We start from the raw sequence: 271,145 nt of genomic DNA on the forward strand, positions 1-271,145 counted from the left end.
GAAATTATTTTCCATCCCAGATTCCAAACTAAACCATTACCCCCGCTCCCCCTCCAAAAAAAAATTACTAATGTGCTTTTCAGAGAGCAGTGGCACGGTCAGTGCTCTGAGAGGAGAGGGTGAAGGTTTGATACAAAGCATTGAGCACCAAGGAACATCCCTCTCCATGCCTGTTTCCAAGAACATTAAAATTAAAAACAATTCAGTTAAATACAGAGCTGGCCCAGACTCCTGCTGTGACTGGCTGGGTCTGGGATATGCTGGTCCCACTGGGAAAGGGCCGTGCTTCATTCCTGCCCTCTGAAGGATTTGGGAAAAAGGAGGTGAAAGTGAGTATTTGGGAAGCAGTGCAGTGCTGGGAACCTGACACATAAATCAACATCATTCCCATTTTTGAGTGCTTTAACCCAAATCTACCAGTGGATCCTGCTGGCTCCCTACAAGGCAGCAAGAAGCCAAGCCACGCAGCGAGGTCCCACTTCTCCCACTTCTCCCTGTCCTGCCTGGCCTTGGGGACACTCAGAACAAGCCAGGCCAAGTCCCCAGCCCTGTCACTCCAGGTTGTGCCACAAACCTTGTGGAGAGGTTTGGGGGGGCTCCTTGCAGCCAGCGGTGCCGGCAGACACACCAAAACCGGCACACAAGGAGCTGGTGGAAACCCTCCAAGCTTCCTCTGCCGTTGTATAAGAGCTGCTCAAAAATACTAATCCCCAAAAAATTCAAGGCTGGGAGCGTGACCAGGCTGCCTCCCAGGCAGCCAGCACAGCAGGGTTTGCACAGCCAGCCCTGCACACATCCAGGGGGGAAAATGCCTTCAGGTGAGCGAGCTCCGCAGGAAGGTCGGGGTCCCAGATGTTTTCATACCCGTGATCCTTAAAAAAAAAGGCTGCAGAAGCACGGAGGCAGAATCACCCAGCATGCCGAGCGCCGCTGCAAAACAAGGAGTTTTTCCATGAGTCACCAGTGGAAAGACCAGATCAGGCATCCCATGGGTGGGCTTGGCCAGAGCTGGCTCCTCATCCCCACCACGGCTGGGAGGATGCTCAGTGTGGGGGATGCAGCACGTACAGCCCCGTTCATGGCACCATGCTCGGCCCCCAGTGTTCCTGAGGCTGCTTTGGGGTCACACTGGGATGGATTTGATGGAATCTCCAAGCATTGAGCGTCTTGAGATGTAGGGGTGCATCCTGGTGGTGTTTAGTCTGTATGAGCAGCACAGGATTTTCCTGACCACTCCACCTTTTCCCCAAAGGGACCCTACACAGCTTCATTGCTCTGTCACTGTCACCCGCACTTCACAGAATCACAATCACCGACTGTTTTGAGCTGGAAGGGATCCACAAGGATCATCGAGTCCAACTCTTAAGTCAGTGACCCATACAGGGGATTGAACCCATGACCTTGGCATGATTACAACCAAGTTTTAAACTTCTGGAGTCCCCTAAAACCCTCAGGGACTGAGGGAGGCAGTGGCAGAAATAAAAAGAAATAAAGAACTGGTGAGGGAGCACCACGGAACAAACAGGTTTGATTTATGGGTTGCGGGAAGGGGCGAGTGCGATGACAGGCAGCGCAGGAAGTCCCGGGACCGTAAATCCCAGTGGGAGTGGATAAAGCCGATGTGCTTCCATGCGCCGGGTGGGAGGTTACGGGGAGGGCGGCGGGTGAAGTTTAGGCAAGCTTTGGGTGGAGTGGGGTTATTTTTTTGGTTTATAAAAAGGCGGCGATGAGGGGGAGGCGACGCCGCAGCCCCGAGGGGCAGCACTCAGGGCAGGGTGGCGGCGGCAGCCCGGGAAGGGACAGGATCGCATCCTCGGGAGAGCTGGAGCTCCGACCCGTCATCATCACCAGCACACAATAACAGCAACCCTGGCTGTGTTGTGGGTACAGAAACGGCACGTACTTGTTGCTGGCCGGGTTTCCTGGCAGCCCTAGGCAGGATTTGGCTGCGCAGGAATTTGGAAGCTGCCTTAAATCCAGAAAGAAATGAGAAAAGGCTGGGAGCGACTTTGTGGGCAGAGTTCAGCTGCAAATCGCCGCTCGGCAGCAGCTCAGCGCGGGGCCGGCCGCGGCCGCCCTCTCCCGACGCGCCGCGATAGGGATGAGGTCCGGGATGCGGCTGCCGGGTATCGGCAATAGGGATGAGGTCCGGGATGCAGCTGCCGGAGATGGCGCCCTGGTCCATGGGAACATCGAGGAGGGCTCCCCAGCACCTCCGAACACCACTGCCTCCCTTCTCCCCCTTCCCAAAATGCTTCCTCAGCCACAATGCCCCTCAGCATCCAACCCCCCATCCTACCTCTCACCCGACTGAGATGAGCCCTGCGACTGATGGAGCCAACATGAAACTCCATAAATCCCCCTCACCTCTAGCCCGGGGCTGCCGCTGGGCACTCTCGCCTGATGGATGCACTGGCTGAGACGCGGGTGGATGCCAGACTTCACTCTTACCTTGGGATGGACAGGACAGCAACAGCATTGCTGGGAAGATCCATGGTCAGCAGCCTTGCTTCCTGCTCGTTTGGAGGGAATAGAAGGGAACAGGGATGAAAAAGAGGCAGAAAGTGCCAAGAAATCTAAAAGTCAGCAACAGAAATGCAAAGAAATTAAAATTCACCCCAGAACCTCCTATGGATATTCAAGAAGGTGCTTCCCAACCTCTGTAGCCCTGCACAGGCAGCTGTTCCCATCCAGGGGCGGTGCAGGGGTCACTTCAACTCCACACCCATCATAAGTCCAGCTCTAGCTCTTCATGTTCCCACATCCTCCTTCAGGGATCTGTCTGCTGTATCCTGGCTCACTGTAGTTGTGGGAAATTCAAAGTTTCTTAGGAAAAACAAGCCCAGTGCCTGTGATGGGGGATTGACCTGCACCTTGGCTTCCCCAGTGACATCCCTGAGTGGAGAAGGTCCTGGTGATGGGTGGTACCCAGTCCTGCATCACCAAAATCCAGGCTGCACCTTGTCCTGGAGAGCCGAGGAGGAGCAGCCAAACACTTTCCACTGCAGTGATTTTTTTATGTCAATTAGGAGAACACTTTTAATTACCAATGCCATTACCCTGTGCACTTGCTGTATAAACACAACCTCTCCATGGTGGTTTAAATAGACTGAAATCAGACACCTTCCTTAAGGTATCCACTGGGATAAGCAATTGTCCTTGCCATTCTGCCAGAGGGAAGGGGAAGCCCTGGTCCAGGAAGCAGGATTTCTACAGGAATATCCCAAACCCATCATCTCTGTGTTTCCCAGCTCTCCCCTCATTCAGGGACAGGGACCAACACAGGACTCTGTGCCACAGCTCCTGGGAGTCCCTATATTTGCCTTAAAGGGATTTTCCTGTCTTCTTGCCCTGGCTCAAACACCATCCTTTCCTACAGCACCTGGCACATGACAAGCATTATTCAACATCCCAGCTAAGGTTTTATATATTAATCCTTTAACTCTCAAACTGGAGCTTGCCGGGGAAAAGTCTAGTTTCTGATGGGAATGGGATTCCAGCCACAGCACTCCCAGTTTTTTAAGCATCTCATTTGGCTTCTCCAGCCTCATTTTGGGGAGAAAACAGCTTTTCCATTCTGGACTGTGTCTCATGCTGCCTCTCCCTGATGAAGAAGCCCTTGAACATCATGGAAAGGTCTTGGCTTTGCTTTGATGGAAAGCTGCTTTTTCAGTAAAACTTCAAAAACAAGCTTTTTGTAGGAAAAAATAGATGGTTTGGGATGACTAGGGATGCTCATCAGGGATTCAGGGCTGGTTTTGACCCCCTGGTGTGTCCATCAGCCCCCCAAAAAAGCCTTTTTTTGCTCATTGCTAATAAATCCCTGCAAAGAGGGGAGGGAAAAGAATTCCCTGCATGCCCTCACTTATGCACAGACAAGGAAATGTCGTTAAACTAAACCAAACAAACGAATCCAGAGGCAAAGAGAAAAATCACATTATCCTGAATCATAAATCCCGGAGAGGGGTATTTACAGGCTGAATTGCCAAGTGCATTGGAACTGCAGAGCACCCGAAGAGCAGATAGCCATAAAGGCAGACAACGGCCCTGGAAAAATGCTTTGATTAGGATCTGGGCAGCATTCAGCCCAGATGTTCATTTGTCAATGGAAGAGGGATGGGGGGGAGGTGAGAAAGGCTTTAAATTAATCTTTACAACTAGAAAGGAGCTTGTAATACACACCATATGGGGAGCAACGTCCTTGGAGCCCCCTCGCCTCCCCCCGGCCCGGCATGTTCGGAGCCAGGCTGGGACCCTCTGGCCGGAGCGTGTCCTCCTGTTTCACCCCCTGTTTTCTCCACACACCAAACACCCTGTGAACCCACACCCCTTCCACATGTGCTTTTTTTTACCACAAACAAAACAAACTGCAATTCCTCTTATAACACCAGACCTCTTTTATTATTCTCCCCCCCAGACCCAAATACCTGCTCCCCCCTCCCTCCAATATCCACATGTGGTTTCTTTTTAACCCTTCTAAGATACCAGTGGAGTTGGAGGGGGGGTTGTGTGTGGAGAGGAGGGACAAGGCTGTTTATTAAATGCCAACCATTCAAATTAATTCCCCTAATGGACTCGCCGACATCATGGTGTGCATTTAAATGAACGCTTTGTCATATTTCATAGCCAACCTGCAGCTCTCTGCAGAGCAAACCTGCTGGAAAGCTGGGAACAGCAGCAATGACAGGGACAAACCTATGGAGAGATAAATAAGAATTAAATACAATTCCCAAATGCAACATGGGGGTGACAAGAGAGCCCAGGAAACCTTTAGAAATTTGGAGGTGGGGTGCAAGCAAAACCCTAGGCAGGGCACAAGGAGCTGTGTGATGGCTGTGGAAGCTTCTTTTCCGCATGGGAGGAGGAAAAGCCCTCTTGCTGCTGGTGCAGGAGGGACCAGAAACCCCTTGCCCAGACCAGCACAAAGCCACTGCTTCCCAGCTGGAGTCTGGGATGTCCCCCACCAAAGCCCCGCCACGGCAGGGACCAGCCCTTGCTAACCCTGCAGGGACCTGGTGAGGAGGCAAACCCCTTCCATCCTGCACCCCCAGCCAATGCATCCCCCTGGACCCCTGATCTGGGGGCTGATAGTGGAGCTGCCTGGCCAGCATGCCCCCTCCTCAGCAAGCTGTTACCTCTGCAGAGCTGAACATCCCAGAGCATCCCTGCTGCTCTTGAGTAAATAGGCCTTCCCCTCCCCAGCATCCCCGGGACAGTCACAGGTTACTCTCCTTGGCTCTGGCTTCAAGAGCTCCCAGTCCTTTCATCAGCCTGGTGGAAAGTCAGTGCGCACACACACACACACCCTCTGTGTGCTGCAAGCACCAGCTACCTTGTGCTCATAACCTCTCCTCCCATCTTGTTCCCTCTCTTCACTCACCTTTAAGAGCTGGTGGAGGGATTTCTTTCCACCTATGAAGGTCCTCCTCCTTTTCTCCATCCTGCCCCACTCAGCTTCTGTGAGATCTGAAGGATGAGGAGGGGCTGGGGGCTGCTCCCCTCCTCTTCAGCACACTGGCCCAACGAAGGGCTTTTGCACACCACAGCGGCCAAGGGAAGGGGAATGTCATGGTCCAGGATAGGGATACAGGCAGCAGCTTCAGCCACAAGTTTGGCAAGGGCAGGAGAGCAGAGGGAGCAGCGAGTGCTGGCTGCTGGGTCTCCCCTCTCCTTCCAGCCCCACTGCAGGCTGAAGGTCACTGAACACCAGTGGGCCAAGAAAGCAAAAATCATAGAATCACAGAGTGGTTTAGATTGGAAAGAATTCCAGAGAGCATCTTGTTCCAACCCCCTGCCATGGGCAGGGACACCTTCCACTAGACCAGGTTGCTCCAGCCTGGCCTTGGACACTTCCAGGGACAGGGCAGCCACAGCTTCTCCAGGCAACCTGTACCAGTGACTCACCACCCTCACAGGGGAGAATTTCTTCCTAAAATCTAATCTAACCCAGTACTGTTTGCAGAAGGTTCTCATTTAGAGAAACATCTGGAGTCAGCACTTCTCTCTCAAAGGGCAGCAAAGGGTTCAGAGGACACCAGCCCTCACGCTGGGGAGGAAGAGGAGGAGGAAGGAGCCCATTTACCTGGTCCTCTAGGGAGGGGACATGGCATGTTTCTGCTTGGTGTTGGTTGCCTGGCCTTGAGTGAGCAAGGCACCATCCCCTCTGCCAGTGAGAAGGGTGAAAACTCCCCGGAACCTCAGCCAGAACAGCCCCTCCAGGTCACAAAGCAAGTGTTGGCAATGCCCAAGGGCCCCACAAGGGCTTGGCTGAAGGACCCTGGGGACCCCAGGGGACAGGAGGAGCAGGGATGCTTCTGGTTCACTGGACTGTGGGTGAGTAGGGAAAAGGGCTTATAGAGGGGCAGTCCTTTGTCACAGCACAGGCAGGGGATGTCACCCCCTTTCCCAGGTCTTTCTGGACCTTCTCCCAGGTCCTCTCAGGGTCCCAGGGCAGGAGTATCCCCTCAAACAGCAACTCCTGGGGTGCAAGTGGAAAGGTCCCATTCCATCCCATCCCATTCCATCACACCCCCGGCAGGTTCCCAGGAGGTGGCAGGACCAGGCTGCAGTGACATCTGCTGGGCTCCCACTCGGGGCCCCCCCAGCCCGGGCTGGCTGCAGACTCTCTGGCACTGCACAGCCCCACGCCCAAGCAGGACCCGCTCCCATGCTGAGCCCGGAGTTTCCAGCCCCAAGCCCACTCCGATCCTTTCCAGCTCCCGTTCAGACACCTCCACACCGAATCCCTCACTGCCAGCTCCTGAAAAAGCCCCCAGATCACCACAGCTAGAGGAGAGGGGCAGCACCCCCCAGCACCCGAACTCCTTGAAGAGAGGTCTCAGGGGGTGATCTCGATGCTTCTGAAGAGACCAAAGAGCTAAAAAGCCTGCATTAAGGGAGAAAATGCACAAATTAGGAGTGGGGGTAGGGATTGGAGGAAGGGGGGAGTTGTTTATCTAGAGCTGATTTTGATTTTCCTCTTTCAAATATCAGCAGGATGCTGAGCCTCGCCTCGTTATGCAAATAGAAGCAATTAGAGCTCACCCAGGCTCTGCCCACGTGATGGTTTATGGCTCTCGCAGAAATCCTTCCTGCTGCATGAGAGGAATAACAACAGCTCCCCGTGCCTGCTCCAGCCCTGCCACGGCCAGGGACACGGGAGGGCTGGGAAAGGGAGCGCAGAGCTGGGACAATCCCCCATAGCCACCCCCGGGCCTTCCAAAGTCCGCAGAGGACTTTCCCAAGGAAAATCACCCTCTCTTCCATGGGGAAACCAACCACACCAGCAGTTGAGTTCTCACCAGCTCTTGGGACTAGAGAGGAGGAAGGATGGAGGGGGAGAGCATCACTGGGAGAAACACCAGAGCCTTTTTCTCTACCAAGGCACAAAGTCAGCCCCCAGCAGGACATTGGTTTGGGACTCGGGTCCAAGTGGATGCACTTCACTGAACTCCATCAGAAAGGGGCAAAGCAAAAGGTCCTAAATTCCCTGAACTGGGTTTAAAAAGCAAAGAAAAGTCACCCCACAGGGCACTCCAGACCCAGTCCCAGAAAACTCACCCTCCTGCCACCCCCAGTCCCACCTGGGCTGCAGGAGGAGGCAGGGTGGTGGCTCCGGCCCCCTCTGGCACTCACCTCCCCAGGGCCATGTGCCGACCTGCAGGGACCAGGCACGGGAACGTAAATCAGGCTGGACTCCCATAAATCCATCATCTCCCTCCTGATTTACATCCAGGTAGCTGGGAGGATTTACTAGCAGTACCTGCCTCGAGTTTCCCGCCCCCAGAGGAGCAGAGGGGAAAGAAAAAAAGACAGGCTCCTTCAGTATTGATCTTGCTCCTAAATCTCTTTCCCCCCCTTCTTCTTTGGATGCAAATGGAGATTGATGAGCCCAGGCCAGTGGCTCCTCACCTCTGAGGGCCATTTCTATGTGTTCCCAGGGGGAGGAGTGGGCAGAGGGATGCCCGCAAGCCCACAGAGGCCATCACCCCATCATCCATGGGCAGGAGGGAGCTCCCAGCACCTGGCTCAGCACACAGGTACTTGCTGAGGAGTGGGATGAGGGACATCTTCATGGATGGAGCAGCATGAGGGACATCATCAGAGATCAGTTTTGCAGTGGTACCTCATTTAAGCCAGTGAGTGTCCCACAGGAACTCTCCAGTCTGCATCCCTGTTCTAACACCATCCCCAACTCCATCCCTGCACCAGCTGCTCTTTCCCAGTGTCTTAGGTGGGAAGAGCATCCATGAAGCCCTTTCCATCTCCCCGAACAAGAGACAAGACACTCCATCTCACACAATGAGGCAAAGTGTGATTGCCATGGAGAGATGGAATTCTGCAGCCACAGGATGGTTTGGGAGTAAGACCCTCACACCTGAAGGATGCCAGTGTGACCCCAAGCTTTAGGAATTACCCAGGCACCCAGCAGCAGGATCTGCAGGCAGCAGGAGCAGGCAGGGAGCTGGGAAAGGGCTGAGTCAGCACTCAGGGAGTTGCCCCCAGCCAGGCCATTCATCAGGCAAGGGTTGGGAAGTTGCTTTCCTTCCGTAGCAGGGCCAGGCAAATGATTCACAGAGATAAATAATTCAGCTGGAGTTTGGCCGTCCTCTGGCAGCGCATTGCCCGCGAGCTGCTAGCAATTATCCCGCATTTATTTGCGATCCTGAATTTTCAGTTGAATTATTCAGACAAGTCGTTGCTGGGCTGAGGAGAAGCCCAGGGGAAGGAGGTGATACCTGAAACGACAGGAGGAATCACCGTCAGGACGCGGTGTTGTTGTGATAGTTCTGCAGTGTGAGCGGTACCCGGCACTGCAGCCCCGCGGCCGGAGGCGACGCAGGAGTGAGCGGATGGATGCGGAGGAGGCACCGGATCGTTGGGTTTCCACCACCCCGCTCCATTTCCAGCCAAGAGCCCCCAGACATCCCTGTGTTTTCTGCTTCCTACCAGCAAATTCCTCTGCTTGAGGAAGAGGAGATGGAGGAGAGGCAGCACAAGCAGAATAAACTGATTTCTGTGTGGATGAATGTCTCCCAAATTGTTTTAATGAGCCATCTCCCTAGTTCTCCAGGCAGCAGGGATGCTCAGCAGTTCCTCTGCAGCCACATAAACCCACGTGGTGGGGACACCCACACGTGTCTTAACTCACCCAGAGTAATCAGCTGAGGGCTTGGCCTCTGCCCCCTGCAGCAAACCAGAGCTGGTCTGCAAAGACACACAGAGATGGGCTTTGGGGGGAAAAAAATCACAACTTAATTAAAGCAAAAAAGACATTTTCTTGAAGGACAAAGCAATGCTTCCAGGAGAACAGGAGAGGAGCAGCATTGCAGGGACACAGGGAATGTCACAGAGAGTGAGGTTTCTCCAGCTCCAGTTGCTGGATGTGCTTCTGCTCCTGGCAGGGTTTGGCTCTTGCTTCCAGAACAGAAGATTCTCCACAGCAGTGAGAGCACCAGCCTCTGGCCCTTGCCCAGGCAGCTCCATCTGCTCTTCATTCCCAGAAGAAGAGTCTGATGAAGGAGAAGACTCAAGGCCAGGTTGGATGGGGCTTGGAGCAACGTGGGCTAGAGGATTGGAACCAGGTAATCTTTAATGGTCCCTTCCAACCCAAACCATTTTGTGATTCTCTGAAGACTCAGACCAGGCAAGGCAACCTGACACCTTCCCCAAAACACAGCCATGGGTCCCCAGCCAGCAATTGGGCTGGAATCATCATCTCTCATCAACACTTCACCTGAAGTGACAGGACTCTGAACCTCCCACCTGCAGAGAGAAATTTGGCAGGTGACTCCTGAAACACACAGATGGACTGAAGAGTCTAATAATAATAATAATAATGAAATAAAATACAATCTCATAGTTGGATATTTTTAAGACCAGCTTGTGATTTAAAGGGTTTAACTCACATTTACTTCTCAGGGCTGGCAGTGACTGTTCCAGTGCCATGACAAAGTGTCCCATGGTGGGAAGCAGCTTTGGCAGAGCTGGAAGCCACTCTCCTTTCTTTCCAGGGCCAATCCAGGCACACACAGTGCCCAGGGGACACAGCAAACACCTCTCTCCTCTCCTTTGGAGGGGTGTGGGGCCCACGGTGCCACAAAGTGTCTCCTTGAGCCAGGAGCTTTGGCAAACTCCCATCCTCACAGACTGAGGCTTTGCAAGGCTCTTGAATTAACAAACCTCTCTCTATAAGCCAACTGCTGCAGGCTCTGGATCAATGGAATAGGTAAAAAAAGAAGAAAAGCAAAATAAATTTGCATGACTGTTCCCTGACGAATGTTTGATTCCACAAAAAGGAACACGTCTCCTCTGGCTGGGCTGAGATCCTCAGCAGTAACAGCCATTCCTTCTGTTTTCTCTTGAATTGCCAGTCATGCATTTAAAATTACTTTTTCCAAAAAGAAAGAAAAAAGTGATCACCTCAGGAGATGCTGACTCGGAGGCACAGTCCCAATGGGAGGTGTACAGGGAAGAAGGAGATACCAGAATCACAGCAGCTCCTTTCTGGTCTGCCAGAGCACCCCCAGAGGAGTATGAACCCCACAGGACGGTTCTCCCACTGCCTGGAAGGGACTCAGTCATGGGCATCAACTGCTGCCTTCCTCCACTTCTTGCTCCTCACCCTGACCTGGCCCCTGCCAGCTCCTGGGATGTTCAAATAATCCTCAGCCAGCAGCCATTTCCATTTCAGCTGGGACAGTCTGGACAAATGGTCTTAGTGAGTTAATTCACAGTATTCCACCCAAATTTGATGAGGGAGCAATTCATTATATGCTGCAATCTGGTGTGGGTGGCAGCCAGCACCCATGGAAGGAGGGGAGGCATGGGCAGAGGTTTGGGCACAGGGAATGGCCCTGGGGTTCAGAAGTCCAGGAAAGTTTCCTGCCCAGGTGCCTTTGAGGGGCAGGATCTGGGTGGGAAGACTGGAGGTGGAAAAAGCCACTGAGCACTGGCAAGGGGAGCCAGCAGCCAGGAAGCATGATGGGGACATTGAGGACTCCCTGACCTGCTCAGACCAAGCATCTCTTCAGCTCTTTGGGTCCTGCCTCTTTAGTTTGTGCTTGATCTTGCTGTCCACTGCCTTGACTATATCCCCTTTACCAGGGTTAGGAGACAAGACCCAAAGGAACCACAGAAGGAATCTCAGCATCTATCCTACCACCTCACCACTGAGCCCAGCCCCTTCCCAGGACTGGGGTCCCTCCTGAACACCTTCCCAGGACTGGGGTCCCTCCTGAACACCTTCCCAGGACTGGGGTCCCTCCTGAACACCTTCCCAGGGTGGAAGCTTCCTTTAATGCCAGCTGTCCCAGGGGATCTGCGTGGCTGCCTGAATGCAGCTGGGCTGGGGGCTGGCAGGGGCTGATTCAAGCACTGGCACATAAACACACCATCCTGGAAAGAACTCATAGGGAGCTCATGGTCGCCAGAAGACCTTCTCCATCCCATCCCATCATCCATCCCATCCTGACCCACCCTGTGAGAGCTGGCTTGTCAGGAATTCCCTTGTGTCAGGCTTCACCAGCGATAAATAAGGGAGGAATGTGGCAGCTCTGGCCCCAGGAACTGTTGGGTTTCTCCCTCAGAGAGGTAAAATGAGGCCTCTGGAAAGCCCAGTGCCCTCACCGTTGCCAGGGCTCTCCTCTCTTCCTCCACCAGCCTGGGGGTGACAGTGAGGGTGCCCAGAGCTTCTGTCCCTGCATGGCCTGAGGAGAGGATGGGGCACAGAGAGGCACCCCAACACCCCCAGGATGGGGGAGAAACACAAACAACAAGAAAGATTTTATACAAAAAGTAGATAGATCCATCCCAGCTGATGTGTGAGGATAGGAAAGGGAGTGGGGGAGAACAGCAGCAGCTGGGATTTCAGAGAACAATGTGGGGAGAAAGAAGAAAGAGAGAGGAAGATGAGTGCGGTTGGGTCGCCTGTGGTTGTCAGCCCTTTCTGGGGGGAGGGCAGTGTGAAAGTCAGTGATCAGCCAGATCTGAAAACAGACAAAACTATTTCCACATGCCAATAAAACCCCAAGCATGGAGGGTTTGCAGGGCTCTGGGGGCCCCATGCTGCCTCTAAACCAAACCAGAGGAGCTGGGAAGCTCACCCAGGCAGGAGCTGGGACGTGGAAGGGAATGCAGTGATGGCATCTGACCTTTCTTTCCTTGTCATCCCCTTCATTGCCTGCCACAGCTCATACCTCCCAGCATTGCTTGGTCTGTGCCAAAGGGACACATGGAAAAGCAGCTGGGCAGTACAGGCTTTGCTTAGAGGGGCTGGTGATGCTCATGGATGTTCCACATGGGTCTAAGAGCTGAGAACCTCAGTCATCTCACTTGTGACTTTGGTGGGCTCCAGCATGTGGGATTGGGGATTCAAGGGCTGGAAACATCCCTGATGCCCCGAGGCAGCCTCTCCCCAGGGAGCTGGATGGTGGGAACATTTTCCAAACCATGGATAAAAGAGACCTGTTCCCACCTGTGTCCCACCGTGCAGTGACTTTGGCTGAGCCTTTCCCTCGCCCACGGATTAGTCACGCAGCCGTAACACCCCGTGCAGTTGCCGGGACCTGGCTGGAGGGGGAAGCAGCTGCCGCCCTGCACCGCTATAAATCACCGCGCCGAAAAGCACAGCACCCACCTCCCCACTCCCCGGCTGTAAATCTGCAGGAGCAGGAACCACAGCCGCTTATCAGGAGAGGCCACATCACTGCCCGGCCCGGCTGCCCACGTGGGATCCCTGGGGAGAGGAAGAGGATGCCGGGTTGCCATGAACTGCCAGCAGTGCCCGCAGCCTTATCAGCCGGGCAGCGCCTGCCCTGCCCCTGCCAAGCTCTGCTCCCACGCTCAGGGCAAGCAACACCTGCATGGTTCCCGTGCAGGAACCACCAGCTCTGGGCTGCCAACAGAGCCAAGCAAACCCCAAGCCCTGCATGTGAGTCCCCAGCCCTCCCTGGAGCTGTGTCTGTTCCTGTGTCTCTGCACCCTTCCTGCCACTGGCATGGACAAAGGTCAAGCCCCAATCCCCGTCCCTCAGTCTGGAGGGAAATTCTTCATCTTTTCCTGTTTGCTCAATAAGCACAAGGACAGAACAACTGTAATGTTTTCCTCTTTGTTGCAAGAGTTTAAGAAACCTTGGACACCTCAATCCTACAGGAACCTCCTGTTCTGGGTGGTACAGGAGCCAGAACTGAAGGGCTGTGCATCCATCCCCTCTGAACATGGGAGAGAAGGCCATTGAGGAACATGTCCAGGGACACACCAAGGAAGGTCCTTGTGCACTTGGGGAACATTTGGATACTGAAGGGTTCACTGGGAAGCTGGAAGTCACTGCCACACACAAAGCCAGTGCCACTGCCCCACAAAAGGCTGTCCCCTAACTACACCAATTAACAGTGCAGAAGAAAATCAAGCCCAGGTCTGTGCCCCATCGTCCCATCCCACTGAGGCAAAACCATTGGGCTCCGCAGCCTTCTCCAAGGGAAAGGATACAAACCAATGTGCCTTACAGAGGGTGGGAATTGGAGGTCTGCTCCCAACATCAGAGCAAGGAGATGCTGGCACACCTTTGCACAAGAAAAGCAGGCATGAAAGAAACACCCACAGCTCAAACCAGACTGGATCCGTTCCTGTGCCACAGTCACCAACAATCACCAGAGGTGACAGTCAAACCGGAGCCAGAGCCCTGCTGTAAATGAAGAGAGACACGTTCTGATTGGAACAACTGGGCCTGAGTTACAGCCTGATTGCAATGGGCTGCTCACACATTTGCTGACCAGCTGAGCTGGGCTCCTGAAGAGCTGCTTGTAGGGCAGGGTAGGATTACACTGAAAATGGGAACATTCCTCAAAATCATACACCCTGATCCCGATGGAGTGGGTCACCCTCCCCATGGCAAATGAGCCAAAGTCAACAGAACAAGAAATGGTAATGGGAGGTTTGGAGATTGAAGGTAGTGCTGAAAAGCAGGTCCAAGGTGCAGAGAAACGATACACTGAGTTTTAAAACAATAAAACCTGGAGCAAACATCAGAGCTCCTGAAGGAGACCAGGGAAAGCCCTGCCCTCTCCCACTGCCCTTGGTCTGAGGTTTTCTTCTGTGCTGTTCCCACCCAGATGAGCTTAATGATGTGCTGCACACATCTGCCAACCATGGAGGAGCTGGGAGGCTGGAGATACAAAATGCCTCTTCATCATCAACTACCCTCACGAATGTGGATTGGGAAGCTCAGCCAGGCTCATGTCTCTTCACTGCACCAAGCCAAGGGCTTCTGAGAAGAAAGCTCTGATCCCAGAGGGACCTCAGGAAGCCATCCAGCTCCATCCATGGCAGGACCTGATGCACCTCAGGCTTTGCTGGCATGAAAGCCGTGCTGAGCGCGACCCTCCTGCACAGTCACTGCCCACCCTGAGGGAATGGAAACCACAGCAGGGTTTTACAGTGGCATTAAACTCAATGTTCCCAGCACCTCTGGTAGCACAGAACCTGCTCAGAAGGGTTACTCCAGCCTGAAGGGCAGATTTACAACAATCAAATCCAAATGGAGAAGCAGCCACAGGGCTGTTTGCACATTCTGCCAAGAAATGTCAGGCCTCCAGCATGAGGGGGGCAACAATGGGTTCCTTCCTCTCTTCTTTCTCTTTCTTAGTAAATTAAAAATAATACTAATGGTAGTAAATGCCTCTTGGCTTCATCCTCTCCCATCAGAGCAGATTCAATTAGCAGCTTCCCCGAGTGGCAGAGGTGTGATTTACTCCCAGAATGGGATGCATTAAGATGCAGGGCAGCGGGAAGTTTCCATCTGCCCCCCAACCAAATTCCCCAACCATTCCCACACTGAGGATCAGATAAGATTTCCTGCTCCTTTTCCTCATTAACAGGTTTGGGAGGCACAGCTGTGGTTTGGTTAAAGAAGCCCTGAAGACACGTTCACCTGGGGGAACCCCAGACTCCTTTCCTCACACAGAGTGGATGCTGTCACCCAACCATGGGATGCTCTCTGTGTCCAAGCATCCTCCAAAACAATGTTGGTACCCAGAAGCTGAACACAAAGTGCTTCATACCCTGAGCTGAAGGTGCTGCTGATAGCCAAAGCACCCCAAAACATCTCAGGCCTAAAGGGAATTCCCACAGTACTGGTGGGCAGCTGAACCTTAACAGGTTCTATATCCAAATGGCCACAGGATGTGGCTGCAGCCTCATGGCATCCAAAACGCTCAGCGAGCTGGAGCAGCTGCAGCCATCCCCATCCTGGCACTGTGCCCCACATGGGGGGTTACCAACCCCCCTGGAGGACCCCAAACCACAAGCTGTTCCTTTCCCACCCACACCTCATCCTCCCGATGCTCCCGGGTGGGTTTCCACATCCCATCCCGGTTCTGAGTGCCCAGCAGGGGCTGCAGTGTCCAGGGAGGAGCAGCAATGATGCTCCACACCACTCACGTCAAGCCCTCTGCATCCCACAATTCCTATTTGATTCCCTTTTAAAGGGGCTGTAACGCAGCATGTATTTATACTTCAAAACAGCTTGTTTGTGTAATTGCCAAAAAAATGTTTAAAAAAATTTTAAAAAAGACACAAAACAGCCCTGCTACAATGACTAATTAGCTCACTCCTGCCTCGTCCCCTGTAAACAAATGTATTTGTAACCAATTTGCAAGCACTTTGCATAAGGGGCCCAGAACACTCGTGCCTGTTTGATGCGTTTTGACATTAATTTGATAATAGCAGCTTAACAAGGAATCCAGGCTCCCCAGCTATAAATATGCTACTTTTCCACTTCCTTTTATCTGCACAGTGAAATAATGTTTTTCCCCCTGCTGCAATAACCACCATCCAACCCTTTCATGAATGCCCTTTATGTCCTTTAGCATTTTCAAGGCTGCTTTGCTTTCTTTTTTTTCCTTCTGCTGGAGAAAGTAAAAGGTTTTTATTAGTTGTATTTTTAATTCCTGTTCATCGGGGGGGCAAGGAGAAGAGAGGACAGTGATGGTGCTCTGATAATGCAGCTTCCAGGAGACAGGGATGAGAGACTTGTTTGTTCAGAAATATTGCTCCATCCATTTGTACTTCCTCAGAAAGAGAAAGCTCATCCTTTTTCTCCTCTTTTCCACTCGCTGTGGCTCTCCCTCTCCATGCAAACCTTCACCACCACACCAAAATCAAATCCAGGCACAGTGAAATGGGAATGGGACCCTGGAGTCCACTCTGATGCCAACCAGAAAGCAAAAAAAATGGCTGGATCACGGGGACTGAACAGAGGCTATGGCACATCCATGCCCTGACATTCATTTCTCTTCTCCTTCTGGTCTTTCTCAAGACTTTCCACCTTTCCCCATGGTCAGAACATTGCTCACACGCAGGTTCTCCCTCCTGAAGGCATCCTCCACCTCTGCCTCACCCACCAGCCCTGGGGAGAGGCCAACTCTGGGGCTGAGAAGTACCAAGCCCAAAATTAGCACCTTGGAAACAGCTCGTTCCTGTGGCCACAAACGAAGCCTCTGGGAGCCAAAGCAATTTGGCTGCTCCTCTCCACGCTCCCTTCTCTCCTGCCTCCCCCTCGGAGCCAGCAATGCAGAAGCTGCTCCCACAGTGACCCAGGGGTGGAAGTCACACAGAGCACAGACCTAGAGAAACTCTCCTCCTGCCATCCCAGGCCTGGAGATCTCCCAGGCAAGGCCCCAGCAGGTGAAAGAACCAGAGCCTCTCGCTGACATCAACACTCCATGTGTCCAACTAATGACTGTGCAGGTGAGGGTAAAACCAGAAACACACTGAGATGTCCATCTCTCCCCGTGCCAAGCTGAACGTTTCACCCTCAGCCTTTCCACAGCTCTGCTCCAGTTCTTCCTCCCTGAAACCGAGTCAGGTACCTCCTTGCCAACAGATAAGCTGGCAGAGGACACAAGATCAGTACCAGATGGGAAGGGGGATGCTCTGCACGGGTCTTCCTTGGGTTTTCTCCCATCAGTGTTTCGTACCAACCACAGCCCCTTCAGCCATTTCCCAAGTCCTCTGCTGGGATCCCAAATGCCAAACCCCATGGCAAGTCCCAGTGATAAGATGGAGGCTTAGCAGAGTCCAAAAGCACATTCTTTCCTCAGCCTCCTCCCTCCTTATCTCCTTCCTCCCTCCCCCCAAAACACATTTAGATAAAAGTTATTGGAACAATAAAATCCATGAGTTAAACACAAGCACAGGAGGGATGGAGGGAGGGTCTCTGCTCCGTGCTTGGGTAAGGAGACCTGCCAGAACCAAAAAGCAAGAGGAGAGCCCAGGATTCCCTCTGGAATAAAACTTTGGATCACTGCAGGCAGAGATTCCAGCACATAGACAGTCCCAACACAAGGCCTGCACAGACTCACTCACCTTTTAAAAACTGATCACACCCCCATTCTGAGGTTCTCTATTTCACCCACCTGGACAGAGCTGACTTGAGCATGTGGGTATCTGAGCTGCACCATTTTCCACCAAGCTGCTCGTCCTGTGTGTCTATTTGGTAGATTTTCTTAATCCAAAGTGAGTGCTGAATCCCGGTTTCCATGTACCACTATCCCTAAAAGCAGCAACACAAGAGACAGCTCAACAGGATGCACATTTTCTTGAGCCCAGAGGCTGCATGGTCCCAGCTGCACCATGGTCCAGCACATCCATCCCACTTCCTCCATCCCTTCAGTGTGGGAGGCAATGGGCTTTCAGGGATCCAGGGACAGTATGTTGGACAGGGCAGAATTTCTCTTGCCAGGGCAGGTTAATGACTGCAGAGTTTCCTTCATCACAAGCAGCCCATGCTGTCTGTTCCCACCACCTCAGCTCAGCTAAATCCATAGTCATGGTGGTACTGATGGAATTTTGGCCACCTCAGTTCACATCTAACCACATCCTTGATTTCAGCCCTTGGATTCATCCAAAGCAGTGGTGCAGGTCCAGACCATTGCCTGGGGGCTGGAGTTGTCCAAGTAAGGTGTGGATCGGGCTTCTCAGGGTCAGGGACCTTAAAGTCACTGTGGGTCACTTATCCAGGGATAATGGTTATAGAATCCCAGAATGGTTTAGTTGGAAGGGACCTTAAAACTCACCTCATTCCAAGCACCCTGCCATGGGTAGGGACTAGACCAGGTTGCTCCAAGCCCCTTCCAAGCTGACCTTGAGTGTTCTGTCCCACAGCAGCACGGCCCAGCAGCTGAGTACCTGGAGATCCACAGAGAAGAAGCATTTCCTAAACACAAAGTAGCTCCTTCTTTAGCACCTCCCTCAGTCTCAAACACCATGGTGTGTGGAGCAGCATCCCAAAACTTCAAACGTGGGGGAATGGGGCTGTAAACCCAGGAGTAGAGCTCATCCCAGCACTCCCTGTGACATTCCACAGCTCCCAGTCCAGAGCAGGGCTGCACACACTCCTCACCTCAAAACACAGTGCCAAAAATTGTGCCTCCTGGGAGGAGGGTGGCTTTGGGCTCTGGATTTAGAGGGAAATAGGAAGCAGGAGGCAAGGAGACAGACCTGGTTCCAAACGTTTCACTCTTTATTTGAAGTTTTACATGCCACCAGCGTACATGAAAGTTGCACATTCAGAGTTCAACTCACCACGAGGACAAAGGGCAGATGCAAACGCAAGTGTCAAATGAGGCCATAGATGGAGGAGCCCAAACCCAGGAGCTGGTCGGTGTCTGTGACCAGGCTGTCACCCTGGTGGCACCTGAGGTGTCAGGGGTGAACCCCCAGTTTTAGGGCCACCTCCCTTTGCCATCTCCCAGGTTGTGAGCTGGGTCTTCTCTCCCAATGCAGCATCCTTCCCTTCCAATGAGCTAAACAGGCATTTTGGTAACATCTCCACCAGAATTGAGAGTGTTTGGAGACCAATTGCCCATTTAATGCTTTCCTGAATTCCCTTTTCTATCAATGCCAGCAGTTTTTACAAGGAGAAACAATTTCCACCCACTGTTTAGAGGGAGAGATGACAGAAATAGGGACTCTTACACTGACATTTTATTTTCAAAGAAAGTTTTGATAGAAAAACATTTTCCCCAGCAGCCTTGGGCAGGGAGTTGCAGCTTCCACTTCAAAGGACAAACTTCAAAAACAAATCCAGTGTCCTAATGGTTTTGTGCTACATTACTTAATTGTCATACAGCTAATTAGCAATGCCTGATTTCACATTCTCTGTACAGAGATGAAGTTCACAAAAGAAGGGGCTACTTAAAAGAATAAATAAAACAAGGCACCAGGCAGCCAGACTCCGACAACATTAACATAAAATGTTACACTTTACCATTTAAAAAACTGAAATAAACTCCCCATCATGATTAAACCTATATTGATCCGTCTTCCTTCAGATCTCAGAGCTTTGGATCTCTGCAAGGAAGGAGGGAGAAGGCAACGCAGCAAGCAGGGGCTTAGCCTGTGCTTCTCTCTATGTATTTCGCCAGCGTGCAGCAGAGATCTTTAAAATTCTAATTATTTCCTTATCACCAAGTAAGATTGGGATCAATAGATGGTACAAACTGACCCCTTTCCTCGAGTGTCAGGGGGAAATTAAAAAAAAAGAAAGGGGAGGGCGAACCGAGAGCGTCAGAGGTCAATGCCAAAAAACAATAGATATTGATGTCTCCATTCATTTCAAACAGCGGAAAGGTCAATGCCTCCCTTGCTTCATGTTTTATGGCTGAAATCCTGCTGCTAACAGCAACAATGTTAGTAGTCAGACCTCATCCATCCTTTTTTATTATTATGATTATTTCTAACCAGGTTAGCCATTTTGAAAATTTGACGAAAGCTGAGAAGCAGCACTGGGGGCTGGGTAGGAGGAGAAGAGGGGAAGCTGCCCTGGAAATTAATGGAAGGGATGGTTTCCATTAGTTTTTGAGTTGGCCTGTCTCCCTACCTGTGCCCCAGTTTGTCCCTCACTGCCCCCTAAAAAATGAAAAGGGCCTGAGGCAACATCCCTTCACTATTAATCATTATTCCCCGTACAAGATCCCAATTGGTTTCTATGGAAATGATTCTCCTGCTGGAGTACCCTGACTGCCTGTGCATCTCATCACAGAGGCAGGAGAGCTGCAGTGGAAGGAGATTTGCCTCTGCAGCACCCAGCACAGCTCCTGCACTGCCCTCCCTGTGGACACGGAGAAGAGCTTTGGCTGGACACTCTGCTGGGACTGGCCAAGAGGGAACTGCATCTCCCAGAGCAGGTGAAACAACCCTTCTGCAGAGTCACTCCACCAGTGGAAAAGACTCAAGTTTCTGTGGCCCCATCCTAGAAAGTGCTGCTGGGAGAGAGCACCCAGCACCTCACAGGTACTGTCACCCACATGACTCTCACACCTCTGAAGATCAAGGTGAGGGGACAGGTCCTGGTCTGCTCCCTGGGATCTCACACACCTGGCAGAGGAGGAGGTAGGGATGTGAATTAAAGTGAGAAGGGTTGTGGCTCTGCTGCTGACCAGCAGCCCCAGCCCTGCCCTGTGTGCCCCAGGGAACAACACCTCGCCTGCAGCAGAGAGCAGTCAGCATCCCTGAGAGCTCCCTGCAGGCAGGGCAGCCTCCTCCTCCCTCCCACAGGTGGGGAAACTGAGGCCCAGTCTCACCATGTGTGTGACTCCATCCTGCCCTAGCTCCTCTCACCCCAATGTCTCCTGCCAAACCACCTCCCCAACAGATAAACCACTGCAGTCCGAGCTCCCCAAAGGGAGAGGCTGTCACCACACAGCTCCTTCCCCAAGCAGAGCAGTGGATACACTGCCACTTCCCAAAGAGACTGTGAAATCAGCTTTGCCAAGGGCTGAGGAGGCAATCCTTAACCCACACTGCTCAGAAACCCACAGGAACGCTGATGACTTTGCCCTGCCCAATTCCCCACACTAAAACCACTGTCACTCCGGGGCCTCCCAGCCTGCAGGAACCAAATGCCACTTTGCCAAACAAGACTTTGGACATCATTAGAGCAGCAAACAATGGCGGATTTTAGGCACTAACAGCACCTGACCCAGAATACCTTCTCCCACAGAAGCATGGACACCTTGTTGGTCAAAGCAAAGATTTCTGCTGCAGTTCCCAAAGATTGGAGGTCTGCTTTGGAGTGCAGCAAGGACAGGAAGCAGGATCCTAGAGAGGCACTCCCTGGGAGAAGGGCACCTTCTGGAAGTGAATTAATGCATTTTAGACTATGGACAGCAGCATCAGCAGGCTCAGGGATCACCTCATTAGATGCTCACAGACAGCAGGAGGGAGATTTCTGGAGAGATGGGGACAGAGAGCAGAGAAAAGGAGGGGGAAATTCATATTAAATAAAAGCCAGGAGCAGAACACCCATCTCTCTGCTCCCCTCTCCTCCTCTGTGACTGCCTGCAGGAGTCTGAGCGCTGAGTGGGCTCTGAGTCCCATCCACTGCTCCTCTCAGAACATATGGAGCTGTGTTTAATAGCCCAGCTCTGCCAATTGGGGACTATTAGGGTGGGTTCTTTTCCCAGTGTAAATGTTGCAGAATATAAATTGTAATTAACACCGATGCCAAAATAGCACTTAGAGAAAATAAGCACATTATTAACATCTGGTGAATCCTGCCTGGAGTGCAGAAGCAGCGGAAATTCTCACTCACCATAAGAGGATTTGTAGTAGAGGTATTGAGCACTGGCCCAGAGTTGGGGAGGAATTTTTAGCTCTTTATTACAATTTGGGATGCTACATTTATCACCTGTGGGTGACCTTTGCTAGCTCTGGTTATAACTGGTAGCACCACCAGGACTTCTGACCCACTTGCATGAATACAGATGCCCAAACAACATATCCCAGGCAACGAGTAACAGCATCATAAAACACGCCTGATTGCTGCCCCCATCAAGAAGACACCAGGTGGGTGGATATGGACATGCCAAGCCAAAGGCACAGCATGTTCCATCAGGGGACTCCAACCCCAGGAACACAGGGTTAACATCCCCACCAAGCAACAGCTGGTTTCTGCACACCACTGCCCCCCAAGCCAGGCTTTCCAGTGGGATAGGACAGGGGAGTTGCCACAGCCTGTTTGTGGAGGGGAAATCCCTGCTGAGGGTGGGAATGGCCTCGCTCCTGTGGCACTACCGAACTGTTGGGATTCCTTCACAGGACTTCACAGGTTCCCTTAGGCACCAGAGAGCTGGCTCCATACCCTCAGCCTTCCCTCTGCCCTGCCCTGCAGCCAGAGGGACAAGGAGGAGAAGAAAGCAGCCTTGCCAATGCTTCAAACAAGGAGGAGAAAGCAGCTTTGCAAAGAGTCTGCCTAGTCCTCACTAGTTATCCTTGGAATGAAACCTGGACAAAAACCAAGAGATGAAGTGATCTGAACTGGACAGAGCAGCAGCTCATGTTCTTGCCAAAAAGTCCATCAGCTGTGCTGAAGTGAGGCAGGAGAGAAGAAAGCTGTTGGAGAGGGAGAGAAGGATTCAAACAGGCAAGTAATGTGGCAAGAGGTAGAAAGAATGACCTCATCAGGGAGAACAGGAAGGAAAACAGTGGCAGGATGCCAAGAACAGGGCACCAGCTTCTGACACTCACCTGCACGGAGCCAAACCTGAGGCAGAGCCTCCAATGCTTCAGGAGTGCAGCATTCCCAGAGGAGCACGAGCCAGTGTCACCATCCTGCCACCAACTGCAAACCAGAGACTGTGCTGGCTCCCCAACCTCAGCAAACCAGGCAGGGGTTGGTTCCAGCAAGGCACAGGCCTGTGCCAGCAGGAACCTGACACTCACCTGCTCCTTACACTGTAACCTCTCCGAGCACAAGGGTTATTGCAGCCTGGCTCAAAATTCACACCTGCAGGACAGACTTCCAGGCAAGCTCACACCTGGCTGATGGGAAAATAAGGAGGAAAAGTCTTGCAAAGCTGAGAGATGCACTTTATTCTAAATTCTAGCCCATTAGACCAGGCTTCCTATGAACACTGAGGGCAGAATGTTGTTTGGGAGATGGCATCTTGTGCAGAAAATGTTGACAAGGAGATGGGGACATCATCTTTGGACAACTCTGGGCCTCCCCAGGAAAGCACTGCTCAAGACATTTGGGATTTAGATTAATTTAGACAGCTCTGGTCAGTAGCTGCTTTGCAGAAGACAGACCTGGTCAGTTACCAAGGGAAACTCTGCCACCCAGAAATGTAGCTCCAGGAATTCATAACTTGGCTTTTGGTACAGCTGTCTGATGCTTTCAAAAGTGCTCAGTAAATAAGGCAATATGAAAGTGATCCAGACCACTACTGATGCCTGAGGAAGTTCTGTGGAGCAGAGAAGCCAACTGAAATCACACTGTGAAATACTTCATAACATCTCTAAAATTAGCATGAGCTCAAGGCATGGGATATAAGGACAGAACTGGAACACTACATTCCCATCTACACTGCAAGACAGACTGCATATCAAATCAGATCTGAGCCTCAACTTATTCACTGTAGGCACCATCTACCCTAAGACAAGCATTTCCAAAAGAGCTGAGAACTTCTTCCACCAGACCACTGGAAACAGCATCAGCAAGAAAATACCATGGTTGAGGTGTTAATGACTTTAATTTGTTATTCAAAAATAAAGAAGAGTCCTTATGGTACTTCTCAAACAAAAAACCCCTTCAAATATCCAGGACTGCAGGTGTGTGAGTACAAATGCCTAATTGTAACATAGAAAAGATGTGATGCACTTAATAGAGCAACACATTTTTGTGCCTCTTAGCTGGCCTAGGCCTTCTACTTTGCCAAAAACAGACTGAAGCAAAGAATGATTTCCACCAATATCACAAAGCACACTGCCAACATACACAGGGGCCCTTGGGAAAGACACCAGGGGACACAGGGGAAAGAGCATCGTTACATCACTTTCTCTTACCTTTAACTTCAGTAAAATAACAAAACAATTCATATTAACTGCAAGGAAATACTTATCAGATTCCAGAAGCCTTTGAGACAGGATTTTCAGATGCAAGCAAATATCCAACAGATTTTTCCCCACTGCAAAGGATCAGCTTTTTTTTTTTTTATTTAGCAATTGCACCTGGTTAAAGTGATTGTACAGCATCCAGAGAGGTGGCCAGGAGCTGAAGACAGGCAATCCAGGCCAACAAGGAGCTATTCCATGTGTTCACACTGACTTGTCCTTTCCATGCTGTGACAGTCACCACCACAAATTGGGAGGTTCCTCAGCCACTCTGCTCTTAAACAAGGTAATTTCATCCAAGTGCCGCATGGGGACATCTCTGATGACCTCTGTCAAGTCCTCGTGAAGCAGAGGGAAAATGACGACATTTAACGCAGGCCGTTCTGCCTGGAAACTAAATCAGACACAGGTTATTAGCCAGGGAAAAATACCAATTCTCCAGTGCAAGAGAAGGGAATGGCACGGATATCGATCATGCAGGGGCAGGAGCAAGGAAGGCTTGTCCAGAGGAGGCAGGAGGGGCAGCTGGAACTCCAGGTCTCACTCTCTCCTGTCTGTGCCAGCAGGGAGTGCAGGCTGGGCTTGCCCCCCTTCTCAGCGAGTCTGCTGAGCTGGCACAAGCCCAAATTGCACCTAAAATGGGGAGGGAGGCAGAAGTTTTTAAAATTTAATAAATAAATCACAACATACAGGTATTCTCAAAGGACCAGAGGTCCCAAAAGCTCTGCCCAAGCAGTGCAAGGTGCTCGGAGATAACAATTTAAAACCACCTGCAAACCAGCAGCAAGTTGCAGAGCCATTAGGAAAATCAGGCCAGAGCAGTGCCAGGCATTCCCTCGGGGCTGAGCCTGGGATTATCACTCCAGGCTGGGTTGTTCTGCATGCAGAGTCTACACTCTGCAATTAGAGCACAGGCAAGTTTAGAAAGCTCAGATGTGCAGATAAGCATTTAAGTGTGCTCGCTCTCTCACACACACACACTGCAGCCTCCTTTTTAATCCAGGCTGCAGGCAGAGGAAGAGATCTGCAAAAGTTAAAGCCATTTAAAAATGTAGAAAGAACCACACAAAACAAAAAAGCCCAAGTCCCCATCAGCAAGTACTCTACATGACAGCAGCCTGTGAGGAAGAGAAATAGTATTACTCAGTATAGTGCAGCAAGAGTTCAGTCTTCTAACACTGGGTGGCAAAACTGTACCATAATTCCCCTTAAGAGTTACACCCTAAGATTAAAAAGGTTTGTGACTCTTAGCCCTGTGCCACCTCTGAATGGTGTGACAAGGACGAGTTCATTGTCACCCTCAAGGAGGCAGAGCCACACTGGCAGCACCAGTCCCTGCAGGATGTGCTGGATCTAAAGAGAAGCTCAGTGCTCAACAAACTACTCTCAGACAGGTGAGCCTGGACCATTCCCAGCTCATCTCTAGTTCTGAAATGGCCAGATTTCTGTCAAACACAGAGGGATTCAGTTCCTGGAAACAAATGAAAATCCCAGGTAGCAACACATCCAGCTGGAGACAGGAACACAAAAAGACTGGCATTTCCTGGGAGACAGAAAGGATATTTCCATCCACAAATGATTTGGAGTAGAGCTGCCAAAAAAGTGGCAGCGAAACTCCCATTCCCAGGCTAGTTGCTGAGTTCTGATGGGTTAAATTAATTTGCCTAAGTAGCTGCAGGAGTGAGGATTTCCAGCGCTACCTGGGGCAATTTTATCTCTCTCTGCATCACAAACCTGCCCTTCATGCTTCATGCCTAAGGGCTGGCAGAAAGGGACACGCTCCTGAGTGGATCTGGGGGTTTGTGTCGGAGCTGTGCAGCTTCTACTTCCACAGCACTGCCCTCAAGAAATCAACCAGCAAATAACTGCTGATCTGGGAGGCAGCTGGTAAAGTCTGCAGCGAAATCACATAAAATACAGCCAAATGTCTCTTTGATAGTCCCTCCTCTGCCTCAGCTCTTCATGTTTCTTATCCAACACCACAGTCCTGCAGAGAAAATCATGTTAATAGACCAAGTTTACTGAAGTTCAGCAAGGAAGAAACTGCCGTCTCCCCAAGGGAAAGAAACCTCTGCTTCCTCCTTTGTATACAGGCTCTCCCAAATTGGACCTGCATGCTGCCTTCTCACCATATACAAAATTGTAGTTTATAAGCAGCCTTTACATGTAGCTATAAAAACAAGAACCCAGACAAGTTTACATGATGAGCTGCCACCGAGACAACTGAAAAACCCCAGTGCAGTAATAAGTGTCCCTTTCCAAAGAGGGTGGGTTTGTATGAGGGGTTGGAACTTCATCTTAAAAAAAATAACACACACAAAAAAAAAACACACAAAGGAAAAAAGAAAGCATTGTAATTTTCTTCCCTCCCCTCAACAGGAAACTGTATGTTACTGCAAACCTTGTAAATTCCATAGCCCAGCAAGTTGACGCCGGAGAATTCTTTCCATGTACAATTTGCGTGATTTAAGAAAAAAAAAATCAAATGCACATGGTTGACTATTATTCTCAGCTAAATGTGCGTGCAAAGCCTCTCCTTTAACTGCCTGTTAAAAAACACCCTGATTTTAACGAGCAGCTGTCACAATGTTAAACTGGGATTAGCAGTTCCCAAAAGCTGCCTCCCTCTGCAATCCACGCTCCTTTAGTCCTTCCCCGCAAGGCAATTCCTTTCTTCATACACCTGTCCAGGTGGGCTAGATTAAGTGAGAGGCACTTAGAGCACTAGTCTGAAAGGCCCCAGGCATGGGGAGGAGATAACAAGAAGGGGAAGAGAGTGAGTTAATGAGTTGCAGAATAGCTCCTGTAATCTTCTTGAGGGTTCTTTCCTCATTCCACACCTGGATGGACTTCAAACTCCATCCACCTCTGCAAACGCATGGCTTGTAAAATTAAAACCCGAAGGACAGAGAAGGATGTCGACCTGGGGAGACAAAAGAGCTGCAGTTTCAGACATGAAACCCTGCTTGCTATTTTTTTTTCTCCAAGGGAAAAAAGCCAAGGATATGCTTGCTTGGTCTCTCCTACAAAACCCCCAGACTAAACTCATCATGATTAAATAAATGAAAGCAAGTTTTCTAGGCAAACGACTTGCAGCCCCTTCAAAACAGATCCTTTAATCAGGAACAACCACGGGGATAACAAAGAAAACACCCCCCCACCTCATATTTTCCAATGTCACCTCTGGTCCAGCAGACTCAACACCAAACCAACAACCACCCAGCAGGAACTTTCACAAGGAGGTCTCCAAAGTGTCCTCATTTGGATGTGGACACAGAGCCAGCCTGGCCTCAGCAGCTGGTTGGAATCACCCACAGAGCTGGGAAACCAGCGCTGAAGCACAGCCTGTGTCACAAATTCCTCCCGGCATCAGCAGAGGCACAATGTCTCCCTGCTGGTGGGTCTTGAACAGGTTGTATGTGGATGAGAGGGTTAACAATGCTTTACTGTTTGTCTCCAAAATTATCCCAGAACAGGTGTGGACTGGACACAGTAAGGTTATTTTCAAGTGAACAGCTTGGTAAATAGCCCAACACTACACTCTCAATTACTTCCAACCACTGTAGTAGCATTTGATATGTAGGTCAGGGACAAAGTCAAAAAGAAAAAGTCTAAAGCAAGGCTGCACTTTGATCAGATTTCCTCGATTTTAGCAAGACAAAAGAGTCCCTCCCTGGAATGCAGTTATCTCCTGGCAAACACTGGTATACCTCTCCAGAGAGGCCAGAGAGTCCCCTGGAGACTCCTCCTGCTGAGAGAGCCAAAGGGCAGCCCAAAGCCATGGGGAATCTCACCAGCCAGCCTGGAAGGATGGATTATACCCCCCTGCAACCCTCTGCACCACAGACACTACAGGATGACAGCTCCCCTGTGTGAGGTGCTGCTCAAACTTCCCTCCTTCACTTGTAAGGAAAGGACAGGGCAGTGTTTGGGGCTGAGGAATTTATTTCCCCTTGAGATTTCCAGAGAAACCCAAGGAAAGCCCTATGCCAAATTCCGATGTTTCAGCACATCCCACTTACAGAAGTTGGCAAGCAGGACTGAGGACACACAAGGTGGGTAATTAAGCACTGCCAACAAAAGCAGCACACAGCAGATAAAGTGAGGAAATACGGTGTATCAGGAGTGGATCAAGGCCAGATTTCTGAACTCCACAAACTGAGCTGAACTTACGGGAAAAGAGGCTCTAGAGATGGAAGGGAAGGAAGGAAAGCAGAAGCTTGATTTAGGGGAACAGAGCACGTGTGGGCTCCGGTTGGCACGACTCTCAAATGCAAAGCAGTATCTGCTGCAGTCACACACCTTCCCTCCTCTCCACTTAGACCTGCCCCACGGGCTGGTGAGCTGCTTCTGGAGAGGCACAAGCTTCCTAAGAGAAGAAAATTCAGACCAATTCACTTCTTGCCCTGTACACAGCTCTCTCACTTACATTCACAAACTCCTGTTAATCCTCTGCTGGGCACAGCCTAAGCCTGTTTTCACTGGAGGACTTGCTCACATCTAAAAGTTCAAGTGTGGCATCTGTCTGGAAAGCAGCTTACCTGAGCCAGGCTGGAAACTCCCTTTCTGAAGCATGGCACAGTGGAATGGAGGAAGTGCCAGGACAAGCTGGAGCAGCTGGCAGCAGCATGACCCAACAAACACACACACACTTTCCTCATCTTCTCAGGAAAGGCCAGATGAACACCCAACATTTGTTTCACTGGCTGCGTCCTGACCTCAGTACCAGGGAACTGCAAATGCTCTCCTGGCTTACAGTGACTGCCAGTGAAGCTTCTCTAAAGCATCTTCCAGCCATGCCAAAGAAACTGCAGGTGGGATTCTTCCAGGTCCCTTCCTTTGGGAGCAGGGAGGACTCTTGCCCTCCACTGAGCCCCCAGAAGCCTCTCAAGACAGGCCCAAAGCCTCCCCACACTGACTCTAAAGCAGATCCATTCCTCAATACCATTCTCTCTTCCAGCCCTGCCAGAGTGCCAGCGCTGAGCAGATTTCATTTCCAAACCTCAGAAATGGACTTAAAAAGTTCCCAGGGAAAGTCGTTGTGATTCCTCTGGTTGCTCTTAACGCCATATAATGAGGTATTTTCTCCATAAAGCGTTTTCCATTAGGGGTGTCTTCCATCCCTTCATGTCTACACAGACAAACCAACATGCTCCAAAAGCCTGTGATTTTTCCTCACTGTGAGTCCCACTACAGCCTCCAACCTGAGACCAAGGGGTATAGATTGGACTCTGGAAATCCTTCACACACATCACTGCCAACTCTCTCGTTATCTGCAAGGCAGCATCATCTGCCACTGCACTGAGCCACAGGGAAGGAGCAATAACACATCAGACTCATCCCGAGCCGAGGCAAATTACATCTCTCTGCTGTGGTTTCCCTGTAAGGCATGAATGGCACTCTGCTACTTCTCCTGTGAACTGAGGTTTGTATCAAACACGCCTGCAGACTGAGGTTCTTACATTATTTTGCCAGCTGAACTCTGCATCAGTCAAATGTGACCGGACAATTAGAGGGGGAGGGAAGGAGAGCCCAAAGAGCGATGCCAGAGCGCCCAGGACACGTCCTAAGGGAGTGCTCTGCCAGAGCAAGCTGAAAGTTATTTCCTAATCTCTTCCACAAATTAAAAAGCTACTGCAATAACTGCTCAATTAGATTTATTTTACTATGGAAATGCTTTAAAGCTGCAGTTAATGCTTCCGTTCAGCCTTTTACACCCTCATGAAGAGAAAGCACGACAGTACCATTCCAATATTATTTCTCAGCCAAGAGAGAGAGGACAATCCTTGAAAGTTATTTCATGCACAAACCAATCTACCCGCTGAGGAAGGTTTCAGGACTGAATTCCCTTCAAAACACATGAGCTGGCAGTTAAAATGAGCCATTTGGGTCAACCACAGGAATGCATTTAAAGAAGGGCATTTGTGAGTACCCTCAAAAGAAGATAAATTAATATGGCAAACTGGGGATGGTCCCACAAGCTGTGCTGGCTCATAAAGTATTTGAACCCACCCATAAACAATATCCCTGGTAGAAGCAAAGGTGTGTGGGCCACACCTCAAGCAGTCACAGCCTTTGCCAAGCCTGCCAAGGAATCCTTGGGACGCAAGCTGACAAGGATGCAGTTTGTTATTCAGTCTGTGACAGAATGATTCAGGGGTTTCCAAGAGCAGGAAATGAAACAGACAATGAAAGCTTGAGCAGGATGCTAATGATTCACTACACCAGCCTGGCCATGCATTAAGCCTTCTGCAATCCCACTTCTGTGGGGCCAGAGCCCACAGCACACTGAGGGGGCTGGGGTGGGATCAGCAGCCACCACTGGCTCTGGGACACAGGAATTCTTCAAGGTCAGAGGGAAGAGAAGGTGGTGAAGGGATGCAAAACCACCTTGCAAATCTTAAAAAAGCCCTAGGTGCTAATACCAGCTTTTTGCAGTGTCAATCTGACTGCAGCAGTGCGGGAGCGACGCTGCAGAGCTCTGCTGAATTCAGAGATGATCCTGCACTCGCCTCCTGCCCCTACAGCCCCCTCTGCCCCCTCTAACAGTAAAAGGATTACCCAAAAATGGATTTTCAGAGGCCAAGCCCACAACGAGAATCCAGGCAACAGGAATACTGCAGGGATATCCAGGGCAGGGGGGAATGCTTAGCCCTGAGGTGAGCAAAAATTCATTTGTGACAGTTCAGTCCTGTGGTAAATGGCAGGAGAGGAACTGGCTCGCTCAGCACTTTACAAACACTCAGTTTCAGCTCTGTGCTCCCACCTGGAAGCCTTATTTCTGCAACTGAATCCCAGGAGGGTGCTTCTCCCCTTCAGTGAGCATCATGGCTCTCACAGCCACACAGGGCCACTGGAATCAGCAGTTCCAGAAAAGGTAAGATCCAACCAAGATTTTTACGTTAAAAAAGGGCAATAACAAGAGAAATTTAGGTAATGCTACAGAAGATTGAATAGGAATATCTAATTCAGATTGAAACAGCTATTCCTAGAAGGTGGCAGGAATCTTCTTGTGAGAGTCACTTCAAACTAAGCAGTGCTCATACCTGACACAGGCAGAAGGCAGGGTAATGTAAGTGTTTCTTTCTGTGGGTCTTGGATCCCCAGAATGGGCAGATTGTTCTAAATAAGTGAAATTCTCTGCAGTTTCCAACACTGGTTAACCCAAAAGTCATGCCAGTCGGAGAATCACATAATTTTTTAGGTTGGAAAAGCCCTCTAAGATCACTGAGTTCAACCATTCCCCCAGTACTGCCAGCCCCATGTCCCCAAGTGCCACATCTATATGGCTCTTAAATCCCTCCAGCAATTCCAACTCCACCCCCGCCCTGGGCAGCTGTGCCAGTGCTTGAGAATGCTGTAGGTGAAGAAATTGTTCCTGATAGCCAACTTAAACCTCCCCTGGGCTCAATCTGAGGCCATTTCCTCTAATTCTGTCACTTGTTACCTGGGAGGAGACACCGACCCACATCTTGCTACAACATCCTGTCAGGGAGTTGTAGAAAGTGAGAAAGTCCCACCTGAGCCTCCTTTTTTCAGGCTCAGCCCTGCAGCTCCCTCAGCTGCTCCTCCTGTGCTCCAATGCCCTTCTCTGGACACAGACCCCAGCCTCTAAATGTCTTTCCTGTACTGAGGGGCCCAGAACTGAACCCCAGAGGGGCCCCACCAGTGCAGAGCTGCACAGGTGCCACGTGCTGGGGACTGGCACCAGAGTGGATGGGCAGCAGGGGCAGAGCCTGGGCAAGGACAGCCACGTCCCCACTCAGACCCCACAGATTTGGGGAGATGCTGCTGCAGGACCCCAAGCAGCCCCAGCCCTCTGCACCACCTCCCAGCAGGTCCCAGGAATTCACAACACACTGTTGGGAGACACGAGCAGCCAAGCCCCCAGCTGCCCACCCACCACCCCAAAACACACTCCAGCTGCACTGTGGTTTTTCCCTCTCTGCTGTGGCTTAGCTTGGATTCCATTTCAATAAATCACAGCTCTCCTCTACACCGTGACACTTTCCCCCCTGTATGAAGAATCCCTGATTTTCTCAGAGGTTTTTGTTTCGCTTTTGGCTTTTTGGTTGGTTCTCTTTTTTAATTACTCTTTTATTGTAGCTTTCTAAATCTTTTTTCCAAAGTGTTTTTCCAAGGACTTTTCATTGCCTTCTACTGCCTGGTGTTGTAGAGTCCTTGAAATCATTACAATGGTAGGAGCTATTTAAACACTTCAGCTAAACCCGACAAAATTCTAAAGGCACACACTGGAAAATAAAAATCTGTCCTTGAGGCCAAGAGGATATTTGCCAAAGCATTTCCCATCCCCTTTCCAGCCTGTTTTCCAATGGTAAGCTTCACCAGGAAAGCAACTTCTCCTGCACATTTGTGAAGTGCCCACTAACCACACCACGTAGCTGGACAAGCCTGAAGTCATCCAAATTCCTTGCCCGCAGCATTTTTGGGGCAGAGAAATTCAGGCATATAAATGTGATTATTTAGCACACAGCCATGGTAGGCAGTGGGACCTTCCGTGGGTCACAGCTCCATCTACTGACTACTCCAGTAAATAACTCTGGAAAAGCTGCTGGAAGCAAGAATCATCCCCCCTGGACCTGCCTTTGGACACAGCACAGCAGCACAGCCCAAAAGGGAGAAGCAAATTCACCTTTTCTGCAAAGAAGCCTCTTGGCACAGCAACAGGTCTGGGGTCATGCCTGAACCTACAGCCACGGGGCCTCCAATTGTGGTATTTTAGTGTTTCTGGAATTACTGCTGCAGTGGTTTGAACAGAGTTACTGAAACAGGCACAACACGCGCTTGGAGCTGAGCACTCCAGCAAAGTTTGGGTCCAAGCATAAAATGGAAAACCTTGTGTTTGTTGGATCTGCTGCTATCTGAAGTGTGGCAGCAGCTGAGCACCATGTGACAGGAAAAAAAATGTCATCTTACAGAGAAACTGAGACTAGACCACCGTCATGTGAAATCTGAGGAAGATCAGGGACGTGGATACGGATCACTCGAGCCACATCTCCTACTCCAACCACCAGGCCCTTCTTGTGTGCAGAGTATTGCTCTGAATCATAAAGGAGATCACCCCTCCCATTCACACTGAAGGAAAAAGAATAAAGAAAAACACTGCAATGATTTATCTGCCCAGAGGGAAACAATCTTTACAGTCCTCTCTACGGCTCAGAGGAGACCTTGCCCTTGCAAGCCTCCTGTTTGCTGATGAGGCTCCAGCTGAGCCCAGTTCTGCCTCGTGTTTCCTTGCAAAAGAGCCAGAGCCGATTCAGATGCTTTTAATGACTTAAATACACAAACTAGTTTGCCCCAAATAGCAGCAAACTTCAACCAGAAACTGCTCACCAAAAAGCTGGACACCACAGGGCCTGGTTCAGAGCTGTCACAAGACTGAGAGACATGAAAACAGCTCTCTTTTCAGGCCAGTGGAACAGAAATACATAACACTAACCTCATTTCACAGTCAAAGGGGAGAGTTTGGGAATCAGTTCATGCTGTAAATCATCAGTGTGATGCAGCAGATTTAATTCCCAAGCTCCCACTACCACACCCTGTATATACACCATCTTCCAGTACAATTCCACAGCTGAAACCAGTCTGTTCTCCCCAAATGGATCCCAGTCTCTTCCATGACCCAAACCCTCCCGTGCATCCACGACTGAAAAAGGATTGCCCTGCACTACATTGCATTTTCAAGCCCTCCCAGCTCTACCTCCTGCAGCAAACTCCTGGGCCTTTCCCATTCCCACTCACATTTCTTCTTTTCTTAGAGGAATTGGGAGTCTCTTTGGTCCCATCTCCCTGTTCAAAACCATCTCTCAGCCAAACACCACCATCTCCATAGTCCTAAAACAGAACTCTGATCCCCTCATTGGGACCTGAAGAACACAGATCAGTTGCCCCAGCTCAAGAAAAGGAGCAAACAAAGGCTCATTGCTGTCCCTCCTCTCGCCTCCTCCTTCCCACCATTCTCTGTGTTTCCCATGCAGCATCTGTACACATTCCAAGCAAATGGAAAAAAATAAGGATAAATCACCTTATTTCCCTCTGGCACTAAGACATATAACTTCCAACTTGCTGCCAAATGGGCTCTTCCAATGTAAAACTTGGATTAAAGAGACACCAGCAGCACACTTTCAGAGGAAGCCACGCTGTGTGAGTTGGAGCCTCACCCACAGGTTTAAGCTCACACACAGATTTTACTGCACATCTCTCTGCCCATGGAGAAGCAGTAGAAATGCAGCCAAGAGAAAGTCTATTCCTGACTCCATCTGAAGGCACATTTGTGCAAGGATGAGAATGGGAACACTGGAGGAGTCACGTGGTTAAAGACTCGCTGATGGCTTATGGAAGACTCCAGGCTTTGCTTACACATCATTTTCTGTATTTTTTTCTTCCATTTTATTACTAGAGACAGTTGCATGAGAAGGGGATCTTTGTTGCTTAGGAGAGCATCTGCTCCCACTGCTTATCCTCCTCCTGAAGTCATAATCTTGGGTGACATCAAAATCGTTTCCAGAGCCACCAATTACAATGTCACAGAGGATTATGACTTCAGGTGTAGAATTTGCAGTGGGAGCAGATGCTTTCTTCATCAAAAAAAGAATAAAAAACCCCAACAAAACCAGCTTCAAAAAATCCTGTTTTCATAAAGTGTCTCTATTAATAAAATATAAAAGAAGAAAATAAGTTTGACAGCCAGAACTGTCGCTAAATATAAAAATAGTTTTTAACATTTCCATGAGGCATCAGCTGCTCCTTGGAAAGTTCCCAGGGTTTAGATTATTAAGAGGTACAGAATGTAGTGAGAATCTGTACATGACAGAGAAAATGAGGGAGAAAAGACTGCAGAATGGTGTATTTCTGCTCAGTAAGTGGACATTAAAATTTTGGCCAGCACTGCAACGGCACCTCAGAGAAGAGGGAAAATAAAACACAGGAACTGTGGATTTTTGGTTCTTTCTAAGGATCCCCAAAGCACAACTGAAATCAACCCAGAAATGTTTTTACAGATATGAAACGCCATGAAAAACAAACTCAAAGAATCCTTGTTGGATCACAAGGAATTAACTCGGATGCTTCCAACGGTCCCTACCCCAAAAGGACACAGAGGCTTTCAGAGGCAGAAACAATCTCGGGAGCAGTTTGGTAGGGAGCTAATACAGTCACAGGCTCTTCTGGATTTGATCCACGGAAACCAGCCAAGTGTAATAAGTCAGTTTGAAGCTGGAGGAAGGCTGGGGGGGAGGAGCACCCTTTAGGATGCACTAATAACGCCGTGTGATTTGAAATTTTTATTAGAGCTTAACAGGGCATAGCAACAGTAGGTGACAAAGAAAACAGACTGAAGACGGGGAAAAAGCCTTATAGAAAAAAAATAATAATGGAAAGTCTGTTGCATGGGAAATATTTTGTTAGATGACCGCCACTATTAGGAGATTTCCAAATGCCAAGCGTAATTAAAAGCTCTCTTTTCAAATGCAGTTCACGACTCGCACACAAACGTTTCCCACCACGTGAGGCTCAGAACACTGCAAGGGGCCAAGCAAAATGCATTTAAGAACTGCCAAACGTGCAAAGGCAGTTCGTACCAATTCTCCCCCCTCACACATCCCCCAGAAGAAAAAACCCTTCACAACAACCCTTTAAAGGCTTTGAATTGCTCTGCCAGGGGATTATCAGTAAGTGACATTTATAAGTGATTAGAGGACAGAGAATTATCTTAGTCACTTGTGGGAAAGGAGAAAAGCTTCAAGGTCAAATCTCTCAGTACTTAAAATGTCGGCAGATGTTTTGTTTACACAAAAAGTGTCATTTGATTTATGATGGAGCTTTACATCCAGAACTTCAACTCAGCCAAGGGAACTGCAGAGAACATGGGTGGGAATGGAATCAAAAATTCATATAATACCTTCAAATACTTCACTGATTCACTCTTATTAAAGTAAGAGGCCAGTTTACGTGCCAAGCAGTTACACAGTACCTATTAGCTTCTTGGAACAAGTGCTCCAAGCCATATAGACCTTGGCAGGCAAGGAAACGAAGATAAATCTCCAACGGCTCCAGAAAATCCCACATCAACCCCCTTCCGCACTCACCTCCGGACAATGGATTGCTGGAGATTTTTGCAAACGGTAAGAGATTCTCCCATAAACATGTGGCACATGATGACCTCGAGGCAGCTGGCCATGAATGACATCACTGCGTCAGACTGCAGAGTCCCGCTCCGGGAGACGATGCAAAGCCGCTGGAGAGAGGAGCAGTGACTCAGTGCCTGGAAGAACTGGGCGCCCGCACAGAAGTACGGCTGTTCCAGCCTGCAGGAATAAACAAAAACAACTCAATGGGCAATTCATGCCAGGGACAGCTCTCAGACAGGAGGGAAGACAGCACATTCACGGGGTGCTGGCAAACGGATCGAGCAGCAGCCCCGGACACTGAAGGACAAGGACACAAATAGGTAGAAAGGCCCTAAGCTGCAGAATTCCGGTGCCTGCAGGGAGCAACCCTGGAATAACCCTGGTTTTGCAAGTTTTCCACAAAGTATGGTGGGTAAGAAAAGCTTTGGGGCTGAGCAGCTGGTCTATTCTGGTCCTACAAGCACAGCCTGGCTTTTGCTACCTGGCATCCACTGAGCAGGTGATGTGGATTTAGGAACGTTCTGCTCCAGTGCACAGGCACCGATCAAACTGGTCATATCTTCAGTTTAACATCTTCAATTTACTGCCTAGAGAGAAGCAGGCATGAAAAACACACAGGGTGATGCAGAACTTAAGCCTCTGGGGCTGAGAGTGACCACAACCAGCCCTGGCAAAGGATCAGACCTACTGCTCATCCTCAGGAAGAACAACCATCATCAACTCAACCTTTACCTTAAACACTTGGCCCAGGGAAGAGAGACAGGATCTTCTCTCCTGCTAATCCAGCAGGACAACAAAATGACACAGTGAAGCCGTACCTGGCCAATGGGGGACCTGTGTTTTAACCAGCAACATAACTGGGTGACTCCCTGACAGACTCAGCCTGCAGGAAGCAGAACCTGTTCAGGGCTGGTGCCACCAGGAGAGTTCATCTGCTTAGTGCAGATTTACTACAGGGCTTCAGAGCACTTGGGAATCTCAGTCATTGGGTCAGGAAGGCCAGAGCTCCAAGAAGGTTAATCCATTAGGTGATAACAAGCTGTCGGTCCCAACCTGATCTGGATAATCTCTGCATAGACTTTTGTAGTACCCAGGGATATCTCAGCAACTTAATCCTGTTAATTGATAAATTCTGTTTTAGTCTCAGCCTGCAACTGCTGTCGGGTGGCACTGCCTTAAGAGAGCCTAAGAGCATATCAACACTCCGGGCAATAAATGAAAAATAATATTAAGGAAATGCGGAGCCTCTTCAATTTTTCAACAGTATTATTTGGTCACTGTAAATTTAGGACAAAAAGAACAGAATTTTCCGCATCGACAGCAGGTTTGCAGGTGAGTAATCTCTGAGACGCGCCAGCCACACTTGCAATGCCGCCCTCAACTCGCTAGATGGCAATGTTGCTTTGGAACAGCCCCTTAAACTGGTTCCGTAGCCTGGAAAACTGGGAAGGCAAAAAAGGGTGGGAACAGCATGGAATTAGTCAAATGAAAAGGAAACTACAAAACGATCCTAAGCACATATAAAACCCTAGATCTTAGTCAGAAAAGAGGACAGCTTCCATCGAAGCGTGGTACAAGGAGACACTCTTGTTACAGCCTTTATTCCAGGTTCTACATTCCCTCCCACCTGTTTCTTCACTCTTGGCCTCCATTTCAAAGCCTCTGCAAACCACAGGGCCCGGGCTGAGCAAAGCAACACTGCACACCCAAACCTCCTTCCCAGCCTCAGTCCTGCCATGGCTATTTACACTTCTGAAGGTTAAAGGTACATTCATGTAACCCATGAGACAGAGCAAATGGATTTCCAGCACTGCCATCCTTTGGATGAGGGATCTACATGTTCCTTGCCTGTTATAAATGGGAAGTGGCAGAACATGAAAACCCTCCTGGGGTTTTTTAGCCACCCTGGATCCCTTCACTATTGCAGTGGATCAGGAACAGGCCCACAAACACCAAATGATGAGCAATAATTTCAGTCACAGTAACTGAACTGTGACCACAGAACGACCTTGCTGTACAACTGTCCAGCATTTTGGACCCTTTTGTGAACAGAGGATGACAATGGGACTAACAGAGCCTGCATTTTCACCAAAAAACCTGATATAGGGGATAAAAAAAGATGAAAAAAGCATCTTCCTGAAGTCATAACATTTCTGTTCACACAGTCTCGTGCAAGGAAACCACCACAGTTTGTGCCCTTTGCTTTCACAAGCACATTTTGGCTACCATGAACCTCCTTTGTGCACGGCTTAGAATCAGATCCTTGAAATCCTACCAAGAGAGGAACACCAACACAACAAACTCTAAATTTGGAGTGTTTTCAGTAAATTATCAAGAAAAGAAATAATTTTTAAAAAGTAAGATTTTAATACAAACCAAAGGCAGAAAAATATCTCGTTGGAAAACCTAGAGAGAACTCAACATTATCTAGACAGTGTAGGAATCTCTTCCTTCCTGGCAATTTAAGAGAAAGCCAAAAAGTCAGCAAAGGCTCATAGTATTTAACCTGCCCTGACAGGCTGTTAGCTCCAAAATATGCAGCATCCACTCTTCCTTATCTAAAAGGAAGGCAGTCACAGTACTTTTGGCTCTTAGAACACTGGTTAAAGGGCATATCCTGAACCTTAAATGAAAACACACAATGTCTTCCCATTCTGCATAAGTCAGGAGGAAAATACCCAGTTTTCAAGCCATTGCAGCTACTTTGGACCAGAACAGTTTTAACAGCAGCCACAACAAACCATGGATGACATTTCTGGAGGTCCACAAACAAAATAGGAGATGTTGAAGGGCAGCCCCTCACCTGAGATCTCTCAAACATTTGCAGTGTTTCAGCATGTCCATGAGAGCAGACATATAGACCACCTTCCCCATCATGCCCAGGTTGGCCAAGGAAAGAGTCCGCAGGTGCTGGCACTGCAGCCCGATGTGAACGAGCCCAGAGCCAGTGAGAATATTTGGCAGCTGTGCTAAGGTGAGGCTCTGCAGGTAAGTCAATTGGCTAATGGCAGCCACCTCTGAATCCCCCACTCTCTGTGCCCGGACACAGGGAGGCAACGAGTTCCGAATTGCTGGCTCGTTGCGGGGCATGGCAGAGGAAAAACTGGACCCAATGATTTCCAAGGTTTCCAAAAATCGGAGGCTTCCCATCAGAGCCCAAAACACCGAGGACTCTATCTTCTGATTTGCCTGGTCAGCTAAGTTCCTTGGATATGTCTGTACCCCAATCCGAACTTTCCTTCCAAATGTTTGGGGCACCAAATTAGGTGCCGTTGGAGGCTTCTCCACGCTTGCAGCAACATCTGTGATGGAGCAAACCGGCAGTGCTAATGAGAGCAGGTGCTTTAGCCTGGACAGGAGCTGGCACAGGTGGTTCCCAATGCTCTCTGAGCTGTGATGGTGAGCTGCAGACAGGTTGAGGTGTCTCAGGTTGCAGCAAGACACTACCAGGCTTTCCAAAATGCTACTGTCAATGTCATCTTCTGCTTTCCGAAACAAAGACTCCGGAGCCAGACAGTGAACGCAGCCACTGAGATTCAAACTGGTCAGGCTTTTAAGATCCTTCCCACCATTAATGACCCTCTGGATCAGGTGCCCACCAGATAAGGTGCATCGGCTAAAGCTGAAGTAGAAAGGGTTGTTGAACTTCAAGTGTTGCAGGAGCCCTGAGCCATTAATCCAGGCTTTGGGCAATTGTAAAGCATCCAGACATACATTTCGAGCCATGGAGTCCAGGAGGTTTTTGGTGGCTCCCGTCTCTGCAAAGCTGCCGGGGGCAGAGATGAGGAAAGCGTGGAGGTTCTCAGGTGTCCGATCACTCAGCACTGCCAAGTACAGCCTCACCACCTCCTGATTGACGTAGCCAGGAGCCAGCCTGGCATAGAAGATGCGGAGGTTCTGGTAGTGGGGCACGTTGCTCTCTCCCACCATCAGCTGCCCAGAGAGCATAAACCCCTCCCGCGAGCGGTCGAGGATCTCGAAGTACAGCAGCAGCTTCTCAAGGCTCGTGCAGCACGGAACGACACCGTACGACGGCGTGTACAGGGTTTGCTTCAGCTCCAGGACACGGCTGAGAGTGGCTTTGCACTCACTGCTCAGCTGGCTGGCATCGAACCCCGGGCTGACATCGATGGCCAGGGAGCGCAGGTGCTGGAGCGTGGAGAGCATCTTGGAGAGCCGGAGGGAGGTGATGGGGCACCCGGACAAGTTCAGCTTCACCAGGTTCTTGCACCGTGTCACGTGGTCGATGGTGGAGCTGGGCAGCCAGTAGCACCCAGCCATGTTCAGCTGGTAAATCTCCTTCCCGATATCCCTCATCAGCTGCTTCACTTTGTCTTTGTTCACCTGCACCCAAACAAAACCACATTCAGTGAGATACAAGGCACTGACAGTTTCCCAGAGATGGGGATAAGAGTGGTTGGCACTTGGATTATGTGGCTCATCTAAAGGTTTGGGGATGGCAGCCCAGACAAAGAGTAATTACACTGCTGGCAGCTCAGTGTGCCATGCTTCAGACTCCTAAAATTACACTTCTTTAGCTTTTTTAGCCTGTGCATTTCTGCACTACAGCTGTTCAGCAGCTGAGAGGGGAGTGGAAACCATCTCCATTATATACCAGAAAATATATTTCAGCAGAACTAACTATGGAAACTTAAACTGAAAGAACTTTTCCATTCCTCTTCATCCAGTTTCCTTTTCTGGAAACAAGAGAGCCTTCCCCTCACCTGCACTTAGTGATAGACTTCCCATAAAACACATTACCCTTCAGTCCCAACCTTTATTTCTGTTACAGCACATCCACAAATTCTGGCTCCACTGACTACACACCTGATAACAACACACACACAAGATTTTTCTCCACAACAACATGGAAAAGATGTTTTGAGAAAATGGCAACTCAAACGGCTACAAATGGAAGGTCACATTCACTTTCATTTTAGCTTCCAGAAACATGGAGAAGGTAAGTTTTCACTGACAGCATTTTATAAAACTAAGGGAGCACAGTTCAAACAAAGCATTCTGGAAAACAAATGCTTTTATAAAAACAGTTAATTGTGTATTTGAGTTCAGAGTTCAAGAACAGTCCATTTATGCAGACACTGGAAAGTTCTACTTGGCTTCTTTCAGAAGTCAGATTTGTTTGCACAGCTACCAGAAGAAACAAGCTGCTCTCCCCACCTTATAGTCCTTCTGAAGTAGAACTGTATGTGTCAGACTCTTGTCAAGGCAAAGTGTTGCGAGTTTCCTGCAGGTTCTCCTGACATTCAGGACAAGGTCTGTGCAAGGGACGTAGCTCAGGATGTGCAGAAGGATCTCGTCAGAGAACTCCATCAAGTTGACACCATTGCTTTCCTCCTCACTCTCCTCACTTACAACCTCCTGGGGGGAAAAGAAAATGAAAAAAAAAGGAAAAAGATAAAAGATACTTGCTCAAAAACTTCAGCAAAGCTTTAGAGATATATTCCGAGTCTCACAAGGATTTTTAAAGTGAGACAAAACCAGACATCTTTTGGAAACCTGGACCTTTAACTACTTCCATCTGCATGAAGGAACCAAAAGGTAACAAGGGGGTAGTGCCAAACCCCACACGAAGCCACAGCACCTTCACTGGCTCCTTTGCTGTTGCTGCTTTACAATGGGAAGAAAAACCAATTTCCATTTATTCCACATTCAGGAAAAGTGACTGTCCCTGACTCCTTTTGTAAATATACCGCAGCAGCCACTTTCTACATCCTTCCTCCAGGCGCCACCCGTTTCAATACCTTAAGAGTTATATAACCATATATGTGTGTGTGTGTATATATATATATGTGTATATGGTAATATATAAATATATTTACACACACCTCCCAGCACCGCAGCCCAGCACGGCCTCGCCCACAGCCCCTGCCACCTTCCCACACCGCGACCCCGAACCCGCAGCCCACAATGTCATCCCCCTGAGGGAACGGGGGGCCGCTCCCACCGCACGACCCCCGGGGAGCGCCATCCCCGCGGCCCCCGCCCCGAGGCCCGCCCGGCCGCCCCCGCCGCGGTCACCAAGGGGCGGCTGAGGAGCGAGAAGCCCCCCCGAGCCCCAGCTCACCTCTCCGGAGCGGCTCATGGCGGCGGCCCCGCCGCCGCAGCCCGCTCGGAGCGGCCGGTCCCGGCCCCGCTCGCCCGGCCCGGCGCGGCCGCCTCACGGCGCTTCCGGCGCGGCCATGACCCGTTCCCCGGCAGCGCCCGCCCCGCCGCCATCTTGAGTGTGGCAGTGTCCCCCGCCGCCATCTTGAGCGCGGCGTTCCCGCCCCGCCGCCATGTTGAGGGCGGTACACCCGCCTCCGCCGCCATGTTGAGGGCGGCGCCGCCATGGTGGGAGTGGCGGGGCCACGGGATCGGGTGGGGTGCGAAAGGCCCCTGAGGGCATCCGAGTTCAACCTTTGACCAAATAGCGCCCTGTCAGCCGGACCATAGTGCTCAGTGCCTCGTCCAGTCTTTGCTTAAGCACCTCCCACAACGATGAGTTCACCACCTCCTTGGACAGTCCATTTCAATGTCTAATCCCTGCTTCTGTGAAGAAATTCTGCCTGATGTCCAACCTAAAACACCTCTGGCACAACCTGAGGCTGTTTCCTCCTGTCCCTTGTTCTCTGGGAGCAGAGCCCGACCCTGCCTGGCTCCCCCTCCTGTCAGGGAGTTGTAGAGAACAAGAAGGTTCCCCCTGAGCCTCCTTTTCTCCAGGCTGAGCCCCGCCAGCTCCCTCAGCTGCTCCTGGTTCTCCAGACCCTTCCCCAGCTACATTCCCTTCTATGGGACTCACTCCAGCACCTCAATGTCCTTCCTGAATTGAGGAAGCCAGGACTGGACACAGCACTGGAGCTGCGGCCTCACAGAGCCCAGCACAGGGGTCAGTCCCTGCCCTGGCCCTGCTGGTGGAATCCCAGCATGGTTTGGGTTGGAAGGGACACATCCCCCTGGGCTGTGCTGCCCAGGGCCCCACCAGCCTGGCCTCAGCACTGTCCCCTCACAGCTGGGCAGGCTCTGAGGGCATTGTCACCGTGGGGGTGACACCAGAGCTGTCTGTGTGGCAGCAGCTCCCTCTCCTCAGCCCCATGCCCACCATGCTGTGGTGTCCGGCTGGCTCAGCCCCCTCCACCCTCCACCACTGACTCCTTCAGCCCACAAAGCCCTGAGTGGGCTCTGGAGATGTAACTGTGCCCTGTGAGGAGCCCCAGGGTGCAGCAGTGACTCTGGGGGTGGAGGGAGCCGTTCCTGTTTGGCAGGACACCTGTGCCAGGGTGTCCTGCAGCCCCCGGGGCGCTCGCTCCAATTCCACCCTGGATTTCCATGGATTTGGGAGAACCATCATCTCCCGGTTCACACACTGGGTGTGGAAGACAGGACACCCATCAGCACGGAGTGGGTTGACATGAAGGAGGTGTAGGTACCCCTTCTTGCCAGGAAAACCCTAAGGATAAACCTATTGCCTTTGGTTTCACTGGGTGTGTGTGCACCCACTGTCAGTCTGGGCTCAAACCAGGCTAAATGTTCTAACTGTGTCTGTGGGTGTGAGATCACAGAAATATGGTGATTTGGGTTGAAAGGGATTTAAAGATAATCCAGTTCCAGCCCCTTGCCGTGGGCAGGGACACTTTCCACTAGACAAGGTTGCTTCAAGCCCCACCCAAGTTGGCCTTCATTATCATACTATATATAACCCCTAAAAAACGTATTAGAGCTACTGTTGCTTAAGAAAGCAAGATTAGGAGCATGGTTTCTCTGGAGAGGGACGTTAGCACAAGAGCATTCATTGAATCCCAGAATAGTTTGGGTTGGAAGGGACCTTAAAACTCATCTCATTCCACCCCTTGCCATGGGCAAGGACACCTTCCACCAGTCCAGGTTTGCTACAAGCCCCGTCCAACCTGGCCTTGGACACTTCCGGGGATGGGACAGCCACAGCTTCTCTGCCTAACCTGTGCCAGGGCCTGCCCACCCTCACAGGGAATAGTTTCTTCCTATATCCCATCCTACAGTTCAGTGATGCATGGAGGGTTGTGCAGAATCCCCCAGGGTTGCATCCATCGCACACAGCCATGTCCAAGGAGGGCAGCACGGTTGTATTAGCTCCTCATTCCAAATCTCAAGTACAGACAGGACAAGAGCTCTGGAATTTCCAGTTACGTGTATGCTTCAGGAATTTTGTCCATAGAAAATGTGTTTCAAAGATGTCCCACAAAGGAAGATGAATAAGTTGCTATTTTCTTCTTGCTTGATTGTTGCCATTTAAGGCCATGAATTACATTAGGGTTAAATTGGGGGTTTCACTTACAAATAGCAAGAGCCTCAAGTCTTGATTATGTATTTTGCTTCTAGTTCTATGAGAGGGCTCTGGAGTCAAAGAGGAAAACCACTCTTAGCCTTTAGATGAGGGAGAGCCTCAGTAAGAGGATCTGTACCTGCTTTGTCATGTGTTTCACTTAAATAAAAGGTAATGACAAGCTAAATCCAGAGGCCCTTCAGTCAAGACCAACTCGTTTGACATCTGGGAAAAATACCAACTTACCATATTTGCAGTCATCAGGGAAAGCAGAGACCAGGGTGGAGGAGAGCTGCATTTCCAATGCAAATGGTAAATAAAATCATGAGGGAGTCCCAAAGGCAGAGTAAAGGCCCTGCCCAGAGAGCCAGGGCAGCTGGAGCAGCCAGAATTGGGAGCAGCCACAGGTTCCCTCCAGCCCTGGGGCATACATGGACCAGAAGGCAGCTGACAACCCCAAATAAGAACTGGGAACAGAGATAGGTGTAAGGATCTCCTGAGCAGAAACCAGGCTTTGTAAGAGGAGCTGCATTTGGACTCGTGATCCGCCAAATAAATGAGCAGTGTGTTGGTGCAGATAAGACACAGAGGTTGAACACGAGGCCGCAGCGCGTGGTGAAGGAGGAAGGAAACAAACAGCTACACTGAACTCTGCCGTTTCTCCTGATGGCTGTAGGAGCTGGCCACATAGTGTGAGGAGAAACCCTCCCTGCTGTGCCTTACTTCAGGAATGGTCTTCTCCATGTGGGCACCTGGGAGCCTGCCGTGAGCTTGGGTTCTGTTCAGGGCTGGGCAATCTCAGGGCAGACTTCAGTGATCTTACAACTAATGCAAGTTTTCTTAGCCCAAAGAAGGCAGGCACATACTATGCTGTAACAATCCAGGCAGTCAAACAAATTAATACCAGTATCAAGATATTTTGCCCTGTATAAAACAAAGTCTCTTAACTGTTCAAGGCCAGACTGACCTGGGGATTGTTTTTTCTGCTCTGGAAAGTCTTGCTTCATGTCTCTGAAGACTATAGAGCCTGGACATCTTTTTTGCCAGTGTCACTAAAGCCCAGCTGGACTGCAGCAGCCACAGCACTTGGTATGAGTGCACTGCTAGCTCCACTGCTGGAAGTGATTCTCAATCCTTGATACAGTTTAATACTGTAAGGCCTGCTAAAGTGGATTACAGATGGGAATAATGCAAGTCATGGCAGGCTCCAGGTCAGCAGTCCTGCAAGAACAGCTTCAGAGACCAGGACTGCTCCTGTCCCAAGCACAGAAGATATCACATTCCCATCCCTGAACTGGTACCTCAGAAAGGCCGCTGTCTGCAGCTGATCCTTTGCACCTTCTGAGAGGACTTCTGCAAGGAGGCCAGTGGAGTTTGAGTGCTCTGGGATTTCCTGGGACTTTTGCACGCAGCCAGCTGGCACCTGTTCTGGAGAAGCACATGCTCACTAATGAGAGAGCCAGACCCTCCCCATTCAGAGACCGTTTCTGGTCAACTGTCCCTGACACAGCTGAGAGACAATGAGGCCCTTCAGGGCTAAATCCCAAGAGCTGCAACCATCTCCTTTGCCAAGGACATCGCTAATTCCCGGCCGTGGCTTGATTCCATAAGCAGCTCAACGAGGTGACTTTCCAGGTCATCAGGTAATTGCAGGTGAGGTGCCAGTGACTGTCTCCAGCAGGAGCGAAAGTTGGGAGCTCTAAGGAAAGGAAGGACATAAAACATGTTTGCTCAGCTCTCTTGAGCTGAGCCATCACTCCTGGGGCAGCTACAGGGAAGCAGGAAAGGGCTGGCTGGTTTGCAAGGATCTATAGCCAAGTCCCACTGTCTCTGCAGCCTGAGGAATCCTGGAACATCGCCACAGCTGAGCCAGACAGGGGGATGCACTCAGCCTGGCCTGTGGGTGGACATAATAATCCTCCTGGTCTCCCCACAACCCCTGGCTATTTCTGTGCTAGAGAGAAGGAGGAGGTAGCGAGGGCACTGATTATTCCCTACACATCTTCTCCTTTGTCTAGAATGGCTAGAGCCAGGCCATGGCTAAAACAGCTCCTCTGCTGCCCTTCCTGACAGGCCTCTTGGTATGTCCCCACCTCTGAAACAGCAAGGGGCGAATCGAAACTTTATGACAGAGAAACTACAGTTAAAAAATTCCCCTTCTTCCAGCGCCTGATGCTGCTGAGAGGAAACCACTCAGTGCTCCCCCCTGCTTGCAGGGAGTTGGGAGCAGTGAGTAATGCTCCAAGTGGTCCCTGCCCCACATCACATTCTTTTCTCCAGCATGTAATGGCCCAGAGGAGGGATAAACAGAGCCTTGCTGGAGCAGCCTGTGGAGTAGCTGTGCAAACCATGGCCTCATGCTGGAGAGGATTGGGAAGGGCTGTGGAAGGCTCAGCCTCATTTTACTGGGCAGCTGGTTGCCCCAAAACAGCAAGTGAAATGGGTAGAAAGGGGGGAAAACCCTGCAAAGTGTTAACTAAGAGGAAGCCTTGTCTGGCTCTGGAGCAGGAAAATCATCCTGGCTGCCCTGTGTCCCGTGACTCTGCACCAGCCCAGCACCTACCCTCTCCCAGTGCTCACACCTCTGCCCACCTGAGCTGCTCTCGGCACTCAGCGTTTTGCTGCTCTGTTGTTTCTCACCACCACCACCATCTCTTTGTTCTTTGTCTCAACACATTTTCCCACAGAGATCAGTGCCCATTTCAGAGAGGGCTGAAGAAAGGCACCCTCTTTTCCCTATTACTGTCATCTCGTCTTGCCTCCTGGCCTTTTTCCTGCCCTGCTCCCACCAGCTCTCTCCCCAAGAGCTGCCATTTCCTCCTCCTCACCCCATTTCCCCAAGACCTCAGGTTATAAACCAAATTTGGGCCTTGCTCCAAGCTGTTTCACCTCCTCTGTTGCAAACTGGTGCTTCCAATAAGGTGTCAGCTCAGCTCAGCACCTGCATCTCCAGCCCTGCCAGGCTCCCACAGCACCCGGGAGGGAGGCTGGGGAGATGAAGGGCAGAAACCAGCAGGTCCAGCCAGAGTACAGCATGAGAGCAGAGCAGGAGCAGGCCAAGCAGAGGATTAAAGAGACACTGGAGCCTGTTCCCTGCCTTTCATCTGCTGGAAGCATGACACAATCACAGTTATTAGCTCTTCAAAGACAAGCAGGCTGGTGGAGCCTGGGGAAGCCAGCACACCTGAGAGCAATGCTCAGAGGTCTGGTCTGCCTAAGCTGGGAATCAACAGTTGCACCTGGCTCAGCTCTTCCCGGTCCCTGATCCAGCAGCCTCAAGTCATCTGTCTTCTTTCCACAGCAGTGGCTCTAACTCCAGGTACTCATGAGCTTGGCTGTGTCCAACAGGGTCAGTACCCAGCATGGCTTTGAGAGGGTTCCCTTCTGCAGCTGCTCCTTTCCATGAAGCCAGAGAAGCTGATGAAACAAGGGTGAAGCTTCACAGAAGGTTCAGAGGACCCAAAGATGGGGACAGAGCCAAGAACCCATGCAAACCTTTTTGGCAGAGAGGCTGGGCTGGAGGCAGGTACCTGCACTACCCTCAGCAAGTTCTGGAGTTGTAGGTGTCACCCTCTGCCAGAATTTCCTCCCTCCTCCCTGCACCTTTTTCCCAGCCCCACCCATGTAACACCCCAGTGGCTCTGCTCTCTGAAGTCAATTTTTTCCACTTCTCTGGAGACTTTCTCTTGCATTCACCTGAAAGCTGCTCCACCCAGGCAGCATACTGCCAGGGTATGAGTCTCACAGCCTGAACTCAGGCCTCCCCTCCCAGGGCAAACCAGCAGGACAGACAAGCTTTGACACCTGGAGCAGTAAGATGGGACACTGCCCCACACAGAGTTGCATACTCAAAGGAGCCTTGGCTAAAGGAGAAGGCAGTTGCTTTGGCACAGTTACAGCAATCCCACACCCCACTTGCTTCTATCAGTCTAAAGCCAGGCATAAAATTTAGACACACACACACAGAGCATTTAAGAAGGTGCTGCTGGGTTCCCACTATGCCCAGTTCTTCCTGCACCTCCATTGCACCCACTGCCAGTATCTAAAAAGCTGCAGCCCAGAGCAGCCTTTGGAGAGACCCACAGCTGGGCAGGATCAGCTCTACCCCCAGTATCACCAAGAAACATCTGCCTTGTGCCCTACAGCACCAGCACCCCCCACATCCTGATAGCAGAGGTGTGCAGCCTGGCAGGATGAGATCAGAGCAGGGAGCAACTGTCAAGAAATGGTATGGAAAGAAAAATGAACCACCAACACCAGTCAAGCCTCTATGGTGTGCACTTTTATTTGAACTGGTCTTAAGTCAGTGTACAGGTAGCCCCTCCCTCCCCCACATACTGGCCCTTCTGTGAACCTGTGGGGGGCTGTAAAGCCTTCATTCCCATCTATCACTGGGGAACACAGCCTGCTTGCTTGACAAATTGAAGAGAAAAAGGATCAAGTGTGTTTTGTTTTTAAGGCGGAAAGATACAAAAAGACACTTGTTGGGTTACATAATTTACAGACAAGCAATTATAACCTAACACCAGTAACTGGCATCGGCTCCCTCCGAGCTGGGCTGTTGCCTTCACAGAGGCGAGTAACTTCCTGTAACAATGCATTATAACAATATTTGGAATGACTATTAAAAAAAGAAACAAATGTACAATCAAAGTCCTCAGATGCATTGTAGAACTTTGGGGGCGTTCGCTCCAACATGTTTCATTTTAAGACTGCTGCTGACACCTTCACCGTTCCAGTTTTTTAATCCTGAGTCAAGCGCCAAAAAAAAAACAAATAAAGCCATGCCAATCTCTTCTTGTTTTATGCGCATTTATGGGTTTCATTTCGTCACAAGGGTGTGGGTGTTGGTAACAGTCCGGTTTAGAAGCATTTGCGGTGGACAATGGAGGGTCCGGATTCATCATACTCCTGCTTGCTGATCCACATCTGCTGGAAGGTGGACAGGGAGGCCAGGATGGAGCCTCCGATCCAGACAGAGTATTTGCGCTCAGGTGGGGCAATGATCTGCAGGGAAGAGGAGGAACCAGTCAGACACAGCCTCATCCTACACTCACAGCCCACGCACATCCTTGCAAGACAGAGCTGCCTAATTCTCTTATCTAGCCGTGGCCGAGATACCATTTAGTCCAAACAGGATCAAGACACAGCCTTCACACACCCACCTCCCTCCTTTGCAGCCAGTCTTTACACTAATCCCATTATTCATACAGTTGGGCTGGTGCCAACCTGTCCAGACCCAAGGCCATTAAGGCTGCACCAGACACAGTTTCTATCTTTTCTAGCAGGAGCTTAGCTTACCCACCCCCTCCACCCTCTCTGTTTCAGCCCAGCAGGGGCACTGAGATGCTTCCACAACTTCATCCTACCTTGATTTTCATTGTGCTGGGTGCCAGGGCTGTGATCTCCTTCTGCATCCTGTCAGCAATGCCAGGGTACATTGTGGTACCACCAGACAGCACTGTGTTGGCATACAGGTCCTTACGGATATCCACATCACACTTCATGATGGAGTTGAAGGTAGTTTCATGGATACCACAGGACTCCATACCTGTGAGGAAGAAGCAGTTCTCAAGTCAGCAAGTGCTCAGACACAGCCAAAGAAACATAAAATGCTACTATGGGCAAACATGAGACCAGCAGCACATTCACTGGGAAGGCTCTACAGAACTGTGGCTTGGACAAGCTCAACCTCTGGCTCTACTGACCCAAATCCACCAAACAGCTTTAGGCTGTGTGGGAAGTGAGGCTGACTGGTGGGATAGGACAGACTATGCTATGGACCAGCAGTAACATGGTAATGTCACTGCCATGGTCTTCAGGTTACCCTTCACAGACTGAACAGGGGGGAAGCACAAGGTATCCTAGAAGAGTTGGACTTACCCAAGAAAGATGGCTGGAAGAGGGCCTCAGGGCACCTGAACCTCTCATTGCCAATGGTGATGACCTGGCCATCAGGGAGCTCATAGCTCTTCTCCAGGGAAGAGCTAGAGGCAGCTGTGGCCATCTCCTGCTCAAAATCCAGGGCAACATAGCACAGCTTCTCCTTGATGTCACGCACAATTTCTCTCTCAGCTGTGGTGGTGAAGCTGTAGCCTCTCTCTGTCAGGATCTTCATGAGGTAGTCCGTCAGGTCACGGCCAGCCAGATCCAGACGGAGGATGGCATGGGGGAGGGCATAGCCTTCATAGATGGGCACAGTGTGGGTAACACCATCACCAGAGTCCATCACAATACCAGTGGTACGACCAGAGGCATACAGGGACAACACAGCCTGGATGGCTACATACATGGCTGGGGTGTTGAAGGTCTCGAACATGATCTAGAGAGAGACAATAAAATGTTGAGTCAACAGCAAAAAGCAAGGTTCTTGCTATGGGTCTATGCCAAGTCCATGCAAGTAGTTTTACTTTTGCCCCTAGATAAAGAGACATCCCTCCACTCCCCTTCGAAGTCCATGCTTAATCTCACCTGGCCCCCACCCACACCTGCAAGGTCAGAACCTGAGCAGGGACACCACCACCACAGACCCATCTCTATATCACAGCAAAGAACAAAACAAATGCCAAGTTAACTACAGTACAGTCACTCAAGGCTGTAAATGGATTAGTGTGCCTAGTCAGAAACAGCAGTTAGACAAGTTGCTAGTTCAGTCTCAGAGAAAGCCAGCTTAGAAGAGCAAACAAAACCTGTCAAGATCCAGCAAAGAGGAGACTCAGGTCAGGAAAGGAAAACCCTGTAAAGATGGCAAAAAGGGAGAATAGTGGTGAAGGAGAGAGAACAACATGGAAGAGGAGAGCTGGCCTGCAGCAGCATCTGCTGTAGCTTCAAGCTCTAGAGTTCTACATACCTGTGTCATCTTCTCTCTGTTGGCTTTGGGGTTCAGGGGAGCCTCTGTAAGCAGCACAGGGTGCTCCTCGGGGGCTACTCTCAGCTCATTGTAGAAAGTGTGGTGCCAGATCTTCTCCATGTCATCCCAGTTGGTGACAATACCGTGTTCAATGGGGTACTTCAGGGTCAGGATACCTCTTTTGCTCTGGGCTTCATCACCAACATAGCTGTCTTTCTGGCCCATACCAACCATCACACCCTGCGCAACAAAGAAGATGTGTTAAGTACAGTTGAAGGACACATCCAACTGAGTGGATAACCCCCTTTTCCCAAAGCCAAGTCTCCAATTACTCTTCCTAGTCTATGAGGCAAGGCATTCAGCCAGCTGCTCCAACACACGCACAAAGGCTCCACAGGAGGCTGCACTGCCCACCAGCTGTGCTGCAGCACACAAACTTCTTGTGGTATAAAGGCAAATAGAATGGCTTCTTACTCTTGTGGAGGAAGGGAACCACTTCCACTAAAACCCCCTTATTTTAGTCGGGTATCAGGCACCCCCAGCCACCTACCTGATGCCTGGGACGCCCCACGATGGATGGGAAGACAGCACGGGGGGCATCGTCCCCGGCAAAACCGGCCTTGCACATACCGGAACCATTGTCAACAACGAGCGCGGCAATATCATCATCCATGGCTGGCTGCGGGAGGAGAGGAGAGAAGGAGACATGAGCATCACCAGTCACGCTCCGAGCCCCGAACCCGTGGTTGCAGGCGGGAAGCAAAGGCGATGCCGCCAGGGCCTTCCCCACCCATTTCCTTCCTGCCGGCGCAGCTCCGCTTCGCCCGGCGCCCGCTAGAGGGGGCGACGCCTCCCAGATTTCGGCGCTGCGCGGATTTGGGACAAAGGAAGTCCCTGCGCCCTCTCGCATTATTACCATAAAAGGCAATGGATGGAGCTCCGAGCCTCGCCCGCCACCGGCTTTCGGGGGGACGGCGGCGGCCACACCTCGGGCGGGGCGGCCACACCCCAGCGCCCGCCGTGTGCCGGACCGCGGGGCTCGACGCCTCCGCGCAGCGCCGGGGGTCACGCCCGATGCTCGCCCCAGCAAGAACCGTATGCCAGCCGGGGCGGTTCAACACCTCCCTGCACATCTGAGGATGCGGGGGGGGGGGGGGGTGTCACACGGTGCTCGCTCCAGCACCCCACCCTGTGCCAGACAGCGGGACTCGACACTGCCATCCAACCCTGGGAGTCACACACAGTGCTCGTCACTGTGCCCCACCGAGTGCCAGGCACAGCCAGCGGGGCTCCGTGTCTCTGCTTCCCAAGCCTCAACCCACCACTACACAAAACCGCGGGACAAACACCGGCCACCACGCCCAGCCCACTAGTCAAGCGTGACCGGGGCTCTGCCCCATCAGCCCGCGACACCACGGGCGGGAACAAAGCCAGGGAGCCTCATCCTTATGCAACGGCCGCCCGCCCAGGCTCAGACTCAGCCCTGGCCGCGCCGCTGTAATCCGGTGTTGGGGGGCGGCGGCAGCTGCCGCACATGTGCCGCCCCGCACAGGCAGCCTGGGAAGTGTAGTCGGTACCGGAGCGGGCAGCCTGCCCGTACCAGGGCTCCCGGTACATGGCGGGAGCCCCCCAACCTCGCATTGTTCCGATCCACAGCCTCGTCCCGCACAAGGGATGTCGCCCCCCTTTCCTACGAGCAGCAGACACTAGGGCTACCCGCATGTGCGGGGTGGGGGGGCCGCGCCCCTCCCCACCAGGGACAACGCCCCCGGTGCCGAGCCCCCCACGGGCGGCTCCGCGAGGCGGACAAAGCCCCGCGACCCTCCCCGCAGTCCCGGGACACAACAACCGTCCCGCTCCCTCCCCCCAACCCCACGAACAATCAATCCTCTTACAAGGCGGATTAGCCCCACAGGCGGCAGCGGCGCGACCCCCCCCCCCCGTCCCTCCGCAAGCCTCACTCCGGAGCTGGCGTTAAACGGCCAACCGCGCCCGTACCCTCTAAAACACGGCAGCGCCTGCGGGGCCGCCACCCCGCACGGCACACAAAGGGCGCGCCTCGTCCCACCGGCCCCCACCATCGCACCGACACCAACCAATCAATCCATCAATCAACCAACCACCCAACACCACCTCAGTACACCATCGCCACCCCGTTCCGGCCGCGGCGGTGCCGCGCTCACCTTTGTGTGGAGCGGCGCGGTCGGAGCCGGGGCGGGCGCGAGGCGGCGGCGGGAGCGGGGCGCGCGCGCGGGGAGGGCAGCGGAGCTCGCGGCGGCTCCCGCCCGCCGCCCGCGCGCGCCTTTTATCGGCGCCGCCGCCGCCGCCGCCTCGCCATAAAAGGAAACTTTCGGAGCGCGCCGCTCCCATTGGCCCCCGCCGCGCCACGCCCCCCCGCCGCGCCACGCCCCGCCCAGCCGTGGGGGGAGCACCGGGAGGGGCGACGGGACACGGCGGGGTGGGGGACACGGCGGGGTGGGGGGTGCAGCCCCGCCGACAGCGCTGGGTGGTGTGGAAAGGAAGATGTTGCCGCGGTGCTCGCCCCTGTGCTCGCCCCGCTCCGGGGTTGGCGCTGCTCCGGTGCCCCCCGTGCAGCGCCCCCACCCCACCCCAAGCCTCGCACAAAGCCCCCCGGGTGGGGGGTCGCAGCTGGTTCGCCCCCCCCTTGCTCTGCGGGAACAAAGCAGATGCAGCACCCCCTCTTTCCCAGGGGGTATTCTGGGGGTGAAGCGCCCTGGGGGTACCTGCTGTTCTTGCCTGCAGCGCTGCCCACTCGGGGCACGTGGAGCGCCTGTCACCTGCCCCCCTCGGGGCGGGTTGGCACCGGTGACCCCGGCCCGGAGCGGGTTGCAGGGCCAAGTTCGCTGCTGATGTCAGCAGGCAGCAGCGACACCGCTCCTGCCCGACACTGCCAGACCCTTAGCCCTTGGACCCACCCGGGCAACCAGGAACGCTGCCGACGCCACAGGGCATCAGTGAAGGCCGTGTGCCTACAGTGGCTGTGCCACCTGGGAGCAGGGAACGCTCCACCGGCTCTAGTGTTGCATCAAGTCAAGCAGAGGGCCCTGGTCCCCGCTCCCCATCCCACCCCGCACTGACAGGGGACACCACGGCAGCAGAGGCTTGGTCAGATTGGGACAATATTTTTTTGTTCTCTGATCCAAACCTTGCTGGAGTGGGAAACGTGGCTGCTGTGGCCCAGGCTGCCCTTCTGCAATTCCCTCCTTGGCTGTGGCCATCCAACACTGGTCAGGGATAAAGGCGAGGGCAGTGGCCACAGAGCAGCAGCGACCAGAGGGCTTTGCGTCTCCGGAGTGTTGTGCGAACACAGGCTGATTAATCAAGTTAATTAAGCAGCCCTGTAAGTAAAGTAGCAGCAGCCACTCGCAATCTGTTGCCGGTTGGAAGCGCACAGACTTCAGCACAGGGACCTCGGATGTGTAATCTCAGCTGTCTGAAAACAGAGATGACAGGGAAAAAAAAATAAATTCTTGGTGAAATAAAAGCTAAAAGTGCCTGTTTTCCGCCAGATACCCCTTGTCCGGCATCATGGAGGGGGAGCCAGCCCTGCCATCAGGGTCTGGCAAGTGCACACCAACAAGTCCTTTGTCACCACGGAGCTGCAGAGATCATGGTGAGGATGAGGATGGGGCTCCCTCCCCAGACTGCCAGTGTGGGTCTGGCTGGGGGGGTACCCAGGCATTATTTCCCCCCTTCATTGCTCCCTGCTGTGGGACAAACAAAGGAGGAGAGCAGCAGGAGGAACCTGCAAAAGCCTGTTCAGACGGAGATTTGTAATTACCTGGGGGGATGGGATGTGATGGGACATTGTGTCTGGATAGAAACATTAGAGCAGTCCCTTTCCTTTGGGTGGCATTGCCTTCCTAAGGAGCACCTTGTCCTGGTGAAGGTGCCCTAAAACCTTCATCATGGCTGCTTCCAGATGGATGCTTTAGAGGGGATGGTGTGGAGAGACAGGAGACCTGTGGACTCTTCTGGGGCACTCCAGAGACATGCCTCATCCCTCAGGGCAGAGGTGGCCATGCTGATGGATGGGCCAGCCCACCTTGGGACCGTGCCATCCCCTCCCTGCTGGAGATGGCTTTGGTGATGGAGCGAAGTCACAGGGACTGTCCCCCCAGGAAGCCCTCAGAGGAAGGGGAACCAGCCAGGGCTTTCTACAGGGCCACACCAGTGCAGAGTTGTCTTTCCCCATCATTCCTCTGCCACCTCAGGTGGATCATGCAAGATCTCTGTAGCACAGTTTCCCTCACAGTAAAATGGGAGTCATCGCTGTTAATTACCTACCTCACGGGGAATTAATTAATGTTTGCACTGCACTTTGAAAAGGCTGATTATTAATTAGAAGATTATACGTCAAATAAGGGGAGCCACAAGGCACAGGTAGAGCTGATGGCCCTTGAGGGTGTGAAATGTGGTCCATGAACACGCTGATAAAGTGGGGAAAAGTCCAACAATAGCACCAAGGTGATGGGTTTGGCGTGGGGAACATCAGCAGGAGGTCAGGGCCAAGTGTGGAGGCCGCCAGGGCCCATGGGAGTCTTGGTCAGCTGGACAGGAGTGCATCAGTGTGATGGGATGCTGGGCTCTGCTGCATCCCGGTGAGCCGGTTGGGTGGAGCTGGGCTGGGGAGCCAGGATGGGAGACAGCCCATTTGGCGGGGAGTGAATTGCCAGGCAATTAGAGTCTCTTGATTATCACACTGAATCAGAAAGCAATCAATCCGCCAGCATCCGGAGGGCAGTAGGACAGGCCCTGTGTCTCCCAGCTTTAGGGGTGGCTCAAGGTCCAGCCTCGGTCGGGATGGCAGGATGTGGCCTCCAGCACACAGCCGGTGCCACCACTTCCTCCCAGGCTGGACACACTTTGACAGCAAAGCCACCAGACAGTCGTGTTCACCACCCAGACCATGCACAGTGTGATGGACCAGGCTGACTCCCTGGCTGTGGCTGGGGCTCTCCTCCCATCCCTCCTGGGGTGTTGCAAGAGCAGAGAGGACAGAAAGGGGAACCAAGCAAAGAGCTTCCCAGCTGTCGTGTTACCCTTGGGCAGATATCACAGGCTCCCAAGTTTCCTTGTTTTGCTTCACTTCTTCCTGCTTGTCCTTGGTGCTTGGCTTACATTGACTCTGGACAAAACTATCCAGGGGAGGATCCTTCTGGCCTTCACCAGCTGATATGGCTGGGCTTGAGTTGCTGCAATTATGGGACAACATGTGAGCTCTGCTTGTCACTTGCTTCTTCCAGCCCTTCCCCTAGAGCAGAAGCCCTTTGCCCATGCAGGGGTGGCATCTGCCACATTTTTGTGGAAGAAAGAGTCAAGAGGGGAAAATAATCCTGGTGGGTTTTGGACTTGGCTTGGATTTCTGCACATCCCCTTCAGCAGCAGCTCCTCCATCACTGCTGTGCACTTGGGCCTCCCTCCTCTCCCTCCTGGTGTTTGGACAATGAGAAGAGAGGTGGAAACTCCTGAAAACACCCCAGTCTCTTCAAATCACCCTCACACAAGAATCATGAAGGTTTTTTGGAGCGGTGCCTTTCCCTTCCCTTCCTGCTCCCCAAGGGGAAGAAGGAAAGGTACTAACCACATCCCCAGTTTCACAGGCACAGGGACCATCTCAGTACCTTCCTCTTTCAATTTTCTCCTTGCAGCGTCAGCTGTAACAGGAATTTGCAGGAGGTAAAATCTAAGCAGGAACCCCAGGCCCAGCTCCCCCTTCAGAGATGTTTGGGGGCCTCACTGCAGCCCCCATCTCTCCCTTTATGGGAGCATATTCAGCATTAAACCTGAAGCAAAACAGCCCCTGACATTTTCCTGGCTCGCTGCGTTGCATCCCCGATGCCAGCTCATCCCTGATGAGCTGCAGACTCTCTTCTCCCCCTTTATGCATCACTCTCCACTCTCACACATCCCTCCTCGAGGTTCCTGCTCCTTTGTATTGATCCTCAAGCTCTCTCTGATCTATCAGTGCCTTTATCAGAGAGAGACAACAGCCTTTCCCTCCACAGACCTCAATGTGCAAGGACTGTTCTCCTCTAATCTGCATGAGTGTGTTAAAGGTGCATTGAGCATCCCTCCCATCAGCAAGGAAGAAAAAGCATTACTTTATATCATGCTGGAAACCTGTATGAATTCACTGTTTTCCATTTTCCAGGTTTTACTGAGGCTGTTGGAAAGGGCACAGCCCTGCCCAGGTAGCCGAGGTGATGGCAGGGGACACGTGCCTGGTTTTTACAGCCTGCTGTTGCTGATAACAGGACTTTGCTGGAGGGGTTGAAGCCCTGAGCAGTGATTTTTCTCCACCCATTTTCCCAGCTCTGTCTGTCCTCGCTGCCTCCAGCCTTGTCTCTCCATGTCCTGTGCCTTCAATGTCTGTGCCAACACTTCCAAATCCCGATGCTGGCCCCAGAGTGCCCCAGTCCACACAGGCAGCAGGAGGCCAGGGCTTCATTCCCAGCCTTTTAGGCAACCAGGTCAGTATCCACCAGCTGGTGCCTGGGCTGGGACCCTCTGCCCAGCTCCATGCTGGTGTCTCACAGCCAGACCACTCTCCCACCCTGCCCAGGCTGTGCTGGCTCGGCTGGAGCAGAGCAAAGCCCTCCCTTCCCCCACCGGTTAAATGTGTTGCCGGGGCTGTCTTGGTTGACCTTGATAGCAAGAGCCTGCGAGGCCCAAGCCTTGAATTGTTTTTGTCCCAAGGTCATTCCCCAGCACAGCACGATTACACCGGCACAGCCAGATCCTGCGGTGATGCCAGCCGGGCTCCCTGTCTCGGCCCTCCTGGCCATCCTGGGCACCTCTGCAGTCCACTTCTTCCACAGCAATAGCACAGGTGTAAGCTAAATCCTATGCTGGAGCTTCCCTGCAGGCACAGAGAGTGGTGGAGCAGCCCTCCCCTCCAGTCAGGCCTGGCATCAGCTTTGGGGGATATTTCCTCCAGCTAAAAACAGAAGCAGAAGAGAAAAAGCTGATTCTCCCTGGGTTTTTTCTGCAAGTCTCAGCCCTTTGGCCCAGCTCACCCCACCCACATTGTCACCCAAATGCCACTGACTGACCTCTCCACTGTGATGCAGCTCCAGGGGGGGTCTTTCCATAAAAGAAGCTCCCTGGTGTTCAGTCACCTGTCCTGGCAAAAGGCTTCCACAGGTGTTACATGGTGCTCTGCCAAGCCATACGGTGCATTTTCAACTGCTGCTTAATTGCTTTGAGAATTGATTTTTCTTGGTCGCAGGGCAGCAGCTGGATGGAGTTTTCCACTGGTACTATACCTAGGAAATGAAACAGATCCTGGGCTACCCAAGCACACTGGGAAATTTGCTTTGATCTCTGTTAGGCTAATGGCACTTTCCATCTGGGGGCTTCAAGTCTTTGGCAGAGGTGACCTCTCCACCTCGGAGAGGGAGGGAATAGTGCTGCCTTTGTTTTCTGTGTGAGAAACAGGGACACTGAGCACAGAGATGCCTGTTGCCCCCTGTTCAGAGTGGCTCTCCCACCCGTGCCAAGTATTATAAAGACTTGTGACTCTGCAGGCAATTCTGGTTTAGGTTTGGGGCATAATCCTCTTTTATCTCCAGCAGTAAGGGTTGTGAGGGTCCAAGACCACTGTGCTGTGCTGCTGTGTGTGCACCTGAAGATGGGGACCCCCACTCCTCCAGTGAGCCCAGAACTGCCCCAGCTCCTCCTCCTGTGAGCTCAGGGAACAGGCAGGCGAGAAGGGTTTGCCCATTCCTAGAAGGAGGGATGCAGGAGCTGCTCTGGGCCCTGTCCCAGCCCCATCCATGCCTGGGCTGGCCCTGGGCTCTATTTGCACAGCCGGTGCCGAGCTGTGACGCAAGTGACTCACCCCAAGTAGGGAGACGAGACGGCAATGGAGGAGTGGGACCTGCTCTAATCAATGTCCCAGCCACTCCCCACTCTCCTCCAGGTTCAGATAAACCCCCAGGGGTGATTCAGTCCATGCACAGCACTCAGCCCTTTCACAGAGCCACCAGAAGTGAAGCCCAGTGGCCATCCATCTGCCCCTACCTTGGGGAGCAGGTGCATGGGAGGAGGGCTGGGTGGTTTTCACTTGGTGTCAGTCAAGCAGGCTTGTTTCTGGTCCCTATGGCTGGGATAACAGTGGGGCTTATGACAGTCTGGCACTGAGGGAAAGAGAGAGCCTGTGTGCTCTGCAGGGGGATGTTGCTCCCAACCAGCCCTTCTGGTCCAACTTACACCAAGATCTTCAGCAAACCCAGTGGTGACCTTGCAACAACATCATCCCTCCGATACCATCCTGAGGCCACTCACACACAGACTGGGGACAGCAGGAAACCACCAACACAAAGGCCAGGTGCAGAGGCACCAAGCCATGCTGCAATTCTTTGCCTTCTCAGCCCATTGCCCCCGAAGTTTCCATCCCTCACTCTCCCTCAGTGCTTTGTTTGGCTCCTTTCACACATTCCTGCCAGCAGGTGATAAGATCTCAAGAGAAAGGCAAACAAAAGCCCTGGGTGCCATGTGCTGGCTGTCATCCCCTGACACATTAAGGTGCCTTGCTACCTCTCACCAGCTCTAACCTGGGACTAGCCAGGACACACTGATCTTCATCCCACTACAGCCTGGGCTGTGGGATGAAAATCTGGAAGGAAAAAACATGAAGGGACTTGTGAGTTGTCAGGGGGAGGACAGCAGAGCTCCACTCTTTCCTGGTCCCTGTTGCCACTCTTGGTGCACACTCTGCTGTCCCATGCAGGTGATGTGTGACTGGGCAGGCATTGAGCCCCTCTGGGGTGGTGGAGGTGTTATCAGCTCTGAGAATATTTGAAAAATGCACTTAAATCCCATTACAACATGGAGCACTCACAGGTGGCACTCCCTGAAGCAATGGCAGGGCTGGGCTTTCCCTGCTTGTCCTGGCCCAGGTGTCCCCAAGGCACCCCGTGCATGTGCAGGTTGATCTGTGAACACATCTCTCTCTCCTCCAGCCTTTAATGATAAATGGGGTTAAGACTTCCATGCTCCTGCTCTCTTCCCTTCCCCGTGCCAGAGATAGAGAGGTGGCTTCCAGAGCAACTCTGCTGATGGAGGACAGAGCAGCAGAGCAAACCAAGCGGATACAGAAGCCACCAGGACCACAGTGGGGCTTAGACAGACATGAGGAGTGGCCACTGCCTCACCAGTTTCTCAGCCCAATGAAGCGGCAAATCAGCACGCAGAAAAAACAGGGAGCATTTTTCCTATGGGGGCTTTGCAGGAGCCCCCTTGGTTCCAAGCCCACTACCCAAGGCTGTGAGATGGCTGCTCAGCACTTTTCACCCTACAGGAGCTCTTGTTCTTGTTTTTGCAAAAGTTTGGGGTGGGGGAGGGGGGGGGGAGAAGCAAGAGGAAGGCAAAGCCACCGGCTGTGGTGCTGGGAATGAGGAAGCCCAGGGCATGGGCTGGCACAGCCTGGGCTCAGTCCTGGCTGCAGCCTGGCAGGGCATAAGGTGTCCCTGCTTCCCCCTGGCATTGCTCAGCTCGGGTCCCTTGCTCAGAGCTGGCTCAGTGGGCAGGGGGACTGCTCACCCAGTCCCTCAGGATCAGAGCATCCTGCCCAGAACCTGCAGCCTGTGGGAGCAGGAAAGGTTTTCTCCTGCCCGTCCTATACCGGGTACAGCGCTCTGAAGTTGAATCCAGATCCCTTCCCTTGGCTTTTTCCTCTGCTGTGGAGGTCAGGTGAAAGAAAACAAAGAGAGGCTGAGATGGTGAGAAGTCCCCCTTCCTCACCCAGAGCACCCACCCCTCTCTCGGCACACATTTTAATTAACTCTGAGTGGCCGAGGGACCAACCTCCCTGGCAGCCCTCAGCACAGCCCAGGCTGGGGAAATCAGCCTTAAATGGCAAAACCTGGCCCTGTCTGCGGTAACCAGCTGGAGGAAGGCAGCGGAAACCGGAAACCAGAGAGCAGCTGAGGCCCTCTGGCCCCCTCCATGGCTTTGCAAACCCTAAATTCACCAGGGATATACCTTAGAAATTACACCCTCCCTCCTCTGCCCTATCTGAGTGCTGGGGATGCATAGGATGGGTCCCCTGGGGTATCCTGCATCATCTTGCACCCTGGAATATCCTGCACCCCCTGATCATCCTGTGTCCCTGTTCCTGTGACAAGCACAGGGAAGGAAGAGGCCTCCATATTTCCACTCCCTTGTGCATCAGCTCAAGGAACAACAAAGGACAGGAGTCCCCCTGCACCTCAACTACCCCTGAGCCCCCATTGTTAGTTTTGCATGTTAACTCCCAGCAGAGTCCAGGGCACAAATTACTTCCAAGAGAACTCTTCATGTTCAGCAGTGAGAACATTTCTGAGCTGCCCAAGTCTCCAAATACTGGGATGGAAAGAAGCTTGGATGCTCACTCATCTCCTGGGGATTTTGAGATTCAGCTTTTTTTCAAGCTCAGCTGCTGTAAAGGAGAGCCTTGGATCTCCTGGCAGCCCAAGGCCCCCAGCAAGGCTGATGTTCTCTGTTGGGCTGTGGGCAAGGAGGGGTCTCACCATGCAGGATGAGCCCACCAGAATGATGAATTTCTTCCCATAAATCACCAGTCCCACTTGATGAACTCTGCACTGGTGTCTGGCGTGTTGGGAGCCCCCAGTGTTTGCTTTGGCTGGTTTATTTGCCATCCCACTTTTTTGGGATGAATTTATTTCCTTCGTGTGGCCCAATCACATCCTGATAGTGAGAAGACAGCGGGCTGTCAGCAAGGCACTCCTGGCTGATGCTGGGGTGGAGAACAAGGTCCTTCACTCAGCTGCTCCGATGGATTCCCTGGAATGGGACAGAGCCTGGTAAGCTGCATGATCCCAATGCTGAGATTTGCTGCGTTACCATTTCCCAGCACGTTTCTCCATGAGCACTCTGCCAGCAGACTCATTAGCTGTGGCATCTCATTAAAGCAACTGTCCTTGGGGGAATTGGCTTGTACACAGGAGCACTGGGTTTGGTGTGGCCCTTTTCCTCCTCACCTTCAGACAGCAGCGAGGACCGAGCAGTGGGAGAAGACCCATCCATTGGGATATGCTCAGCAACTCCCCTGCTGCAAGGGAAAACTGCAAAGGGAAAGTCAGAGGGAGAGATCTGCACACATCAAAAAAGAATCATCTCAGCAAAGTCACGATTATTTAAAACCCCTGCAGACAGTCACAACTCCCATTGAGCCTGCGGAGGAGGTGGCTTTTTCCTGTGCCAGGACCGGTTTCCCAGCTCGCCAGCCCAGTGGGAATGAGGCTTTGCCCGCCAGCCCCGCTCTGTTGCAGGGTCCCCACCCCAGCTGGCCAGGGGATGGGGAGTCACAGCAGCCTCAGACCCTGGACTGGGAGACGAAGTATGGAAATGACCTGGAAACTGGCTCTGGGTGGATTTAATCCCGTCTGGTTTCCTCTTCTGTGAGCTTCATCCAAGTCTTTTGACATTATTTCCACCCCCAAATAAATATGTTTCCAGCATGGGATATGATCTTCTTCATCAAACAGAAGCACCAGCCCCTTCGTCTCCCTCTGCTCCAAAAGTCCTCAGTCTTAAATAGGACACAACCATCCCTGGGTGGAGATGTAAATCTCATAATTCTAAACCCAATTTTAAACAAAATGGAACTGTGGGAAAGCAGCAGAGCCATCAACTCTATAACCATCCAGGGGAGCTGACTGTCACCATTAAAGGTCATCCTGTCACCGCCAGTTGTCATCACTGGGTGACTTCCAGGCTGCTTCCCATTGCTCAATCTTGCAGAGAAATCACATATGTCCAAGGATGGAGACCCCACAATTCACATGGAAAGTGTTTCCTCATCCCTATGCCACATGTCTGCTGCTGACAGTCCAGCTTAGGATTTCTGCCATCAGTCACCGTGGCCATGGATGACAAGGTGGTCCCTTCCTCTGCACCTTGCCCAGTTGTATCTCCTGTAACTTTTTTTCTGTTCTCAGATCAAGGGAAGCAGAAATTTCCTGCAGCCCAAGCACCAGGGGTGGCCTAGGGCATGTTCTAAAGTCTGGGAGGCTTTTTCCAGCCCATCCCAGCTGGCTCTAGAGCTCAGATTTCCCAGCCCACCTCAACCCCACTTTATTTCTATGATTCTATGATTCCATGATTCTATTTGTAACACTTCACACCTTGGGAGGGGTGAGCATGAGCAGCTCAAGGAGGAGAAGAAAGACAAAGATGAAAAGGGTTTTTAAACCCCTTCAGCCTAACTTCTTAAAGCTTCAGATAAGCTCAGCCCCTCTCAGCATGAACTCCTGGTGCTGGGAGGACCCCATTGTCCCTCCAATACAGGCAGCAGAACCAAGCCACAGGAAAAAAAAAAAGACCCTAAGCCCCTTCTCTATGGCTTTATTTTTCTGCCAGCAGCTGCCAGGAGGAGTCCTGCTGCTCAAGGAGGTCGGAGGGTATTTTTTCCCCCTGGGCTGTGTTGACCCGGGGTTGTGTGAGCGCTGCCCCGCAGCCAAACGCAGCTGCCAAAGCAGCGCAGCCGGGCCGGGCGCCCGCGGGAATGCGGGTCCGTCCTCCCGCACGCCGTTCCCACAGTCCCAGCCTTCCAAGGGCTCGCCTTCTCCGAGGCGGAGCAGCGCTAATGACAAGCGAAGGATGGTGCCACACCTGCACAAAGCCGTTTTTGGAAGGACACCTGGGGAAGAAATGTTTCCCATGTCGCTGCTCTGTAATTAGCATTAATTACTAGGGCTTGTGAAACCTCTTCCCCATTTACTCCAGGCAGCATCTGACGGAAATTGTGGGAATCCTGTCCGGCTGAGTCAGCTGGGAGCCAGGGAGGGGTCGATGGGGCCCCTCAGGGTGCAGGGGTGAGTCCCAGGGGTCCTCCCCTCTGCACCCCCAGCCCTTGGGGACAGAGTTTTTGTTGAGGGGCTGCAAGGCTGGTTAACACACTTAAGAACAGCTGAGGCTCATTCATTTCAGCCATCCCAACAAGCTGCCAAGCCCCTTCCCCAGCCAGGGGACAACCTGGGACATCCTGGGGATGGCAGAGGCCTTCCACGTACTGCCCTTTAAAGCATCCTTTAAAGCACAGCAGAGTGAGAGGGTCCCCACCATCACATTTCCTCGGGTATTCACCTCTCCCTCAGCTCATTGCTGTCAGCAACACCCCAAGATATTATTAGAGACTGGGGGAAAATCCACCCCAGAAACCTAACCCCAAGCAGCTGCTCAATCACCACCCAATGGCAGAGTACTGCTGCCTGAGTCACTTTTTTTTCTTTAATAATATTAATGATTAGAATGAGTCAGGATGTTTCGTCATCTGGAGTGGCTTCGTAGTCATCTCACCCTGCCCCAGTGACTCCTCGGTGGCCTGGGGCTGGGGACAAATCCAGCCTTCCCTCCCTCCCTCCAGGGTGGGGTGCAGCTGCTGCAGCCTCACCCGCAAACTGGCAGCTTTTGGCTTCAAAATAAAATTATAAAACAAGAGGAAAATCCCTCCCCACCTGCAGGGGCTGTTTTCTCCCTGTCTGCTTGCAGCAGCTCAGGGTGCTCCAGGATCCTGGAGGGATGGGGTGACCCCAACCACCACTCTGTGTAGGTGTCTCAGTGGCACTGGGCATCATGATGAGGACCCCTGGGGCAATGCCCAGATGACTCTCAGCTTTCCTCATGTCCTCGCTGCTGTGACCTCCAGGGATGGGCCACAACCCTCATCCTGCATGTGGGACCCTCGTCCCTCCCCAGGGACCCAGGCGTCCCTCAGCCTCCCACTTGACCTACCCTCCTGTCCATAAATGGAGAGGTTTGAGAGCCGTCCCCGGGGTGGAGGAGGAGGAGAAAAAAGGAGAATAATGCCAAGAATGCAGGACACAGCTGAGGAGCCCAGTCCCACAGTCCCAGCCCCTGACACAGGCTGGGGGCTCTGGGGTGGCCACCCTGGGTGCTGAGGGAGCCTGGGCAGAGCCTGGCCCTGGCTCTGCAAGCCACCCCACCATGGTCACTGGAAAGGTGCTATTTTTGTTTCTGTTTCTCTGCTTTTCTCACCAGCTGGGGACTTTCCAAGGCTGGACTGCCCCGTTTCCATCTCAGCACCACAGTGCAGCCCCCGGGGTGCACAGAGCTGTGTTCCCCACACCCTGAGTTGTGTCCCTTTGCAGCAATATGTCCCCTGTAATGCTGTAACCCTGTAGCAGCATGACCCTGAGCAGATAATGCCCCCAATACTGCAGCTGTATCCCCTTCCAGTGATGTGTCCCCCTGCAGACACATCTCCTTGCATCCTCTCTACCCTTCACTCAGGGCCTGTGGGTCCCCCAGCCTGTGGAAAAGCCACTCTGGGATGGACATGGGATGCAGGGGTGGCCTCTAAGGTGGGTGGCACAGAGGGAGCCAGGAGCCACACGCCCCGGCTGGCACTGCAGGCCAGGCCTCCGCTTGAGGCCAGAGTCCAGCTCCTTAAAATAGAAAGTGAAAACATTCGGGTGCCCCATCCGGATGGGCGAGAGGGGTCCATCCCCGCCTCCACCAGCGGCGCGCCGCCCCGACGTCTCCGCACCCACTCTGCTCCCCAGCCGCCCTTTCCCCAGCCCGGCAGTGCCCATCCCCAAGGTCAGGGTGGATCCCTTCGGGTTCTCTCGGAGAATTGCTCCAGCGGCTCGCTCAAATCCTCCATAAAAGGAAAAACAGCCAGCAGGTAGTACTGCCAAACTTAGTCATCCCCAGTCCGGCAGCGCTCGCAGCTCCGTCAGCAGCAATTTCCTCCCCGCGCTCCCTCTGCGCGGGGGGGACAGGGCGGAGCGGCTCTGCCTCGGCCAACACCATGGGGAGGGTTCCAGGCATGGCCAAGGGCTGCTGCAGGACACACTGGGCGTAGGGAGATGCTGCCATGGTCCCACACAAGATCCAGGGGGGGAATCCACCCCCTGGGGAAAGCAGAAAGTTTGCACCTGGCGCAGCAGCACCGTTGTTGGTCAGGTGCCAAAATACCACTTTCTGCCAAGATTTTGGTCCAGAGGCACGGAAGTATGAATGTACCTAGGAGCACTTTGAAGCACCTGGAGTTTGGTGGGTGATGCCTGTTTGTTGCCCGTGGGACAGGTGTCATGGAGCTCATCATTATTATAAGGGACCTCTGGCCCCTCCAGAGCACAAGGACTGGATGCTGGTCCCATCCTGGTGGCTCCAAGGATGACCCCAGAGCTGGCCCATCCTTCCCCAGCCATGCCCAGAGTAGGACATGGGGCATCCCCGAGTCTCCCTCATGTCACCTCCTCTAGCCCTGACTCTGCCTTGATTTCCCCAGAGAGGAAGCAGAACTGATCACCTGCTCTGCCCTGGGGTGCTTTAATGAACCTGAAAGAAGTGACCAGGGCCCTGTCGTGCTACCACTGCTCAGCTCACCCCTGCTGGATTGTCCATGTGTCACATTCACCTGGAACTACCTAACGGGAAGCAAACACCCCAGGGTGTGAGGAAGCGGCATTTTCTCCCATTGCCTCAGGAGACAGTCTGGGTGTTGGTCTGGGTGGTTGTGTCACCCACACATCCCTGTCACCTCTGTGTGGGGACACAGCAGTGCAATGGGGTTGGAGCCAAGGAAGAGAATGAGGGTGGTGGCATCCCCACTGCACAAATACCTCAGAATACTCCTGGAGAGTTCCATGCTCAGCTGGCTGTCATGAGGGTTTTGAAGACAGCCTGGCTGCCCCAGTAAATGATTCACCCCAGCAATAAAAGACTGGAAACATTCTGGTGACATCTCACAGCATTGGTGACACCTCACAGCACCAAAGGCACTTGCAGGACCATGGCGTGTGGGGTGTCCAGGATCAAGGAAGCCCTGAGAGATGGCCAGGGCTGCTTTGGGGTGCTTTGTACTTTCCTAGTGCAGTTTCCTCACGTGCTTTGGTGAAAAGTGATCAGCTCTGCACAAGGACCAGGTGCCTCCCAAGCCACAGGGAGCAGCAGTGGGGATGGTGCATCATGTGGGGTGGGGTCTGGGGCATCTCTTGTCCCTGTGCTGGGTACCACGATGTGGATCAGACTGTGATGGAGTGAGCAGTTACACCATTGTTTTGTGAAATCACAGCACAAATGAACCAGACTGAGCACTGACAAGTTGGAGTCTACTGTGAGCGGCACCGAGCCTGTGGCTTCACTGGCAGCGATTGGTGGCACTGGGACACCCAGTTCCCTGTGCTGTGATGATCACTCACACCCTGAGCTCAAATCCTGCAGCACCCGCTGCCACACAGAGCTCTGGCTCGTGTCCACAAGTGATGCCCAAGAGGAAGCGACCTGCTCCCGGAGAGAGCATCCCAGGAGGGCACCAGCAACGCTCCCGTGGCGCCGGAGAAGGCACACGCCCCCACTGCCGCTCCCTCGGCGCTTTGTTCGGCTCCGCGTTGCTGGTCCCGGGGAGGATTCCCGGGAAGCGCCCGCCCATCCCGCTGCAGAGCGCGGGCGCGCTGCTGGGTGGCGCTGTTGGGATGCGCACTGCGCGGGCGGGCGGCGCAGCGGGGCGGGATGCGCGCACCGGGGTGCGCGGAGGGGGAGCGGGATGCGCGCAGCGGGAAAGGGAGACTGTGCACGCGGGATCGTGCACGCCAAGAGGGACAGTGCGCATGGGATCGTCCATGCTGCACATGTGATCGTACACGCCAAGAGGCACAATGGGATCATGCAAACTGCACATCAGAACACGCACACGACATGTGGGATCATGCACACCAAAACACACTCTGCACATGGGACTGTGCACACCAAGATGCACAGTGTGCATGGGATCATGCACCCTGCACATGGGATCACACACACCAAGGTGCGTGCTGCACATGGAATCATGCAGGATAAAATGCATGTTGCACATGGGATCATGCACGCTGCATGTAAGAACACACATGCCAATGTACACGCTGCATGCAGGATGATGCTGCACATGAGAACACACGTGTTGAGTTACATGTTGCATGCAGAGTCACACATGTGGGATCATGCACACCAAGATGAACACTGCACAGAGGGTCATGCATTCTGCATGTGGGATCATGCATGTCAAGGGGCACACTGAGGAAGTGGAATCATGTTGAGATGCACACTCTGCATGTGGGATCATGTTTGTGGCACACAAGGCCATGCATGTTGACATGCACATGCTGCACATGGGTTCACACACACTGAGACACACACTGGACATGGGATCATACATCCTGCGTGCAGGATCACAGCCACCCAGGTCCATGCTGCATGTGGGATCATGCATGCTAAGATGCATGTGCTTTGCATGGGATCACACATGCTGCATGTGAAGTCATGTGTACTGAGATACACCCAGTGTGTGGCACACACATGGGATTGCACATGTCAGGAACTGTGCATGCTGCACATGGATCCCAAGGTACACACACAATTGCATGCACCAACACACATGTTGCACAAGGAACTGTATGAATGACACAGGATTGCACACACTGACACACACATGGCATGTGTCGTTGCACACATGCACACTTCATATGGGATCACACACACCAAGGAGCACACTGCACATGGTATCACATGTACAAACAAGCACACTGCACATGGAACTGCACACAGCAACATGCATGTTGCACAAGGAATTGCACGGATTGCACACACCAACATGCACATTGCACACTGGACATGGGAGTGCACACACAGCACACCCTGCACATGGGATGACATGCACCAAGGTGTACATTGCATGCAGATTGCTCACACCAACATACACATGGCACAAGGAATTGCAGGCCCCAGTGGATTGCCCACTGACCAAGGACCCCACCCAGCTCCAGCCCCCCAAGCCATCATGTTCTCCCTGATCCTCACCTCCCACCAAAGGCCTTTGCTTCATCCCTCGACACCCATTCCTGTCCTCTCCAGGCCCCCTCAGGGTGGCTCTGCACAGGGGTCACGGTGCCTCCCCCAGGAAACCACCTCCAGCCCTGTTTTGGGGTGCACCCCCAGATCCAGGGGCTGCTCCATTCTCCCAGCCCCACATCACCAGGATTTGTACTCCTTCACCTTCCATTTCCAGCTGGCAATGGCTGGATTTAACTCCATCTGGGGGACGACAGGAAGGGCTGGGGAGGGGGCTACCAGCCCCTTTGCTGAAGAGGTGACTGCAAAGGCCATCTCCCCTACCCCCATCCCCACCCCTGGCCGCCTCCAGCCCAGGGCCTCCTGCCCACAGCCGCCGGCCGGATGCCCAGACCCTGTGCCGAGGTTTTGGGTTTCAGGGCAGCCCCCCCGCCCACATTCCTGCCTTCCCGGGGGGCCTCCCACAGCCAGCACGGCCAGAGCCGCCCCCAGTCCCTCCCTGCAGCCATTTGCCCATGGACAAAATTGGCCTGTCAGCAATGGGGAGCAAGGAGAGAGGGGAGTGGGCAAATCAAAAGCCCCCCAACTCTCATTGCTGTTGGTTTCACATCAGCAGCCCCTGGATTTGCCAAGCCAGAGGTTGGATTTGGCCCCTCTTTGCACAGGACGTGGCCAGTCACACTCAACAAGGGGCTCCAGATTCGGGGTGTTACCCCCACCCCAGCCACCCCTCCTTGCAGGTTCCACAGGAAGAACAGACTCAACTTTCATCCCAGTTGTGGTTTTCCAGATGCCAAATGGTGAAAACAGCTGAACTCCCTGTGCCTCAGTTTCCCTATCTGAAAACTCCCTCCAGCCTCCCTACAAGGACACACAGGAAAACCAGACACTGAAGGGAGATGGGCATGGATGTACATAAGGAGATAAATGAGGGGCTATGAGGGCTCTTGGGCTGTCCATGGGCCAACACCCTGGTCTGGAGCAATACTCTCTGCCCTGATACCTTCCAGCAGCCATTCCACACCAGCAGGTCAGCTTGTGTCACCAGGACTCCTGGTATCCAAGGGATGCTGCTGCTGGGGGAACTTGAAATCCTATGAGAAAACACAATGGGGAGCAGGAAATTGAGTGACTTGGGGACCCAGTTCACCTCCTTCTACCATCTCCTGCATTTCTCAGCCCTATGGTTCAACTAGAGTCCCATTCCCTTCTGTATCCAAAGAAAAAAAGGAATTACAGTGCCCCAAGGAGGTAGAGATAGGACCCTCTGGTCCAGCACCGAGGGAAATGGGGAGGGCTGGTGGAAGGTGCAGGGCTAATCCCCAAAGGCCCTTTCCTAATCCTGACTAATGGACTCTTTTCACCATGGACAATGGAGTTATCCATCTGGAAGGGGATCTCCCGGGCCAGGAAGGCACAGCTGGTGGGGCCAGATCTGGGCAGGAAAGTTTGACACCCCTCCCCCAGCCTCAAACCACTGCTTCCAGCCCCTTCCCTGGGCCAGAATGCCACCTCCCCCTGCAGGTAAAGGTGTATGCTCTGCTGCTGCCCTGCATCCCATGCCAGGATACCCCAATACCTCCACCAAGGAATCAAATAACCTCCTCTCTAAGCCATGGGTGATAGAAGACCCCCTGCCCCTCTCAGCTCCTTATAGGGATCCCCTGGGCCATCCCAGCTGGCTCCTATTACTGCTCCTATTACTGCTCCTCCGTGCTTAAAGAGATTGCCCCCCTGCTCTAGGGGTGTCTCGGGGGAACCCCCTGGTCCTACTGGAGCTTGGCCTCTGTTTCTCTCCAGGCTGAGCTTCAGCTCCCTCACCCCACCAGAAGGGACTTTTGTACCCATGGCTGTGGCTCCCAAGGGGATGGGGATCTTGGCACCAGTTCCCTGCAACAGCATCCTGCAAAGGGTGTCTGTGTCCACTCCAAATCCTGCAGTGACAAGATGGGGAGATGGCAAACACAAACACATGAGCTGTCATCTCCTCCTTGTCCCCCATCCTCAGTGGCTTCACCTCAGCTTGTCTTCTCTTCCTGACATCCCTCATGCTGCCCTCTGACTCATTTCCAGCTGCTCCAAGGCTTCTCCATCCCTCTTATGTTCTCTTTGGGATTCACCACGCTCTATCCTGAGGTGAGGGTGGAGCCGATGTGTTGTGTTGGGTCACAGTGGTGTGGCCCAACCATCATCACCCCAGCCACGCTCAGACCAGCTTGTTGGGATGCTGTGGGTCCAGAGACAGCGCCATGCCCTGGAGATTCGGGCAGCGAGTGCCTGAATCTTCCCTGCCCTTCCTTCCTCTGCCCACCAAACCCTCTGGCAGCCCTGGATGAGGCCACAGGCAGGAGTGGCATCGGACACATGGACTGCAGTGGGAAACATGGGTTTGGGCATGATGGAGGGAGGAAATCGGAGCAGAAAGGAGCTGCTGTTGCACGCTGAGTCACCTGCTCCGCCCGGCGCTGCCTGGGCCGGGTTATTTTGGAGCTGCGTGGGCAGATGCTGATAACACACTTTCTCCTTCCCTGCAAACTCTTCTGTGCTGACTGTGCTGCAGCAGGAGATGAAAAGTGGGGGCATGAGGTGGGGCTGGCACTGAAGTCTTCCCTCTTGGTTGGGGTTGTGGCTACAAAAGCTCCCAGGGTTCTCACATCCTCCACTCGAAGAATGGGAGGCAAAGAATGGACACATCCTGACTTTAATGTTTTTCCTGTAGTTTTTACTTTGTTTTGCTTTGTTTTGGTTTTTCTTTTTTTGAAAGGTTGGAAAACATCCCCTGCCACCTGATATTTTGTCCTGCAAAATGCCCTGTTGTCCCTTGTGTCCTGCTCCTGGACACTTCCACGGAGTTACAGGAGCCTCGTGCCCCATGAGAGCCCCCGGGGACCAGGCAGAGCTCTGGATCCAGGACAAAGAGCATTGTCCCTGCTGCAGAGGTTAATCATTGCTACACAAAAGGTCTTTTAAGCTTTCCTAATAAAATTCCTTTTTCTGCTGGATGAACCAGGCTCCGACCTCCGTCCCACCTCCTCAGGGTCCTCGAGGGAGACAGAGGAAGGGGCAGGTTTTCACTTTAGCTTCTGATAATGTAAAAACCACACCAGAAAATATCAGAAAACAAGCTGGGGTGGGAAGAGAGGACAAAGTCCTGACACAGACCCTACATGTGCTCTCATCCACTTCCTTCCTTCATTTGCCTGTGCTCAACACCCAAACTGCTTGAAACAAGGTGCTTCAAGCATTGTCATCCTGTGCTTTGGATGCAATTAAATTAGGCTAATGGGATAAATCCAGCTAATGGAGCTGAGCAAGCGCCATGACCAGGGCCATGTCCCCTCCTGATGACCAGGAGACATGGGAACATGGCTGAGCCCTGGAGACACTCCGCCACTGTCCCTCACTTCCTGGGCTGTAGGGCTGAGCAAACCTTCTTGGGGCAGCATCCCCTGGGAAAATACTCCCAGAGCTGGTTCTCTGAGAGAGACTCCATGGTCTCTGAGCCCCTCTCTTAGGGCTGCTCTTTGTTTTGCCTGGTGCTGCTACTTTTTTTTTAAATACTGCCTAATACAATTTTAATGAGGCCAGGGCGCCTGCCAACTGTCGGGAGAGCCCTCAGAGAACCTCTGCTGAGCTGGCTGGTGGCATATGGCAGTGGGGCCAGGGTAGCCTGGCACCCCGGGGTGTCCCCTCGGCCCCCAGCAGCAGCCAGGGACACATCGGGGACCTGGGAAGATCGAGCTCCCAGCTGGGGTGTTGGGTCTGTGCCTGGGGCTTGTTCCCAGCCCTGATCCAGCAGTCCCCAATCTCTGTGTGGTTTTGGCAAAGCCCTTTATCCCACTGCAGGACAGCTGGGTGGCTGCACAAGGTCACTTCATCCTGCACAAGGGCTCCTGTTGTCACCAAGCCTTGTCCCACATCGGGATGGAGTTGGCTGGAGAGATGGTGACCATCCCTCTGTGGGGTGAGGGGGTACCCACATAAGGGGCCTTCCCAGGCCAACCTTGGCCATCTCACAGACACCATGAGGCACAGGGACATCCCTGGGACATCAGTCCACATGTGCCATGGGCAGCAAGGTGGGATTTGCAGCCTGGAGGGGTCCTGGGGGAAGACGGTGGCTGATGTCCTCTGTGCTGGAGGTGAAAACCTGCCAGCAGCCCCCTTGGAGTGAGCCCCCCCAATTGCTCCATCAGGGACAAGGAGGGCTCAGGCCAGGCTGGGGGCTGAGATGTGGCTTGAAGCCAGAGGACAGCCGTGCTCTGCGGGGTGACCTGGTGGCACTGGCTTTGGACACCCCTGACAGAAACAGCGTGCCCTGCATCCCACCCTCCCTGCACTGTCCAGCTCTGCCTTCCATCCCAGTTTCGTGAGCTTCACTGAAAGCCCTGGGACTGCTTGCAAACAAGGTTGAGCTGCCACAGAAAGTGTCCAGGCAAGCATGAAAATCCGAGGGCGTTTCTTTGCCTGAGGCAGGCAAGGCAGGGGTCACTCCATGACCAGGGCTCCTTTTCTCTTGGCTTTTCTCTTTTGGAGCTGTGATCTGTTTGAAGTCCCAGCGGGTGGGTCACTCCGCCCCTCCAAGAGGACATGGCCACGCTCCGGAAAGTCCTTGTCATGGATGCCGTGTGCCAGGGATTGGGTCTCCTGCAGGAGCAGCAGTGGGAGGGCTCTGGGGGGGTGACCTCAGAAGCGTTTAGTCACGGCAGCTTCCAAAGATGACGGGAAATGCAATATATACAGGGAAACCCAGCGCTTTTCCTACTGCTCCAGTGCACCGACACACACGGATGCACTGGGGAGACAAGCTTTGGCTGCTGCACCCCCGAGTCGGGGGGCACTGGTCACCCTTTGCCACTACAGTGATGCATGGGGAGTTCTCAGATGGTGTTCAGGGCTCTCCCATCCCCCTCGAGCAGAGGGTGCAGGCAGGGTGGGTGCAGGCAGGGTGGGTGCAGGCAGGCTGCTCACTCCTGAGGGGCAGGATCTGCTGAGCCAGGCAGTGCCACCATCCACTCAGTGCCACCGTCCACCAGTGTCACCCATCCATGCCACTCTGCTGGGCTGTGAGGAGAAAACAGGGTGGGGGTTTTTCCCCACTGCATAATTACTATTTTTTTTCTGTTGAGGAGAAAAGCTGTTTCTTTCCTGGCCTCTCCACCATCTGCCTGTGGCGGTCGTGGAAGGCAGAGCCTGGCAGCTGTGGGGCTGGGCAGCCGTGGGGCTGAGCAGCCGTGGGGCTGGACAGCTGCTTGGCCTCATGGCCAGGCCCTAATGCAGGGGGGCTTTGAGCCAGAGCAGGAAACAGGATTTGTGGGACAAACACGGATCTGCCTCACTGGAGCTGAGAGGGGATCTGTTTCTAACCCAGAAAAGAGGCTGTGGGGTTGGCTCTGGCTGGAAATGGTCTGTCTGGATTTGCAGGGCTGGGTGGCAAGGATGAACACAGAGCAGGTCTGCCTGAGGCATCCAGGAAAAGAAACCCCGTCCCAGCCTGGCAGGTTCGCCCTGGAGCAGTTGTGGCAGTGACCCCTGGGCAGGGGTGGGTGACTGTGATGCCGCCCCAGCGGGGAGCAGTGGCTCTAACCAGTATGGCCAGTGCAGAACCAGTGGAGCCTGAAGAGCCTTTGGGGGGTGAGAGTAGGATGCCATCCTGCCTGGGTTGGATGAGCCCGAGGGAATTCTTTGTGCCAGCCCTGAGCATGCACTGTTGCACCCTCCCACCCTCACCCACGCTCAGCTCTTCACTGTCCTGCTTCAGCTGGGACAAGCAGTCCAGCTCCCTGATGCAGCTGAAAACCATCCCATCTGTCCCTCCCATCATCCCTCTTTCTCCTTCCTGGTTCTGTGCAGTCCCCCCAGCCAGCTCTGCTCTGTAAGCACAGGGTTGTGCTTGAGCCAGCTTCAAATTGCCCACAGCAGCCATGCTCCTATTGATTGGTGTTTGTGTCCACTTTATAGACACAAGGAGTGTCCCTGTCCCCAAGGAGCAGTGGGCAGCACCCCTGGGCAGCACAAGTGTCTCTCTCCAGGCTGGACCCTTCCCATCTTGGGGTTAGTCCTGCTGTACGTGCCATGTCTTTGCATGCACAGCAACACTGCCCATTACCTCCTGAGAAAGGGCCTCAAAATACCACCTTGTACAGAAGCGCCCTGGTTTTCCTTCTGGATTTGCTGTGGGAATTCTGTTCCGCAGGGCCAGAACGCTCCAGACTTGCTGGTGCCTGGCACAGGGTGCTGGGATGGCTCAGAGATGGCACGAGGCCACAACATCTGTCACCCTTCTCCACATCTGTCCCACAGCCCTGGAGGGACAGAGTGGTGTGAGGGGTCTGGCAGTGTCTTGGAGCAGGATGGGGATGTGCAATCAGAGGGACACTTGCAGTGCAGGACAGGGACTTGCAGCTGAAGGAGGTGTATTGCAGTGCAAGGGATGGTCTCATAATGTGAGGAGGTCCTGCAATTCAAGGGAGCTCTTTCTATGCAAGGAGGGGCCTTGTTACACAGTGGGGGTCTTGCAATGTGTGTTTAGGAGTTCTGCAATTCAAGGGGGCTCTTATTGTGCCTGGAGGGGTCTTGCCATGCAATGAGGACTTGTGTTGGGGGAGGGGCTCCTGCAATTCATGGATGCTCCTAAAATGCAGGGAGAGGTCTTGCCATGCCAAGGGGTCTTCCAGTGTATGGAGGGGTCTTACATTTCAAGGGGGCTCTTGCTGTGCCTGGAGGGGTCTTGGAATGAAGTGGGGACTTGCACTGTGTGTGGGTCCTGAAATGCAGGGAGGGGCCTTGCCATGCAGCAGGGACTTGCACTGGTGGGGGTGGAGTGTCCTGCAATTCAAAGAGGCTTCTAAAATGTATGGAAGGATCTTGTTATACAGTGGGGGCTTGCATTGTGGGGATCCTGCAATTCATGGGGGCTTTTGTAATGCAGGGAAGGGTCTTGCCATGCAATGGGCATCTTTCAGTGGGGAGTGGTCCTGAAATTCAAGGGACTCTTGCCATGCAGAGGGTACTTGCATTGTGTGTGGTGGTCCTGAAATTCAGCTGGGGGGTCTTACAATGGGCGGGGGGTCCTGCAATTCAGGGGGGGTTTGCAGTGCAAGGAGGGTCTCTCCACGCCGTGGAGCCTCGCAGTGGAGCGGGGGATGGTGTCCTGCGGTTCGAAGGGGCTCTCGCCGCGCCCGGCGGGGTCCTGCCCTGGCGGGGGGCCCCGCGGCGATGCGGGGGGCGGGCGGGGGTCGCGGCGGGGGGCGGCCCCGGCGGGCGGGGGGTTCGGGGGGCGGTACCGCGGCGGCCGCGCTATAAAGGCGGCGGCGTCGGGACGGGCGCGGCGTCGGCGTCGGTCGGTGTCGGTCGGTCGGACGGTGTCGGTCGGTCGGCGACAGGGCAGGATGACGGCGAACGGGACGGCGGAGCCGGTGCAGATCCAGTTCGGGCTGATCAACTGCAGCAACCGGTACCTGACGGCGGAGGCGTTCGGATTCAAGGTGAACGCCTCGGCTGCCAGCATGAAGAAGAAGCAGATCTGGACGCTGGAGCAGGACGGGGAGGACTCCAGCGCCGTCCTGCTCAAGAGTCACCTGGGCCGGTACCTGGCGGCCGACAAGGACGGGCGGGTGAGCTGCGACAGCGAGGAGCCGGGCCCCGACTGCCGGTTCCTGGTGCTGGCCCACGGCGACGGGCGGTGGTCGCTGCAGTCCGAGCCCCACCGCCGCTTCTTCGGCGGCACCGAGGATCGCCTCTCCTGCTTCGCCCCCGCCGTCTCGGCCGCCGAGAAGTGGAGCGTCCACCTGGCCATGCACCCCCAGGCCAACCTGTACAGCCTGGCCCGCAAGCGCTACGCGCACCTGGGGCCCCGCCGCGACGAGCTTGCCGTGGACCGCGACGTGCCGTGGGGCGTGGATGCCCTGATCACCCTCCTGTTCGTGGACCAGCGGTACAGCCTGCAGAGCTGCGACCACCGCCTGCTCCGCAGCGACGGCCGCCTGGTCCCCGCCGCCGAGCCCGGCACCGCCTTCACGCTGGAGTTCCGCTGCGGGAAGGTGGCCTTTCGCGACGGGGAGGGCCGCTACCTGGCCCCCTCGGGGCCCAGCGGCACCCTCAAGGCGGGCAAGAGCGCCAAGGTGGGCAAGGACGAGCTGTTCGCCCTGGAGCAGAGCTGCCCCCAGGTCGTGCTGCGAGCCGGCAACGATAGGAATGTCTCCACCCGGCAAGGTACGAGGGGATGGGGGCAGAGAGTGGGGGGAACGGGACACCTCGGCCACCGTGGAGCCCCTGGGGTGTCGCCATGCGCTCCTGCATCCCTCGGGTATCGCCTTTCCTCGGGCATTGCCTACCCCCAGCAGCCCTCTGCATCCCTCAGAGATCGGCATCCGCTGAGCATCTCCTGCCCTGAGCTGCTCTCCATCATCCGCCCCGGCATCACCTTCCCTGCATCACCTCAGAAATGCCACCTCGAAGTGGCCTCCCCGCATCACTGCCCCCTGTGACAGCCCCCCAGGTGCCCTCAGCATCCCCTGCCTTCCTGCTGCAGCCACCCCACAGGGTGCCCCCTGCATCCCACCGTCATCGCCTTAGGATCATCCTCGCTCAAACCCCTTATCACACCCCTCCCCTGAAGCCATCCTCTCCCCTTGGCCACCCCCCTGCACCCCTCAGCATGGCTGCCCGCCGTCCCTCCCCCAGGCCCCCATCATGATCCCCCCGCACCACTCCCACATCCCTCTCCCTTCCCCCTCCAGCATCGCCTGCCTGGGGCCCCCCATCCCTCCAGTACCCCCATCGCTGCAGCATCTCCGCAGGGTGCGCTGGGTGGGAGGGATGGCGAGGGGCCTGCCTTGGGGTGCAGGGATGGACAGGGAAGGGGGCTGGGAGGGGGTGGACGGGGTCTTCCCTCGCCGAGAAGGAGGCAGGGCTGTATCCATCGCCTTCCTTCCTATGGAGCTCATTGTTCGCCCAACAAAGCCTCCACCAACCTCCCCCTTCCCCGAGCAGCGCTGAGCCATGTGCCCTTCGGAGCGGGGCCCTGCGTTGCTGCGGGTGCTTCGTGGGGCTGCGGTTTCCCCCGAGGGGCTGGAGTTCCTCTCGGGTGGGGGGCTGGGTGGCGGCGTTACATAAAGGGCTTTACCTAAACTCCCGCATCCTTCATCCACCCTCACAAAGGCAGCCGTCCCCCCGCGCCCGTCCCCGTCCCCGTCCCCTCCGCTCGCCCGAGAGGCCACCGGGCCACCCGCCTCGAGCGTCGCGGCCACACGGCAAAGCTCCCCGGCCACATGGCCACCTGGCCCCTCGGGTGCCCGCCGAGCATCCCACACCCCCCGGGGATCCGTGCTGGGGGACGGGGGTCCTGCTTCGCCGATCAGGGGGTGCAGGGCTATGGGACCCCCGGGGCACATCCCCAGCGCGCCAGGTCAGGCCGGCGCACGCCGGGCGCGGGATGGGTGCGAGCATGTCTCGCTGCTGCAAAGCCCGGAGGGACAGCGGGGAATTTTGGTTTTTTTTCTGTTTATATGTAATATTTCGAGGTTAACAGCTCAACGCTGCTCCGTGCCCGGGCAGCTCTGTGCAGCAGCTCCCTGCCTTTCTCCTGTCCTGCGCCGCAAAGCAGCCCCTTCAAAGTAAATAATAAAATCTGCCGAGTTGTGCAGTGGGGGGATTGTTTTCCCAGGCACAGGGATTTGGGGAAGAGGAGGAGGATGGCGATGGCGGGAGGATGGCGGGAGGCTGCCGCAGCGCTGTGGGGGAAGGGCAGTGCAGCCCTTTGTCACCAGAGATGGGGAAACCAGATGTGGGGGGAGATGTGAGGGGCGGGGAGGCGCTGGTGGGGGACCCGGTGGTGCTGGGGGAGCCCATGGAGCGGGTGGGAATGCTGCTGGCCGGCCCGCCCGCTTTGTGTGATTTGGAAGAGATGGGGAGAGCAGGAAGGGGGGGCACACAAATCTCCCCAGCAACAGGGGGCTCTGGGCTGTGCCCGGCCCCTTTCCAAGCCAAATACAACGGGAAGTGCTGCACATCCTCGCTCGAGTCCGTTTTGGCCAGAGAAGCCGTTTTCACGCGGTTTATCCTTCCCGATGGCAGCGAAAGGCTGGAAGCTGCTGCTCTCCCTTGTCCTGTTGGGAAAGTGCCTTGTCCCAAGGTTACCAAGAAGGCAGCCGAAAACCAGGCGTCGGAGGAAGCGGTTCCAGACAGCCCTTTCCCCGCCGAGCTGATAAGCTGCCGTGCTGTTGGCAGATGCGCCCATGGCCACGGCGGATGGGGGAGGTGGGATGTGGGATGCGGGCAGGGAGCGACTACAGCTCAGCTCAGCCTCGTGGGAAAAGGCTGCTTGTTCCTGCCTGGAGTAAGGGAGGGAGCAGGGCCGGCAGTGACTGTCCCCCGTGCCCCATGGGAGAATCAGGATGGAGCAATGGGCCTTCTGTGGCTCTCTTGGCTGGGATCCAGCTTTGGGACAGTGTTGTCCCACCAGTGCCAAGTCAGCGCCTGGCTTGGAGCCTCCTCCGTGTCCTGGGGATGGCTGGTGTCACCATCCCCTGCACACAGGGCACTGGGGACCGCGACACAGACAATCCCAGGAGAGGAAGGGGTGGGTGCCACCCCTGCCTCTCCTCCAGCCCTGGAGCTGGAGGTGTCCGTGGGACCTTTCTTCTGCCTCCAGCCCCGGAGGGATGGGATCCCAGGGCTCCATGAGAGCCCCATCTCCCGGCTCGGGGTGCTGCCGGCAGCGAGCAGCCTCCTCCCCTCTCAATGACTCCTTTCTAGCCCGGCTGCGGCAACAAAGGGCCCTTTGTGGGCGCGAGGGTCCCCCGGGCAGAGCGCTGGCGTCCTCCCTGCTGGGACCCTGCCAGCCCCCCACCCGCCCGAGGTGTGCCCCTACCCCCTCCTGCAGGGGGGAGAGGTTGGGCTGGCTCCAGAGCAAGGAATTCCAGGAAAATGGGGTCTGGGGAGGGGGTGAGGGAGCAGAGCAGTGATGGGAGCACGTCTGGGCACGCCATGTTGGCAATGGGGAGCTCTGCTCCATGGCCAGGAGTCCTCCTGCCTTGGGGTGGGCTGGATTTACCCCCCCCACCCCCCCCACCCCCCCCCAGTTCCTCTCAGTGCCATGTCAAGGCAGGGAAATGTGGCTCCAGGGCAGGGGACATGCAGCCTCAGATGCAGATTTCCATCAGGAGATGCCAAGTGGCCTGTTGACACTTGGGGGATGCCACAAAGCCACAGGAAATCCACAGGGAAGGAGGGGTGGGTTTTTCAGGAAATTCATGTTTCACCCCCACCCGTGACCCCCTTTGCAGAGCTGCACCCCCAGCAGAGAAGCTGCCAATCCCTGTCACTCCAGGCTGTTGCTTTTAGACAAAAACCTGTTTGGATTTCTGTAGCAGCGCAGTGTAAGCCGGGCCCAAGGGCAGGGAGGGGGCAGGATGACTCTCAGAGCACATGTGGAGGCTGGAGGTGGAGGATGCCAGAGCCCACAGGGAGCCCAGACCTGACCTGTGCCAGCAGCACTGGGAGCAGCATCCCAATCCTGACTGCTGGGACATGAGGACCCCAAATCCTGCCCTGCTGTCCTGAGGAACTGGGGACATTCCCGTGCAGGGAGCCAGGTTTTGGTTCTTTCAGACACAACCAAAGGGGAAATGGAGAATTGGAAAGGTGCTCCTCTCCATGGAGTGCATCCCACTGAGCCTCACTGGCATCCCAGGATTGCTCATAGGAGACCTGTGCAAGTTGAGTGTAGAGGGAAAGTTTTCTACATGTCATAACTGCCCACACGCTGGGCCTGCAACCCCCTGTGGTGTGGAGGTCGACACAGCCACAGCAAACTCTGCTCCTTTGGATGGAGAAGCTCTCATCTCTGAGAGGTATGGAAAGGTGTGTGTGTGCTCTGAATTCCGTGTACATCCACAATCCTGGGCTGGAGAGCAGCGAGGGCTCTGACATCAATCTGTCAGAACCACAGGGTTGGCAGCAGCTGGAAGGCTTGGCAGCTGAGGACTTGGGGAGCCCTTTCCTGCTCCAGTGCTGGCTCACCCTGTGGCCCTTCCCTGTCTCTCCAAAGACCTCGAGCCCAGGGACTTGGCATGAGGAAGCCCTGGGGAGACACATGCCCCAGCCCTCCCACCTCCAGCCTCCACATCCTCCCCACGATCCCGTGTTGCAGACAGAGCCGGAGGACATCCCACGCCAGGAATTTTGGGGAGTGCAGACTCACCTCCCGAAGAACTGCTGTATGCTCGCCCCCCTGCCGCCTCCAGCTGTAATTAGCAGCTTCGTCAAGGTCAGGCAGAGCGGTGCCAGCTCCAGACTGTAAATTTACCAGGAGCATTAATTAATCCATGATTGCAGTGGGAGCGGCTGGGCCAGGCTCTGCGGGAGAGGGGACGGACACACCTCCTGCCACAGCCCTGGGCTGCCACAGCAGGAGGTGGCTGAGGGACAGCCTGTCCTCCACCACGGGGACATGGGGACATGGGGACATCTCTGGGGGTCCTGCCTCCTCACAGCCTGTGCTTCCTCCAGTTTCCCCTGTCCCACCCAGCTCTGAGCCCCCCACCCTCCCATTCCAGCCCTTTGAGCCTCCTCCTGCCCCAGCTGTAGCTGCATTCCTTTCTGCTGAGTTGGTGTAACCCAACCCCGTGCTGCTTTTGGGGAGGGGGCAGTGGGAGACCCTCCTGCTGCTGAGCCTGTCCAGGAAACAAGGAAAACCAAACCTCCAAACAACAGCGAGTGTGGGAAATGGCAGGAGAACATTGTCAATGGCACAAGAGTGGGGAGGGAGAAAGTGGTGGGTGCTCTGTGCTCCATGGTGGGGGGTCTTCTGGGAGAGGTGACATTGTCTGGAGGCTCCTGGCACTCCCTGTCCTGTCTCCAGCCCATCCGATCCTGCCCTGTGGCACAAGGCATCCCCTTGGCTCTCCCCAGCATGATCCCTGCAGGTCAGTGAGTTCTTCCCCAAAACATGCAGTGATGTGAAGCACCCCTACCTGCTCCTCCCCCACAAACCACACAGACAGCTCTCACAGGTCTGGGGGCTCAGGGGTGCTGCCAACCTTGAGTGATGGGCAGCATCCCCCAGTGTCCCCTCCCATGGCCCAATCTCTCCATGAGCCCCAGCAGAGCCCCTCTCTCCGTTTTATGGCTCTGGATTTGGGGTGGAGCTGCCTGACACCAGGATGCCAAATCAAAACCAAATGTTTCCACAACCGCTGGCTCAGCCTCCAGCAGCTCTGGGAGGCGGCGCATGTGGGACAGCCAAGGACGTGGCCATTGGGGCTGGGACTGGTGGCCAGGCAGCACCCACTGCCCCCTGTGCTGCCCAAATACCCCAGGGAGCGAAGCACCAGGCTGGCTCTGTGTCCATCAGGAGATTCATAGAATCACAGAATGGTTGGGTTTGGAAGGGGCCATGGACAGGGATACCTTCCAGTAGACCAGGTTGCTCCAAGCCCCATCCAACCTGACCTGGAACACTTTCAGGAATAGGAGGTGCAGAAGGTGCTGGAGGATGCCTGGTGAGAGGGGATGCTGTGAACAGGGTGGCAGCCATAGGCTGGTTTGGATGTGAAATGTAAGATTATGGCCAACAAAGCAAAGCCTCTAAAGACTGATCCCTTTGGGAACAAAGTCTGATCCCTTTGGGAAAGGTGGGAGATCAATATGCAAAGCAGAGGATGCTCCTGGATGCCTGGATGGGGATGCCTGATTGGAGATGCAGGTGGGCAGTGGGGAGCCCCAGGGAGCTGTATCTGGAGGAGCTGGGGGAAGGCACCCCCATGGCTGGTGTGGGGGGTAGATGGTCCCTCCCCAGGTGGGTCAGCACCTGCTGGGTGATTCTGCTCTGGAAAGCCCCTGGTTCCAGTAAAGCACAATCTGTATTGCCGCCCCTGGGCTCCTGTCACAGGTTACAGATCCCACTGGTGATATTGGATCCATCTCCATCCATCCCAGCTCTAGGTAGACAGGGAGCAGCAAGGCCAAGCTCCCTACCCCAGTTCCCTCCCCAGAATCCATCTGGGCACTCGGACTTGGCTTGGCTCAGCTCCAGGCTATGGCTTGTGATTTGGATGCCCAAAGTGGTTTTAGGCAGAAAGCCACCAAGCTGGAGAGCTCTGGAGTAGATTTGGCCCCTCTAGCCCTGACTAAGCAGGTTTCCTCAGGCTCAGTGCCTGGTTGGATGTGGACGTGGCCCATGGGCCTGGTGGTGGCCCCAGGACTGGCTGCATCCACCCCTGCCAGGGAAATGCTGTCTCCGACCCCTTCAGTGCAGGGAAGGGTCATCCTGGCTGGCAGAGCTGGGAAATGAGCTGGTGCCAATGGTTTTGGGGAGTCAGGGAAAGGCTTGGCTGCCCCAGGGCTTTCCCAAGCCTCCTGTCCCTGCACACCTCACTGCGCCAGCGGGCTGTGACAATTTGTGGATGAAAAGTGGTGCCATGGTCCTTAAACATGCCACGAGCTGGGATTCATGTGTGCTGCAGTGGCCTCTGCTAATGGGTTGAGTAACTTGGCTGTCACCTTTGGGAAAAACTACAGCCCTTTTCCATATGAAATATCTGCATTGGTCTTTGCTTGATCATAATGGAGCTGGAGAGTCAGGAGTGGAAGCTTGTGGCTGTCTCAGCTCAGCCCAGCCATAACACCAAGCAGCCAAAAAAACCCCCTGGATTTGAACCCAAAATGCCAGAGGGGAGATCTCTGTGAGGGATCTGGGAGTCACCAAAGCTCACCCAGGGAGCAGGAGCCTCTCTCAGTTGGGTTTCCTGGGCTGCCCCCAACCTGGACCTGCTAGAGATGGGTTGTGGTCCCCACTCCCTGGCACCCTCACCTCCATCTGCCTCTGCTCCATAGGGATGGACCTCTCGGCCAACCAGGATGAGGAGGGTGACCAGGAGACCTACCAGCTGGAAATCAACAAGGACACCAAGAAATGCGCCTTCCGGACCTACACTGGGAAGTACTGGACCCTCACCTCCAATGGGGGCATCCAGTCCACTGCCTCCACAAAGTGAGTGCCCTGTGCCCAGCAGGGCCATGCCTGGGCTTCACGGAACCCTCTGCATCTCCCAGGGGAATCCAAGGGGGATTTTGCAGCCTCAGTGCTCACCCCAAAACGCTTCCCAGCAAAGGCAGTGCATTCCCCACAAAGCCAGGGCTGGGCTGGGTCTTGCCGCCCATGATGTCGGGAAGTCCCTGGGGTCACACAGTCCTTCCAGGCTGGCTGGGGCTGTCGAAATGCTTTTCCCTGCAGTTCAATCCTGAGAGCCAGGCGGAAACTCCAAAAGCACATTTGGCTGCCTGCCTGCCTCCTGCCTGTGGGGCAAGGGCTTCCCAGCGGGATGGCCACCACAGCGTGGTTCATCCTGCAAAAACAGATCGAATCAGGGTCTCCTGCTGGAGCCATGGCCCTTTCCAATCCAGCAGGGTGGCACTGGCAGGGTCCCTGTCTGTCACACCCCCCTGACTGCCCCCTCTGCCCCGCAGGAACGCGAGTTGCTACTTCGACATCGAGTGGTGCGACAAGCGCATCACCCTGAAAGCTGCCAATGGCAAGTACGTGACGGCAAAGAAGAACGGGCAGCTGGCAGCCTCCATGGAGACAGCAGGTAAGGGACCCCCTTGGGGACCCCCACCCTGCACTGGGGCAGCAGGGGATGAAAAAAGTGCCCTCCCTGAGCAAGGGTTTTCTTCCACGTGATGCTCAGGGATGCAGGCAATAAATTTTCTTGGTGACTGTTTCATGTGAAGTGAGATGGAAGGACATGGGGTGGGTGAGAAACGGGTGGGGGGCACAGCCCCTCCTCCCCACTGCTGCCTGCCAGCCGTGGAGTCTCGGCTGCTCTCACAGCCCCTCTCCTCCTGGCACAGGTGAGACGGAGCATTTCTTGATGAAGCTGATCAACAGGCCCATCATCGTCCTGCGTGGCGAGCACGGCTTCATCGGGTGCCGGAAGGTGACCGGCACCCTCGACTCCAACCGCTCCTCCTACGACGTCTTCCAGCTGGAGTTCAATGACGGCGCCTACAACATCAAGGGTGAGTCCCAGGGGTGACTGTGGGCTGGGGGGTGATGGCCATTGGGGTCCCCATGGTGGCTCACAAGGCCACCTTGTCCCCTCTCCTGCAGATACCACTGGGAAGTACTGGATGGTGGGGAACGAGTCGTCCGTCACCAGCAGCAGCGACACCCCCGTGGACTTCTTTTTTGAGTTCTGCGACTATAACAAAGTTGCCATCAAAATCAATGGCAAATACCTGAAGGGGGACCACGCCGGGGTCCTCAAGGCATCAGCCGACACCATTGACGCCTCCACCCTCTGGGAATATTAATGCACTTTAGGGTACCTCCTGTTGCCAACTTTTCTTTCCCTTCCTCTGTCCTCTTTTCCTTTGGGTTCTAATTCTCCTCTCTGTAACAGGATTTTGAGACTGGCTTGCCCTTCCCTCCTGCCGTAGAGTTGGTGCGTTATGTGGGAGGTGGGTCTCCATAAATCCCTGTAAGAACTGGAAAAGTGGTGGGGCAGCCTGCCTATAGCTCTGTAGAAGGGTCTGTCTCTATACCCCCATCTCTGTCTCCCTCCAGTTTTGCTGGGCTTGGAAACGACGGTATTCCCCTCCCGGCCCTGAGCATCACCTTAGGTAGCTGATTGTCCTCTCCTCGGTTAAAAAAAGGGAATAAGATCACCTCTGAGCTCACTTCTGCCATATCAGCACTGGCACTGCCTCAGTCTGTGCTCAGTGTCCCCTGGAGCATCCGTCCCATCCTGCCCTGCTCCAGCCAGGGGCAGAGTGATGGTGCTGGGCTCACCCAGCTCCTCCTGGCTCCCCTGGCAGCTTTCTCTCCCCTCCTGGTTTTTGGGGCAGGTCCATCCCCAGCTGAGCCATAAGAGATGACCTTACATATCACAGCATCCCTGGGAATGGGGCTGGCGTGTGCTGGCACACATCCCTGTGGAAGGGCCAGTAAGCTGCCCCCTCCCCATACACCTGGAAATGATTCTTTAGGGTGATCCCGTCTGGAAAGCCTCAGCCTTTCATCTCATAGAGCCCTGTGCTCCTCGTGTCCCTCCGCCCCTCCTCTTGTGCTTCTGGGTCTGGAATTGCATACCAGACTCTGGTGGTGGGTCCAGCTTGGCAGGTGCCTGCCCTGAGGCTGGTCCTGCTGCTGTGCCTGGAGGGGAGGGCGTGGGGGGACGCAGATCCAGCCCATGCCAGGGTGGGGGCTTCATCCAGCCCATCTCCAGCGGGCCTCGATCCTGGCAGGAGCCCGGCTGGCCGATGTGACCTCTCTGTCACCGTGGCTGGAAGCATAAACTGCAGATTTTAGTTTACAGAATAGAAAAGTTCCTTAGCAAACTTTGCACAGTGGTATTTGCTCAGTACCTTTGTTGTTTCTCTTCTCTCGTAAAATACTGGAACAGTGAAGCAAATCACTGAACACCTAATGCTGAATTAGGAACCGCCCGCTCCTTCCTGTGGGATCCCCCGAGGGGGACAGCTCTCGGTCCCGCCACCCCCAGGGCACCTGGGCTGGGCTCTCATGAATTGCAACCCTACTGGAAAAGGAAAAAAACTAAAAAAAAAGACCAAAACAGTATTTTTGTTAGTCTCTATTTATATATGCTCTCCATGGCACTGTGTGACCAGCTGTTGTCTGTACTAGGTCTGCATTAGAGTTTAACGCTGTCTGTAACGGGTGATGCTGCGTGTTCCTTAGGGTGTTGAAAGGCACTTTATCCTTTGGGGCCTTCCCAGGGCCAGTATCTGCTCCCTGCAATCACACCAAGGAGCCTTTTCCTGCGTGGGCCCCCTCCGGGGGGGAGTGCTGGTCCCAGCCCACGCCAAGGGTGCTCGCGGCATCGCTGCCGTGCCAAACCAGGGCCGGTCCCTCTGCCCGAGGCCAGGCAGGGGCTCGTCAGCCTTAAAGCCATGAGGAGGGTCTCCCTCCGTAGGAGCTTGGTGCTAAACTCAGCTGGGAGAGCGAGCGCTGTCCCTGCCAGGGGGACAGCTCCGGGCTGGGATCCCTTGCCGGCGCAGGGGATCCTGGTTGGGACTCTACCTCGGCTCTGCGCTCACCTCCAGGGGCTGCCCGTGCCCCCCTGGCACCACGTGCCCCTCGAAGGACCAAGTGTCTTGATGAAGCCCTGCGTGACCCTGTGACTTGACACACACTCTCACTGGCCTTCACCCCCACCCCGTGTTGCCTCTCCCCCGTCCCTGTTGCAGTTTGAACCATGTGATTCCCGCTCCGGCTTCTCCCGTGTGACACTAGGTCAACATCTCTCCTGTTTCCTCTTATCGGGTGTCGTGACTGAAAACATCTCACTCTGAAAATTTAAGTTTTGGGTTTGTTCATTTTTTTAATTATTATTATTTTTTGTAAGTGCCATTTGTATAACTTAAAAAAATAGCTTCAAATGGAGAAAGATGAATTAAAAAATAAAACCTGCATTCGGACTCAAACTGGTGTGTGATCTGTCAGGGCTGCAATGGGCTTTAAATGAGGCATGAGCCCATAGAGATTTGGGGTGTTGGAGCCTTTGGGGGCCAAATTGGCTAACAAAAATTGAGCTGGTTCTAGAGGGCTGAGGAGTTGGTGGGAAGGGAATAGTGGTGAACAGGATCATCTCCATGGAGCTGATGTAAAGCCAAAGCCAGCTGGAGGCTGGGTCACCTCTGGGGATGCTCAGAACAGCCTGAAGTCACTGAGCCCCCCAGGTGTGTTTGGGGATGGGTGACACAGGGATGGGACAGGGGGAAGCACCAGCAAACTTGCCCTCCCAGCCAGGAGCAAAACCATGTCCCCAAGGAACATTTACTCCTGACTCAAGTGTTTCACCTCCATATGATGGCCCAGCTGGGAGGGAAGAGCAATGGGGTGCTGGTTTTGGGTGTGTGGTTTAGTGGGGTCAGCAATCAGCCCCTGTGCTTGGTGATAGAAGAAGGTAAAGAACTAAGGAGGGAAGGAGATGGGAAGCCCAGCCCAGCCCACGTGTCCTGCCAGAGGAGCTTGGATGCCAGGGATGTGCCCCCAGCCCTCCAGAGACAGTGGAAACCAGCCATGAATCTCAACCAACCTGCTCAGGTGTGATGGTGGGGCCAACCCCAGTCTGGGCTGTGAGGAGGGTGCAGCACGTGCTCACAGGGGACCCTCCCAGCCACAGCCTGGCTGGGCACCTGCGGGGCACAGACACACTGCAGCTCCTGTGGGGCTTTTAAAGTGTAAAGCTGGTTTGGAAAAAGCAAAGTTTGGGAAAGGAGGGGCTGCCCAGCACCCCCCAAACACACAAATGGGGGACCTTCACCTGATACCAGATGGGGGCTTGAGCACTGCAAGGGGCAAAGGAAGGAAGGATGTTTGTTCCTGACTGTATAAACAGGGAGAAGTCAGGGCAGCACAGGAAATGCTGAGCAGCTCCAATTGCCCTCACTGTGACACCCATGTGTGCAGGAGCACACCCAGCTGTGACACCCCCCGGTGACACCAGGCCTTGGCACGAGGCAGCCTTGCCAGCTCTGGCAGTGGGTGCCTGCACAGGGAAGGGGCTCTGGAGCTGCAGGAAGGACCCTCACCCTTCCCCGCTCCCCCAGCTGTCAACACACATTTCTTTTTTCCCCTTTAAGGCCAACTCTGCCTTTACCATTTCCCACCACTCCTGCAGGAGGGGAACTCACCCCATCCTGGTTTCCATTTACAGGAGCGACTGGAAACCATTTTCTACCCAGATTTTCCTCAGGAGCACGTGGAGCACATTAAGCTGTTCCAGGAGCATCAAATGGGTTTTGCTTTGTGACCTGTGGAGTTTTACTGGCACAGGCTGGGATCTGGCCCCACTCCCTGGCACTATCCCAGCACCAGGCTGGCACAGGCAGGATGGGAGGACGATGTTTCATCTGTAGCAAAAGCACAGAGGTAAAGCCAGAGTGCACAAATTTATTTACAAAAATTCAAATTACAATATAATACAGGAACTTTTTACACACATAATATTAGAACTGTTTACTACCAGAATGTAAAGAAAAATATTTTTGGAGGTTTTTTCCTTATTTTTTAATAAACCACCTATTTATTTTCAGCTATTGTTATACAAAGTTGCAGAACATGCACATTTTTACAGGTTTTTTTTTCTTTTAATATAACGTTTTGCTAAGTGCAAATACTAAGTTTCTCTCTCCACCTTTAAGGCAAGTAAATGGAACACTCCAATTAGCCATAAGTACCTGTTATGGGACCAGCCTGGGCACAGCAACCTCCTCGCTGCCTTCTGACCCCTAAAACCTTTAACAAGTGGTTCCAAGGTCTGTGGGGAGGGAAAAGGGATGCAGGAGTTAGAGATCTGGTGGTTGTGCACTAAGTTTTGGGCTTTTTTTTTTTAATAAATCAACAGAGATTCAGAAACCACAACTTGAGGTCTCTCAGGTTAGAGGGGAGGAGCAACCCTGAGCTTTGGCTGCAAATGTTTTGGTGCAGGGGGTGTTTGTGTGGAGAGGAGCAGCACTGGGAGCCCATCCCTGGGCACAGACCAGGCACTCACCTGTTCTCATGGACAAAAATGAGCTCTTGGCTTTGACAGGGGACGCAGGAATCACAGTCCTCTCTTCCCCTACATCCTCCAGGCTCCTCCAGGACCGTGCCCAGGACAGCAGTGACCCCAAGGGCCCAGTCCCCAACCTCCCTTTGCCAGCTCTGCCTGACCCTTCTCCATCCCCCCTGATCCACCTCTGCACTCCCCTCTGCCAAGGCTCAGTTTTCCATTCCCACACATCCCTAAAAAACAGACCACCCTTTTTTTGCAGGATCACCACCATATTTCCCTCAGTTTGGGTTGAGCTGAGCCTCAACTGCTGCCACCCCTCCCTTCCCTCGCACCTCTGGGGAAGAGGAAAGGCCTCAGGGAGCCTGGAGGGCTCACCCGAACCAGCCCCAGTGCACAGAGAACATCAGCTATTACAGAGAGGATTACCTTTCGATGGGGAAAGCCATCCCTGCTTCTTCTGACCTGGCTCTGTTTACTCACAGAGTTTACTCTGCTCATCCAGCAGGACACCCTGCTCCCCCCTGCCATGGGAATCACTCTGTGCATGGCAGCATTTAAACCTGCCTAGAACCCAGCTGAGTCTGAAGTGATAAAGCTCCTGCAGCCCCCAGAAATAAATTAATTTAACAAAGAAAATTCCAGCAGCAAAGGGAGTAGCAGTTGGTTGTTAATGCCAGAGAGCACACGGGGCAGAGGAGCCGAGTGGAGCATCCACAGGGTACATGTGACCCACAGGCAATGGGAAAAACTGCTGTCTGAGCTCCAAAATGCATGGAAGTCCCCTCTGGGAGACCTTTCTGGGGACAACAATCCCCAGATGCTGTCCCAGGCTCCTGTCCAGGAGTATCCCAATGACCTCCTGTGCCCAGCGCTCCCTGCATGCCCAGAGGGATGCTGAGGGTACAGAGAGTGCCATGGAGAGGGGTTGGCAGGAGCTGTGGAGATAGGGAGTTTTACCTGAAAAAAACCCAGCAATTAAAACCACGAAACACCTGGATGCTCAAACACAAGGAGGAGAGTAACAGGAGGGCAAATGCACCCAGAGGGTTCCCAGCAGGACAGAACAGGATGAAAACCAGAACAAACCCTTTGGAGAACAACAGCACAACTGGGCTGCTAAAAGCCAGCCCAGCATTCCTGGGAAGAGGGATTTTTCCCACTCCATTTTCTTTTCTAGAAGGGGCCCTGTACTAGACAGCAGAGCCAAGGGCTGTGGGGAAAAGGCTCTGTGCCACCCTCCTCCCACAGCCCAGCACTGCACCCCCAGCTCCTCACAAGGAAGTTTTGCTTTCCCTCACTTCCTTAGCCCAGCAACACTCAGGTTTAACTTTTAACATGCTTTTCCAAAGCCAATTAAGCTGACACACACTTTCAGAAGTTATTTAGTGCTGTGGAAGCAGCCAGTTTCCTGCAGCACGAGGCTACAGCTGCCTGTTGCGTTGTGGGGGTTCAGGTACAGGGGCTCCCAGGTCACTGTGTCTGCCTGCACAGCTATGGGAGTCATTCCCAACCTTCCTGCGACAGCACACAGCACTGCCTACACTTCTCTCTGGGTGTTTCCCAGGCAGTTTTGGCAATGAAGGGCACAGCTTCAGCTTCAGGTGGTTCCAGCAGCTGCTTGAGCACTGCAGGCAGAGGCTGGAGGTTTGGGATGCCAGAAGAGAACAGCAAAGCAAAGGCCATGTTTTGGAAGCTGAGGAGTCACACAGCCCTGGGGGAAAAGACAGAGCCCTTCAAAGGGGGAAAGTTCAGTCCAGCCAAGGATTTGGGTGCCCAAATCTCCTGCCACTTGCTAACACCCCCAAAGAGAAGATGGCTCTGGGCTCCCCACTGATATCTCGGCAGTGGGATGGCTGCTGCAGCCCCTCACTCCATTTGCAGAGTGAGGAATGCTCAAAACGCAGGACTGACTTGGTTTTGAACAATTTCTTTCTGCTGGGAGGTGCCAGCAGGGTCCACAGATGCTGGAGAACATGGGAACTCCACCCTGTGCCTCTCCACAGGCAGAAGGCCGGGGCAGCTGCCTCCTGTTCTCTTGTTCTGAAGGTCTTACTCAGATGCCAAGTCTGTGCTCTCTTCTCCCAACACTCACTTGACTGTGCAGCAGCTGTTCTGGCCAGCAGGAAGGCAGGACTTTTGGAAAGTCCCCGAGGAACAGCTGGATCCCCATGCACCACAAAGTCTCACTTTCCCTCCCAACAGCTGCCTGAACACGCTTTGTCAAAACGAAACACCTGGATGCCCAACACAGGGTGGAATCCCACCCCTTGGAAATGCAGCACCAAGCCCTGTTGCAGCACAGGTTGAAATGTTGGATTGCAAAGGTTTGGAGAAGCCCTAGGGAGGGTGCAGTGCAGGGACACTGAGTCCTCTGGGGCTGGACAAACCCAGAGGGGCTGGAGCAGGAAGAGGGTGCTGTTATGTGGTGGCTTTGCCCTGCAGGGACCCTCCAAGTGCTGCTGGAACCGGGTCAGAACCGGTGCCGGGGCTGAGGGCCAAAGTGCATGGGCAAGTTGGGCTCCAGCTGCACGTTGATCTGGGGAAAGTCAAAGTTCACCCTCATGTTGGGCAGTGGGGGCACGTAGGGAGCGGGGATGGGCCCGATGTTGAGGGGGATGTTGTTGTACATGGGCCGGACGGGGGGCAGCGGGAAGGGCGGGTGCACAAAGGGGTACGGTGGCATCCGGGGCTGGTGGAAGTTCTGAGGAACAGGTCTGGGGATGACTTCAATCCTCTGGAGCTTCTCCACAGGCTTTTCCATGGGAGGGCCAATGCGCTTGAAGCTGTTCTCTGCAGAGGGAGGGGGGCAAAGAATGAGTCACCCCACAAACAGAACTCCCCAAGGACCATGGTCTGACATTTGCCATCAGCCTCCCCCACCCCCAGCACATCCCAGAGCTGCTGCTCCCCAGAGCACCACCCTTGCTCTTCCCTTGCTCCCAGTGCCACAGAGCACAGCACGAGCTGCCTCCTTTCATCAGTGCCACCCCACAAAGGGGCAACATCCCCTTCTCCAGGGATGTGGGGCAGCCCCTGTGCCCCCCATGACACAGCACTGAGGTTTTGCTGCCCTTCAGCTGCTTTGCCAAGTGCAGAGGAGACAGGTCTGTGCAGGCATGACACCTGGTGCCACCCAAGAGCTGGACACCAGCCTTGTGCCTGCCCACAGGCCCAGCCAAAGTCTACAGGCAACAGTACTCTAAAAGCTAGATGGGTTCCCAGGAGGAACAGAATCCAGTGAAGCTCCAAGTACTTGTTGGTAGCTGGGAACCCTTTGCTGCCCCATTGTGCTCAGTCTGATCCCAAAGCACAGCTACAGACTGGGACTTACCCCCATTCTTTTTCCTTTGCTCCTCTTCAGCCTCCTTCTGAATCTCCTGGATTATCTTCTCATCGTCTTCCTGGAAATCACAGGAATACCAAGAGTCAGTGGGATAATTTCTGCTGCAGCAGCTTTCTGTTCTCTCAATGATATTCTTCTTTTCAAAATGGGGAAAACAAAAAAAGGCGAATTTGGCTGAATTGTCCTCGATTGGGGCTGGCCAAGGTGTAGCCAAAAGCAAGGCTGTGATGGGGGAACTGCAGCACAAATGACCTGCACTCTGTGGATTATGAACAAGAGGTTTGGATCAGCTTTCCAGGGAGACCAGCACTAAAATTCATTGACTTGATGGAAACCAGAGAACTGCGACCCAGCTCCACCCCTCTGAAGAGCTGTTAATCTTTTAAATGGCAATAGTCTATTAAATATTTACATTATACTAGCACTTGTAGAGTTTTTGGCCCAACAGCTGGAATTAACACAACTTAAATCCTGGCTCTAGTAGCTAAATGGTGCCATTTAGATCTTATCTGTAACTCTGAGAAGGGCATAAATAGCAATATGTTTCTTTAATGTCTGTCTGGAGGTTATAGCAAGAATATTCAGAGCTGCTGCTCACTGAGAACACAAGGACAAGCCAGAAATTGAAATTGTCCTTCTGCCTCTCATCAGCTTCTGTTCTCTCGACTCAAAGGAGCATCAGGGAGATCAAATGACACAGTGAGGCCTCAGGTGAGTTTCTGCACTGCACCACAGAGAAAACAGCTCTCGGGGTCAGCAGAGAGGAGAGAACTCCCTCTCAGTGCCAGGCACTGCCATATGTGCAGCAATGGCAGTGAGGTCCTGCCAGGCCCTGCAGGGCTGAGCTGCTGCTGCTTTGTGTCCGTCCGGACAAAACTGTTTCAGAGAGAGAGCCAAACCTCCTGGGATGTGTTTGGACACCCTTGGTGCTGGTTATTAGGGAGGAGGGCTGAGAACAGGAGCTCTTGGGTGACACACAGCATCAGGCACTCTGCTCTCCTGCACCCAAAGGTGGTTTGCTCTCCTCAGGTGCTCACAGTGGAGCAGGAGGGAAACCCCAAGCCCTGGTACCCCACAAGGCACAGGACTCTGCTTTGTTTTATTCACTCTAAGTCCAGTACTGCCAAAACACATAAATTTCTTCCTGAATGCTCTTAACATGGAAAATATCCTGTATTTTGAAGAGTGCTCAGAACTAAATTTAAAATATGCTTCATGTGTGCAGCTATGTTGGAATTATTTTAAGCTTCCCAGTCCCCATCTCACAGTCCTGCACAGTCCAGCAGCAATGACTGGGAAGACTGGGGAGAAGTTCCCTCCTGCAGCACCAGATAAGGTTTCCCTGGGAGACTGAAGTTATCTTAATGTGCAAAAAGCAAAAAGCTCAATACTTCTCCCTCCCTTTTATTATTCTGTGAGTCAATGGTTAAAATTAAGACTTTCCAGGACATGCCTTTTTCTTTCCCAAGCAAGCTGCTTCCATGGACTGTTAATTATAGCCTATCTATCTCCATAAAAACTGCTGAAGAATGGCTCTTCTGAGCCCATATGGAATGTCTAACTGCCCCCCAAGTATTCAGACTGTGATATTCCCTGGCTGGAAAACCACCTGGGCATGTTCCACAGGCAACCAAACATTCCCTGCTCCTTCACTGCCCCACCAGGGCTCTCAAAGTATGGCCCCAAAGGTTTGAGAGTTCAATGTTTTTTCTTCTCTATCTTTTTGCAATGCTGTTGAAAATGCAGATAACCACCACCCACATTTTATTGCTACTTACTGTAAAAGATGTACTTTTGAAGGTGGTTTTTCTTTTTAGTTGTATGACAGGAAATATATTTTAAGCCCAGCTGAGCAAGATCACCTTAACTCCTTTCCTCACACCAGGTGAGGAAACCTCACCTTAAAGCCTAAAAATGTGCAGAAGTGCCTCATAACTTAAAAAACAAAAAGATTGTTACTTTAATCTGTGATTATGGAAGAAATTCTTCCCTGTTAGGGTGGGCAGGCCCTGGCACAGGTTGGCCAGAGAAGCTGTGGCTGCCCCATCCCTGCGAGTGTCCAAGGCCAGACTGGATGGGGCTTGGAGCACCCTGGGATAGGGGGAGGTGTCCCTGCCCATGGCAGGGAGTGGAACAAAATGATATTTAAGGTCTTTTCCACCAAAAATCTATGATTAACTCTTTGAAAAGGAGCTTTCCAGGGACACCACCATCCTGCCCCCACCTGTGACGCTGCAGTTCTGTCAGTGCTGCCCAAACCAACAGCACAACTCCACAGGATCCTCCTGCAGCAAGGGCTGCTCAATCCTCCCAGTTTAAACCAGAGCTGACCTGGACACATCCACCTGCCCCGGGGCAGAGCCAGCTGCACCCTCACCCAGGGTGATCCTGCTCCAGTTCCTCCAGCTCCCACAGCACCAGGGCAAACCTGGAACAGCCAACCCCACCTGCCAGACCTCCAAAATGACTCCCAGCCCACCAGGACAACATAAAACACATCCCCTAAATGCGGCAGCCAGAGGTCCCCACTCAGCCCCTCTTGGGTTTCAGAGGGCACAGCTCACAGCACTCCCTGGGTGCAAAAATCCTGCCAGGAACAGACCTGGATCAGGATGACGAGTTCCTGACTAGTTCTGCAACTGCAAATTGCAGCAGAGGCGCAACAAGACACATCTCCAAGAACAGAATTATCAGCTCTGTTGCTCCTCTGCTGATAAAAGTGCATTTTCCCATTGGCAGGTTTGGAAGTGCTTACGTTTAATGCCACATACCAAGCCTTGGCCTGGAATTTTTCTTGCATCAGTATTTCTGAAGAACTGGTATCTGTTAAAAGAACAAAAACACCCTGCACAACATGCACCCTCCTACTTAAGAGGCCGACATTAAATCTGGCAAGTGATGAATACACAGCACAGTTCAATACCTGCAGTATTTAAGAAAGATCCACATCCCAATGGAACAAAAGAATTGATAATACGTAAACAGCAAGATAATTTTAGGATGTTCCTGAAAAAAAGCTGATGCCACAAGTTCTGCTTAATACATATCATGCAGGTCAGAATTTAAAAAAAAATAAGTCCCAGAGCTATTTTAGGGAATTTTGCAACACAATTCTAATTCTTTGGAAGCCAAGACTGTTTTTTGGTAATTAGAGAGAGATGACAGGTTCATCGAGGGGTGAAGCATCCACACCAAAAAATTCAGATTTCATTAGCACACTTATGGCTGGTTTTGTGGTGAGAAACCATTTAACATCACATGGGGTGGAGGCTGCAGAACGATTTCAAAAGCTCCTTGTGTCCGTTTTCCCGAGCGGGTTCAAGTTCCTTAATAAAGGATTAGATTATAATTTTAATAGCCTGTTCACAGGCTGTGTGGATAGAGGGGATTTATCTTGTCAAGTTAACTGTCATCTTCCTGTCAGCTGCCTTGCCTACAGCAACAACAAAAGAAGAAATTAAGAAGAAGAAGGAAAAAGCAACCCCCAGACCCTGAGGGGTCTCAGCACTGGCCAGCCTGGGTGTTTCTGGAGCAAGGATGTGACTTGGCTCTTCTGTGACAGAGAAATGCAGGGCAATGCTACAGCACGGCCCTTCCCCACACTCTGCTGCATCACGGGAGAAGGGAGGTGGCCAAGAGGAAAATGCCAAGGATCTCTGGGATGTATTCACCCTTTTTATCTGCAAACACTGCAGAAAGCAAACACGCTCCTTTAACAGCAGCTGCGTTTTCAAGTGGCAAAACAGGACTGAGCTTTGCCCCAGACCCGCCGCAGGATGTTCTGTGCAGGACCCATCCCAGTTCCACAGCCAAAAACAATAAACACTCATCCCCTGGTCAGTGTGGGAGCCTGGCCTGGGATCCTCCACCTGGGAAAGGATCTTGGCATGGAGGAGCTTCTCCTTTCAGCCCTCTCCCACTGAGTCCAGGGAATGCAGCGAGCACGGAGCCAATCACGGCAGAACGGATGGCGGGGTCAGTGGATGGATTAGCTGAGCAGCCAGGATGGGTTGGTAAGAGAGGCACCTTTTCATGGCAGGGAGGCCTTACAACAATGCTGGGGCAGAGGAGCCTCATCCAGCACCCACACAGGGTCCTGCCACATGCAGGAAGAGCCTAAAGAGAAACAAACTGCCCTTGGAAATGAGAAAATAGAGCAGCAAAGGAGATAAAAGCCCTGCAAGTCACACAGAGACAACCTCCCTGCAAATAAAACCTCCTCTGCCCAGAACAAAAGTGCCAGCCAGGGAGCTTTTGAAAACTCTGTTTTTATCTCCTGTGCTTCTCGTTATCTTTAATTATTAAGTGTCACAGGAAAGCGGCTGCCGCCTCCTGAAAGAGGGAAAACAAGAGACCTGGTGACTATTCTGGGCTGTGCAACCCCTCCCCTGCTTCAGAAAGTGCCTCCCCAGTGCTGCCTCCCCCTTTCTGCCTCTTCACTGCTTTTTTTCTCCACGTACGTGTGGCCGCAGCCGTTACTAATAAACTTGAAATGATTTTTCACGACAGAGGCTTCCAAAGGACTGACTGAGGGGTTTTGTTTCAAATCATTCCCAGATCAGCTGCGGAGAGTCTGAGCAAGAACAGGCCTGGGCTGTCTCCGGCGTGTGCCCCGTGCTGCAGGAAGCAGGGATGGAAGCAGGCTGTGCTCAGGGATGGAAGCAGGGATGGAAGAAGGGATAGAAGCAGGCAGTGCTCAGGGATGGAAGCAGGCTGTGCTCAGGGTTGGAAGCAGGCAGTGCTCAGGGATGGAAGCAGGGATGGAAGAAGGGATAGAAGCAGGCAGTGCTCAGGGATGGAAGCAGGGATGGAAGCAGGCTGTGCTCAGGGATGGAAGCAGGCAGTGCTCAGGGATGGAAGCAGGCTGTGCTCAGGGATGGAAGCAGGGATAGAAGCAGGCTCTGCTCAGGGATGGAAGCAGGGATAGAAGCAGGCTCTGCTCAGGGATGGAAGCAGGGATGGAAGCAGGCTGTGCTCAAGGATAAAGCAGGCTGTGCTCAGGGATAAAGCAGGCTGTGCTCAGGGATAAAGCAGGCTGTGCTCTGACTGAGCAGGGCATCCATCCGCAGGGCTGCAGGACGAGGGGGCCGCGATGGGGACGAGGCAGGCGCTGCCGTTCAAGAAATGCAGAGTTATTTTAGCAACAGCCATTCCACATCGATGGGTTTCTGCAAATTCCCTGGATTAACCATATGCTTGTGATTGAGGCATTTTATAGCAGTTAACCACCCCCCCTCCCCCAACCCACCACAAACCCCACATCCTAAATTTAAGGGAGCTTCCCCCCCTTCCAAATCCTAAAGGCAGCGCCTGCACTTCATGCATTTCCTTAATGCATTTGAAGTTTTACACAGTCTTCTCTCAATATCATATTTTTATAACACCATGAGGAGGGATAATTGCAAACACCTCATGATGATTAGTCTTCTGCTTTGAACTTTTAACGATGGGCTTTTGGGAGGGTTTTAGAAGTTTACTGAAAACATCTTAAAGCGAAAAAAAGCTGCTGTGCAATATTCCTGATAGCCCAAAGATGAGTGTTAAATTCAAAATTATACATTCGAGGGCAGAACCTGGTTTACAAAAAAAGTCAAAATGCATTAATCAAATTGCATCCTGGGATTTGTAAAAACTGGATAAAATGCACACAGCAGCCTCAGGTGTGCTAAAGATACTTAGAAATCAGGGCAAACACAGCCCCTGCATCCCAGAGCCAATTTATAGAATCACAAAACATCCTGAGTTGGAAGGGACCCACAAGAATCACCCAGTCCAGCTCTTGGCCCTGCACAGACACCCCAACAATCCCACCCTGTCCCTGAGATAGCTGTCCAAACACTTCTAGAGCTCTGGCAGCCTTGGGGCTGTGTCCACTGCTCTGGGGACTCTGGTCAGTGCCCACCACCCTCTGGGGGAAGAGCCCTTTCCTGAGATCCAACCTAAACCTGCTCTGACAACTTCACGCTCTTTCTTTCTGTCACAGAGAGCAGAGATTGGAGTGGCCCCTCATAAAGAAGGTCCAGACCCCAATGGGGTCTGACCTCAGCCCCCTCTTCTCCAGCTGAACAGACTAGGTGACCTCACCTGCTCCTTGAATGGCCCCTCTAGACCTTTCCCCATATTTGCAGCTCTCCTTTGCTTTATTCCCACTGCTCCTTCCCGAGTTTTGTCTCTGGCAATATTGCATCAGCCTCTCCTGCAGCTCCCAGTGAGCCCAGTCAGAGCCCACACGGACTGCAGGGCAGGCACAGGAGGAGTTTTGGCCAAGCTGCTTCCTGGGAAGAGCTCCTGGAACATGTTCATCTCCTACAGGGGTGCAGGGCACTGATTAGTTCCAGAAGAAAGGCAGGGAAAAAGCGATTCCTGCCTGTCCCCCTGGAATCTGCTGCCCACAGCCCAGTGCAGCGAATATTGCACCGAGACTTCTAAATCAGACTCCAGCCTGATTACAGCGTAGGGACAAGATTTTAACTAACCTTTAATTATGGGAAATTTTGAAGCCTCTGCTTTACTCTCTCAAGATCATTTGAGACAAAGGCTGACAGATGCTGCTGTTCCTAGAGGACTGTCTTTAATTTGTTTTTAACCTAAGCTAACGAATAGGTTTTACTTATACTTTCACAAGAATCATTTCAGTCTTGGAAAACATTAAACATTTGGAAAAGAACAAAGGTCCCCTGTTTTAAAGGAACATGAATTTTGCTGTAAATAATAGTGACCAAGACCCAAACCAGATCCTTCAAAGGTCCACCCATCATCCCTGACAATGGACAGGACACTACTGATGCAACAGCCTTTTGCTCTTTCAAATCCTCATGTCATGACTCAAATTCCTTTCCTCTCTTCACACCTACCAGGATAACTCCTGTTTTCCTGTCTCATATGAGAGCACAGAACACCCAGGAGGGCTGGGATGGTGTCACCAAGCCCCTCATGAAGGAGGACAATACACTCAGGTACCCACCACTGTTTCAGCCCCAAGCCAACACTTGTGTTTCACGTTACTCTTCACACTACAGTGAGGACAGTCACCCAACTTCACCTCCCCAGCCCACCAGTGCTGTCATCCATAAAAATAATACAAAAATACAAGAGCAGGCAGTGCCAGCTCTGTGCTGACAGTGGGAAATTTCTCTCTGCCACAACATTGGTTAATTAGAGAGCTGGAAAGGGCTTGGTGACAGTGGCCTCTTTGTGCTGCTTATTTATTTATTTATTTGAAGTACAGTACGAGCTTTTTGAGAGGCCTCATGTTTTCTCTGGCTCTGAACAAACCCCCTCACCCAGCACAATCAGCAGCCTGACAGGAACAAGGGATGGCAGCGCTGCCGAACCCTGGATCGCATCCTGCTGGGAAACAGGGAGGAGAGGGACAGGAACCCCAGATGCACATAGCCAGGTGCTGGAAACGCTACAGGGGTGCCTGGAAGGAGGTGTCTGTGTGTAGTTTAACAGCTTGCTTTGACAGGATAATGCAGGGAATAAAAGCAGGCAAGCAGAGAACTAGGAAGTTCACGCTGGTTGCGACATGCTGGGAGATCCCCAAGAGCCTGAAGGTAGAAGGGAGAGATTCAGAGTGGCTTTTCCCTGGCTCTGTGCAGGCACAGGACTGTGCACATCCCCTGCAGAGAAGGGGGCTGGGAGCAGCCTGGAAAGCTGCAGAGGCCTGAGACAAAGAAACACGAGGAAAAAGGAAGCTCAGACAAGCCCTGGGAAGGCAGATGCACATTGTTGCTCTATGGCTTTGCTGAAATCAGGAAATTCAACTCCTGCTCCTACAAACATTCCTCCCAGATTTCTGCTGTTGTGGACCTCTATTTACAGAGACGCTGCAGCGAGTTTTCCCATGCCTGTCACAGCTCCAAGCTGTATTAAGTTACTACGGCTCTCTTTGCAGCTGTTGACAACAGCCCTGAGAATGGACCCAACTACAACTCCAGACTTGCAGACTGTTTTCCAACGGGTCCATCTTTGTGACAGGACTCAGAACCAGCAGTGAGATGATATGGCACCAAAAACACAGTTCCTCTTCCCTCCAGATGCCAAGTCATGCCAACACCATCTCAGTTGCAAAACTAGGACTGAGTCCCAGTAATCCCAACACCGGTTACCGTGCCTGGTGCCAGCAGTTCCCCACCAGCTCTTCCTACAAGCCTGGCTCCCCAGGACAGCACTCAGAGAACTTCCAGCCAAAGCCTTTGTCTGACAGGAGCTGTTTTTCCCTAAAGCAACACCAGCTCCTTCCAAGCTGTGGTCAGCTGTGACTCTGTGCTGATGCACCAATGTGGTTTTTAGCTGCCTTGGGAAGGGGAAAAAGCTGTGCTGGCTAAACCCAACCACTCTGGTGGAAGGCACGTATTTCAACGCACTGGTGCGGGAATTGTGAATGAAACTGGGGTGAGAATCCTTCACAAAAGGCCTTTGTTACTTACTGTGGGGTCTGTCCAGAGGGAGCACTTGGCACAGTCCTGGCAGGGCGCCCCAGGGGAGCGGGGGTGCTGGCAGAAGTGGTCGTAGCCGTTGATGGCGGCCCGGCAGAGGTAGCACATCTGGGCGCCGCAGCGGCACGACATGCGGTTGCAGCCCTCGGACTTTATCAGGCCGGTCCCACACTTGTGGCATTTCCTAATCCGGGCAGCTGTCATCTTCTCTTCTCTGCAGGAAGGGGACAAGAGTTACCACAGGGGTGCCTGACTCTGCAGCCTGGGATACAATTAGTTACACTGCCCCAGCAATGCTTTAACCCCCTCCTCCTTCCTCCTACCCCATCCCCACAGTCCACCACTGTTCCAAAGAACAGCAACAGACCCTTTCCCTGTACTCTGCGTTGGGGAGGCCACACCTTGAGTGTTGTGTTCAGTTCTGGGCCCCTCAGTTCAGGAAAGAGATTGAGGGGCTGGAGCGGGGCCAGAGAAGAGCAACGAGGCTGGAGAAGGGACTGGAGCACAAGTGCTGTGGGGAGAGGCTGAGGGAGCTGGGGGTGTTTAGCCTGGAGAAGAGGAGGCTCAGAGGTGACCTCAGCACTGTCTAGAACTCCCTGAAGGGAAGTTCTGGCCAGGTAGGGGTTGGTCTCTTCTCTCAGGCACTCAGCAATAGGACAAGGGGGGCTCAAGCTCTGCCAGGGGAAATTGAAGTTGGAGAGCAGAAAAAAATTCTTTGCAGAGAGAGTGCTCAGGCATTGGAATGGGCTGCCCAGAGAGGGGGTGGATTCCCCATCTCTGGAGGTTTTACAGCTGAGATTGGCCGTGGCACTGAGTGCCATGATCTGGTAAAGGGACTGGAGTTGGACCAAGGGTTGGACTTGATGATCTTGGAGGTCTTTTCCAACCCAATCGATTCTGTAATTCAAAGAGGTCTGGGCTCAGCTCCACTTGGAGCCAGTCCACGACAACTCAAGAACAAAGTAAGAGAAGGGAAGTCAATCCCTGGCTCAGTGTTGCAGCCCCAGCCCTGGCTTCCAGGACAGCCAAAGCGCCAGGCTCTGGCTTGGGAGGAATTTTAGCTGCAAGTCCAAGGCCAAAGGGCACGTGGATGCTTGACTTGGCTGTGGAGAAATACAGCCAGGGAGATAAAGTTCAGGAAAAGCAAACCCTTGGCTGTCACCTCTAGCTAGTTTTATGTTTGCTTGTTGCTCTGGCTACAAGTTGCCATGACCATGTATTTCTTTTCCAAGCCTGGCTGCTATTCTCCAGATTTACTTGGCTTTTGTTAAACTGAAATCAGTAAGTGAAAAACAGTCACAGCTTTCCCCACAGAGACTGGGCTTTCCCTCTTCTCCTAAAATTTTCCAGAAAATTGGAAAATTGCTGCTTTAGGTTTGAGAAATGAGTTTACTCTAAGAAAGCTCAAGTGGGAATCCAGGACAAAGCACAGTCCCTGTTCCCAAGGGACATCCTGGCATGTGCTCCAGCACAGGCGCTGCTCCCAGCAATGCTATTTTGGCACAGAAATGGAAGAAAGCCTTGGTTGTTTAATTAAAAGATGTAAGAATATAAATTATCATCCTAAGGGCCAATTTCCTGACCACCAGAGATCATGTTACACTTTAATTCACAACCTAGAAGTGAAATTTGATGACAGAAGAGCAAGGACAGTGTGTTTTCATGAAGGAAGCACCATTCTCTGGCTGGCCTGGCAGTGGGGAGGGATCATCCTCAGCCAGGCATCCCCACCCTGCTACTTCAGTGGTGGACCTGCAAAGTCAACACACATTTGGGAGATGGCAGGGAGGTATTTTTGAGGATCACAGCCCCACAAACTGCTCCAGCAGCACAACCAGAGGAGCAGGGAATGGTGAGGTGGGACCTTCCCTGCCTTGCAGCCACCCAAAGCTCCCATGCAGTTACACCCACCACGACCTGCACCCAGGCTTTTGGACATGTGCTAACAATAGAGACAAAAAAGCCCAAATTGAGACTGACTTTCCTCTGAGCTGCAGCTGCTCTTCCCTCCTCTACTCAACAGGATGCTGTCCATGCAGATTTTTTTTTTTGGAAACTTTGAGCAAGGCAGGAAGTTTGGCCTGAACTCCAGCTGTGCTTCCCTTTCCTTATGCAGGGCTTCAAAAAGGAAGTTTTTATTGTATCAGACAGTTAGACTCATCTATGCACAGCAACATTCTGCTAAAGGTTCTGAAACTGGGGTTTTTTTTCCTTATTAGGGACATGACAACTTGTTCCTCCCTCTCATCCCTCTTTCCTACAGGGGAAAGGAGTAGCAGGGAAAAGAAATCATATCATATCTGTAAAGATTTTGTTCTGAATTAGAGACTGAGAGACGAGCAAGCAACAGTCATTCAAAACTCATTCAAAACCTCAACTCATGCCAGACACTCTAAATCAGAGCAAAGGATTGGGCAATGTGGGCAAGTCCCACTTGGCTGCACCAGACACGTAACTCCATGGGTGAACCTTCCCTTGTTTCCTAAAGGCACAGGATTTTGTCATTTACTGCAGCAATAAGAGAAATTAAAATGCAAAATATTTTAGGGAAACACTGGGGATTTACCCCTGTGTATTTCAAAATGTGACTCCAGTCTGTAACAACTCCTACAAACTGGTTAGAAACAGGGACAAGATCTGCAAGGAAACACATCCTCTCTCCCATAAAGCAGCAGCTGAGCAAACCATGCAGTCTCCACTCCAGATTTTCAAAGGGTAATGACGACCTATTGTGACTCAATCCACTCCTTTGCCTCTGTGCAACACCTCCCTTCTCCCCCAGCAATGTTAATGGGGGTTTCTCACCTCTGAGCAGCACCAGGTGCCAGCCTGGAGACACCAGGGCAGCCAGAGGAGCAGGCTGGGCTGCTGACAACTTTCCCACATTCTCAAATTACCCCCTGGATCTGCTGCCAAGTATCTTTCAGACAGAAATCCCATCCTGGGAGCCCTCTGACCCACCCAGGACCTCTCTGCTGGAAGGTGGTGACACCCAGCAGAAACTGAGGGCCTGTGGGGGGTGTCTCCCTCTCCACACCATTGCCCAGTGATTACCAGTTCATCCACACCTCCCTTTTTCCCTGGTTGTGGAGTTCACTTACATGGATGTCCTGTATTTGATGTCATCCTTCTCAGCCAGCTGCTCACAGGTGAGGTTCATGTGCTCCTTCCACAGCCCCTGGCACTTCCGACATGTTTCCTGAGGAGGATAACAAACATTAAAGGGAGAAAAGATCCAGCACACCACTAACAGCATCAGGAATTGGGAAAAATCCCACCTCCTCCCCCACCAAGCTGCAGGTTCTCAGCTGAGGATGGTACAGAGGTCTGCAGGTCTGTCCTCTGCTGGAAAACAGAGACAGTCCATAACTGGAGTCAAGGGTCTTTCCAAGGCACAAGGAAATGGATACAAAATGAATCCATAAATCCCATGGGACAGCCAACAGGTTCACTGGTTACATCCCAGAGGAGACTGCAGAGGTGAAAATGTCGTGCTAAAGGACACCAAGTTCATCTGTTTCCTGACCAAAAACCTCCATATAAAGGGAGGTTCCACAGGCAATGGAAACCTTCAGCTGCATCAAACACTCTGCTTCACCAGGAATACAAGAAAATGTACATATACACATATCATGCTTTGCAAAACCTCACAAAATAAAGTTGCAGCAGCTTACATCATTTAACAGCCTAAAAAGGCAGAATACAAACACCTATAAAACAGAGATGAAATATGAACAAATAGTTATGAATTTAAACCAGAATAGCTAAACTGAACTTAAAAAAAGTGACTGAACTCTCTTGTTCTTGCAAACTCTCCAGCAACAAGGTCTAGTCTGGGACTGGTAAAGCTGCATGGAGAGCAGGGTTGCTGTGGAGGGACAACTGGCAAGGGAGCTTGGACCAACACTGGGGACAGAGCTAATTTTTTGGTTGGCTGGCCAAATAAAACATAGTTTTGTTTTGTGTCAAACAAGAAATTTTTCCTTTAATTTGAAGATTAAAGAACATCCAGATCAAACTTGAAAAAAGTACATGTTTCACAATCCAACTATTTTGTGTTCAGGATGGCCGGGGCTCAGGATCTTTGATCCAACTCTCCCCCGGCAGGAAAACCCGTAAGACCGTGCAGCATCCTCCTCCCCCACATACCAAAGAAGGTTCCAGAAGAACTTTGCCCAGCCCTGGTCTCACTATCAGTAAAAGATGACAACTGCAGAGACAGATCTTGTTTGATTGCATTACCTTCATTTTATTTTAATGAAGAAATGGGACGTTCATATGAGACACGATAGAAGAAACTGCTTCAAGACACACGTAGGCAGCAACACTCTTTTGATCGCGAATCAGACAAACAGGATGAAGGCCAAAGCTTCCAAGGAAGCCACCCCAGGAAGGGGGAGTGTGAAATGTGGACTTGTTTGTATCTGTGCTCGCTGGGAGATGCCCAACAGCTCGTGCTTTCATCTGGAGAATGAAAGGCTCCCCGTCCTGGCTGCTGAGCTGGACGTGTTTGCAGACTGAGGGGTAAGGGCTCAGCAAAAGTGGAGCCAAGTGTGTGACTGGGTCCCAAAAGCTCAGCAGAGGATTTTGTGATCACTCATCTTGCAAATGCACCCCTTGGCAGGCAGGCACTGGTTTTAAGGGGCAGTAAATACCTTGGTCCTACTGATCCTCATGAATCATTCATCACGCCCTGTGTTTTCCTGCTAAAGCTGTTAAAACAGGCACCATTTTGTGTGCATTTTTGGCAGCCCACATCTGGCTGTTGGAAGCACAGGAGGAGCAGACTGGGAGCTGTTCACATACCTCGATGAGGACCCACCTTCCCCCTTTATTCCCAACACCTGGCCACATGCCATTCCAAGATAAAAAGTGCCTTACATTGATTTTTTTACGTACAGCAAGAGTTAAGAACAGCCTTTAGAGCCCTGTTACACAGAACTGCTTTCACATGCCAGCAACAGAGATTTAACAGCTTTTTGCCAGGAGGGTTGGCACACTTTCCAGCCAGGAGCCTGCTATTCCCGATTACTTAACTCCAGGAGCCTCCTCTGCTGCCGAATTAGAAATGATGTCCTTCTGAAGCAGATGGTGCCGCTTAGACCTTCATCCCAAGTCATTCCCTTTGCCTTTTGCTCCTGCCTCCAGCCTGGCAGCTACAGGAGAGAGTGCTCTCCCTGGAGCTCAGGCTGCTGTTATTTGCCAAACAGTTGCCTCATGCACTCAGGGAAAGGGATTTCTGTGCAGGCAAGGAGAAAGGGAAGAGGCACGGCCATGTGGATTCCTGGGATGGCACCACAGGAGGTATCCGCCTCTCCAGGCTGTGGCACAGCAGGTCCATCCCAGCTGTGCACATTCCTGGGATCCCTCCCAAGCTGTGTGCACCTCCAGGAGCTGCAAACCCACAGGCAGCTCTGCCTGTGCCAATGCACTCCATGAAGAGGGATGGTCCTGTGGCTTCCCAACTCCCGAGTGTCACCTGGTGCTGCCTCTGATGGAGCCACGTCCTCTCTGGAGCACAGGCAGGGCAATATGGGCCATACAAGTGTCATTAGCAGAACCTGATGCAACTTTTCCTTTTCCCCAAAACAATGGCACATTGCTGGTGGTTACAGGAACTCGTGTTGGACCTCTTTGCACAGAATTGCCCGTGGTTCAGACAATGGCAACTGCTCCAGTGCCATAACTGAGGCTACAGCCCTCACCCAAGAAAAGTGACTTTTTAAAATTTTTACTGAGTTGAATCCAACCCACTTGACTGATGAGGTTTTGCACATCTCACATGAGGACAATTCTGAACAATTGGGTTCAATTTCCACAATGAGTTCTTTTATATTAGAACCAGCTTTTTGTTTGATAATGGAACATACTCTGCCATTACCACATTAATTAACCTAAACACACAATAAAATAGCTGATTTTTTGCAACCAGCCTAGATTATTTCCACGGAAAGAGCAGCACTTGGCACTAAGACTGTCAACAGCAATATCAGGCACCACTTAAACCCACACAAAGAGGGAACAAGTCCTTCCCAGCCCTGAAATCTACTGCAAGTGTAGCAGACAAAAAGCAGGTCAGACCATCAAAATAAAGATCCTTCCCAACTTCTTCAGTACTTGGTCCCTTAGCAAACCCTGTTATACTCATGTAAGTACCTGTGTTTTAGTTTTAACAGTACCTCAGCCAAATACATCATTTCTGGATGGCGTGAATTCCATGTGTTCTCCTGCCTTCCCCCATCCCACTCCCTGCAGGCAGGTACGGCCAGTCCAGCTCCTGCTTTTGGTGCAAGGGGCGGTGTGTTCACAGAAACCTTGGCATTGGAAACGGCTCCAAACCAGGCATGGACACAGGACATGAAGTATTTGCTGCCTGTTACATCTGCCCGAGCTTGGCAGGCAGCCTGGGACAGCCCATGAATGCGCCGGCCGAGGAGGGGAGGATGTGATGGAGAGGGTGTTTAATCGCACCCTGTAATCTCCTCACTGTACATCTGTCGGAGGCACAGGCTCTGCTTCCTCTCCTCGGCCGCCAGGAAGCAGCCAGGATTAACACAAACATGTTTGGGTTCGGCAGGATCCTTTGTTCCCAGGTCAGCAGCTTTCTGTGCTCAGGGCCAGCCTGGCCAAGGGTGGCCACTCAGCTTTTGGCACCACAACCCTTCATGTCCTTTTTAGTTCTCTCAGCATCTGATGGAGGCAGCAGGAAGTGTTTTATGCAAATCTACCACCTTCCTCAGCACTTCCGCTGGTACTTCCAATGGATGCCAGTTTTAAGCCTAGCCTAAACTTCTTTTTTCCATCTATCATCAACTAAAAATAACTCTTTTGGTCCAGCCCACATATCAGGGTGGGGAATAAACTCCCAAACTCGAAGGAATCAACTTCTCCCCGCCAGTCTCCACGTCCTCTTGGCCACAGTCAGGCTGTTGTGTGCACTGCTGGCACTGTAGATGCAGCAGCTTTCCCAACTGCAACCCAAACAAGTGCCACATGGACAAAAACATCAGATGATACGCTCGGATCCCACGGCATTCCCGCGTGTGCCGTGGGAGTTCACAGGGAGCCATTTACTGACTGAGCAGAAGGCAAAGGCGGTGGGGGAAGCTCGACTGCAACAACCACAGGCGACAGACCCGGCTGTCGGCACCGCCCTCCGCTCCAGGGGCGGCTCTGAGCCAGGGCCAGCGCTTCCCTCGGCTCTCCATATGCTGGGGAATTAAATCCTTGTGCTGCTGTGACTCCCTGCAGACCGCAGGAAGGGCGAGGGGCAGTCCCAGCCGACTGCACACACAGGGATGGATGCTGGGAGGGAGGTGAGACACCCCGTGATTGATTCTCTGCTTCCTCCTGCTCTCGGACACACAATAGCACAGGCCAACCTCAAACAGGCTGAGTTTTACCCAAAAGCAGATGTGAATGCAAGTGTCTTAGAATAGCACCTCAAGGCCAGTCCGTACTGCACTGGTTTAATTAAAGAGCTGCAATTCCCAACCAGATGAGTTAATGGGAAAACCAAGAGCCACACAGCCTTCCTCCCCACAGAGTCTCGCTGTCCACAAAGCTGCACAGACCTTAAACTAAAAATGGATGCAAAAGTAGCTAAATGAAAACAACCTTTAAGCATGGATAAGCTCTCATGAACACACTCCTTCAGGGCTGTTTCTGGGATTTCCTACATGTTAAGCCGGGATCAAGAGTCTGTAATCCAGACCAAGGCAATCCGTTGGGGTGAGAGACCCCTGTTTAGGGATGTACAAACACCCAGCACAGGGCGGTGTGACCCCAACTCCCCTGCCCAGCACAGAGAGAGCTCCTTCCAGCACCACCTCCTGTGGGAATATCCAGTCCCAGAGCTGCTGGCAGGTACCAAGCCCAAACACACAAAATCCAGGGACTGTGGAGAAACAAACGCTGTGCCTTGGAGGGGTGAGGAGGAAGGGGCTGGAGGGGGTGGGTTTGCTGCTCCCCCTGGGCACTGGGCAGGGTCCCCAGCACGGCTGTTCCCCGGGCAGCGCTGCCGCTCAGCGGCGGCCGCTCACACCACAGGGATGGGGAGGAGAGGGAGGAGGAGCAGGAGCAGAAGCAGAAGGAAGCCAAGAGAAACCCAGGAAAAAACTGAGCTTTCCTCTCCCAAGCACGGCCACGGTTTGTTCTGCGAGGGGAGAGATTACAGGGAGAAATAAAGCAGAGGCACAAGCCTGGACAAGGCTGTGAGAAGGTGTAAAAACAGGGACCTAAGAGTGACTGAGAGTTAAAAGCTTGATAAAGAAAATATGCATTTATATCTACCAGGAACCACAGAATAGAATCATTAAGGTTGGAAAAGATCTCCAAGATCATCAAGTCCAACCTTTAAAAAGCTCTAACCAAGCTTCTATAAGCCATATATTAAAATCCATTACCAAAAAATTATGACCCCAAGCAGTGCCTCCTGTTTTGCCTGCTCATTATTAAATTGAGCACATTGTACTCCCTCCCCATCTCTAAGACATGGGAGATACTCAGTGCCCTTTTCCATTCAGAAATGTGCTGGCAGGCTGGTTGCCACAAAGTTTTGGATCATTTGTTAGAACAAAGAATCAGAAACATGTGGTAACTCTCACCTCTTGCCTAAGTCAATAGGACTATCTTATATCTGTAATTAAGAAGTTCCTGAAACACACAGACCAAACCAAAGTCATGTTTTCCCCTCTCCAGAGCTTGACTTTAAAAGGCCAGGTCAGCTGCTGGTTTGGGTGAAGTGGTTAGAGATCTATGGAGCAAAAATAGCTGCAAGAATCAGCATCATTGTGACCCTGTGGCTGGTCAGAGGCTCGTTCATCTCACACTCAAGAGTAATAAACATCTCTTTCACTGAGAAAGATCATAATTTAATTTGAACTTGTTTTTTCATTACTTGGGTTGTTTATAAAGAAGTATGTTTGTTTCAAAGCCACTTTCTCTCAAGCTCCAAGGGAGTGAAGAATACACCAAAAGGTGTTTGCATCACACATCCACTGCACCAGGATCCCTTCTCCTGAGCTGAGGAATGGGTGTTTCTCACAAGGATAAGCTCTCCCCCCAAAATTATGTTTTTTCAGAAGCTGGTGCCCTGCCCTGAGCAGGCTGGTATCACACACAGCAACTCTCCAGCTCAGCACACCTGGAAGTTTGGATACGGCCAGGGTGGATCGGGTTTGTGACCTACTCAGAGGTGGTGACCCACCAACCCGAGCCCACCTGCAGTGCAAGTAGGAAACCACTGCTTGGCCACTTTATAAAGGCAGGTTAAATCTAGCCTGGGACCTCACACTGGAGATGTTGGCTACATCACTATACCTGAGGTCATATCGCTCCTCCCCAGGGAAAAAGTTAAGAGCAACTCAGCACACGCTACTGGAAACACATCTGTAGCTGTCAAGCACAGCTTTGAGATCTGTTGGACTGATTACAGATAACAGTGATTGCCTTCCCAGCCAAGGTAAATAATTAAATACCAGCAGAGGAGTTCAAAGCCTCAGCAGCTGCCCCTCCTGCTCTCCCCCAGTGCAGATTCCCAGACCCCATTCAGCAGAGATCCAGGAGGTTATCCAGGTAATCCTCTGCACAATCTCACACAAAAAGGAGATGCTGCTTCCAAGAGCTACAACTTTAAATGATGAAATGTAGCAGGGCTAAGTAACTGTGGAGTTGGTGGAAACAATAGAGACCTTGGGAGAAGAACAGATAGAGATTTCAAGGCAACCGGTTTGATTTTTAAAGGATAACTCCTGGAGGAAGGTCACTCCAGGTGTTGCACCAAAGGAAGGTCCAGGCTAACAAAAGCAAGGTATCTTATTTGCAGGGGTACCTGCTAACGATGCATTGTGAGACTGAGAGAAGGAACAATTACCGAAGTTAATTTTGAAACTTCCCTCTTGCACCACTACTGATAAACAAATCTCCCCATGGCCCCAGCCCAGACACAAATCCCCACCCAGGGTTTTGGGTGGCAGGAAATGGAGAGAGCCTCCTTCAGGTCTGTCCTCTTTTCGTGGTCCTCTCTCCCAGATTTTGTTGTATTACAAAAGGCTCAGCACAAGGAGCTCTAGGACAGCTGTCCTCTCCTCCATCAACAGTTGTGTGGAGACCCAGGTTTATGTAACACACCTACAACCACTTTTAAGGACTCTGCAATATGGAAAATTTGATGGTAATTTAGCAGAATTAACACACTTCACTTTCAATTTAGAGCCTCTTTAACTGTGCTCTCTACCTACAGAAGTTCACACTCCGGGGCATCACAACACCAGCCAAGGGATGGGGAAAGGTGAACTCAACAGAGCAAAGCTGGTAAATAGTTTTGGTCTACGTACAAATCCACTCTCAGAAATTGGGCAAGCACAGCTTGCTTTGCCAAGGAAATTAAAGACAAGCAAGGGGTAAACCCCACTCTAAGGTGTTGCTAACTTTAAGCTGCCCAGAGTAAACAAAATAAGTAAAAAAAACATGTTGGGGAATGAGCAAGGATCCAGAAAATAGAAGGCAAACTGGTATCTGGCCTCCTTCAAAGCTCAACATTCAGATGATTTATTGTTTTAATGACTGTGTGGTACAGAGTTACCTCTTACCTGCTGCTCCCCACAAGAGCTCTGTGTGGACAGGACAGATTTGGACCCCGAGCTGAGCCACAGAGTAGCCAGTCCTGCAACTTTGGTATTTATAGTGACAGTATTTACAGCAGAGCAATGAGAACAGCCCTGTGAACTGGTAACCTCCATCTTCCACGTTCCCCAGCGTGACACTGAGTCATCTGCAGCTCATTTGCCACGCTAAAATAAGGTCGTGGTGAAACCAGAGCCTGTGGCCCGTCCAGCAGCTGCTGAAACTTCTACAAAGGCAAAACTATCGAAAAGTACAGTGTGATGGAAGAGCTCACCCCAAAGGTCCACTGCAGACATGCAATGGATTTCCTCCTGCACCTCAAAAACTGTTCAGATGCCTGTTCAAAATAGCGACAACAATAATAGTAACAATAAAAGATACCAAGCACATGAGTATACACCAAAATAAAGTGCTGAAAAGTAATCAGGGAAATAGAGGTGCTGGCAACTCACTGATTCCTCTTTCAGAGCCCCCAGAAGATGTTTCCATTCTCTCCAGTACCTAAAGCACCATCAGCTGGGCCTGGGTTTCTATTTGGTGCAGAAGTGGCAAAATACAATAGCAAAACTGCAATTTGTGGGTGGTTTTTCAATCCCTGCTAAGGCTGTTTGGCCCTGCATGATCCCTTGTGCCTTCCCAAGGCTGCAGGGAGCAAAGGGATACTGGGAAGGACCCACCAGCCCTGGCAAGGGACAGAGGGGATACAGAGATCCCAGACCATTGAGCAAAGTGCCTGTTGACACCCAGCCCAGCCTAATCTTGGCCAAAGCTGATCAGCTGCCTTAACTCCTGCAGGAGGACAGGCAGGTTAATTCAGCAGCACTGCAGTGTCCTGCCAAATGAGGTAATTCTGGGCACATTGGTCTTCTAAGTTGAAAAATTGCTTAATTTGTAATTTAATTTTCAGTTAAGTCACATAATCACTTTCAAGTCATTTTTTTTAAAAGCCACAGAAAAACATGGGGCTTGGAAACACTTTGGAATAAGAGAAAAACTACCTTAGATCTGCAGACTTTGAAGCTAAGCTGAGTTACCAAGCCCAAAGGGAGTCTCTCCACCTGCACCAGCTCTGACCAGCAGCTGGTAATGCAGCAAGACAAGCTCCCTTCCACACAGACCGGGCAAGAGGCAGCAGAAATGAGACCAAACCCAAGGCCTGCAGCACTTGTGAGGTCCCAGTGCTGTGCAGAGAGGCCTCCACAGCAGGAGCGAGACGGGAAGAGCTGCAACCCCGGCCTTGTGAAATCCCAGAGTGAACAGTTCCCCTTCTGTTACACACACAAACACCCAGCACAAAGCCTGGTTCCCCTCTCCCCACGCTCCTGCTTCACACAGCTTTAATTAAGCACATTGTTCAAGTCATGGCACGACTTGTCTGTGAGCCAGAGATATTTCAAGCCTGTCATCTGTAAAAGCAGAAAAAACCCTCCAAAACCCCCCAGAAAGCACGAGCCACGTCATCTCCAGGGATCTGTTTGAGATCCAGTGGTCACTCCCAAGTAGCAACAATCATTTCTGCCATGACCAAACCACAACAGCAAAACAGACCAGAATATTTCATGTATCACTGACATCAATTCAGCTTTGAGGGGAGAATCCTGGCTGGTTCAGAAGGAAAGCCATCCTAACACCCCAGGCCACCAAGGAATGCAGCTCCTGTTGCAGATCAGATGTTCACTGGTCACCTTTACTGCACACACTCCCTCCTCCTATGCTCATACAATAAGAAAGAACAAGAACTGCAAGTATGAAGCACTTTGGTATGGCTGGATGCTGGTAAGGATTAACAGTGGTGTTTTGGGATTACCTTATCCAAAGGATGGATTATTAAATGATGCTGTACATGCTCCAAAAGGATTGGGTATGACACCCTCAGAGGAGTGAGCCACGGAGAGAAATGCAGAGTGTGGGACACTAAAAGATTGAATCAACTGTTTTGGCAGCACAAGTGAGATATTTAGAAATAGTCTGGTTTGGGCCATTTCCCCAGCCCCAGAGAGACTTCCAGATCCTGTTCCCATTTTCCCAGGATGTCTATTGTAAAGACAAGGAGAGGAAGGAAAAAATAAAATAGTGTGATCACAAACACAACCATCATTAAAACAGAGTTGAAGAATATGCGGATGCTCCTGAAAACCACTTCCAAAGTGCTTCCCCAGAACGTGGGGAAGTGTTTGGCTCCTACTGACCACTGGGTAACCCCAGGGAAGAGACTTTCCATGTCAGCAAACCCCACTGCCTTTCCCACAGCCAAACCCAAGCAATGGAAACACCTTTATCTGGAAGAGAAGTCCCAACTGCACACCTGCAACCAGACACGGCGATCCAGGAAGGGGTGGCTGGAACGAAACAGTCCCAGGAACTTCACGACAGACTCTCCTAACCAGTTACTCTTTTTTCCCCTCTTAACTTCAGAACTCAAGTGCCACATAAGAACCAAAACTCAAGTGTTGGCCAACAGGTTTTGCAGGGAAGAAACATGAGCTGTATCACTTAAAAATCGAGCAGTAAACCGAGTGCCAAACGAGCCATTTGCATTAACCTTGTGAAAGAGGAGATGAAAGCACTTGTAGTAAGAAACAGGAGATTGATTTTATTAGAAAAATACTTTTAAGGTTCAAATTCATCAAACTATTTGCAGTCAGGGATGATTTGTAAAAGACATTATTGGCTGACAAAGCCAGCTTTTGGCTTCCCAACACCATCAGCAAGTACCACCCAGAGGGACATTACCTGTTCTCAGCTAATGAGTGACACCAGTGCCAAGTGCCAGGCACAGAGACCACATTAATGCTGTAGAAAATGGCTCTTTAGGGTCCAGGAAAAAAACTATTCCCAGACATCTGTAGCAGGCCAAGGCAATTTGCTTGGTGTAAAAGACTGAAGGTGACTGTAGAAAAGAAGAGAGCATTGTCTTCCTGTGCTTATCTAGACTCAATCAGAGCTATCTAGACTCAATCAGACTCCAAAAATGGAAAACCGCCCTGGGTTTGAACCAGATAAACTTCTCCCCATGAAATTAAGGGCAGTCACAAATCCTGATTGCTGTCTTAAGCAACAAAACCAAAAATCCACGGCACCCCTCAAACAAACCAACCCAGCACCTCCGGGTAGATGTTGTAACTTGGTTTATTTTAGCCTCGAATTTACTGTGTTGCAAATCCCATCCCCACCCACTGGGAGCTGGTTGGACCAGCCCCTTCCTCCTGCCCCACTTCTCTCTTCCACTTCTGACCCAGGATTTTATTGCAAAGGGAAACCAGAGATGTTGGCCATAAAAGGGAAAGACCCATCTGTCACAATTCTGCGGAGGGGAGTCAACAAGAAAGAACTTCAGGACTTCCTTAAAACTCCGGAAACACCCGAGGCCACCGCGGTCCCCCCTTATAAGGATTAAAGGGTTCTTCTCCCGCTTCCCTCAGGGAGAAGCACGTGGGCATCCACACCAGACAGGGGGGAGCACAGATGGCTCATTTTGAAGGAAGACAGAAGGAGGGGGAGACAAAAAGAGATGGCAGCAAAGGGGCAGAGCTGGGCAGTGTTCAGGGAGCTCTGCCCGGGCTCCTGTAGACGCACAATGTACCCTTTTCCTCGGTGACCCAACATGCTCCTTTCCACACAACCCTAATTACACATCTGCTGGAAAACAATGCTTAACAAGCTGAAAATTTCATTTACATCAGGAATGCATTTGGCCTTTTAGTTATGGCATGTTTACGTTTGCTTAACAAACCCCTGAGTTTCTTCCATCAGATATTATTTGGAATTGCTGACCTCAAATGCAGACGTGCTCAATCCAACAATAAAAGGAGTCAGAAGTTATAAAATCAGGAACATTAACTTTGCCTTTTTTTTTCTTTATTGAAAAAGTATTCTCTTTCCTTTACAACCACATCCATGCTTAAACCCACTTACAAAAAGAGGAAGATGAGATGACCCTGCACTGAAAATCACCCACTGGCTGCCACCAGCACACTGCCCCTCACATTTCAGATGCACCAACAGCAGAAGCTGACAGGACAATTTCACTTTTGTTTCACTTTCAGAATCACAGAACAATGCAGCAGTACTGGGTGGAAACTCCAAAACTGATTATGAGTCCAGAAGTAAAAGTTAATGCTGTTTGTCAGGACTCATGAGGGCAGATGATGTCAGCACAGTGGTGACCGGAGAGAAAAGTCAGTGTGATGCTCACAGGGCACATTGAGATCCCAAGACATTATTTATTGTAGCTTTTTTATGGGGGTTTCTACTCCTGAGGAAACTTTATAGTTGGAGCTTTATCATTTTAAAGAAAGTCAAGGAGTCGCTGCTTTGCACTTGCAGTGGTTCCAACTTCCTTCCTGTGGTTCCCACCTGCATGACTGGTGCATCTCCCCAGCACCAGTAACAGTCTCTCAAACCAGAAGAGTTCCAGCAAGAAGTAAAACCAAACAACACCAAAGATCTGGCTCCTTGCCCTTTATCCCGAAGGAAACACTGCTCTGTCCCACACCAGACCTTAGGACAAGCTGCTTCACTCTGGGCACCTCCCAGAAGTTTCCCACTGATCTCCAGGCAAAGCCTCACCAGCAGAGCACCCAAAACCACTTCCAGTACTTATTGTGAATTTCATTTATCCACGTTCAGCTGCATAAGCTCAGCCTCTGGTAACACACACTACCAACAAGTCCCTTTGTGGGTTTGGTGTGGTGGGTTAGATGCTCCTCAGCAGCCACAGTGAGAAACTACTGAGACCCTCAACCCTCTCCCCCCTTTTTTAATATATAAACACTACTGCTTGACTTCCCAGGAGCACAGAGAGGACATGCTATAACACAACCCACAAAAACCTCAGTTTGGTTTTGGCCACCAATCTAGAGCCTCTCCCTTGGAAGAGCAGCTTTCCAGAACTGTGAAAATCACCCTATCTTACAGCAGGGTCTCTTTACAGGACAGGAAAAACTCCCCCTCCCCAAGACACTGTAAACCACCAAATCAAACACAGCTCACACAGGCTGCAAGGTTTGAGTGTATTATTTGAAATATACTCTTATCAAATCAGATCTTTACTTCCTACTGTTTGGCTGGTTGTGGGTCCCACTGCTAAACCTGATGCTGATGTTCTCTTGCCAGCAAGCCAGTGGCCTGTGTTACTTATCCCAACAACTCCCAGTGACAGTTTATTTTACAAGGCAAGATCCTCAGTTTCTTACTCAGAGGAAAAAAGAAAAAGTACAAAAGAACAGGTATGACACCTAATCTTACTGTTTTCGAATGCAAAACCCCACAAGTCCTTTTTGACACGAGGCTCCTAAAAATAATACATCCTGAAAAAGTCCTGTTATTTTTATACAGTCACAAGAATCACTGGATTGCTTCTAATTATCCCATCCTTCCTTGGAATGTCTATTTGTGTGCAACGAGACACAACTGGTGGAATCATAACACATCTTGAATTACAGGCAACTGGGTAAGTTTAGTATCTCCTTGTGAACACTTTTGAGAGAATGACAGTTAAAAAAGGCCCATTTTGCTGTGGTCTTTGGAGTCTGTGTTAAAGAGGTGCCAGATCTAAGTAGAAACAGATCCTACACGAGCCATGACTGAAAACAAATCCAGTCTCTAACACAGATTCACAGTAGGATTAGAAACATTCCACCTAAACAGGATCAGCAGGGAGATTCCTAAAAAGCCCTTACAGCAGGACTAGTCCATTGGACTTCACTGTTTTCCCTGCAAATACATCCTTACTGCCTCTGGCTTCCAGGGGACAGTGACCTCTCCAGACTGGTAATGCAGAGGAACCTGCTTGGGGCACAGCAGAAATATAAACAGTTATCCATCCTGACTGGCAGCTGGTTCTCCCCTGGCAACCAGGCCATCAGTGCCCAGTCCCTGTGTCTCCCATGGTGCAGTCAGCACTCAGCTATTAGTGGCACTCATTATTGCATGTCTAAATATTTGCATGGCAAACTTGCTGGACACTTACTCATGTCAGGCCTGGCTCCTGCCTGATCTTAATCAGCAGCCCCAGGGGGAGAACATTCCCAGAATTAGCACCTACAGCCCCATGTTCTTCTAAGCAGGCTGCACCTTGTAAAGCTGGAACTCAAACTATCTTTCTGCAGTTATCTTACACTATTTTTCCTCTTTTGATAACATGATGCTTCTATCTGAAGAGTCGTCCATTGCAATGGGTATTGTCATGGCAACACACCTCCCTCTCTCCCCTGCCCAAACCCATGCCCAGCCTCATTGTGTTCATTACTAGACGGGCACACAGCACCCTGCATACAGATGAACCCCTTTTATCATGGTCTCAGGGCTCCTCTCCCTGCAGTTTCACTCACACAGCTCCTGCTATAGGGTTATGGCTGCAACAGGAAAAGGGAAAAAGTCTTACTAAGTAAAATTTCCTCTGTTCAAAGAAATAAGCTTTATTAAAGGCATTTTTGTAGTGTCCACATTTTTGTTGCACTGATTAAAATGAAAAGAACAGGTTCATAACCAGTCAGAGCAGTGCAGTAAAAAAATAGTAATATTTACAGCAGGTATAAGAGGATTTTGCTAAGGCAGCTTGGACATGCTGATAAAGAAAAAGGGGAAGATCTCTCCACAAAGGATCACACTCAAGAACAGGGCTCTGGAGCCCTCTTATGGCAGCTTGCACTCAGCTTCCTTGGAGCAGAATTCCGTGTATTCCTCACAGCGTTATCTCAGTGTAGACAAGGATGAAATGCCATTGAGACTGGGTGGGAAAGGACATGATCCATCTGGGACTAAGCTTTGATGACAAGGGTGTAAACCCCACACTTCCAGCTCCTTGAGTGGTCCTGCTGAGTGTGCAAGGACTGGACAACCCCATGTTCAAAGGGGGACAGAAGGCACTGAGACCAACAACCTTCCCTGGAGCTAAAGTGCTGCTTCAGCAATAGAAACACCTGAGGGGAGCCAAGGAAATTACCAAATCCACTGCTCCAGTGCCAGCAACTGCTCCACAGGGATGTCAGGCTGCCCAGTGCCATGCTGGAAGGCCAGACTGGTTTCACACCAACCCTTTCTTTACTTCTCCAGGCCAATAAATTCTGACAGAGCTGTTCAGTTCTGGACAGGTCCAGAACCTCTGTCCAGCAGCCACTCAGGGAGCAGGGTGCTTGCCTTCAGCAGGGAAAGCACAGCTGCTGGGCTCTGAAGGGGTTACAGAGATTCAACAGCAGGGAAATATTTATGGAGAAAAGATGCTGAGCTGTGCATGTTTCCCAGGATGGAGATGGTTTTAATTTACCTCTTGCAAAGGCTGTGATTATTTGCTGCTGGTTTTTGTTGAAAGCAACTATTCGAGGCTCAGCTACTCCCTCTGGTGTCGCAGCTCTGCAGCTGAGCCAGAACAAAACACCCCCCAAACCCACACAGACTACAAGGAATCCTGCTTTTTTTTTCCCCTCTGGAAAAGAGGAAGCAATATTTTTAAGCATTAGTGATTACCATGGCGTGCCAGGCACAAAGCCTTCTTTGACTACAGCATGCTAAGGACAGCAAAGATATCTCCTAGAGTTTACAGCTCTAGACAGAAAATTTCCTTCTCTTTTCCAGCTTTCCCCTTTGGAGACTGGTCTGACTTTAGCTGAACTGCAGCATCCATCACACTCTCCACTAGATTTTCCTTCACAGCAGCCCCCCAGGTGCATGGTTCTGGTCAGGATTGATATGCCTCTATTAAAATCTTAGTTTTGATATTTTTATGAGAAATTTTAAAACTAGGAAAATATCCTCACTATTACTAGACTGGAGTCAGGCACCCAATTCTCCTGGCACTGGCTGTGCCTCATCAACCCTCTCACATCACTCCATAACTGCAGAAATCTGCACAGCCCCACAGACAAAAGGAACCAGACTTCACCATGGTTAAAACTATCACCTCCCAACCAGTGCAGCCTCCCCAGGCATTTCCCAGATGCCACCTTGCTGCATGGCATGGCTCTTCTGCTTTCTTCTTCAAGCCTCAAGCTGCTCTACCTCTGCTTTGTCTGTGTTTCTTCTCCTGTCTCTCACTACTGAGCTGCCTGTGATGCTGATACAGCACTGAGGGCAACCAAGACACAGGTCCTTGTCCTCCCCTTTTCATCTCTGGCTGCTCCTCTCCCCACTCCATCTGGGGGATGCCCCTGCATCCCTCCCTGTACCAACATCCCCAGCTCAGCAGCAGCTTATCCAGCTTGGCAGAATCCCTCCTCAGCCACGTGAGTGAGGTTTCCAAGCTCTGCTCATAAAGCAACTACCCCACCCACTTCACATTCTCCGATTAATACATACCTTGAAAGGAACCATAAATATTGGCCTGGATTTTCTGTTAATCTTGCTCTGACAGAGCTATTAGGATTACTGGAGTGTGGGTTGATAAGCAATGGGGGGAGTGCTGGAGCGTTTTGGGAGATGACAGTAACACCTCACTGTATTTCACTGATGTGGATGCCTCGGTGACCTGCACTAATCCACTTGGAAATTACTATGAGAGAACAAAGAGTCTTAAAATACAAAGCAGGAGGTGGAGTGCTGCAAAGAGAAGTTTATTTCAAGACAAGCCTTTCCAAATATATGCATAAACATCTGTGTCCAACACTAAGTGGAGAGCCACAAACAGAAATGAGCAGAGAATAATCCACAGCAGACCTCCCTGCACACCCACATCCATGTGAAGGAGGATTTCTCCAGCAGGAGAAATCCAGGAGCCCCAGTTTACAGCATGACCTTTCTCTCAGTATGCTTGGAGAGAAATAACTACCCTCAGCCTGAACACTTAACAAACCACTGTGCCAAAACAAAGCCTGTTTTGCAGAGTTCAGGCCAAAAGCAGTTTTGGATGCAGGGATGACCTACAGCCCTTTCCACACAGACCTCTTTCTCTTGAATATCAAAATGGTGCTTAAGTTTCTCCACCAGCATAATTGGTGTGACCCAGTGTGGCATCACTACAAGTCCCCCCAGCCCTGTGTTGTTTGAAGGGCACTCAGGAAGCACTTTATGGACAGGCAGGAATGCTGCTGCTCTCTGGGCCAGGGACAGTCTGCCCCATCAGTGGTGCTTTGCCTGACAGCTCTCTAAATTCCTCCTCTTTAAGGTTGCACTGTGGCCTTTGAATCACACACATTCTGAGGCTGTCTCTCCCCTGGCAGTGCTAATTAACACGCCACAGGATCCTCAGGAGGGTGTTACCTACTGAATCCAGGCTCCCACTGCCTGCAGTCCTCCAGCTCTGTGGCTGTCAGCCAGCCATGTCTGTTCACACCTAGGCTGGCTTAGCCTGGCCAGTCTAGCTGGAGCACAGCTTGAAATCCTGGGGCTACAGAGAGTGATCATGTTACATCAATAGACTTCAACCCAGAATGAGCCAAAAGTGACCATTAAAAAGGGTTTCCTAAAAACATCTCTTCCCTCTATCAAAAATTCTGTTTATAACTAAGTATAAAGTCCCCCCTTCCCTCTTTTCAATCAAGATATCCAGCTTGGTCCAAAAGCTCCAAGATGACTCAAAGCACGGGTTTTCAGCCAGCTCTGCCTTTTAGACTTTTAATACTAACTTATCATTATCTGTTACATTTAAAACATTACACACATCTCTGGAGGTGTACCCTGACAGACTCATCAAGTGATCTCATAACATTTCTCCTTAAAGACTTAGCTTTAACATCTTACTGTAAGGCAGATTTCTAGACTGCAGAGAATGATTTCAAACTTTTCTAAGGGTCTTCTGGCTTTCTGTCAATCTTGACTAAGAATCAGAACACTTGGTGTCACTAATGCCATAATATGAAGAATATATGACCTTTCTCCAACTCTACGTGCCCAACATGCAAGTCCAAGGACTACAACAGCTTTCCTAGTAATTGGCATTGCTTGCTTTCACTTTTCCACAGTGATGTGAGGCACTTCAGAGGAACTAGCCCATCCAAATTTTTGGGACAGCATGTCATCAGACCCACAGACAGCAGTGAGAAGGTTCGCCGATACTGCAGAGAGGCACTCCCAGCAGAAAGCAATCTGGAATAACACATGCAAACAGATCACGGGGATTTTGCCTCTTCCTGAGAAGCAGCTGTAATGATTCCATGTGGGAGACAAGTCAGAGGACTGTCAGAGGGCCTTGCTCTGTTTTGGTGTGGCTGTGCAGTTGCACAACTCATTACACACAACAACAGCTCACCCAATGCATTGAGTAAATGCCTCTCAGTTTTACACAGCCAGATCAGCCAGGCCAGCCTTTCCCCCACACCCTGCAGCTCCCCAAGTGCCTCTGGGCTCCTCAGGGTCGGGGCTGTTTACCCAGTCTCACAGGCAATGAAAAGATTGAAGAACAGGCACACAGGAGAGTGTGTATGTGCAGGCACACACACAGCACCCACACCAATGGCAACACTCACTTTTGCAGATACTTTCTGGGCACTGGTGATGACAGATCTTCAATTTCTTTCAAAAAAAAGCTGAAGAATAATCCCTGATTTCAGAATAATCATTGATCGCTGTCTTAGCCATGGCAACTTGCCACCTCTAAACGGATGCAGGCGAAGCACAACATGTCTCTTATTCAGCAGCTACTTCATTCCCATTTACTTTCAGAGCTCACAGGAGGGAACAGAAAAGCCAACAGCTACAGCTAATGCTCAGCAGCTCTCTCCTGATCAGGCCATCACATTCCTCACCCCACTCTGCTCACAGCTGGACGGTGAGGCTGCCCCTCGCAGCGACAGAGATTGGAGCTGCCCCACACGCACCCGGCACAGCCATCGCCCCCCAGGCATCTCCCTCTGCCTCAAGACACCCACGCTGGGACTGAGATAAATTGGCATGTGTGCTGCAGAGTCAGTTATCTCCTAATGGAGGTAAAGCACAAGGGAAGTAATTGCAACACGTGATGGTTCAAGCTGCAGAGAAGGAACCTGATCCGTGTGTTTGGTGAGTGCTCAGGGCCTCTACCTGGTCCTCAGAGGGTCAACCACATTTCTCCATATTTGTACACCTTGAGTTCACCACAGCACTTGGATCAGGAGGAACAAATGTATCATTGAATGGTTGGGGGACTGGAAGGGACTTTAAAGCTCACCCAGTCCCAACCCCTGCCATGGGCAGGGATGTCTTTCACTATCCCAGGTTGCTCCAAGCTCCATCCAACCTTGGACACTTCCAGGGATGGGGCAGCCACAGCTTCACTGGACAAATATAGTTATACACAAGGCACTGCCTTTTGAAAGAGCAGTGCTTGTTTTTTCAGATTGGGGTCAGACTGGACTAGGTAAAGGGTACTTTGCTTTTAGAGACCAGCTGTGTTAAGTCTCCTGTGCAAAACACGGTTTAGTCTGGCAGATGGAGATGCTAAGCAAAACTCATTAATCTGTTAGCACTTTCACCCACCCACCAAAATCCCAGTGGTCTGAAGTCATGGTTTTCTGACACAAATCTAGAAATCTATAGCTCGTACAACAGCTGCAAGCAGAATAAAGTTCCAAGAAGAAAAAAAAGGTTTCCTTTAATTGCATGGGTAAGTCAGAATTATTCAAGACAGGGATCTCAGTAAGCAAAATTTGTGTCTGAAAGTATCTGCATGTGTGTTTCTGGTAAAAACTAGAAAAGCCACCTAATGACTCCTGTAAAGTGCCTGTTCTTCACACCTGAGACACACGACAAAGGGTTAAGGCCACATGGCAACAAAACCCTCCAAAAAAGAAGTTTTATTAAAAAACACCCCAGCTTTCACCTGCAGACAGAACAGCTACAAAAGCAACTCTTGTTCACATAACCTCATCTCACTGTCCTCTACTCCAGACACAGAACAACAAAGACCAAGCCTGTAAACAACAACTAGAAAGTCTAGAAGCTGGTGAGGTGTGCTCAGTGCTGGCTGGTGCTGAGCCTCTCTCCATATCTAGAAAGGTTCATTCTGGGAGGCCAAGAAAACTAAATATAGTAGCAGGCTACCAGCAAACACAGAACCTGGCACAGCTTCCAGCTACCTGAAAAATCCATCCCTCTCCCTGCAGCCCACTCCGATGGCTGCGATCCTTTCCCTTGTTTGGGGAGAACGTGCCGTAAGGAGGGTTTGCTTACAGGGCTAATTGCACACACAAACTTAGGGATGGAGGCAATGCAGTAACAGCTCGGATATGCCTCGCTCAGGGGATCATCTGGCTCTTTCAGACTGGGTTTTTCATTAAGCCTGACATCCTCTCACAGATAGGAGGAAGCATCCTCACCTCATGTGGCAGGAGCCAAGGCCTCGTACAGCAACCCCTCTCCAAGAGCATCTGCTTTGTTTTAACCTCTGCCCTTTAAGGAGGACACAGAAATGAAAAAAACCCCAAACCCTTCAAGCTGCAGACTGGCTTTGTTGGTGTGTATGAGGCTGGATGTCGTGGTGAGGCTTTTAAATCAGAAAAGGCCTCAGGGAGAGCTGCTCACCTCTTGGCTTCTGAATGGCATCTCTGCCATGAACAGCCCATGGATGTTGCATTTCAAGCTGCAACCCTGAAGACAGACCCCAATTTCGACTGGGTTTTGAGATTTAGCTTAAAGGCATGCATGCCCCCAACACAAAAAAGGAGGTCAAAGAAGCTTCTTTTGGAGAAATAAATAGAGCAATAAAGCATTCTTTCAGATTGGCTTCACAGAGGATAAATCACTGAGCAAATACAGCCATCTTATCTCATTGGCAAATGGCACGTTACAGCATCCAGCTTTACAGGAAATGTGCTGCTTGGTCAGAGAGCAAACTGACTTCTCATTGTCCAGAAAAATGCTGCTCTTTACTTTTTACAGGACTAGTTTGTTTTTTAAAAAAAAACACCCCATGATCTCTAAGTAGTGCCAAGCCTGCTTTGCCTCCTGCCTCCCAACGCTGTCCTGGATGCCTCAGGACTTCCTGGCAACCTCACAGCAGAAACATGATCCATCTCCTCTGACCAGGAGGACAAGTTGGTTCAAACAGCATCCCCGTGCCCTCCTGCCCTGCACACACAGGTGGGATGCAGCAACTGTGGGATCTCCCAAATGCCAGGCAGGCAGAGCTCTCCCAGCCCATGGAGGTAAAGCTTTCCAATCCCTCATTTTCAGCCTGGTTGTCCCTCCTTAAGTCAAGCAATGACACAAAGGGCACCCAGCGAGGCACGCAGCCACCCCACAGCTAAGGGGTGGTTACAGCCCCATCGCTGGCCACGGGACCCAGAGACAGCACTGCCTGCTCAGCGTTTTGGCACTGATTTATGACGAGTGTGCTCGCGTTTCCATTAGCCACAGCTCTCTCAGTTGACCCCTCGGCTCGGAGAGGCAGAGACTCCACATTAAACTCCCATCAGCTCTCAGTCCCGCTGACCTCAGCCCCAAAACACGCAGTGATGTTTTACATCAGCCGGGGCCGACGCATTCCATTAATGCTCCCCCGGCTCGGGGAAACATCTGCTCTGTTTACACTGGTAGCAGCACAGAGACCACTTAAAGCATCACCTCTGCCCCTCCAGCCCAGGGTGGGAGGAGCAGCCACGCACGGGCCAGGCCCTGGACCCCCTGGCCCCTGGCATTACACCCTGGCCATTAGTTATTCAGCAGGGCAGGGGTCACTTCAACCATCACGGTGCAGGAGAGGTGTTGGGGAGCAGCAAAGGAGGTGGATTCCTCCAGGCCAGAAGTGCAAGTTTGAGAGGGGAATTTGTGCTGACCCCAGCTGAAGATGAACAGGCTGACTGGAAATAAGAAAGGATTAAAGAATGCCAGAAAATGATTAGGGTTTTTTTAAGCACAATGGTTTTATGGATTCAGGCAGAGATTCAGCAGAGGTGGATGGTTAACACAGGTCAGAGGTCACACATGGCTCACCTCTGTGCCACCTCTCCAAGTGTGTATCACAGAATCCCAGACTATTCTGAGTTGGAAGGGACCCACAAGGATCATCGAGTCCAACCCTTAAGTCAGTGGCCCGTACAGGTGATTGAACCCATGACCTTGGCATTATTACAATCAAGTTTTAACCAACTGAGCTAATCTCAGGGTCATTATCCTCAGGGTGCTGGGTGCTAAACCCACCCTTGAACCTCTCCAGCTCCATGACTCGGGCAGGGCCACGTGCAGGGTGATTCTTCACACAGAAATAGGCAGGGACTGGACACCTTCCTAAAAGCACAGCACAGTTCATCCAAAACAATCCCCCAAAAGCACCCCAGGCACCACCATACACATCAGCACCCACCAGCTTCTTCCTGGGAAAGCCCGACAGCTCTGAAATACCTGTTCAGGTAGGGGATGCTTATCTACCAGTACCACGTGCTGGAGGGTTAGGGCAAGTCTCCACCAGATCAAGGAGATGTTACTGCATATTTTCCCAAGGATTTTTGGCAGCTAAGGCCTCCAAAAGGCAATCCCAAACACTTGATCCTATTGCTCCACTGTTAGGTGTGCATTAAACCAACCCTGATGTCTTTCTGTTGCTGCTGGAAGCTTTCTTTGCTATTAAGCACCTAGTCAAGGCTACAGCTGCTAACAAGCCCTTAAGGACACAAAAACATGCAGCAGCCTTGGAATATCCGACAGCATCTGCCACAATAGACAGAGCACATACAGGGCATTCAGCAAGGGCCATCAGCCTTTAGGATAATGAAGTCAGGGGCACAGTCGGCTATTCCCATCACTGATCATCTCCCCATTTCACAGATTTGCTGCATTTTAGATTTTCACCCTTTGACAGAGCTTGGACTATGAACTCAAGCAACAACAGGAGAGGACCACAAAAGACCCAGACTCACAGAGGGCTTAGACCACTATTTAAACACCCCTGTAAACCAGCAGCAAACCCCCAAAATACCCCTTTTGGTTTTCCTTTTAAAACTGCTCACTAATGAAGTCTGCTTTGATTTGAGCTGTGCCACTCAATTCAGTTGACTCAATCCCACTGATCCTGAATGCAATGGCAGGTATTGGGGAAGGATAAAAACTGTATTTACTCTCAACCTTCTGAAATACATTAGGGAGGAGTGACACAACCTACACAAGCACTCCCTGTTTTTCACTTCATTCCCAGTGTCCAAAGTGTCAGCAGGTCACAGCTTTGCCAATTCCACTGCAAAGGTAAAACACTGAATTAAGAAAGCAATTTTATCCAGTTCCCTTTCAACCAAAGAGAAGAAAATTCAGTCAAAGAGGAAGAAGTTGGCACAGAATGAGAAATCAAATTGTCCCTTTCCGGTTCCTTAATTCACATGTTGGGGGACAACCACAGCTGGGAATTTCAATCTCTGGAGCAATTAAAGAAAATTAAATTCAGGGAACGAAGCCTTATGCACTCAAAGCTTCATTAACCCTGTTGCCTTTTAATTAAATATGTGCACATGAAATTTTGGACAGAAAGAGCATTTCCCTTACTGACAATGCTCAGTTTTAGTGGTAAAGCAGAACTTGCCTATAGGAAAAAAAAAAAGGGTAGTGGGATAGTAAACTCTAGACCTCTCCAGCTCCACAATGGCTTTATTAAATACAGTAGAAATTACTGCTATCACCAGCTCCCACTTCATGGCCACGTCTGCTCTCCCTCAAATGCCCTCAGCTGCATCAGCAAAGCTCTGCTTTGGGCTCGCTTCAAGATAACAGGCAGCCCCACCAGCACCATGGATAAAACATGAGCCAGAATTTCAGAGCCCAACACTTATTACGATCAGTAAGAGAAATAAAGTTGGTGAGCTGCAGCAGGGTGGGTTGTAGAGCCCGTGGAGAGGAGATTAGAGCAGCAGCCTCTCCTTTAAATACTGCTCATCCCTACAAAAGGCTCAGGCAGGAGCCAAAGGCAGTGTGTGACTAGGACAGTTTAAAGGATAATCTTTGAAAGGGGATATTGTCAAGTCTGCCCAGCCTAAATATCAAACTGGCTTTGTGTGAGTTACCATCTGACTTGTGAGGGAGTCACGCTGCTCCCGCCTTCCCGGGGAATATCAATGGATCAGCTCCGAGTTCATTGGGATGCGCAGCCGCCCGGCAGGGCCCGAGCACTGAGTGCTTTGATGCTCCCCCACATCCACCCCAAACAGTGGCACCCAACTGGTGCAGGGGCAGGCAGTCACACATACTGGGAGCAGCAGCACAGACAGGGAACAAACACAAGGTCCCTTCACTGTCTCCAAGAGACTTCTTGGGAATCTGACACCCCAAGCGAGACATTTCACCCAGTGCTCTCACCCCTCATCATTTGCAAGCAAAGTTACACCTCTAGGAGGGATTAGATTTCAGTTAGTTCTTCTAAAGCATCTTTTTGGGAGAGAGCCTTGTCCTTTGCCAGCACACTGCAATCCATTTTGTGTTTGTGCTTTGCTGCTGACCCATGTATTTGAGCTGCTTCCACTGCTCAAAGACAACCCTGTGCATTTAGAGATTACCTTCCCCAACTGTCACTTACCATAAGAGCTGAAACGTTTTACAGCCAATGACACTTCCTTTTTCACACATGCCCCCCTCTCAAGGGACGAGCTAAGGTGACAGCACAACTGTTCACACAAGGCCTCCAAGGGACACCAGATTCCCAGGGGGATGCTCTGCCCATCTGATGAAGAAGTGTAGCTCCATTAACCAGAAACAGGCAATTCCTTATGCCCACTATTCACAGGTTAATTGTTGCATCCCCAAAGTAACGTCCTTGTTCTGGTTTCACAGCAGCCATACCCCCTAACATGGAGCAGAACGAGCCATTTGCTGCTGGAGGATGCCCTTGGTGCTACCAAGGACAACCTGAACATGCTGAGCGTGACAGGCTCTCGCTGAATGCAAAAATAAAAGCAGCCACTTTGCTTCCTCAGCCTTTGACACCTGCAGGGGAAGGGGCTTCCTACTACAGCACCAGCAATGAGGAGCACATGAATTTTGTGATGCCTGAAGTGCTGCCAGGCAGAACACAACCCATCACTCCATTCCTCTGCTCCTGGAAATTACATGTCCATTAACCCTTCTGTGTGTGTGAGATGGGTTTCCCACCTGCAAGCAGCAAATAAGCAAGGAGGATGCACGTAGTGAGCATGCACAGGTGTGGGAAGGGGGGGAGGAGACATTTCCAATGCAAAGCTGCTTACACACAGTTCTGCTCCCCATTCTGATGCTATCACTTTATGATGACAGCATTTCCTGACCCAGATTCTGTCTTGCTCCCTATTCCTCTGCTACAAGTAGTAATTAGTAATGTCAGTGTTCTGGCTGAATTGCTACAGTTGCATTAATAATGCAAGAGTAGTAAAAGAGAGAGCAGAAGAAAAGAGGTTTGAAGGTTAAAAGCAATAGGAGAATGTGTTTTGGGGGGCACTGGAAGGGGGTTGGGGGAGGAGGAGGAGAAACACTGGCCTACTGAGATTATAAACCATCGACTTCAAAACATGTAATTCCTTTCAGGTGGAAGTTGTGAGTGAGTCAGTCATGGCTAATTAGAGGATAATATGCAAATAGGAATGACAGACAGAGGTGATTTTTACTAAATTAGAAGTAAACTAGTGTTTCACCTTCCCTTTCCTCCTCTAAACTTGCTGCCTCACCACTTCATGTTCCTGTTTCTCTGTTACTCATGTTTCAGAGGTCATTGGTAACCTGGGATCCCACACATGACACACACTGAAGTCTCCTCTCTCCAGAGAACCTGAGACCAGCCCATACGCGCCCATCTACAGCCCAACCTTTAATGCCACTAATGCAGCTGCTCTGGGCACACCTTACCTGAGGCTCTGCCAAGCTGTTTATGACATGTACTCTGAACCTAAAATAGAGCTGGGTTTGGACAGGTGACCCAGCACCTTCCTGTGCTGCCAAGACCAGGGAGTCTCCTCCAGCTGACAGACAGCAGGTCCCTCGACAGCAACAGCCTCACCCCCAGGAGCCACCCCATGGCACTGAATAAAGCTGCTGGAACTGCATCGCCTGGAAACCTGTCTTTTTCCTTGGATTTTCTCTCTTTCATTTCCTGCTAAGACCAAGCATAGAAACAAAAGCAATATGGGAGCCTACAGGTGTGGTGTTGATTCCTCAGCTGTTTCTGTAGCTGAATAAAAACTCTCATGGAGAGTGGAAGGGCTGACGTGTCTCCTGCACACCAGGGAGGTGGCTTGTTTGGGGCTGACTCTGGTCCAACACCTAAAAGCAGGGATCTTCTAAAGGAACTGGTGATCCTGTGTTTTCTTGGGGATTTGTAAGAAATGTGAGCTCACTTTGAAAGGTCTTCTCTCCTACGTTTTGGCATTCACGGTTTCCTACATGACAACAGGTCTCTTGTGAAGTGATGATGTACAAACCAACACACATGCCCTTTCCATGAGCTAAAATCACACACATCTCTCCCTCTTGAAATACGTATATCAATAAATCAAGCTTATCAACCTAATTATTTAACTGCAGCACAGCTCACTCTGATGCTTACGAGAACTGCTCCAAAGTCCTCCAGCTCAGATGACTACCCAGAAGGGATAAAAAGCCAGCAGGCTCATTGAGATGAGCTCATGGAAGACTGGCAAGGGAGGAAAAAAAAACTGGAGGGATGAGCTTCAGAACTGCATGGTGTTTTCAGAGACCTTCCAAGTATCACTTCCTCTGCAGAGGGGAAGTGAGAGGAGCTGGAGGTTCTCGGATACAAACAGCTTCCCCTCCATGACAATGAGAGAAAAGAATGGGTGTTTTTAAAAAGAGAAAAAAAAGAAAAAAGGAAAGCAGGCCAGCCCTGAGCACACTGTGACCAAATTAGGAAACAAACTCTACTGACAGCCTCCAGAATGGCCATCGCCTGCAGCAGCCTTGTATTAGCTCAGGAAGTCTGATGACTGTGTCATCTGCTGAAATCAGAAAGGAGAAGCAAAACACCTCCTTGCACTCCACAGGCCAGGTTAGGCCATGTCAGGCTGTGGCCTGAGGGAGCCATCAGCTGCCCTGACAGTGCTATTCCAAACCTCTGCTGCTGACTCATGCCCCTCCAAAGATAACTGCCCTGGAAGCACTAAGGTACAGCAAAATGAGGTGTATGGGGCTTTTCAAGTGCATTTTTAAGTGCTTAGCTGTGGCAGATGAAGCTGAGGTTAGAGATCAGTGATTACTATGACAGGAATGTGAGGGGGAGGAAAGAGAGGGAAGATACAGCTTCTTGAGTAAGGTTGGAACAATGTTTTTAATTTGGCTTAGGAACAGCCTTTTTCCACCCTCTCCAACCTCCATTTCCACTGCAGCAGCAGCAGGACAACAATGCTCCAATACTCTGCAAACACACAAATACACAGAAGAGTTTTGACCTCAAACTGCCATGGAGGGCACCTGTACAGAGCTCCACAGCAGTGCCAGGGCAGCTTGGTGGCATCGTACCTGCTGTGAGGGCAGACAAATGACAGAGGTGAAGCTGCTTCACTGTTTAAAAAAATAAAATAATCAAAGAAATCAAGCAATCCGAGCTCTCTAGTCCATGCAGAGTTTTAAGGTGACCATGTTACACCACTCCTTCCCTTGTTCTCTGAATGAAATGGAAGAACACCTCTCCTCCCTTTCATTTTCAAAGGAATGTAGGAGGAAAAGGCAAAGCTTCCAGCTCACCTCAGCATGCACTGGGTCTCAACCTTAGCACAGCTACAGCTTTCAAGGTCCTTCCAGCCCCAGCAATTTGGCTATGGGACTGTCCTGCCAACTTGCCACGTTCAAGGTAGCCAACATGCTCTTATCCAACCTCTCATGGAGTCCATCAGCTTATCTCCAAAGTCACTGTCATCATACCCCTGCCCTCCCCACCACGGCTGTGCTGCTGCTCTCAGTGGCCCCTCTGCCTAAACAGTCACAGGTTGTGCCCAGGGAAAGGTCAGACAAGATGGTGAGACTTAAATTTCCAACCCCACATGAAGTTGTGCTCAGTTGATTGCTGCTGGACCTTTCCTCAACAAAGGACAAATCCATGGAGGGAAGGTAGCACTGCAACCTTGTGTGGACCTGACACAGATGTATTCACTGGTCAGTGAACAGCACAACAATTGCCTTTTCACTGAATGGATATTGCTATATAAGGTAGAAAGCAAGCACAGGAGTAAGCTTTGTTGTTTGAAATTGCACTGACTTACATAGTCTATTTTTAAAGGGACTAGTTTGAGTTCCTCCTTTCAGCAGCTTTTTCTTCCCCTTCAAGAGACAGATACCCCATTTAATCTGACCTCTTTCCTCAGGTCCATTTCCAGGCTGGGCTTCACCCTCTCCTCCTCTGTCAGACTCATTTATCAAGCAAAGCATTTCCACATACCACTGCATAAATAGGCTTGACCTTGTTAGAACAGCAGAGCACCTGAGCTCCCACTGATGGAGTCTCTCCACCTCACAACAGCAATTAACCCAGTCCACTCCTACCCTCTTTCCAGGTGGGATATTTTCAGAGCTTCCACAGCCCTTTCCCATGTGTTCCAAGGAACGGTGGCAGGTAAAGAGACAAGTCAAGGAGTGATTTTGGGCTCATTACTGTGCCTCCTTCTCTATAAAGGGGCATTTAGGAGTCAGCTACTGCTGGCACCACTCAATTCTTGCAACTGCTCCTGCCCAGCAAAAATCAAGGTGTATGGGAGTAGCCCTTGCATGTGGCTTTTCCTTGTATCCCAGGATAATCAGCTTTCCCAGCATAAAGCTGGAGATGAGAAGATCTGACTCTCAGCACTCCCCAGGCAACTCTGACTCTTCCCATCTCGGTGGGGTGGCCCATGTGGGTCAGTGTGTGTGCACTCTCCCTGCACGGGGCTGCACCACGCTCCTGTTCTCTACCTGCCTTTAGAGCTCGGCCATAAAACCTACCGGGGTTTTATCTGCTGCCTACAATCACCTCAACCCCACCTTCGACCTCAGTCCCTCCCTCCAGCCCATCCCTCAGAGGACACAGGGAATCAGCATCGCACTGGCCCTGCCTGCGCCCGGCACCGGCACCGCTGCCGCAGTGGAGCTCCAATGTCCTTTTATGGAAGAAAAATGAAAATCGCCTGCCCAGCCGTGGAGAGCCCCAGCACGGAGCGGGGCTGAGCTGACAGACGGAAACTCGCCATTTGTTGTGGGTTTGGCACCCGGAGAGCAGAGCGAGTTGCTGTGTGTGCTGCAAGGGAGCACAGCCGGGAGCGATGGAGCAGGAGGCAGCAGGGGTGGGGTGCCGAGGAGGAGCAGGGCAGAGCCAGGGAAAGGATGTGGTGCTGAGGAGGAGCAGGGCAGAGCCAAGGAAAGGATGTGGTGCTGAGGAGGAGCAGGGCAGAGCCAAGGAAAGGATGTGGTGCTGAGGAGGAGCAGGGCAGAGCCAAGGAAAGGATGTGGTGCTGAGGAGGAGCAGGGCAGAGCCAAGGAAAGGATGTGCTGAGGAGGAGCAGGGCAGAGCCAAGGAAAGGATGTGGTGCTGAGGAGGAAAGGGATAGAGCCAGGGACAGGATGGGATGCTGAGGAAGCGCAGGGCAGTGCCAGGGAAAGGATGTGCTGCTGAGGAGGAAAGGGATAGAGCCAGGGACAGGATGGGATGCTGAGGAGGAGCAGGGCAGTGCCAGGGAAAGGATGTGCTGCTGAGGAGGAAAGGGATAGAGCCAGGGACAGGATGGGATGCTGAGGAGGAGCAGGGCAGTGCCAGGGAAAGGATGTGCTGCTGAGGAGGAAAGGGATAGAGCCAGGGACAGGATGGGATGCTGAGGAGGAGCAGGGCAGTGCCAGGGAAAGGATGTGCTGCTGAGGAGGAAAGGGATAGAGCCAGGGACAGGATGGGATGCTGAGGAGGAGCAGGGCAGTGCCAGGGAAAGGATGTGCTGCTGAGGAGGAACATGGCAGAGCCAGGGAAAGGATGTGGTGCTGAGGAGGAACAGGGCAGAACCAGGGAAAGGATGTGGTGCTGAGGAGGAGCAGGGCAGTGCCAGGGAAAGGATGTGGTACTGAGGAGAAATGGGGCAGAGCCAAGGAAAGATGTGTTAGGCTGTTCTGCCAGCATGGACAAGCCACAGACAGGCCTCTGGACCAAAGCATATGCAGGCACAACTGCTCCATTCCCAAGCCCATCCCTGGAAGCGTTTCAAGGTCAGGCTGGACAGAGCTCGAAGCACCCTGGTCTAGGGGAAGGTGTCCCTGCCCATGGTGGGGTCTGTGAGGTCCCCTCCAACCCAAACCACTTGGTGATTCTATCAAGACATGTAGCAAGGTTCTCCACACCCCATTTCCTTTGCTTCCTTGTCCCAACAAATCCTCCATAGCTGCACTCACAAGGACACAGGAGGATGGGAATTTAAACACAGGAGTTGGGCCTTAAGGTCACTGCCACCAGAAAGAAATTAGAGGGCTCTGCCACAGTGAGTGCCCCTTTGGCTCTGCTCTCCACTAAAGCTGTGGGGCTAAGCTCCAAGTAACAATCAAATCCAAATAAACAGGCTCAAGGAAAAACATACGGATAACAGCAATAAGAATGTCTGAACAGAGAATGAGATGGGGCCACGGGACTCTCAAAATGTTTGCGCTGCTGTCAGGAAGCTGAATGAGACAGCAGACTTCAACAGCTGGGAAAACATGTTGCAAAACAAGAAGAATTAAATAATTCTCCTTATGTACATCCTACTCTGAGGCATTTTGGACAAGCTCAGTTTCTCCAACAAGAACAATCTTTTTTTCCATGTTGCACATCCACCCTGCCAGCAACAAATCTTGATATAGTTTAAGCCTAAACCCACAGCACATCTGGAGTCAGGCAGGGCAGCTCTGGGCAGCACAGCCCAGCCTTTAACACAGAAGTAATGGGCCCTGTGGTATGTGTTGGATGACATCCTTGGACAGCTGTGTCATCCTGAACACATCCCCTGCTGCTGGGGGCCTGATTACACAAACATTTCCCCCTGCACCCCATAAAACACTCCTTACTGGACCAGAGGTGGGGCTTGTTACCCACCCCTGGACCACAGGCAGCTGCATGTCCCATTGCTACACCAGGTACAGGGATCACGGGTGTCACAGCATGCCCCTCACCTCCTTCTGTAACTTCAGCTCTTGTTGACCATGCAACAATTTATTTCAGCAAGACCAGGCGTGCCAAAGCTGCTGCAAACCATCCGGTGTGACTTACACTCATTAGCAGTGCGGCGGTGCCGTGTTGGTGCCCTGCTAAGAACAGCTGTGCTCGGGCTCAGCTCACCAGGCAGAGCTCGCTACAAGTTTAAACCTGTCTCGCTTCCAACAGAAAATGAAGGTTAAAAGCAGCTGGGTGCATCTGTTCCCAGCCAGCACCTCAAAATCAATCCTGAGACATTCTAGCAGCTTAACAAGACATGCCCTAAAATTAAAATTAAAACACAAGGATTACTGTGGCCAAAAATCCTAGCCTGAAGATGAAAAGGTGAAAGAGCAGAGATTTTATCCAACTAACACAGGCACATCAATGCTCACTTTGTCCAGTGTGGCAGTTCAGCAGGCAAAGGCAGTCCCCAAACCCACTAAAGATGGGCACAGGAATGGCAGCTGCCCAGGCCAAGAGCAATGCCAATCCACACCATGCAGCCACCACTGAGACAGACAACTTGGTGCAATAAAGTAACAAAAATCCTACGCTGTGTAAAGGAGTTTTTAAGGAAAAGTCTTGGAATCACAAGTCCCTGCAGTGTGGCCTGGCTATGAAACCATTGCTGGGGGTTTCGAGCTCTCCGCTCTCCGTGCATGCATTATTTCCATGGCAACGGCAGCTCTCACCTCCCCATCTCTTGCTGGCTGAAAGCCCTGCAGTGCTTTGTGCTGAGACTGCAAAGAGGGGAAACCATCTCCCTCTCCCGCAGCACGGGGACAGCAGCAGCAGCTGGGAACAAAAGCCTTGTCTTGGACACTGTGGGGTCCTGGGAGCAGCAAGGCTGAGCAGAGAGGATGGGCTTTCTTTTCTGGTGGGAAACAGCACTTCCCCCACTGTGCTCAAGTGCATGCTCAGTCCCCAGTGCTGCACAACTCAACAAGCAACATGTGCCTTCCCTGGTTTTACCAATCTCCAGCTTGGGGTTTCTCTGTAGTGCTGGGAGGAGAAACACACACCATTAAAGATGAGAAATTTGAGCACTGCTTCCATGCAGGGATCCCTCCAAGATGGAGGGTGACTGAGCAGCCTGGAAAACTCTCCAGTCACTGGGAAACATGGCTCTGTGTGCAGTCAGCAACCTGTCATAGAGCAAAGCCTCAGTCCTCAGACAGGTGAGAGTGAGAGCTGCCTCTGCCCCAGCACCAGCACAGACTGCACACACACAGAAAGGGTGGTTGGGACATTTTTCCTTGGCTAACTGAGCTTTTCCTCCACCCTGCTGTTTGTGATATCAAGATTCAAGCCCTGGCCACCTAGCTAGAAGCCAAACTTGAGGCCACACAGCTGGAGCCACAGTGGCCCTGGCAGATGGTGCCAGCTCATCCACACACTCCCTGTGCACTCGGACACTCAGAGGGCACTGGCAGCTCTGCCCGTTGCCCAGGTCACAATTAACCACATTTTGGTCCCTGCAAGGCTCAAATGACTGGAACTACAGGTGAGATGCATAAGTAGTGACCTGAGTATGTGCAGAGCTCTTATGGTTGAGCCCACATACAGACATGCAGCCAAAATGAAAGCTTCCAGCTGGTTCCCATCACTTGCTTTACAACACACCCATAGCTGGCCCAATTATGAATCAATCTCCCTCCCTGCAAGATTTAAAGGAAAGCCTGAGAGTATCAACATGAACTCCCAAAGCAAGGCAAAGGATCAGGTGATGGAGCAGAAGAATACAAGTCCATCTGGTCCTCCTCTCCCCACCCTCGAAGAGCCCTGAGGTTTCAGGAGAGGCACATTTTGACCTTCCTCTTTCCACACTTCCCCTCACTTCAGGTTCAGCTGTGCAAGTGCAGCCCTTCCAAGCAGAGAGAGGGACTCCTTCCAGCATCAGTCATCACTACCACCGAGTCTGCCAGAGGCACTGCTAGCAAAGCCAAAGCATCCTCTCCAGTCTCTGTGGAGTTCCCTAGATTAGCCCTTTCCTCCCTAAAGGCAACTGTTTCCTGCAAGCAAGAGCATTAACTGAAATTCCTCATTCTGGAGAGAGACAGAGATAGTGGGAATATGAAGAACCACTGTGGCTGATGCCGTGAGACACCACATCCTGCTCTCTGAATTCCTCACCCTGGACTTCAAATCCTAAAGTTGTTAAAGACTTCTAAGAAGAGCACAGAGCTACTCAGCAGATTTTCAGCTAATGAATCAACACAAGCTGTCCAGGAAACCAGAAATCCAGCCCACTGGAATGCTGTAACCCCAGGGAGGAGGGGAACAGGCAGTACACTAGGAAGGAAATGAAACAGCAAAGCAGAAGGAAAGGAACACTTCAGCACTGATCCCTTTTACCACAGATACTCTGCTGCATTATACATTTTAGGGAAAAAGTGACTTCAATTTGTTTAGCACATTGAAAGGTTCATGTTTTTCAAGCCTAAATTCTGTTCTGTGGTGCTGACATATGTACATTTCGAAAACAATTCGGTTTTTGCAAAAGCAGTAAGAAAAAACTGAGATTGAAACGTGGATCAACATTGCCACCTAGTGCCTAAGAAACCTTCTTGCTCCAGCACCGGGACAACCCATCAGCTGTGCATCCCCTCCCAAATGCCAGGGGGTAGTTGTTAACAAAACCTGTCTGGAGATCAGGGATCTAAAATGGAATTCGGCAACTTTTATAAGCAGATTTCTACCCTCAGTAAGTTCAATTTTCATGTCAGAATGCAGAGTTCACTGCTGGCAACTCCAGCTTCTCCAGACAATAGAATTTAACTTCCCATTAACTTCAACTGTATTGTTGGTAAACCCACATCCATGTGAGAACCCAAAGCTATGGCAGCTACAAGCACAGGGTTAAAGCCCTCCAGAGGGATTTCAGTGATTAGCAGAAATCTCTGCTGGGGTACAGACAGTTCTGGAATCTCACATGAGAATTCACTGTTGTGGCTACAGTGACACAAGAGTGCCAAACACTGATCCTGCCCTGCCTTGGTTTGCTGGCACCAGACCCAAGAAGGGCCCTGCACACATCCACGAAGCTTGGAAACATTTCTGTGCCTCTATTTTTCCCCAGAACAGATGGGGAGCAGCAAGGAGCAGCTGGAGCAGCAAGTTTTCCCCACTCCATCCCCCTACTTGGCCTGATGGTTCTCCTGTTATGGCCATTATAGATTGAGATAAGCACAAAGATCTGCCCTTGGAATGGCTGACATTTCAGCCAGCTCTTCCACTAAGTTTTTTTGTCACTTCCAACTGGATATGCATTCAGGCAATCACATAAAATTAAAATGCAGATACTAATTCCCTCAAGGATACCATGTAAAGTTGTTTTGGCTCATTCTCCAGAAGTTTTGTTTAGTTAGAAGATTACAATTTAGTTTTGACTTCTAAACACCCAGTTCCTTGTTCACCTAAGACACTTCTACAAATGCAAGACAAGAACCTGCACCATCCATTAGCTTTTTTAGCCAAAATCTTCCAAGAAAGGACAGGAATCCTGCTCTCTTTATCAACAATGTCCTGAAATTCATCTGTCCAGTCACTCACTTAGGGAATATCAGTAGGATCCAGCATGTGGAGCCACATGAGCTATTCATTCACCTGCTGCCAGGAAGTGCACAAATAGATACTCCCAGCTCTCCTGAAGAGACTAAATGGCAAATATATCCCCCAATTACCTTTCTGCAGCGGGGATTAGGGCAGCTGAACCGCTTCACATCGTTGTCCAGTAAAGCTGGGAAGTTACAGAAGGGACACCTGCAGCCCAAAATAAGATGCCATTAATGCAGAGTGCCAAACATAGCTTTGCTGAAAGCAGATTTAGTGAAATAGCTGTGTGGAAGTTACTGAGGCTGCCAACCCTACGCCTGTCGCCAGGATGTGCTGACTGCTGCCTTTTTGCTCATATTTCTTCGATCACTTTCCTGTTTGCAATCAAAATATTATATGCTCAGCACTGCTTTTGACCATGTAATTTAGAGGATCAGCACAGAGCTGGCAAGCAAGTCTTGGGGGAGACAAGCCTATTGAATTTTAATCTGCTCCTAGTCAAAGGCAGAATAAAAACAGACCTGGGAAGGCAGAAGGCTGAATTTATAATCCAGCTCTTTGAAAGCTGCCTATCTCAGAGTCAGCACACATTTAAGGTCCCAGGGAACAATTTGTCACAGCAGAAAGTGCAGTATCCTCTGTGGGACACTCACCTGACGAGCTCATCTGCACAGGCAGCAGCCACCTCCTCCTCGGCCTTCCTCTCATAGTATTTACAGAGGATGTTCTCTGGAAGCACTTTCTCCAGCTCACTGGTGGGGAAGGAACATGTGCAACTGCCTTCCATGCAGCTGAGCTCTGACTAGGGTTGGAAAGAGAGAACTCAGGTTCAGGATGATACCAGCAAACAGCAAAACTCAGTACCCAGAACATTACTAAATAAACCAGTGCAGAGCCTTGCTCAGAGAGAATAAGAGCTTAAATCAGCAGATCCCAGAATGGTTTGAGTTGGAAGGGACCTTAAAAATCATCCAGTTTCAACTCCCCTGCCATGGCCAGGGAGAATTTCCACCAGTCCAGGTTGCTCCAAGCCCTGTCCAACCTGGCCTTGGAAACCTCCAGGGATGGGGCAGCCACAGCTGCTCTGGGCAACCTGTGCCAGGGCCCCATAATAAATTTTTTTTCCCCAGTATCTCATCTAAATCTACCCAAGATCACTGCCAGAAAATGGGTTCACTACAGAAAGAACAAGACTAGTTAAACAAATCAGACCTCAAACAAACACTGGGCATGTGGATGCTGTTGACAGCTGGGATCACAGCTCTCTCCAAGTCCACTGTGACCAGTCTTGGCTCCTTATTACTGAACATTCTCTGCTGAGAACCAGCTCTCTGTTCACGAGCAGCACGGTGCATTCTTTTCAATTAAGTCATGTAAAATACAGCTGCCAGTTTATACATTAACAGATCCCAGAGTACAACAGCATCCCACAGTTCCAGCATCATATCCTGAGGCAAAGGAGCACATTCACCTCAGAACAAGTTAATGACTTGTTTATAGCTCAGCTAAGTATCAGGATAATTGCTACCTAAATCAGAGGCTAAGAAGGTTAGTAGTACCATAGAGGAACCAACCCCCAAATTAAGTTGGGATAACATTGATATTATGAAGGACACACACTCTTCGATAGGAGGAGACTGGCCAAGGCAGAGCTAAGTGTCCTCTGTGCAGATACCACTGGTTTATTAAGCAGAAAATAAAAACCAGACACGTTATTGTTGTTCCTACGAACGTTGCAAAAAAGTTTTCCTAATAATCAAGTTGCTAAGCATGGAGCACAAAATATGGAGGTTAGTAACACTGAAATCCTGGGCAAAGATCCCACTGTGAAGTTGCTGGCAGCACTTGATGGTGAGACTGACTTGGATTTCAGGACACCATTCCATTCAAGTATTTCCTAGGAAGCGCATCTGTTTTAAGCAACAATGTTAAACAAACAGCAATGTCATCTGCCAACAGCAATCTATCCATTCTCCCTTTGTCCAGTTATGAAATTCTTACCTTCCCAGAGCCAAAAACTGCCTCCTGAGCATATTTAATTAGGCACTCCTTGCAGAACAAGTGTCCGTCTGTGCACTGAGTCAGCTCTTCAAAGGCAAACTCGCCGTAGCAGCAGCGGCACTCGATCATCTGCCCGTCCTGCAGCCACAGAGGAACCACATCAGCATCCAAACACCCACAGCTACAGCAACACACACACACACACACAACTGCAAGCCACAAACAAAGCCAGCATTAATCCTAAAAAACAGCAAGATACACACCACTCCATTAGAGAGCCTCTTTGGCGCTCAAAATTCCCCAAGCACAACCAGAAATTTAGTTTTAAGTCCCTTAATATCTACATGTCCTGCTTGACAGGTGCCAAAAAGCTACAGAACATGTGGTGATTAATAAATCTTAGCCCACAGGCAGAGGAACAGCTCAGGTTTGGGAAGCTGAAGTCACAGGGAAGCAGCAGAGTGTACACCACTCATGGGAAAAACAAGACTCGGATCTGTCACCCTCTAAAAGAACATTTTCCATCTGCCTGGAGACCTTGCCTTGGCCTCCTCACTGCAGGGGTGGAGAAGTCTGCCACTACTAAAAGCTAAATTCTCCCAAGTTTGAAGAGAAATGGGCATTGAGACCAAAAAGGTCCCTAAATTTTCTTGGTTTGAAATGAAAGATACAATTTTCAGGCTTTTAAAGAATTCTTCCTGCAAATGAGGAAGGGCCTTCCCACTGGCTGAGCTCCAACAGCAGGTCTGTTTTAAACAGCCATAATGGTGGGAGCAAGAGCAAACCTGGTGCTATTCCACTCCTATGTTTGTTCTGAGCAGCAAAGACACAAGCTGAATTACTACAGATCATTACATGCATCAATAGTGTCGTGCTGGCCTCAGCTCATCTGCCTTTCCTAAAAGCAGCCAACACACACCACACAGGTTTTGCCAGCTCAGCAAAAGCAGCACAGTGCAAATACAGCTTCAGAAAAGCTCTGTTCTAGAAGCCAAAAGAATCTGTAAAGTAGGAAGTGCAGAACAGTGTCTATGCATAAGTTGAACTCAACAGATCACATTTTAGATACTGACCTTCTGATACTGCTCCTCATTCATCTGCAGAGCCAGCAGGAAGTCTGCATGCTGTAAGGAGACATGTGCATCAGTATTTACAGGATAGATAAAGCAATTTTCCAAACTCTACACTCACTCACATTATCTCAGGGCTTACAAACCACCATAAAAGGCTCACTGTCTGCTTGTAACATCACTCAGCCCATCCCTCCAATCCATTAAGCTATTTATGATTCAGCTAAAACAGATGGGAGAAGCAAAGGCAGCAAGAACAAAGAACCAAATTCTGTATTATGGAGGGCTGCTGGTTCAGGTTTCCACGGGCAGAGATGATCTCACCCAACAGATCCCTCCAGAGAACATGAGCTTTGTGTTTCAGGGAGACTCCATCCATCTGCCTAAGAGACAAGGATCCTTAAGGAGCTGCTTTAGAAAGGACTGGGGGTGCAGAGCTGTGAATTCAGTCTTCCCTCAGCCTGTGAGGGGAAGACAACACACGAGGAGGATTCTGCTGCAAAACACACAGGACAAGGCGTTCTGGAGCCACAGGATTGGCACCTTGGGGAAGGCAGTGAGTGGACAGACTGCCTTGGGCCTGGTCATTATTCACCACTGAGCTGCAATTACAAGCCCTGAAGCAGCAGAGAAGCCTCATAACAATTAGAGGAAAGAATTAGTGAGTAGAGTTTTTACCACTTCACAACAAAAAAAGGTCCTGACTGGCGTTTGCACAAGTAGCAGCTGCATATTTAAATAAGAAACTGTTTGGCTTCTTTCCTTCAAAACTGAGTTATTGGGAAGAGACATATGTGTTAACCGGTAGGGAAGGGGCAAACATAGTTACTCAATATTTGGTTCAGCATTTCAATTTCTGTAAGAGACAGATTTTCATGTTTAGGGCCAAAACATGAACAGTTGTTGAAGTTGTTTGCACCAGAAGATCAAACAGCTCCTGTCACTCACCTCTGCCATCTCTTTCACTTTCTGCTCATAGAATTCCTGCTCCAGCAGCACTGGTGGGAGAAGAGAGAGCTTGTCATAGGTCCTCCAGTGCCGTCTCTTGTTCTCCAGGAAGAACATGCGCTTCTCAATTTTCACATCCCCTGAGGCAGTTAAAGGCACAATGAAATGGGATGGAGCAGCCAGAACCAAGCCTAAATCCTTCCTCCTCCACACCCCAGCAGCTGGGTAACTTCAGCAGCTCAAACAGCACTGACTGTTAGGCACTAATGAAGAGGATCTCCCAAACAGATACCAGGCTGTGACAGAAACTCAGCTGTTTTGGGACCACATCCCCTTTCAAGAACAGTGATTTGTGCTGCAAGCCAGTTCTGTTTACAATAATGATGCAGAGAGCAGAACACACACAGCTTGGCATTTACCTTGCTCAAATTTGAAGTCTATGTATGAATATTGATTCATTTCTTTCCTCCTTTTCCGCTTCCCGCTGGTTTCAGGAGACAGCTCCTGCCATTTTTTGATAGCATCTGAAAAGGCCTAGAAAACAACACACAGACTTAAACCCTGTGCCTGGAAGAAAGCAGAAGCACATACTTCAAGCTCAAACACAGTACAAACATTGGCATAGGATTCATCCAAAACTGGAGAGCCAAACAGCCATTACAGAGGCAATTTTACATCCTTCCTTTGCTCACCTTGTTGCTTTATATACTCAAAGTAATAATTCCATAAAAACAAAATAGTTGAATGATACTTCATAACACCTCATCTATTGACTTGCATTGAAGTGGATACCAGTTATATTAAACAGAGCTCGTTTGGGTTTTTTTTTGTTGCTCAGTTTGCTTTCTTTTGTGAGGTTCAAATACTCAGTGCTCCCTCAGTCTAGTGAAGTTTTTGTTTTAGTTAAGTCGTGGAATAGTAGAGAAAAGCTTCAGCAAGGGGAGTGTATCCGAGGAGCAGATCCAAGTGAAAAACTGGAAGCCACATTGACATGCAGTTTGTTGATACTTAAAACAAGTGCCTTTGCATCTCCATTACAACAAAGCTCTTATGTGGAATTCAGGACTCATAAAAGGAAGAAAGGACACTGAGGCTTGGGGTTCTTTTCAATTACATGCAGTCAGTTAACTAACAGCAGCAGTTAAACGTTCTAAGATTTAGCTAAATGTCTAGTTTTTATTGGCAATTATACTGCACTTCAGCAGCAACGTAGGGGAACGATTCTCAGTTTAATGCATCACCCACCATCAACCAGACAGTGTTTCCCCAGCTCTCCTATTAGAGAAAGTAAAAACTTCCTGCAGCATTCTGTCTGGCCAATAAATTTTGAAAATCTCTACTAAATGGATTAAAACTTCTTAAAAGGAAATGAAGATTATTATAAACCCCATAACCACACAGTAGCAGATGGTACAGTGAGGCAAAAGAGGCCTCAGTGCTCTCTGCAGACACGGGAGATAAGCCTAGGAAAGAAAACAGACTCGAGCTGGAGAACCTTCCGTGTGATTGCATAGTGTCCCTTGAGCTCGTGCAGTGCCCACTTGATGTCCTGGCTGCTCAGCATCTTGAAGTCTGCCATGAGCAGGTCAGCGGCCTGGATAAAGCACCGCTGGTCCAGGGGGGCAAGTTTGGAGAAGTCAAAGTAGTCCACTTTAGGCACCTGAGGGGAAAATGAGAGAGATTAACAGGCTGCTATAAACACACACAGAACACCCCAAATCGCTGTTTCAGTGCTTAGACCTTCTGCAAGGACACCCAAAATTTAGGTTATGTGGCACCCAGATCTGGGCACCTACATAACAATCTCCTACATAACCAGAGCATGGCACAAGTGGGCAGCCCATTGCTCTGTGCATCTGTGCAGGTGACCTGCACAAGGTAAAATGTAGTTTAAAACCATCGTGTGTGGCTGCAAGAGACAGTGAGAAGAGGAAACATTCAGGTTACTGTAAAGGGTGAAGCTTTATTTGGCTCAGGGTTGAAAGATGCTTCCAAGAGTGGACAGAGGTACTCAATATTTCTATCTCTCTCAGGTCACATGTTTCAACATACTCAAAAGCTCAGAGAATTTTTTGTCAAATGAACTTTTAGAAACAGAATCAAGCAGCTGTAGGGAAATTTGCAGTTAAGAGACTGAAAGGCAATGCCTAAAGGCCTCAAGAGAGACCTGAGGGCCGAGGCTACTTCATGTGACAAGGACTGTGGAATTCTTGTCTCAGTTATCAAAATGAACACTTCGGATGGGGCAGTGACAGGCAGGGCAGAGGGGATCGCTGAAGGCAAAGCAAACAGCAAAGTCTTGGAAATCATCTTGCAAGCCAACTAACTATTGCTATTTAACACCGTCCTAAACATGCCCAGAGGCCTCCTGTGAAAGCACAGCTCAGTCAACCACTCTGCAAACACACACTAATCAAAGCAGACATCCCAAGGTCCACTCAGGCTGAACAGACTGGCCCAGAGGCACGATGGAGATGAGGATGCTCTCACTTGCCTTTGTCTCGTCCTGGCTGGCAAGCAGGCTGCTGCTGGGATTCAAAACCACTCTGCCTTCCTTCTTTGGGTAATCTGGGTTTTCCAGAAGAAAGTTGCAAAGTCTGAAAAGATAAATATAGTTACTTCAGAGCTGGGGAGCTCAGGTTCATTTCTCACTTACCCAGTTTTTAGTATTCTATAATTATGAGGCCACACAGGCAAGTCACAGCCTGCCCTGTAAGGACCAAGGGAGGTCCTAGACTGGAGCAAACTGCGAGAAAATGACTGAGTGAAAAATGATCAGCTGTGGGACTGCAGAAGGAAAAGCAAATAGATTTGTCTTTCAACAATTAAATTTACATATGTGAAGCTTGTATGGGTGAGCTACTAATCATCTATGGGAAAAACAGCATAAAAATCCGTACAAAACCCATGAGAGGTGGAAGTCTTCAAGAGAATATTACAGATTTAAATCTGAGTTAAAACCTCCATTCTCAATCTACCTTCACATTAAAGCAACCAGAGTAACTTGGTCTATGGAAGGCGTCCCACCCCATGGCAGGGGGTTGGAACCAGGTGAATTTTAAGGTCCTTTTCAACCCAAACCATTCTGTGGTTCTGCGATTAAAGCAGAGACAAAGGCATGTTTAAACTACGTATACATGCAACACATACTCTGAATACAGGTTTCACTGTAATAAAGCTTGAAATTACACCAGCATTGCCCAAATTCCAGTAGAAACTGGTCTGGTGAGAACAGCACTTGGAAAATAATCACTAAAATTGCTGACAAAATTGCATAACAGCCTGTAAATGCAGCATGCCCGATGTCCCATCACAAACACTTATAACTGTCATGTAAATGTCGTTTAACTGAGTATTTTAGCTCAGAAAAGACTCAGTAAGCAGTTTCCAAATACCTGATTGCTGGAGACCACGAGCAGCCCAGCAGCCCTTGTGAAAGCCCAGCCCTTGCAGGCTGCCAGGCTGCATCACCTCTCACAGCCTGTGCTCAGCCTCCCCAACCAGCTGTGCTGCCTCGGTCAAGGAACAGAAACTGTTCCTCAGTTTCCCCAGCTGTAGAATAAGATCCTTCTGAATGCAGCCAGGACAAGCAATTAACATTTGTAAAACTACTGGAAAGAGAAGGTGCTAGGCTGCAGCAAAGACATAATTGCAGCTAATTTACATTCCTGATGTCAGAAATCAGGTCCTAATTAAGAAATCTGAACTGGCTGGAAGCAATAACCCACTATCAAGGCACGATTACTTTAGCTCTGCTTTCACATTCAAAGCAGGGGCATTTCTTTTTGCTTAATCGGGTATTGACATATTGAGCCAGAAGCTTTTGACCGAGTGTGAATGCTCCTGCACACAAAAGCTGAATAGATGATACCCTGCTAAGAGCAGCTCCCACATCTTATCTTTCACATCACTTGGGGTTTAAGAAGATCATTTCGGGGAAAACAACAAAATATCTCCGGCACCGGGCATTTAATAGCTTCCATTGGTAAAAGATAACTGTTTTAATCCAACAACAGAAACTTCAAGGAGCTCAAACCGCAGCTCAGACGGTCAGGATGCATTTGAACTGTCCTGCATGTTGCCAATTCAATGCTCAGGGTTTTCGGGGATGTTAACCTTCAGTGTCTGACAATTAGTTAAGTGGGTCCCGGCGCACAACCACACACACTCCCGGCACTGTTCATTAATATCTGCACCACAGGACACAGAGCTGGTTAAAAGCCTCATCCCTGCCCCAGCCCAGCCACCCTTATTTATTATATTCCAAGCCTGATTCAGCTTGACACACCATGGAGATCAAAAGAGACCGTGCCAGCGAGGCTGACCAGTGCTCTGACCCGTTTGTTCTCAAACAAAAGCCGCAGTGACAACTCAAAAGATAGTTTGGTTAAAGGAATAAAAATATGGAGAAGAAATCTTTATCATGCAGTAAGTGGGTGACGCGCCGCTGAGCAGACACTGTAGCTGCCCACAGGGGAGCCTGGAAGCACCTTTTCATCTCACTGGGTCTGTGGAACACAATGGGAGAGAACCGATTCGGGAGCAAAAAGGGAAGGAACACATTAAGCCAGATAGAAGCCCATAGAGGGATTTAATTCCATCAGGCTTCGCTAAATCCCCGCAGGACACAAAAATGAGTTTTTCACACAGCCTGGGAGGGTCCTGCAGCCAGATGCCCAACTTCAATGGACCAATCACCCCAAGGAATGGTCTTCTACACCCCCACCACAACCATCCAGCCCAAGGTGAACCCAGTTTGTGGTGCCAGCATCCAAAAGCTGCTCCATCACTGCAGGGACAGCACTTTGGAAAGACAAGAAAGAAGTTACAGTCTGATGACTTCCTAACGAAGCCCTACTTTGGAGACACGACTTCACAACACAGGCAAAGCAGCAGAATGGGAAATCTATGCCCAATAGATGGGATCATCCTTAGTTCCTTGCCAGTTAACTTATTTATGGCCCAATAACTAATTCTAAGCCTCACGCACTTAAATGCTGCTTAATTAGTGCCCTAGTTAGCTGTGAAGGGCATTGCATTTATACAAGGGAATACTCTGGCAACCAACACCTATTCTTCATTCCTGTATAACGTGTTGGGGATAGCAGTGACAGTTGCAGAGAGAGAAAGAGAGGCCACCAAGCATCAGACACCAGTCACAAGTGATTTACTTCAAACCAGTCTCTCCTCAGTGCTGCTGGTGCCAACACACGCAACCCTTGGCTCTGCAGGCTGTACCCACAGGGGCAGGAGCTGAGGCAACTCAGCAATAAGGTTAATCACTTTTTTTTACACTTTTGACTCTAACACGACTCCCAGAGATCTCCAGCATGATGAAAACATATTCCTGAGCTGTTAACACAATTTGGGAAGCAACAGTCCCCATGCTAATTTTCCCTCCACTCCTTTTACTTCACTTCTTAGCTCATATTTCTGCTCAGTTTGACCAAGATTAGTCCCTCAACAGATCTCGAGAACCAGTTCTACCAGCCTTAAATGTGTTTGCTCTATTTTATCTGTAACAAGTGATGTGAGAGAACTCACCACTGCTGCTTAAGCAACTAAAGGAGATAAAAACCAACATCATGATACAAAATAATGAAGTACAAGCCAGAATCAGCTTTACCTGGAAAAACCCAAAAACCAGTGAAATGAAGAGGCAGGGAAACATTTTCTCCAATGCAAAACACAACAACCCAGCATACAAGCTACAGCACAACATCAGAATTATAGAGGATTTAAGAATAGCTCTCCTAGAAGTAAAACCCAAAAATACTCTGCTCTTCAGCAGTATCAAGGCAATGCTGAGGCCCAGACTGGATGTGCTCTAGAACAGCATCACTGGCTGGTGGGGACATGGAAATGTGCTTCAGTTGTAGGACACACCATGGTGTTTGGCTCTATACTTACACATTTAAGTCATAGCAGTTCTTGATGATGATTAATTCTTCAATATACTCTGTCTTCACATCTGGGAATCTTGCTTCCTACAGCAGGAAAAGCTAAAGGTTACGTAGGTATTAGAGGAGCTGAGCAGCACACGTAGCAACAGCACCAAAGAGAGGGATTTATAGGTCATTATCTGGCACACTCCTGAGGCTGGGGACAAAATGGTCAGGAGACCATTGGTATCCATCCAGCCTGGCTACTGCAAGCTGCTGGCTTTCCTTTGCTCCACAGGATGGTTGCTAACAGCTCTTTCTCAAAGAAGAGTGTGGGTAGTGATGTGAAAGGCCACAAGCAGCTGCCCTAATGAGGGATTCAGGCTCAGTGGAAACGGGGGAGGCACACAGGGATGATGTACAATACAAGGAAAGCTAGTATTTACCTTCAGCCAGACTGCAAGGAGTTCCTGGTTGTGTGCTGAAATACGACATTCCAAAGCAAAAGGGAAAAACCCAACAACACAAATACCCTCCCAAAGCACCCAGACACACCAGCAATGAGACCAGAACACACAACAAACTTTTACTGGCATTTCTGGGAAGGCTCTCCCAGCGTTTGTCACGTAACAGAGAACACCCTTTGCTGCCCTCTCTTGTGTTTCTGTACAGGTATTGCAAACAACTGCACCACGTGGTATTTTGCTTTACAAGACTGGACTGGCCAGGGTTGTCAAGCAAACCTGGCAATGCAAGAGTAGCTTCTTACCCATCTCAAAGAAAGTCACTGATCAACGAGGTCTTACTTGGAAAGAACTGAATTTTGTTGGATTGCTACTTAAAAAGGCATCTTCCTCAACCTCCAGTTTTCCCAAGTAGGAAGTGGAGGAAAGACCTGGAGGAGCTGGGGGTGGTATAAGATAAAAATGCAGTAGAATATGCTTGTTTGCAAAACAATACTCAATAAGGCATCAAGAGGGATCCCTCCTCCCTAGCAATCAAGGGGAGGAGTGTGCAAACATCAGACACTTGAATCACCACATTTTTATTTTGCTTTATATTTCAAATTTACACCATGTTACCCAAGCTGCTGAATATATCAAATAAGGAGGGACCTTCCTGGTGGTTCAGCGCCCTCCATGCTGAGCCTCACACACAGAGTCAGCAAGGAGCATGTGGAGTTAAAACATACATAAACCTTCATGCTGCTTATCCAGTTATCCCTCAGTGCTACTGCTTGGAAATCCACACTGGAAGGGCAGCCATTACCTGTTGGCCACAGACCAAACTACTGCAGGAGAGGCAGCTGAAAGCAGCCATGGCTCTCACCTACATGTCCCAAGCCTTCTCTACCCCACTCTCTAACCTTCTGCCAGTGTTTGAGGTCTCAGCTTTTCTCATGTAGCTTTACATCCATTCCTAAAACAGCTCTACAGAGCTGGGTTAAGAATCAGCCAATCAAAACCAAACTATCAGATCCCTTTCAAGGGAACAAACCCATATTATTGCACCTCAAATGACAGTTTTCCAAGTGCTCCTCACCTGGTGCACAGCTGAGAGTCAGCCAAAGCCAGGAGGACCTGCAGCTGAAGTCACCAGGGCTGTGCTCTGAGTACGTGAAACCCCACACACCTTGCAAAACCCGTCTGAAAGCACCACACACAGAGGGGGCAGAGCGCCCCAGGAACACTCACCGTCTCCCTGATGAGCAGTGCAGTGAGGTCCTGCTCCTGCCCCGCAGCCCCCTGCTCTGGCACGTTGCTGGAGCCCAGTTCCTGCGAGCCCTGTGCGGGGAAGGCCGGGCCCGGCTGCTCGTTGTCCCTCCCCGCCTGCTGACCCGTCTCCTCGGGCGGATGTGCCGGCTGGGGGGAAGCAGGGCCTGGAATCCCATCCTGCTGTGGCTCTGGCCGGGGGAAGGCTGGGCCAGGAGCCTTCTCTCCATATGCCCTCAAAGGTCCTGGGTCTGCCTCTGGCTGTCCTTGCTGAGGAGCACAACCCTTTGCGACGGTGCGCGGCTCGTCCTCTGCCGGCGGGAAGCACCGGTGTCCCAGCTGGCTGTTCTTCTGCTCCACGGGGGCTGCAGCAGCTGTTCCTTCGAGGTTTTGCTCTGGCTCCAAGTTTTCTCTTTGCCATCCCTGGGCTTCCATCTTTTCCTCCTGTTGTGGTGGAAGATCTGCATTCTCCAGACTGACAGTTTCTGTGTTACCAACAGGCTGTGGACTTGTCTTTGTTGGTGGCAACAAACTCGGACCTGGCTCCTGGTTACCTGGAAGTTCAAAGCTGGGGCCATTGAGCTCAGAGGGTCCAGGCTGCTGCAGGACAAGGTTCACAGTCTCAGCCCTGCTTGGTCCAGCACTGCTCTCCACCACGTGATTGTACCCATTTCCCTGGCACAGCAGGGCTGAATCCTGCCCTTCCTGCCCATCTGTGCTCCTCGAGGGCTCCCCAGCACCTTTGGATCCTCCTTCTCCCACAGTGTTTGCACCCTGCCATGGAGCAGCAGGTCTGATGACATTGGGGCGCAGAGGCTGCTGATGTTTTTGGGTCTGAAAAGAACACAGACAAGAGCAAGTAGGAATTCCTGTCTGCACCTCAGAATCCTTGTTCCAGATACTTTTGCATCTAATCAAACTTCTGATGGGAAGCAGATATACAGTCTGTTTAGCAAGAAGTTTAAATAAAGCACAAAACTGCAACCCCCATATCTTGTTTCCCTGAACTCCATCCTCAACCTGTCCCCAGGTGCTCAAAGAACATGTGGCTGAACTGGGGATGCACAGGACTTTCAGAGTGGAATAACTTCCTAAGCTCACCTTAATACCCACTTCCCTCCCAGTAAAATAGTCTGGGAACAAGGAACTAACTGATGACATATTTGTGTTTTCACCAATTTATTTAAACAGGCAGGAACCAAACCTCAAAACATTAATCTCTGGCCTTGTTCTTGCCTCTGGCAGACAGACTGCTGGATGCCAACAGAGCCTGAGTGTTCTCTGCTACTGTTTTCAACTAAGAAACAGAAAGGTCAGCTTTGCAACCCATTTTCTCAATGCTTCTGGTTAATTTAACAGAAAAGTGGAATATATTCTTCATATAATGTAGATGTGAAATGCTGCAAAAATCTAAGTGAGTGCAACAGCCCAACATGAATGCAAATGGCATAGAGGAATATTAAGTATACAAGGTATGTATATAAATCAAACAAGGCATGGTTTTAAACACTACTGAAGATCAAGTCCTCTTGCACAGAATTCCACCTTTCTGGATTCAGATAGACAACTTCATGGGAGTTACAACCTTTGTTAAGTAGAACTTTAACTACAAGGTAGTTTAGCAGTCTAGTTCTCCCCTCCTGTGCCCAAAATATGATTAAATAAAGCCAGTAAAATGCCATCATTTCAATTATTTCAGACATTCCTCGTAGGCTGCTGTAACCAGACAGAACTCGAATGCATTAGATATTTGCACAAGACTTAGCTATACAGGCCATGAATAAAGCAGAGCAACTACAAGAATGAAAAATTACCTCTGCCAAGATGACCACGTCATCATCATCCTCCTCCTCAGGCTGCTGCTTTTCTGGCATTTCCAGCAACAAGGGTAATTCCTCATCCGAGGAGTCGGATATGGTGATAAGCCCTTCGTCCCTGCGGTTTATCCAGTCTGTGGCACAGCAAGCAAAGCAAAGGTGAGCTGTTTGCTCAAGGTAAAACTGCAATCACAGGGCACATACAGTGCCAAAACACCTGAAAAAGCAATTTTCATGTTTGCACTGTAGCAAAGGGAAAGAGGCACTCAAAGGTCACCGACTCCTCTGCAAGTTACTCTTGGAGCCCCTGAGCAAAACACCTGCACAGCCACAGCTCACCACAGCAGCACCTGCAGGAACACTCACTGACACTCACACAGAGAGTCTTCCATCCCAGCCTTCAGCATAAGTCAAGCTGCTGCAGAAATTGTTCTGAACAAGCCATATTTTTGCAGAGAAATCCTGAACTTTCAGTATCTCAGGGACACTACATTTTCTTTTGTTAACATGCAGTGCATTCCAGCAGAGAGAGAAGGTTCTCTGTGCAATTTGGCCTCTTCTGGAAGAGTGAGACTTCGCAGGAGTATCTTAAGCAGGGCTGAGATAGGGACTGGCTGTAGGTGCAGAACATATCCTGCCATTAGATGACAACCTTGTCCCTCAAGATTTGTCAATAGTTTGCTACTGAACAGAGGACAGACATTCAAGGGAGAAACAGGGTTTCTCTACCACAGAGAGAATATACCACTAAGCTTCTCCTAAATTTTGGCCTATTTTTTAGCGCATGAGTATTCATTTATCACCTTTCAGGCATACAGATAAAGCATCATTTTGAATTCCACCCTTGGAGGAATGGGTGCCAACACACACAACCCTAGGAGGGCACGCATTCAGGGCGAGCCTCTCTCCTATGGAGACCTCAGGAGGATGGATCCTCCTTGGAGCTGCTGAAACACTTCTACACAGTGTTCCCAAGAAGTCAGCAACCTCCCTTAAGGCAGTATAACATGAGAAAGACAAGAGCCAAATATTTTGCGTGCCTGCATAACATGAAAGAATTTTCTGGAGGTGGCTGAGTCAGCGTAACAGAGGAGTGTGTGCCAGGACAGAACAGACCACCAGCAGCTCCACCAACAGCACTCCTGAGTTTAGTGTCTGTGAATCCTGATGCTTGTAAGCAGAGTTTTACAGGGGAGTTTTGGAAACAGGCACAGCTCAGTACTCACCTTTCCCTCTGTGGCTGCGGAAGCTGTTCAAGTTAATCACTTCTTCATTTCCACCTCTCTCTGCCATTTTAAACAGCTGTACCCTCAAGTGTCAATGCCCAGGCATGGCAGTCAGGCTCATATGAGGAACTAGAAGGCAAAATAAAACCAGGAGAGAGTAAGGCAACCTCAGCTGCACACTAAGCACACTTCCTCAAGACCAGGCTGCTAAAAAATTTCATGGATTCTCCTGGCTCTCCCAGCTCAGTCTCTCCATGAGGATATTTTCCTGTACCCCCTTCTCAGTATCTAACATCAGACATGTCTACCTTCTGTGCCAACAGTTAAGACAGTTGACTGAGGAGTGCAATCAGGCCCAAGAAGTTTCTCTGAAGACAACATGAAGATTCCTACAGCTATGCAATCACAAAGTGAGGAGAGATGCAACTGTATCCAGGCAGGACTCAACCCCTCCCCACATGTGGATCTTTTCCTGTGTCCACTAAGTCCAAACCTGCTGCACCAAACCACATGGCAGTGTTCCTTCCACCATCATCTGGTGAGAGGGACAAAAGGCCCTTGCCTGAGCTGTTACAGGGCAGCTCCACATAAACCTGCATCTCAGACATCCCATCGATGTCATTACAACCATCCCTGTCTCACTCCATGCCATGAAGTCACACCACACACAGCACCAAGGGGAAGAGCCAACGTGGGAGTTCAGACCTGCTGGCCCAGCTGCTGAATTGCTGAGCCATGGAGGAGCCCCACTGTTGGAACAGACCCCCCCCCCCCCCAGCCTGAATCCCCTGAGCGCCACCTGGCCAGGGCACCACGTCAGAGGGACCAGGGATGGCTCGAGCTCCCTCCCACAGCATCCACGTCATGGCACGTCAGAAGGAAGCTGTGCCCCAGCAGGGCAGGGGTAAGTGCATGATTTGTGCCCACAACTGTGAACCAGCATGGGAACAAGTCACATTACAGAGCACACTTTCCTGCCACCATCTGCTGTTTCAAAGAAGAGATTTCCCTGATTTACAGCGAGTGTTTGGTACAAATTCCAGGATACACCATCCGCTCACAAACCAAAACACAGAACGTGACAGGAATCAGGGTCCTTCACAGGACTGAGCTTTTGGGACTAAACTTTGCTGCCCCAACCTGTTTCTCAGCGAGGCACAATGAACCAGAGGCTCCCAAACAGGACTGGGGGGCAGAGGAATCACTGCAACCTGAACAGGAGGTTTCCAGTTTATGCTCTGTCAGCTTATAGCTCTCAGTCCCTGCTATCATGGAGAGGCTGAACACGCAGCCCCCAAGCACAATTTCATCACTGAAAGGAGAAAGAAGGTCTTTTTATTGAAAAGTATTCATCTCCATATTGCAGCACAGAGGAATCTGTACTATTAAATATTTACTGATGCGTAAGTTGGAAGAAAATGATGGGTCTGCTATAAAATCCTGTTTGCTAGTACACAAGAGCACTATAAATTCCTCCTCAGTAATTCTACTGAACTTCCTCTGCAGGGAACAGGATTTGCAGCTAGGGCAGCAAAATGAAGAAATCAGTTCAGATGTATAGGATACAATAATAAAAATATATAATCCATTGCTTAACAAAGCCCAGCAGCACAGCTCAGTGCCCAAATCAGCCTTACCCAGAGGGAACCTCCAGCATAAAGGTTTCAAGGCTTGGCTACAAACAAACAGCCAAATTCAGCTGGTCCCTGCACTGGTGATGGCCCAAATTTAAGCAGGACATTGAGTGAGGGAACTGCAGAGGCCTCTTCTAACCAGCATTATCACAAATATGCAACTCCCTGTATTTGAGATCTCAGCAGCACACCCTGTTCCCAGCAGGCAGCTCCGAGAGCACCATGGGTATGGTGGTGCTTTGAAAACACCTGAAAAGCAAGATTTTGGGAGCATTTCCATGAGGTACTTCAGCTTCTGCCTTATAAGGAGAAATAAATCTTCTTTTATTTGCCAGACTGGCACAACAGCACTGTGCTCATCACTGCAGGCAGGTGCTGGAGCGGCAGCTCGAGAGCTGGGTCACTCCCAGTGCACTTGGTGAAAACCTTGGCCTTTCTAAAAGTTCACATCCACATTATTACACTTATGTTTTCCCTGGTGCTCAGGAATAGCTCCCACCTAGTCCTGTGCAGCGTTCTTCCATCCTCAGCCCTCTGAGTTGCTCAGCAAACAAACCCAATGCGCTTCTTGCCATTTCAAATACGGCGAACGGGAAGGGCGGATGGGACCGGCACAGCCAAGGTCACCGAGCAAACACTGCAAAGCATCACTCAGAGACTGGCTGGGGAGCAACAAGGGCGTTTGTGAGAGCCACAGATCAGCTCTCACAGCATCAGGCAGTGCAGACAGAGGCTGGACAGGTGTCTGCTCAGATCTGCTCCAAGCACAGCGAAGGGGTGGGATGTTTCTCCCCTCAGGGAGTGCATTAGCAGGGCTGGGGGAGCACGTACAGGCTGGAGTGGCACTGCAAATGCTCAGCACAGACACCAAAAAACATTCTCTCTCAAATGGTGCTTTGTCCAGTGATGGCTAAACCCCAGCTGTTCACACCCAGGAATGATGGATAAGCCATGAGCCACATTAAGGTTGTATTTTCTACAGGCTACTCTGGTTGCTGTAGAGAGGAACTTGCACACTTCAACCTTCAGCACTGAGAAAGGGGTACAGGAAATAATCTGAAATTAAATTTGGGATAAAACAATTGTCTATCCCTCTGTCCAGGTCAAAAACATGCAAACAACACCAACAGATACATCGTGGTTTAAAAGCAGGACTATAATAAATACCATTAACTGTAATGCACAGTCAAAGCAACAAAGAAAGAGCCAAGCCTGGAAAGAACTGGCAATTCTTTTTACTTCAAAATAGACTGAATAAAAACCCAAGGAGCTTAATAAAGCCCTGCTTTGAGGGTAAAAGCCAAACTTCCACTGAGAGCTAGCAATTCATTTTGTCAATACTCAGTACAGAGCTGGAGTTTAAACAAATATCTATAAGCATGGGCCAGTTCCATCTAGTGGCACGAATAAGAAGTTTATTCATGTTTATAGCACCAGGCCGCCAAGAATGGGAAGTAACAAGATCAAAGCCACCCTGGGGTCTTGCCCTACATAAACAACAATAAAAAAGCAAGGAAGACAGATGGAAAGAAGCTATTCCATGCTACCTCAGTGATTTCAGTGCCTATTTATAGGTAAAGAATAAGGCTACCTATAAGCAAGCTCTAACATGCCCATCAGCTTTTTTGCAATACAGTCAAGGACAGGAAACTGGAACTGTTTTTAAAACAAAGGACCTGGCAGCAGACAGATAAACACTTTGAAAGCTTTTTAGTTGTCTTTTTTTTTTCTTAAAAGGCTCCCACCTGCACTACAGCACATCAAGCGGGATTATGTCCAGGTGACATAAAAAAATCTCATCACAACTTCTAAGACTGACAGCACAGCAAAGACCACCACAGTTCCACTCAATTTCACCTCCATTTTTCACATTACTCCACATATTCATTACTCGGAATCACAGAATATTCTGAGTTGGAAGGGACCCACAAGGATCAGAGCCCAACTCCTGACCCTGCCCAGGACACCCCAACAATCCCAACCTGTCCCTGTCCTGTTGTCCAAACTCTCCTGGAGCTCTGGCAGCCTCGGGGCTGTGCCCATCACCCTCTGTTGCTGCACATCCAAGTTGTTTCCCTGCATAGACAATAAAACCCTCCCCATTATGGTTTTTCCTACAGCAATTTGAGAGAAGGACCCTTTAACAGAATATGCACTGGGAAAACCAGAGACCATCAGGGACTTGGATATAAAAGCTCTCTGAACTGAGCAGAGCTCAGTCTGACAGCTGAAGTCACAAGTACTTCTCAGACAAGCTCCTCAAACATGCAAAAATCTAATCCACAAAGCCACTGGTCCCAACCACTACTGTGACTTAAGGGATCAGCTGCTGTGAGGTGAGGCAGGTCTCAGGAGCACACAGAATGCTTACACAAGGATTTCCAAACCCCAGCCAAAATCCTTTCAAACACCACATTACATATTTTTAGCCTAACCTAAAAATAGGCACCATCAGTGCTGTGCATATATTTAATCTCCTGGTATATGAAGGAGTTTCTGGGCTGCAGTAAGTGGAGCAGAACTCAAATCTGCTCCCTCCACCTCACATTTGTGCTGTGATGAGCATCTTCAGATGGTGCTGGGATTTAAAGTGGCAGCCAAGGGGAGACCCCCCTCCTCACACAGTGCAAAGTATTTTCCCCCCTACTTACAGCATTTGAAATGTTGAACTCCCACATACCCAAGATGGGACCAGACTCAAAGTGCTCTTTCCTGGCTCCAGCTCAAGGCAACAGGACTAGACAGAAAGCACTGCAGGGGAGGTAAGAACTGAGATCCCAAACGAACAGGGGGAAGGTAAAAAAAAGAGCAGCTTGAAAGAGATGTCAGCAACATCAAATCAGTGTGTGTTTTATCCTCTCCCCCACACAGCAACACCACTGCTGCTCACCTACATTGACAGAAGAGCATCAACTCCCACTTTCTGCCTGCGGGCAGCAAACGTGTCTGCTGGTAGCCTGCGAGCAAGGTGAATTTCTGGCTTGTTTCAAGCTGCTAAAACAAAGAGAAGCTACTTAAATAATGCAGGGCTTGTGACAACCAGCAAAATGAAAAGCTAAAAATTCAGTCCTTAAAAAAAATTTAAAAAAAAAGAAGTAGAAATAAACCAGGCTGACTGTCAAGCATTTCACTGAAACGTTTCAAAGGGTTCACGATTTGCTGGGGGCTGCTCCTTGTTAAGAGTCACTGAGCAAAAGCAGGCAGAGTTTAACAGTGGATGATCGTGTTAAGTGGCATCATCCCAAGCAAAAATGAGAAATCCCCTGATCACAAGCCCAACAAGAACTGCTGGGCACAAACAAGCCCCATTTGCTGTGCACAAGGCAGCGACTGCCACGGCACTGCATTCCCAGAGGGACAGAGCAGGGGGTAACGTGGGGCTGCACCAGGGCTCCTGCCAGCAGCTTGGCTTAGTTCTGAGCTCAGGAAAAGTGGGAAAGTCACTGGTCCCAGCCCAAAATCCCAGCTCTGAAAGCAAGAGTGTGTGGGCCCTGGCTCACAGGCAAGATCACCTGGTTTACAGGAGCACAACCTGCTGCAGATGTTGCCCAAAAGCTCCTCTGAGGAGCACAGATCAGGGGTAGGATTATGGCAACTCCATCCTTGCAGCTCCATCAGCAATTTTTGGACTTGTAGCTTGTGATAAGGGGAAAAAACATGCCAGAAGATCATTTAATAACAGAACTGGCTGGTGAGTTATAAAACACTCCCAAAGTGTTTCCCACATTAGCAGCTGGCTTGGTTTACCAAATGATTTTAAACACACACACTCTCTGAGAAGGAGATGACAGGAATCCTGGGATCTGAGAAAAATCAAGGAACAGAAGGTGGAGCAAGTAAAACAAGCCAGGTTACAGTTCTGCTGCAGAAAGCCACAGAACTGGCTCCATCACACCAAAACATAAGACAGCGTAACACAAGAAGCATTTTATAGCAAATAAATCCAATCTGAATGTCCACCTCCCATTAGAGACCAGCTGGTCAACACACACAGATGGAAAGTGTTCCAGCAGCCCTGAAGTGCTCCAGGGATGGACATTACAAAGGTGGACAAGAGGGATGAAGCCTTCAAGCTTGTCTGGAAGCAATCACAGCTTCAAGTTACCTCCCAGAAGTTCCCTATTCCTCACTCTTTCTTAGCCAGGAAGGAAATGATGCCCTTTCCACCCAGGCTCACCACTGGTCACGGCAGATACTCAGATCACACCAGGAGACACTCCAGGAAGAGAGGCTGTGGATTAGCAGGGGATGAGCCACATCTACGTGTCACTGCTCCAGGCTAATGAAAATTGCTTAGTCAGGAGCAATCAAGAGAGCAGATATTTAGGGATTATTTGGCTTCAAATCACCAACTAGATTTTCCCTCATTCTGTAAGCCCACTCAGGACTTACAGGAAGCATCTTGGCTGTCTGTACATCATAAGACTTCTCATCAACCTTATCTGCAGTTCATCGTTCCATTAAGGTCACATATCACTTTTTAAGTACCAATCACCATTTTTATTGCATCTAAACCACAAAGCACAAGAAGAAAACAATCTGCCCAGTTTTATCTAATTCACCCAACAGCTGGCCACACACATTGACACCATCTTCCTTCCCAAACCTGTGAAATGTTTGCATTTTCCTAGAAAAGCCTCTGCTCTGTGAGCTTCTCTCCAAAATGTAAAACCGTTTTGAAACAGCTGCATTCATTTTGCACAACTGGGCAACTCAAATGAGAGTCTGGGATTCCTTTGAGCTGTTCCCTGGTGACTGGCATCAAGGTCAGCAGCTGGACCCTTCAGTGACTTCCCACAGCCCCCATCAGTTCTCCTGCCAAAGAAAAGGGCTCAGTGTCACCCCATCTCCCTGACCAGCATGAGACTCCTCCTGTTGATACAAGAAACAAACACTCTGCACAAGAGGTGGGGAGCTCTGGATCAGTCATTTGCCTCCCCTACCAAATAAAGTCCTGAAAAAACAGTTAAATTTACCAAGTCTGGTTGAAAAGGAGAGTTAATGCCATCGCCTGGAGCAGCTCATTTCAAGTGCAAAGTGGAAATTCAAGGCTTTGAGAGGGGCAGAGGCATCCCTGCAGTTCCTGCAAAGGGCAGTACTCTGCCTGCCTCAGACTTCTGGCATGTGCAAGATCATCCAGTATAATCCCCTAAATCCAAAACCTCCCTCCCACATCACAAACACAGGTGCCAGCTTGGCATTTCATGTTCAAGCAACCATTCAGGCACCAGCAGCTCAGCACATACAGACAAACCCAGCCTTGCTGAGCTCACAGCTTATCTCCCAAACTATCCTTTTAAAGAACTGATTTATCCTGATTCTGTGCTATTAGGGTGGGGGTGAATGTAAGAGCCCATGTGACTTGCAGCTTTGGCATTTCCAGAGCAAGTTTTACTTGCAGTTTCCTTTCCCTGAATTCACAAGTCCTTTCAGGGGAGGGGCAGAGGCTCCTCTGTGATTCAGACAGCAGTGGGTTTGAAGAGCCAGACTGCAGGTACCTCCAGGTGCTGCACATCCCTGTCACAGCTCTACATTAACTGCAGCTGCCTCCTCTTCCCCATAAATCCACATGGAAAAGAACAGGAGCAATGCCCTGTGTGCCCCAGGGTACACACCAGAGTGCTCTGCTGGTACTTGTACTTCACAGAGCTCTCCAGGAGAAAGGATTCTCTCCAAAGCATTTCCTCTCCAAACCCTCAGTAGTTTTTCCTCCTCTTTTCTTCAAGGAATCCTGAATTTCACTTAAAAAGGCTTAACAGAACAAAGAAATCCAAGTACAACCTTTAAAGTAGTTATTTAACGAGTTGGATGCACGTCCTCAGGAGCCTTCAGGGTACCATCTTAGCCTGTTTTTCACTGGAGAGGAAAGAGAAATGAGGGATTTAAGGCTGCTGGGACAGGCTGTGGCATTGACATTCACACAGAGGAGCAACCAGCAGCCCTGTTTGCAGGGGCAGTGGGAGCAGGGAGAGCCAGGCTGCACAAACACAAACTGCTGGGGAAAGGGACTAACCAGACCAAAGCTGGAAAAGCACAGTCAGGTTTAGTTACAGGACCAGCCAGAGGACTTTAAAATCACAAAGGATTGATAAGCTGTGATGGCATCCAGGATGCTGAGAGGTTGCCCAGTAGAGCAGCTCTGAAAACCATCTAAACTGCACTTGGGAAGTTGTGCTTCAGAAAAAAAAAAAGGCATAATGAACCACCAGGAACAAATGTGGAAAGAAAGGGGATATTTCTGTATTTTGTTTTAAGTGTGACCTGAACCTATCACAAGAAACTTTGCTTTCAAGCACAGCACACCTCACCCTGTTCACAAAGCTGTGACAACAAAAAAGCTGAAACTTGACCTTGAGGTGGCACAGGAGGGAAAAAACCCAACTGACTGCAGCAGCCCACCTGAGCTGAAAGGAAGGTGTCTGAGTCAACCTGCACGGGGCTTTCAGAAGTATTGACTTTTTTAAAAGCCTGCCACCAACCATTCCAGGTGTCAAACATCCCAGAGAGTGGGACTTCCAAAAGGAATGACTTCACAGGTCACACATTCTGGTTATTACAGCCCTGCCCTTTTTTAGAGCCACATTAAGCATCTGCACTTGCCTTAATTCCAAAGGTCAGTGGCCACAAGCTGTGGCTTCATATTCAGAAGGGTTTCACTGCATTACCTGCTTAAGATGGTCACATTCCCACAGCTTGTTGCCTCCTCTCACACAGTTCCTCCAGCATTTCTTACAGCTTTGAAAGGAAATGTCCTGGAAAACGTTTTTGTAGGATTCAGGTCAGACACCTTCTCTCCTCCCATATTCACCACAGTGGAGGTGGAAGAACAGAATTAAGAGAGTAAAATAAATTGCCAGAAGGGGAAAGATCTTGAAATGCAGCCTCAGCTGACCCTACACAGCCACAGCCAATACCTGACTAACACAAACCACACGTGTCCTGGTCCTGGGTCAGGCACTGCCTTTGAAAGGCTTTTACACAATCAATCGAAAGGTTTAAATATGTACAAGAGCCAATTTAGAGCCACACTGGGCAAACAGGCCAAGTTCACTGCACAGTGAAATGAGTGTTAAACGGCCTAATGTACTGAGAGTGGGACACCAACAGAAAGCTCCTAAGGCAGGTACAACACCTGAGCAACTGGGCCATGCTCTGCACCAATTTCTGTGGGAAAGGGCACAAAACAAGCTGCCTATTGCCCCCAAAACTGCAGCACAAGCAGCACTGCCACAGGAGAACTGCAACTATGTCCCCACTGCTCCAGCACCACAGACAACCAGTTGCCAAAAGATTTTCAAGCTGGGCAGCAACAGCTTTTGTAAAACTGGGTTTAGTTTTGTTTGCAGGCACGTGTAACCTTGTGGCCAATTCCAGCCCAGCAAGCTCTGAGCAGTGACAACCCAGGGCAGCCTTCCAGGCTCAGGACAGTTGTCCAGCCTGACTTCATTCACATCACGTGGCAGTGCCACTCTGGGATTTAGGCAGAGTGTGCTAAAATAGCAGAAAAGCAGAGAGGTTGCATTGGAGGTAGGTATCACTGTATCAGAACTGAAAACAGTGAAATTAGATTGTGGCCAGATTTAGAGATGCTCCACATCCAGCCTGAGTCTCTTCTGAGACTAGTAAAGTTCACAGAGGAGTGAATTATCAGCTAGCAAAGAAGAACTGCACATTAACTCTCCAGGTCCACAAGGCTGCAAGGTACCCACCAACGTCATCACAAGACAAGTGTTTTGCATGCACAGGACCACAAAACCCACCTCAGGCCACAGCCAAGAGGTTCCCCAGGCTGCAGTCAGGACATTCACCAAGGACACACAGTCTGCAGGCAGCCAATCCTTTGCCCACCCTCAGTCATCACACTCGAGTGCCCAACACTGGGTTGAGCCTTCCCACAGCAGAACAGAAATTCTCTTCCTGGGTGTTGCAATACCACACAGATTATTTAACCACCTGGGACAGAGAGCCAGTAAAAACAGCCACAAACTGCTGAACAAACAGGAGCCCATTCAGCTGGAGTGCTCTCCAGGCAATGTGTCCAAGGAGAGGTGTGTGTTCCAGCCACTGCAGGCTGGGCTGTGCCAGCCCTGGCGGATCCAAGGGCACCTCCCAGCAGATACACAATGAATCCTGCTCCACTACAGGATTCTGGTCTAACAACATACAGAGAGGACGTGAACTATTGACAATAGCCAAGTTGCTGCTCATGGGTCTTGCTCATCTGTAGCTGGAAATCCCAGCAGCAGGGGAGGTATGAAACGCCCTGAGCTGCTGCTCTCCTGAAAGGGAGAAGAAGCTGCTTTTCCTGCCTTCCCTTTATGCTGCTGCTGCTGTCATCTCCCTCAAATTGCATTACAGCTGATGACAGCGGAGCAGGGAGAGGAAGGAAGCCCTCAGCAGCACCCTGGCTGTGCTGCAGGCAGCTGCCAGCACTGCTGCCCTTCCCTCTGCAGCCCAACAGCAGCCTGTGCTTGCCAGGGGCACCTGGGTCACTTCTGCCATGACTGGCCTTCAAGCAAAAATCATCTACAAGAACCATCAAGGAGAGGTTTCCCTCCCCCCTCCACCAAATATAAAAATGCATCATGTCTTTGGGATGGGATTTGGAAGCAGAGGTGTAAATCTAATTCCTAACTCTGGTTTTGCAAAGACTGCAACAAGCCAATCTCTGCCTTCCTTCCTCCAAGGAACAGCAGGAGCAGAGCCCACAGCTTGGGAACGTGTCAGTCTGGATAAAGCAGCACAGGAGCCTCATGCAAGGAGTGCTGCAGACAGAACACATTATAGAGGCTGCTTTCCATCCTTATATTCCCCATACGAAGATTCCAGCCAGTGCAAATTCTGATCACCTTGCACTGCAGAGCAGGATCACGTGATGCCTCCACAGATCCCATCCAAATGTTCCTCTGAATAATGCAAACAGTAGCTTGGCCTCCTTACAGGGAGAGCAGATCGAGGGTGAGCAACACCACAGAGGCCAAAACTGGAAACATTTCAGGTCACCCTGACACCCACAGACACTCCCAGTTTTATTTCAGCTCAACAACTTTGCTTCTCCTTACGAGTGACAACCACAGGCTCCAAAACTCACCCTGGGAGCAGCCAGGCAGCACCAGCACAGGAGTGGGGCTCTCCAAAGCCAAGCCTAATTTAAATTCCCCATGACCTGGGTTAGGAACACTGGGAAGTGGCACCAGGGCTCAGGGCAGCAGCTGCCCTGCACTGAAATCCTTCCCCAAAGCCCAATGCTTTTTCCACTTAATCAGGCACTGACAGTTCCCCTCATGAACACAGGGAGGGAACCACAGCAGGGCTGGTAATTAGGAGAGAGGTGTCATTCAGAAGGAATATCATTTCCTGTCCTCAGGAATTAAGCTTTCACAAGGACTGTTACAAATTTAAAACCACTGCAAGCTCTCAAGCACTGACCCAGAGGAAAAACATCACTCCCAAGATATTCCAAAACAGACTTGAAATTCTGTGAAAGTGACACGAAGCTGCTGAGAACGAGACTATCCCAGCTCAGTGAAACATTCCTTATTATCTCACGTCTCAGTGCTTTGGCAAGGATAACTGATCCTGGTGGCTTTTTCCCCTCTTTTTCCTGTTTTCTCTGCCTACTCCTGCCCGATTTCCCATATTTCCCTGTTCCAGTAACCTGCTTAAAAACAAAAGTATTGCAGACCACTGTCAATCAGCTCATTATTCAGCCCCATTTCAACCACAGGAACTCCCACAAATAACATTATCTCCTGTGCTGCTGCTGAGGCAGATTGTTTCACACCTTCCACTGCTCACTGCATTTACCAAGGCACCTATTCCATCAGGATAGATCCTACTGAGTAACCCAGTTACAGGGAGCAGCTCCAAAAGCCCACCCATCCACCAACAGCAATAAAACACCATTATCTCAGTGCACACAGAATTCTGAGCCTATTACTGCCTTGCCTTTAAGTAGTTACAATGATGTCTGAATTCAATGATTTAAATGGAGCCTGAAAATCTCTCGAGACCAAATTCTGTCGGAAAAAAACCCCAAAATTCCAAGGAGAAGAATTAGTGGTGCAGTTCTGACTGTCCCAAAAAGAATGCAGGCCCAACACCCAGCACTGTGACACAGTAAACCACTCACAATAAAAAGATATAAATAAAAGTAAGACACCCATTCCAAATGAATGAATGGGACCTTCTTCCAGCAGGCACCCAACAACACCCGGAGGGCTCCATGTCCCTCGCACTTGGGTTTGTGCTGCTCCCAGTTGTTAATCAGCTCCTGGCCCTGGGATGTGCTTCCTGTCCCTCTCCAGCTGTGCCACGAGCTGCTGGAATTGCCTGCTCGCTCCACCTATTTTTGCCACAGGACTTTTTGGGGATTTGTGTCCAATTTCAAAGCACAAGTCCTGCTGCCAGGGATCGCAGCAGGAACGCCCACTGCATTCCCAGGCAGACAAAGCACTGCTCTACCCAGGCATCTGGACTCCCGAGGCAGCTCCTCCAACTCCAGCCCTGGGACAGGCTGCCAGCACCTGCTGGAACCCAGAATGTACCTCATCACCACTAACACCTGCCCCAGCTGCTCCTCCAGAGCTGCTGTTTGTGCCCTGACTGCCCAGCTGCAGCCAGGCCAGCAGGAAAACATCCTAGGAAGGAAGAAAAGGAGATGGAAGAAGGCCTGTTCCCAAAATGCAGCACTACCAAGCAGGCTGAATGTCTGCAGATCTTCAGGAAATGCGTCTGAGGCCTTTCCCCAGTCTTGGTATTCCAGGCACAAACTCCTGTCAAGATGATTGTTTATTAACATCGAGTCACACCAGCAGACACCCAGCACATGAAATCCATTAACATGTTTACAATTGCAGAAGGCCTGATGTAAGGCAGTGGAATTTTTGCACAGCATTCATCCTAGAAATGAAAAGCTCTTATTAAAGCTGTAAATCCCACAGTTCTGGGATTAAAAGCTGTCCTAAAAGAGATGGGTTTCACCACGTGGTTTGAGCTGCACATTCCTATGGCCTTGTACCTGCTCACCGTGTACCAGAACCTGCTCAAGATTGGGGTCTGCAGAATGAGAGGTCTCAAACATTCCCCCCTGCCTTCCAAATAGGTTGCTGGAGGAAAAACCCTCCTGTCATCCTTGTTGGAAGCAGGAAAGGCCACTTTAACTCAGAATGCAAAGGCAGGCTCAATGCCCAACAGAGGACAACTGCTTGTCCTCCACTGCTACAGCTGGAAACCTGTCACAGCTCCCAAGTGCATCAGGTGAGAGAGCAGAAACTGCAAGAAAGAACCAACCACCAGAGAGGCAGAACAGAGAAACTGGGATCTGCTGGTAGGTCTGAGCACCAGAACTGACTGTGCCCCTCAGACCCCAAGGCAGTGAAGGATCCTCCAGAACTGCTGCCAAAGCAAAGCAGGAGCTGCTGTTCCACTGGGCAGGCAGGGAGATGGGAGAGAAGCACGAGAAGGAAAGCTGTGAAAAGCACATGAACAAGGAGCTTAACTCCCTCAGCATCACACCTGGAAAATGAAAATAAAAGTGCACAACAGCAGCAACATCTTTCTCTTTCAAAGTATCAAAAGTCTCAGAGCAGTCACCAAACCATAACACCACGTAAGAAAATGATCCTTGCTTGAACTGAAACATCAGCAACTAAATTCACTTGTGAAAAATACCATCCTAGGCATGTTTCAGTAAGACTCTAAGGTAAGGCATTGGAGGATTCTCAGTTTGGAGGATTCTCAGTTTAACCCTGAGATCAGCTCAGTTAGTTAAAACTTGGTTGTAATAATGCCAAGGTCATGGGTTCAATCCCCTGTGTGGGCCACTGACTTAAGAGTTGGACTCGATGATCCTTGTGGGTCCCTTCCAACTCAGAATAGTCTGTGATCTGCAGAAAACTTCCAAGACAACACTCCAGGTCATAAAGTACAGGTGAGATGAAAATAAAACCCTCCTGGGCTGGACTCACAGGTGCAAACACCCATTATCCAGGTGGGGTTCCAGCCAGCACAGCTGCAAACCCACTGGATCCCCACGGGGGGATGGCAACCCTGTGAGCCAACCCCCTTTGTGCCCACCCCGAGGGGCTGCCCGCGGGAGCTCACCCTTCTCCTCTCACACACACACACACTGGAGCTCACCCTTCTCCTCTCACACACACACACTCTGAAGCTCACCCTTCTCCTCTCACACACACACACACACTGGAGCTCACCCTTCTCCTCTCACACACACACACACACTGGAGCTCACCCTTCTCCTCTCACACACACACACACACTGGAGCTCACCCTTCTCCTCTCACACACACACACACACACACACACTGGAGCTCACCCTTCTCCTCTCGGACACACACACTGGAGCTCACCCTCCTCTTCACACACACACACACACACACACTGGAGCTCACCCTTCTCCTCTCACACACACACACTCTGGAGCTCACCCTTCTCCTCTCACACACACACACACTGGAACTCACCCTTCTCCTCTCACACACACACACACTGGAACTCACCCTTCTCCTCTCACACACACACACACTGGAGCTCACCCTTCTCCTCTCACACACACACACACACACACACTGGAGCTCACCCTTCTCCTCTCACACACACACACACACACACACTGGAGCTCACCCTTCTCCTCTCTCACACACACACACACACACACTGGAGCTCACCCTTCTCCTCTCTCACACACACACACACACACACTGGAGCTCACCCTTCTCTCTCACACACACACACACACTGGAGCTCACCCTTCTCCTCTCTCACACACACACACACACACTGGAGCTCACCCTTCTCCTCTCACACACACACACACACACACTGGAGCTCACCCTTCTCCTCTCACACACACACACACACACACACACTGGAGCTCACCCTTCTCCTCTCTCACACACACACACACACTGGAGCTCACCCTTCTCTCTCACACACACACACACACTGGAGCTCACCCTTCTCTCTCACACACACACACACACACTGGAGCTCACCCTTCTCCTCTCACACACACACACACACACACTGGAGCTCACCCTTCTCCTCTCACACACACACACACACACACTGGAGCTCACCCTTCTCCTCTCACACACACACACACTGGAGCTCACCCTTCTCCTCTCACACACACACACACTGGAGCTCACCCTTCTCCTCTCACACACACACACACACACACTGGAGCTCACCCTTCTCCTCTCACACACACACACACACACACTGGAGCTCACCCTTCTCCTCTCACACACACACACACTGGAGCTCACCCTTCTCCTCTCACACACACACACACACTGGAGCTCACCCTCCTCTTCACACACACACACACTGGAGCTCACCCTTCTCACACACACACACACACTGGAGCTCACCCTTCTCCTCTCACACACACACACACACTGGAGCTCACCCTCCTCTTCACACACACACACACTGGAGCTCACCCTTCTCACACACACACACACACCGGAGCTCACCCTTCTCCTCTCACACACACACACACTGGAGCTCACCCTTCTCCTCTCACACACACACTGGGGCTCACCCTTCTCCTCTCACACACACACACACACACTGGAGCTCACCCTTCTCCTCTCACACACACACACACACTGGAGCTCACCCTTCTCCTCTCTCACACACACACACACTGGAGCTCACCCTTCTCCTCTCACACACACACACACTGGAGCTCACCCTTCTCTCTCTCACACACACACACACACTGGAGCTCACCCTTCTCCTCTCTCTCACACACACACACACTGGAGCTCACCCTTCTCCTCTCACACACACACACACACTGGAGCTCACCCTCCTCTTCACACACACACACACTGGAGCTCACCCTTCTCACACACACACACACACTGGAGCTCACCCTTCTCCTCTCACACACACACACACACTGGAGCTCACCCTCCTCTTCACACACACACACACTGGAGCTCACCCTTCTCACACACACACACACACCGGAGCTCACCCTTCTCCTCTCACACACACACACACTGGAGCTCACCCTTCTCCTCTCACACACACACTGGGGCTCACCCTTCTCCTCTCACACACACACACACACACTGGAGCTCACCCTTCTCACACACACACACACACACTGGAGCTCACCCTTCTCCTCTCACACACACCACAGCTCACCACACACAGCTCTGCAGCCTCAGCAGCCTTTGGTGGGATCCCCTCCAGCTGTCTGGGGGAACAGGGTGAGCTCCAGAGGCAGCGAAAGTCACTGGACACGACCATTACCTTGTGGGTCCCTTCAACTCAGAATAGTCTGATTCTGTGATTACATAAAGGCAGAGCACGCTCAAACTTGCAGGCTTTGCTCTCTCAGATCAGCAGAGAGGGAGAGGAGTGTCCCCTCGCAGCCCCCTCGGCCCCGGGACAGCCGTGCTGGGGTTTGTTCCCGCAGCAGCTCCCACCGCACACACCCGAAATGTCCCGAAGGGGGGTCAGGACAGAACTACAATCTTTTATCCTCCTCGCCCCCAGACCCGGTTTATCCCGAGCACAGACACCCGGCCGGGGGATCCCTCGGGGTGAGGGGGCACAGGGCAATGAGGAGCAGGGACCCGACCCCGAGGGGACGGAGTGTCCGCGATCCTGAGGGAAAGCGGGGAGGCCCAAAGGGAAGTGGAGGGGGAACAGGGCCGGACCGACGGACACGGGGACCGGCGCTGAAGGGGAGCCGGAGGAGGGGAACGGACGGAACGGACCCGCGTCCCTCCCTGAGGGGCTGGGGGAACACACCGGGCAGGCCCCGGCCGAGGGGCGACGAGGCCCCGGGGACCCTCTTTGTCGCCCAGCACCCCCGCCGGTGGGAGCGCGGCACGGCCGGGCCCCGCGGGGACGGAGGGCCCCCCCGGCACTGCCGAGCCCTGAGGGAATGGAGGCACTGGGGGGCCCTGAGGGAATGGAGGGACTCCCTCCCGGCACTGCCGGGCCCCGCGGGATGGAAGGACCCCCCCAGCACTGCTGGCCCCGCGGGATAGAGGGCCCCCCCCCAGCACTGCCGGACCCCGCGGGGACGGAGGGGTTCCCCCGGCCCTCCTGGGCCCCGCGGGGCGGAGGGGTTCCCCCGGCCCTCTCGGACCCCGCGGGGACGGAGGGACCCCCCGGCACTCACCGGCGCCGCCGCCCCTCCGGCCCCGCTTCATTTAACCGCCGCTCCCGCCGCTTCCGCCCGGCCCCGCGCCACGTGACCGCGCCGCCCCGCACCATCGAGAGGCACGGACAGAGCGCCGCGGGGGGACAGGCGGGCCCGGCGCGGGCAACCTACCATAGAGAGCGGGGGCAGGTCCGACAGCGCCGCGCCACGCCCCCTGCCGGGCGGGCGGGGTTTTCTTGAGGAGGGGCGGGGCCTGAGGGGAGGGGAGGGGCCTGTGGAGGGGGCGGGGCCTGAGCTGCACGTGTCGTGGGGGTCCGAACCCCACCGGGGTTGGATGGGAGAGGTTTGGGGGTTCTCTGCTGGAAGGACACACGCACTCTGTCCTTCTCCACTTGGGAAACACGAGGAAAGACAAAAACCCACCCAGGAAAGCAGAGATCCATCAGCATTCATGGCTCTGCTCTCCAGCTCTCGCTAAAGGGAGATTATAATTTCTCTCTGAAGGCTGAGGATTTGGAAAAGTAACAGGACAAGTAATAAGGCAAGAAGGGAATAAGACTGAGGCTGGTAAATAATCAGCTAAGGAATGACAGGAGGAGGACTTTCATCTGGGCAGTCCATATAGATCAGTTAAACCAGTTGCATTTCCATGTTTTATCCACTCTCTTCATCTGATTCCCATAAGTATTTTAACAAATAAACCTGCTGGATACCAAGAGTTTAAAGTTGTGAGTTTATTGCATATGTAACAAAAATGAACATGACCTCCTGGGTCCAGCCTACTGTACAATCACTGTTTATTCCAGCTGGTTCCATAACCACATTAAATAGAACTAGTATTTCTTTAAATACTTTGATTTAGACATAAAATGAAACATTAGTGTACAACTTTCACAAAATAAATCTGCAATAAAAACAGTGGGAAGAATAACAAGGATAGCAGCAATACTTAAAACATGACATTACAAAATAATAATAAATTAAAAAAATACATTATAAAGTGGTCGAGGAACAAAAACAAACCCAAAAAAATTAACAAATTAAAACCAGATCCATACTGTGTTTCTGGGAACTTGCTGTGCCACACGGCCCTGAACCAGGACACCCGCTCCAGAGGGCCTGGATCCATAATTTACAGAATCTGCTGGATTTTGGAACCACCTCGACTCGAACTGAGGACAAACTGCTGAGCGAGCGCCGGTCGCGCCATCTGGAGCAGCCTTGGTGGAGCAGGGTCTCTGCTCTGACATAATGCCCAAGTGAACACTCACACCCATCCAACAGTCCCGTTTCTTCCCGGCTGGAAACACGAGCAGAGTGGTGGTTTTCCTACATCCCTGAGCGTAGAGTAAAGGCTGAGGAGCAGGATCAGGGCACTGCAGGGCGGTGCCGGCGGACCAGCTGCTGGGTTTGCCGTGAGGACAGGAACAACAGACACACTGTACCTTGTATTCCCTCCGGGTCAGATCCAAGAGTATCCGCGCACAAGGTGGGACGTGGAATGACAAAATGGACACCGGACTCGATGTTATTCTTTGGGCAAGTTTGAGAAGTAACAACCAGTTCAAGTGCTGGCAGACCGAGTGGGAATGGACACACCGAGGTTCTCCCAGGCCTCCGGGAGCCGCTGGCTCCAGCCACACAAACTCCTGCTTGCATTCCGTCCTTCCCTGGCCTTGGAAGTGGCCACAGGGAGAACAAGCCATGGCTCCAACCCCATCCTGCCTCGCTTCTTGCTGCTCCTCCATCCACTCAACCAGCTTTAAGGCCTGCCTCAAATGCACGTACAGAACAAGACAGAAAATGTCTCTGTGGTCACTGAAGTGGCACGAAATTGCAAAGACAACACGATGGGAGAGGTGGTGAAGCTGTTGGGAAGGGAACTGAAATAATTAAAAGGACAGTGCCCTATTCTCGTTACCGTCAGCACGGAGGAGGTACCTTGACAAGGGCTTTTAAATACAGCAAAAAACAGACGGACTTTTCGAAACAACAATCCTTGCCTATTCTTATTTTGTGCATTCAATAAAACACTGACCTAGCAAAGACATCAGGAACTATCATATGTCAACTGTGTCGCTGACATAAAGCTACTTGACCTATAGATCTCCAAATCAAGGGCCTTTCCCTTCACCTCGCTTGGTTTGCACTGAGCCAGTTGTGCTGCAGGTAGAGTTTGTGTCATAGGATTTTTGTTAGGGCTGGGCTTTAGTCTCTGGGTTTGGGGTTTTATTTTTTAAACTCTTTTAGTGAAAAGTCCACATGAGACTGCATGCAAAGCTTTTGGGCAGTAATCCATTTTGCATTTTTCCTATCTGACTGGTTTATTGCACATTCAAACGTACTGAAAGGATTAAATACACTCTATGAACAGGTCTGACTTCGAAGCCATTTGGAAAAGCCAGGGCTGTGGGGACTCTGCTGCTCAGGCTGAGACCAGACGGGGGCTCTGCCACAGCTGCATTCCCTCTTCTCTGCAGGAGCTGCAGTTTCATTTACATCCCAACAAAGAGAACTGCAGAAACTGGTCCCCAAGTGCCAAAAGATCCCTACAGAACATGGGTCTGAACAGGCCTCTCCTTTACAGTGTTGCAGGATGAGCATCTGCAGCCACCCCGTGCAAATCTCACAATATGGTACAATTTTACACCTCCGATTCAACCCTTACTCCCCACAGCAAATCACAAGAATTATGGTCAATGGCAAAAAGAAAACCACAAACAAACAAAACAGAGCAAGATGCCAGGGTTTTGACAAGTGTCTACTTTCTGTCCTATCACAGTTTAAAGCTATTATCAAATTCAATTTAAAAAAAAGACAAAATAGAAGTATTCCAGTAGACGTCTCCTAAGAACCATCTCTTACCCACAGCTGAATTTCAATGCACTATTCCATAGACATAACATCTGTTAAATGTTTCAGTAATGAATCTCTCTAAATATCAGGCTTGCCAAAGACAAAAAAATCCTATACAAGCAAGTCTGCTTGACTTAGGTTTAGACATGTTTGATAGGTAACTGGGTCTCTCTGAAGCCACGTTATTTGTTAAAATACTGCCTCATCTTGGTGTGCAAAGTGGAGAAAATGTTAGTGATTCAGGTGTTTGATTTGCTTTTGTTTCCCCTGTGTTAGAGAACAAACCTTTTAATATTAGTTTCAGATATTTGAAAAAATAGCCTGATATGGCTCTCTGGAGAAATTTTCATCCCTGCAGAACCAAAGTCATAAATTCTTCCAATAGCTTTCCATAACATTTAAAATGTACTCATGATAGAGTTCCCATTTTACCTCAACCTCCAAATAAACCTTTCCCAAGGCCAAAAAATTTGAAGCTGAAGTTTGCTCTGTTAACTTGGCTTTTGGTGATTTCCATGTGAGTCTCAGAATTTAAAGTCACGCAGACACATCTCGGGTAAAACAGTGGCACAGAAATCACAGCTTTGGGACTGAATGGATCTTCATCCTCTGTCTCCTCCTCACAAGGCTTCTCTGCAAGGTACTTACATCTGAGCAAACTATGGAAGGTAATTCTGCAGGAGGAAATAATTGTTTTCATGTGCAAAACAATTAGACTTCAGCCAGGACAACCAAAAAGAAACCACACAACACCACTCAAGCTGTCCCAAATTCCTTCACTTTTCTCCACGTGAGCCACAGCTTCCACTGGGAGCTTCCTGCTAAGGCAGAACTTGGATTTCTTTACCTTTCAGTTAAGTGTTCATATGGAGGTATTTGCTGCTAGAAGTTGACTTTTTAAACAGGTGTTTAAAATGTGCAATGCAAATTCTGGTGCCAGTCAGACACTGCACCCGCTGGACTCTACAAAGGCTCAAAGTTGATTTAAGTCGAACTAACCAGGTGCACCTACCAGTTGCAAGTCCTCAGCAAATTAAGCTCATTCCTAATTACACTTTGATTCTCCTATTAAAAAACCCCACAGGTCGCTGACCCTATCACAATATGTGTTACAAATCTAGCAGAGTATCCTGTGCAACCAAAGCCAAATGCTGAACTTGGCTGCATTTTGTTTTAGGGGGGATGGAAGAAGAGGGAAGGGGTTATTGTAACAAAGGGGAGAAAATAGAATTGGGAACCACCAACAAAAGCCCCTACCCCCCCCCTCATCCACCAGCGGCGGAAGGGAAACAGGCCCATCTCTAAGTTGTCAGAGTTCTGATGCTTCAGACAGCTTAGCAGGAAGTTCACAGCAAGCTTCTTCTAGCTTTTGATTTGGTGGTCCATGAGCTAGCATCTGTTTCCTTTGGTTGCTTCTTCACTCCACAGCAAACCCACATGTCTCTTCCACAGCTGTCAACAGCTTCTCATAAAGCTTCTCGTAGGACTCGTAAGGCGGAATGTCGATCCGGTTAAAGCTGGAGGGGAGAAACAACACACTGGTGGTTCTGAAATATTTACTGGGGAAAACCAAAATGCTACAGCAGATACAGAGACAGGATGTGTGAAAACTCAGAGAAAGCCTCAGCCAAAGGAGACAAGATGAAACCCAACTATTTCTGCTGCAGGAATGCACAGCTTAATAAAGCAGCATTTGGGAGGAAGAGGAGGAGGAGGAAAAGGAGGAGGAGGAGGAGGCAGATGCAGAAGACTTGCAAATAAAGCAAGACAAGAGGCAGGCCCGCTCCCTGCCCTGCCTGCAGACAGTCTGTGCTGCTGCTGAAACCATTTCCTGCCTGTGATGGAGTGAGATTTCCGTGCAGGGGCTCAGGCTGTGCCTGCACTGCACCAACAGCACGAGCTTCCGACATCTGACAGCTTTTAATAAAGAAATAAGTGTACAAATGTCTCACTATCTGGAATTATCAGCTCTGGAATAAATGAAAATTACAGGGAGTAAAGAAGACAAATCAAGCTTTAAGAAAAGAAAATTATTTTGCTAACTGCAGAGTACAGATATTTCCAAGCTAACAGAGCACACTTGGAGTTATCCACGTATATCCCATGGCTAATCCATACCCAGGGCAATCAGAGATGACTCCTTTAAATCAAGACAAAGGGAGAGCAAGCACTAATGTGCAGAGCGTTTCCATCTTACCAAGTGTGGGCTTTTGGAAGGTTGTCTGTGTTTGCATCTATTAAATGGATGGTAAACAGTCTGGGTCCTGCAGCGCCTGTAGAACCTTAGACAGACATTCTAGTTAATGCACTTCAACAAAACATCATTCACACACACAAATTTTGCTGCTTATAAAAAGGCAAGAGAGGCAATTACAGTTCCAGCTGCAAACCTAAGTACATCCCAGGCTAAATCTGCAGAGATATTTGCAGCTGATGAACGGATGGCAGAAGCAATAGGGCTGTTCATGACAATCTATTTGCAGACTGGTATTTTGGAAAGCTGCTAAATTTGGTATTAGCAAAGTTGCACCTTCCAAATGAAAAGACTAAAGCGTAAAAAGGTTTTTCTTGTAAAGCAGAATTATATGTTTTAATTTTGAACATCAATTTACTATCAGCCAACAAATGGATTGTGATCAGGAGATTCCCATAGCCAAGGACAATGACACCTTTTGGATGACAAAACCTGAGATTTTCAGGAACTTGCTTTAAAGTCTAAAGGTTTGTTGCTAAACTAAGAAGGGAATACAATTCTCAGGTGAAAAAGTTCTTTAGTCAGCTCTATATTCATGTATATGTTTGCATGCAATGCTTTTAACATCAGTCCACAGGGCTGTAAGAGACAATCCCAACACAGCCAAAGCACTGCAGGGTTAACACATTAACCAGCTCCCCTCACTATCAGCAAGGGCCAAGTGTCCAGCAGCAGCAGAGCTGCTGACAAATGTAATGCTGCTCTCAGGATGTAGATTTTCCAAGTACTTGAGTTCTCCAGCCACACGCTGATACTTCACAAGGGGCCCATAAATACCACCCCACCTTTATCTCTTTCTCCCACCACAGATTAACTCAGCCTCCACACCAGTCACCTTGTAAAGCCTTGAAACCTTGAAGTGGGACACGTGTCGACCCCGTCACGAACTGCAGCAGCCTCGCCCTTCTCTCTTCATCAAAGGTTTCCACCGCCTGCCAGAACCACTTGACGATGTTGCTGTCGGCCATGCAGTGCTTTAGACGTGTGTTGGACTTCCAGTCATTCAGGTCTATCTTATCCAGCCCTCCAATGATCAGCTGGGGAAAGATCAGGAGGTGCTTTAACATTCTGAGTATATTGGATTTCAGTTAGAAAAACACTCATCCAACCACGTCATGAGGCGTGGGATTGTTTAAGGGGCTTCAAGCACCTTTTTGGGGCAACGTAACACTCCAAACCAGTACAGGGCAGACAGAGAATCTTTTGGCTGAACTGCTGTGAATTACCAGTACTAGAACTTGCACAAGCAACCAGAGTCAGTGGCCAATCCAGATGTGCTTTATTAAACCTGTGCTGTCTGAAAGGTACAGCCTCTCTTTATGAGGGTACAGCACAAATTTGGAAGAAAAGGCATCTGCTGAGTGCCACAGCATCGTTGTATTGATGCAGGATTGTCCTCGAGGTGCCAATACCAGCTACAACAGAATCCTGCTTGGTTAATGGGAACACTGGAGTTGCTTTGTTATTCCATAACAAACTCCAGACACTTTTCATCTGTTTTCTGATGCTGTTTGTGAGAGGCTCTGACACAGACCAGACACATCACTTCCATCTTTTTTCCAGATGACACCAGGCTGCAAAATACTGGAAAAGGAAATCTAACCACCTCTCCTGGCAATGATAAATACATGGCATAGAGAAAACTTCATCCCTCAAAACAAAACGTGTGTCATATTCTAAATTTCCAATAATATTCCACACTGAGGATCACCTTTCTGAGAGCTGCCATTCAGCAGCTGCCTTGTTGTGCCACCCAGACAGCACCCACTTACACTTGTTCACATTATTAGGGCAGTTGTGACTGTTCTGATGGGGACAGTATTGAAATATTTAGTGGATTTCTAATCTGCCTTTTTAAGGAAATGGAATGCAATAACTCTGTGGGATTAATCAAAATGAATGACTGACTAGCACAAAGCTCCAACACCACAAATGCTTGATATTCCACAAGTTGCCTTATTTTCTTGAAAAAGCAAAACCAAAGGAAAAATTTCTATAGCAGGTACCATTTTAAGAGCCTTTTGCACCTCAGGATTTAATAACAAGACAAATTAGTTTCTTTTGTATATGCTCTACCCTTCTAGTTCAGTCCCTGTAAAGCATGTCCTGTGTGCATATAGACACAGCCATGCATGAGAAGTTACTGGACAAAGCAAGTTCTGGGGTAGGCAACACGTCAGGTCTTGCCAACAATTCCTCAAACCTGCAGTGCTCCCTCCCTGCCTGGAGCATTATTCCTTGGATAGACACCATGGTGTATTTGTCTTTCCCTGTTCAAGCAGCCCTCTCAATAATATTAACCCAAAGAATGTCTAGAATAAACCAAAAAGGGTTTGGTTAAACAAATATGCTGCTTTCTGGTATGTAAATTGGAATAAGTTTTGTGGGGGACTTTTTGTTTATTTGGTTTGGCATTTTTTCTTCAGTGCTTGATTGTGGATCACACAAATTACAATACTCCCTGTGGATAAAACATACCTCAAGTTCCTTCTGGTCGAAAGGCTTAAGGAGATGTTGAGGAATAAGTTCATTAAAGCCCTTCTGCAGAGCCAGGAACTGTGCCTCTATTCCTCTCATAAATCGCCAGTTCACGTACAACCTGTGGTGGGGGGAAAGCAAAAGTCAGGGGTGATGAGCTGGATGGGACTGGGATGGTCATTGCAGGGCTGGGAAACACTCATTTTACAGAGGAACTTGTTTTAATACACACATTTTTTATGATGAAAGAAGTGCTTATCAGTTCCTTGCACCATCAGCAATTAATTATTGCACCATCAACAGAAACACCAGAAACAGTCACAGCTTCATCTTCCCAGGTATTACAATAGGGCATTGTGTGAAAACATCCCTGTCATTTATGACTCAGGTACTTCCACCCAAAATATCTGCTTCATTAGTCTCACTATATACAAAAAATTAATCTGTTTACTACCTCCTTTCCACTACATTTGCAGGATGTATTTCTGTTCTGCAATACCTGACATATTCTTTCTTGTTCTCTTCTGTCACTGGAATATTCCTGCCATTTGGTTTGAGTTCATGCTGTAGAATCCTCCCGAAGGCGTTGTGTTCCACACAGAAGGTGTGGTCCAGCACCGGCGTGATGTCGTTCTCTCTGGCAATGGACAGGCAGAGGGGAAACTCAGTATTTCTGGTACTTTGGTAACTCTCAGTGGTGATGCTGACAGTTATTCCAACATTTAGAATCATTGAATCATAGCATCGATTGGGTCGGAAAAGACCTCCGAGATCATCAAGTCCAACCCTTGGTCCAACTCCAGTCCCTTTACCAGATCATGGCACTCAGTGCCACGGCCAAGCTCAGGTTAAAAACCTCCAGGGATGGGGAATTCACCCCCTCTCTGGGCAGCCCATTCCAATGCCTGAGCACGCTGGAAAGAACATTTTTCTGCTCTCCAACTGCAATTTCCCCTGGCAGAGCTTGAGCCCATCATGCCCCCTTGCCCTATTGCTGAGTGCCTGGGAGAAGAGACCAACCCCCACCTGGCCAGAACTTCCCTTCAGGTAGTCTTGAAGCTAAACCTACTAACTACCCATCTGCATTTCACACACAATATTGCCTCAATCACTGATTTCTGTAGAGTTTAGTCTATGTTGAAGAGCCTGATCAAAATGGGACATCCATCAAACTCCAGCAGAACTCAGGATAATGAATAAAAGCAAACCTACAGAAACACACACACACACACACACATGTATGTGCACCCAGCAAGAACCTGATCTGCTGCCAATTATCAGTGTGAGGCATGGAGTGAACTCAACATCATCAGTAACTTCAAAAACAAAATTCAAACAGGATTTAGGAAAAGAAATTCAGAGAATGCAAAGCAGTGCTGAGGAGTCCCAAAGCTACAATGAATGCTGGGTTTTGTTCTGAGCTGTAAGCATACAGAAACCCAGATCACTTCCATTTATTTTAGTTTTAATCAAAGTTGATTTTCTTTTGGAGGCAGCTCTACTTCCCTTCAGAGCTCTGTCCTGAGTTTGGATTTTGCTACTGTGATATTCTACCACACCCATGAAATATTTAATGATTTAGTATCTACTTGACTGCAAAGAGAGTGAACACAGAGTTTGCACGAGAACTTTTCCTCAAGTACCTTGAGCTTTCTGATGTAGAAACAGGAGTTTAATGACTTTGTACAGATCTCCACCATGACAGCTTTTTTGCACTGTAAAGTGTTATCTCACTATTGCCAGCAAACTCTACCCCATTTTCTCCACAGTGAGACTATTGACAAATGCAGTACTTACAAGATCCAGACTAAGCTTTTGTGTAACTCTGGGTCGACAGATTCCAGATCCGAGAGCTGGATGGGCTTCCCCAGGAGCTGTTTGTAAAAGGGCACAGTGAAGCCCCCGTTGATGTAGTGTCCATGGAACACAGCCAAACCCATGATCCGACCAACAAAGTGGAAGTAAGACAAGTGGTCCTGCAGGGAGAGAGGAGATTGGGGAGGAGAGAGAATCAGGAGCTGGGAACACACTGACATCTTGTGGCTCCACCTGAGCCCTCTGCGGTATGTTCAGCACATCCTGAAACCCACTGGGCAAGAGGAGTCAATGTTTCCCCTCATAACATACCCAAAACTGAAGTGTTTCATGATTAAATATGTCAAACAAGTCCTGTGCATTATCTGATTAATAAATTGGATTCAAGTCCTCTAGACCTCTCAAAGGGCAAAACTTTGGAAAAAGAAAATCCCTGCAAAGCCCCCAGAATCCAAGATATGACAATTCCAAATAAATTAGTTTATTCTTTGTTTAACCATCAAAATGTAGTTGCTCTTGGGGAAGCAGCCCATGTGCTTGTTTCCTTCATTCCTTTCATGTTCCTTTTAAACTGACTTTAGGAAACTGAGGGGTAAGTCCTATGGGTGGCATTCTTCCAATCTCCCTCCTCTTCCAGTGCAAATGTCAGGAAATGTCATGTCAGGAAGAATTCCCTGTACTAATACAGAACTCCTGCTCCTTTTGGGGTCTGCATCAATACCAGTCCTCCAGTCAGAAATAAAGCAAGCACAGGAGTGTAGTGAGAAAGGGCAAGCAAGGGACAGATTCCTGATCACAGGGCTGGCACTGCTGGGAATGCAATGCTGTGTTCACATCCAGCTGCTCACAGGGAAGATGAATTCCATCTACATGTTGACTTCTCAGAATCACTGTGCATCCCAGCAGTCCTGAGGAGTCTCAAAGAAATCAGGTTTTTATCAAAGGACACCTCCTCTCTCATGTTTTCAGTCTCTGAACAAACCCCCTCTGCTCCATACCATATCAATATAAACCACTAACACCTTCTTATTCTGCTTTACCCTCCAGTTTAGACTCTTCTCCAGGAAGAACAGCTATGAAAGACTGCAGGGGACACCTGTTAAAGTAGGAATGTCACTCAGGAATTAATACTTACAGGATTAATAGAAGAGTCTGGATTGATTTGCAGCATGTAAATATTATCTGTGGAGTACTGAAAGAGTCCATAATAGGGATTCAACATTTCATGGCACAGTAAATACAACCACTCTCTGCCCAAAAAAAAAGGAAAAATTTAGAAAGGTGCAATTTCCATTTAAGTTTCAGATAACACAATTATTGTGAATTATCAGTTGTGAGATGCTTATATCAGAATCAGATCATTTTGTGCTGCCCTCCATTCGCAGACCAAAAAGGTATGATTAGAACTCCATATTGTCCTGCTGCACTCACAGGCAGACTTGGTTTAGTTTAGAAGCACTGAAGGGATTTGCATCAATTAGAGAAGCTACAGCAAGCTGTCAGATAATGCATCAACTAATTGAGTCTGAACAACTCAGCTTCCAAAAAAAATCCTGACTTGGTACAGAGTTCAGCTATTTGCAGCCTACAAGATCTGCTCCTCTGCAACCTGTACAGGATAAAGCAACATTCCAAAAATCTGTAGCTTAGAATCAGTTCAGTCACTGGTGATCTTCAGAAAAGCTGCTTTTCCTCCAGCTTGGTGAGCAGAGAGAATCTCTGCTTTCAGCAGAGGCCAGAAGGGACAGAGACCAAACACGTTAAGAGGAGGGGTTGGGTAAATTCTCCCAGTAACACACAAGGACCAGAACTAAAGCCATTTCTGACCTCCCAACTCACCCTGACAAACACCTCTTTGCTGTTAAATTTGGACACTCATCCCAGGTTGAAAATATGCTGAGAGAAATATCAATTTTAATGCTTAGAAGTGGAGCTGTACTGATCTGAAAGAGTCAGCTGCAACTAATGGGCAATTATGAAAGACATCAGGGCAACAGGATGTCAACACTGGAGACACCCAAGGTTGCCTCGGGTAAGGCAGCTTCGAATGTTCCAGTTTCTTTCCTTTGTCCAGGGATTGATTACTGAAAGACACCTAAGTGGGCAATGCAGCCTTTGTGGATTAGAGAAATTTCTCAGTGAATTTACACACAGCATCTGAGGCACCACAAAGGTGAGCATTTTAGTGATGCTACAATCAGCTCCAGAGCCTCAGATCTGATGCGACCCACAGGGAATTACTGTTATTTTTAAAGAGGGAGGCAAGTCCTCGCTAGAGTTTTAGCCTTTGTTTAGGCTTAGTTCATCTCCACTGCTGCTCTGACAGATCAGAGGGCTCTCCTGAATGTGGCTCAGACCTACAAAAAAGGAACCCCTCTCCTGTTGCAATCCATTCCCTGGAAATCAGAACGGTGTGTTTAACAAAACTGTTACTGTGACCTGGATCTGACTTCAGAGACCTCACAATCTCAGCTGATTACACTTTCCAGTTCCATGACTTTTAGAGGGACAGCTACTGAATCACAGGCTTGCACTTCCCAATCTACCAAAGACCGAAGCTACAACCTCTGCCTATAGAACAGACCATGAATAATTTATGTTTAACATTAACAGGTAACTCGAAAGGGAATCGTATCAGCCACGGGGAACTTCAAGGACAATTTTACAGTTGAGAAGTGTCAGACAAACCCCTAAATCTCACCTTGCTACTCCTCCATAGTCCAGGCCTTCCTCTCCTCGGAATTTCACCATAAGCCTCTTTTTCAAGTCCTTTGGCCTCATCTTCATTATCTGACGGTAGGACTCCTGTATGGGCATGGGTACAATCAGGTGTTTTACTTCCTTCCTAAAATTAAGTCTATTAAGATCTGTGTAGTATTGTAATTAAGATTTCTGCCTTTCTGTAATACATACATTGTTACTCAACTACAGAAGATGTGATACTGTTTGAGTGCCAAAATGAAGGCAATTTCAATGACAACTCTGTCCCACGTGGGGAGTGGTACTCCCTCCTCACTCCCTCTCAGGAGCAAACTTGCTATAACCAGCAATCAGTTTTATGTAATTCTTGAGTGACAAAAGCTGCTCTAACTAGTAAAAAAAATAAATAAACCAAATACCTCAAATATTTCCTCTCTGGATACTTCAATCCGACAGTGACCAGCCTGAGGTTGCTGAAGAGAGAGCTCATGTCTAAGAACTTTCAACTTTTGTACCAAGTCTCTTTCATATCTCTGTGCAGGCAACTCCTCCCCCTCTTCCAGTGACCCCTCATTGGGAGCTGGCAGAGGCTGCTGGCTGGGCTCTTTTAGCTGGCATTGATGGCTTTGAAAGAAAAGGAAAAAGGTTATTCTGGAAGCATAACAATAAGGGATATGTAGAACAATGATGGGAGAACTGGTTAAGCTTCTCCAAGAGGAATCTGGAGTGAAATGTGTATTCAGCTGGATAACTTGTACAGCACCATTGCCTAAGGTTCAGAGGGATGTGAGGAACACAGATATTCAAAATAAGGATCTCAGCAATTCTGAGCTTGATTTTTATATGGCAATACCCTGTGGAAGGTGGTGGAAGGTGATCACTGAATGCTGACTGAGCAGTAATCAAAGTTTGTGGGTATTCTCCCATATGGAGACAACTTTCAAGAGTGTAACATGAAAAGAGGTCTCTAATGGAACAAACAACAGCTTTATAAATGGAACTGTAACAACTCCAACTAATTTTATTCCAGTTCCATGCAAAGTGAGGCTGGGGATTCCTGACACAGGAAAAATACTGCATCTGTGGTTGTCAAAAGAAAAAGATGTACTAGTCCCAAATAGTTGCAGCTTCAGACATTCAACTATCCTTACCCACTGGTTCTTTATCTGGGTTGTGAAGTAATTATTTTTTACATACAGAGATTCCCCACCTGAATCAGATGGAGGAACAGTGTGATCTGGGCACAGGCAGCACTGCCAGGCTGCTCCAGGGGCAGCTCCACAACAGCTCAGCTGCCTCTGCACGATGCAGAGCTGGAGCTCCCTAAATCCTGCTAAACCCACACTGGCTGTGCACAGCACCAGTTGTCCAGACTCCAGCTGGCTCTATATTCCTTTTGTCTGGAGCTCCAGGGAACACAAAGCCAGTCCAAGTCCAGCACAATCAGCACAGAGCTAGAACTGCTCATCCAGACAGGCATGGACTGAGTGATGGGGAACCCCTGGCAGAACCCTGACCCCACAGCCCAGAAATTCCACAACTGTGTATTTGCTCCAGCACAGCTTGGGGCAATTCAGTCAAACCAGCTTAGAGAGATTAGTGTTGTGCCAAAACAAACAAGGTCTGCTTTAAACCTGAGGACTGCACAGCAGAGTAAAGACCCTTCTGAAGAGTCTCTGCAAACCACTTAGAGAAAACCAGCACTGAGAAGCAATGCTCAGACCCTGAGTACAGCAACGGTTCCATCTGTTCCCCAGTATTGTTATCATTCACGTTTTCAGCTCCCCAGGACTCCCAAACTGCACAAAAATTCCAGATTTAAGAATTCCAACTTGACATGAATTATTTATCAGGCAAGACTCTTACTTCATGATGTGATGTAATCGTGGATCTGTGAATTGTGTGGTTCTGTTGTTATGATCTACAAAATAGATTCTTCCTGAAACTGTACTTCTGACTTCCCAGCCTGGAGGCAGAGGTCCCAGCTCATCACAATTCACACTGTTAAGGTCTCTGAAGAGAAAACAAACAAGATGTTACTGCACATCTGAATTTAAGATGAATCCAGTTTACATGCAGGGGGCAGGAGGAAGGAATTTGGAACTCAGTGACTCCAGGCCATGGAAGTCTCTGGAAGGGCAGAACACATTTAGGTGATTACGGGAGTTCTGAGGGCTGCAAAAGGAGGAAAAGACTTTTTTCATAGCAAAAACTTTGCAGAAAAATTCCCATTAACACTAATGTGATCCATGTGCAGAAAACCAAATAATTAACCAAAGGCCTCTGCACCAACCAAAGCCGCCAAACCCCATCAGTTAAGCTTGCTTAAAAAAATAAAAGTCTTTAATTAAACATAATAAGAATTCTGATTATTTGATTCATAAATCATTGAGAATAAGGTTTTACCAACACATTCACCCCTTTCATCTTAGATAAACTTCAGGTATCACTTCCAGGCAGTGTTTGAACTCAGTATGTGGGATGTACTTAATAAGATATTAAAAATTAGGCTCCAGCCACCTAACAGAGGAAAACACTAAATGTGGCAAGAAAAGGGAGGAAGGAAACCTGAAGATTAATTTTAGGCACAAAAACTATTGTTAAGTAAAGCATTCTCTAGACAGCTGGCATGGATTCAAGGCTAAAGGCACTACTCTATTTCCTTACCTAACCATGGAACATCTGTATAAAGGAGTTAACTGAGAGGCTGTGGAAAGGTAGAACCCTCTGCACCCTGGAGGTTCCTTGGTGTCACAAAGAGTGTAAGCCAAGGGGACACACAGGCAGACAGACAAGCCCCTTGTTAGGCTCCTTAAAGGAGATTATGGTTGGGACCATTTGCTGTGATCAGCTGTGCATCTGAAAGTACTGCAGAGATCTGATTACTGCAAGTTTTAACCTACATCTCTGCTAAATGCCAAGTTTAGGGTTTTGCACCACAAGCTGGCAGTAGGAAAGTCACCTTTAACTACAGTAAGTGTGAGCTGTGACTCACAAGACAGTGCTGTGTCCAGTTCTGTTGCTGGCCCTGAAACCCTGGCCCTGGGATTTGGGGAGAGAAGCAGCAGGACCTTTCATTAGGCTGAGCATCCCTTGAAGAAGAGACAAAGCTTTGGGCACAGGAGCGTGACACGAGTGACACAAATGAACAAGCACCATCATTTCTTCTTCCAACAATACCAGCTAATCTAACATCAGCTATTTTCTCCCTCTCTCTGAACTTTATTTTTCATTTCCTTCCACACACTGTGCTTTTACCAACACTTGTGCCTGCATTACTTTATATCACTTTTCTAATATCCTGTATCACACTCCTGTATTATCCAGGCAGTGCAGCAGCTGAGAGTGACAAACTTCATGTTTCACTCTTGAATCTGGTGTGCAGGTGGTCCATGAAACTGCCCAGATCCAGAGCTTCTCAAGGAAGAGTGCCAGACCTTGCTCACAAAGACCTGGATTAACTGCAGGTTAAGGTTTAAAGAGGCTTTGCTAAATTAATCATGTAAAGGATTCAATTTTCTAGCTGCAAATCACTGGCCTCAAGCATAAAAAACCTCAGCTCCACTTCAAGTTTAAATATAACAATCTCTACCTCAATTACACATAAGTGAGCAATAACAAAGCAAAAGTTACAAGTTAAATATTCAAGAAACAACTATTTTAAGAAAGTAGCCAATTTTTTCATCAATTTGCAGTCCAAACTTTCATACAAAAACAAGGTAAGATGCAGAAATTTGTAGCTTCACCAAAACACAAAGTCACATTGACATTTTAGGAAGGATTTTTCAAACAGGAATTCCTGAAGGGCTACATATTTTTCCCTTTTTGTTTTACATGATTCACAAGCAAATAATTCTTTCTCTGAAAAAAAGAGTAATCCTTAATGTTTGGTGAAAAGGTAACTAGAAAGATCCAAAATTATTATTCTGTTGGAGCTCTCCCTTTAAATTCAGACAGGCCATTTCATCGATGTTTGATTTTAAAGATCCATCATCCTGCCCCACCCATTCACACCAACCCCCCTGACTTTTAACTATAAATACATACCTTGGTATCCTTGGGTCATGCCATGTGCTGACTCCAGTCTGTGTGTGCAAAAAATAAACCTGTCCCTGTACCGTTGTTCTTTGCTCTATAAAGAAAAGGAAGAAAGATTATTCTAAATTACAAATTTTGAAAGAAGTCTGAATAATCACTTCAAAGCCATTAGAATATTTTCTTTCTCAGATCTAGGAGAAAGTATTGGAGCCATCCCTCTGATCTCTGGCAGAATGTGCTGTTTTGTCCTTCAAAAACTTGCTCTGACTACACATTTCAACATTCTTTTGAAACTCACAGATCCATGCACCAAAATGTATTTTTATTTTTAGGTTTTGAGACAATCCAAACCCCTAAACTAGATTTCTTTACTCCTAGATTTGCTGTGCTCTTTTCTGAGATTTAGATTCAACTTAATCTCGTCCTCCCTAATCTTCTGTACTACTGGCTGCTTTGGTGCTTTTATATTTTCCTGATCTCTTCTCAAATGTGGGCTCAAACCCACACAACATGCCAAAGGGGAAGGAAAAAACAGCATTACTGCTCTAGTTTAAAGAGCTCTTTACACTTGCTCTCCCCAGATACACAGCCAGGATTAGCAGTGACTCTTCTGTAACAGCATCATAGCACAACCTCATGTTTAATGTACCATCAACCCCTCAGTGTATCCTGGCACAGCCAACTGATCAGCCAATCCCAACTCCCATCTGCACAGCTCAGCTCCTTTTTCAAAATGCACACAACGAGGTGCATGTGGATGCTGTTTGTCTGAGCAGGTAAACCCCTCCTGTGTATTAAAATGGGACATCTTTTGGCTCTGAAGTCTTTTGGACAATTAAAAGATGTCCATGCTATTGGGGTCATCCTTTGTCGGGGTAAAGCAGATTTGTGGTGGTCAGAGGAGGCAGAGACAACTCAGGCAGCAGTTTCATCAGAAGGCTACAAAGAAGACAAAGGACTTTATTTTTAGTTACAGCTTCACTTTTATCTACTCCTGTATATAACATGCTGGCACACTGTTGGTTAGTTAACTGACCTAACATACATGGAAAGATCCTGCTGGTTATAAGGTATCATAGAATCACAGAATCATAGAATGGATTGGGTTGGAAAAGATCTCCAAGATCATCAAGTCCAACCCTTGGTCCAACTCCAGTCCCTTTACCAGATCATGGCACTCAATGCCACGGCCAAGCTCAGGTTAAAACCCTCCAGGGATGGGGAATCCACCCCCTCTCTGGGCAGCCCATTCCAATGCCTGAGCACTCTCTCTGCAAAGAATTTTTTCTGCTCTCCAACTTCAATTTCCCCTGGCAGAGCTTGAGCCCATCGTGCCCCCTTGTCCTATTGCTGAGTGCCTGGGAGAAGAGACCAACCCCCACCTGGCCAGAACTTCCCTTCAGGAATCACACACTCTAGAGGTGGTTCTCTGGTCCCTCAGGATGCATTCATCAGTCACCTGAGACATCAGGAGATACACCCCCACACACACCCTGTCATCCCCACACACGTTGGAGTCGTGGGGCGCTCCTACCGTATCCCTCCGGGAGCTCGGGCGACTGGTGTCCGTGGGGCCGGTTCTGGGGTGTCTGCAGGTGTGTCCTGGCGTCGGGGTTGCGCAGCCTCTGCGCCTGCAGCCGCTGCTCCTGGCTGGGAGACTCCCCGAAGCGGCAGCCGCCTCCGCCCGCGGCCCCGGTCGTGTCCGTGTACGGCGCCGGCTCCTCCAGGAAGCAGCTCAGCGGCCGGCCCGGCCCCGAGTCCTCGTACACTGTCCTGAAAACGGGGACACTTCTACAGGTTCCATCACAACACAAGTGAAGGCACAAACAACTGTTTCTCTTGCTCTCTGTCGCTTCAAGACCTGCAGCTTTTCACCCAAGACATGCCATTTTCTTAATGTTTTATACCCAGATTTCTCAAGGAATTGCCACAAGCACTGGTAGCAAAAACTCCCAACTCTTACCCAGTTAAGCTTATTTTCTTCAAGTAATTACCCAGCTATAACCTTACTACCTGGACAGTTGACAGCAGACAGTGGATACACATTCCCAGGTGTCTTGGGTTGAGCTGGCAAAATGCCAACTGCATTAATCACATTATATTTAATCACACTGATATTTAATACTTCTAATGTTTATTATAGTCTTTTCACATATAAACATTGTTTTCTAATTAAGTGTAAAGAAAACAATCCTTACCCTTCATTCTCCAAAAGCCCTCTGCAGTCCACTACAGAACCTCCTGTGCCTATTCTGTCCCGTGTCTGTAAACTGACTGAAATAAAACCCATAAACTCAAGTTAATAAAAGAATAACTGAACTGCTTCCTTAAAAGCAACAAAAGCTAAACAGTCCACACTGATACAGGGGAAAATATTAAGGAAAGCTCTTACACAGGAGAGCCCACCACTTATGAGAATTCCTTCTATAATCTTAAAGCATTACTGATTTTTAAAAAGGAGAAGGGAAAGCAGAAGCTTATCCCCTCAAAACTTGGGTTTATTTCTGTAAATATGTCAGGTTCTACATCTGGATTTCATGAGGACCCAGAAAGAGAAGCTGGAAAAAAATTGTTCACCACTAGATGTCATCATTAGGGTGAGAATTCGGGGTTTGCCAATATATTTATACATCACTGAAAACGCCTGGCTGGGGTGGGGGCAGAAAACGTGGGGTAAATTAGCTGTAAAACCAGCACTGCCATGTTGAAATCTGGAAACAGGTTACATGAGTCAAAGGTATAAACCAGAAATCTGTAAAACTTATTTTAGCTCCTGCAGACCCCTTTTCCCACCCAGGATTCCCTGTCCCTGTCACCCTGGCCAAAAGCATGTTTTGCAGTGACATTTCCCCTTCCAGGGCTGCAGTAGAAGCCCTGGCAGATGCATTCCCTCTTTTTAATATTGTTTTCTACTATCAGCTGAGAGGAAACAAACTCCTGCATAGGAGCACAATGAAAACTTCCAGGTTATGTAATTTAATCCCATTAAAATGAGAAGACACAACACAGAAAAGGCACAGATGCAATGACAGAGGTTTCTTTTTTGACACAACCTTTGTCCCTGTGGGAGTTTACCAAGCAGATTAAATTCATGAGGTAATTCTTACCCACTATTTGGCCTCGGACAGCATCGGTGTCTGTGGGGTTGAGTTTGCATAGATCCAAACGCTGGTCTGCAAGGGAGAGTTGGAAAGATCAGCCCTGAGAAGGGGTGTGTGGGAACACTACTCACTGCTCAGGGACAAGGCATGGAGGGTTCTCCATCACACCAGGTGGGAATTGCTCTTACATCCAGTATCTTTTAGCCTGCTGATGGCATTGGAGAGGAGTCGGACACACCCCAGGAAGCCAGCTCCCTGTTTCTTATGGATTTTTTTATGGTTCCATACACTGATGGTTATGGAATCTGTTTTTCCAACATATCTAGAAAAATACATATTAAAAGAGTAATTTTAGAAATAATAGCCTCTTTTTACTCCACAGAATTGATGCTGCAATTGGTACAAATTCTGACACATTTCAGTACATCAGTCATGCCTCTTTATTATAAATACACAAGTGCTTACGCCCGAAATGCTGTTAATTAATGAATTACTGCACAATGATTTCACACAGCATGGGAAATTGATATTGCTGCAGCATGAATTTAACTACAGCCAGCCTCATTAAAAGCTAAACAACAAGTCAATTAACATACAAAACTTTAGAGTTTATGTTCCAAATTTCTGAAGGAAATAAATCACTACAACAAGGGCAGTCTCTGGTACAAGCTGGCTGGCACTGCCCCAGCAGAGCTCACACCAGGCCCTGTGCTGGGCACCTGACACTCATTTCCCAATTCAAACACCTAAAAGCAAAATAACAATCCTTTATTTACAGGTGATTTCTTGCTCAAAAATCAGTCCTCTTAGAGGGCAGGGCTAGATGGGATATTGGGAAGGAATTCTTCCCTGTCAGGGTGGGCAGGCCCTGGCACAGGTGCCCAGAGAAGCTGTGGCTGCCCCATCCCTGGAAGTGCCCAAGGCCAGGTTGGAGCAACCTGGGATAGTGGGAGGTGGCCCTGCCCATAGCAGGGGATGGAATGAGATGAGCTTTAAGGTCCCTTCCAACCCAAATCCTTACAGGATTCTATTAAATGTAACACTTGCTAATGCAAAATGCAGCAGCAGTGCCAACCCTTGATTGCATTTAGGAGACAAATCTCTGGAATATTATTGATTTATGACCTTCCACCCAACTCACAGGTCGTAATGCTGGTTCCATTTGGGGTCCAACGTGTTCTTCACAGTGTCAGTGGAATGGCACTGCCCCGACCCGTCCACAACTATTTTTGCAAATGGGTCAGGAAGTCCTGTGGAAGGGAAAAGGTGCAATTAAACACAGTCCTTTGGTTTGGTTCTTGCAAGGCAATGCCACTGTGAGCTTGTGCTCCCCCCAAGAAAGGAAAATAATTTTAGTAAATCCTGTCTTTGAGATGGATACTCTTGGTACCCCCAACACAGAGCTGTGAGCAGCAGAGTGCCTGGGGGATCATCAGCTGGAATTTGGGGGCCCTGAGCCTTTTCACCCCTAAATTCTACACAATCTGCAGCTCAGAGTAACATGTGCTCATGTAGGAATGAACCACAGATAGATGAGCCACCACAGTCATGCACCATCCACAAATAAATCTGATTAATCCAGAGCAGAGAGTTACACAATTGGGACATACTTACTGAAGAAATCTTTCTTTGCAAGATTCTTGGCACATAATACTGCAAAAGAAAAGAGCAGATAAAGAAATCTTAAAACTATTAAAAAAAGCTTTCTGGTAATCACATCAGCTAAAATAATACCTGATCATAATTCATAAAAAACATCTAAATATTAAATGTGAGCATTGTTTTCTTTATCTGTCATTGGAATATGGATTTACATAAAAATTCCTTTGCTGCTTTAGTTCTATTGTTACAACACACAGAAGATTTAATTAATGTCCCTTTGCATTAAATCCTCCTATTTTTCTATGCTTTTTGCTTACACAAATGCTAAACCAATTTTTGTTGTTGTTGTTTCAGAATCCACCCATTTTAGAACAAAGACTACACAGTTTCTGAACCAAGAAAACTGAATTCCCAAGTTCTGGGATTCCTGGAAGAGACCTCTATGCGAAGTCCCATCAAATGCAGTGCAGGCTCCTGCTCCTTGCACACAAAAGGGATACACAGGGAAGCAACACATGGGAGGAATCCTGCAAAAACAATCTGTGAACACAGAGAGGTTTTGGGATGACAGGACCTCACTCAGAGGAAAAATAAAATATCCTGAAAAAAAAATCCATATCAAGATGTTTTCCTTAGAAAGAACCACAAATGAGACATTGTTTCCCTCTCCCAGTTCTACCCACCAGCACAGCAGTTTAAGAAAAAATCAGATCAGGAAACTCACATCAGTCTCCATTTCTACCAATTCTATTACCAGTTACAAGTCTAATTTTGCTTCTCCATAAGGACTGCTCAGTACAATCTCAGCAATCCAAGTTGTTCAGCATCCATTAAAAACAACTCCAGAGCCAAAGACAAAAATATTAGAGCTTTAACTTATCTCAAACTGGGATCCAAGAGAGGAAGGTAACATAAAAGACCTAATTACTTTTGAGGGAATCTCTTTCCCTCAGTGGAGGAAAAAGATCTTTCAGCAGAGAATGAAGGCTCAGAAAATACTCAATTCCTCTTGCACAGACCATTCCTCCTTTCCATCTCCATCCTCCCTCATTCCTGACTTACCCTCAGCCTCACTGGAATTCTGTGTTGTGCAAAGGGAAGGTGCAAAAGAACAAATACTTTACTTATTTTTTACATACTTACTAGAATTCCACCTCTCAGTTCCAGAGCAATATTCCCTTCCTAACACAGCCAGCAGAGTAAGAACTGCCTCACCTCATGTATCAAATAAACAGACCAAAGAAATCCACTATTTAACCCAGAAGCTCATGGAAAAAAACACACAAATCCTCCGTCTTAGTAATAATTAGAGCAGCTGCACAGGAAACTGTTTTTAGAATGGATTAAAAATTACTTATTTCTTACACTGGCAAACTTTATAATCAGAGAAAGCTTCCCTTGTGTTCTTATTTTTTTTAAGAAAAATCTGCAGGACTAAGGCAATTCCATTTGAAACAAAACAGGATTACAGAATCACCATCCACTGCTCTATGGAAGCACGACAGAGCAACCTCTCATTTCCTCTTCCTGTTGTGAGTCCTTCAGAGTCCAAAATACCCCAAAACCAGGGACTAAGTACAGGTAAAATTAGAACTTAGTGTGCTACTACCAGTCAAAAGGAATTTCAGAATCACGTAACTCATTTTAATTCACCATCCCTAATTTTAAGAATAATTTATTGGGCTGGAGAAGTATGAAATCTGTAACTTCGTGCACATGGTCTGTCTGTATAATTATTACCTTTATTCCGTATTTCAGGTCTGCTTTCTAGAGCTAAACAGCAACATAAATTTCTAAAGTTGTTATTGAAGAATTATATTTTCCATTTAACTCTTTTCCCAGTGTCTGCAGTAGCTGAGAACAGCTGCCAATTTTCCACTCGCAGACTGTGAAACCCTCAATTTTAGGTTGCAAAAATCATTACCCTTTCTTGCAAGGAAAACATTGGCACAACAGCTAATAGCTGAAATAAACCTTTATGGAGCAATCTCAGGATCAGGCTGCCCGAGATGGACCATTGGCTCTGCTCCACTATTTGCATATTAAACCCACTGGAGCAAAAAATATTTTCGAGAGCTCTATCACTTAAAAGCTGTAGGTTTCTAAATTCCAGTAAAGAAACAGGTGACAAAGGTCAGCAAAGGGAGGCCTGGATGTGATCCCATGCCAGCAGTGGAGCAGACTGTGCCCAGCTGGGAATGTGCCAGATTTCTACTTAAACGCTTTGTCTCCAAGAGGAGAGACCTGTCGGCTGCTGCTTGAAGCCCCGAATCCCTGAACTCAGGTAGGTTTGGCTACAGAAGCTTAAAAAGTTATGCACTTTATCCCTGGTTCAGAGGTGGTTTAGGAGAATGGGATGGATCCTCCACTACAAACCAGGTGCTCTTTGCCCAGGCCTTGCCCAAACCCATCTCTTACCCATTTCCCAAAGTACTTTTTCGTTTGGTTTTTCTTTCTTTTAAACAAAAAAGGTTTTGGGCTTGTCAGCAAGAACAACCTCCCTGGATTTGTTGCAATGTTACAAAAGGTACTAATTCTCCTGACTTGGGCATTTACATTATTCTGCCTCCTCAAAGTGAACCGACTTGTTTGAGCCTGACCCAGGATGTGTTTATGCTCCGCTCTGGATTGAAGCTCAGCACTGGGGAACTTCTTCCCTTAACACACCAGATCCCAACCAGCACTGAAACAATGTCTTCACATCTAGATTATAATATTTATAAAGGGATGGGAATGTTTTTTTAAGTACCTGACATTACTGAGATAATTTCAAAGGCCAAATTAGCCAGCTGGGCAAAGTCCTGGTGTGAAAGCACATTTGGCAGGAGGTGAAGAAAGGACGAGCCTTAGACAAAGTCAGTATTCACCCTGAGGATGTAACCTGAGCGAGCTGAGAGGTTCCTCTGCCAGCCCCTGGCTGTCCACCCTGCTTCCAAATGGGAATGAATCATCTGCTGTGGTTCAGGAGGTGCAGTACAGAGCCCAGAGTGGCACCAGTGCCTGAACAACCCAATGAGAATTGCATCAGAAAGCTGCTGCTCCACCTCCTCTGCAGCAGCAGCAGCAGCACCTTCAGGAAAAGAGGCACAGCCTGGGTGAGGCCAGACCCTGCCTAGAAAATCAAAGCCTTGGTGTGCAAGTTCTGCTCCTGAATTGTCAGCCCTGAAAGGATGGATGTTGGTCTGCGAGAGAGTCTCAAAATCATAGAATGGATTGGGTTGGAAAAGATCTCTGAGATCATCAAGTCCAACCCCTGGTCCAACTCCAGTCCCTTTACCAGATCATGGCACTCAGTGCCACGGCCAACCTCAGCTGAAAAACCTCCAGGGATGGGGAATCCAACCCCTCTCTGGGCAGCCCATTCCAATGCCTGAGCACTCGCTCTGTGAAGAATTTTTTTCTGCTCTCCAACTTCAATTTCCCCTGGCAGAGCTTGAGCCCATCGTGCCCCCTTGTCCTACTGCTGAGTGCCTGGGAGAAGAGACCAACCCCCACCTGGCCAGAACTTCCCTTCAGGGAGTCCTCACGTCACTGACTCTGCATCAGCACTGGGTTAATTCACATACAACACACAATGTCAGTTTGGAAGGGACTCAAAAGGATCACCGAGTCCAACTCCCATCCCACCCCAAGATGCTACAACCGTTTCCAGCTGCACAGTGTACAAGGCAGTTGTGTTTTGAGACCTGGGGGGGAAAAGTAAAATTAATAATGTAAGAGATGAAAGTATTCCGTAGGTCCCAGCCCGTACCAATGCAAACCAGCAGGCAAATCCACAGCTGGGACTGCATCCATCCACACTTTGCAATTTAAAGGGATGAGCCTCCTTGATCCAATTAAGGACCTTTACATGTGGAGATGATCTGAGCCAACCATGGCCTTCAATTCCGTACCCAGGTTAATTCTGGAGACAGGACAAACCAGCACTACGTCCATGTCTTCCTTAGGAAAGCTGTGGGGGGAAGGTCTCAGGGAAGGATGGTGGCAAATGCACCTTTCAGCCATCCCTGGCCTTCCCCTGGATATTCCAGGTTAATAATTCATGCTTGTACAAACAGGCAGCCAGATTCCAGGATACACTGGTCCTACTTTCTGACAGAAGATAAACACAGGCCACCAGGCTGATGACACAGAGAGGATTTCACTTAATATTCCCTTCTGTATAGACCATCTTTAATCACAGAGATATGGAACACAATCATTGCAAGCATCACAGGTTAGTGGGGTAGTTTTAAGATAGAAGGAAAGAAGAACAATGAGGCTTTGGAACAGAAAGTAATAAAAGATCTTGACATAAAATGAAACTACTAAAATTACTGCATATCACTGGAAAATGAAAAAGCCACAAAGCAGGTCAAATTTGCTGCATCCAAGTAATGGAAACATCTCTGCTAATGCTTCAGAGTCTGCCCAGCTTTTGACTTGTGAAGTTGGCAGTCTGTGCTGAAGGTAGAGCTGCTCACAGCAAAAATCCCACTATTCTGAAAAGCAGGTTTTGGAAGGCTGCATGGTAGAAATAACATGCCTGAAGTGGGAAAAAAGCCTAAAAAAACCCAACATCCCCCCCCCCCCCAACACAACAAAAAACAAACCCAAACAAACAACACAAAAACCCCCAAACAAACAAACAAAACCCCCCACCACAACCCCAAAAGCAAACACTGGGTGTTCACCACACACTGCTCTAACGCCCCAAAGCTCATGGGCCACAATTAAAATCTTTGCTGATTCTGTTCTGTGAAATGACATCTCATCCAAATGGTTCCATGTATTTTGTGGAAAATACCCTGAATACCACAAGCCCCCCCCTTCTGAGCTGCCTTGACTCTGCTTATCATTCTGTTCCTGCAGATAACCTTAAATGAGACTTCTCTGCAGACAAACGTCTGGTTTTACTTCTACTGCCAGGCGACCCTGGGAAGAGAAATGTGAAGGTTTTATGTGTTTTTAAGGTTTTTTTTTTAAGGGTGACAATCATTTATATGTGTCAGGGTATAAAAAAATGAGGTTTATGGGCAAGATGGCTGAAGGCACCAAGTGTGTAAAAATGCAGTTTCTTTACAGCCACATCACTGAACTGAACTCCACAACTTTGTTCACAAATTGCAGTTTAAATTGTCACCACAAAGGCCACGCTTTCTATTCTAGCCCTATTTTTGTTTGCTTTAGGAATATTTTTGGTCTTCCTCTTTGTCTGCTTGAGGCTGAAATGCCCAAATGCACAGAGGGCTTTAACTTCTCAGAACTGCTGCAAGGACAGAGACAAACCAACCCACGTCCAAACTTCACTGCCAAACAGCCAATTAGCTTTGTGGAGCTAATTTCACACTGCCATGTGCCCTGAGTGGCCTTCTCTGATGATCTCAGCACCAGAGGGCCAAGGAGATCTGCAATGTGAGGCACAAGCCCAGCACAGAAGCCCCAAACCCCTCTGATGTCAGACCCTGCTTCGTGCCCTGCCAGTGGGAGACTTGCCCTGAACTCACGTTAAACCAGGCCTTGACTACCAGATTAAATCAGTGCTTCTTTATAAACCCCTCAGTTCTCAAAGAGTTGATCCACGAAGCCTTTTTGTGGCCCTTTTGTGTAGGCTGCAGTAAAAATCAAAGCCTCTTTTCAAGGCAGGATCTCCCTGTGGGTTGGAACTTGGCTTTGTGCAGCCCGTTGCAAACTTTAGACAACTTTGAAGAGATCTTCAAAAAACCACACACCCAGAAAAAGCCATTTTTATTAGCCCATTAACATGTCATTAAAGTATCTACTTAGCCAGGAATCCAAGCTCCATCCTACCTAAGCAGAAACCAGTCACGAATGAGAGGCAGTTCTCCTAGTGCAAACAGAATGAAGTTGACAGAACACAAGAGTTTCATCTCCAGCATTCCTGGGAATTGCACAAACTGGAAAATGTTCCTGGGCACTGACCAACAATAAATCTTCATATCCACACCAGCAAGGGTTGATTCAGCTCTCAGTAACATAAATCACTGAAAAACCCAGCAGAGGTTGGAGGAACAACTCACGAAATTCCCAGTTAATTGAGACTCTGTGCAACACAAGAGCAGTAAAGGAGGTTTAAGAATGAACTGACTGAGATGTAAAACTTGGAGAAACACTTGAGTTATGGAATCAGCTAAAGAACTTGGCAGGGATAAAAACAGGAGATCAACAGGAAGCTGAATTAATGCTGAGGTACAGAATCACAGAAAGGCACACAAATCAGAGGTGGAAATAAGCTTATCAATTATCCCTCATACCAACTTTTCTTTCTCTTCTTCCCCCTCTACTCACCCATAACAAATGCCTGAGATAAAGTGACCTCTCAGATTAAATCTTTCATTAAAACTCAGATATTGCATCCACTTCTTTATGACTTTGCTATACCCTCCTTTAATCCAGGCCAAGACCCTTGTCATACTCTCCACAGTTCCCTGTTTCCTAGACCTGCATAAATCCCCAAAGTATCCGAGTGCTGGAGTCCCACAGATCTGCCCTCAGCTCCAAAAGCAGAAGCTGCCCATGGGATTTTTCTGTTCCATGTACCACAGGGCAAATTCCAGCTACATTAAATTCCTGTTTCTCACTCAAATTTTACTTCCAGGGGCTTTTTTCACTGTTTTTAAAGTTGATTTTTTAGGGCAAACCTTTCACAAATTGCTGGTTTACCACCTTTAGCTGGTAATTCTTCTTGGCCCTGCAGAAACTGCCCAGCTGTAAGAAATGCTACTGGAGATGCTGGGAAAAGCTGAGACTGTAACTGGTGATGCCTCTTCTGTCATCAAGATGCCTTTGAAGTGCCTTCCTCCCTCACATCCTTCCACCTTTTCTGGGCAGACTGTCCCCAAACACAGAATCATAGAATGGATTGGGTTGGAAGAGACCTCTGAGATCATCAATCCAACCCTTGATCCAACCCCACTGTGATCACCAGCCCTGGGCTGGTGATCACAGTGGGGTTGGATCAAGACGTGGTGGATTCTCACTCAGTGCCACATCCACAGAATCACAGAATGGATTGGGTTGGAAAAGACCTCTGAGATTATCAAGTCCAACCCTTGGTCCAACTCCAGTCCCTTTACCAGATCATGGCACTCAGTGCCACGGCCAAGCTCAGTTTAAAAACCTCCAGGGATGGGGAATCCACCCCCTTTCTGGGCAGCCCATTCCACAGCACAAACACTGTCCCTGAGAACTGGAATTTCAGAGCTAAGTCAGTTACTGCCATCACTATCCTACAGCCATTCCCAAAAACACTCCTTCAATCACAGAGTTTTACCAGAAAATACGTGAACAGAACACGCTGTCTGTTGTACCCACTGTGTGGCTTTGGAAACTCAGCCCTCCAGCCCCACCAACACATCTGTCAGAATCACAGCCAAGTGGGATAATGATGTTGTAAGGAGAGATTTCCCAAATTCAGTTAAGTTTTTGCTTTGTCCAAGAGTTCAGAAATGGTCTCCCAACTTCCTGAAAACAAAGGATACACTCAGGCTTCAGCTACAGTATCAGCTTGTGAACACACTAATAAGAGACAGAAATATCTGTAAAGAACTCAGAAATTCTGTTAAAACCACACTGAACAATATCCTGTATACAAACTCTTAGCTGAGAACTAAACAAAACCAATTTCAATGACAAAATTCCTACTGGAATAAAAAATGGCCTTTTATCTTTATTCCACTTCAGTGTGCAAGTTGTAGTTACTGGGATCAACCAGCTCTGGAATTCTTCCCTTATTCAATCTCTTGCATCTCCAACCTCGTGCATTTGCTTTGAATAATTCATATTTCCAAGCAAGTGGTGTCTATCAGGACAGGCTTATCTGCAAGGCTTGCACATTCCTGTGCTCACACTGTGGATCAGACACCAACGTGTGCTGTGCAACATCATCACCATAATCAAGTTAGAAACACACCAGGAAACTATGTGGCCCATCTTTCTTACATTACATTAAAACTGAGGAATAAATCCATGCTGAGGTCTCAATACTTTGCTTTTATAGTTACCCAAGCACTGCAAAAGCATCTGGAAAAAAATTCCTAAAGCATGAAAAACATGTTCCTCCACCCACATGTGCTCATAACTCGGATTCCAAACTGAGTTTTACCGAGATCGCCAATATTTTGTACTTTTAACATTTGGGAGTTTTCAAAGCACCTTTTTCAAATCCCTACAAATGTCAGTACCTAATGGGGCCATAAACTCATCCCAACATTGCTCACAACAGGTCCCAGGCAGAGCTGGGGACTGAGCTCGAAACCAGCCCTACTCCTGGAGTCCCAGTAACAAAAGGTCCTTTCTAGAAATACTGTCCAAGTCTTCAGATGGATGGATTTGTTTCTCTGGAAACCACGAGAAGAACAACAGTGGATTAACAATCAAATACAGAAAAGAAAACCTGAACATTGTAGATAGAAGAGGAGGCTCAGAGGTGACCTCAGCACTGTCTGGAACTCCCTGAAGGGAAGTTCTGGCCAAGTGGGGGTCGGTCTCTTCTCCCAGGCACTCAGCAATAGGACAAGGGGGCACGATGGGCTCAAGCTCTGCCAGGGGAAATTGAAGTTGGAGAGCAGAAAAAAATTCTTTGCAGAGAGAGTGCTCAGGGATTGGAATGGGCTGCCCAGAGAGGGGTTGGATTCCCCATCCCTGGAGATTTTTAAATGCAGATTGGACGTGGCGCTGAGTGCCATGATCTGGTAAAGGGACTGGAGTTGGACCAAGGGTTGGACTTGATGATCTTGGAGGGCTTTTCCAACCCAATCCATTCTGTGATTCTATAAAAAAATTACTTGGGCAGAAATTCAGTATTAGCTGACACTCTGGTAGGGGAGACTGTGAGTCCCTGTGCTCAGTCAGTGCTTCAGGGAGGTGTTTCCTTTAACATGTCTCTGATCTCCACTGTCCTAAGTGAAATGTATAAAGCCTTGGATGCCCTATTTTCACTACCAGAAAGAAGCCCAGGACTCTCCCATGCAGCTGATCATTTGCTTACTAATACACATAAAAAGCTTCTCCAATAAATATTATGTTTGCTGTAAAACACAGAAATTCAGGTTCCCTTTTTTCCCAGATATTCTCTGTGGGGCTTCCCAGGTCACTACTATAACTGTATGTTTTATAACCAGTTTGTGGGACTCAAAATAATGTTTCTGTACCAACAGCAGCTTTTTTCCCCCCACAAAACACCACCCAATTAATGGACTTAGAGCTTTTACAAGCCATTCATTTCATAATTCCATGAGGAAAACCTGCACAACTGCTCTACGCTGCTTTATAACTGAGAAAAAGTGCAGAACAAGAGACCAAAACCAGAAGCAACACATTTGCAGGTGCTTCCCAGAGACCTACAATTAACAGGAGGGCCAAGCACTCACACCAATTAAACCAGTCCAGCCTTGGGGTCCTGTCCATGGAGCAGAACAGTTTGAAAATGTCAGGAACACAAGACACAAGTTTTGTACTTTCAAACTCAAAATTATCTCCACTCTGCTCTTATTTATATATTGTCTTGACTCAAAATATCTGCTTGTTATGCAGAAAGGAGTCTGACCTTCTGCTGCAAAACACGTGAAATCTGTGAAAGCAGAAACCTTGGTATTGAAAATCTTGGCAAAGCTTGGCCAGATACAGCCAAGTAACAGTTCAATAGAAACACTGAATTGCTGTCAAACAGTAAAAGGTCTGCAACTTCCAAGCTAAAACGAAGCAGATTTTTCATTTTAAAACCTAAAACATATGTTCTGTATCTCCAAAGAGTGGCTGGTATTTACAGCCCTTCACACACAGGTAGTGTCAGTATTTCAACAAGCTGAATGTTAAATGCTATTGTAAAGGAGCAAAAAAAAAAGGCAGTTTAACACAGTCTCAATTTAAAACTGAGATTTGTTTTTCCAGGCAAAACCAGTATTTGGCTTCTTTGATATCATACTGCAATTAAATAAGGTACAAAATCAACTTTACAGGAACAAAAGTTTCCAAAGGAGGTATTTTAATAAACAGTACAAAGTTAATGTCTGGTTTTCATCAAGTGCTAAGTAGATTTCTCAAAAGCAAGAACATTGTTATTTAAGAAATGAATGGTGTTATGTGTAAGTTGTAAACTATGTAAACTATTAGTTCATCCCATGAGGGTTTAAATGTATCAGCAGAAGAGTTATAGTTAAACAATTCACATGGAACGTTCCCTTAACACTCAATATTCAGTTTTAGCTCTGGGCTGCTCATCCTGGTGTGAAACTCAAACTGCCTCCTGAACCAAGAACAGGGAGCTGGCAGTGGAATTGCCTGGGTGACCCAGGATGCTGCTGAAGCTCAGATTAACTGCCTGCCAGCAAAACTGAGGGAAAAATCCCATTGTACAAACACTGACAACACAAAACAACAAATTTTGGTAATTTATAGAAGCTGTAAATAAAAGTATAAAACACTGATGACCACCATGGTCACAAAGTTCTGGTCAGGTGGGGGTTGGTCTCTTCTCCCAGGCACTCAGCAATAGGACAAGGGGGCACGATGGGCTCAAGCTCTGCCAGGGGAAATTGAAGTTGGAGAGCAGAAAAAAATTCTTTGCAGAGAGAGTGCTCAGGCATTGGAATGGGCTGCCCAGAGAGGGGGTGGATTCCCCATCCCTGGAGGTTTTTAACCTGAGCTTGGCCGTGGCACTGAGTGCCATGATCTGGTAAAGGGACTGGGCTTGGACCAAGGGTTGGACTTGATGATCTCGGAGGTCTTTTCCAACCCAACCCATTCTGTGACTCTGTGGATGTGGCACTGAGGGAGAATCCAACACGTCTTGACCCAACCTCACAGTGATCACCAGCCCAGGGCACGGAGTGCCCTGGGCTGGTGATCACAGTGGGGTTGGATCAAGGGTTGGACTTGATGATCTCTGAGATCTTTTCCAACCTAATTCACTCTATGATTCTGTGATGTTCACATTTCCTCATTCACACTGAAGCACTTGAGTGCAGTATCTCCCATAGAGAAATTCCACAGAAAAAGAAATTTAGCCTGCAGACTATTAGGTACATAAAAAGAAGGAACCTCAGGGAAGAACAGAGCCCTGGGCTTAAGCTGGTTAGGTATAACCCATAGTTCTGTAACAAGCAGTTGCCAGTGATCTGCTGCAAAGAATAACCCTTACCAAGCACCTCTCCCAGCACTACAACTGCAGTAACTGCTACCAGAGCACATTCCAGCAGGGACTGGATGGCTCCTCAAAAGGCACAGTCAACACCCCAAATTTTTCTGCAAATAAATGAAAAGCATTCTTTCTCTCAAGTAAGGCATCAGCACCGTATCTCTGCTCTAACACCACATACCTCAGGTTAACAAATGCCTCAGAAACTCCCCCTGATTCCAGCACACCTCTCTGTTCCATGCTTGGATTTTAACTGAGGAATGCCGAGTGCTTTTTGGCATGTTTGGATAGAAACGTAAAAAGCCTCAAGTCTTGTCATGTAAAGCTTTTCAAAGCCATGGGCCTTGCTGCCAAAGAAACTTTTTCATGCTCTTACAGCTTTTGCCTTTCTTATTCTCAAATGTGCTGCTTCCTTTGCGGGGAGGATGAGAACAAACAGAGGAGATGGAGCAGTTCCTCCTGAAGTGACCCAGAGCAGGCTCTGATTTAAAAATCAGGGCAGTGAAAGTCCATATTCAGTGAGGAGTTAAGAGAGTCCAAAAGCCCAGAGCCATGAGTTCATTTTGTTCTAGGCTACTCAGTGAGTGGCCAGCCAAAAACTGAACCAGCTGGAATTCATTCAGAAGTGCTTCTTTCCTCCCTAAGCTCCCTGGACTGCAGTTATCAACCTGAGGATAACAAACACATGGATCATCAGGAGGGAGTTGGTGCTGGAAAGGAGTGGCAAAGCCAAATAGCCCATAATAAATGAAGTTTTGATCCTATCTTGGATCTTAGAACTGAGGTATAAATGCTTTTAATGTCTTAGGGGGAAAACTGCCCACAGTAGATGGAATGGAACATTCCACTGACTTCTCTTCTTGATGGTTTCCTTGTTACCAGCTCTTGCACACATCCATTTTTGTCTTCATTACCATTCCATGTTCAAATTATACCTATGAGGTTCCAGACAATTCAAGAGATTCAAAAAACGGGAAAAATTACACCTTGACCATACAAATGAAATTTAAAAATTAATTCAGGCTGATTACATGCTGAGCTACAAAAGGGGAAAATTACCTTAATCTCCTATCCAAGAAGCTAAAATAAAGGTGCAAAGTTTAAAATCAGAAAGAGGGAAGAAAAACTATGTTCGTCCAAACCGAATTTTTAGCATCACTTCTCATTTTGAATAAGGTACATCAGCTGCTTTACAAGATTGAAAAAATTTCCAGGAACTAAAAACAATCTCCAGTAGTTTGTCTTGTGGTTATTCAGCCTGTTATAATCCCTTTCAACATCCGCCCAAGAGGCTGCAAATCGTTCTCCGCTGTCTTTGTCTCTTTTTTTCTGGTTTTTTTTCAGAGAACTGGCTCAAACCCTCCTTGTTTACAAATGAAACCGAGGGAGCCCCAAACACGCCTGTGTTTGTGAAGGGCAGGGACGGTAAAAGGTGAGCAGCCACCTGGACACCCGCCAGGGAATCGGCTTGTCTGGGCTTTATTGCCCGGGCGCTGTGCCAGTCCCGCTGAACTCCCGGAGGGGACGGTGGTGGCACCGGGAAGGAGGGGCTGCCACTGGAGGTGTGGGAATAAGGCAGCTGTGGCAGAGGGGAAGGAGAATGGGACAGGAACAAGGATGGTTCCAGAAAAAGACTGCAATTACAGAGATACTAATAGCTTTGGGAAGCCAAATTTTTATCATTCATTCATCTGCTTTCATTCTTTTGTTAACACCAGTACAGAATAACTGTTTTCTTCTAAAGGACATTTGCCCATCTGCTGCAGGAAAAACATCACTGCATAACGAACTTTCCAAGGAATTAGTAGGAAAGCTTTTATGTAGAGGAAAAAAATCTGATTTAATAACCAGTCCCATTTGAAAGCTACAATAAAAGAATGATGCATAAGAGACTGTTTTGGTGCTGCCGTTGTTACAGGATAAGTCCTGTCTACAAGGAGGACATAGACACTCTTCCTCCAATCCACCTAATCCCCTATTAGTCACCCAGGTGGTAAATCCCTAAAAGCACTTTGGCTGGGGCCAGGCAAACGCTGGATGAACCAAGTTACATCAGTTCTCATCTGATTTCCTGGCAATGAGGTGCACGTGATGGCTGCTCTGCCCCAGGAAATGTGGGTCAATCCGTGTGCATCCCGGTGCTGAATGTGCAGGCTCTCGAGGGACACTGTGACTCAGGAGCAGCCACAGGAATGGGATTATTGCTGCTCCGTGCCAGGGCGCTCACAGGGTGCTGCCCAACGCCTGGAACGGGTCTGGGAGCAGCTCGGAGCTCCCACACCAGAACATTCCACGTGTCTCATGGCCACGCTTCATCCACAGTGCTGAAGGGGCATGGAAGGCTGACACAGGCACATGGCATGATAGGAAACATCTCCCTTCAGAAGTCATTAATCACCCGTTGTGTCTGGGTGTAAACACCCAGATTTCCCAGCAGTGTGTTCCCTCAGCTGAGCAGCAGTGATATGATATGGACAATCCAAAACTGCTGCTGCTTTGGAGAAAGCTGCCAGCCTGAAGAGTCATGGAATCACAGAACCATAGAATGGATTGGGTTGGAAAAGACCTCCGAGATCATCAGGTCCAAACCTTGGACCAACTCCAGTCCCTTTACCAAATCATGGCACTCAGTGCCACGGCCAAACTCAGTTTAAAAACCTCCAAGGATGGGGAATCCACCCTCTCTCTGGGCAGCCCATTCCAATGCCTGAGCAGTCTCTCTGCAAAGAATTTTTTTCTGCTCTCCAACTTCAATTTCCCTTGGCAGAGCTTGAGACCCCCTTATCCTATTGCTGAGTGCCTGGGAGAAGAGACCAATCCCCACCTGGCCAGAACTTCCCTTCAGGCAGTTCCAGACAGTGCTGAGGTCACCTCTGAGCCTCCTCTTCTCCAGGCTGAACACCCCCAGCTCCCTCAGCCTCTCCCCACAGCACTTGTGCTCCAGTCCCTTCTCCAGCCTCGTTGCTCTTCTCTGACCCCGCTCCATGTCCTCCCATGACATGTCCCAGCTGGATGTGGTTAACCAATAACCCCATGGTAGCACCCCCTTCCAGCAAACATGATTTCTGATGAGTATCAAAGTTCAGCAGATCCATGTTGTACCCCTGTTATTGCTCTCTTACACAAGCAAAGCCATCCTCTTCACTTGAGGTATTTTAAGCAAAATGTCTCATTCTTGCATGACCTAAGGGAGGCACAAAACTGAGAGCTGAATGGCACCAAACAAGATTCCATGAAAAGAGGGCTTTTATTCCGGATAAAGCTGTATCAGCCTATGTGTTACTCCCTTGTTCTAATCATATAGGCCAGCATCTATTTAAACTGCCAAGTTAATGACTACAAATTTGATCAATAGTCTCTGTTTATTCAGCCCAGTGCTACTGACAGTCACCAGGGCTGAACAACAAAACAAACACACTGGGCAGAGCTGGTCTGTGGCTGAGCAAGAAAATCCAACCCATGAGGGCAAACACCCTTTGTCTGAGTGGGAAGGTGGGGAGGGAGGTCTGTCCCCATGGACACAGACACAGTCTCTCTCCTCTGTGCCCACTAAACATTTATCCACATCACTCTGCTTGCAGCCAACTCATGAGGTGAGTGAGCCCAAGCAGAACTAACAGCACAGACACAGGTGACTCCAACTCTTACCTTGTGCCATCAGGCTGTACTAAAACACTCCCATTTGTTTGGACATTTAGCAGGACATGACAAGAACAAGGGGATGTCACTAAGCCTTTGTACCACAAGCAGAGATTTCCCTCACTGTCACCATATCCACTACAGAAGGAAATTTCCTTTGGAGAAGCTTCAAGAAAGGCTGGAATCATCTTCTTGAAAGCAGGATGAAAACGTCCTTGACTGAATCTCCAGCCAAAAGATGCTTGGAATGTTTTAGTTACAGACTGGCTGCAGAGAGCAAAATAAAAATAGAGTATAGAACGAAAACAGATAAGTGGAGCATGACTGTAGCATTCTAGCACAGATTTTTCTTCTTAAAAAAAATAAACATTTTCATTGCAAAGTCAGTTTCTCAACAGTGGCTTAACAACAATGTATGTGGATGTTCCTCCCCTGGGCAATTTTTACTAACAACTTGCAAGCTACTCACTAAAGGAAACTCTCTTTCCAATCCCAAGTGAATCCACAGTCACAAGGACTGGGATCTTGGTCAAAGTGTTTTAGTGCATTATTCTGACCAGGATGTTTGGTCACAATTTTCTCCACATTACACATCCATCACTTTGCCTGCAACAGCAGCTGGTTGCTGTTTTCCTTGTACAAAATGTCAGTGTCCATTATATCAATAAATTATAGCCCCACCACAGCTCCAAGATACCCTGCTCAAAGGTATTACATAAATAAACTGGAGCTTGAAGGAAAAGATGATGCCTCTTCCTATGCAACCTTAATGTATGTGCTTCATATTCAGACAGGATTTTATGCAAGTGACACCACTTGGATGCAGGATCCTGCAACAAAAAAATTAAGAGAGTCCTCTTAAACAAAAAGTTCCTATCAAGCTACTATATTAACACATCCAAAATCCCAAATTTAATATCTATAAAACCAATACATGAGAACAGCTGGTTCAGTCAAAGCCTAAGACGTTTGCTTTCCACTTTAAATTGATTAAATAGATTCAATACACTACATTTTGCATGGATGGTTAACAGTGTTAATATTCCACATAAAATGAAATGCTGTATGAGGAACATTCACACCAGGGCTCTCTCCTCCTGGATGTGTTCCTTGCTCTCACAGTAATTTAGTATAACAGAGGCCTAACAATTTCACTGAACAGGATTACAAAAACCAGCTCTTCACAGTTCATGGCACAGAAGCTCCCAGAAATATCTATTTCTTCACTACCTTCTCCACACAGGGAATGCACTTGAAAAACAGGCTGATATCCTGCTTTGTGGGAAGCATAAAATAATATAATGTCTGTTGTTTTGTTTTTATTAAGAAGGTAATTCTTGTTTATCAAATAGTCAAGATATTAAAAGTCAGCCTTTTATTTGCATTCACATCACTAAGAGGACTCACACACCTCAAAATCAGATATTGCCCAAGCACTGAATGACAAACCACCAGATAAAACCAAAAGAGAGCAAATTTTAATAAAAAATTTGCATGGGAGAAAAACCTTTAAACACCATTTCACTCCTTCCTCCAATAAGCTGTGTGGCACTAATTTGAAGTGATAGTGCTGTTCTTTTAATTAAAAAATGCCAGTAGGAGGCTGATGCAGTGGCTGATGCTGGAAGGGACGTGCTCACAGGGCACAGCTGAGGCTTTGTGTAAGGAATTAACACACAATTTCAGCCGGGTTAAGAGGCAAAACAAACCCCTTAAGTCAAAACAAACATATAGGGAGTGTTATTACAGGTGCTTGATAAAGTCACCTGAATGTTGTTAAATTCTGGAGGAAAAAATAAACCAACAAAAAACCAGAACACTCTGACTGCAGCTGTGCAGTCCATGAATCTTCATTTACCTACTTAATTAATGTATGTCTCTCCCCTTTGTACCTCGAGAGTTCCTCTCCCAGGTTGTTCCTTTCACATCTCCTGTCCACAGGTCTGGGACCAGCACTGGGCACCCTCCTTGCCTCCTCTGTCACACCATGGGAGTGTGCATTTGTCCTACCAAGCTACTCATCTCCACGAGTCCTGGAGTCCTGGCATGCTCAACATCTCTGCCTTTATCAAATGTGACTGAAATCAGATGAAGAGCCAAAAATTAGTCAGAGCAGAATGACAGGTGAGATCCCTTTTCAGCCCAGTAATTTTGTACTCTAGAAAGAAGATTAAGCTTGTCCCTAAGTTTATCCTCTGTAAACAGATTCCACGTGCCAGGCTTCACTGCTGATCTGTGAAACACCAAAAAAAAAGCCACTAAAAACCTGATTAATCTAGAATAAGTCCACCTAAAATATTTGCTTGATCATTTCCCCTCAGTCTTGCAACATCCTAACTCCACCAGCCCAGAGGAGGCCGGGGCAGCCACGGCCAGGACACAAAAGAAGAAGAGCTGTGCACTGGCATTGGGGAGCACAGCAATCCTCAAACCTGCAGCGCTGCCCTGGGGAGGAACATCCCAGAAACAAGCAGGACATTTTGCCTTTACTTGGCATATGGACTAGCAGAGCAAGTCAGCTTATCCAAAGGCTTCTGGTGTATTTACTCACCACTCCTACAATGACTATTTCAATCACGTTTGCACTACCACCATCATCTCAAACATCACAGATAAATCTGTTCTCTTCGGCTGTTTCAAAGTCTGTTTTCTCTCTGCACACTTGCAGGATTTACATCCTAAGGCAATGAGAAAAAAAACTTGTTACTACTTTCCAACTGGGCTTTATTTTCTTTTTTTTTCCCCCTTTCTATCAAAAATAGCTCTCATCTACGTTCTAGTTGCATTTGGAAGTAGCACATGCAGACTTGATAAGCATCCTGTGAAGGAAATGCCTTGAATTGCAGACTTCTTACAACACATTTTCCCAAGCGACTTTTTATAAATCCCATTTCATGACTGGTTTGCTAATTTCTATTGAGGTTTATCAAAACATTATTTGTAGACAAGTCCAATTACTTCTCTGATTGCACAAATAAAAACATTGTAAAAGCAATGACTGTGAGTGGAAGTTCCAAGCCAAGCTGCTGGGTCACACTGAGGTGTTATTCATCCTATTACCAGACAGACCTTTAACTGCAAGGAGGTATTTCATTTTCAACTAAAGAACACAACAAAGAAAAGCACCTATTTACATGTTTCTTTTGTCTGCTTCTAGGCTGTGTCAGAGCAGTGCTAAGAGCTGGTGACAGCACAATTCCTGGAGCTGATTCCATCACCCTGAGCAGATCCAGGGGGTGCAGGTTGGTGTCAGCCTGCCCAGCTGCCTCTTACCTGTGCTCATTTATTGTGCTGCAACAGACACACAGGAAAAAAAATATTAACATTCAATTTCTTAAAAAAATCTTGGAAAAAAGGAATAAAAGATGTAGGTGTTCCTATTACAGCACATTAGCTGTAAATGTAACATACTATATTTTAGTTAATTATTGCCCAATATGCAGGAGTCAGCCTTACAAAGAGCCAGACACATTCCTGGGCTACAGCCTGGGCTTTTCCAAGAGGCAAATTTAATGCTGGATTATTGATGGAATGACAGGATCTCTGGGAAAAGAGGCAAGAGACTTAAATCTGAGTCTGGTTACATCACACAACTTGGTTACATCACACAAGGACCAAGTTGTATAAAGTCATTAAAGCCTGAACTCACCACTGGAGCCCTTCTCTGGCTCCAGAACATTCCCAGGCTGAGGGACCACACCATGTTCCAAGCTGGAACCACCCTCTGGGCTCTCCAAATTCACTTCTGCCTTTTAACCTCACCTCAATTCACTGCTCTGTGCAAGGGAGACCTCACAGAAGAGTTTTCACTCTGGTAAAAACAATTTCAGGGGTGGGTTAATCACATCAGCTGATCATGGCATAAAAACACTTCAGGTAAGAAACAGCTGAGAGGTGAAAAATCAGATACACAGAATTCCAAAAGCCACAACATCTCAGGCATTATTTTTCCACCAGGCCATTCCTGCTGTCTCTGGTGTGTTCAGCAGGGTATTTACAGAGACATGAGGTATGAACGTGCCCACTGCAGACTCAGCCCGACTCTGACCTGTCTGCAGATGTGGTTAAGAAAGAGATACCAGAGACACTGCTTGGAATTCCTTGGAATATGCTCTGAAGCTCCTTGGAATACACAGCTCTGAAGGAAATGGCTTTTCTACAGCCCAGAAAGTTCACCCAATTGCTCTTTCAGAGGCTGACATCAGACCTTTACCTTACATTCACTCAGTTCTGGACTCAAAATTTTACCAAATTAACGGATCCTCTTCCTGACACTGTTAAAAAAAACCCTTTCAGCAGAAAGGTGTCTGCTAATTAGACTTATAATTGCAGAATATGACACCTCTCCATTTTAATCCACAGTTTAAAGTGAAGTTTACAAAAATGTCTGCACATGGCAAAGAACCAAAACACACCAGCTGCAAGGATGAAGGACAAGGATTCCCCTGAAAGGGCATCAGTCACTGCAAGACTGAATAAAAATGAAATTCCTCATTTTTTTCAATTCTGCACTTGAATAGTCAAAAATAATACATTAAAGCAACAGCACAATCCATACACTCAGTTCATTTTCTGTCTAGTTTTGGTTTTCTCTTTCCTTTTGCTCTCCAGGAAAACAAAGCACGTGCATTTCAAAAGATGTTTCCTTTCCAATAAACTTTTTGGGTCAAACACCCCGTGTACTAAAGGATGTAAAAACACTGACACAGGGACTGAATTTTCCACTGTAATGTCTGGTTGGCTTTGGGGATGCAACACAAACCACATCCGGGGGTGAGCACCATGGAAAAGAAAGTTCAGGCTGATGTCAGGAGTTGCCAAAATAAATAAATTATTTTTAAATATAAATAAAAAGGCAACTGTCTTCAGTGGAGTTTTAACCTTTACTTCCAGGAGAAAAGTACGAAGAAGAGTTTTTAATACAGTGTCCTGGAAACACCAGGGAGATTAATTAGAAACATGGATTTTTAATACATGCAGATTTAATTTGCTATTTTGTGAAATAAATAAGGAGACTTTAAATTGGTAAGAACTTATGCATTTTATTTTAGTCTAATTATTAGAGGAAATAGGCAGATTTTGAAGGAAGACAAAAATGTAAACATATGTAAAGGTCAATAAAACACTTTTTCCTAATTCACTCATCCAAAAATGCCATTTTACCGCAAATAATGGAATGTATCTAAAAAGATCTCAACAACTTAAAAGAAAAAAGATTAAATCCTACCAAAAATATTTCTTTATCTACTACTGGTCACCTATGAAAGCAAAATCTACTGCAATAGAAACATAATACCAGGTTGCCTATGAAGGAAAAAGAAACAAATTTTATTTTCTTCAGCAGGACTTCTCCATAATGGGCTGGGAGAGAAACATCCACCATTCAGAAAAACCAATCACGGGTAAAACTGTGCATTAGTGAGGACATTCAGGGACACACAACACTCCTGGTCAATAATACTTGAAGTTAATAGTGTGGTTTAGCACAGCCTTCACTCCTAAACTCGCTGCTGCACAGCCCGGGGAGGGAATCAGGACCCAGAGGGGACAGTGGGAAGCTGTTACAGACGTCCAGTTCCATGGGATTTTCATAGAATCATGGAATCACTTGGGTTGGAAGAGACCTCCGAGATCATCAATCCAACCCTTGATCCAACCCCACTGTGATCACGGAGTGCCCTGGGCTGGTGATCATAGTGGGGTTGGATCAAGACGTGGTGGATTCTCACTCAGTGCCACATCCAGTCTCCTCTTAAACACCTCCAGGGACAGAGAATCCACCCACTCCAATGCCTGAGCACTCTCTCTGCAAAGAAGTTTTTTCTGCTCTCCAACTTCAATTTCCCCTGGCAGACCTTGAGTCCGTCATGCCCCCTTGTCCTATTGCTGAGTGCCTAGGAGAAGAGACCAGCCCCCCACCTGGCCAGAACTTCCCTTCAGGCAGTTCCAGACAGTGCTGAGGTCACCTCTGAGCCTCCTCTTCTCCAGGCTAAACACCCCCAGCTCCCTCAGCCTCTCCCCACAGCACTTGTGCTCCAGTCCCTTCTCCAGTCTCGTTGCTTACGGTTTAGGATTAAAAATTTAACCCACACAGAGCCACACACGGGGCTGGGACTCCCTGGAGCCACTGCCCTGCCAGGGACAATCCCTCCAGATGTGCCGAGGGCAGAACGGCCGCGCCGAGGGCAGAACGGCTGGAATGGCCGCGCCGAGGGCAGAACGGCTGGAATGGCCGCGCCGAGGGCAGAACGGCTGGAATGGCCGCGCCGAGGGCAGAACGGCCGCGCCGAGGGCAGAACGGCCGCGCCGAGGGCAGAACGGCCGCGCCGAGGGCAGAACGGCCGCGCCGAGGGCAGCGCCGCTGGAATGGCCACACCGAGGGCAGCCCCATCGCTCGCTGCCGGGATTGTGCATTATTCTGGCATCACAAACAATAATGGATTGTTTTACCCACAAACAGACGAACAAACCTTCCATTTAAATACTTACTGTTAAATTGTATCAGTATGCGGAATAGTGCCCACTATCCTCCAAAAAACCCCCAGGAAAGTGGAGAGCAGGCTCTGCCAGCTTTATCTGTCTATGCCGTGAATTGGGTAGCCTTGGGGATTTTTGCCTGCTGTGCTCAGTGTCCTTGACAACAAGCCAGTTTGAATTTTGGCCTTTAACTTGACAAAAATGACTTACTGAAGAGGAAGGCATCAAGCTATTACAGCCCTGTGGAGAGATTCTCTCTAAAACAGCATGGATGCTTACTCTGCCAATTCAGCTAGAGCATCATCAGATTTATATCCAGCTCCTACACCCCCAAATATTCACCATGTAACTGCCAGTTCATAAGAGAACATGTGAAAGAAAAGCTTTCAGCACTTGTGCTATGTCTTCCCTTTACATTTCATGACTTTCACAATTAGATGGAAAACAGTAAAATATCCCGAGGGACCCCCTGTCACAAAGTATTGAATTTCCCTTCAAAGAGATGTGAAACAAACTTGAAACACACGCAGCATCTTAACCTGTCACGAACCTACTGACTCCCTTTGAGCAAACATATCTGCAGCTTTCTTTTAACATTACATCGATACTTAAATAAATATTTTTAAATTGATACATACGCACTTGCTGCATGGTTTAAGAAATCACTTCTGTCTTTATCTGTCCCCAAACTCCCAACATGCACATACCTCAGCTCGTCACTGTTCAGCATCTTTGTATAAATCCTCCAGCCAGACTCTCACGGGAAGCTGAACTGGCACTGAAGCAGCTCAAGGGTGACCACAGGTTTTCTTCCATCAGTTTTCTCACGGCAGGTGACAAATTTTTGGCAACGAGGGTCAGCAGACCAGGAAGGAGATAACGCCTTGAGTGGCATTGCAGGAACTCATTTGTAAGCACCTGAAACACCACAGTCCCAGAGCAGCAGCTCCCTCCCCACCTGAGAAATGCTCTGTGTTAATCCCCACAGGATTAACTCCAGGTTTGCCAACAGACATGCCAGAGAAGGTGAGATGATACCAAGGTAAAAAGGGCTGGAGGTTGATAAACAAAGTGCTGCCCTCACTGCCAAAGGATCATTGTGGGATGGCAAAGCACTGAGGACTGTTGTGAAACCTGAACAGACCCACACACGGTGGTTGTCAACAAGTACCTCGAGACTCAAGATCTCACCAACTCTTTGTGCCCTGGCAACTGTCGGCACAGGAAAGAACAAACCATTTCCAGTAATGCTTTATTTCACTCTGGGAGAATAGATCAGCATCTGTTTCCATCAAAATTATGTAAGCCCTGACACAGGTAAAAGCTTGCAATTATATTCCAAACTTCAGTCCTTCTCACAGTAATATTTTGACTATTTCCAGAGGAATCATAACGGGGGGAAAAAAAAGGTTCAATTCCTAACTTAGGGAGAAAGATGACAGATGGAACATCTCTTCTACCCTTTTTTTTAATATTCTCTTCTCTCAGGTCTTAATTAATTGAGTTGCTCTGCTGTGCACCTACCTAATCATCACACCCAGACAACCAGTTTCATCACATCCTCCCCAAACCCCTCTGCCCTATCACGCTGCCTCCACCGAGAGAGCCCAAACCAACCTGGCAGCAGAGTGAGTAGTTACTGGAGAACCATAAATAGCAGCAAGTAACCCAACCAGAGTAATCCAACTCTAAGCATTTCAACTGGACCTGCTTCAAGTTGGGCAGCAATCCAAGTAAACCTCCAAAACACACACACAGGGATGGCATTTTCAAGCAGTACTTCTTCATTCTGTGACCCACTACCAAACCTACAGAAATTCAGAAACAACTGAGAGGGTCTTGTTGGTCTTTTCTTACAGTGCCAGTTTGAGTTGCTCTCAATGAAGTTTCAGTACCAGCACAGAGAACACTGTGGTGTAAAATCAGCTTCCTGACTGAGAAATCAAACACTGCTTGTGTTAGTCCAGAACTGATGATTGATTTTGAAACACAAAGAGAAAGGATGATGCTACAAATTTTAGAAATGTGATAAAGCTGTTCCAGGAAATGGATGAGAAAACTGTCCTTAGACTGGGGGGTATTACGGAATAAAAAAGAAATCGTGAACTGCACAACCATATCCCAAATTGCATTTCTTTATATGAAGACATTCAATTTGACAAAAGAAAGTTTCAAGTTAGGAATAGAGTAGTTATTGTTTCTACTTTTCCCGCCTGAGGGGATATTCAAACAAACTCCTTTTGGTGATTAAATTCACTTCCACCAGGACAATGGTGCTGGCACAGCTTTGACTTACTGGGAGAAACAAAACAGGAGATTTGCTCCCCACAGCCTGCCCAGAGGAAGAGGCTGCTCTTTGGATTCCCACTCTGGCACCCCCAAATGCCAGCTGGCCGGCTGCAAAGTGCTCTCCACTTCCTCCGTGAAAGCAACATTCTATTTATTTTTTTTCTAAATAGTTACACAGGCACTAATTCACCTTGACGAGAACTCTGATGCCTCCCAGGGCAAATGGGGAAGGGAGGCAGAGGCAGATGAAGCGTCTTGCTCAGCATCATCACACAGGAAATCTGTGGCCAAGCCCCGTGTCGAGCTCCAACCACAGCCGGCACCGGCTCCCCACGGACACAGGGCAGGGAAAATCCTCACAGGACAAAACACCGAGCTGTGGATTTCGGCTCCTCCCAGACTGCCACGCAAAAAACAAACACATTTGGAGCTGCTCAACCGCCACTTCCCAGCGTATTCCCCACGGCACAAAACTGGCTGGACATTACAGTCCAGCTGCCCTGGAGGGTGGGATGAGCAGCCGGGTGTTCCTGCCCTCCTGCCCCAGTGCTCCTCACCCGAACCTGTGCTCGTTCTGGTGTCCAACCACACAAACTGCAGCCACCCTAAGATGTATCTGCCATGCCTGACAGAGGGATCCTGCACAGATATTCACTGTTTGTGAACACGGCACATCAAAGTGTCCAGGTCACCAACATTAGTGTTGCTATTGATTAGTTCACTCTGCTGCATTGATCGATGCATTTAGCCATGAAAGGGAAGCAAAACATCCTGACATTGGGGACACATTTTAGTCTGTGACTCTGTAACAATCCTAAATGATCACTGCTCTTAAGGCAATGTAATGTTTTATCTTCTACTCAAAGTCACTATTCCATTACAGATTCCTTCAATTACAAATGCACAAAGTCCCAGAGCCACCAGTTACCAACTGGTCAGGTTGTGTGGCTGGGCCTTCCCTAAGCTTTGCTGACCACAGTGAACTGGAAGTGTGTGCAGGACACTCACCTGTGTCACTTCTCTTCCTCCTTCCCTTTCTTCGCTGCTGCCAATCAGCACCACCTTCCCCACAGCATCAAACTTATCACTCACAAATCTCCTCCAGCTCTTCCTCTCACCTCACCTGCTTCACCATCATCTTCCTCACTCCTCCCTGATGCTTCTGACACCACACCTGGGAGGATTCTCACCTACACTGCTCTTCCCAAACTGCCACCACCTGCAGCCCAGAGCCTTCCCAGGCCAGGTTTTCTGAGAAGAAAAGTGTTTTTACGCCCTTGAGGGATCTGAACTGCAGCTGAGGGATGTGCTTAGAGATGATTATTTGTGTTCTCCTGTTACACTGACTCCAACTTCTCTGTTAAAGGAACTGTTTTGCCATCAGTCCCTGACACAGCCATCTGACCACACACAGGAGGTCTGCCCCCTTTCCTGCTCCAGCCAGGAAGTGATCCATAAAGTCTCAACTAATGCCTTTTCCTTCCCAATCTTTCCTCAGTTCCACAGTGGCTCCAGAAGCCCAGCCAGCTTTTAACACCTCAGCTGAGCCAGAACCGATGAAGCCAGAACACAACTTGCAGATTTTCTGGTAGAAAAGTTCCATGTTTAGTCCATTTCTTCATGGCCTTTCCCATTCCATCTGTAATCCTTGCCTGGAAGCTGCCTGAACAGGCCTGTCTGACACCCAGCACAACGAGACTGCACGTCCCACCAGTGCTTGTGGGTGACACAAGAGTGTGACCAAGACACGTGTGAGCCTTGGGGATGATCAACCCTCTGGAACCTCCCAGGGAGCTGCGACTGCAGCAGCAAACAGAGGTCTCAGAGAAGCACATGGATAAAAAGGGACACGTTCTCCAGGAAGTTGCCCTGGCCCAGCAGATCCTGAGCTGACTTGGGGAGCACATGAACTCACAGTGTCATTTGATTTTTCCTATCCTGGTGTTGGAAAATCCACCACTGATGACAACACAGACAGGAAGAGACCACAGGACCATTGATTGGGTGGAAAAGACCTCTGAGATCAGCAAGTCCAACCCTTGATCCAACCCCACTGTGATCACCAGCCCAGGGCACAGAGTGCCCTGGGCTGGTGATCACAGTGGGGTTGGATCAAGACGTGGTGGATTCTCACTCAGTGCCACATCCACAGAATGGATTGGGTTGGAAAACCCCTCCAAGATCATCAAGTCCGACCCTTGGTCCAACTCCAGTCCCTTTACCAGATCATGGCACTCAGTGCCACGGCCAAGCTCAGGTTAAAAATCTCCAGGGATGGGGAATCCACCCCCTCTCTGGGCAGCCCATTCCAATGCCTGAGCACTCTCTCTGCAAAGAAGTTTTTTCTGATCTCCAACTTTAATTTCCCCTGGCAGAGCTTGAGCCCCCCTTGTTCTTGTTTTACTTTACTTTGCCTAGAACTGCTCCAAAGGGCAGGAGACAAAGCCATGAGTGTCTCTGGCTCCTCCATCACCAGCAGGGAAGGTTTCAGTGGAAATGAGAGGAATAGTCTTTTGGAGGAACTGAGATACAACAGGAGATCAGCACGTTTGTGATGCACAGGACACAAAGTCATTTTAACCTCCATCCAATTCATTGCTGCTGATGTATTTTTAATATTTCCACACATTAATGCATTATTTGCCATTTTTACTTCATTTTGATTTGCTTCAGGCTAGGACTGACATTAACTTGGGAGATCACTCCTGGTAATCATCACTCCTGGTAATCACCAGAGCATCCAGAATTTCAGGTATATTCACACAAATAACCTGCTAACATAAATACCTGTCCAGTATATGAAGGGAAAAGATTGTATCTTTAAAAAATCATGAGAGATTCAACCCCTGCTCCCTTCCCACTCCCACAGTGATGCTCCCAGGCACCCTCAGCCTGAGTGGTATTTACCCAGCTATTTTCAGTACTGCAAAACTTAGAGGGTTTCTAATCACAGGAAACACAAGGCAGGTAATAAATCATAACAAAAAAAAGTTCTCTGTCTTGATTCAAATCTGCTCAAACCCCCCAACAGCCAGAGAAATGAGAAACCAACAGCCAGGCTGGCTGCAGGGATTGGAAACAGGTAAGTCAGCACCCAGTCCCAGCCCAGCCAAGAACTCGGCATTGCCCAACAATTCCAGAGCTCAACCTCTCCCAGAGCAATTTATTTGTTGATTAAATACAGCAATTTTTGTCACACCACCCAGGTTTCCTGCTTGTAAAAACAGAAGATGTGTTTGAGCAAGCAGGAGATTCCTTCAATACGGTTAAAAAATGGAGAGCAATAAAATATAAATCCACCAAGTTGCTCAATAAACTGAAACTACAGACTCTTCCAGGAAATGTTCCCAGCTCAGAGAGAAGGCTGGTGCATGCTGAAAGTAAAAAAGCATTTTGCTGCAGCATTCAGCCTTTAAAATTAAACCCAACAGCTTCTCTCTGTTATTTAAATTATCTCCTCCAGCTCAGAAGGGCTATGACCACGGTCTAAGTTACTTAACTCACATTTTTATTGACTGACTTGCATAAAAATAAGCCACATTAATGACTGAGCTGACATTTGGTACACATCACCACAAAACTCATTTCAGATCAAACATCACCCATACAACCTAAAAATATTTCCAGCCTTCTCATGGCCAAGAAAAGGATTTTCAGATTTACATTATCCTCCCAAACTTTGGTCTTCTGAAGCACAAGCAGCACAGAATCAAAAGGATTAAAAGAACACCAGGGGTTTTATTTTATTTTGCCTCTGATTGAGTGTGTTACGTGCCAGGAGCAAGTTAACCTGTAACTGCAGTTTAACCAGCACCGTTTTCTCATTATTTGCCAACGCTTTGTGCACCCACAGACACGAGATCCTGTTCTAGGGATCAATGCCAGTCACCCAGAGCAGCACTTTTGGCTCCTGCAGCCCCAGAGACCTCCAACCATCCACTTGTTGCCTTTGAAAGACCAGACTGGACCTTATTTTTTAATAATTCACACAGCAGCCTCAACAAGCAGGAGCTGTGTCTCTTCCCATTAAAGGAGCAGGCTCGGCACCGACAGGAGCAGCTTCCAAAGGGCTTAATGCGGATCTTTCAGGGCACAACATAAAGTGGTTTATCCAGAGGCCTCTGAGGGAGGCAGGACACGCACAGAGCTCTGGGTGTCACCTCCTGCACGGACAAGGAGCTCCCAGAGCTGAATGAACAACCTGCCAGGTGAGAGCAGGTCAGGAGAAAGGAGGGAAAATAATAAATCACGCTTAAAAAAAAAAGCCAAGAGTAAATAAATGAATGTTTTCTCGTTAAGAAGTGAGTTATCCTCCTTGGCACACAGAAGGCTGGGGGGGTTATTAATGAAGAATTAAGTGAGGCAAATTATGAAAGGCTTTGCTGAAAGCCAGCCCATGGGAGAGGTGGCCTTGGGAATCCTCCTGGGAAAGGGGCAGGAGAGCCCAGGGAGGGGCAGGGCGGTCTGGATGGCTGAAGGGGGGACACAGGGACACCTCCATGGGGGAGGGTGGGAAAGAGCCCCCAGGAAGGGGCAGGATGGCCTGGTCTGTGTGGGGATGTCACAGGGGGGGACCCCACGGGGGAAGGGGCAGAGGAGACCCCAAGAAAGGGCTGGGAGGGGGGAAGGGGTGGCAGAGAGACCCCCACACAGGGAAGGTGCAGAGGACACCCCATGACGGAGAAGGGAACAGGGGGGTATCACAGGGACCCCCCCAGTTGGGAGAGGGCAGAGCAGACCCCATGAAGGGTCAGGGTGTGTGCGGGGGGTGAAGGTGCACAAAGGATCCCAGGAAGCTGCAGCGTGTCCTGCCCTGCTGGAAAACGACGGGGAGACAGTGACAAATTTATGCCACTTCAAGGGGGACTCAAGCACCCCATACCGGGGAGGGAGGGCAGGAAAAAATATAAATACATGAGAACCAAGAGAGGCTCCGCCGGGCCACGGGGGTGGAAGCGGAACCGAAAAACGCAGGATAAAAGTTCAGCCAGGCTGGGAGCTCGGCCCGCCAGGCCGGGCAGGGGGCGAGGCGGGGGGGACCCGGGCCCGGCCACACACACACGGCCCCGCCGCCGCCCCGTTACCTGTGAGGCGGATCTTGATGCTGGATCCGTTCCGGCGGGTACCGGGATTCGACATCGCGCCTGCAGCAGCCAGAGGAGAATAAGGAGGAGGAGAACGCGGCGGCGGCGCCGAGCTCAACCGGCGGCCCCGCGCTCCCCCGCCATGGGGGCCCGCCCGCTGCTCACGATGCCGGGATGGGCGGCGCGGCGTGCCGGGGGTGGGCACAGGCTCGGCCGCCTCAGCCCCCCGAGCCCCCCGATCCCCTCAGCCCTCACCGAACCCGGACCCGCCGCGCCCGCCCGGCCCGGCCCGGCCGCGCACTGCGCTGGCCACGCCCCCGACACGCCCCCGCGCACGCCGGAGGGTCGTGACGTCAGCACGCACGGCGGCGCGGCCGCGACCGGGCGCCATGATGGGAAGGTCGGAGAAGGGCGAGTTGGAGTACGGCGCATGCGCAGGAGGGCGTTGGGAGGGATAGCGCCTCCTGGCGGGGGGAATGGGATGGGGTGGGGTGGGAAGGGGATGGGAGTGGGATGGGGTGGCGTGGAGGGAGATGGGGTGGGATGAATATGGGAGAAAGGGGGTGGATTAGGAGGAAATATGGAGGAATGGGCGGGAATAGGGGAAGGGTGGGGGAATTAGGGGGGAAACAGGGGAAGGGGGGGATTGGGGAGGAATAGAGCTGGAGTGGGGGGGATAGGGGAGCATGGGGGGGGTATGGGAGAATGGGGGTGAAATGCAGCCTTAGAGGGGTGGCATGAGGGGAAATACAGAGGAATGGGGATGGATTGAGGGGAATAAGGGCTGGAATGGGTGGATAGGTGTATACAGGGGTGGGGTAGGAAGGAATGGGGGGAATAAACATGGAATCTGCAGTAATGCAGTTAATTTGGGGGAGTAGGGATGCCTGGGGTGGAATGGAGGCAAATAGGGCTGTCTGGGGGTGCCGAGGGGTGTCTGGGCTTGAACAGGGGCTGAGAGGTGCCATTTTTCTCTTTTTATCTTGCTTTCAGCCAGCAGAGCAGCAGCTGAAAGGGACAGCCCTGCCTGGGGCTGTGGGAAAAGCCACCCAGGATGCCCCCACAGGACAACAATCCAAAGTCAGGGGGGATGCAGAGCCAGCTCCGGTCTGTGTCTCCACTTACACTGAGGAAGCACCGACCTCAGATTCGTTTTACCCAGTGAAATGTGACCATTCCCAGGTGCCACTTCAGCCCTGTCAGCAGTGGGAAGGCACACACAGCCCAGCCACCACCCCCCTACCAGCCCCCAGGCACAGAGGATCGTTCACAGGCCCTTGTTTCAGTTGCTTTATGGTATTTTTAAGTCCACAGCTTTGGATCCAAGAAGCACTCTAATATTAAAATGCTGGGATCTGAAATGCAGAGAAGTGATACTCAGCTCTGGTACCCACAGTTGGGGCTGCACAGCTCCTCTCAGGGCACAGACTTTACTAACAAGTCCCTATTCCCTGGGTGGCCTGCAGGAGAAAAACATCTCTGCTGAGCAGAGCCAGGGCAGAGGAAGAGTTTCTGCTTCCTAAAGAGGTTTTCCCTCCAGATTAAGCTGCCTGTCACATCACCCTCTGCTGCAGCTGAGAAAGCAAAGCCCTGAGCCCACCCCAGGGTCAGTTTGAAGAGCCAAGCCCACCAAAACAGGGAGAGAAAGCTGCCCCCCTCATCCTGCACTGAGCAAAGCTTTGGAGATGATTCAAGCCCTGGGGAGCAAAGGTTCTCCCAACACTGCAGGGATGGAGCAGGGGCCAGAAGAGGTTCAAGAGCCACATCAACTCCATCCTCAGCTCCTGCTCACCTGCAGATGGAGATCACAGCTGGAAGGCTTGGGGAGAGGGAGGACAAGGGACAGTAACACCCCATGGAAACCTGAAATACCTCAGAATCAAAGGGCAGCTCTGAGGAGAGCCAGATCCATGGGATCTAAGCTGGTGGAGGGCACCAGGGAAACTGCAGCAGAGGTGAATCATTCCTACTGCACTATCCTCCCTCACAGCTTTCCTGCCAGAGGCCCAGAATTTACTCAGCAGCTCCCCCATCCAGGCTCCAAAGCTTCTGGGGCAAGTGAAGCAACACAGAGCAAGGGCAGAGACCCACCACCTTCTCCTGGCTCAGTTCCTTCTCTGCCAAAAGCATCTCCTCTCTCATACAGGGGTGACAGTACCTGCAGAAAGGTGAAACACTTCCCAAAGAGAGAGCTCTTCTTCTCAGAGCTGTTTCAGCCACTCCAAGTCAAGCCTAGAAAGTTTCAGCACAAGGATTGGGTCATAAGATGCTGCTTTCCAGCAGCTTGATATTCTTAGAAAGTTTCCACCCAGAAAACATGCCCAGAAGCTCCAACACATTCCTGCAAGGCCTGAAGATGCCACTGGAAAAGACAAATCATGTCATTTGCAACAGCAGCTTTAAGTGGGGGGGGAATAATCAAAGGCAATAATACAAAGCCAGAAGTGCATTTATTGACAAGTTTCAGAAGTTAAAAGAGTCAGCATCTCTGCTTCTTCTGAGTGGATGTCTGAGCTCTTCACAGGCACCTTCACCCACCAGCCCAGTGCTGTGCCATGACTTATCTTCAGAAGTTGAAGTCTTGCTTCTCCACTGAGAAATCATACAGCCCATCCTGACCAGTCTGAGGCTCCAGGTCTGAGTTTTCCTAGAAGGAAGGTGATAATCAGTCAGTTACAGGGTCTGCATCTGAATAAACCTAAGCTTTTTTACAGCAATTTATTGTTTTATTCTTGTTTCAAGTATTTGGATGCTGTAAGAAGCTGTTAAGCTCAGCTTGACTTTAACAGAGCCCTTGGAGGCCAGAGCAAGTCCTGCTGCTCCTCACAGCCCACTGAAGCTGCAGTGCCCCTGCATCCCACACAGCAGCAGCCAAACCCACGGGCTCAGGCACCAGGGGGAGAAGAAAAGTAGCTGCAGTGGAAGAACTCCAATTAAATTGGAACAGCAACAAGCCAGGACTGCTCAGGAGAGATTTACCTCAGCATCCAGCCCCTCAGGCAGGTACTGGAGTATGGGAGAGCTTCCTGCACAGGGACATCCCACAGACCCTGCTCTGGGCAGAGGACTGAACCAGGCAGTTGCTCTCTGCTGCAGCTCATGTCCAGGCTGAGCCTCAGCTCCAGGACTTGCCAGGCCTTTAAGCCTCTTCTCTGAGGTTTCCCAATCTACAAGACTAAGGCTGGGACCAAGCCTGGCATTGTGACAGCCACTGGACTCTTGCAGCTCCTGGCTGGTGTCCCATCCTCTTTTTTCCATAGATTCATTACCATGAGAAGGGTCAAGTAGATCCAAATGCAACCTGAGCACTGTTATCAGCTGAGTGGGAGGCTTCCATTCATAGTGATAAGCCAGCTCAGCTCTGAAGGAGGAAACTTCTCCACATTTGGTATTCATATCAGTAACTCCAGCTGATGCCAGTTTAAATTCCAGCAGCAAGATGCTATCAAGGCATCCCTGTCTGTTGTGCAACTCATTGGCTGGCACAACTTGGAGCTCTTACAGACCTTTAAGAGCAGCCAAAAGAAGCTGTAAGGGCTACTCCAGTCATGGGAAGGTCTCATCCAAAACCCTATTTCAATACCCCTAAACTCTGTTCTTCATTCCAGTGCATAACAGGTTCATATTTTCAGATGAGAAGTAGCAAAGGGTCACATACCTCCCCAGAAAAGTATTTCTCTATGATGTTTAGGGCAGCTCTGTAGACCATGTTGTTCTCATGGTTCTGCAAGTCTTCAATTTTCTCCAGACCACCGAGCTCCTCCACCAGCAGACACAACTTATCTGTCTCTCCCAGCTTCTCAGCTGCCTGTAGCATCAGGAAACCAGAACATCAGTAACAGGTTTGAAAGGGTCTATACTACAATTACAGCCCTGATCTACAAGCCAAAGGATCACAGTCCCTAAATTTATGGTCCCTACCCAATACCAGGGATATGACTGTGGTGTCCATGGAACAGCAGGCCCTGCTGGGACTACAGACAGTGGCTTGACTGCCAACCAAACCAGCTGGCAGGAGATGAGAGGGACACTTTGGGAACTGGATCTTGGGTCCAGACCTTTGGACAACCCAAGGCTATCCAAAAATAAGTTAAACAACATGAAGTCTCTCTCACTTGAAAAAAAACCCACCCCCAGCCACACAATGTGAGCATTTGGCTGACTCCTTGCTGCTCTTTTGGAGAAGGAATTCAAGGGATAAGAGATCTTACCATGAAGAGATTGGAAAGGGTATCCAGGATGATCAGGATAGTTTTGCTGTCTCTGGATGAGAGCAAGTTGAGCAGAGGTCTGAGGACCCCAGAATGGACGAGCTCCACCACCTGATCCACCGTTGCTCCAGTTGTGAAATTGGCCACTACCCACACCCCCTCCTTCTGAGCCTTGAAGTCACCCTGGGAAAGCAGCACAGGGAAGGCATTCCCAAGTTTTAGCATCCCTCCAGGATCAGTGGGAGGTGAGGACAGCCTTTTGCCCCTTGTACTCAGCTTGGACTGACCCCCCTTTCCCAGCCCCTTGAGGACACCTGGCAGAGCTGCCAAGAGCAGCTTCAGGACATGTTTTCTTGCAGGTGTACTGAAAAGTCTGAGTGCCGTGGCTGTTCCAAGGACCTCAACAGCTGTGGAACAGCCTGCTCAGATGGCTCTTGGGGCAGAGTGCTCCCCAAGTGAAGCATCACAGACCTCAGGAACTCAGTAGAACTGGCCCCATCCCTTACCTTGTCCAGCAGCTCCACCAAAGGTGGCAATAACCCACAGGTGATGATCTGTTGGATCTGCTGGGAAGGACCTGCTGCAATGTTACTGAGTGTCCACGCTGCTTCCTTCTGGATGGTTGGCTTTGTGTGCTGCAGGAGGCTGGGCAGGACAGCCAGGACACCGGCATCGATGGCTGCCTGGGTCTGCTGGTCTGTCCCTGTCACCACATTCCCGATGGCACGCAGAGCTGGAGTCTAGACAGGGATTAAAGAGGATGAGGAGAGGCCTTACCTCGGGGGATACATGTCAGAAAGTCCAGCAAGATCCCTCACTAAGTGCTTGATCCTTCGGGTAAGGAGAGCATTGTGTGTGATCACTGCTTGTTTACAGAGCTATTGTCCTCCTGTTTGCTCTAAGCAGCTCTCTCCAGTCTCCAGCCACAGCAGGCCAGGGCAGAGCAGGGGCTTGGCAAGTGAGCAGCCACCACTTCAGGGTAGGGGACAGCAGACCACAGCTGCCACAGAGAGTGAGGAGATGTGTGTTCCCCCTCCTCAGGTGTTTCTCCATAAAGGGAGCAGAGCATGGAGATTGCTGATAGTTCCCTACCATAATCATCAAGTGTGTGCTGGCCATGAGTTCCACGAGCCTTGGGAGAACCCCTGTGTCCACCACGAGTTGGATTCGGTCATTGGAGCCATCAGTCAGGTAGGAAACAGCCCAGCAGGAGTCAGTGATGACGTCCTTGTCCTCGTGCTGGATGAGGCAGATGAGGACAGGCAGTATCTTGTGCACTGCATCCAGGGGAGGGTAGGGGTTCTTGTTCCTGCAGAGGTTGGACAATGTCCAGGTGATGTTCCTCAGGAACCCAACCTGAAACACAAGGGAGGTGTAAGATCCTCACTGCCCATAACAGCATCTCAGTCCACCTTACACCGTTCTGTGAGGGTCCTTTCTCCCCTAGAGACAGAAAGCAGTGAGGCAGCACCATTGCAGAAGGGCAGAGGTAAGCCACAAATCTAGCAGTTCAGAGCTACCCAAGAAGCAGCAGGAGGAAGCCTGAAGGGCAAGTTCAACCCTTCCACATGCATTTGCAAGTCTGCCTTGCACCAGTTTCATCTTATTCCTAGCCTGAGATAGTCAAAGCTGGATAAGAAACCCAAGACTGGAAGATACCGCATTGACTTGGAGACTGTGCCAGCTCGACATGCCCAGCTTAGTGCATAGGCAGGGCCACAAAAGCAGTTCAGAGCAGGGTCTCATTCAATTATACAAACAGCTTGTTGTGTAAAAGGCAGATGACAGACTTCCTTCACCCATCACCCAAGTGATTAAAAGCTGTTAAGCCAAGAAAATGAAGGTTATTTACTGGAGTTACAGGTGACACCAGAGCCAGCAAAGAAGGAATCACATCACAATTGATAAGAGCATCTCTGTAGACAGGACCATCCCCTGTACACAAAGGGTTGGTTATTGTGTCTGCTCAAGTCACAGGACAGTCAATATCAAACAGCAATCAGACCTGCAGGGCCAGGGCTGGGTGACCAGGCTCCCCCACCAGCCACACACCATTAGGCACTTCCAGGTGGGAAGGATTCACTGGGCAGACTGGGGTGCCAGGAGGGCTGGGTGGTGGCAGGCAAACCAGATACCACCCATTCTGTTCTCCCTACGGACCACATTAGGGGGTTAAACCGTTGCAAGCAGGATGGAGTCCCACCCTTGCCTTTGGCCAAAATCCTCTTGCAGAGCCAACACAGGATCCCAGAGGCTGCCAGGCCACACCAAGGGGCTGAAGGGTTAAGAGGTTCATCAGGGGCAGCAGCTTGGACACAAAGCTGCAGGGAGAGAGGGCTGTGGCAGGGAGCACCAGTACTTTATGTCCACAGCACTGGCTCTGCCAGTGTCCCTCTGTGTGCTCCCACACCTTTCCTCACCTGCAATGTTGCCCAGAGCCCACACAGACTGCTCACTGATGTGCATGTGTGGGGAGGACAGGAGGGAGATGAGGGCTGGGATGGCACCTCCCTCCACTACTGCCCTGGTGTGCTCTGAGGTGCCAGAGGCGATGTTGGTCAGTGCCCAGGCTGCCTCAAACTGCAGGGCAGTATTGTCAGCTCCAGTCAGGAATTCCACCATCCTGGGGATGATGCCCAGCTCAATGATCTGATTGATGGGGGGATCCTTCTGCTTGGACAGCAGTCTCCTGCAAGAGGACACAGCACAGCCTGCCATGAGAGACCCAGTGTGGTGCCACCACAGCCCATAACCAGCTATGAGGTTGTGGCTTGCAGGGGAAGCACCATCTGTAAGAGATGACAGATCAGCATCCCACCCCAGCAAACCCTCATCAGAGGGGCTGCCACAGAGAGGGAAGACACAGCTAAAGGTGCTGAAGCAACAGCAGGGTGTCTGTTGGAGTGCAGTACCTCACACGTCCTTCTGGGACCATGATAATAGTCCATGCTCTACACCTTGCAGGAGTTTGAGAGTGACAAAAAGGTATGCAATGTGTTCTCTTCCAGCCTGGCTTTACCATTCCTGGGCTCAGAGCACTGGCCAGCCCTGCACACACCAGAGCTCACTCTTAAAGTTTCAGGCTCTTTTTCCAGCTAAAGACAAACATGTAACCTCTTCTGGACCCTCAGAAGAGGGTCATCACCCTGCTGCTAGATTGGTGATGACACCCTGTGATCCTCCCTGCACCCACCCCACTGAGGACAGTCCCACAGATCCTTGCAGAGCCAGGCTCTCCTCTCCTTGGCCTGCCCAAGCACTTGGTCCTTGATTTCCTGCAGGACCCAACATGATCCCTGGCATAGCAATGGGGGGCCATAGCCAACCCCTCAGTTGGGTTCAACCCCACAGGTCTGTGCTACAAGCACTGCCCAAGACTGACAGAGAGAAGGATGGCACACAGGGCACAGGACAGGCACCAGCTGAGGTTCTCCAGAGCAGTTTGGGTTACCACCAGACTCCTTCCCCATCTCTCCAGAGAGCTCCTCAAACAGGAATAAATGCCTTTTGCCAACAGGACCCACCACAGCTCCATGAGCCACCTCCCTCCTGGCACAGGCAGCCAGGCACGTACCTGGCGACCTGCGTGGCCAGCAGCTGCAGCTTGGGGTTGTTCCCGTTCACAGCCTCAGCGATCTGCTCCAAGGACAGCTGAATAACCTATGGCACAGGGAATGATTCACAATCAGACAGGGAGCCGGGACTCCCTTCGGTTACATCTCCGCAGTCAATCAGCTGTCTAGACCCGAGTCAGTCACCACTTCATATCTAAGCAACGTCTACTCTTTATGCAACAGTTTCGAGATGAGGCAGAGAATCCACAAAAGCCTTCAAGGCAACTAATGCTTATAATCAAGCACAGAAAGAGTCACTGACACACCATAATGGGCCTGCGAGCTCAGTAATTACCCCTTGCTGTGCAGGGAGCCAGACAGGAGCTGTGCCAGCTCCCAGCGAGCCAGAGCACCAGCCTGTTCTACCTGCCATCAGGGGAGGCCAGCAGGACATCATCTCCATGAGAAACAGCAGAGGAAAAGGCCAGGCAGTCTGAAACACTCCCCAGCACCGGCCATGGCAATCAGGAACGGCACCAGCTACTTAACCCAGGTCACCAGCTGTGGTCCAAGTAGAGGATGAAACCTACTGCATTGACCCTTCCCAGGTGCAAAGCACTCAGCACTCACCTCCTTTGGTCTGTCTTGTCCTGGAGAGAGATTCCCCTCCTCCAGATTAAGGGAAATATTTCTGCGCTTCAGGATCTGCTCATCCTTCTTGGCCTTCCGCAGCTCGATGCTCACCTCCACCCTCTGCATCCGCAGGGCCTGGAGGGCACAAGGGCACCATCCCACCCATGTCTGCATCATCCCATTCCCCGAGGAGCTCATCTCTGCAACCCCCTGCCCCCCATTTCCCACAGGAGGAGAACAGAGACCCAGCAGGCTGTCCTCGCTGTGGCCTGGGGGGTGATGTACGAGATGGGACAGAGTAAACCTCTCCCTTTGTGCCTCTCAAGGGCATGGACTGTTGGATGAACCAGCAACCAGTGGATGTTTTTAAAACCAGATTTGCTGAACTTGAAAGGCAAACACTCTTCTCCTCTACTGGCTTAAAGCAGGCTGACAGATCCCATGGTGTGACTGCCCTGACAGCCCCCACCTCGCAGGGATAACTGCTGCAGAGAGCTCAGCTGAGCCACCTCCCTTCCCCAGCTCACAGACACCCACCCAGAACACTCCCATCCCCCTTGCCTGGGCCACCACACTCCCTGCAGCCCAGCCAACCCCACATCACACCTCAAAAGCCACCTGAGCATCTCAGCTGGCAGAGCCATCCCCTGCCACCCCATACAGGTATATTTGGGGGCCCTGGGCCTTCAGAAGACTTTCCAACTGTTAGAAGGGGGAGCAGGCAAACCCCCGTGGCCCAAAGTTGTGGCACAGGCAGGTGGGTACTCACAGCTGCATCCTTGCCCTTGTTCTTGAACTTCCTGATGCGCTGCTTGTTCTTCCCAAACTCCATCTCAGCAGGGTTGAGAGAGGTGCCAGCTGAATGTCTTCACGTGTTCTTGTGCTTCAGGACAGAGCAGGGTCAGGTCACAATTGCCCAGCAACATCTCCTGCCATCCACAGAGGGGGCTGGGACCCCCTACTCCCACCAGCAGCCTGTGGGACCCCACACTCCCACCAAGGGAGATGCTGGAGGTCCTCGGCCCCAAGCAGGGCTTGGTAAGATCCTCACACACTGCAACTGAGCCAGTGAACTAAATACCAGCACAAACTGCCACTTAATATCAGGCTACAAAAATTACAGCTGCTGCTATAACCCCATGAGGAAGCCAGACAAACTTCCCATCGTTGCAGAAACATCACCTTCCCATGGTTCTGATCCTGGACCTCTCAGTTTTGCTTTGACTCAGAACCTAAGCCTGGCAGGGTCTCTTGCCCCCAAAAGGATCAGTTTAAGGACTAACCTAAGGACACACAGCCACATCCAAGCCTCTCACCTCAACTTGGCTTCCTACACCAGCACCCCAAGCTAAGAAAGACCCACAGTCAGATGCAGAGGCATAAAGTGAGCAAGTTCAACTGAGAAATGAGGTCTCCTGGAAATCCAGCAGGTAGTACAGAGTGCCTGGTGAACAGGAAGTAGAGACAGGTGAAAGTAATTTCTAAGCATCCCCTAAATCAAATCCACAGCCACACACAAATAAACCAATAGCTGGCCTTCAGACACCTTCTGTCAGAAAAAAAACAAGGCTCCCACCCAGCAGAAATGGAGATGTTTTCAGACCAGACACCATCAAGGGACCCCTAAACCCAAGCTGTGCATCAACACACTCAAGGGCTGGTCACACAGGAGCTCAGTACAGCCCCAAACAGCCAGGAGAGCCCAACAGCAGCCTCACCACAGGGTATAAGGAAATAAACAGCCACTCACACCAAAAACCACTTACCCCAACACTCTCTCTCATACCCCAACACCCTCAAATGCCTCTTTTATTTCCCCCAGGGAGCCACGTACTCCCAGCTCCTCTCCACAATTGGCTCTTCCCAGGACAGCCCCCATTATCCCCACCTGCTCCCTCATCATGCCCACCTGGATGCCCCAGGAGGGGGATGGATGGGCCACCACTCCTCCCCCTTGACCTCCTCCATGTGTTTTTGCTTTGCCCCCTTTGGCCTTGGTCTTGGCCAGACTTGTCACAGGCAATGCCAGTCTGTACCCATGCCATGTGCTGTGACACCAGAGACAGGCTGGGCCCTGCCACCTTGTCCCTGTGCAGGGGACAAGCAGTCTGGGAATGCCCCTGTGTTTGTCTGGGTAGCTCCTGAGTGGTGCTGCAGGCCAGGAGAGCAACACCCTTCAGTGAGCAGGGCCCAGGACCAAACTGTAGGAGTGCAGGGCACAACCAGTTCACTGTGTGGTTATTTCCAGCACAGAGACAGTGCAGTATCTGGCCTGCTTTAAATCATGGATTCACATCCTGGGGTCACACCAGCTCTGCATTTCAAGGCAAATAAAAAGAGTTGTACAAAGCTTCGTGTGGAAGGTGATGGGAGGAGGTCTGAGAAAAGACCTTCAGATAAATCTGTTGTTTGAAGGCATTAAAAAGCCAGTTGTGCTAATCCTGGCTGCTGTAGGTTTAAGCTTCAAGTGCCACTGGTTGCATTATCTTGTTTCTTGGCTGCTTGAGACAGGAAAATTACATTTCAATTGGTTTTTAATTCAGCTTAATCTGGTGCAAAAGTTAGCGTGCACCCTCTAATTTTGTTTTCTGAGCTGTTTGTTTCCACTGATTCCTAATCAGCCAACACTAAATCAAAACAGGCCTGGCTCAAGCTGAAATAGACGAGTCCTTGCAACCTTGCCAAGCAATTTAATTAAATTGGCTTAAAATCACACCCCCAAGATAAGTGGGGGCAGCTCCTGCACAGGCCAAACGCCGCGTTTTCATCCCCTGCCTGGAGAATTATTGCCCAAGGTGCTGCAGGATGGGAATGTGGACCAGGGCTGTGAGGGGTTCATCCTTATCCTGGGCTGCTCCTTTGCTCTCTGCTCCTTCCACTCCCTCTCCACCTGCCAGGCACAATCAGCCCCATCCTGCTCAGTTCTCTGTCCCTGCCAGCACAGGGAGGGAGAGGATGGCGAGAGAAAAACTCGTGTGGATGGAACATCCCCCTCCCTGTGCTTTGCTCCAGTCCCTGATGGCATGAGAGGTGCTTGAGGGTGAGGGGGGTGGGTCTGAACCCGTGCTGAGGACACAGCAGATCGATATTTGGGGAAGGGAACACAGGGGGGAAAAAAAGTTTTGGTTTTCAGCATAAGAAGAAGGTTTCACAGCTAATGGAGAGGAAAAGAGATAAAACCCTAAATCTACATGACAGTGTCCCCTGAGCTCAGCCTTGTGTGCTCAAGCTGAAAATCCACATCATGACAGGTATGAAAAGCTGTGGTTCTAGTTTAGAGGGTTTTTTTGAGGCTGTTTTCCCCACTCTGCCACCCTTCACCCCAACACTGCACCTTGGTGAGGCTCTGACTGGGGCACACGTGAAAACCACCTTTTATAAACCCTGAGAGAAAAGCCCTGATTTTCCCTCCTCTCCTTTTTCTGTTTCTGGAATAGGTTTACCCTCACTGCATGCAGAGAAAGGCACCAGTCAGGAAAGGTGTCAGTGTGTGGCATCTCTGTGGTGGGGTGAGACGAGGCAGGAACATCCCAGGCTCCACTCTGGGATGCTGCACAGGCACAGCAGGTGTTGGAGCAAACCCTCTGTGAGAGGAGAAGCTCAGCTGGCAGAGAGGAGCAGAGGGAGGGATCCCTGCCAGCCCCCAAACTTCTGCTCTCACACAGCATATCTTCTCTATCAGCAATAATGTAGTTCCATTAAGTTAACATCAACAAATTAATTTTACTTATTAGTTACACTGACACCCAGGAAATATCCATGTGGGCTCCTGAAACAGCTGATGATGTAACTGCTGGTGGATTATGGAATCATCCTGAGTTGGAAGGGACCCACATGGATCATCCAATCCAACTCCTGGCCCTGCACAGTCACCCCAACAATCCCACCCTGTCCCTGTTTTCCAAACACTCCTGGAGCTCTGCCAGCCCTGGGGCTGTGCCCACTGCCCTGGGGAGCCTGTTCAGTGCCCACCACCCTCTGGGGGAAGAGCCTTTTCCTGATACCCAACCTAAACCTCTCCCAACACAGCTTCATGTCTTCATAGATGTGGGGCATTCCCACGTGTGACAGGGATGGGGCCTGGAAATTCCTCCCTTTTCAGCAGGATCCTGGCACAGGGTCCTGGAGGGAGGCAGTGCTGACTCCACAGCCTGCACTGGTCCCTGCAGGGCAGACACAAGGCAGCCCATGGCCAGGAACCAGCCGTGGGAGGGTCAGGCTGGGGGCTGTTTGTGCTCTGTGCCAGACAGGGAACAGGCACGGAGTGAGTGCCAGCCCAGACTAATCAGGACAGGCAGAAGGTGTGAGAAGGGATTTACTGTTATCCCTGCCTTCCTGCTGAGCCAGAGGCAAAGCTGAGCACTGCAGCTGGATTTTCTGAGGCTCAAGGTATAGCTTGTTGTTTCCTCTAATTTAGTGTAGCAGCCTCAAAAATGAAGTCCTGCTTTTCCCCTCTGCTTTTCTCAGTCTCCCGATTTTCTCCCCCTGCTCCTCTGCAGCCAAGGAGCCACAGGGATGTCAGTTCAGAAAATCCCTGAATAGTTTTGGGTTGGGAAGGGACCTTAAAACACCACCCAGTGCCACCCCCTGCCATGTGCAAGGACACCGTTCACTGTCCCAGGTCACTCCAAGCCCTGTCCAGCCTGGCCTTGGACACTCCCAGGGCTGGGGCAGCCACAGCTTCTCTGCCCAACCTGTGCCAGTGGCTGCCCACCCTCACAGGGAGGAATTTCTCCCCAGTATCCCAACTAACCCTGCCCCCTGGCAGTGGGAAGCCATTCCCTTTGTCCTGCCCTCCATCCCTTGTCTCCAGTCCTTTCCCAGTTTTCCTGGAGCCCTTTTAGACACTGGAAGGGGCTCTGAGCTCTCCCTGGAGCTTCCCTTCTTCAGGCTGAGCACCCCCAGCTCTCCCAGCCTGTCTCCACAGTAGAGAAAAGAATGAGGAGGAAAAGGAGAAGGAAAGAAGTATGTTTTTACATCAGTTTGGTTCAAACAGCTCCTGCTGTGGCCATGGGACCAACTCTGGTGCTTTTCAAGGCAAAGTGTTCTTCAGTGCCTTTTTCCAGCCAAGAATTGGGATCACTGTGACATGTAGGTGCTGAAAAACAAAAAGAGTCACATTGATATTATACAGAAGAGATCTATATTTATTTATAAAGAGACCTGGAAGAGCTGGGAAATCCCTGGGAATTAAGAAAAGGGGAATTTCTGTGCAGGAGGGCAGTGGTGCAACACCACATGATTATCCCATGAGCTGGGCTGGAGCTGGTGGGAGCCTCAGGAAGGGGAACAGCAGCAGGGCTGAGTGGGAGCTGTGGGAGCTCATTCCCACTTTCCAAGGGCAGCTGTTGATGTCCATTCAGCTGCACTGTCAGCAGATGCCCCAGAAAACCAGGACAGCCCTGGAGTGCCTGTAACTCCACACCAGGCTGAACGTTAAGGAACTAATTTTAACTTCTAAGCATCCTCCTTTCTGCCAGCCACAGAGGGATTAGAGCAACAGTTTTTGAAATTATTTAAAAATAACATCAGACTTAATCATAGCTATTTATTAAATTCATTATCCTCTGTCAGTTATGGGACACAGATTCAGCTCCAGAAACTATAATCACCTATGGCCAAAAATCTTACTTTTTTTTTTTTCCTAAAGGGCCCCAGTAATAATTATTCTTTTAGTCCTTGAATCTGTAACTCAAGGAACTGAAACAGAGAATTCTATGATGAATTTGGAGATGAGGCACAACAGTGATGGAGAAACCTTGGAATTACTCAAAACCCCACATGGATTTGTACAATCATGCATGGCCTTGCTCCACAGCACCTGGAAGAAAAAAGGCTCTCTAAAGGACTGGAATACCTTGTAAATCATGCAGGGAAGAGAAACCCCATGAAAACACCAGAAAATCCATATAAATCACAGGATCTTGAGCCTCTGGATGACTCTTTGCTGTCAGGGACTCCACATGCAGCTTAATTAGATGAGCTGATGAGCTTTCCTGCTGCCAGACAGACGCTCCTCTTGCTCCAGCGCCTCCCGTTATCCCAGCTGAGGACAGAATTTCAACAGAAATTAGTGTCTTTGTTTAAAATGTGTATTTAGGGGCCTTCCTTTGAAAGCCAAGCTCAGGAAATGCCAACAAGAGGATTCGATGTGCATACCCCACCTGATCACAGGAGCTGGAGATCATTTCTGCTAAGCCTGGAGGGGATGCTGATTTCTGTTTGAGCTGCTTCACACCTCACAGACAGCACACTGATCTGGTAATGAGCTTCACACTGACAGAGGGCAGGGCTGGATGAGAGACTGGGGAGAAATTCTACCCTGGGAGGGTGGGCAGGCCCTGGCACAGGTGCCCACAGAATCTGTGGCTGCCCCATCCCTGGAAGTGTCCAAGGCCAGGTGGGACAGGGCTTGGAGCACCCTGGGCTGATGAAAGGTGTCCATGGCAGGGGGTGGCACTGGGTGGTCTTTTAAGGACCCTTCCAACCCAAACCATTCTATGATTCCACAATTCCTTGCACTGAGTGCTATGATTGAAAACGTGAGCACTGAAAAGTTGAACACTTGGAAGACAGACCTGAACTCTCTTTCCTCTGTGTACCCTCCCCTGTAGAGTTTCTGACCACAGAATTGCACAGACTGTCTCCTGCAGGATCTGTGACTCACTGAGCACCTGGTGGGATTTGGAAGTCCTTGGCATTGTCCCCATCAGACCCTCTGTGCCTCACAAGCAGCGATCTGCCCTTGTTTGGTTAGAGCCTGGTCCTGCCTCTGCACAGACAACACCCCCTGCAGCCCTCACAGGAATACACTGATCCTCCCCAAGCAAGAACAGACAACAGCTGAGAATGAGGATGCAGCTCTCATTATTTTCTAAATGACTAATAAATGCAAAAACATCTTGCTGTCTCCTGGGGCAGGTCTTTATATAACCCTGTGATCCTCAGCAGGGTTTTCCGAGCTGGATTCTGTTCCTCCCTGAACCACCAGGGATCAGTTTGTTGCTGATGCTGAAATGCAACCCTGAAATGCAGCATCCAAACTAAATTCCTTGTTATTCCAAGGCTTGTCACTGCAGCTCAAAGGCTGAGGCTCTACAGCAAGCCATGAAAAGTGGTTTTGTACACCTTGTTCCTGTCCTTGCCCTCCTCCACTTACAAACTCCTTTTTAATTGGGGATGTCACTATGGACACCTGGGCTGCTGTGTTACCCTGACAGCACTGAGGGAGAGGCCAGAGCTTTTCTTACATGTGGTCTGTATTACAGAGAGGACTTTTAGGTTAGATACATGGAGGAAATCCTTCCCTGGGAGTGTGGGCAGGCCCTGGTACAGATTGCCCAGAGAAGCTGTGACTGCCCCATCCCTGGAAGTGTCCAAGGCCAAGCTGGATGGGGATAGAATTATAGAATCATAGAATGGATTGGGTTGGAAAAGACCTCCCAGATCATCAAGTCCAACCCTTGGTCCAATCCAGTCCCTTTACCAGATCATGGCACTCAGTGCCACGGCCAAGCTCAGTTGAAAAACCTCCAGGGATGGGGAATCCACCCCCTCTCTGGGCAGCCCATTCCAATGCCTGAGCACTCGCTCTGGAAAGAAGTTTTTCCTGATCTCAGACTTCAATTCCCCCTGGCAGAGCTTGAGCCCATTATGCCCCCTTGTCCTATTGCTGAGTGCCTGGGAGAAGAGACCAACCCCCACCTGACTAGAACTTCCCTTCAGGTAGATGGAGCAACTTGGAGGTGTCCCTGCCAATGGCAGGGGCTGGAACAAGATGATCTTTAAGGTCCCTTCCAACCCAAACCATTCTGTGATTCTGTGTGGGCTGCTCTTCCCCTTATCTGCCCCATTTTCCAATCTGAATCACAGTTATGCTCCCCATCCCTGCAGGCAACAGGGCTGGACTCTCAGTCTCACTTCAACATGATGAAGGGATCTGTGTCAGGGCAAGAAGCTGAGCCCACACCAAAGGCAAACATCCTGCCCAGCAGACACCTCCCTGCCGGAGCCGCACTCTGCAGCGCCGCTATCGGACACGTCACTCACAGTCGCTCCCTCATTCTCCCAGGGAATATTCCCAACCTCTTCCCAGATAACCCAGCGTGTGGCTGGGGGAACCAGCTGCAGTCCAGCCCAGTGAGGTGATGTCCTGGAGCAGAGCATGGTTCTGGACGGGGTCTGTGCTGTGGAAACTGCAATGGCACGTCACTAAACCCACCAAGAGGCATCCCAGGAAGCAGAGAGCAGTCAGGCTGAGTCCTGGCTGTTGCTGCTCTGTCCCTGGGCTGAGCAAGCCAACAGCTATTTCAGGTTTGCCGTTTTGCCCTGTGTCCCTTCATGGAGAGCTCCGGTTGCTCCCCCTGCAGCTCTGCCCTCCTGGGTGGTCATAACACTTATTTATTCACATTACACATGAGCAAACAGATCAGAACCCATTATTTATTTGATGCATTTCATGTCCTTCTCTAAGAGTTTTGGCTGAGAACTATTTACAATCTTCATTCACAGATTCAAGGTTTGAAATAATTACCTAAAAAAGCCCAGAAAATACGAGTTTCTCCGGATGGATTCCTGAGGAGTTAATCACAGCTCTCAGCGCTCAGGGCTCGGGCTGGCCATGGTTTCTGAGGAATTACTCTGCTCCTGACGGGACATGCTGCGTTCCTAGAATCAGATTTTCAGGGTGAATAGTCAGTTACACATTCAGGAGGTGGGTGTAACATGAACTCTCTAATTTTCACCTCAAAGCAGTTGTTTATCTGAATCTTCCTGCTTGGAAACTCCATCCCAAGCGTGTTCACCCACAACACCCACAATGGCACTGCTGACAGGGTAACCACATCCCAAACACTCCAGAGGCAAATATAGCAGGGAAATACCTAAAGCAGAGACAGGAGCTGTTGTCTTTCATGTCTTTCAGGGCAGTTCATACCCACTGAGTAACCAAAACATGCAAGAGGGTAACACAGCAACAGCTTTATCCTCTCTGCTTGCAGCAAACACACAGAATTTATTCATCCTAAACATGAATTAATTTTAAATGAAACTTTAATTCCATCAGCAATGTGTCTGCTCCTGCCAAGGGTTCAGGCTGAGGTTTGCCTGCCAAAGATCAGCTCCCATGAAATCTGCTGTTCCACCTTGGCAAGAAGGACACGGCCAAAGATGTGAATTTTGAATGGGAAGTTTCTTTAGATGGTGTTTCTACTTCAGCCTCTTGTCCCTACGGCCCAGCAGCTGAGTTCATACAACACCCTACAAGGCAAGACAAGAAATCCCCACCAAACAAAGCATTATCTGACCTCTCCAGAGGGATCAAAGCTTCCCAGTCAGGCTTCCAGCACCACTGGACTTACAGATAAGGAATGTGTGGTCTCTTTTAAGATGTAATTGCTGGCTCAGCCCCTTTGGGCAGCTCTGAAAGAGCCTGTCCAGTCCTTGCAAACACAATTCCAGGACCTTGGGTTTAAGCTGGGCGGTACCTGATGTGTGTGATGGCTGGGAAGGGCTGTGGGATGGGAGCAGGAAGGGCCATGTGGCAGGAAGGACAAGGAGAAGCAGAAAGAGAAAAGGGTGGTGCCTGCAGGTGTGTGTGGAGCCCACCTGGATTTGTATTCCCTGTCTTTTATAACAGGTAGATTTGAATTCAGAGGTATCCTAACCATAAGTTTATTAAACTCCACATGATTCTGTGGAAATGGAATGTCAGGGTTTTAACTCACCCCCAGCTGTTGGCATGGCCTTGCCCCTTCCTTGACTTTTGGGACTACATTTACACCAAGCTTTTAAAAACATACATTGTCTCTGCAAACCTGAACACCAGTCACTCCTTCTGGCCTCAGACTGAAAGGCCAAAACAAAATAGACATATTGTAGGTACTTTGCTGCCAAAAAAGGAGCTGACAGTGGGTGAACAACTCTGGAAATGTAAACTGTCATCATGCCCTGCCTCGGTTTCCCCAGCTGTGAAAAGGATGGTGAGGAATAAAGAACTGAAAGTTCCATAAAAATCTGAGACCTGCACCCAAGAAACTGTTTGATGCCAACATGAACTATCTTGTCACCTGCATTTATCTTCTGTAGGTGTTTGGTTTAATGTTTCATTGATCTGCTTCAGAGACCACGTCAGTCCATGTTTCAGGGAGGTGACAGATTAATTACAGACCTGAGCCAAGCCTCAAATGTACATTGCAAATCCAGGCATCTAAACCCAGCCTGTCTACAGATTTAACCGTTTAGATTGGGAGGGGAAACGATTGCTGAGCTGTTACTTTCCTTATCTCTGCCTGATCAAAGTGCAAACGGACAGAGGACATTTCTCCTTCCTGCTTTCTGGGTGAAATTCATCCCAGAGCAGCAGTTTCAGCTGCCAGTGTTACACCAGGACCTCTCTGAGCCATGAAACTGGTTTCCAAAAGTGCAGCTCTGCTGCCTTGCAGTCCTTGCACACACAGATTTTTAGACCATCAAGCCTTTCAGGAGGATGGTGGAGAAATGAGATCACCAGAAGAACCAGGGACATCGCTGTCTCCAACCAGTGCCAAGCTGATTTCAGCCCAAGCAGTGGCCTCTAAACCCAGACACTGGTGGCCAGAATCACCTCCCCAGCCCAGGGGCTTCTCCCACCCTTCCCAGAGAGAGTCCTGGACAGGCTGAGTCACAAGGCTGGCGCTCAGCATCGCTTGGGGCTGCAGAGGTGGGCAGAGAGCAGCCCTGCCCGGGCAGTGTGTCCAAACACAGCCACAGCACAGCCCCTGCTCCCTTTAATCATGGCAGTGATGGAATCAGCTCCTCCTCTGCGGGAGCAGCGAGCTGGGCAGGTCGGGCAGGTCCCCGGGAGGCACATCTTTGGGTGCTGGACACCACCAGCAGCTTGGCTGTCACCTTGGCAACGTCAAAGCTGGTTCAGATGTGTGGGTGGGGAAGGAAAACTGCCTGGAGTGTGGGACACAGTCTGTGCCGTGGAACAGGGCCCAAAAAATGCAGAGCCTTGGGACATGAGTCATGTCCTTGAACTCCCCTGCTCCCTCCTGTGGAATGGCTTTGCCAAAGGTATGGACTCAGGTGGTGACAAGGGTGAAAACCACCAAGGGCCATGGGAAGTGGGTGTGCCAGGGGCTCTCCTGGCAGTTTTTGATGGCCGAGGGCAGGAGTTGATGAACCAGCTCCTCTCTTTCAGGTTCCTCTGAGCCCCCATCCAAGAACTGCCCTCGCCAGAATTGGACCTTATGGTCTAAGAGCTTTCAGGAGAGAAAGATGGGACAAAAGCCCCCTGTTCCAGTGGCCTGGCACTGGATAGTGAGGACGACAAAGAGAAAGTGGGAATATTCTCCCTGTTCCTCCCTAGTTAATCTCTTGCTCTCTGGCCCCTCTTAGGAACTGTCACCCAGGTTTGGGATACTGACTTCCCAGTTCCTTCTGCTGCAGGTTCCTGTTGAACTGGGAGGTATTGTTGGTGTAAACAGAAGAGCAGCACAGGAAATTCTGGGCTTTGTCCATCTGCTTCTCAGCCAATGCTCCCCTTCTTTCCTTCTAGTTTTACCTTTTGCCAAAAGGTGAATACAAGATGTCCAGTGGTTGTGAGGGTGGGCAGGCCCAGGCACAGGTGCCCAGAGAATCTGTGGCTGCCCCATCCCTGGAAGTGTCCAAGGCCGGGTTGGACAGGGCTTGGAGCAATCTGGGACAGGGGGTGGGACTGGTTGAGCTTTAAGGTCCCTTCCAACCCAAACCATTCTATGACTCCGATTCCAAAATTTGAAAGGACAGAGGGAATGGCAAAGGAGCACAGGGTAAGGGCAGGACAGGAACCAGTTCTGATTCAGAGAACCAGCCTGTGCTGCTCTAAATTGTGTGTGTGACTTCAGTCTTCCAATGGCAGTTCATACCCAAGCCCCTTTTCCTTGCCTGTCACTTGTAAAAGCAAATGGCAAAGCACCAGCACTTGAGTTTTCTGCTTTTCTCTGCCCTCTCTTGAAATAAATTCCCTGCATTTCTTTTTGCCCATTCATAAAACAGAGGGGGATGTTGATCTATGGCTGCAATGAATCCACACTTACACAGAGCCCTGGTGGCTCACAGGTGGTCTGGAAATGGGAATAAATAGCAGTGGGAGGAATAATCACAGTGTTTGCAGAGAGCATGGAGATTTCTGAGAGAACAGAAATCTGTAGAGCAGCCTCAGGGGTCCTCAGCCAGGTGGGATTTCCCAGCACTTTATTTCCTGCAACCTGCAAAACCAAAATATATTAAGAGTTTTATTCTCTCCTGTCCTGTCCTGTCCTGTCCTGTCCTGTCCTCTCCTCTCCTCCCCTCTCCTCTCCTCCCTTCTCCCCTCTCCCTTTCCTTTTTCTTAATTTTTCTTTCCTTTTTCTTCTTTTCCCTTTCCTTTTTCTTCTTTTCCTTTTCCATCCCTGCTCTGACTCCACTACGGGGGTCAGTAAAACAATTCTGAATTTAAAGACATAAATAGCAGCCACATTTGGCCTCGCAGCAAAAATCCTGTTACTCAAGCCTCGTGGGATCCCTTCGGTGGCTTCCTATTCCTCCTTCCAGCCTCCTCACCGCCAGACCTCTGGGTTGTCGAGTCCCAGCTTGTCCCTCTGTGCCTGTTTCCTCCTCCACAACTTCTCCCCCCAGGCTGTCCCTGTCCCACACACATTCCAAGCCTGTCTTATGCTGCCCTCTATCCTTGGAATAACCTTCCTCCTCCTCCAAGCAACAAACCTTGATCCTCTTTTCCCAGCTTTCTTCCTGCAGATCCCAGTGTTGCCCAACCATTCCCCTGTGGGTCTCTCAAACCTGAAATATCCCAAAATCCCTTTTCCATAGGACTGCAGACTAAGCACACCAATAGAGTTTGCATTGGGTGTTCCTTCTTGGAACTGGGATTAGCCCCAAATCCACCAGGTTGGACCCCTGTGGAGAGTCTTTGGCAGGACTGACCTTGCATGGAATTGCTGCTCACAGCAGGAATTCAGCTTTTTGTGGGATCTGACTGACAGAAAATGTATTTTCTGGGTTGGTTTGGGTGGTGAGGAGTCGCTGTGCTCAAAGCCCAAGCCTTCAGTGTTGAGCATCCTCTTGGTGCTGACGTGTATCTGATTTCTCCAGGAATCCCTGGAAGACCAAGTCATCCAGATGAATCCTCTTCTGGGGACTCCTGATAATGCTGAAACCAGGAGGAAGAACAATTCCTTTCACTTTATAAGTACCAGCCCTTCACTGGTAGGTCTCTGTAGATCACACAAAGATCTTCCCTCAGAAAAAATACACCTAAAAATATCTTTAAATGCTTCCTCAAACAGCAAAATTAACTGCTATTTACTTCACATTTCTCACAAAGCATTATTGGTTCCCATTTTCTTGAACTGAGTTTGTCAGTCGGTTTTGCTTTGCCTTCATATTTTAAGATGTCAAATTTTCACATGACAAATAAAAATAGCTTTGATTGACCCCAAATTAATGCCCTTTCAACTGATCACTGCTGTGACGATTCAAAATGCAGATTATTTTCAATTTTGCAGATTTTTTTGCATATTGATTTTGAAATTGTCAGTTAAAAAGTGAAACCCTGGGGCTTTCAGCTCATTCCTGTTTCTGTGTGCTCCATACTCCTGCCATATGCTGCAGAGAAAGGAGGATTTCTTTAAGCTCTAATACAGAATCCAAGAAGAAAGAGGGTTTTTTATAGATCTGATCTTTGAAAAGATTAAATTTCCTCTCACTGACTTGCAAATTTGCCCCTACAGGCAACATTGTCTGTCCCTGCTGAACACCCAGAACCTCTCAGCTACTTTCTGTTTTCTTACAGATATTGCAATCTTGATTAACAGACTCATCTTTTATTTTCCCATCTAAGGCAAATTTATCTGAATTCACTGTGGTGGCACAGCCAGGCTGGCTGGGACTATCACTGGGAGTTGTAAGTAAGCAGATAATTCTCTATATTAACTTTGCTTTGAGTTTTTTCTGGTGTTGAATGGACCCTGTTCTGATTAAATCAGACACGCTCAAACCTGAAATGAATTCTGTGAACTGGAGGGATCTGCACTGCTGTAAATGAAACCAAACTCTGTCCCTTCTTCCACAGTGAAGTTACACAGTGTTTTAGATGATGACAAATTTATTTTCTCTTCCTTTAGTTGCCCCTGAGACTCTGAGCACACATAAAGGGCACGATGCCTCCCTCAAAACCTCTACACTTTTCATTTTCCAATCATATTGCAGCCATTACCAACACTCATCAGCACAACACCAGCATTGTCTTGCAACCAAGACCCCAAAAATAGCACTCCAGGGAAGGGTCATTGTTCTGTGCCTGCCCGTGTGCAGTCAGGACTGAGCTGAGAGCCACAAATTCAGCTCTCAAGGTAAAAGACCCCACCATGTTTCCTGACTAAAGCCCCTCAGGATGCAGCAAAAGGACAGAGGAAACATATGGACCAGTTATTCTTTAATGTGAGATTGTCTGCATCTCTCCTGCTCTCAACTCATCCCAGATTTGCATCATGCTCCGGGACCATATGTTGGATTTGCTGCTCTGGACAGTTCAAGGCCAAGGCAAGTTCAGGGTGTTTGCTGGAAGGTTTCAGCCTCTTCCAGCCCAGCCTGGAGAGCCAGGGCATGGCCAGGCCTTGCCTGGGTGGGCAGCAGCACTGGCCAAGGTCCTCCTGCAGCTGGATGGAGCTCTGTGGGCAGAGGAATGTCCATCACCCCCAAGGTCACTTGGGCTAACTAAGGGATAGCATCACATCTTCCTTGAACTTACTGGTGGGGCACTTTGTGTCCTTCGCTCCCTTTAATGCACAAATCCCTGCTCAATCCTCTGTGTCTAGGATAAGAAACCTACTCACCAGAACTGATCTTGGCCAGGGATTGAAAGAGGTTCTCTGCAGGGGGGGGTTGTTACTAATTATCCAGGAAGAAGAGGATTGCAAGTGACTTTTCCTTAGGCAGGCCAGAGTGAGAAAGGAAAGCTGCCTTCCCTTATCTTCATCAATGCATGGTGAGATCCCCCTGATGTGGCAGGGCTGCCACTAAGGTAAAAATGATCATTTTCTATCTGAAGTGTTGAGCTGCTCCCTGCCAATTGCTTATATCTCCTCAGGACAGGGGGGACAGCCTGGACAAGCTTTTCAATACTGTTGAGAAGGTTTGGGTGTTCAATCCCACTTACTTTGACGTGGCTGCCACGGCAAAATCTGCTGGGCAGCCTAAGCAACTCACCCCACAAAAGGCTTTTATCTTAAGTGATACACTCAAAATGTGGTTAGGAATGGAAACCTGGAAGAACACTCAGACTCCAGTCCAAAAGCTTGACTGGAGTGATGGTGGTTGGTGTAACCACCCCTTAGTCTGCCTGTCCTGCAGAAACTCTGCCCAATCCTAATTGTTACCTCTGGGTGCACCAAAGTGTGGTCACAGCAAACAACAGAGATCATGGAAGAGCCACTTGTCACTAATGGAAGTCTGGAGGAACATTAGTGAAAGTGGAAACACAGCAAACAGGATGCTGCCCCCCTGGCCTGAGCTTCCCACAGGAATAAAATTCAGCTTCTTCGACCTGAGGATAAATAAGCTACTGAGGAGCAGCTGGGAGAGCCTGAAGATTTGTTCCATTGTCTGTGAGCTGAAGCCTGAATGTTAAATATCTGCTCCAAAGAAAACGAGGCTGATGTAGGAGGTTCTGGTTAACATTCAATGGCCTGGGGTTTGAAGGACTTCAAAAGAGCTGGTACAGGGTTTGTTTGAAGCCTCCAAACTGACAGATCTGAAAGCTGTGGCAGAGACCACGGGTTAAAACCTGCTCATCTCACATACATATGTAATCTCAAGAAACAGCTTTTGTGAGAGGAAGACTTGACCCTTTGTCTGTTTTTGACACACATTTTCCTTTTTAATAACATTTTGAAGAGTATCTGTTACTGAGAAGAGCTTATTGGGAATATCTGCTGGCTCCTGAGACTATTACTGTAAGCAGGACTTGAGCTACAGAGAGATCAAACAGTCTCCAGCTGCTGAACTTCCAGTGCCCTTTCCAGCAGCTGTTGGTATTTTACAGCTCCCAGGATTTGTACATTGCAAACAAGCCCTTTGTACAAAGCAGATATGATTTTCACAGCCATGAAGACAGGCAGTCCCAAACCACAGCTCACAAGGAACACACTGCAAAGTTCTCTGGCATGTTGAGAGCTGGGTGCTCTCCCTGCTCCAGGCAGGGTGGGAGAGCAAAGCACAGCTCTGCTCTGATGGGACCTGGTTGGGCAAGTCTCAGAGGGCTGGAGATTATTTTAGATGTTTGGCCCTATGGGTTGGCCTCCAGCTTATGGTGCAGACTCAGAATTCCACTGTGTGGGTCTGTGGCCCTTCTGCCAGGTGGCCTTTGATGTCCTGGGATCCAGTCTAGAACAGGACACCCGTGGCTACAACATGACTTGGATGCACTTGGGAATGAAGTCCAAGTGAAAGCCAAGGAGGAGCAGGCAGAGATGGACAACACGGAGGTGGGTTGAGATCCCACACTTGGTGACAGCAAACCAGGACAAAGCCAGTGTGCCATGAGCTCAGCCTGTTCACTGAGATTGAAAAAGCTGCTCAAACCAGGCTCTTGTTTCGAGGGAATACAGAATGACCTTAAACAACACCCTGATTTTTTTTTAAGTGAACAGATGTGCCACTGAGAGGTGGGGCTGGCACCCACAGCTGCCACAGGGCAGCGGCCCTGGCAGATGGCTGAGCTGTCAGCTGAGGGCTTGATCCTGCTTAGTCCAACAGCCCTGCCTTGCCAGTGGTGGTGGAGCCCAGGGACAGTCCTCCCAGAGCCTCAGGGAGCCCAGTCACAGCAGCTGCTGCAGCCCCTGTTTGAGGTGTGTATTATTGCTCTGCTCCATCCAGCAAGCTCTGCTGAATGGGCTGTGTGTGAAGGGCTGGAGCTGCTTCCCTTCTGTCCTTCCCAGTTTGTTGCCAGCAGGGCTGTAGAGCTTGACTGCAATGATTTTTCTGAGTATGCAGCAAGGGAATGGGGACAATGAGGGATTTTCTTCCTGTTACTCAGATTAACACATTCATCTTCCCTCCAACAGTGGCTGACAAAGTTACTCAGCTCACAGGTCTGCAGCCCAGAGAGCTCCAGAGGGCTCATCACCAGGCCCAGGGGGAAAGCAGGGAAAAGCTGGAGCATCCCCTTGGCACCACAGTGCCAGAATGGAGGTTGCCAGCAGGACCCTGATGGCCATCAAAGGCTGCCACTGGAACATCCATCTGGGCAAATCACCCAATCCCCTCAAGCCCAAGGGAGGCAAAGGGGAAGAAGCTCTCTTTGAGCTGCACAGTGCTTTACACTGGCACGTAAGTGCAGAGCAGCTCTGATTCTTCCCTGCCCCTGTCTATAACCCTGCACAAACTGGAACATGCCCTTAGTGAGGTCAGGGATGAGCCCAAGCCCTCTGCACAAACAGATCACACTGAACTTCCATAGGTGTTCATGTACAGCAAAGTACTTTGCTGGTGCAAATCAGTGAGTCCTTGTTGCAGTGAAGCCAGAGGTTGGCTCTGCCACACAGAAATGTCCATCTCAGAAACCCTTTCCATTAACAATTAATTGAAAACACTGATTATGCAAATGTCTGACCAGTGACGCCAGAGCTGAGCATTTTAAGGTACAAAGAACAGCCGGCTGTTCATGACTCCCCAACATGTTGCCACTGGCCTTGATTAAAAATATAATCCTTACAGATATTCTGAAAAGGAACAAAACATCAAAAACTCAAGCCAAGGCTTGTTTCTAGTGACAGAAAGCTGTAGGAAAGTGACCTAAAAGGCACATCAGCCAAAGATTAAATTAATTTTTGCTGCCCTTGCTTATGTGTTGCTGGAAGAGCCAGAGCCCTGCAGCTCCTGCAGCCTGTCTCGCCTTTCCTGGTGGATGTGCCTCTCCTCTCTGCTGTGCTGTCACACAGCCATGCTAATGCTTAGCAGCAGGAAGAGTATTTAAGCATATTATCAAACTCCACCAGTTATTCATATACTCCACTGCACAGACACACTGACAGAACACGATCAGAGCATGAATCACAGGTCCTTTGGTCTGTCTTTTCTGCGCTCAGCAACTATTTCCTTTCTTTGCTACAAGCAGGTTTTTGAAAGTGGCATTTGTCTGTGCCAAAATATGTCCTGATTGTGCTTGGTTCTAGCAGTCTATAAGCCACATTGTCCTCTCTGTCAGCATATCAAAGTATGAGCCCCAAAGGTAAAAATGTAATCTCTCCACAACATGCTCTCCTTTGGCAGTGCTGCAGAATCACTTATTCAGGGCAAATGGGTTTTCCATGGTAAGGGCCCCCCGAGAGGACTGAGGCTCCAGGGAGTTCTTTAATGCTATTCCCATGCCAGCATTAACTCGTTTCCTTTCCCTGTACCCACAGAGAGGATTTCTCCCTCTCTCTACACAGGTTAACAATCAGAAGTCTGCTCTTTCTTGAGCTAACAGGCTGTTCTCTTGCTGTATCTGAATAGATCGTGCCTTTCCTCCCCTGCTCCTTTCCAGGTGTGGCACAGCTCCTCAGGGTGGCTGCAGAAGAACAATCATAGAATCACAGAATCACAGAATGGATTGGGTTGGAAAAGACCTCCAAGATCATCAAGTCCAACCCTTGGTCCAACTCCAGTCCCTTTACCAGATCATGGCACTCAGTGCCACGGCCAAGCTCAGTTTAAAAACCTCCAGGGATGGGGAATCCACCCCCTCTCTGGGCAGCCCATTCCAATGCCTGAGCACTCTCTCTGCAAAGAATTTTTTCCTGCTCTCCAACTTCAATTTCCCCTGGCAGAGCTTGAGCCCCCCTTGTCCTATTGCTGACTGCCTGGGAGAAGAGACCAACCCCCAGTTCCCTTCAGGTAGTTCCAGACAGTGCTGAGGTCACCTCTGAGCCTCCTCTTCTCCAGGCTAAACACCCCCAGCTCCCTCAGCCTCTCCCCACAGCACTTGTGCTCTAGTCCCTTCTCCAGCCTCGTTGCTCTTCTCTGGCCCCGCTCCAGCCCCTCAATCTCTTTCCTGAACTGAGAGGCCCAGAACTGAACACAACACCCAAGGTGTGACCTCATAAGGGTCCCACCAAGCAGTGGTGGGCTTGCTCCAGAAATCCCACATGCCCCTGCTCCTTAAAGCAGAGGGGGCTGCAGGTGAGTGAACACCAAAGGACAATCAGCACTGTCAGCCCAATGTGTTGGCACGCAAATGTCATTGGTTCTGGTGCCCAGTGCTTCCCCATCATCCCTCTGTGGAACGGATTAAACCTGTCAGGTAACAGCCTGTGTCTGCCACTGCATCCTTCTCTGCCGTGCTGAGAGACAATCCTGCTCCGACCTTGAGGTTTGTGCCCCTCCAGCACCGAGAGGCAGACAGAGCTGTGTCTGTGTGCCCGGGGAAGGCCCCACGAGCCCTCTGCAGAAACATTCCTGCACAGATGGGAGCCTGAGTGCAGCCCTGGATTAATGACAGGCTACATAATCCCCCCTCTGGCAGCCAGTGGCTTTCTGCTGCCCAGACAAATGTCAGGTTTCGATCAACCAGAAAAACTCGCTGCCTACAAGGATTGTCATCAGCTCAGCCCAGGACTGCAAGAGAGGAATGGAAAAGTTTGGGAAACTGCTTGTCAGATTTTGAGCTATCAAATGAACAGGGGTGGATCCTGCACCTACTTCCTTTGTGTGGATATGGTTGTTTCCAGCTGTGAAATGCAAAGGACTTTATAAAACAGAAGGTTTTCTCTCTCCAGCCTTAGTAACTCCTGTTAAGTTTATTCACTTCATCCTTTTTTGTCTCATTCCAGGAGCAGCAGGATGAGCTGGTGGCCACTTTGCAGAGCACATCCCTGCATTTCATCCACTGCATTATTCCAAATGGATTCAAACAGTCTGGTACAGCAAACCTCAGACAAAGCCACACTGTGCCTCTGCACGAGCCAGGGCTGGCTGAACAGCAAATCCTCATTCAGGAATGAAGGACACTGGGTCATCACTTCACCTTATGCCCCTCCAAGGGAATGTGAATCTGAGAGACACCTCCACATGCCAGAACCAGAGACAGGATGTCTAACAAACCTCTCATTTCATGAGAAGCACAAAGAATTAGGAAATACACTACCTGGAACTAGACACATTGGCACCACTACTTATTAGGCTGCACTGCCTCCTGCAACCCTGTTTTTGCAGGATCAGCCATGGAAGGGAATTGCAGAGGGGAAGAGCAATGTGAGTTTTCACCTATGACATACAATAAAGTGGAAGGGCAAGAAATGGAAAGCAGTGAACAGCAAACAACTGTGCTGTGAATAGGCAGTTACTCATGTTTGAATTCCAACACCATTACTAAAGGAGCTTCTTCCACTTGCAGATGACAGAGCTCTGCATCCTGTGCAGGGATCCTGTCCGTGGGAAGTCAGAGAGGGAGCAGGTAGGAGTGCTGCTTCCCGTGCTTCTGTTTCCCTCTCCAACAACTGTCAAGGCAGGAATATCCACAAGCTTCCTCACACCAGCATTTCAGTGCCTGGGGGACTGGGAATTCACACTGGAGAAGATTTCCAGCAGAGATGAGGTTCTCTGCACTGTCTCTACCTGTAGCTCTTATATCACTATTCCTATCTCTCCCTTTTCAATACCAAAACCTGAGTCCCAGCTTAATCTCTCAGGACTTGTGGACAAGAAGGCAGCATCGAAGTTGCCACTTGGCTCTCCTGCCCTGGGGGAAAAGGAGGACAGAACTGGATGTAAGAAGGTACCAGTGACTCCCACCAAACTGGGCTGACTAAACTGGTGGCAGTTGTGACTCAGCATGTCCTCGGTGGAGACAGAGCTGCAGAATTAGAGTTTCTACAGCAACCCACTTCCTCATGCATATAATGTTCTCTGTTACACACTCCCCAAACTGACTTTTAATCAGACAGTTCAGTTAATAAAATGCAAATGAAGTGCACCTTTAGCTGTGTGATAAATCTCACCTGCTCTTTACTATTCCTTAGTCAGGCAAAAATCCTACTAACTGATCATTTATCCAATTTAAGACCGGAAAGTGAAACGGAGAGAGATTGTTGTACTCATCCAACATTAGCAGTGTACATCATTAGGTTTGCACATATGCTTTTATCATAACATAATGAAAGCAGGAATTGTACCAACCACGCAAAAGGGAGCATTCTGTTCCTTCCCAAAATCTGCACTGCCCAACTTTTGTGATAATTACACAATATTCATCACTCCTCCAGCCTGTTCTATCCTTAGATTTCAGCTTATGGATGGAGATCACTGCCTCAATCTCCCTTTTAAAGCCAACAGCCACAAGATTACTACTATCATTTTTTCATTGTTACTGAAACTGCTGCCTTTCCTGTTGCAGGACAACACGTATTTTGGTTTTATCAAGGACAAACCCTCCACTCCTACAGTTGTTTCTAAGCCCCACACATTCTGTTTGCCACAGGATAGGCCTGATGGCAATTCACAGCAACATCAGAAGTTTCTGCAGCTGCTTTTCTGGGGAAAATTATACATTAGGGTGAGGAAAATAATCTGAGGTTGTCCTGTTCTGCAGAATTAAACAGGGGCAATTACAGGCACTGAGAACCTTGGGATGTCTGGGCAGGGAAGATAAGGGCTGGGAGAGAAAATAATGGCCATGTTCACTTAAAGACACTGAGAGAGCCAGTGACTTTCTTGTTAATTATTGATAGGGCAAGGGGCCTGAATGATTTCTTTCCAAAGCAATGCCAGGAAAGTTAGTAAATGGAGAAAATCCTGAAATCTGAGTCTAAGCCTGCTGCCTCCAGGGAGAGGAAAGAAACCGTCTCAGAAATTCAAGGCCTGGACTTTCTGCTTCTCAAACCAGCACAGAGAGAAGGGGTGAGCAGGAAATACAAGATTTCACTGTTCATTAACATTTAAAAGCTGAAACAAAGCTGCTTGGTTCACTTCTCGGGAGCAGGAACACACTGAAGGGAAGTTCTGGCCAGGTGAGGGTTGGTCTCTTCTCCCAGGCACTCAGCAATAGGACAAGGGGGCATGATGGGCTCAAGCTCTGCCAGGGGAAATTGAAGTTGGAGAGCAGAAAAAAATTCTTTGCAGAGAGAGTGCTCAGGCATTGGAATGGGCTGCCCAGGGAGGGGGTGGATTCCCCATCCCTGGAGGTTTTTCAGCTGAGCTTGGCCGTGGCACTGAGTGCCATGATCTGGTAAAGGGACTGGAGTTGGCCCAAGGGTCGGACTTGATGATCTGGGAGGTCTTTTCCAACCCAATCCATTCTATGATTCTGTGATTCAAAGGAGCAGGTCCAGCTCACACTCTCTTCACTTACTCCCACGATGGATAAATCAGTTGGTTTTCTGGTAAGAAAAGAAATAAAGTGTTGACCAAGATATACAAGTTTAAGTGAAACAAAAATGTTAAAGCAAATTTTCCATACAGGTGAAAGAAAATCTGCCTTTTTCTGGGGACACACCTTCCCAACTGCAGTGTGAGCCAAATGAACCTTAATAGCCTTAGATAAGAGAAAGCTTTCAAAGGGCTCAGGTCCCCTTTGGACTGGTGTGAATCTGGATCATGGTAAGAATGGTTCTGCATTTAAATCAGTTCAGAATCTGGCATGGAATCCTGACTTCTGTGCTGGCACACAGGTCTGCTCCTGTGTGCCATAACAACCTTTCCTAGGAGCTGGATTACTCACACTGGAGATATGAAACTGCTCTGAACAGGCATTTCAGGAAACACCAGCCCTCCCACTGGCATGCACAACCCACTAGGATCTGATAATAAAGTGACCACCTCAGGGCTTTTGGGACCATTATAATAGCAAAGGCTTGTTTGGGGAATCTCACTGTTTGAACTCCTTACTTCCAGGTGAAACCTTGCTGAATGTGGCCCAGCAGGAGGAGGAAATGAAGGAATTGGATGTGAGAAGTATCATGTCAAAGACTTGGGAGCTCAGAGAACAAGGGAAATAGCAGAGGAGCTGACAAGCCACCCTCAGCCAGGAGAAGGATGCCCTCCAACTGCAGGCTGTGTTATCCATAGGGGATGGTTTAAGTTTCAGGATTTATCGAGGCAGGGCATCAGATCCCTCAAATGACTCATAAAAGGCTCCTTTTCAGAATATGGAATGAATAAAGAGCATATGGGGATGATGCATGAGATTTACAGGCAGCCTAACTGTATCTTAAATAAAGTCCTTGGATAACAAAGGAGACTGAAAACAAAGGAGTTGTTGTCACAAGTCCCAAGTTCTGCTCCTGGTCAAACACTGAGGCTCAGCACAAGCTACAGCAAGATGAGGAGGCATCTTTTTAAAATGCAAACTGTTCTTTAGTGATCTGTGTGTGCACAAACAGATTTTTTTGATGCTTAACTTTAAGAATCTATGGTCAGAGCCATGGAGATCAACTATAACACAGGCATGTTAAAGGGAACTCAGGAACCTCAGGAAACTCTGCAGAAGAGGCAAAGTCTTGCATTTCTTTCAAATATGGAAGTCTGCTGCCATGAGGGGCAGGAATTCCAGCAGCCTTTGGTAGGATGAACTCTGGATTCCCATCCCTTCATGAGGAACTTGCTGGATACTGAGCATGCCTGGCCCAAACAATGCAATCAAGGATGGACCTCCTGAGTCAGCTCCTGGACATGAAGGAGCTGCCAGGAGTGCCAGCAAGAGGATGCTGCAGGATTAGCTCAGCCATTTGGAGTGGGATTTGGAAGGGCTGGGGACTGTCTTGGCTAAAGCTGAGAAGGAAAAGGAGGTATGAAGCATCACAAGAGGGGTTTTTCTGCCTTATTCTTCAGGGTAATGAATCCCAGCAGCCATTACAGCTCCTCCAGTCAGAGCACCTTTTGGGATGCTCAGATTTACTCAGCTCATCTCTCCCACAGCTTTTTAGAGTCTTTGAGCCTCTCATATACACTGGGATGGATTTAATTCTTCATTTCACTCTCCTGCTCTACAGTAATAGTCATTTCACAGCAATTTTTAGGGATCCTTCTACATAAAGACCTTGCATCTCCTTGACATTCTTCATTAATTAGACCCACTTTTACCTGGCAATATTGATAGGCCTCTATAAAAAGTCCCCCTCCATGTAACAACTTCCCAGCCAGCCTTGGGAAATGCTTCTCCCTCTCCTGCACCTGAACTGGTTTTTATTTAATGTAATTGGAGAAGTTTTAAATCTGCACTGGAGCAGCCATGTGGTTGTCTGCTGCTTCTTCTGAAGTCAGTGTGAACTTCCACAGGATGTTAAACTCACAGATGCCTCAGAATTTATTAACTGAATCTCAGATTCCTCCTAAAGAAACACAAGTTTCCAGTGACATTTTGTCCTGCTGCTGCTAACGGCTTGTGTGATCTGCAAAAACCTTTTCCTGTCTGCAGGCATCGGAGCACAGAGTTCAAACTCACAGCTCTCAGCTCGGAATGACTCAGTCACCAAATGCCAGAAGGAGAAGAGGGCTTTGGAGGGAGTTCATCAGGCAGAAATAACCGTTTGGTTTTTCTTTATTCTCCCCCATTCTCATTCTCCCAGTCTGGGGAAAGGGAAAAAAAACCCCATTGTCTACTTGCTTAAATGCTGTGAGACTGATGTGTCTGCACAAACAGGAAGGGGCCGTGTTTTAATAGGTATTAACTCATGGCAGCACAGTGGAGTGTTGCCAACCTGTGCCACTGCCCAAAAGAGCTGTGTGAGCCCTGAGGGAGAGCAGGATGCTCTGGGAAGTCCTGTAGGCCCACTGGAGACACACACAGAGCGCTCGTGCTGCTCTCCAGGAACACCTTGGATGAATCCATCCTTGGGGGCTTCACTCTGCTGCCAGGGCAGGGTTTACCTTCTCACACAACTCTGTGCACTAGTCTTGGTCTCTCCCTTCTTGGAAAACTGCAAGGTGAGGAGAACAAGGTGAGAACAAGGTGAAGATCAAACCTGTGCCTCGGGTGCATGAGGTGAGGGGCAGTTGCCATGGTTTCTATTTTTTAAATGGCACTCCTAGATCTGGTTTTGACATCTTGGGCCCTTCTGATAAACACCACCCATGTGTTTGTTGTGGCTGCCCCATCCCTGGAAGTGTCCAAGGCCAGGTTGGATGGGGTTTGGGGCAACCTGAAATACTGGGAGGTGTCCCTGCCCATGGCAAGGAATTGGAACAAGATGAGCTTTAAGATCCCTTCCAACTCAAACCACGTTGGAATTCTATGATTCTACGTTTATTACAAAGCTCTTTTTCACACTTATTCCCATTTTTTAACTACCTGGAGAATAACTGGGAACCAGAAGGGAAGATCCATAGCAAAAAGGCTCATCCTAAAGCAAAAATCTCAAAGTGCCAACTGCCAACCTCAATGAGGTGAAATGAGCCAAACTTGGAAGATGTTCTGAGGAATTTCCATGGTTTAATGTGCCAATTGGAATGGAATTTCCCAGGATAGATGTTAGTACTGGGTGCAATTGTGCTCCATCACAGCTCTGACAGGACCAGCTACACCTGAAAATCCCCTGACAATAAACTCCCTGGAAAAACCCACAGTCATACCCTGATCTTTCCAGCATTAACCCAATGACAAGCAGGAGTCCAGTTCAGTAATTCTGGCAAGCAGAATCAGAAATAAAAGAGTTTGTTTCCTAAGTCTTTCTCTGACTCATTGTCTGATATTTGTAATTCATCTTCCACATTCACCCACATATAAAATATGTACAATCACCAGGAAGTTATGAGGCTTAAGTGATTCATGTTTATGTAAGGCCTTCTGATCCTCAGATAAAAACTGGTTTAGAATTGCAAAATATTATCACAAATTAGAACTTTATTTTAGTGTCACTATTGACTGCTTTAGTGATGGGTTTGCCAGCACTGCTCTGACAAACCTCCTCTCAGAAATTAACTTCCCAGAACACAAACATCCAACTCTGTATTATCCAAACCACTAATTTACTTAGTTAAGGAGCTGAGTAGTTAAGGCAATATGTACAATCATTAATAAATACTGGCAAGCTTTGCTAAATCAAATTCTCCACGGGCAGTACAAGACCCTTGTGCTTCAGAGCAAGGCCACGGGGGCACTTCAGAGACAGAAGAAAAGTGAAATGCTGGTGTTGGTCCTTCAGAGCTGCAAACAGGCTCAGCTTCCTTTGTGCTGTGCCTTTGGGTGCAGAGCAGTTAATTAATGATGGGCTAAGGAGGAGCTTCCACAAAGGGAAAAGGGACTTAAGTGCCCTGCCAGTCCCACTAAAGAGACAGGACACAAAATCTCAGCCAAGACTAACCTGTTCACTACAGAGGAAAACCACTGATTTGGGTCAAATAATTTGCTGTAACATCCTGCCTTTTCCAGCACACAGGAGCCAGCTTGGGCAGCTTTGGCTAAGACTGAGGTGGCTTCAGATTAATACAGCCCTTTTAAACCTACCCTGTTAAAATGGAGTCTGGAGCCCACCACTCTTTAAACCCCTAAAAACCAGAACCAGCTGAGATCTAGCATTTATTATTCCCCAGGTGGATGCTGATGGTTTTCCTACAGCAGATTCTGACTTCTCTATGAGCTTGTGAAACCCCTGGGCTTGGCAAGATTTGCCTTTCAGCTCCCAGTGAAGGAACAGTTCAGCCAGTTCTGGGATCCAGCCTGTCCTGTGTATTCCCCACTTGCTGGGAACTCATTTTTTGAAGCCTGTGGAGCTGTGAGCTCACTGCAGGTCTCCTGCCACGCTGCCATGGCATGATCTGCTGCAGGAACCTCCTCTCCTGCTTGCAGGCAGTCAGCAAAATGCCTGATAAACCTTCCCACTCACATTACTGTCCTCCAAGGCACTCTCACCGGGGAAGGAAAGGTGGTAAATCAAACCAGAAACGAGGCCATAGTACACAGGATGCACAGGGCTACCTTAGGAATTCAAATATTTATTTCATCCAACATAGTTCAGTATTTAAATATTTAACTGAACACTCAGCATTTCTACAAAAACATGACCCACAGACCGAGATTGCAGCTGTTTCTACGAACAAGCCTCTATTTCCCTCAAGTAGCCAAATCAGCTTGATTATAATCCTGAAGGCCAAATGCCAACATGGTACAGGAAGCCAGCCACGCTGCAGATAACATCAGCTGTCTGCTGAGACACCTGGCCAGGCCCTTCCTGCTTTGTTGGCTCAGCATTCCCAGCTGTAGATCTCTTCCAGGAAAGAAAATCCAGGAGAGCTGATGAACATATAGAAAAGGGAGTGAAGAAATTAAGATTCTTGCTCACATTTCCACAAATTTCTCTCACATCTGTTGCTCACAGACACTGCTGTGTTTGTGTGTGCACTCCAGGCCTGCACATGGAAGAGCTGGAAGAAGACCTGGAAGCTGAGGTTATATTGGAATAGAATGCTCTGAACACATTCTAATGACTAATACAAATTGACAGCACCGACAACAGGGAACATTTTCATTTCAATTTACTTTAGAAATGTGAGGTAATTAATTCTCAGCTGTATCAGGAGATAGGTCTGTGTTGTTAAGACACCTTGCACAGGTGGGAAAACAGGAAAAGGATCTTGTCCAGGGACACAGAAAGCAGCAATGTCAGTTCAGGCAGAGCAGGGCCATGGGAAGGACAAAGCTGCCATGGCTGAGATGGCAGAGCTCATGGAGGAGCCTCAGAGTCAAACAAAGCTGGAGATGGACAAATAGGTCAGGAAAACAGAGATGGATGAACTCAGTACAAGCACATGGTCTTTGCAGAAGCCGAGGGGGAGAGGCCAGCAGAGAATCCCTGCAGCCATGGGTGAAGCCATCAGCACAAGGCAGGATCCAGCTCCCTGCAGAGGGAGCAGACAGTGCCAGGAAGCAGCTGATGATGCCAGGGAGCAGCTGTTGGCAGCTGGTGCTGAGCACTGCCCGTCCCAGCTGATGGAACAGGCAAAAGTCAGGACACTCTGCACTGCCCCGGGCTATTACAGTGATCCCAGTGCAATCACCAACCGGAATAAACTGAGTTTGCAAGAGAGGGAGGATATTTTGGCCCCTGGAGCCTTACTCAGCACCTCAGGACCGACCTCCCTCTTCCAGCTGAACTCACACGCTCACAGGCTGGAGGATAACCTGGCTGAGGCCGATGCCCAGCTGGCTGCAGGGGAGAGGAGCCAAGCTGCAAATAAAGCCATCAGGCTCTGAGGTGAATTCCTTGACAGCTTTGTGCAGTGTTACCTCCCTTGGATCCTCATCTTCCCCTACATTTCACCTGACTCTGGCAGCCTTGTCCTGTCTCCTCTCTGCCCAATCCTTCTCTGCTTTTTCTCTCCAGTCAGATTGAATTAGTTCCTCTCCTGGTTCTTTATGCAGTGGTTCCCACAGCTCTCCCAGCCCAGCTGGGAGCACCAGGAAGCTCAGAGCAGGCTCAGCCAGGCTGTCCACATACAGATTTCTCTCTCCTTGCAAGCAGGTGGCTTCAGGAGGCAGCTGGATGAGGAGCCCAAGGTGCTGGGGAGCACAACTGTCTGCAGAGGGACATGAACTGCCTCTGTTTTGCACACTGGCCACTTCAGAGGAACAAATCCTTTGTGCTACCTCTCACAAAGGGGAACTTTCTCATCCAGACTCATCTCTGGGCTGGTCAGCAGCTGATCTTGGAGGGGGTGTAGGAGACATGAGCCCTGTGTGGATACAAAAATAAGATGTGGATCCTTCCATGAGTCAGCAGCAAAGAGCAGAACACACACCCTCCTGATTGTCAGCCCACTGTCCATTCAGTGCACCTTGCAGCAGTTTGTTTGTACAAATCACATAAGTTTGGCTCAAAAATATACCAATATTTCATCTCCCTGTCTGACACCCGTGTCTTGGAAATTTCTGCTTATCTCCAAAGAGTAATTCTAGGGCTGCACCTGTATATCACCAGTCTGGCAAGGATTCTGTGCTCAGAACAATCACCAAATGGGTTTACTGTCATAATTCTTTGAAACACTGAGAGAAAACAGTGATGATGACAAGCCAAGTTCTGTTTCCAGTTGTATGATCTCAATTCAATTCACTGCAGTACAGCAAAAAGCAGGCAGGGAAAAAACACTTGGCTCCTGAACAGGGAGGTATTTTGAAGGCTGAGATGTCTCTAGATGGTCCAGAACTGTTCAGGTCAAACGTGGTGGTTCTGGGCACTGAGGTCAGTGCAGTCACACTCCCAAGAGGACAGAGCCACAGCAGTGGCTGTGCTGCCTCAAGCCCTGCACAGCTGCTGTGTCAGCCCAGCCAAAACCAAGCAGGATTTGGATCCAAAGTGTAGCTGGAGGAGGAGCAGAAAAGCAAAGCTGAGCTGCAGTGCCTGGTCTCTGAACTCAATACTGAAGTCACAATCTGGAGGACTAAATGCAGGACTGATGCCATCAAAAGAACCCAAGAGCTGGAGGGAACCAAGGAGCCCTCAGCTTTCAGGAGCCTGGGACTTGGGGCAGTGTCATTATTTGGTTTGGCTGCTGAGTCACAGCTTATGGATGTGAAAACTGTTAGGATACAATTTGGTAGGAGAGAGAGAGAAAGCCAAGGGCTCCAGCTGAGACAATGAAAATAACACTTGCAATAACAAACAGACTATTGAGATGTAACACTTGTACACTGACAACAGAAAACAGACCTTCCTGAAAAAGGCTTGAATTTGTGTAGTCTTTCTTGAATATTTCAACAGGATTCACTCTCCCAGCAGCCCTACAAAAGACATTAGAATTTCCTAAGGATAAAGCACGAAAGCTTTTTACAGTCTGTTTTCTGAGACTGCTGCCAGGATTCCACCTTTTCCCTGGTGAAAACAGTGATGGTGCTCTAGGAGATGAGGGATGCCAATTCTACCCCTCCTCCCTCCATGAGGTGCTCACCAGGGTATTTCTGCCCTCCTTCCCTCAGGACAAAGCTGGCTGTGAGGCTCCACAAGCAGAGACAGCTGAATCACTCCAAGCCTGGGTTGCCAATGTGGGGAAAGCCAAGCAGAGGCCTCAGAAAACAGTGGAAGACCTTGAGAGGCAAGAAATCCAGCTATCCAGGAGTGCATCAGCACAAGCCTGACCACCAAAATCTCAGACCTGCTACTGGAGGCCCTGGGAGTCTTTCTGTCAACTCAGGTTGGCTTTGGACTGGTCCCTTATTTCTTAATACTTTAAGATCTCTCTATTAAATGTCAAGTAATCTGTATGGCCATGAGAAGCAAGGCTAAGATTTACCACATCAAGAGAGAAGCCAGATGAGAGCCACAGCTAATTCCTGGGAGCACACAGCAGGCTTCTCATAAGCTCATTAGCTGACTTCCAGAAACAAGAGTACAGCTAAAGCAAAGGCCCTCCTTTACTGCAAGGCAAGGTATTCATCTCCTTTTAAAGGATAATGATATCCTGCTTTGAACTTTTCAGTCTTGCAGCACTGGTGGGTTGGCCACTGTTATTAACTACCACACTCAAAGCAGACCTAAACAACACACAGTTCAAACAGCACCGACAAACGCTCCTTCATTAAATTAGTATTTCTACTCTTGCTAGTGTTAGTGTAAGAGCATGAATAGTAGTGCAACTGTGCGATATTTGAATAAAAATGTTACTTAAAATAGGCACAAAGGCTGCTCCAAATCCACTGAAGTCCTTGGGTACCTGCCAATGACTGCAGTTGGCTTTAGAACAGATCCCAAGAGCTGAAAATCCCACATACAGCACTACATTGCTGGGCTGAAAAAAATCTGTTTCACCATCCCTTTCTTTAATGAAGCAGCTCTTTATTCTATGGTTCCTGTGGTGTGCTTGTCACCATGGCATCTGAATGCATGTGTGGATCATAAGGATATGTAGAACATTTGTGATTAAAAGCTCCTAGGAAAGAAAAATGTACCTTTATTCTTTCCCTTCATGACAAGCAGTTAGACACAGTCTAAAATAGTCTTGAATAACATCTTGTTTGTAACCGAATCTGCTTTGAAATAGAAAGACTCACACTGATCAACCCAGGCAATTACCAACAGCACATCTGCACAGGGAACAGCTGAAGTGGAAAACATTCTCTCCACAGCAGCATCATTATAGCTACAGGAGCGAGGAAGGCTATCACACTGCTGGGAACTGGGTGATCTTGTTAAATTCCTAATGGTGAGGAGAAAAAGCCTCGTAAACATTTTAATCACCCATTCAGAGGGACGGAGAGAAACTCTGCCAGTCATTAGAGTGGCTGCCAATTTAGCTGTGACTGGCTGGCAGGACACGCAGAGAAGTGGAGTGTGAAGAAAACTTGTGTCCAGTGAATGCTTGGCTTTATTTTTCCAGGCCAGTGCTGCCTGTGCTGCTCCAGAAAGAAGCACAGAGGCTTTGGTAAGATGCCTGCAGAATGGCAACAAAAAGTGCAAAGAGCTGCAGGTGGAAGTGAATTCCCAGAAGGAATGCAAACAGCTGAAAATGTTGAGCTTAAGGCTGCCTATGAGGGATCCTGGAATCTGTGAAGGATTAAGCACTGGTTTTATGTTAAAAAATTCTGCACACCATAAGCCCCTTGATTCCTGGTGAATGATCTCCGTGATGTCTTCCAGCACCAATTCCACTTCCTTATTTCTTGCAGTGCTTTCAGTCTCTGGGAGCATTCATTTAGTGCAATAAGAGAGAGGCTGCAGTGCCAGTTCTGGCTACCAGCATCCTCTAATTCTGAGCAATTCACTCAGGGGGCTGTGAACAACAGCCAGCTTTTCCCTGGGAAGAGGACATTCCCTTTAGCCTCAGTGGAGAGGATCCAGCACCTCCAGCATTCAGTTCAGAGCACATCAGTCAAACTCTCTCCTCTTTGCATCCCTTCTCCCCACTGGTACAGGAGACCAACTACCTTGGCTCCTTTTTCTCTTTTGTATAAAACCCACTTCTGTAAATTACAAAAATTGATCTCTTCCAGGAGGCTGGCAGATGACACTGTAAATATTTAGAAGACACTACAATCTGCTGTCCTTGTGGCCAACAGAAAACAGCGATGGACACTGTGGAACAGGTCCAGTGTTTTCTGGGCTCTCTCCCCCAGCTCTTTGCTCCAGCCTCCACCAGCTGGCAGAGAGCCTCACTCTGCTGCAGAGGGACGATGTGGTGTCCTGTTCCCATTTTGTGAGAGCAATCATCTCAAAGGGGGAGAGGGGAAAGCTGGGCAAAAACTGGGGGAAAATTCCCTTGATTTAACAGGCTTCATTCTTCCACCTCGGTGAGCACACGCAGCTAACAGGGCTCATTCGGGAATCCAGGATAATATTTAGCAAGGAAAGAAAAGGGCAGCTGATACAAAGTGACTGAAACCATTTCACGCTGTTTCCAGTCAAAGGATCTGTCTGGTGCACTCGGTAAAGTTCATAGTCCTGAAATAAACCTATCACATGAAATATCCGTTTTCTTCCCTGGAGGAAATTAAGGATCTGATCAATCAGCTGGGGGAGGGAGGGAGGGAGGGAAGGAAGGGCATCCAGGATGTGCCAAAGGTGAGGCTGGAGACTGAGCAGGATGAACTGCAGGTGGCACTGGAGGAAGCAGAGTCTTTTCTGGAGGTACCAATGCTGCAGATGGGAGAGATGCTTTCAGCCTGGTGACTGCTACCCACAGTCCAAGAGATGGTTTTTTTTATGTACAACTGGATGGGGTTTATATGTATAATTATGTATATCATTATTAAATTATGAATGTAATAAGGTTGCAGCACAGAGGTTTTAAGTCAGACATTAGAAAAGTTTTAAAATCATTAAGGGGAACTACTCCTGGGACCAGATTGTCTGGAGGTTGTGGATTCTCCCTTACTGGAAGTGAAGTGCAGTCTGGTCACACATTGTCAGGTGGGTCTGGCAGGGCAGGAGGGGATCCAGATTTCAGGCAGCACATTTCTAAATGACCTCCTGCAAGCTCTCCAGCCCTGTTTTAACAGAAGGTATTCCTGAGTGGCTTGGTACAAAATCCTGGTATCTCAGTTTTAACAGGTTGGAAAGTTACTGTATTTTTATTACTTGGTGGGCAATAAGTTGATAGAAGGGCTGGATCAGACCCAAGATAACAGACTGCTATACCATATGCTTCACTGGACTCCCAGAAACAATCACCAGCATCAATTGAGTCTCTGCAGGCGAGTCTGGAGGCTGCAGGGAAGGGGAATGCTGAATGATGGACATGGAGCTGACCAGAATGGAAATGCAGCTGGATCGTGCCAGCAGGAACAACAGTGAGCTTGAATAAACCACAACAGCACGTCCAGGTAAACTGGAGGGGGTGGAAGCAGCTCCTGGATGGAAAAGCACATCAGTTCTACTTTATACTTCAGCAACAAAGCAGTAGATTATGTACTCTTGTTTAGACAGACATGGTGAACACGCTGAGAATTTGCATTCAAAAGCCCTGGTTCTCCCACTCACACCAATTTCAGTCTGCAGTAGTTCCAAGAAACCTTAGACAAGCATTACTATCAGCTTTTGGTAAACTACAAACCTAAACAACTATTTATATGTAATTACACCAAAAAAGTTCTGTGTTTGAGAGAAGTTGTGATTGCTGTTTGAACAGGACAGCCAAGAAATGGACTAGAAACCAACACATACAAAACTAAGGAGCATCATTCAGCTCTTCATTGCTAAAATAAAACTAAGTAAATGAGTAAAAGGCTGTCTCTTTGTCGGAATAAAGTGATAAAACTACTGCCAAAAATCCAATTTTAGTAACTTAAAGACTCACAATGAAGATTCTTTCTCTCTATACATTTGTATATACATACACACACTCCAACCTAACTCGTCCTCAGTTACATCAGCCTCGATCAGAAGTAATTCCCTAGAAGTCAATGTGGCTGCAGTGACAGGCAAACATGACACTGAGATCCATAGCTGGGGATTTGTGGAGTTTGGATTTGAGTTTTGCTTTTTTAAAAACAATCTGGCATCACCTCACAGAAGAGCTTTGCAGAGAGGCCTCCTACAACTTTCAGCGTCCCCCCCCTTCTTTATTTACATTAATCTTTCATCTGCTTTCAGGACCTTTGGATCCAAAGGGATGAGGATGTTTCCCAGCACAAGGAGCTGCAGGAGCAGTAAGTGCTGCCTCTGCCCACCTCAGAGAGAGCTGGAAGAAGTGCAGACTGACCTGGAGGGCAGTGAGAACTCTGGAAAAGGCTGGGAGGGGAGCAGAGAGGTCATGGAGAAGGCCTGATGAACTCCATGTCCATGTACAGAGGAAACAGAACTATTTATGCAACAGCAACCTCACCAGAGAGCTTATGTGTGTGTGGTTTGACACTGAATCTTAACTCTGGTAAGCAATGCAGGATTAGGCCAATAATGGATAATATAAGGCAGATCTGATAACTGTGGAAAATTAAGAGCTCAGTCTTTAGAGATGTGACACTGACAGAAGGATTTTTTAGAAAAGCACCACCTTGGCCCAGCTTTGCTCCTTGCAAGGCTTATGAAAAGACTTTTAGCAAATTTGGTGGGAGAGTTAAGGCACTGCTGAGGAAAAACCCACCATAAAAGGGACAGAGTAAAACTCAGCCCCCAGTGAAACTCGAGTTTTCCTGGTTGTTTCCATGGTGCTCAGATTTCTCCTGTAGCCCACAGTGAGATCCATTTCAGGGGAGTTTTAAGCCTCCTTGCATTACAGATTGCAGCAAGAAATAACATACCTGCCACTTCATTCTGTGCGCAGATTTATGAAGCCACTTTAACATCCACCATTACCCTCTGCAGTGCTTTTCCATAAAGACCACCCATGACAGCATTTCCAAGAAGAGTATAACTTCTGGAAGGGACTGATAAATCCAAGGAGCATTTCTGAGCTGCAATTACGGACATTGGTTATAAAAACTGAGTCATAAATATGGCTTTAATTCGAATGGGATAAAAAATACAACCAATTCCTTACAATTGACTGACAATAAAAGGACACATTTTAAGCAGGTGAACTGCTATCTCCATACTAAACTGGGAGTTTAAAACTTATTTGTTATATAAAACCCACATGGCATTGAGCTTGTGCAGCATTCTGGAACACAATGGCACATTTATGTGATGCTGTTTTGCTGAAGAGCAGCTTGTGTTACTAGAATGCAATTTTTCTATTAAAGCCTTTGTAGTTCTCCCTCCACAGACTGCAGGTTTTTTATTATTATTATTTTTACAGCAGCAACACCAACAGTCCTCCAATGATTCATATCAGTAAACAGTAAGCACTAAATGAGCTGTGGGGCTTATATTTTCCATGAGATAAAAAGACACATCCATATCATAAACTGTGGAGCAGAGACTCTGTTTGTGGGGAATGCAATCAAATTCAGCTTCAGTCAGGGCTAAAGCAGCTGCTGCTGCAGAGCTCTGAAATAAATAACATCAGTGTATAAACCCAAATCCACACAGAAATTCAGAAAAATGGACTCGGGCTCAAGGTCTTTGTAAACAACAGGGTCTGTTTCTGCCTCAGAGGTGTATCATTGTTTTAGTTCTCATTTAGCCTGTGAGTAAACACAGGTCTTAATGCTCTGTAATGGAGAGCCCATTTGGCTTAACAGTGCACAGTTTTATAGAGGAAAAACAAACTATACAGTAAAATGTTCCACAAATCATCTTGAGAGCTTGAATGGAAGAGGAGCAGGTAAGACATTCTGGGTCTCTAAGACTGTTTTCTGCCCTCTAAAATCAGTTTGTTTACTACAAAATGAAAGCTGGGGCCTGACCTTCAATGCTCTACTAATGAGCATGAGGAAATCATCAGTGAGCACCGAGCAGCTGATGAGAGAGCAAAGAAAGCTGTGGCTGATGTAAGTCACCTCCCCACCTTTCTGCCCTTTATGTTGGCAGCTGGAAACCTCAAGGTATATATTCCATTATTTCTCTCCAGTGCTGATTTGAAAGCACAGCGTTAATAATAGATGTCAGCACTGGCTTTTTGTGATCCTGAAAAGCAGGATGCATGTCAGCTCACTGATTGCAGCCTGGCAAAATTAATCCACAAAAGAAGAAATTCACTTTCACTCTGCCTCCCTGGTAATCTGCATCACAGATGGCACCCTGAGGAATTCCTCCATTTCCTCTCCATTTGTCCTTTCTCTCCCTTATTACACAACTCCACTCCTCACACCTACCAGCCCTCCAACAAAGAGTAGGCTGGGTTGCCTCTCCAGCTCGTCAATGGCATTCAGAATTGGCACAGAGGGGAGAGGAGCTGCCAGCACTGAGCAGATTGCTCCTTTGGCACCCTGCTGACAACTGGCACTTCCCAAATATCACAGCGAGCCGTGGGTTTGGGGCACAGCATCTCCCCCCAGACTGAGCCTGAGCCTTCTGCCACCTTTGTGCTTTCTGCCACTGCATGTTCAGACAATGTCCCCACCCTCCATCTACAGCTCAGACACCTTCTTCCCACTGAGGGGCAGAAATGACACCCTAAAGTGGCATGAGAACCAAAACTACTGGCTCAATAACAGGAGGGGATAACACCTTTGGCTAGTCCAAACCACAGTGGTACAAAACAATAATCCCACCACCTGGTTTATGATCATAGAATCACAGAATGGATTGGGTTGGAAAAGACCTCCAAGATCATCAAGTCCAACCCTTGGTCCAAGCCCAGTCCCTTTACCAGATCATGGCACTCAGTGCCACGGCCAATCTCAGTTTAAAAACCTCCAGGGATGGGGAATCCACCCCCTCTCTGGGCAGCCCATTCCAATGCCTGAGCACTCTCTCTGCAAAGAATTTCTTTCTGATCTCCAACTTCAATTTCCCCTGGCAGAGCTTGAGCCCATTGTGCCCCCTTGTCCTATTGCTGAGTGCCTGGGAGAAGAGACCAACCCCCAGCTGGCCAGAACTTCCCTTCAGGGAGTTCCAGACAGTGCTGAGGTCACCTCTGAGCCTCCTCTTTGCTGCTGGTTTGGTGTTGTCCAAATCAGCCGGGATTATTCTCGTTGATTTCAGTCAATTCTGGATCCATCCTTCAGAAAGGCAGCTTATGATACACAGAAAAATTAAAGATATGGCAAAATTCCCCAGAAGGTAACACACAGATTTCAAATCTACATATCCAGCTTTCCATGATCTGTATAAATAGCTGTGCTCTCAATCTGTTTCATACCTTTTTCACTGCCTTCTTGTGTGGCAAAAGATCTGTGTCAGGAGCAGGATCATTACGTGCACCTGGAAAAGATTAAGAACAACTATTAAATTGCAATAAAAGACCTGTAAGTCAAGATGGAATAGGCTGAGCATTTAGCCCTGAAAAGAGGGGGGAAAACCCACCTTTATGAAACTCTAGGGTAAGGAAAACATGTACTAATACTTTAGAAAGATTATTCCAACAGAGGAGCTATGAAACTCTTTCCTGCACTTGAGTTTCCACATTCAGCACAAATACCTGAAAAGGAACATTTTCATTTAACAACAAACATATCCCAGAGGGAATGCAGCAATTCAAGGAAATCCAGACTAGGCAGAAAAGCTGCATGTAGGACACTCTGAACCCACTGGAGCACAAGGGAACTTCAGCACTTTGCACCCCATGCAGAACTCATCCATCAGAATCTTTATGGGGCCTGAGCAGAGCAGGAATGAGCCACTGGTATCAGCAGCTGATCTACACCCACAGAGGAGAATTTGCAAGGTGTACTGTCAGCAGCAGCACGACCTGCCTTTCATTTTTCAACTGCAACAAAACTCTTGAGCACAAGTTGCTTCAAATTCCTGGGGCAGATACCATTTTCCTATTTCTGATCCTCATAATGGCTCATCAACGACCCTTCTGCTCCTCTTCAGAGGAAGGAACTGGAAACAGAGCCAGACACCAAACAGAAACACCACGTGGAGCCTGAAAATTCTGTGCAAGAACAAGAGTTCTCTAAAGGAGCTCATCTTCCAGAAAAGATGATAACAAAACCAACCAGTGCATGCAGGAGCATCTGGGAAAGATGCAGAACAAACTGAAAATGGGCAGGCTGTAGGTATTTCCTGACCCAGCTCAGTGTTTCATCCCTTGGGAGTGGGACTCCATGATTCTTACAGGTCCCTTCTAACTTGAGGTGTTCTGTGATCACACAGTGGCAGTTTGTGCCCACCAGGGGCACTTTGCCTCTCCAGAAATCATCCTGCAGGAAGCACAGGTTCAGTTTCTACTGACAGCACCTCTGCACGTGGGGACCTTTGTAGAGATGTAGCTTCAGAGACAGTCACCTGAAAGTGCAGCATTCTTTGAAAAGGATTCTGCTGCTCTGCCCTCTCTGCAGCCACTTCCTGTCCTCAAACACGCTCTCTGACATGTGCACAGACATGAACGTGTATTTATAAAACACCTTTTAACCACCATTCTTCAGGGGCATGACTGTTCTCTTCATCTGTTTCAGTAAAAGATTTCTATTGTTAAATCAGTTTCTGGTACAGGAACAGGAGGCTGCTCAGACTCTGACCAAATGAAGTCCATACAGGAACAGGAAGATGCAGAGGAGAAGGAGATGGAAAGGCTGAATCAGCTCTAACCAAACTGCACACCAGGCACTGCACCTCAGCAAGCAAAGGCCTGGCTCCCTGGGAGGTTATCCAAGGGCTTCCATCCTCTGTGTCAGTGGATCAGGAACAGGCAGCAGAGCTGGAGCTCACGTGTTTGAATCCACCTGCATGAATTTATTAGAGCAGAAAAGGGTGTAGGATGGAGATGAGGAAAACATAGGTGTGCTCTCAACCCCAGCTGACTCATGCAGCTCCCCACAAAAAGGAGCACAGATGTTCCACAGGTCCCTTTAGGCACTTCTGCAACAGTGACTGGTCAGTACAGATGTGTTTTCACTATTGCTAAAGCAGAAAGGGAAAACCAGCAGCATTCTTCTCTCCAAAAAGGGACACACTTTAAAGACTAAATCCCTTCTCAAGGGCACCAAAACTCCACAGTCAGAACTGCTCTCAGGAACAAAGTCCCCTCATCCTGCCCCCCCAGGACATTTCTGTACACTCCAGCAGTCCAGGAGGGAAGACAGGGGGAAAACCCACACAAAGCAAGTACCCAGTTCCTACACCTTCTCCTTTCTCTGGGGTAAAAACCAGGGGGTAGCCCCTCAATGCTCCTGAAGTGATTTATTTCCATAGCAAGAGGTTGGATGGGCATGTGCCTAAACACTGCAGCATTTACACCTTCCTTCTCAACAAGGTTTTAAAAGATAAATAAGATATTAAGGCAACACCACTTCAATGTCCTCCTTTCTTCCAGGGTATTGTGTATGTTGCCAAGAGATGACCATTGAAACATTGCTATTAAAAACCAGGTTTGAGATATGAAACATGGGGAAAATATTAAAAGGCAGGAGAAGTGTGAAATGATCTGCAGATAAAAGAATTATCAGTGTGTCAGACCCAAAAGCTTGCAAATAATACTTCTCTAGCATATCTGGAGTGATGGAAGGCATCCAACACTATGTGTAGGATCTGTGCTAACACAGATTTGGGATTTTTCAAGTCAAGGACAGAAGGTGTGTCCTGGGCTGCCTCTTGCAAATAACTCCTCTCATCAATAGCCTTTATTTAAAGCCTTATTAAAGCTTGTTGTACAGGGGAAAACACATTTGTTCACAGCAAGGAAGCAGAACATCATGTTCAGGGCTGCTGCTCAAAATTAAGAGGCGAGACATTGCAGGGTGTTGCAACAGGAGGGGGAAGAGCACAGAAAGAGCAAATTCAAAGGAGCTGGGAGGCAGAAGCAGCTCCTGTGGCAGCACAGTGGGGTACAGACTGCAGGACATCAGACTGGGTTGGTTGTGGGAGAATTACTCCAGAAGGAGGAGGGCTGATCCCCAGTGAATGCCTTGAACCAGCCAGGGTTAACAATGCAATGTATAATCTTGCTGCCATAATCTTTAAAAAAAAAGGTGGTGAACAGTGCTGCTGTTTGATTTCTAGTGAATGATTTTCTGTAGGAGCTGGAGTAAAACACTGCTGTGATCCAAACACCCTGCTGTTGTTCACCGAGCTCTGCTTGGACAACTGGAACAAATGCATTTGGGCAGAGGCCCTCTGAAAAGCAGGATAACAGTGTGCAGACACTGCCAGATGTCAGACACTTCCCACCCTGCTCTGGAGGTGGCCATTTAGAGCCTGAGCCTGGGGCCATGCTGGCCTGAGCACAGAGATTCCTACCTGCTCCTCCACAAATCCACTCTGGCAGCAGGGGAAGAGCAGTCAGGGTCAGGCTTGTCATTCCCTGGAAAGGCTGAATGCAAAAAGACTGCACAGTGAAAGTTCTTTGAGAGAGATTATTTACCAGAGAGCAGGTTTAGATTAGATACCATGAAAAAATTCTTGCCTGTGTGGGTCCTGAGGCCCTGGCACAGGGTGCCCAGAGAAGCTGTGGCTGCCCCAGCCCTGGAAATGTCCAAGGCCAGGTTGGATGGAGCTTGGAGCAACCTGGGAGACTGGAAGGTGTCCCTGCCCATGTCGAGAGGTGGAATGGGATGAGCTTTAATGTCCCTTCCAATCCAAATTACTCCGTGATTCTATGAGAAATCTGGCCCCTGGAGGCAGTGGGAACAGACTTTCTCCTTTCTCATTCCATGTTATGACTGTTGGACACATCCCACTTAAAACAGGAGCTGGCAAAGGGGACACAGTGTTAAGCAGCAAAAAAAAAAAAGCAGGATATTTGAATACATGGTCCTTCCTCATTTAAAAATCCCATATTTGCAGTTACTGAAATGATTAGTGATTTATGTGATCTTAAGGAAATGTTCCTGATAATTCAAGAATATTAGTGATGAGAACCAATTTTGATAAATTGCTGTGATCTAATGGCAGTTCTAGAGAGGCAGGGAACACAGGTGGAAAAATTACATATTTTGCTTCTTCCTTTTAAACATCAGCCATGATATGACACTTCTGTATTTTCCCACACTGGGGCTAACAAGGCACATCTCAAATGCCTCTCAAAGCAAGACCTTTCATCAGCAATTACCTGTTTGTGCATCCAACCTCCTGGTTCTAAAAGTTCTCTTTTTGACCAGCTGTTACTCTTTTGCTGCATGAGGGTGTCCCAGGTCAAATCTTTTTCATAATATACCTTAAGGTCAGGCTGCCTCTAAATCACTCTCACTAAGACCCTTCAGCCCTGCTCCTGAGGCTGTAATCTCAGAAACATCAACATCCCTCCTGGATTAGCACAGAGTAATTGTATCAGCTCTACAGCAGGAGCAGTGGTGGAAAATTCTTGGGAGAGCTTCACTGGAGAGAGTCTTAGCTCTTAATGCTTCGAAGCCCTGCAGAGTTCCTCATTTAGATGCCTTCCCTCCATCTGGTGAAAATGATTTGTAAACGTAAAACTGGTGCTTAAAGTGTAATTTTGCTGCTGTTACATAATTTCCCTCGGCCTAGTTGAGTCTCTAATCCCTGCAGCTGATCCAGGTTTATTGTTGAGCCAATAAGGGCTGCAATGATCACAGAGCCACAGCCACACTGACAGAGCCTCCTGGCTTGTCTCCTCCCTCAAAACCAGACCTTACATTGCACCTTGGCCACATATATGTGACAAATATTTCTGATCCATCCTTCAAAACCTCTAAAATCAGCCCTACATCCTGTCCAGTCACCTCCTAACACAGGGCTTGGCTACTTCAAAGGAATCACTGAGGATTTTCCCCCCACAGCCCAGATCTGCCTTGCTGCTGTCTCAGTTTAGGACTTTTCACCCTACCCTGTGGATCTCAGAGAACAAACTGTTCCTTTCCCCAGAGCTGCAGCCTTTAATCTGTTTGAAGACTACACACATCTCCCCTCAGCTTTCTGTCCTCTCAACAGGCTCAGCAGAGCTGGGTGTTCAAAGACTCATCATTATTGACACCTTTTTCTCCAAATCACCCACATTTCTCTGGTGCACAGCCCAGGACTGGCTCAGCAGAGCAGGATTCCTGTGTTTATTATTTGTATTTTCTTACCTAAATGGACCTGCATGGTGTCTGATTCTTCTGCAACAAGATATTTTGGATTCCTGTTCAGCTTTTGACCCACGGACCCTCCATCCTTTCCAACTGCCCCATTCCCAGTCCTGTCACTCTGAAGTGAATGGTGTTGAAATCCACCTGCTGCTGAACCACATCCTATTTTTTTTCCATAGAGCTGTTTTAAATACTAGTTCTACCACTGTGTTTATTCTGAACTTGATCTCATCCCCAAATGCAGTAATTGCATTGTTTCATCACAGATGAGTAATGCACAGGTAATTCCCTGTACGAGCACTGATATCAAGGACTTTCTCCCTCAACCTGTTTTGCAACTCCTTTAGAGTGGTACCATCTAGACTTGTTTCCCAGTTTATTATTAGAATACCCTGCAAGCCAGTGGCAGAAGCTTCACTAAAAATCAAGATATATGACATACACTGCTTTGTCCTTATCTGCAATCCTTGTTGTGCTGCCAGAAAAGGAAATTAGATTGGCTCAATTCATTCACAACAAAGCCATACTGGCCAGCATTCACCTTCTTTCTTTTCCCTTCGAGATGCTTATAAGTTGTTTATTTTCTCTCAGACCTGAAATTAAACTCACTGCTCTATTGCTTCCCAGTGTGTCAGGGAATCACTCATCTCCCCCCATTCCCCCTGTTTTGTTCTGTTGCTGTACTTGAGCTCACAAAATCCCATGGGCAATGGACTTCAAAAATGCAAACCAGGAGAGCCCAAAGAGGGGGCAGCTCCTCAAGGGGATCAAGAGCAAAGTCTTGCTAATGCAATTTGTTTGATATTTGAGCCACAGAATCATGGAATGGTTTGTGCTGGAAAGGACCTTAATAGTTTTCTCCCCCTGCCATGGGGAGGGGCACCTTCCACTATCCCAGGTTGCTCCACGCCCTGTCCAGTCTGGCCTTGGACACTTCCAGGGATGGGGCAGCCACATCTTCTCTGCCCAACCTGTGCCAGGGCCTGCCCACCCTCCCAGGGAGAAATTCCTTCCCAGTATCCCACCCAACGCTGCCCTCTGTCAGTTTGAAGCCATTCCCTGTGTCCTGTCCCTCCATCCCTTGTCCCGCTCCCTCCCCACTCCTGGAGCCCCTTTGGGCACTGGAAGGGGCTCTGAGCTCTCCCTAGAGTTTCCCTTCTGGTGTTTGTGCTCAGTATTGCTGCCCCCTCTGTGTTTTCGGAGGCACCCACTGGACACAATTAACAATCGCACCTTTGCTTCTCTCTCTTCAGAGAAACAACCCGGGCGGGAGATCCCTTTTCCTTCCCCCTCCTTGTCCTGATGACAATAATGCCCCTCAGCGGAGCCCGCAGCGAGGTGGGCAGAGCCCTCTGGAGAGGATTGAAGAAACGGCCTCAGGGAGCGCCACGAGAGACCCACACTGGACACC

At 49.5% G+C, this 271,145-nt stretch overlaps 6 protein-coding genes across 8 annotated transcripts; 1 reads left to right on the top strand and 5 right to left on the bottom strand.

The window, feature by feature from the left end:
- Nucleotides 1–23,512: 23,512 nt before the first annotated feature.
- On the bottom strand, nucleotides 23,513–42,236 carry FBXL18 (F-box and leucine rich repeat protein 18). Its single transcript, XM_071571197.1, has 5 exons — nucleotides 42,127–42,236; nucleotides 41,220–41,420; nucleotides 38,845–40,385; nucleotides 36,000–36,218; nucleotides 23,513–24,286 (listed from the first exon to the last, which is right to left on the bottom strand). Exons 1-5 carry the CDS (start codon nucleotides 42,142–42,144, stop codon nucleotides 24,130–24,132), a joined length of 2,136 nt encoding a protein of 711 aa, XP_071427298.1. The 5' UTR covers nucleotides 42,145–42,236; the 3' UTR covers nucleotides 23,513–24,129.
- Nucleotides 42,237–48,600: 6,364 nt separating this feature from the next.
- ACTB (actin beta) lies at nucleotides 48,601–53,484 on the bottom strand. The gene is made up of 6 exons (XM_071570841.1): nucleotides 53,374–53,484; nucleotides 51,741–51,869; nucleotides 51,191–51,430; nucleotides 50,224–50,662; nucleotides 49,710–49,891; nucleotides 48,601–49,347 (listed from the first exon to the last, which is right to left on the bottom strand). Exons 2-6 carry the CDS (start codon nucleotides 51,861–51,863, stop codon nucleotides 49,204–49,206), a joined length of 1,128 nt encoding a protein of 375 aa, XP_071426942.1. The 5' UTR covers nucleotides 51,864–51,869; nucleotides 53,374–53,484; the 3' UTR covers nucleotides 48,601–49,203.
- A 22,847-nt stretch (nucleotides 53,485–76,331) lies between these two features.
- Nucleotides 76,332–87,460, top strand: FSCN1 (fascin actin-bundling protein 1). Its single transcript, XM_071571419.1, has 5 exons — nucleotides 76,332–77,224; nucleotides 83,849–84,005; nucleotides 84,482–84,603; nucleotides 84,866–85,033; nucleotides 85,125–87,460. Exons 1-5 carry the CDS (start codon nucleotides 76,402–76,404, stop codon nucleotides 85,325–85,327), a joined length of 1,473 nt encoding a protein of 490 aa, XP_071427520.1. The 5' UTR covers nucleotides 76,332–76,401; the 3' UTR covers nucleotides 85,328–87,460.
- A 1,457-nt stretch (nucleotides 87,461–88,917) lies between these two features.
- Nucleotides 88,918–170,046, bottom strand: RNF216 (ring finger protein 216). Of its 2 annotated transcripts, none has more exons than XM_071571230.1 (17): nucleotides 169,953–170,046; nucleotides 153,147–153,275; nucleotides 151,918–152,054; nucleotides 150,086–150,937; nucleotides 148,420–148,496; nucleotides 145,004–145,106; nucleotides 144,005–144,169; nucleotides 142,929–143,043; nucleotides 142,510–142,649; nucleotides 141,565–141,615; nucleotides 140,492–140,629; nucleotides 139,144–139,292; nucleotides 138,619–138,697; nucleotides 104,421–104,518; nucleotides 101,311–101,533; nucleotides 92,867–92,936; nucleotides 88,918–92,325 (listed from the first exon to the last, which is right to left on the bottom strand). In XM_071571230.1, the coding sequence occupies exons 2-17, from the start codon at nucleotides 153,211–153,213 to the stop codon at nucleotides 92,006–92,008; spliced, it is 2,784 nt and encodes a 927-aa protein (XP_071427331.1). In that variant the 5' UTR covers nucleotides 153,214–153,275; nucleotides 169,953–170,046; the 3' UTR covers nucleotides 88,918–92,005. The 2 variants fall into 2 exon arrangements, with proteins under 2 accessions (XP_071427331.1, XP_071427332.1); XM_071571231.1 differs by lacking the exon at nucleotides 169,953–170,046 and adding an exon at nucleotides 157,671–157,699.
- A 607-nt stretch (nucleotides 170,047–170,653) lies between these two features.
- On the bottom strand, nucleotides 170,654–219,696 carry SMURF1 (SMAD specific E3 ubiquitin protein ligase 1). 2 transcript variants are annotated; one of them, XM_071570875.1, is made up of 18 exons: nucleotides 219,405–219,696; nucleotides 190,791–190,829; nucleotides 190,318–190,426; nucleotides 189,365–189,498; nucleotides 189,183–189,248; nucleotides 188,274–188,349; nucleotides 187,610–187,848; nucleotides 186,085–186,169; nucleotides 183,904–184,050; nucleotides 182,457–182,661; nucleotides 182,039–182,142; nucleotides 180,473–180,587; nucleotides 179,320–179,498; nucleotides 178,022–178,159; nucleotides 177,523–177,643; nucleotides 175,880–176,081; nucleotides 174,988–175,063; nucleotides 170,654–174,307 (listed from the first exon to the last, which is right to left on the bottom strand). In XM_071570875.1, the coding sequence occupies exons 1-18, from the start codon at nucleotides 219,457–219,459 to the stop codon at nucleotides 174,208–174,210; spliced, it is 2,190 nt and encodes a 729-aa protein (XP_071426976.1). In that variant the 5' UTR covers nucleotides 219,460–219,696; the 3' UTR covers nucleotides 170,654–174,207. The 2 variants fall into 2 exon arrangements, with proteins under 2 accessions (XP_071426976.1, XP_071426975.1); XM_071570874.1 differs by having other exon boundaries at nucleotides 174,988–175,072.
- Nucleotides 219,697–221,970: 2,274 nt separating this feature from the next.
- KPNA7 (karyopherin subunit alpha 7) lies at nucleotides 221,971–228,634 on the bottom strand. Its single transcript, XM_071570988.1, has 10 exons — nucleotides 228,572–228,634; nucleotides 227,800–227,937; nucleotides 227,190–227,275; nucleotides 226,036–226,304; nucleotides 225,468–225,550; nucleotides 224,708–224,971; nucleotides 224,122–224,355; nucleotides 223,616–223,798; nucleotides 223,063–223,212; nucleotides 221,971–222,051 (listed from the first exon to the last, which is right to left on the bottom strand). The coding sequence occupies exons 1-10, from the start codon at nucleotides 228,632–228,634 to the stop codon at nucleotides 221,971–221,973; spliced, it is 1,551 nt and encodes a 516-aa protein (XP_071427089.1).
- Between the last annotated feature and the right edge of the window lie 42,511 nt (nucleotides 228,635–271,145).

This window comes from Pithys albifrons, chromosome 16, assembly GCF_047495875.1.
Source record: "Pithys albifrons albifrons isolate INPA30051 chromosome 16, PitAlb_v1, whole genome shotgun sequence".
Classification (NCBI taxonomy): Eukaryota; Metazoa; Chordata; class Aves; order Passeriformes; family Thamnophilidae; genus Pithys; species Pithys albifrons.

Bases quoted from the DNA above. Each gene is read 5' to 3' on its own strand.
- FBXL18 (XM_071571197.1), bottom strand. The intron at 40,386-41,219 runs GTGGGGAGAGCA...GTTTGGGTGCAG, and splicing joins TACTTCAGAAGGACTATAAG to GTGAACAAAGACAAAGTGAA. The intron at 36,219-38,844 runs GTGAGGGGCTGC...TTATTCCTGCAG, and splicing joins AAATGTTTGAGAGATCTCAG to GCTGGAACAGCCGTACTTCT.
- ACTB (XM_071570841.1), bottom strand. From the start codon at position 51,863: ATGGATGATGATATTGCCGCGCTCGTTGTTGACAATGGTTCCGGTATG. The intron at 51,431-51,740 runs GTAGGTGGCTGG...TTTGTTGCGCAG, and splicing joins TGGGGCGTCCCAGGCATCAG to GGTGTGATGGTTGGTATGGG. The intron at 49,892-50,223 runs GTAAGTCCAACT...TCTTCCTCACAG, and splicing joins CTTCCAGCCATCTTTCTTGG to GTATGGAGTCCTGTGGTATC.
- FSCN1 (XM_071571419.1), top strand. From the start codon at position 76,402: ATGACGGCGAACGGGACGGCGGAGCCGGTGCAGATCCAGTTCGGGCTG. The intron at 84,006-84,481 runs GTGAGTGCCCTG...TCTGCCCCGCAG, and splicing joins CAGTCCACTGCCTCCACAAA to GAACGCGAGTTGCTACTTCG. The intron at 85,034-85,124 runs GTGAGTCCCAGG...CCTCTCCTGCAG, and splicing joins CGGCGCCTACAACATCAAGG to ATACCACTGGGAAGTACTGG.
- RNF216 (XM_071571230.1), bottom strand. From the start codon at position 153,213: ATGGCAGAGAGAGGTGGAAATGAAGAAGTGATTAACTTGAACAGCTTC. The intron at 152,055-153,146 runs GTGAGTACTGAG...GCTGTGCCACAG, and splicing joins CCGCAGCCACAGAGGGAAAG to ACTGGATAAACCGCAGGGAC. The intron at 104,519-138,618 runs GTAATTGGGGGA...TATCCTCCTCAG, and splicing joins CTAATCCCCGCTGCAGAAAG to GAAACATGTCGGAAGTGCCA.
- SMURF1 (XM_071570874.1), bottom strand. From the start codon at position 219,459: ATGTCGAATCCCGGTACCCGCCGGAACGGATCCAGCATCAAGATCCGC. The intron at 188,350-189,182 runs GTAAGAATTACC...GTTTTATTTCAG, and splicing joins TGTCCGAGGCCAAATAGTGG to TCAGTTTACAGACACGGGAC. The intron at 175,073-175,879 runs GTGACTGGTGTG...TGTCTGTCTAAG, and splicing joins AGGTTTCAAGGCTTTACAAG to GTTCTACAGGCGCTGCAGGA.
- KPNA7 (XM_071570988.1), bottom strand. From the start codon at position 228,634: ATGGAGTTTGGGAAGAACAAGCAGCGCATCAGGAAGTTCAAGAACAAG. The intron at 224,356-224,707 runs GTAGGGAACTAT...ATCCCTGTCTAG, and splicing joins GCACACACTTGATGATTATG to ACTCCAGCTCTGCGTGCCAT. The intron at 222,052-223,062 runs GTATGTGACCCT...CCTTCCTTCTAG, and splicing joins AGAAATACTTTTCTGGGGAG to GAAAACTCAGACCTGGAGCC.